The sequence below is a fragment of the Ursus arctos genome, unplaced genomic scaffold (genome assembly GCF_023065955.2).
Source record: "Ursus arctos isolate Adak ecotype North America unplaced genomic scaffold, UrsArc2.0 scaffold_15, whole genome shotgun sequence".
NCBI classification, from domain to species: Eukaryota; Metazoa; Chordata; class Mammalia; order Carnivora; family Ursidae; genus Ursus; species Ursus arctos.
The window spans coordinates 869,370-1,148,286 of record NW_026622819.1 but is presented as its reverse complement, the minus strand read 5'-3'; the positions used below and the strand labels follow the sequence as shown (position 1 = coordinate 1,148,286).

The 278,917-nt window shown below is 58.8% G+C and overlaps 6 protein-coding genes and 1 long non-coding RNA gene across 10 annotated transcripts; 4 read left to right on the top strand and 3 right to left on the bottom strand.

Moving 5' to 3' along the window:
* Window positions 1–62,872: 62,872 nt before the first annotated feature.
* On the bottom strand, window positions 62,873–65,779 carry LOC130543682 (uncharacterized). The gene is made up of 3 exons (XR_008959177.1): window positions 65,480–65,779; window positions 64,573–64,726; window positions 62,873–64,270 (listed from the first exon to the last, which is right to left on the bottom strand). It is a non-coding gene; the product is annotated as an uncharacterized LOC130543682 (long non-coding RNA).
* A 5,554-nt stretch (window positions 65,780–71,333) lies between these two features.
* On the top strand, window positions 71,334–116,898 carry LPCAT1 (lysophosphatidylcholine acyltransferase 1). The gene is made up of 14 exons (XM_026506591.4): window positions 71,334–71,516; window positions 87,490–87,632; window positions 93,427–93,641; window positions 98,876–98,988; window positions 100,102–100,162; window positions 100,428–100,486; window positions 102,520–102,554; window positions 103,784–103,838; window positions 106,002–106,084; window positions 109,611–109,736; window positions 110,303–110,456; window positions 111,514–111,612; window positions 113,161–113,299; window positions 114,766–116,898. The coding sequence occupies exons 1-14, from the start codon at window positions 71,370–71,372 to the stop codon at window positions 114,948–114,950; spliced, it is 1,614 nt and encodes a 537-aa protein (XP_026362376.3). The 5' UTR covers window positions 71,334–71,369; the 3' UTR covers window positions 114,951–116,898.
* Window positions 116,899–130,463: 13,565 nt separating this feature from the next.
* Window positions 130,464–171,194, top strand: SLC6A3 (solute carrier family 6 member 3). The gene is made up of 15 exons (XM_026506650.4): window positions 130,464–130,560; window positions 132,493–132,822; window positions 134,142–134,273; window positions 140,499–140,724; window positions 149,095–149,233; window positions 150,011–150,145; window positions 154,408–154,511; window positions 155,618–155,742; window positions 158,940–159,052; window positions 160,225–160,353; window positions 161,077–161,176; window positions 163,587–163,687; window positions 165,106–165,273; window positions 166,353–166,424; window positions 169,849–171,194. The coding sequence occupies exons 2-15, from the start codon at window positions 132,537–132,539 to the stop codon at window positions 169,870–169,872; spliced, it is 1,854 nt and encodes a 617-aa protein (XP_026362435.1). The 5' UTR covers window positions 130,464–130,560; window positions 132,493–132,536; the 3' UTR covers window positions 169,873–171,194.
* Window positions 171,195–187,865: 16,671 nt separating this feature from the next.
* Window positions 187,866–203,023, top strand: CLPTM1L (CLPTM1 like). Of its 4 annotated transcripts, none has more exons than XM_048224403.2 (17): window positions 187,866–188,092; window positions 188,476–188,576; window positions 189,620–189,809; window positions 191,168–191,313; window positions 192,386–192,464; window positions 194,708–194,825; window positions 195,078–195,172; window positions 195,985–196,069; window positions 197,148–197,251; window positions 198,163–198,228; window positions 199,024–199,074; window positions 199,705–199,787; window positions 200,385–200,419; window positions 201,059–201,114; window positions 201,196–201,240; window positions 201,972–202,087; window positions 202,353–203,023. In XM_048224403.2, exons 1-17 carry the CDS (start codon window positions 187,931–187,933, stop codon window positions 202,396–202,398), a joined length of 1,578 nt encoding a protein of 525 aa, XP_048080360.1. In that variant the 5' UTR covers window positions 187,866–187,930; the 3' UTR covers window positions 202,399–203,023. The 4 variants fall into 4 exon arrangements, with proteins under 4 accessions (XP_048080360.1, XP_026362431.1, XP_026362433.1 ...); XM_026506646.4 differs by having other exon boundaries at window positions 191,165–191,313; window positions 202,541–203,023; XM_026506648.4 differs by having other exon boundaries at window positions 191,165–191,313.
* Window positions 203,024–213,775: 10,752 nt separating this feature from the next.
* Window positions 213,776–232,138, top strand: TERT (telomerase reverse transcriptase). Its single transcript, XM_026506645.4, has 16 exons — window positions 213,776–213,994; window positions 214,107–215,412; window positions 217,404–217,599; window positions 218,749–218,929; window positions 219,821–220,000; window positions 220,390–220,548; window positions 223,128–223,223; window positions 223,765–223,850; window positions 224,651–224,764; window positions 225,147–225,218; window positions 225,921–226,109; window positions 229,208–229,334; window positions 229,594–229,655; window positions 230,702–230,826; window positions 231,436–231,573; window positions 232,035–232,138. The coding sequence occupies exons 1-16, from the start codon at window positions 213,776–213,778 to the stop codon at window positions 232,136–232,138; spliced, it is 3,354 nt and encodes a 1,117-aa protein (XP_026362430.1).
* A 4,932-nt stretch (window positions 232,139–237,070) lies between these two features.
* SLC6A18 (solute carrier family 6 member 18) lies at window positions 237,071–252,982 on the bottom strand. The gene is made up of 12 exons (XM_026506644.4): window positions 252,840–252,982; window positions 248,211–248,351; window positions 247,310–247,447; window positions 246,505–246,686; window positions 244,862–244,972; window positions 243,879–243,991; window positions 242,674–242,802; window positions 240,971–241,127; window positions 240,266–240,470; window positions 239,746–239,905; window positions 238,350–238,512; window positions 237,071–237,344 (listed from the first exon to the last, which is right to left on the bottom strand). The coding sequence occupies exons 1-12, from the start codon at window positions 252,976–252,978 to the stop codon at window positions 237,156–237,158; spliced, it is 1,827 nt and encodes a 608-aa protein (XP_026362429.3). The 5' UTR covers window positions 252,979–252,982; the 3' UTR covers window positions 237,071–237,155.
* A 3,245-nt stretch (window positions 252,983–256,227) lies between these two features.
* SLC6A19 (solute carrier family 6 member 19) lies at window positions 256,228–271,656 on the bottom strand. Its single transcript, XM_026506642.4, has 12 exons — window positions 271,405–271,656; window positions 265,661–265,801; window positions 264,905–265,042; window positions 262,670–262,851; window positions 262,210–262,320; window positions 261,869–261,981; window positions 260,305–260,433; window positions 260,065–260,221; window positions 258,624–258,828; window positions 258,371–258,530; window positions 256,644–256,806; window positions 256,228–256,462 (listed from the first exon to the last, which is right to left on the bottom strand). The coding sequence occupies exons 1-12, from the start codon at window positions 271,604–271,606 to the stop codon at window positions 256,259–256,261; spliced, it is 1,905 nt and encodes a 634-aa protein (XP_026362427.1). The 5' UTR covers window positions 271,607–271,656; the 3' UTR covers window positions 256,228–256,258.
* Window positions 271,657–278,917: the final 7,261 nt, after the last annotated feature.

Sequence of the window (278,917 nt, the reverse complement as noted above, 5' to 3'; positions counted from 1 at the left end):
TGGAGCTCTAGCTCCCTGAGGCAGGACTCTGCCCTCATTGATGGAACATTCGCAAGGCTTCAGGGTTGGGACTGATGCTTCTCGAATGGGCTCGCCCACACCTCTGACTTGGGACCCATGGAGCTGGACCGTTGGAACAAGGAAGACTGCGGGCTCAAATGAGCAAAACGCCACCAGCCTTTCGAGCTATCGCTTTAAGAGAAGCTCAACAAATGGGATTCTTTGGCTACCATTCGTTTCTCCAGCTCGTTGTTGGCTCCTGTGAACAGAAATTTCCTCCAGTTCAACCTAGGAGGCATTGGAGCCTGTCTGGGTGGGAGCTGGCGCTTTTGGTGCTGGTGCCAAAGGCTGTGCCTGGTACTTCAAGCATGAAATCAAGAAAGTCTTTCAGCTCAGGTCCATGACATTGTTGATCAACATTATAGAAGAATTCAAAGCCTCTCTATCTTTTCTCACCATACGGCCACGCTTGGGCAATTCATTGAATAATATGGCGACGAAATGCCTCTGCCTCTATCTCTCCACACCAAACACTCTTGGCCCTGGTACAAGGCTGATGTGAGCCAAATCTGGCCCAAGGGGGGAGCCCCGAAGTGTTGCAGGAGAGCCAGTTATCCACCCCACGTGTGCCCCGAACACTGGCCCCTTATTCCCATCTGCTCTCCATCTCTCAGGGATCAGAGGGGCCTATTCACCCCAGAAAACCTTTATTGTGACTCCCGGGGTCATTGCACTGGTCCCAGGGAGATCATGTTTGGGTAGGATTAAGTCTGAGTCTGTTTCCAAATTAGAAAAGAATGTGCTTTGTTCTCCACTGTTTGGGAAATGGAGGTGTTGTTTAGAAGACAGCCCCACACAGCCCACGAAGGTTCTCCAGAGCACGTCTCTTCCTCATAAACAAATCAGGCCGACTCCCACTTCTCCACAGTTAGCCATGTCACCAGTAATTATGCAACCGACAACAACGGGTTTGAAAATATGGAAAAGCGTGTCATGAATGTTTCAGCCGCCACCTCGTCAAGACTTCATCATCTCTAAGTACATTAGCCATCATCTTCAGGACCTCTTCCCTCACAAACAAGCCATCGGTGGCAGACGAGAGGCACAGCCCGTCGGGCTGGTCAGCAGGTGGGTGAGCGCCTGCGTGGGAGCCGTTCGCGTATGTGAGGAGATGCGTTTGGCATTATTTATTGTCTGCATCTCTTTTCTTTTAGTAAAAGCATTAAAAATGGATTGTAGTTGCCCTCATTCCCATCTCCTGCTCCCTGTGATGTGCTCTGAGCCTGTGGTGGGCTTTGCTTCTTGCTGTCAGATATCACTTGAGATAACACAATGTCATGGGAAGCAGCTACACTCTTGCCCCGTGAACTCTCTGTGGGACCGTGTCCTGAGTCAGAGCCATGTTTAGTTTGAGATCAACAGAAACAGACTGAAGGTTTCCATGAGCTGTCCTCTTCCCCACTCAGTGCAGTGAGCCCCTGGAAGGCCCCCATGCTCTCGGCCCCTTCCGAAGCCAACACTCCTCATTAGGGTGAAGGCAGACCCCTGGGGCTCGGGGGGAAGGGAGGGTGAGCCCCATCTCATCACCTTCTCAAGCTGAGAGGGGCTGATGGCCAAAGCCTCCACAGGACTCCATCCTTAACCTTAATCCTGAAGGCCAAGCAAGGACCAAGGCACAAAGCTTCCTCCTACAAGGGTGGGAGGGCATGCCTACCTAAGGTGCACACAGGTCACCGCAAAGACACCTCAGTGAGGGGGATGACCCATGGGACTCATTTGTCTCAGTGCAAACCTGGAACAGCTTCTCGGAAGAAGAGAATCACCCTTTGGCACATCTCCCTTAGGATTACCGTCTATCATATGAATGTCTCCTCTTCTCCTAAGAAGAAAAATCACCATGACATTCCAGGAGCTCCGGGCCTCAAAAGGGGACCAGCAGGATGACATCACGGGTGTGTGGCCAGCACCCCAAGCAGGCTTTTCGTCTTCTACAAAATCTTCCCTAACTGCTCACGCATGCTTTCATAGAATGCCCTGTCAACAATAATGAAAATTTTAGACACAACGTGGATTCCAGATTAGATCCTGGGGCCAAAAAAGGAAAAAAAAAAAAACAAGGCATTATGGAAGAACTGGTAAAGTCAGAACCAACAGGAGTCCAGGTAGCAGCAGTGTGGCTAGGCTGGCTCCTTTGTTGTGACAAGGGGCCGGCAGAGGGGTGTGGGGGAGCTCTCCGTATGGACTTCTCGAAAGGTTTCCATACATCTAAAATTATTCCAGAATGAAAGCTTACTTTTAAAAAAAGTCACCCCCAAAGTGAATGGAATTACTATATTACTTATTTCAGTAAATGATCACGTCAGTACAGGATTTTCCCTAAAGATATGGCTGTTATGAAGTCTCCTGGCTACACCTGGCTTCGTGTGAATTTCCTTAATACAATTAATTATAGTATAGAACATCTTTTAAATAAATTAATACAAACCAACTTGTCAGCTAGTTGGCTACTTGAACATAGGGACCCAATCACCACCATCTATTAATTGAAAATAAAATATTAAACACACACATGCAGAAAAATCCAGCAAGTAAAGTAACCACGAGATGGTACCCAGGAATTTGGTAAGTATGTTGACCCAGATTCAAGGAAGTTGTTACCACTTTCCAGAATCTTGCCCCCCATGAGTAGAAGGACAAGACCGAAGGACAGGTGAAGGGGTGTAAGGCTACAGGTGAGCAGATTGGAAAGCAGCCGAGCACAGAGGGTAAGGTGGGGACAGGTGTGCAGGGCAAGGCGCTGGTGCGGTGGGAGAGGACAGCTCCAGAGAGGCAGGGGCAACAGGTGCACCACTTCTCCGGCTGGCAAGGAGAGCTGGCCTTCCCACACCACCCGGAGTGGGGGCCGCAGGTGACAGCAGAACGCACTCAGGGTCTCAGCTCCCACCCACTCTTGCTGAGCGTGCACAGTGAACGTGCACGGTTCTCACCCGGCCTGAGCTCAGACGGGAAAGGAGAACTCACAGCCTCCTTGAGAGGGAAGACAGGGGAAGAAACACCACCCTGCTCTGTCTCCCAAAGGTAGGGATGAAGAAGTTAGTGCGTGCTGGCGGGGGGAGCTGTTACAACACACGTGGGGCTGTGACAGGATTCTGCCACATACCAAGCCGAACACAACGCTCGAGATGCGGAGTCAAAACCTGCTGTTGGAAAAGAAGGCTGCAAGAGTCAGAAGTCGGCTTTGAGGGGCGCCTGGGTGGCACAGCGGTTAAGCGTCTGCCTTCGGCTCAGGGCGTGATCCCAGCGTTCTGGGATCGAGCCCCACATCAGGCTCCTCTGCTATGAGCCTGCTTCTTCCTCTCCCACTCCCCCTGCTTGTGTTCCCTCTCTCGCTGGCTGTCTCTATCTCTGTCAAATAAATAAATAAAATCTTTAAAAAAAAAAAAGAAAAAGAAGTCGGCTTTGACAGCATCGACACGTTTTAAGGAAACGAACTAGGAAACATGCCCAGAGTTCTCCTGCAGGACAAGCCCGTGCGGGGGACAGCAGAAACAACAGAAAGTAAGGTCTAGATAAACAGGTGGAGGGACTGGACCGGTCTGGAGATCTCAGGCCACCGCAGCTCTGGAAACTGTAGGAAAACAAGAGAAGGGACTCTGTGAAGCTAGAAGGGCTGAGCGTGCCTCCTTCTAAGTTAGAAAAATTAGCTTCACACAAAAAATGAAGATCAAGGTGAAATATCCCACCGAGTGATTATAAGAAAAAGAGAACAGAGAAGAAAATAGTAACCCCGCAGAGAGTGACACCATGCAGACAGATGTGCTCACAGAAACAAAACTGCACCCCACTGACCTCAACACCAACCAACACAACGCGAGGACGAGATCATTCAAAGTTAGAAAACTCAGAAATGAGCTCATCTTGCCCAAGATGCAGTAAGAAATAAGAGGAAAACAGTCAAAACTGAATGAGCTAAAATACAAGGAACACAGAAGTGAAAGGGGGGAACATGTGAATAATAAGAATACACGAAGAAAGACATCGAGAGACTTGGGAAGAAATATGGAAGACAGAGAAGACGGAAGACAGGCAAAGAACACCCGACATGGGGACAGCAGGTGCGGAAACCAAGTAAGGGGAGGTCAGGGGACAGAGGGACGCGGAGATGCTGGCCAAGAGCGCAAACCTCTGGGTGTGGGGCGGGGACACTCTGGGCGTCCGAGGCCGGAGCCATGGCGACAGTTAACCTATTGCCTTCTGTATTTGAAAGTTGCCAAGAGAGTGGACTTTTTAAGTTCTCACCACACACAGAACAGGAGCTATGTGAGTGGTGGGTGCTGACTAACCTTACCCTGGTCACCATGTTGCAATATAAACATTTATCAAATCATCACATTGTACACCTTAAGCTTAAACTTGCTTAATGTTGTGTGTCAATCACAGCTCCATAAATCTGGCCCGAGGAAGGGGTACCAAATGGAAAAAGCAGAATAAATACTGACAAGGGTCATTCAAGAAAGATTTCCTCAAATACTTTCTTTTAAAGATTGGAGACATCACTTTGAAAGAGGCCCTCTTGGCTATTGGCTTCCGCAGACCCCCATCTTCGTAGCCTGGGGCTCAGGGCTGGGTCTCCCTGCTCTTCGTTGTAGCTGAAGCGCGGACCCCAGACCCTCTGGTCGGTCATCTCTCCCCTACAGTGGCTGCCGCACCTGTCTTGGGCATCCGGTCAGTCCTGTCGCCGGCCAGCAGGGTGCAAAGGACAGCCCACGGGACTCTGACTCGGGGTCACTCTTGGACACACCGCCCCCAGAGTCTGATTGCCCGGAGGGGCAGAGGGGCAGCCGGGACAGGGGCCCAGGACTGCGTGGCTCACCTGACCGCGCTTCCCTGCGGGACCAGAGCGCAGGCAGAAGGCCGTGCGCCCAGAACCCGCGTCCCCAGTCCCCAGGACTGACCCTGACCCCAGACCCCAGGGACCCCAAGGACCCCGACCCCGCGCTCCCTGGACGGCCCCCAACCCCTGAGCCCCATGGGACCCCCGACCGGCAGCCCCGAGCCCCCGGCGGACACCCCCGGGGCGGTGGGGCGGGGTCTGCAGGTCAGTTCTCCCCGCAAGCGCTCTCTGTTCTCCTGCATCCCCCACCCTGGGGTCCTCTGTCAGCTGGAAAGGACTCCCCAAAGTGGGGCTGCGCTGGGTGGCCCGGTTCCAAGGGCAACGGCGCCACCGCTGGGCGGACGCTGGGAGCGCACCTGGGGGCGGGGCGGCAGGGGGAGGGGCGCGCGGGGGGAGGGGGAGCCCGCGGGGCACAGGGTAGGGGGCGAAGGTGCTAGGAAGCCGGGAGGGCTGTGAGAGGGTCGGGGCGTGGGGTCTCCTTCCTCCCGGGGTCTGGGCAGGTGCTCAGACAAGCTGTCCTCCGCGTCACCACCTGCCTGGTCTTTGTAATCGCAGGAAAGGCAGGGACCTGGCTTGGCAAGGCCTGACCTGAGGCCACGGGGGTCGGGGTCAGTGCCTGGCTGAACCAAAGCCCCTCCAAACCTGCCCCTTATAAAGGTTTGCCAGCAGAAGGCATTTGTCACCCTGGGTCCCTGGGGCAGCCCCTGGCCCTGGATGTAGGGTCCCTTACCTCCTCTGGCGGCTGTCCCTTGGGGGTGAAGACACCGTGAATCCTTCCTCAGGTGTCTCCCTGGAAGCACCTGGCCTGGGTCGGCCTGTGGTCCTCGGTTCCACAGGAAAGCACAGCTCCAGAGACACCCCCACCCCCACCCCTGCCGCCCGTGCTAACCAGGCATTGGTCCCAGCACCTGAAGCGAGGCCTGAGCTATCAGGGTCAGGGAAACCCGGCACAGACAGGTCACCCGAGGGGTGGAGGAGGAGGAAGAAACTTCCTCCCCATTCTGGGGGCCACGGTCCCTGAGTGTTCCCAGGAGGCCCAGCAACAAGGGGGCTTCTGAAGTCAGTTCCTGGGGCTGGAGAGCAGGGGCCGTCTGGGACAGACAGTGGGGCTCTGCCTCTGTTTAAACCCCTCTCAGGGGCTGCAGAAGAGCCAGGAGAGAAAACTGCATTTTTAGCCCAGAGGTCAAATGAGGAATTCGGGGTGGCGGCCAGCACGGAGCCTAAGCCCAGGGGCCCAAGCCCAGGGGCCCTTAGTGCAGTAAGCCAGCGGGTCAGTCCCTTGGAACAGAGCAGAGGCCATGCAGAGGAGAGGAAGTGGACTGTGACGGGCGGGCGTCCACGTCACCTGGAGCCCCTGTCCAGAAGCAGCAAGGGCGGATCCCTCAGTAAGATCTTTACGTGCCTGTTGCTTTAACCCGAGAGGAAGGGGGACTCGAGGAAGCCAGACAAGACGAAGGGCATTTTGGAACACTGACCTGGCAGTGGACCCCGGGGGCCCCATTTTCATCACATCAGTGCTGCATGCAGTCTGCACAGACCAAACCCAGTCTAAAATCAGGATTCATGGTATCCTCTGAACTCACCAGCAGCATTCACCGCTCCCGGACAACTCCCTGCCCACGGGACTTCCGGAATGTTCCTCCTCTTTCCCCACTGAGACCACCCTAAGTCAGCACAAAGCTCAGGTGAAAGGCAGCACGCTTCTAGTACCAGTGAGCGAAAGCTGGGGTGGGATCACTGGGGCTGGCCACACTCTGCAGTCATCACCAGACCAGAAGCATCTCCAGGCCTTGGGGCCGCAGGACCTCACCTTGGGACCCCACTCTCCCTCCTCCTTCCCACTGACTCCTCCCCCACCTGCCTGCCCCTCCCCAAGCTCCAGGATGAGCCCCCAGATGAGAAGCAACCACTACCCCTCCCCCCACTGCTTCCCCTTCCCTGGCCCCCTCCCCTACTCCCTCCTTCACCCCGCTGCCCTCCCTTTCCTGGCCCCTTCCCCTACTCCCTCCACTGCCCTCCCCTTCCCTAACTCCCTCCCCTATTCCCTCCCCCCACCCCCACTGTCCTCCCTTTCCCTGGCCCCCTCCCCTTCTCCCTGGTTAGGAGTGAAACATTGTGCTTGAACTAATGTGAGTAGGGGTTATGGGAGCCAAAGACTTTGTGCCTGGAGGGTGATTTTGTCCTGGGTGCTCATTTCACAAAGTTTCCTGAGAATTTAAGGCATTCCAGACCACATGGTAGAGGGTGTGTGGAAAGGACACAGATGTTGGAGTCCTACTTGGAAACAGTATTTGCTCCATTTTGATTTCTGATCGTTTTTTACTATTTTCCCTAAATAAAGTTGACTTTGTATATTGATCTTGTAGCCTATGAACTTGCCCAGCTGACACTTTTTGTAGACCCTGTGGGGTTTTCTTTTTTTAAAGATTGATTTATTTATGTTAGGGGTGGGGGGAGTATGGGCAGGAGGGACCGAGGAAGAGGAGAGAGAATGTCCAGCAGACTCCGCACTCAGCGTGGAGCTGGACACGGGGCTCCATCCCCTGACCCTGAGATCAGGACCTGACCTGGACCCAGCAGCCGGAAGCCTAACCGACTGCGGCCCCCCAGACGCCCTGACGCTTTGGGGTTTTCTGTGGAGACAGGGTATCACCTGAGACGCTACCTGTCTGCAAGCCTTCCCCAGCTGTGGGGTGCAGGGGAGCGCTCGGTGTCCTGAACCGTTCTTGCTTTCCCAGCTGTGTGCGGTCTCTTCTTTCCCCATTCGTACGGGTCAGCACCTTTCGGTGCAGACGGCAGAGCTGAGAGCCTTTCTCCTGATTGTGACCAAGAAGCAACGTTCGGTCTCCTGCTACTAAGTGCGACATGACTTGTGGGCTCACAGATGGCACTTACAAGGTTGAAGGAGTTCTCCTCTGTTCCGGGTTTCCGAGAGTTTTCTCTAGAATTAGGTACTGGTGTTTTCAAATGCTTTTTGTGCATATCATGATGTCCTTTTAAAACGTTGTTGGCCTCAACTTTCTAAAATTTGTTAATGATTTTTTCACTTATTTTTGTGAGGAATAAATACTGTGGGGTTTTTTGAATGGGCTCTTCGCCCAACCTGGGGCTTGAGCTCAGGACCCTTAGATTAAGGGCCGCACGCGCTCCTGACTGAGCCAGCCAGGCGCCCCTGTGCTGTGTTAACATATGATGTCTTTTTCTGGTTTGGGCACCAAGGTGGTCCTGGCTCAGCAAACAGAGCTGGAAAGTATTCTTTTCTGTTCATTTTTTGAAAAAGTTTGCGTGGGGCTGGTGTTATTTCTTCCCTAAACATTCGGTTGGGTTCACCAGGGAAGCCTCCGGGGCCTGGAGTCTCCCTCCCGTACGGGAATATCTCCAACTACAAACTCAGTTTCTTCTTTCTGTGAAGAGCCACCGACTCTTTCTGAGTGAGCGTCAGGTTTGTCTTTCAAGGAGTGTGTCTGTTTCGAGCAGGCTGTGGGATTGATCCTCATGAAGCCCGAATTCTGGCACTGCCCCCCCCCCCAGGACAGCACCAGCTTCCGGAATCAGCTCTGCATCCCACAGGAGGGAAACAAAGGCAAGGTTTCCAGGGACACAGGAGGTCGTGCCCTTGGCCAGAGCCTCATGCCACAGCAGATGCTGGTCGCTCTGGCCACCCCTCGGGCTCCTGCGGCCGGCCGGCTACCTCCGCCCTCCTCTGTCCTTGGATGGAAGTGCTGCCCACGGTGCCCTTGTCCGTGCGGAGCAGCCTCCCCCTGCGAGCCAGGAGCAGCCTCAGCACCAGGCTGGGAAAGAGGGCGTGAGCCCCTCCTGACAAGATGCCCACTGCCCGCATCTCCCCTTCCTTCAGGCTCTCCTAACCACAGCCCCTGCAGGCCCCCACCCCACGCCCGCAGAAGCAGCCCTGTGCGGGCGTCCTCCTGTGGAGACGCTACCTGTCTGCAAGCCTTCCCCAGCTGTGGGGTGCAGGGGAGCGCTCGGTGTCCTGAACCATTCGTGATGTAAGATTTCAACCACCAAGGATTTCACAACCGCGTTTAGTGAGTTTTTAGAAGTTCCGTTCATGCTCCCGATAACTGTGCTACTATTTCTTTGGACCCCACGGTGTGCAGCTGGCTTGCGTACGTGGTTGCAGACCCTCGTAGCCCTCCTGGAAAAGACACTCCTCCTATTACGAGTGTGGAAGCCGGAGCTCACGGAATCTGTGTTTTCAAACCACACGGCAGCTAAACCGCAGAATGGGGGTGGGATCCGGGGCCTGCCGAGCTCAGACATCTGCGTCGAATACCCTACAGCCACCTGCCCACCCCACACGTGCTGGGGAATCGTGGCAGGTCATGGGACCGGCCTCCAGCTCCGGCTGCCACAGCTTTTATTACAGCACGGCCGTGGGTGCGGTGGGACGCAGGGCCTGGGGCCAGCTCTACCAGCGCTGCGGGCTGCAGCTTCTAGAAAGGAAGCAGAAGGGCCCAGCTCCTGTTTAAGGTACACTGAGGCTGAGACACCTCGTCCTGGGAATGCACAGAACACAGCGATGGGTACCACGCACGCCACGGAAATTCAGTGACTGTGAAGCAGTCCCGCCACGTGGAAATACATTGCTGACATCTTTTCGGAGAGCCCAGAGAACCCTGTGACGGGGGATGTCATCCACTCAACTCACATTTTTCTTTTTTACTGATAAATAAACAAAATCAAACCTCATACTGGAAAGAAGATCGCCAACAAAGAGGGGACGTGAATGATCTATGAATTAGACTGCAAGTCCTCCTCACTGATGCGAGCTGTCCAGCGGCCGAGGGACTTCTAACTCAACGCCAGAACATGCAAAACGGTACGGCTTCCATGTCCGTCTCCAGCTGCACAAATCAAAGGAGCAAGATGGGATCAGATGGTGGCCACCCCTGTCAACCACTCACACCATAAATTACATCCTCAGATGGCTCCCGCTGTGGCTCGAGGTGGCGTCTTCTAGCACAGGAAGCCACGCTGGCTGGCGAGCCCTCCTCGTCACCACGGCCACCAGGCTTGCTCTCCAGGGAAGCCCCCCACCCTGATGCACCTGCCGCCTGGCCCGAGACCCCAACGGAACGTCGTGGCAGGCAGCAGATCTCAGCCATTACGGTAACAATGGTAAGGGAAAGTTGGTTTACCATCCGCCGTGGAGGTGTTGGCCTGACGCTGTCCTCCAGCTGCCCCCATGCTCCGTGGAGCCCAGAAGCCTGGGTCGGTGGCCTTGGCCCATGGCTCAGCACCATGGGCCAAGTCCCCCAAGCTGTCCAGGCCTCAAGTTCCTCATCAATAAAGGGCTGGTGATTTGTGTCTTACAACAATGTGTGACAATAAAACAGGGCAAAAGGAGACAGGTGCTTAGGTTGGAGGTGTTATCCCCTCAGCTCAGCAGGGAGGCACACCTGTGGGGTGTGGGGGGGAGGGGGCAGAGACGGGGGGAGGGGGAGAAGGGGCTTATCTGACGACAGGGTTTTGTTGTTTTTCATGAACAAAAATTGGATTTTTAGAGATGTCTTTGTTCAAAATTTTCCTGCATCTAGTAAAACAATCACAAGGCTTTTCTCTTCGGTCTCGCTGGTGAGCCGTGTCAGCCGGTGTGCTGACTGCGGTTACGCCACGTCGTCTTTCCCGTGTATCATGCTGTTGGGTTTGCAGCTATTGTTCGGAATTCGGGGCCTGTGTCCATGAGTGACATTGGTTTCTCATCTTCACTTCTGATACTGCTCTGACTCCTTTTGGTATCGGAGTGATGCTGTCTTCACAATACAGTTTCAGAAGTGTCCCCTCATCCTCAGGTCCTCAGTTTCTCCAAAGGAACATGTGTAAGATCGGCGTTCTTTATTTATCAGATATTTGGAAGAAGTCACTAAAGTCATTTCTTTGTGTAAAAATATTAAGTTGCTTATTCTGTTTTATTAACTGTTCATGCTTCCTGGTTGCTCTTGTGTACGTTTTGATAGACTGTGTTTTTCAAGAAATTTGTCCACTTTATCAAATGAAACAGGGTGGAGGGTGGGGGGTGTTGGTCTCGAGGCCACACGTGGGCATGAAGGGAGAGCCCTGCTTCCATCAGCCTCGATGCTGAGGCCCAGCTGTGGTTCCAGTCGGCGTGGGCAGGGCGTGGGCAGGAGCCTCCGTGGGGCTGCGTGGGCTTGTGGAAGCTGACCGGTGTGGAAATGGGCTCTTACGGCGGGCTTCTTGGCCATCTGTCCTCTGGAAGGGGTGGAGGCCCTTGAAAGGAGGGACGCGAGGACAGGGAGAGCTCCTGGGAACTCAGGGCAGTGACAGGTGACACCGGGATCCCTGCCTGTCCCCAGGGCGGCAGGTGCATGACTGCACGCACGTATGGACTTCGTTATCGACTGGTTTTTCCAAGCGCGTGTATTACTTCCATGATTTTGAAAGGTTCCTGAGAAAGCGCTGCCACACTGACCACGGCGCTGGGGGCACAGGAGGGCACAGGGCCGACAGGCACCTGGCTGCCTTGGGATCTTCGCACGCAGGCCGCCGGGGACTCAATTAGCAAGTTCTGTTGCTGCCAGAAATCGCTGTGACTCCCTGTCCAGGTGTTCGCGGGCCGCACAGGCAGCCCGCTGAGGCCCAGCGGACGAGCCCCCTGGCTTGGGCTGTCCTGGCTGAGGGCCATCGATGCGACCCTGAGTGCCTCCTGGCCCATAGAGTGTGGCCCGGGCGCTGAGCCGATGGCCTCGCGGCTGTGCCGACAGGACCTGCAGCACAGGAACGTGGGGTAAGCATGCCTCCCTTGCACGTGGAGCAAGTGGCCGTGGACCAGAATTAGACGGAGGAAGGCAGACCAGCGCAGGAGGGGCCAAAGGGACAGCAGGTGCAGATGGGCACCGTATGGCGGACCCCAAAAGCCTACGTCCTCCCCACCTTCTCTGCCAGAACCAAAGAAGACATCAGGCCAAACTCAGCCCTGCCCCCGCACCAGGCCCTCCTTGCCGCTGAGGGCGGGGCCTGGGACGTCCCCCCACCCCCCACAGCTGGGTTCCCACTGCCCTGGTCACGTCTCCCAGACCCCCCGCCCCCCGCTGCCCAGTGCCCATCCCCCACGACCCGTCCCTCCCTTCCCCGTCAGCTCCTTGCACAGCCCATCTGAAGTCCTAGAGAGCAGCGTGAGGCAGGTGCCTGGGGGGGCAGTGCTGCTGAGCTGGGTCCACGGAGGGATCCCTCATCATCTAACTGCAAGATGAGAAGATTCAAGAAGACGTCAACGGCTCTACTGTGTCCCCTCAAAATTCATACACTGACTCTAACACCCAGCACCTCAGAACGGGGCCCGGTTTGGGGATTGTCTTTAAAGAGGTGATCAAGGAAAACTGAGGGCACTGGCGAGGCCATGATCCCGTGGCACTGGCGTCCTATGGGAAGAGGAGGTCAGGACACAGAGGGACGTCCGTGTGGGGACATGGGAGGAGCCGGTGTCTGCACCCCCAGAAGAGGGGCCTCCAGAACCAGCCCCAGCCGCAGACAAGGTCTCTGCTGTTCAAGCCGCCCGCCCGAGGGGGTTCCTTACCGCCGCCCTCCCGCATGAATACAGGGCACAAAATAGCCGTCTCCGAGGATTTGGGAAGCCCCATAACACAGAAAATGAGTAGACGCATCATTGCTGGTCCCCACAGGCAGGACTAACCAGAAGTAAGGCGTCCCAGCACGCCGCGGGCTCCCGTCACTCAGCCCATTGGCTGAGCGCGGGGTCTGTGCCCGGCCACGAGGCCACTGGGCACGGAGCACGGAGATTCGCAGGCCCTAGTCCATTGTGGCTTTCTCCCGGCAACCTGGACTGTGTTCTCGCCGCCCCCATCACAGATGGCAGGACCGGCCTCCGTCCGTGCGGCCCCGCCTGGAGCAGGAGCTCGGCCAGAGAGCAGGCAAGACCCGGGTGGTGACAACTCCCTGTCCAGCCCAGGCCTGCGCAGGGACAAGCAGGCATGTTACTGAAGCGTCCAGGCTGCAGACAGACCTGCGGCGCTCCCATAATGGCACTAAGTTGCTGCTGTGGACTGAACGGGGCGCCCCAAAATTCATGCTGCAGATCGAACTCCCAGGGTGACTGTTTGGAGACGGGAGGCCCTTGAGGTTCAATGAGGCCCTAAGGGTGGGGCTCTGGCACGAGGGAATCCATGCACTTGCAAGAACGATGCCAGGGCACCCTCTCCCCTCCCTGTCTCTCCGTCTTCTGTCTCTCCTCTTTCTTCTGTCTCTCTCCCCCTCTCTCCGTCTCTCCCTCCCTCTTTCTCTGTCTCTCTCCCCCTTCCTCTGTCTCTCTCTGCCAGGTGAGGGCATAGCAAGCTGATGGCCGTCCACAGTCGGAAGGGCCCTCGCCGGAGCCCGACCCAGCGGACACGGTGATCCCGGACATCCGGCCTCCAGCACCTTGTGCAATAGCGTCAGTGTTCCAGCCGCCTGCTCTGTGGGCTCTGCTCCGGCGGCCCAGGCGGATGGAGGTGGAGGTCACGTCTCAAACCCAGCACATCCGGCCGCCGCACTCGTCTCTGCTGTCTAAACCAGACGGTGCTTAAACACCGGCCTTTTAAGTGGCAAGGAGAGGCAGCAAGACAGCAGACCCGGCGGGGAACCGGGGTGTGAGGTCACTGCGTCCGTGTGAAGGTGAAGCAGCCGAGCCCCCCGGGCTGTAGGGCAGGTGCGGGTGTGGGAGGCCCCACGTCCCCGAGGTCGTCCCCCCCGTCTGTGTGTGCCTGCGCTCCCTGGCCGCTTCTCCACAAATCCCGGCCCCGGAGAGAGAAGCCCTCTTGTTGGCCTTTGCCTTTGATGGCTGAGCCAGCATCCCCCGCTTGGAAGCAATCAGACACGTCCTTCAGGAGAGAGACACTTCAAAGACACCAGTCACTCGTGTGCTGGGAACAAGCAAGCAAGCTGGCATTCCCGGAGGGAAGAAGGAGAGGGGAAGAAACGCCCACTCCCTGGCTTTGGGGAGCATTTTAAAAGTTAAAAACAGAATTCTGTTTTGTTTCTAAGATTCACCTGCAACAAAAAGATCTCATTTAAGTGATGATCAACACTGGGTCCTCGTTGAAATTCATCGCCCTGAGCTATGAACAGAATGAGGCAGCCTCCTTCACATGCTTAATCGGGGGGAGAGCAGGTGGTTGGCTTTGTGTTGGTAAATTGCATTTCTCTCCTTTAGAAATTCCTCTGTTGTGAGGTGGCCTGACGAGGCCCCAGCGCACCATTAACCCCCCGCCTGGGGCCTTTGCCCTCGGCTCCTGCCAGACTCCCCACGCCGCCCCGCCAGGAGCTGCGCCCGGTTATCTCCTTCTAAATTAAAATTGTAACTCGCTCAGTCCCATTTACACAAAGCCTCTGCTTTGACACATGCAATTACTATGAACATAGGAGCAGCATGATTGCTAAGGGCTCCAGAAAGAGAGTTTAATCAGAAAACATGCAGTAGTTCCGGCCGACTTATAATTTCAGTGCTTGCCACTCCTTTATGTTCCTGTGTGTTCAGATAATTAGATACACTGGTTCTTGCTTCCCGAGAGGCCAGAAAGGGCAAAATTCCTATTCTTTTTACATTAAAAAGATTAAATTATAATATAGAAAATCTGTAACTTTGGGTAGAGATGACAAATTCATACTACATTAATCTCAGTGGTTACAAAACGTCACAAATACTTTGTGCACTCTTTCTTCTCTCGTAGGTGCGTGTGAATTAATTACCTCTCCGATTTCAATGTCCTTCAATGTCTTTTCACAGACAACTCTGAGATTAAAAGAAAACGGGGTTTGATTTCCATTCGCTGATGTTTGTTTTAGCTGTGTGACCACTTAAGTCTCTGATCATGAACACGGGAACACACGTGGTAACAGGCCCACTCACCCAAGTAAGGGCCACGGGAGTAGCACAGTCCACGGGAACAGCGAGGTCCGTGGGAACAGCACGTCCCAGGACTGCCAATGGTGAACGAAGGGGACGAGCTTCAGTCTGGATACCTTGCAGACCGGAGGGGACTCACTGCAGCCCACAAGGAGAGGTGCAGACACCCCAAGTCAGCAGACTCCAAAGGGAGGCACCTTCCAAGGGGCTCTGGCACATGAGTTGTTCAGGAGGAAACAGTTTTGTCCCAGGGTGGGAGGCGTCCAGCTCCACTTACTTGTCCAAATAGCACCTGAGGGCCCAAACCGTACCAGCCCCAGGCTAAGGACCTGTGCAGATCTTGGCAAACAGACATGGGGGACAGCCGGGTCCCTGTGGACTCCATTTGAGGTCACGTGGAGACGGGATGAAGGACCAGCCCTGTGGAGACAAGGACAGGGTGGACAGAGCATCTACGGGCCCAGGGACACCAGGGATTGCGGGGACACTGGGATCGGGGAGAGGCAGGAAGGAGCTTTGGGAGGGAGCTGGACCTGGGCACATCCTGGTCACGACTTGGGCCTCCAGTATTCTCTGAGGGTAAATTCGTGCTGTTCTGGGCCACCCAGGTGGTGGTACTGTGCAGTCACAGGAAACACGCTTAATCAAGACCTGAGCTAGTGCTTGGGAACGGACAGGGCCTCTGCCAGAGCACGGCGTGGGAGCTGAGACGTGAGGACGCGTGGGGACCCCAGGCGAAGGGCCGGGACCCCAGGAAGGGCCGTGCTCCCTTCCTGGAAAAGCGCACATTAAAGCCTTATTTCTCAACAGCCTTTAGTAGCAAGACAGACGCGTGAGGGTTACCTGTTGCAACACTGTGCTGCCCCAACATCTCCAATGTTTTTCTTATTCTAAAAGAACTGAAATGTTTTGGAGGACCCCTCAAAGTATCACGGGGCCCAGCCCTGTGTCCACCGTGTCTAATGGATAAGCCAGCCCGGCCACCATGGGCTCACAAACAGCAGGAGCAGGTGTGTTTAGGGAAAGGACCAGCCCACAGAGGGCCCAGGGTGGGGACAAAACCGGGGCTTGAGAGCCCAGCAGGTGCCTGTGCGCCCCGGACCTGCAGGCCAGGCCAGAGACGACGGAGGCTGGCATCCAAGCTGTCACGTGGATCCTGTGCAGGATGGTGCTCGCTTTCAGAGTCACGTGACCTGTTGCACAGACGTCCACCTGCATGATGGTCCCTAAAACCCGGTGGTTCCAAAACGCCAAATTCAAGTACCTTCGCACAGAAGTCACCAAAGTGTATAAACGTGAGTAGACATTCCAGGAGAGTTGAAATGTCAGAAAAATGAGCAAAGAACTTGAACAGATCCTTGGAAAGAGATAGTTGATGGCGGACAAGCCGCTCACCCTCGGAGCCATCAGGGGTGGGCAGGAAGAGCGCACCGCCCACCGCAGGGCTGGGTGGCTGACGCAGCCCGGCACAGCCTCCACCCCGCGTGCGGGGTGGCCACTGGGAAGCCGCTTGGTGGGGTCAGAGTGAGACGCGCGCATCTGTGATGGTGCGGTCCCGGTTCAGGGGGATGGCACTGCGCTAACAAACCGCCCCAAGCCTGGGAGCCCCAGAGAACACCAGCTTACCCGCTTGTCGCTCCGGAGGCCGGAGTCTGAAATCTGGGGCTGTCAGAGGCTCGGTCCTCCCGAGCTCTGGGGGCAGTCTGCTCTAGGCATCTCCCCGGCTTCTGGCGGCTGTCGGCTGTCCTTGGTGCCTCTCGTAGATGTGAAACCCCATCCCTGCCTCTGTGTTTCTGAGCATGTCTTCACGCGGCATTCTCCTCCCCTTCTTGTGAGGACACCAGTCCTGCCTCACCCCAGGATGACCGTGTCTTAACTAATGACATCGTGAGGATGTATTTATTTCCAAAGAAGGTCATGTTCTAAGGTTAGGAAAAGGATATGCATTTGGAGGACTGTCAGACAATCCAGGGCAATCGGCCTGTCTCAAGAGCCTCCGCTGAATCCCATCCGCGAAGCCCCTTCCCATGTAAAGGGACAGACAGGCTTCCAGCATCAGGACACAGACATTCTTGGGGGCCGTGATTCAGATGACCACACGGCAGATGCCCAGCAACAGACGTGCTGGAAAGGTCGTGGCAGCAGCGTTCTTCAGCCAGGAGCAGAACGTCTCAAGTGTTCATCCACGGCATTGGGGGGGCCGTGGTGCACTCACGCAGGAGCGGGCCATCTAGGATCACACAGCTTGAAGGAAGAACCTCAGGCCCTGAATGCCACGCACAAGCCAGATGCGAAGGAGCAGGCATGTGTGTGCTGTCTGACTCCGTGGGTGTAAGATCCCAGCGAAGGGAAAACTTACCGAGGGTGACGGGCCTCAGGATGAGAGGTGTCCCTCCCGAGACTCGGAGGGAGCGTGGTGATTCCTGAGTTGCAAGCGACATTCTGTGTCTTCCCCTGGTTACTAGCTTCATGTGTGCAAAAAAGTGAGTGTTTATAAAATAAACCCAAAAAGTTGTCAACCATGACCTGTCATTGCAAGGATGGCACTGGCCTTTGTCCTTCGGCACCGGGCGGCCCTCCCCTCTCCCTGGACCCGACCCCAGCCTGCCCTCCATCACTGAGCTCCAGTGCTCCCTGCATTTAACTGAAGCAGGTCTGATGGCTCTGGGGGCCTGGTGGCCTGTCCCCCACCTCGGCTCCCTTGGGACTGACTCTGCTGGTCTGGGGTGGCCTCTGGCCAGTCCTCCCAGGTGAGAGGGAGGCTGACCGGCAGGCCCCGAGGCTGAAAAGTCTTTGGGGACACAAAGAAACATTTTTACGAAAACTTCTGCCTACTGCTGTATCAGTAGGCCTGTTTGTCCCTCTGTCCTTCTGTGGACCTGTCTGGGCACCGGCGGTGGGCACGGAGTGCCCACCCTCTGCTCCAGCGCCAACTCCAGCGCCCGCCAGCCCGTGAGCTGACGCAAGGCGGCACCAGGGGGCGCTGCCGGCCTGATGGCGGCCTGCTCCTGGCCCAGAGCTGCTGAGCCCCGCAGAGGGCCCTCGGAGTTCCAGAAACCAGGAGGTCTCTGGGCTGCACGTGGCCTGCCCGCCACCAACCCTGCTCCGCCTGGGCTGCATTCTGGCAGACCCCGCCGCCGGGGCTCGGCAACGGCCTCACCGGAGCTCGGAGCCGGCTTCAGTCCTTCGGCCCCTCCCCAAGGGCTGGCCTTCCGGACTTCTGCCCCCATCACCCGCGAAAAGTGAGCAGGGGAGGGCACCTCCACACCCACTTGTGTATGCTCCTCCCCCAACATGCACACCCCTGTGAACACACCCAGGCACACACGCGTGCACACGCACAACCCCAGACACTTGCACGTGCACACTCAGGTATGTGCACGCTTGCTCACACACACACTCCAGGAGCAAATATCCCACCCTGCAGGACGAGGCTCAGGTGGGGAGATGGAGCTGGGCCAGGAAAGCCAGAGGAGGCTGCCCCCCACCCATGTTCTGTCCCTCGTCCTCTTGGCACTGGCATCGGCTTCAGCAGGGTTTCCTGGAGCCTGGGGAGGAAGAAGCCAGCAAGTCCCCTTCGCCCCTCCCGAGAGCCTGAGCGTCCTAACTCCGTGCAGCATGGCCGCTGTCCACTAGAGGGGAGTGTTGGCCGCGGCACCGGCCCTGCACAGTCCTCACTACGGAACAGAACCCGCCTGGAAAGGTGGGGAGCCCCGGTCCCTGTTACCCTCCCCAGTGAGCCAAGTCCTGCCCCCTGTGACCTTCTAGTGCACTCTGCACATCCCAGCAGGGACCCTGAGCCTTGCTGGACACAGCTTCTCGGGCTCCTGCTGACCGAATCTTAGGCCCGTCTGAGGGATGGGAGCATGGTGGCACTGGGAGCGGGCCAGTACCCGGGGGTCCCTTCCCGGTCCAGGCTCCCACCTTGCAGGACCTCTGGTCAGGGGACAGGTGGTCTGACCAGCCGCACAGCCCCGGTTGTGGAGAGGAATCACGGGCTGGAGCCTGAACTTCCCTACGTCCCCGAGCGCGCCGCCCCTGCCCCTGCCTGGTGCCCCCAGGCCTGCCTCTGTCCGTTCCTTTGCTTTGTCACTTCTCTTGAAATGTATCCTCCTTTGTCCAAAAGACATCAAATCTGACAAGTCTAGCCCTTTCTTTGGGGGCTTTCTCTTCTTTCCATGAAGATACTTCTTGGGTGGGACAAGCTCTTGAGACGTTTTTCCTCGTGAAAGGTGTCCCTTCTGCAGACATGGGAAAAGGAGAGGTGGAGGGGAAGTGGGTGCCGCCCGCCCCGGGGCCCTGGCTCTGTGGGGGGGGCCTGCTCTCACCAGGGTTGGGAGCTCAGGGAGACGGGGGCTCGGCTTACACGCCTCGTCTCCCACCGGAGGACTGGCTGGCCCGGGCTGCACGCGCACTGTGTGCGCAGTCACAGGGCTCGGCCCTCGAGGACTTACTTGGTCAGAGAGCCCTTTCCTCAAAAAATAACTGAGAAACTGGGATTAGGTTGAAAACGTCTCGTAAACAGCGCGATTAAGATCTTCATGTATTTTCTTCCTAACTTTCTACTTACATATAACCTTCAAAATAAAATTGGAATAAAGCTATATTTGTAATTTAAATGTATTTTCACACTCAGCAGTAATTACAACATGGTGTGTATCCAAGTTATTGGAATTTCTCCAAAACAGTATTTGTAATGCTCGTCAAAGGCGTTTGGATTTGCCAGAATTTATTGAGCTCCTTGCGCCCTGGGACACGTGCGCCCTGGGGGGTCCCACTGCCGGGACAGCTGGGTCTCGGAGGGGCTCCCTGTCCACTCAGCTTACGCACAGGGATTGACCAAGTTCCGTGTGAAAGCCAGAGAGCGCGCTGTAGGCCCGGCCGGCTCCACGGGTCTGTGTCGCAGACTCTGGCTGCTCTGGCGACCCCTTGAAACTGTGAGGCATTCTTAGGTCCCGGGCCCTTCTGCGCACGTGGGTCCCCACCCTGCCCACTCCCAGGGCATCCTGAGGGCAGGAGTAGCCCGCAGGACAAAGGTGGGCACTTTCAAGGGTTTCGGTCCTTCTGCCAAATTCCTCCCAGAGAAAGCACAGCTGTGCGGACCCTCCCCTGCAGCCGCGGAAACTCTGTCCGAGCACGTGCAGCACCGAGGGTCCTCTCTGCTGCCAGGTGTCTAATTCCCGAGACAGAAGCCAGGTCGCATCCTGTGTCCCCCTAGGCGGCTGTGACTCTATGGGCGCACTCTGCCGTGAAGGGAAGGTGCGTCGGTCCCGACCACGCGCACGGTGCATACCCAGGCTGCCCGCCCTCCGCCACGGCGCTCACGGGGTTCCCAGCTTCCCTTAGCTTGTCTCTGTTTGTTCCAGTGTTCTTGAATTGTCAAAGGTTTTAGTGTCTGTCATAAATCCAGATATTTTCGTCCTCATGTTTCTTTTTGACTTTAGGGTTCAGGCAGTGGTTAGAAGCTCAGCAGCTCCCGGGATGGGTTCAGGAGCACCAAGGGCGGCCTGAGCGCCCCCCGAAGCTCCCAGAGAACCCAGATTCTCACCCGTTTGCAGAGCAAGGGTCCACAGTAAAAACCAAGCCAAAGCACAGGAAACATGTGTCTGTTTGTCATGGCTGCATTTTGTGCATTGACCCCTCTGCCACGGCACACTCACCCACGCTCACACACGTGTGTATGCGCTCACACACATCCGCACACTCACACACGTGCACACGTGCACACACATGCACAGACACAGACACACACTCACACGTGCACACACAAACACACATGCACAGACACACACAGACACACACTCACACACGTGCACACGTGCACACACACGCACAGACACACACAGACACACACTCACACGTGCACACGTGCACACACAAACACACGTGCACAGACACACACTCACACACGCGCACACGTACACACACATGCACAGACACACCCAGAGACACACACTCACACGTGCACACACAAACACACATGCACAGACACAGACACACACTCACACGTGCACACGTGCACACACAAACACACATGCACAGACACACACACACAGACACGCACTCACATGCTCTGGGCTCCACACTGGGAGGCCTGGGGGTGTCAGAGGGTGCAGGCCCAGCACGCCCACCCCCACTAATTCTGACCCTCCAGGTGCGAGGAGAGAGGACGCAGAGCTGGGGCTTGGGGCCCCCAGGACCTGGTCTCCGGGCAGTGAGCCCACTTGTGCACGTGAGTGAGCGTGCAGGGTCCTTCTGGCCGCTGGCTGGTGAGGAGCAACCCGATAAAGATCTCAAAGGCCCATCTTCGCCGAGCCCCCTTCTACATGGGGTTTGATGACTTCTCAGGAAATCCACTTTCAGCCACACGAGAGATGGGCGAGGAAGTAAACGAGATGCGGATGGCCCCTTGATCCGAATGAACCGCCGTCCCTGGGCTTCGTTCCACCGCTGCACGTAGCCCGCCTCACGGGGCGGAAACGCGCCCTCAGCCCCCTGTCCACCTTGTGTCCCCGGCCCTGGAGATGGGGCAGTTTTATTTACGGGTCTGCCAGCTGCCTTCTCACTCCCGACGGTTCCTGAAGAGGCCCTACTCACTGTGCTCCAATCCGGAGTCCTGGCCAGCAGGGGACCCGTGCCCCGGTGACGGCCCGCACACCCCGGTCACCCCGCGGGGAAAGCTCTCGGCCCTCGGGGGGAGGCAGCCCTTCAGGGAGGGACGCGCCCAGAGGAACAGGCTCTGTGCAGCCAGGATCCTGAGCACCAGCCCCGCCCCCCGCCCCGAAGTCCAAGCTCCCTGGGACCCCATCGCAGCCCCTTCTCCAGGCTGGGCCGTCTGCCATCTGCCCTCTGCTGGGTTCCCAGAGGGAGATTGGAGCCCGCGTTTCACCCCTGATTTCTCCGGCCACACGGTGGCGCTCGGGCACAGTGTCCCCAAAATTTCACGAAGGTGAGTTCTGGGGGAGATTCCTTTTTTAGAGTTGATTTCAAGTTGAAATCATTTAGGGCCCCTTAAGCCCCACAACTGAGGGAAAAATTAAACGTTGAGGCGTGAGAGCCAGTAATAATCGTGGAAGCGCTGTTTCAAATCTTGAACTTCCTTCCCAACACCCCGTTGTGAAACCACCCGAGGATGGCCGGAAGGCACGTACTAAATGACACAGAAAGACACACAGACTCATCCCTGAGAGAAAACTGCAAGTCGCTCAATAGATCGAACAACTTGATCCCATTTAAAGATTGTATTTAAAACTCTTCTTTAAAATCAGTAAAATCGGTACCTGGTAGTGTTTTCCGCGTGAGACAGTATGGACGGGTCTGTTAGTACGCAGATATGTATTCTCCCACAGCTTTTTTACAATGAGTCATTTAACGCAAACGCTGCTATCTGAGTCACAGCACCCGTGGGCCGGGAGGACCTCCTTCGGGGAGCCACCCCTTGCCAGGGGCCCGTTTGGGGAGGCACTGGGCACCCCAGGGGTTCCCGTGACAGGGGCTTCACTGGAGGGAGTGTGTTTCCTCCCCAGTCTGGGGCGGTTTTCATGGGCTGCTCCGGACCCCAAGCCCCCAGATCCCCCAGGAGCAACTCGGTGTTGACAAGCCCATTTGCAAACTCCGTGCAAGTTGGCTTCGCCCCCAACAGCCTGGACAAGTGCCGTGTCCGTCAGCCGCTGAGTCAGAACCCGAGTCCGTGTGACTCCGCTGACTCAGGACTGCATGGCCGCTGGGAAGGAGCCCCGGGCCAAGCGCCGTGAGTGCCTGAGTTGGGAAGGTGGCACCATGGTGGCGAGCAAGTGTGGGCCCCTGGTCCCCTGCAGCAGCTTCGGCTTCATGGGACAAGACTCGGGACACGTGGTGTCTCCTTCCCTGACCTTTCTGCCTCAGGGCACCTGCCCTCCCGCGCTCCTTGCAGGAGTCAGGTTCCAGGCCCCAAAGGCCACTGGGGGCACAAGGAGGGGCTTGGAGAACCCACCCACCCAGGAACTCGGAAACTAACCTGAGGATACCGGGGTCAGCGAGGGTGAGGGGGCTGGTCCTCCGCCACCAGGGGCAGGGGCCTCAGTGTGAGAACCCGTACCACCCTCAGCACCTCCTCTGTGGGGCCCTCGGGCCGCCTGCAGGCTCGCTTCCCCAGGGTCGGCCAGAGCCGGCCTCCAGAACTCTCCCGGGGCTCACCTGAAAGCCTCTTCCTCAAGTCCCACACAGCCCTTGTGATGGGTTGCATCGGGTCCTCCCCAGAATGCAGAAGTCCTAACTCCCAGTACCCACGACGGGGACTTTATTTAGAAACAAGGACCTTACAGAGAAACAGGTGAGATGAGGTCGTGCAGGTGGGTTCTTCCAGAAGGGGCGTCAGGTGCAGATAGAGAAGACACAGAGGGAGAGACATGAAGAGCATGAGGAGGAGCCCGCCATCTACACACCAAAGAGACCGGCCCGGAACCAGCCATCCCCACACCTAGGCCTCAGACTTCCCACCTCCAGGACGGGGGTCAGGAGATGCCTGGCGCTGGAGGGGCGTGGTCTGCAGTGCTTTGTTCCGGCAACACGGGCACACTAACGAAGCACCCAGTGCTCACAGCCTGCCGCCCGGCCAGGGCCGGACTCCCTGACAGCGACAAAGCCATGCCCGACCAGGGCCCCATCCGTGCACCCGAGTGCTGACCCACGTGAGGAAGGGGCAACAGCAGGAGGTCACAACAGCTTCCTCCCTCCCTCCTTCCCTACCTTCCTCCCTTCCTTCTTTCCCTACTCATGCCCCTCAGGCTGCCCTCCATCCACCACGACAGCCTATGCCCAGGGCGGATGCACCTCCAGCCACACAACAGCCTCCTGGCCTGTAGTGCCTTTGTGAGGCCTGCCACCTGCTGCCTGTGCACCTGCTGCCTGCCCGCCTGCTGCCTGCCCGCCTGCTGCCTGGCCCACCTGCTGCCTGCCCACCTGCTGCCTGCCCGCATGCTGCCTGTGCACCTGCTGTCTGCCCACCTGCTGCCTGGCACCTGCTGTCTTCCCACCTGCTGCCTGTCCACCTGCTGTCTGCCCGCCTGCTGCCTGCCCGCCTGGTGATGGGCCCACCTGGTGCTGGACACAGGGGCCTTCAGGGGTCCGCTCCCAGCACAGGGCTAGTCCCACCTGCCTCGTGTCTTCCGGGCTCACTTCACTTTGCTGAGCCTGTTCGGCAAGCAGCGGTCGGGCCACACCCCTCCCAGGCCTGCACCAGGGGCATGACAATGGTCGTCAGTCTCCCCAACCTTGTTGGGGGACCAGCTGGCCATGGGAATCCAGCATGGGGCCAAGTCTGCTGAGGAGGGCTAGTGCCGAGGGCCTGTGACCCGGCCTGAGGAAAACACCGTGGGCGTCTTGCTCACAGCTGACTCCGCCCCTCATGCGGTGGCCGCGGCTCTAAGGGCCATCGAGGAGCCAGGGGCAGGTTCAGAGCAAGGAACAAGGATCGCCCGTGTCCACACCAACCTACGAGGCCTACATCAGGCCTGAGGCCCGAGTGCCCTCTGCCCAGACGGGCACCCCTCCCAGCTCTGCGCTCACACGATGGGACGGGGTTACATCCGCCCCAGCCAAACCGTTCAGACAGTGAGCACTCAGAGCCTGCCTCACTCGCTGCTGCTTGAGCCTGGAGCACACTGCAGCCCCGGTGATAACTCAACAGAGCCTGTGTTCTGCAGGCACTGCAGGCACTGCAGGCACCAGAGACCGGCAGGGCACGAGACAACAGCCTCACCTCCGTCAGACCTCCCTGTGGAAGGCTGAGCCCCCACGACAGACGACAGAGGCGGCTGACGGAAATGAGGTCCCGTGCTCAGGGGGTCCGGGACACAGGTGGCCGCGGCTGGGACCCAGCCTCACCTCCCACAGCCTGCAGGACGGCTCCCCTGCAACGGAATTCACGCAGAGCTTGCTCAGAAATGGCCTTCTGACCTCAGACGCATGCAGGCCCCAAACAGCCAGAACGGCTCAGGAGGGACCCCTCGAATGTCACTGAAAGACCCACCCTGGCACCCAGAGGCAGACCCAGCGGGGGGTGAAGGCACAGGCCGCTGCAGGGCTCTGGGCCACAGCACACACTGCAGACCCAGCCCCCAGGGGGTCTCCCTCCTGCCTCCTCCCCCACCCTACTCCAGGTACCGTCCCCAGGCGCCATCCATCCTGTGGGGCTGGGGCCCTGGGCTTTGGTTGGGTCTCATGGACTTTGAGACAACGACCGAACGGCTCTGGGTCTTGTGCTCACTGATACCGGCGGCTGGGGTCAGTCGTCCTGCTCCGCCAGTGGCCCCGTGTCTCAGATTCACTGCCAGCAGGAGCTGCTTCACAAAGGATGTGGACAGCACACCTGCCTGCTTGCAGGTGAGACACCTCCCAGGATCCAGGTGTGGCCAAGTCCCCAGGGGGCAGCACCCCATCACCTCCCTGTTGAGTGACGGATGCATGCAGCATGTCGGGGCTCCCATCCCTGGAGCTGGCTGTGTCTCCAGTGCTGGGGGCAGCATACAGTCACAGGGCTGCTGCAGGCCGCCCACCCTTCCCCCTCACCCTCTGGGGAGGTGGGCAGCAGCCTCAGGGGAGCCGGAAACCTGCAGGCAGTGGTGGGGTGTTGCTGGGCGCTCGGGATTCAGGTGGGGCGTGCTCAGAGACCTACAGGGGGCCAGGGTTCTGGGAGGCAGAGCGGGCCACAGTCACGCAGGGTTTCCAAGGGCCGGCACCCCCTCCCTCACACTCCCTCTGCCCTGTGCTCATTGCTAAGATCCTCCCAGCAGGATGAGCGTGCACCCCTCCCGCAGACACTGATGGGCCGCTGAGCCAGCTGCAAGTCACTGCGGGCCTGAGACGATCACAGCAGGCTGGGGGCCAGCCTGGGGACAGGTGCTCCCCCTCCCTCAAGTGGGCTTGAGATGGAAGGAGGTTTGGGGCTGGGGAGGCAGGCCGGAGTCAGCTCAAGATGTCAGGTGTGGGTGGTTGTCTGCAGGCCTGGGGCCGAGTGCCAGAGAACCACGTCAGTCCTCCTTATCAGCACGGGCCGGATCTGGCCTTGATGTGAACTTCCCGGCAGCTGTCTTGTCCCCTCCTCTCTAGCTTCCCCACATGGTTTCCCTCAGTCAGGAATCTCCCCAAGCAGAAAGCAGAACTGTTTGCTAACAGAGTGAGGAACCATGAGAAGAACATGAGAAATTCCATGGAAGGTGCCCATATTTAACAACGTCTGAGTAACCCAAACAATTCAGCAGAAGTCAAAGTGAAAGACAAGCACGAGGCTGGGAAATGATAATTATAGAATGTCAGTAATATCCAGTCTTTAAAACGCCCGCAGATCAACTAGAAACAGACAACAACTCCACAGCAGGTACGAGTCAGTCACTCAGAGGGAGGAAAGGCCAACGAGCGCAGGGACCCTGTGCAACTGCACGAGCCACCGGGAAATGCACACGAGAGACCAAGGCGCCAGCGCCACGGCCATCAGAGCACACGCTGCGGTGCGCCACAGGACCCAGGGAAAGATGCCATCCTGGCCACCGGTGTCAGCCACTTCCGGGAGGTAAGGTGAGCCGTCTGCAGAGCGTCCTGGGTCAGGATCGGGGCCACAGCTCCAGACAACACTCCCATCTGGGCACCAAAGCCCCTCCGGTACCCCACCAGATCCCCAGGACTGGGCAGGACAAGGTTCGCCCCCAGAGCCAAACTGACATGGGAAAGACCAGGAACCTTTCTCTGAAAAGAGAGTAGCCCAGGGCAGGCAATGGCTGCATACAAGCATCCTGGGAGCGTAGAGGGAACAGACGCACTAGCACACAGAAGATGTATGGGTACAGGTGCATATACGGACGCAGATGCAGGAACAGGTACGGATACAGGTATAGGTACAGGTGCAGGAACAGATACAGGTACAGGTACAGGCGCAGGCGAAGGTACAGGTGCAGGTACAGGTGCAGGTACAGGCACAGGTATAGGTACAGGCATAGGGGAAGGTACAAGTGCAGGTATGGGTGCAGGTACAGGCAAAGGAACAGGCACAGGTCCAGGAACAGGTGCAGGTACAGGTACAGGTACAGGCACAGGCACAGGTGCAGGTATGGGTGCAGGTATAGGCACAGGTGCAGGTATAGGTACAGGTGCAGGTACAGGCACAGGTGCAGGTGCAGGCACAGGTGCAGGTGCAGGCACAGGTGCAGGTACAGGCACAGGTGCAGGCACAGGTTCAGGTACAGGCACAGGTGCAGGTACAGACACGGGTGCAGGCGCAGGTGTAGGCGCAGGTGCAGGTGCAGGTGCGGGTACAGGTGAAGATACAGATACAGGTGCAGGTACAGGCGCAGGCGAAGGTACAGGTGCAGGTACAGGTGCAGGTACAGGCACAGGTATAGGTACAGGCATAGGGGAAGGTACAAGTGCAGGTATGGGTGCAGGTACAGGCAAAGGAACAGGCACAGGTCCAGGAACAGGTGCAGGTACAGGTACAGGCACAGGCACAGGTGCAGGTATGGGTGCAGGTATAGGCACAGGTGCAGGTATAGGTACAGGTGCAGGCACAGGTGCAGGTACAGGCACAGGTATAGGTACAGGTGCAGGTACAGGCACAGGTGCAGGTGCAGGCACAGGTGCAGGTGCAGGCACAGGTGCAGGTACAGGCGCAGGTGCAGGAAGAGGTGCAGGTGCAGGCACGGGTATAGGTACAGGTGCAGGCACAGGTGCAGGCACAGGTTCAGGTACAGGCACAGGTGCAGGTACAGACACGGGTGCAGGCGCAGGTGTAGGCGCAGGTGCAGGTGCGGGTACAGGTGAAGATACAGATACAGGTGCAGGTACAGGTGAAGATACAGGTATAGGCACTCTGCCTCTAAGAAGGTGGTAGAAGGGGAGCAGGTGTCTAAAGCCACAGCCTGAGGCAGGTGACACCACCACTACGTGCTCATGTTCATCTGTGTGCTGGCTACGTCCCGAGTTTGGGGCACAGGTACAGCCTCGTGTGGAAACTTCCAAAGCTGCTCTTCTTCCTTACATCAGCTCCTGCGCAGTCTCTGGCTGAATGGACAGCACAGGGTCACTGCTCCACGACAACAGGCTAGCAGACCTTCCCCAGGTCCACCTGCTGGCTGGACCCAGACAGGCCAACCAGGGAAAGCAGGCAAGGAAAGGGGCCCCCGAAAGAACACTTTGGGGCCCCAGAGAGAGAATGACACCTCCCGCCCTCTCCTCCCACAAGTGAGGAGACGCCACCAGCCTTCAGGGTGTTGGAACATTCCGCATGCTCTTACCAGGTGATTTGTCACTTCCTTTCCGGTAATAATCCTGTTGAGAGCCGTGGTGGGCACCAATATCACCTGAGGGACAGGTGAGGAACTAAGTGACCTCCCAGAACCAGGACCTGAAGCAGGTGTGTCCAAACCCCTCGTGGGCTTCCTGTCTTCCCAGAAGCAGACTGACATGTTTTCTGATGTGCACACACAGAGCACGGTAAAGAGCGAGTGTATTCATCAGAATCCACAGCGTAGCAGAGGCAACAGCATGTACACCCATAGAAAAACAGTTCTTGCAAGGAGTCGGCTCACACAGCTGTGGAGGCTGGCAAGTCCCACCACCGGCTGGCGGCATGCTGGAGAGCCAGGAGAGCCGAGGAGGGGGCTCCGGTCTGAAAGCCAGCTGACTCCAGACCCAGGAACACCTGACACATCAGTTCAAGTCCGAAGGCCAGAAAGGACCAGAGTTCCCGGTCAAGGCCCTCAGGCAGGAGGAGCCCCAGCTCTCGGCTTTTCTGTTCTAGCCAAGCCTTCGACTGATTGGATGAGGCCCACCCACATTGGGAAGGCCAATCTGTTTTATTCAGTCCACCAATTCAAATGCTAACCTCATCCAAAAACACCCTCATGGACACACCCAGAAAAGTAACATTTGGCCAAGTCCTTCCTTCCTTCTTTCCTTCCTTCCTTCCTTCCTTCCTTCCTTCCTTCCTTCCTTCCTTCCTTCCTCTCTCCCTCCCTTCCTCCCTCCTTCCTTTTTTTTGTATAGGTTTCACAATGGCTTTACCAAAGGAAAAAGCTTCTCTCCACTACTGACGTAGAAGCTGTCTTCCTAACTGAAGTCATTTCTGATCCTGGGGGAGACTCCTAGTAAGAGATGAGAGTCCACGTCCCTACCCATGCCGAGTAAATTTTCAGATCCCCAGGGAAGCGTGAATCTGAGCAGAAAGCACGTGGCTTCTCGTCATGATCTGAAGGCTCAGTCACCACCCGAGGCTGCCGGACGGTCAGGAGGCACGTCCAGGATGCTCGCAGCTGCTGAACCAAGACCAGGAGCCCCGTCAAGGCACCAGGCGCAAAGAGAGTGGGGTCTCACTCAGCGACACCCTCTTCACTTGGTTGAATCAGCTGGTTGTTAAGACATTTCCGGGAAATCTCTTCTTTACGTTCTCATTTCCTTCATTACTGACTGCCTTGGTCATGGTTATCCTGTCACACGAGAACAGTTATTATTCAGGTGCCATTCATTCAATAAATAAGGAAAGTAAAATCATGAGGACAATTAAACCTAATAATATTTGTAATTAGCATTTTTAAAAGATTTTATTTATTTATTTGAGAAAGAGAATGCACAGGAGCACAAGGGGCAGACGGAGCGGGAGAAGCAGATTCCCCGCTGAGCAGGGGGCCCCACACGGGGCTCGATCCCAGGACCCCGGGATCATGACCTGAGCCGAAGGCAAACGCTTCACCAGCTGAGCCCCCCAGGCGCCCCTGGAATTAGCATTACTTGTCCTTGCACACGAGGCCGTTCAGCGGACGCTCAGTGACAGAGGGCAGGCCTGCAGAAATCAGGTTGTGGGCGGTCACGCAGACGGCCACACAGCCCGTTCCACTCACCTCTTGTGCGGCCTTGAAAGTCGGCTTTGGGCAGACGACACGGAGCTCGACCAGAGTTCAGTAGCTCAGTGTGAATAAACCTGTGGACGGCAGAGGCCTCTCGCCCTCACTGACCCTCCTGGCCCAAACCTTTGTCCCAAAAGATCCTAAACAGGAGTGTGGCACGATGCCCGCTGGTCACAAAATCGATGCAACCAACACCCAGAGGATCCAAAACCCATAAAAATCCACACGTACAAATAGGAGCAGGGCTGTTGGGTGGACCGAGAAACCCAGGGTCCGCCTCCTGCTGCCTGGGGTCGCTGGAGGGTTTTCAGGAGCGGAAGACCCCGGCTCGGGCCCACCCCAGGCGCTGGCAGCCCGTGCACCCCTGGAACTTTCTGGAAGCTGGAGACAGGCGGGGATTGAGGCTCAGACAATAAAACTGCATGGAGGGAAATTTGTCGGCTCTCCCTCGATGTGGAAGTTCACACCCAGCCATCTTCATGACTTCCAGGACCTTCTCAGCTGGGGTAAAGCAGCCCCCCAAGCATTTCCCGGGGGTCCAGGTGGGGCAAAGATGGGGCAGCCAGGAATGCGGGCAGACCGGGGGCTGGCGGGCTTTGCCCCCACGGGAATGGGAAGAGCCCGGACAACTGGCCACAGACTGAGGCCTTGGCAGTCCCTTCTGGCGGGGTTCCAGGAGCCACCCCAGGGAAGCCATCCCTGGGGTCCCTGGAAAGCAGGTGGAATTAGAAGCTGGCCATTCTCTGTCCTCAGCCAGGTGGTCGCAAGTTTCTCTGTGCCCCCCCAGAACAAGGGCGAGGAGCGAAACCTTGTAACGTTCAGAGTTCTGTGTGAAAGTCTGTTCGTCTGCACATTCTGGTTTCTTGGGTCTTTTAGTGTTTCAGTCAAAACACAGGAAGGAAAAATGCTTATTACCTTGAACCGGCTGAGAGGGCTGTGCGCCGTGTCTGTTGACTGACGAGTCTGCCCGAGGACCCAAAGGCCTTCATCCTGCCGACAAGCCTCTGCCCAGGGGCTGGGGTCCTGCCCCGTCTCGCTCCCGCTCCCGGAAGACCTGGGAACCGGGCCTCTCCAGCTGGAGGAGCGCCTTCCGCTGGGCGGGGCAGCGGAGCCCAAGTGGAGGTGACTACGGGCATTGTGCCGGCAGTGAGGGCCCAGCGGGGGCAGCAGCGGCGTCCTCCCGCAGCAGCCCAGCATGGGGTGGGCCAGCCCAGCACGGGGGGGGGGGGGGGGGGGGCAGCCAGTAGACACAAGCGTGCCCTTTGCTCCTCTGCGGCCTCCCACTCCTCTGCTCTGTCAACGCCCTCTCCCTGCCAGCCGCCCCCCCGGGGGTCACGGACCCTCACAAAGTGAGTGTGGACTCCAGCGTGGAAGCCGGGTTTGGGGTCCAAGCCTTCGTGAGCAGACCTGACGGGGGGCAGAGACAGGGGCTGGGGGTCAGGATGAGCTGGAGACCTTGAGCTTCCTGAGGGCTTGGAACCCGGGGAGAAGCTGGGGGCCCATGGAGCATGAGAACCTTGGGGACCCTGCAACAGCCCGATGGGTGGGTGCCATCATCCCAACTTCACGGGCAGACAGAAGTGTCAGCTGCGAGCCCCTGCCAGAGACCAAGAGGGAGTGAGGGCAGGTGGGCAGGGACTCACGCCCCCCACTGCGGCCCTCCCTCATCCGTGAACACACCGCGTGGATGGAGTGAAAGTGTCCGGCTCCGCCTCCTACTCGCCTGGGGTCTGCCCAGCGGGTGTGACTTCCCAGCCTCCCTGGCGTAAATCCTCACGTGTGTGACTGGGCCTCACGGGAGTGTGCTTGTTTGCAAGGCTGGATGGAGTGATCTCCCCGAAATTACTGACAAGACAGCCGTCCGCCCAGAAGCTGGGCCATGACTCAGGCCTCCCTGCCGCACGTGGTGCCCGTCCTGACAGGTTGGACATCAGCATCTGGTAACACAGCCAGTTAGTGTAACTACAGCAACGGTCACACCCAGGCCAGATTTCTGCCCACGCCACGTAGAGAAAGATCGGTCACAAGGAAGCAAGGGAGGGGAAACGTGCCGGGGAGAGATTCACGGACCTCGGCTCTGAAGAACCGTACAGTCCTGAACGTTGTCACGTGGGAAACGTGCTAACAGCATTCTTGCTCCTGAATAAACCAGACCCGAAATGACACGTCCAGGCAAGGTCCGAGGTCAGCCTGGAGACTAGGGCTCCCGAGGGGAGAGTGACTGTAAGGAAAGTCACGTTTCAACAGGTTCTGGATTCCGGCAGCCAGTTCTTGGCCACTCACCAAGGGCGCATTGTGGCCCTAAGACGCAGCCTCACCAGCGCCCCCACCCTCGTGCCCTGTCGGGAACTGTTGCCTTTGGTGCCCACGTCCCTGCTAACAGTGGCCGCGGAGTGGCTGGGGTCTACATGGCAGGTGCCACCACGTGTCCATAGAGCTGGCGTCACTGACCAGGCTGAGAAATGATGTCGTCAGTAATTTCTAGAACAAATTGTGGGGCCCGGTGACTTGCAGCTTGAAGTTGCATATCGGAATACATCTGGGATGCTAGGACCCCAGGGAGGGTGTCCCCGGGCAAGGAGGTCCTGCCGCACAGACGCAGGGCTCATCTCCGCAGGGAAGGTCCTGACAGCAAGAAGCGAGCAGCCAGGAGGGCCACGGGGGAGATCAAACTGCAGAACAGCACAGCTGGCCGGCCAGCACCCACGAGGCCAGGGCGATGGGGCTGACGCAGGGAGGACGGGCAGGGGTACAGGAGAGGAAGGCGGGGAGCAGCGGGAGGCTGGCTTTGGAGAGACGCCGGGCAGGGTGGAGGCCCCCCATCTGCTGGAGAGCCAACGCTCCCCCGTGACGACCCGCCACACACCCACGGCCCTGTGGCTCCGGCGGGCCAGCCCGTGGCACCGCCCAAACCCGGAGCCTGTCAGGAAAAGTCATGAGAGAACTGGAAACAGAAAAAGCAGCCTGCTGCGGCCCTGTCCAGCTTATCCGTATGGGTTATTTGCCCTTTCTTTGTATTTGAACTGTTTTAGGGCTCTTCAGTTACAGGAAACCGATAGCAATGCAAATATTCTTATCTGTAGCGGAGCGGAAGAATTTTGTCCGGTGAGGATGACGGTGACATTCACCCTCTCGATGTTGCCCACTGCTGCCTTGTTCAGTAAATTCACTTCAGGATTCCTGTGTGTCCCCTCTGAACCAGTTTTTAATACAGTATTGGTTCTCTCGGTCATCAGTGAGTTTCACAAATTCTTTGACACTTTACACTTTTTATAAAATGTATCTTTTTTTTTCTTTCAATGACTTTTTTAAATTTTTTTTATTATATTATGTTAGTCAATGTATCTTTTAATGCACTCCTTCCTGCACACAATTCTGGACAATTAGAAATAAGACAGGACAGTGGCTGCTGGGGCCACAGCAGCACGCGTGTCCCTGATAGAGGCCCGCTCGAAGGACGTGGCTTAGGGCGAGAGCCGCCCACCTTCCCAGGGACCCCTGTGCGGACCCAGCAGCTCTCCCAGGGGAAGGATCTGGGGGTTCTCTTTCCTGGGAGAGAAGTCGCTCCCAAGAGCAGACAGCACAGAGCATCCTTTCCAAATTCCCTGCCGACTAAGCCCCCTCCTCGACTCCCGGGGCAGCAGGTCAAGATGACAGAGGCAGGAGCACACACCAAGGGCCCTCCATCCACCAGGAAGCAGCACCTGGAGCAGGAAGAAACTCCTGCAGACACGAGACACTCACTCCCCGTAGCATTCCAGGGTGAGAGGAGGGTAAGCAGCCTAACGCAGGTGGCGACTTTCAGTATTGTCAAGCTGAGAATGGGGGCCACTGGCGTGCAGTGGGTGCGACCAGAGTCGGCTAAACGCCACCCAAAATGCCAGCATGGTCCCTCGTGTACAGCGATGAGCTGGTCACATTTGGAGACCTCGTCTGAGCGCCCAGCGAGTCTCCCTGAAACCCAGAGCCTTTCCCCGTGACCCGAGCATGTCTCTCTCTTTGGATCATTTTCTCATGACAGGTGAGCGTCAGAGCAAAGCCCAAAGGATGGTGGTGAAATCTGAGTGGGTTTGGTTTCAGACGACCTAGGCGGGGCCTGAGAGCCACAGCCGCTGCAGGAGCACAGAGCCGGCTTCCCTGCGAGAAGGAGACAGTGAGGGTGACACCGGGGAAGACACGCCCAGCCCGGGACGCCCACGTGCCTCACACACTGTAGATCCCACACCGGTGCTACTGTGAGCACTCTGTTTCCGTGATAAAAGCACAGACTGTGCTGTTGGTAAAGTCGTCAGGAACCCAGCCGAGCATCGCTGTAAGTCCCCTTGTCTAGTGCGCCCCGAGAGCCACGATGCCCCGTGTCCCGGGGAAAAAGGAACCTCTCTGGGCTCACCTTGGGCTCCTTGAATGCCCACCAGACAGAAGAGGGTCCACGCTCCATGTCCACGTGGGCCCACCACACACCCACCTGCGAGGAGCAGAGGAGCCCTGTCTCCCCACTGCGAGCCCCTGGCCACGTGCAAGGGGCACAGCTCCCACGAGGCCTCAAGCCTGGGTGTCTCCTGTCGCCGTGATCGGACCTAACGCAAGAAAACCAGGTGACACAGCTCAGGCCCCGCGGGGCACAGGGCTCCACGCGAGGTCCCCTCGTGGAAGAGCCTCCATGTGGACGAAGCAGGAGCCACGGGCAGAAAACAGCAGAGGCACTCAGTTCCCAAGGCACACAGAGCTTGTTGGGCTGAGGTCACAAACACCGCAGACCTATAGACAACACGCCTGGTTTCTCACAGGTCTGGGGGCTGGGCGTCAAGATCAGGGCACCCGCACACGGGGTGAGGCTCTCGCTGTGGACCCTCGTGGCAGAGGGGCCGATGGGCGCTGTGGGGGCTCCCCTGCGAGGACTCCAATCACCCATCCCACTCACGAGGGCTCCCCCTCACCTCCCAAAGCCCCACGTCCTGAAAGCATCCCCGGTCTCAAACTCTGAGTTTCAGGGACACCCCCACATTCAGAGCACGGCCATCACTGGCAGCACAAACAAGGATGGATTCGTAGGCGCCCATGGCCTCCCCAACCCTCCCACGTCCCACCAGGAAGCTGGGGTCTGAGCAGCGCGGGGAGCGTGGGGACGTGTCTGCGCTGACGACGTGTGGAAAGTGCGAGAGAGCCAGGAGCCAGCACCTCCCTCATCATTCCCCAAACCTGGGAGTCCTCTCTGCAAACGCTGGTCCGGCGCTCGCCCCCGCTTTACGGAGCCCAGTGACTTGACGCCGTGCATCCTCTCTCTGTGACTCCCTCTGGCAGCGTCCGTTCATCAGTGTTTTCCCAGCTGTGTTGAAACTGTGCTGAACACACCCGCTGAGTCCACACATTTTGCTTCTTGTGATTTTTTGTTCTGGAATTTCTTCTGTCGTGGTTTCGTTTCTCTGCTGCGGGTCTTCATCTCGCCTTTTTTGTGTTCTGTATCCTTGAGCAATGTCACAAACGTCACCTCGAGATCTGTGCCCGGGAACCCCTGTGTTCCAAGCACATGTGGACGTTTGGTTGCTGTTCTCGCTCTCTATTCACATTTGCCCGTCTCCACGTGAGCCCGGTTATGTCTGACTTTAACCCAACATTGTATCTGCAAGGTTTTAGGAAGAAAATTCGAGTCCAGGACAATGTAGGTCCTTTCAGAGGCAGGCGGCCTGCCGAGGGGTCTGCTGTCTGACTTCTGTCTACTTATTCTGTTCTCTAAGACACGTTGCAGGTGTGAATTTTCGGGGGTGGGGGATGCAGGTGTCTCTTGTGACAGTTTAATATCACACGTTGATTGCCTAGAGTCTGTAAACATCAGATCAATAGTGATGTCTCTATAATACAGAGCTTTGGGGTGAGAAGTGTGTCTGGAATCGTCCGTCAGCAGAGCTGTGATACCTGCTGTCTGGGTCACATGTGTTGGGGGCCACATCCCGTGGACAGAGTAGCCTGGGAGAACGTGGGCATCCACACACCACTGCCCCGCGTGGGGTCAAGAAAGGCTGTGTTTCTCCCCTTTGCAAAGATCTGGGGACAGAACAGGGGGATGCGGGGTCTTGCCCTGAGAAAGACCTACCCTGTAGCCAGCATGACCCCTCCAGGCAAGGAAGAGCATCCTTCCTGTCCCCCAAATGAGGCCACTTGGGTTTCAGAGTATTTGACACAGCGAGTGACTCCCTCTTGGTTTCAGGCTGATTAAAAGCCACTCAACTCTGGTTCCAGAATTTTGCCTTCTAAGGCTTCTTGGAGACTGGCCTTCACCTCAACTTGACCACCCTGGACGCTGCTGAGCACCAGCACGGCGGTCCCAACGACAGAGGAGGCAATGCTTTTCTCCCCCTGAGACAGGGGGCTGGCTCTGAGCTAGCAGGACCCACCATCCCACTGCACCGGACGGGGAGCGGTCCCGGAACGCAGGACTTCATGCGAAAACCAGGACAGCCCTAGGAAGACAGGACAGCCTGTCTCTCGGAGGGACATTTGGGGCCTGTAGGGTCACCACCAGGGCCCCGGCTCAGGCCTCACCTTCCAGGGATGACAGGGGCTGCGGCCCTCACATCCTGTCCACGCTGCTTTCTGTCACCTGCCGCCTGCTTCCTGCCTGGTGACTCACAACAGGGACCATCAGAACAGAATGCTCTCTCTCCTTGAAAACTAACCCATTCTACAGGAAAGCATCACGCCACTCTGGATGAGGTCTGCTGACCGGAGTCGCAAACAGCCACTGTTTGGTTCCAAATTACTGTGAATACTTGTTACTTAGAAAAATCAGACATTCGTGAAGAGCCAGAGAGTGTTGGGGACCAGAGGAGTAGGGTCGGAGCATCAGGGGACAGAGGGCATCCTTGTCTGGCAGAGAGAATGCTGGGCTTTGAATCCACATTAAAACGCCTTGTAAGTTTCCAATGCCCTGAAGAGTCGTAGGCAAAACGCGTGAATGGCCTTGAGCTAGCCACTTAGTCTGATTGCATCTATGTCTTAAGCTGACCACGGCTGATGCTTGGGGCGAACGAGTGGGAGGGCAGGTGAAAATGTCAGGCCGTGGCACCAACGCCTCCCGCCACAGACACAACTGCTCTCGGCCCTGAAAGTGAGTCTGCTGGAGAATCACACAGCGCCCTCTGCAAAGATGAGGCTTCGGAACCTTCCGGCCTCATTATTGTCCACTTGCTCCCTGGATCGGTACGTCGGTGGCCCCGCACACATGGGGCTCGGCTGATGGTGACGGGAAGTTCTACCGGCTGGGACATCACCTTGAAGAAGCCCCCGGGTCCAACGGTCTCCATCTGAAATAGACCGTGATTTGTAAAACTCGCCCGTTCCAGAAGCCCCGAATGTTAGCGTGCTCTGACTCGTCATTCCTTCTGCCGCTTTACTGTAGAAACGATCACAAGTGCCACCGGGTTCACACAGGAAGACGCTCATGGCCAAATTTTGTAACCAGGAAACTCTCGAGCACTCGCCGAGCCCCTCAGTGAGATCGTAGCCAAGCATCACGTCGCACGCCCGGCGCTCGCTAAACCACAGGCACCTCAAATGCTGCAGGAACAGCTCGGTACAAGTCTTCCTTTTGTTTTGTGTACGTGATAGTTACTGAATGAGTCCCAGTAATCAGGGAAACGATCTTTAGGTAATTCAGAACATAATTTTGTTGCTATTACAGTCTCACTAAAACGCCATGTTTCTTCTCCTCCCTTGGAGACAACTGTGTCTTCCACGGGCGGATCCGTGCGGAGGACCCCGTCACGAAGTGTCCCTGGGCTGCTAGGAACTAAGGAAGCCCCGGGCCCCGGTGCCCTGTTCTCCTCACGCCCGCCCCCTCCGTGCGGCGCCCGCAGCCAGCCTCGCAGGGGAACGGCCGTGTCCTCGGCCCTGAGTTCTCACAGTGCCCCGCTCCTCACCCGCCATGGTCCGATGTCACACCCCGCCTGCCCACCGAGCACCTGCTGAGCCAACCCCCCACGGCCCCCAGCCCACGACTCTACACTGTTTCCTGTCCCACATCCTCCCAGCGGGGAATTTCAGGGTAAAAGTAGCAGGAGCCCCGTGGCGGCCCTGCTGGGGCATCGCTGCCGCCAGAGGCTGCCCGTCTGCTGCCCGTGGAACCCGCCTCCTCCCCAGCACAGTCCTGCTACACACGGCCCACAGAATGGCCACAGCTCAAGACGGGCAACACCGCATGTGCATGAGAACTCTCGCCGGTGGTGGGAGCGTCACGCGGTGCGTCCGCTTTGGGGGGTGAGCTGCTTGCTTCTTTGTCCCTGACGGGGAGCCCATCCGTTCCCCCCTAGGTGCTCAGCCAAGAAGGAGGAAGGCTACAGCAGAATGTCCGTAGCAGCGTCGCCCGTGACAGCCAAACCCTGAACGCAGCCCAGGAGGGCAGCGGAAGGCGGACAGCAAGGAGAAGTATGGACAGCAGCCGCCTCACGCATCACACAGATGGCACGTTGAGACCGTGCTCCTGACTGTTAGTTAACTGCCCCAAAGTGGCTCAAAACAGCAATAAACATTAATTATCTCACAAGGTTTCTGTGGGTCAGGAATTCCGGTGACCTGCCTTGGGGGTGTTGGCTCGGTGTCCCTCGCAAGGCTGCAGGGCAGGTGCTGGTCAGGGCCGTGGTCGTCCAAAGGCCAGACAGGGCCAGCAGACCTGCTCCGGGAGAGCGCACCCGCGGGCTCTGGGGGCGGGGGCTTCGGTTCCCCACCGTGGAGACCCCCCCCCGGGGGGCTGCCAAGCCATCCCCACACTGGCCACAGAGGTTGCCCTGCTCCGTGTGGGAGGGTCCCGCGGGCGTGAACGGCAGGAGGCAAGGACTAGGTGGCCCCAGGGAGGCTGACTACGTGCCATGTGCGTGTGTGTGTGAGCCCACCGGCCGGCAGGCTGACCCAGTGTGAGCCAGTACGACAGCAGGGTGTTGCTTGCTGCGGTGAGGCAGGGAGCCCGGGGGTGACCGCGCAGGCCCACGTGTGGCCAGGAAGCGAGCGGAGCACTGATGATCCATGCGCGTGACCGTCTGGACGTCAGCACGCTTCAGTACGACCTACAAGTGGAAAAGCACACGGCCTGCGAGATCCTGGACAAATGTGCGGACCAGCGACCGGGGGCACCGAGGAAGCCAGCCCGGGAGGAGTGCGGACGCCTGCACGGGCGTTTGGGGAGCCCTCGGCTGCTCCCATCCCCACCCCCTCTTCCAGCCCAGCTGGCATCCGGCCTCCACCACAGACACCCTGAGCCAGAACCACCCACGCCACAGAGATGCGTCTTCTCCCAGCCTGGAGGCCAGAGTTCTGACGTCGAGATCCCGATCCCCCCAGAGGGTCCGGGAGGGTCCTTGCTGCCTCTTCCAGCTCCTGGTGCCCCAGGCGTCCCTGGGCTGTGGCCACGTCCCTCTGGTCCCTGCCTCCGTCGTCACGTGGCCTCCCCCGTGGGTGCAGCTGATCTCCTCTGCCTCCCTCTCATGAGGGCTCTCGGGATGGATTTAGGGCCAACGGGGTAATCCAGGATAATCTCCTCTCTCAAGATCCCTAACTAATCACATCTGCTGAATCTATTTAAAGAAAGGTCACCTTCACAGTTTCCAGGCATCAGGACGTGGACGTGGCAGCGGTTCACAGCCCACCACAGTGAGGGTGTGCAAGGTTTCATGACAGCTGTGCCTGTCAGCTGCCAGCTGTGAGCCGCAGAAGGACGACTCAGCCCAGACTCAGAAGCCTGGAACCGTTGGAAGGACATCAGCCACCAGTTTCCGGGAAGGCTGGACAGTGAGGTTTAGCTGTGCATGAGGACAGGGAGGCCAGAAGCCAGCCAAGGACTGGATCCAGAAGCAGCTTGGACAGGGGTCCTGCCTTAGCCGCTGGATCCCCCAGTGACCTGGCCACCTTCCCTGAAATGGGTTCTGCTCTGCACCCAGATCTTGGTGTGTGTGGGGCCCAGGACCTGAGGCCTGGAAAGCCCCAAGCCACGCAGGACGCTTCGTGGCAGGAGCCCCTGGGTGGGGGCTTCCTGGACTTGGTGCACATGGGGTCCAGACCGCAGGTGACCTGGCAGGGCACAGGGAGGGGTACATCGTGAATGTAAGGAATAAAAGCCACAAAAATATGACAACTCCAGGACCCCTCACCTGTGGGACCCCAGCCATGCAGCAGGAAGGCAGCTAACGAGGGCATAGGGTCTCTAGGGAGCCGACGCGCCCGGCCACCACTGGGTCCTTCCCTGGCTGGCCAGGTGTTACCTTTATTGGATCTCCTGTCTGACCTCCACTGACCTCTGACCCACAGGAACCAAGCAGTGGGGTCCAGGAATCCCAGGCCACCAGGATGTGCAGAGCAAGCCTCTGCCGTCCTGGTTTCCACCTGGGGACACCTGTGCCATGAGCCCTCAGGGCTGGGCTACGCAATCACAAGAGGCAAATGACAAACGTCTGCTCCAAATGTCGAGGTCCTACCAGCAGGCTCCCCACAGAGGTGGGAGGTAATCCGTGGAGGGGAAGAGCTGATCTTCAGACAATATGTTCTCATCTGTGGTTCTTGTTTCACATATCCCTAGTGTTTGCTTTTCTTTTATTACGAAATTCATAAAGCTCGTGTCCCTGTCGATGTGTGTCTCTGGGCATTGCCCAAATGGCCACCTTGAGGCCTTGGAAGTAGAAACACACCTGTGTGTGACAAGTGTGAGCCAGGAAGACGAGACCCTGGCCAGCCCCAAGTCACAGAGGACAGGTGGCAGCCAGCAGCATGGATAGCGTGGATGTCCGTCCTCTCTGAAGTGAGCAGCGGCTACACGGCACCTGTCACCTAGCCACATCCTCCCTCATTCATAAAACAGGAGTCACCTTCTGGTCCCTTTGGTTTCAGTTCATGAATTTTGTTTTTTCTGTGTATCAGTGAAACATGACAGAAAAACTAAGTTCTAAGACATGAGCACTTAAATAACTGGACAGCTATACAACGTTCATGAATGGAAATGCTCAATTTTTCATAGCTCAGATTGCAATCATTGGGTCTTCTCTTGGACGCAGGGGAGAATGGATCTGTGGCAAACCCCCAATTGTCCAGCAACGTGCGTCCCTCCTTGTCCCCTACAAAAGAATCCCAATGTTTAGTTGGACAAGTTCATGTCCTAGCCTCCTTGCATGTACTCGGCCACGGGGCTGGGTCCCGGGCAGGGGCTCGAGACAGAAAGGAAGAATGTGTGTCTCCAGGCGAGTGTCCTTAGGAAGGGGGATGCACCTTCTTCCTTTTTATTGGCTGGTTTCTGGAGGGACATGTGGGCTGCATCTTGAACACGGAGCCAACCGGCCAGTTGAGGATGACAAGGCCACAGAATGAAGGGGCAGGTCCCTGCCTGACCTGAGCTGCCCCAGCAGCCAAGTCAGGGCCATCCAGCAGGTGTTGTTTCTATAAGCTCTTGCTCCATCTAGTTTTCCACACTGCAGCTGAAGCGAGTACTCGCGGTTCCAGCTACAGGCTCTCCTCTCAGTGTTGCTGGGGGTGAACATTCTCTTGGGCACTTGGAATTAAATTTAAAATGTAGATAGTGGCTTCCTGGTACCCAGCACCCCCACTTTCCTACCCTCTGTTACGCTGGAATTATCCTCGTGGAACCATTACAGAAAAGAGCAGACATGGCCATGGCCCCATCCTTTCTCCCAAACAGAGCCAATCCCGTATTGAGACAGAGCTCAAGGGCCGGGAACTGCCCCGACCTCAGGACACTGGCCAGCACTGGCCTGCTCCTAACCCCATTGCCAGCAGTGCCCACGCCCTCCGGGTTTTGGCAGGAGCAGGCCAGATGCAGTGGCGAAAGCCTGGACCTAGGATCATGTCCAGGGGGAAAGCAGAGCCGGGGCCGAGGTCTGGCCGGAAACACGGGCCTGGCTGGGGGAAGCAGCTGGAGGCGGCCACCAGTGCCCAAACACCCTCCGTGGGCAGCTAACGCCCATGCTCACTGGGGCTAACCCAGAGTCTGGCCCCTTCTGTGCAAAGATCAGCCAGGTCTAAATGAAACATTCAATGCCACTGAATCCCCACAGGACCCGTCCTGGGACAGAGTCTCCTTCCGTCCCTTTCTCCCTCCATTTCTTCCATCCGTCACCTCCTGGGCCCCCACCCTGGCCAAAACTCTGCCTTCATGGATCTCCAGGCCTCGTGGCCAAGGCTGACATGTCCACAGAGGAGGCAACCCGGGGGATGAAGCCTGGAGGAGAGGGAGGGCAGACCATGCTGACGGTTCAAGAGAGGGAACAGTCCCTGGTATTTGAGAGACAGGGCATCCCAAGGGAGCCGAGGGCTCCTTCTTTCTCTCTGGCCAGGTTATCGATAGGGCGAAGATCCCACAGCCACCTGCACGGGTCCAGGGATGAGCCGCTGGTGAGGAGTCTGCCCCATCGTCAGGACAGGACCTGTGTGCACACACAGCTTTGTCCTGTGCTGTCCACTTTGAACGTCTTGTTATGACTGAATAACTAAAAACTGGGGAAAGAATACAACTGGCCTCTTGTGCCCGCCCGTCCCGTGGTTATGCGCGGGAGCCTGTGTGACCGCACTCAGCCGGATGAAGAAGTGTTCAAAAGATAAAACAATTTGGCTGTATTTTCAGAAACTCTGGGTTGTGTTCTGCAGAAAATGGAGGTGAAGTTGTCAAAAACTCACAAAGGTTTGCTGCAGGTTGGGGCCACGGACAGGTCTCACCGTCACGCCCTCCCGGCTCCCCGTGGGTCCCACGGAGGGGCCGCTGTTTGGGCAAACGTGGTCCCCATGTCACGTGGGAGCAGGTGTTTGCCACGCGCAACCTCATCAACCGATCTGCCCCCGACACCCGGGAGCTTGTTCAAGCAGAGAGACAATATTGATTCAGAGCTTAGCAAATAATGCTATCGATTGAAACAGGTTCACTTCCACCCAGAGTACTTTGAAATCACAGCGATTTTAAAGTAATGGCAGGTTTCGAAATGCTTATTAGGTGGTAGGAGGGCATGGAAGTGCAACTGTTTTTAAAATATTGCATTTTTAAGAAAACCTTTATGACATGTGACAAATAGTGGCCATTTGTGTCCTTACCAACGTAACCAGAACTCAGGTCAGAACCAGAACGCTGACAGCACCCCTCACCCCCGTGCAGCTGTTCCCCGGCCCCCGCAGGGACCGTGTCCCCCCTCGACACCACCGCTGAGCTCCGCCAAGCACACGGCAGAGCTTGGGGCGCACCCGCGGCCCTTCCTCCCGATGCCGCCCCTCGCTTCGGAGGGTCTTCCCTGCAGCCGTGCATGTCTGCAGGCTTATCATTAACGTTTATTGGGTTCTGCTGTGCAAACACACCACCTCCGTGTACCCGCCCGGTTACCAACGGCACTTGGGGAGGCTCCAGGTTGAGGCTGTGAGTGTCCCGACTCCCGTGTTTTGGTGAACGCACGTACACACTGTGCCCAGTGCACACCTGGGGCTGAGCACCGTGTGGGTGTAAGTCAAGTGTCTCTATGTGCACATTTGTTTCTGCAGCCCCTGTTTCTTCCCACTTTCCTTCAAGAGCCCACAATGGTCCTTGTTGCAGCTTCAAAATAAGTCCCATTTCCAGTATCAGCACTGCTCCTACTTTGTCCTTCCTCAAGGTTATATTGTCTATTACTGACTCCTTGTATTTCCCTAGACATTTTAGAAATGGTTTCTCAATGTCCACACACACAGGCAACCTGCTGAGATTCCCATCTGGACTGCACCTTGGAGAGAATTAACGTCTTTAAATACGAGGCGTCCCATCCATGACCATGGTATATCCACCCTTTAGGACTTCTACATTTTCTCTGAATAATGTTGTGTAAATTTTTGAAGAGACTCCATACATCTTTGATCTGATTTTGTTCTCGGTTATTTTATTATTTTTTGGTGGGTGTGTAAGCATTTAAAAACTTCTTCTAATTGTGGCTAATACATAGAAATACAACAGATTTTAAAATAATTTATAGATTTTCTTTTTTAAAACATATTTAGGTCCACAGAAAAACTGAGCAGAAAGTATGCAGTGTTCCCATACACACCCTCCTCTCCCCTACCTCCACCAGCCCGTTTCCCGTATTACTAACATCTTGCGTGAATGTGGTTCATTGTTACGATGCATGAGCCAATCCAGGCCCTTTACAGCTAACCACGCTCTGCCGTGTGTATTAGGGTTCTTCATGTCGCACACGGTGTGGGTTTGGACAAACGTGGAACGACACGTATCCACCACCGTGCTATTACACAGAGTATTTTCATTGCCTTAAAAATCCTACATTTTCTGCCTTTTCATGCCTCCATCCCCTGACCCCTGGCCACCGCTGATCTTTCTACCGTGTCCACCATTTTGCCTTTCTCAGAATGCCTAGGGTTGGAATCACACAGCACGCAGCCCCTTCAGACCACCTTCTTTCACTTAGTAATGCGCGTTTAAAGTTCTTCCACGTTTCCTAAGTTTTTTTGCATCTTGGTTCATGAGAAAAATTGGTCTGTGGTTTTCCTCTCATATTTTCATGAGATTTTGTTAGCAAGGTTGTGTGAGTGGCAAAAAAAAAAAACTGGGAAGTTGTTCCTCCTTTCCTGTTCTCCGAGAGAAGTTGTTTACTGTTTGCGCTATTTCTTTCCTAAGCATTTGGTGGACGACAGCAGTGAGCTCCCGTGGGTGTGACATTTCCTTTCAAAGTGTAGATCAGGCTTCTTTAATAGAGACAGGCCATCCCTGTTTTCTTTTTCTTCTTGCATTAGTTTGGTTAATTGGGTTTCTCAATGTTGAACGGTGCCCGGGCCTTTGATTTCATTGACTTCCGTCTTGTTTTATTGCTCACTTCCTTCTGCTTATTTTGAATTTGTTTTCTGTTTTCTAACTTTTCCAGAAAGATCCTTGGATTATTACTTCCAAACACTCTTGTTTCCTAATGCATTTAAGGCTATAAATTTTCCTCGAAGTGTGGCATTAGGTGAACCGCAATTTTGTTATTTTCTGCATCATTCAGTTCCAAATACTTTTAAAGTTCAATCATTTTAAATTTTTATTTCTTCTCTGATGCAAACGTTATTTGCAAGAGTATCTCTTGACTTCCACACATCTGGAGAGTTGTTTCTTGAGGTGAGTTTTTGCTATTGATTTTTAGCTTAATTCTCTTGTAGTCAGAGAATGTTTTGTTATTTCAATTTTTAAAATATACTGAAACTTGTTTTACGGGCCAGCCTATGATCAGTGTTAATAAAGCCACTTAACAAGAGTATATATCCCACAAGCTGGCGAGAGATACCCCACAGACATCAACTAGACATATTTTGATAATTGAGTTATTCTGATTGTTCTCCATTACTGGGAAAGGTGTATTCAAATATCCAACTATGATTGTGGATTTGACTCTTTAGTTTGGTTTTGTTGATTTCTGCCTCACATATTTCTGAGCTGTTAGATGCATCAAGTTCAAAACTATTCAGTCATCCCTGGATGGAGTCCTTGTCTTGGCGAATCGTCCCTCTTTGTTTCCAGAGCTCTTGCTCACGTCCACGCCCACTGAACCTGATATTATCTCAGCTAACCTGCTTTCTTTGGTTAAAGTTTACATGGTACAACTTATTTCTATTCTCTTATAACCTTTTCAAGCCCAGTACTCCTAGTGTTAATTCAACTTACATTAATGTAAAACAGAATGACTGACATAATTCAGTTTCAACCCACTCTTCTGCTCTGATTTCCGTTGTTCTAACACCTGCTCTCTGTTGCTTTATTTTCTCTTTACTTTCCTTCTTTTGGATTAAGCAATGCTTTCGTCATCCTGTTTCACTTCCGTTAGCCTGTGGTTATCTGAACTGCCGCGCACAGAGGCGGCTCCATAATGGGCCTTGAAAAGTCATGTCAATTTTAGTTCCTTGTGCCTTTCCATTTGCCTGTCTCATCAATACTTCCAAAGCACGAGAGCCCCTTATTATCTCACTGTGGTTTGGTTAACAACATCTTCACCCAAAAGGACACCAAATGAATATGGAGAAGAGGGAACGTGAAGGAAGAAGGAAAGCCACCCCCACTGGGCGACGGGTGGGGACAGGCAGGGCTGGGAGGCGGGCCCCAGACGGCACAGGCAGGCTCTCCTCTACCCAGCAACTGTCTGTAAACCAGGAGAAGATGGGGATGAGCCCTAGGCCACAGAGGTTCTGGGGAAGCACAGCTCCAGAGATGTCAGCAGGCACATGAGCACATGGTCACACCGTGTCTATGACACAGCGGGCAGTAGCTGTCCCCGGCTCTGTACAGGCAGTGGAGGACCCCAGCAATGCTGCAAGGCCTGGAGGGGCCACGAGACAGGAGGTGGGTGAGTCGCCATTCACAGCAGATCACGGAGGTGTGAGTGGTCTCGCAGGTGCCCGTGGGGGGTCATTGGAGATGCAGCTTCTGCTGTGGCCAGAGACGAAGTCAGGGGGCCCGTTGGATTCTGACAGCTGATGTCTCCCTCGAGTGGGTCAACCAGATCCCCGGGTGTGCTCAGCAGTGCTCCCTGCCTGGCAGCCCCTCCCAGCCTCATACTTTCATCCCTGTCACCCACCATAAACCTTCTGCAAAACCCTTGTGCTCAAATGCTCACAATTCCACCAGGAGATGGGCTCAAGCAGCAACTCCCAGGTGTCAGGGCCCTAAAAACGGCCTGGGGGTGATTGTTTGCAAGGCAGACCCCCCGACACCACCAGCAGTAGAACACAGACAGCCAGTGGGACCGGGACTCTTCATCTCTCAGACGCTGCTGGTCCCAGCCTGTCCTTGAGAGCAATAGAGTTAAACGCCCCGCGAAGTAAGTGTTGGAATCAATCACAGTGTGGAGTGAGCAAACCATTCTGATTTTTAAAGCTTGTGTTTGTGAGTGAATAATTTCTATGATAAAATAAATGACCAACATATCTATTCATCAGAACTGACCTGGCAGGAATTCTTCTTGGAAGCACTTAGTTATTGATTTTTTTTGTTGCCATCTGTTCCTTAATGTGATGAAACTAGCCTGTGTTTTTTAAAGAGAATCTCTAATTCAGACTCTTCATTAACTAAAGCCAGGTCCCCAGTAAGCCCCAACAGCGAAGTTTCAGTGTAACTCCCAGCAAGCATCCACCGTACGTAGAAGGCATGTCTGAATCGTTCCTTATCTCCAGTCAGACTCATTCAGCAGATTGGCTTCTCTTACTACAGGCCGGGCACTGTGCCAGGTACACAACCCGAGTCCTGCCATCCAGCTGCCAACGTGGCGGTGAGTGAGAAATGGAGAAAGTGAGCCCGTGCCCGGCGGGGCCTGCCAGGTGCAGACCCTCCCCTGATTGGAAGACGCCATCCAGATGGGGAGGACCGTCTGCCTCCCGGAGTCCAGGATCAAATGCTAACCTCCTCCAGAAACTGCCTCAAAGACACATCCAGGATAATGTTTGGCCAAATCTCTGGCCACCCCACGATCCCGTCAAGTTGACCCTTAAATTAACCATCACGCTGACGTGTATCTTCACAGGTCATCCCGCTTCCATCCTGAGAATGCCCCGTGGGGGGGCGGAGTAGGAGCTGGGCTGCAAACCAGGCAGGAGTGAAACTGCTCTTATGTCTGAGGCTTCAGCTGGCCTCCTGGCCCCTAATGCCCCAGCCTTCTGACGGCCCCTCCTTGCCCAGGGGGGCCAGGCTTCTCCTGGGGGTGCACCCCGGTCGCCTGTGCTCTCTGCCCCATCTCCGTTCCTCACGGATCTCAGGATAAAGGAGTGGCCACCAATGTGTCTTGGAAGGAGTGGGGTTTTCCGAGTGTCCAAGGCACTGAAATGCAGGTCCCTGGGGCGGGTGGGGGTCCTGGCCCCCTCCTGGGGAAGGTCAGACCCACGAGCAGCCAGCTAACACCGTGTTTTGTCTTCTTTAGACACTGGTGCTCACCTCAATCATTCGAGTGGTTTTGTGGTTGGAGGGAACTTCGATCCATTTAAAAATCTCTGTTCTTGCCTCCACTGAGCCAGACGGCCCGTTCTCGAGATCTGCAGCATGCCTGCACCCTTACGCCCCCCAAACCCTGAATTAATGGATACGCAGCCATTGCTCCTGGAGGAAACACAGGGCCGCTTCCTGTGAGCCTCTGACGGCAACGTTTCCCCCATCTGGTCGATGCCCGACCTTGTTTTGTGTGTTTCTGCTTAACAGCACCTCCCGGGCGGCCGGTGTCCACGCAACACCGGACTCCGGGCAGCAGCACGTAATCACCCCAGAAGAAGCGTACGAAACACGTGCTTTCTGTGGGGGTGCACCGCAGCCGCCCTGCGCTTGGGGTCACCTCGGGGCACTTCAGCTCCACACGCAGCGGCATTTAAACAGCAAAGTCACCAACCAAAAGCACAAAAATGCAAAAACTGGGGCTCTTGGTCAACTGAAAAGGCCACGTGTCTGTAGCAGGAGCTGAGACAGGAAGGCCAGACCCCAGGTTTCCACCACTCTGGCACCTCCAAAAATGTCCATGAAAGACCACCAAGTGTTGGTTTGCGGATCACAAGGAGGTTTTAGGAGCGGGTGCGTTTGCCGGTATGGACAGGGTACGGAGGACGCCATCTGTAACTCTCCCCATTCCTCCCCATCCAGGCCCCCAACCTCACCTGGCAGCCTCCCCTGTGATGGGACGGCTCCTCCTGGGACGTGCGTCCAACTGGGGTGTGCATGACACTTAGCACAAAGTACAGTGGGAACAAGGGGTCAGCAGGACCCGAGGCAGGACGGGACCAGACGGCCCTCTCCTAGGCGCTGCACTGAGACAGCCAGGAGCACGTCTCTCCAGAGCCCGTAAACAAGACGGCAGTCTGACCCCGCCCGGCGCCCGGGGCCAAGCGGGTCCCTGACCTCACAGGGCCTTCGAAGATGCACCGTCCCTCCGGCCCCCGTGGCACTGCAGGCGACAGACCACGGATGTGGAGCCGGGTGGGGAGCCACCCTACACCCGGCAGGTTTCTGCAGGCCCATTTCTGATGAGCTACTCCTGGGCCCACAGACACGGCTGCGGTCAGTTACTGGGCAGGAGGGACGGGAGGGACGGGAGGGCAGTAAGCGTGCTTCCGGAGAGAACCGGTTGGCTGTGGAGACATGCTCATGCAACACAAAATAACACAGACCAGAAGAAAGAGAAGACGGAGACTCTGCAGACCCAGGACAGAGCCCAGAGACGGAGCCAGACTGCGACCACAACACGCGGAGTCTGAGCGTCTCTGCGGCGCCCGACAGGGCTCCGGGCTCCCAGCAGCCACACCTCGGTCCACTGTGCCTGCCACGGGAACAGCGTGAGCGGCAACAACCACGGGGCACCAGGTCCTAACCCAAAGCCTACAGGAGCTCTCCTGGAGTCCACATGGACGTCAGCAATCGGGTCGATCAACACACAGGAGGAGAAAGCAGCTTCCGGGACAGAGGACCCCGGTGACCAGAGACACCGCTCTGTGCTCGGGGCAGCACAGCTCCCTCTCCTGCGTGTGGGCTGCGCACAGGGACGGAGACCGGAGAAGCCCCAAACACACCTCGGCCAGAGGACTGTGACTTGTCCTCCACGGTCTTCCTCCCAAAACTCACCACCCACCAGACCCGTCCCAATGGAGGGGCATTCTCCAAAACACCTATCCCGTCCTCCTTAAAATGGTCAAGGTCACCAAAAACAAGGAAAGTCTGAGAAAGCGCCATAGCCCAGAGGAGCCTGAATGTCACGCGGGACCCTGGGCGGGATGCTGGGGCAGAGGACAGACACCAGGGGGAAACTGAGGAAATCTGAAACAAGTCACCATAATGTATCGCTCTTGGCTCTGCAGTTGTGACCAACATCCCACAGCAACGCAGTGACGTCACTAAAAGTGGGGTGGGGTGGTCCCTGGGGACTCTCCACTGTCACTCTCTGTAAATGCAAAACGGTTCTCGAGTAAGAGGTTCGCTCTTCAAGTTTGGATGGTTCAGGGATGCTCGACTGTCCCCCACGCTGCGCCTCCCCAGGGCCTCCTGTCCCCCGCGGCCGCCCCACGGCAGGCTGCTCTTCGCGGCGACGGGACAGCTGCAGACCAGCAGCCGGAACAGGCCCTGGGATCACGCCAAACCGACCGCACTGGGGTGTGTGTCGGCAACGCCTGGGCAGCCGCACCGCCATCCAGCGGCAGGGCCGCCCCCACACAGGCGGTGACGGGACCGAGAGGCGCTGAGCCCCAGCGGGCTCGCAGGTGCTGGGAACGCGGTACCTACAGCCCACGTTCAGAGCCACGTCCTCACTGTCAAAGAAACCAGAAGGAAAACGGAGAGGTCCGGTGGGGGTCCCGCCAGCCGAGGAGACCCCTTTCCCCTGCCAAGCCTTTTGGGGGGTGGCAACCAGCAGGCCACCTACAGGGTGCTCCAGGCGGGACTGTCTTCTGGAGAATCTCCAGCTCGCATCGCTCCCTTGCACGGAAACTGTGTGAAAACCCCTCCCCCGGCTCTGCCGGGGTCGCCAACGAGGTAATTCTGTAAAACGCTTTGCAAACTCCAACACTGCTGTGGTCGTGATTACCATGTTATGACTAAGTTTCTAGTTTAACACAAAACAATGAAAGTGGAGCGCCTATGGGTGTTTTCATATGCGGAAATAAAATGCCGAGCTCTAAAATGGGGAGCCCAACAGATGGACCAGAGTTTCCTAAATTATAATCTTTCAAAACTCAGCTTTGTCTCAGAAATCACTTCTCTGAGTGTCACGTTCATGCTCAGCTGGAGTAAAGCTATCAGGGCACCAGCCGTGGGCGTGAGTTTTGGGGACTTGCTCAAGGACAGGGCTGCAGGGGACAGGAGGGTGACCCCCAATGCCCACCCGCCCTGCTTGGCTGGGGCACCAAGGCGAGGCGGCCGGGCAGACCCATGGGACGGAGGGACAGAGTCTGCTCTGCGCTGACCCCAGTCCTTCTTGTTCCTTTGAGTCGAAGTGCCAGAGGGAAGTCCCACCCCCAGAAAGCGATGGGTTTTTGAGAAATCTGGTGGGCAGAGTGAGTCACCCCCAGCAGGGCTGCACAGTGACACGACACCTGACACCGGCTCTGGAGAAGGAACCGAAATGCTCGCGCTTAACTCCCAGCCGTCTTCGCGCACAAGCAGGGGGGGGAGCTGGCGGCTCCTTGTCCCTCCCGCGTGAACCCAGTCTCTGAGCTCCCCTTGTCCCCGGAGGCTCCATGGGATGGGAGAAGTCAGGGGGCCCCAGGATGGCGGTCTGCTGCTTAGCAAGGGGGGTGGTCTCCGCGGGGAGCAGACCCACCCCGCTGCGCTGACATGGGTGCCGTTCGGCCCGGGCCTGTGGGGGACAACAGTCAGTGCATATGGGGTCCCGTGTGTCCTCGAGGACACTGGGCTGACGGCCAGCACCTGTGCCGGTGGTCATGTGGAGACGCTGGAAGCTGATGGACCAACAGACACCGAGATCCAGGCTCTGGACTTCCTTGTAGGCTCATGGTCACAGTGAGACAACGACGCTCCTGGCTCGAGGAACGGACACTTTCAGGCAAATCTTCTTGGGCTTCTTGCACGGGCTGGTCACACCCCGCCTCCTCGCCCCCCCCCCAGCAGGGCCCCCAGACTCAGCCCCATCCTGCCCTGTGCTCAGGGGTCTTCCGGTTCCTCTAAACACCCCCTCAGATGAAGCCACACCTGGAAGCCCAGAGTCTCAGCTACGAGTCTCCAAGCAGCCAGCCAGCCGGGCTCAGTCGGGCGCCCTCATAGACCCCTCAGGGGCAGGGCCCTCGTAGACCCCTCAGGGGCAGCGCCCAGAAGCCTGTGCTCCAAGCAGAACAAAGCAGCAATGTGCCCACCCCACAGGCAGGACGGCAGAGCCCAGGAATGGAGCAGCTGTGAGACAGCCTCCTGCCTCCGTGCCCCGGCACGCCCTGTGTGGACGCACCCACGTCCTGGCTCTGGGACCTGGCACCATGCCCCCGACCTGCTGATTTTGAAGAGTCAGCTGCCTCTGTCATGGAGACGGTCCTGTCTGCAGCGATCACCAGCACTAGCTGCCCACGCACACTCGTGGGGGACACGTGGCAGGGACGCCGTCCTTCGCTGCCCACGGACACACACAAGCTGAGCCGACATGCCACAGTGCCGGTGGGGTCCCCCTACGTGGAAGCTGGCTCTTACAAAGAGCTCCCACCAGGAAAGGAGCTGTCTGTGAAAGCACTGACTCTGGGTCTTCGTCCAGAAATAGCCCAACAGCCCAAAGTGGAGCCTCCCACAGACAGGAGAACCCCGACTCGGCCCCCGACTTGGAGAACCACAGGCCCCCCAGGAGGCCCCTCGAAGGTGAGGACATCGCTTTCTCCCTAGGGTGTGGCTGGACCTGCGGTGCACAGCTGGGGCTGGGACGGCAGGCGGGGCTCCATGGACACCCGCTGGTCGGGGGCATCTCCAGGCTGCGGCGTGTGAGCGGCTCCCCTGACCTGTGGAAGAGGAAGGGACGTGGGGAATGAGTCACTCTGCCGGCTACAAGCTGACCGGTGATGGCCCACGCCTGCACCCTCCTGCTTGCTCTTCCAGACACTCCCACCCGAGGCTGGATCGGCCACAGCCCAGGCCCTTCAGCAACGGAGGGAAGGGGCCAAACCTGATCCCAGACCATACCTGCTCGGTGCAGCACGGACCAGAGCACCTGCGTGCCTCCCCCCGCAGCCGCGGGACCCTCACATGCTGGAGGGGGTGCAGCGCGCCCACGATAGCATTTGGGGAAGTGAGGACCGTGGGTCTGCAGCTTGAGCTCGTCTTGCAGCCTTGCCTTGAAAATTTGGGGGGGAAGTCAGCTGCTTCTCCCTCCACAGAGACCCTGCCCTGGGAGGGGGCTGCCCACCCGTGCAGCTGGCTGGGGGGAGCCTGTCTGATGCTGGGGTGCCCGCTGGCTCACCCGAAGGCCATCCTGCACCCCACACGCCTGTGCAGGTCCCCAGGGAGAGCCTTTATTATGTCCCCCAGGGCCTGTTCCTGCCTGTACCTGCTCTCACCTGCGGGCTGCCCCATTTCAAGGGCCCCTGTGCCCTCTCTCCAGGGGGTTCTGCTGGGGTCCACCAACGGTTGCCAGCCGGGACCCTCCTGTCCCTCGTCTGACAGAGGCCTGGACTCGCTCTGTGTGGAGCTGGACCCTGAAGCGGTTCCCTCTCTGCCACAGTCTGGCATCCTGGTATGGCCACTCAGCCACTGGCATGGTGGCGTCCCAGGAAAGCCTTGTTTACTGAGCCCTGAGCCCTGAGCCCTGACGGTGACCCATCCCCCGACCTGCTCACACCTGAGCGATATAACCCCAGCTGACACAGGTGCGCGTGGGAGGCTGCACGGAGGCTTCTGGGCTTTGTGCCTGGTCTTGACGGCAGGTGGGGTGTCCCAACACGGCCAGGGACCGAGCCCCAGCAGCCCGAGTGGTTGTCTGCAGCTGGTTGTTGGGCTCGTGGGAGCGGCCTTGAACTGTGCCAGCTTCAGGTCAGACGCCCCTGGAAACCCAGGCCCCGGGAGCTGGGAAGCAATATCACAGGAGCCCACGCAGCACAGTGGGTCCACGGCGTGTCCGTCCCGGAGAGCGGGGGGCAATGGGAGGGCTAGGGGGTGGCCCCTCCAGTGGATTTAGCAGCCGAATTGTGTACCCCCAAAAGATGTGTTAGAGTCCTAGCCCCCAGTGCCACAGAATGTGGCTTCATTTGGAGACGGGGTCTCTACAGAGGTGACCAAGTTACAGTGCGGTCATTAGGGTGGGACCCTGACCCAACAGGACTCGTGTCCTCCCAGACACGTAAACGTGGAGACAGTGTGGCGGGAGGCGCCCACAAGCCACACACACGGAAGAACCAGCAGCCCCAGCAGCAGGAGAGAGGCCTGGACCACATCCCCCCTCAGAGAATCCAGAAGGAACCAACCTGCTGACACCTTGACTTCTGACTTCCCGCCTGCTGACCTCCGACCAAGCAAACATCTGTACTTCTGAGCCGCCTGTCAGTGGTGACCTCCTGCCCAGGGCTGGTACGTCTGCGGGTCACCCCCTGCCCAAGGCCAACGTGTCTGTGGGTCACCTGCCACCCGGGGCCGGTGCATGGGGCCCCGTCTACGGTCACTTCCCACCCGGGGCCAGTGCCTCCGTAGGTCACCTCCTGCCCAGGGCCAGAGCGTGGGGCCAAGGTCAGGATCCTGACAGGAAGTGCCCCCCATGTAGCGTGAGTTCCCCCAGCCTTGGACACCGGCCGTCTGTGTGGGCAGTGATTTCCCCATAAAGCTCTGCTGTCCCGCGTGCGCGGTGCTCACGCACAGATCAGAGGACTCTCGCATCATCTCAAGAGCGTCATCGCGAGCTTGAGAACAGAGCTCCGCACCCCATGGCCTTTTGTTTGCAAATCATGAGTACCCTGGGCCCACCTCCTCCTGTGGGTTCACGAAGAACCCTTAGGGAAATAGCTTCCAAGACAAGTTCACAGTCCAGCAAATACGCAGAATAAAACATTTTACAACCCTGAACCTGTGTTCTACCGCAAACATTGGTTGTCTCCATCTGTGAGAGCCACATATGCTGGAAGAGCCTGAGAGGGAGGGAGTCGTCGCCATGGCTGTCACTGTCCCCGCGGCTTTCCCTCTGCCCAGACACAAATATTCAGGCTTGAAGTCATGCGCGCTGTGTCTTGTCATTTCCACATAATATTTTCTTAAGAATTGTCTATATTGGAGCACCTGGGTGGCTCCGTCGGTGAAGTGTCTGCGTTCAGCTCAGGTCACGATCTCATGGTCCTGGGATTGAGCCCCGCATCAGGCTCCCTCCCTCTCCCTCTGCCCCTCCTCCCCTTGCTTGCTCTCTGTCTCAAATAAATACATAAAATCTTTTTTTAAAATTGTCTATGTCATAAATGTTCCAGAGAAGCATAGTTTTAAGGGTTACACAGCATTTCGTGATAACGGTTTTCTGTTTACTTCTCCGTCGCTCTTACTGCCGGCTTCTTACTGGGCGCGGGGCCTTTGCACATGCTCTTCCCTTGGTGTCCATCCCTGAGTCATGTGACTACCTTGTCATTGTTCCAACCTCACAGCAGCGACCTCCTCGGGGAAGCCCACCCAGACCAGGTCACACCTGTACCAGACCCTCCCCTCTGGGCTGAAGATTCTGACAGTTACTGAGGGAGAGAAGTCAGAAGCAACCTGAGGGCAGTGGGGGAAGCCGGATAGGGCACGGATAGGGCTGGAGAAGTCCAGTGTCTGCCTGATCCCACGGGGAGCTCTGCGTGTGAACGGTACCCCGGAGGTGGTCCTGGCAGAGGCCAGGTGCCCAGGCCTTTCTACCCCAACACACTCTGTCCTGAGTTGGGGGGAACATGACCTCCCAGGCACCTCCAGAGACATGTGGTCCCCTCCGCCAGCAATGTATATGGGCCTGTTAAGGGGTTCTGGGTAGGGGGTAGCAGCACCCTCCACTAACCCCGTGGACAGCGAGGGACCCACGTCCGGCATGGGATCGGCTCACTGTGCACGTGAGGAAGACATTCCCCAGCAGCGCTCGGAGATCACGGCACACAGGTGCTCAGGATCAGAGTGGCCCATATCAGGCGGCAGGATGATGCCCCCTGTGCCCCGGAGCCAGGCTCTCCTGCTGCCCCCAGCCAACGGGCAGCACGTGGAAAAACAGACTCCTTACCATCGGGTTTTGTTAGGGAGCTTGTCACCAGTTCCTCGGTCAGCACTGTCCTTGATCTGAAACAAGTAGATCTGGGAGTGAAGTGGGACTGGACGTAAGGCTGTGGTCTGCCAGGTGACCCCTCGGAATCCAGCATCCCACACACACCCGGGGACAACCACCTCTCTGGGCCTCCCTCTTCTTCGTAAAACGTGCCGGGACACGAGCCTCTGCACCCCGAGGGGGTTCTGTCAATGAGAAATGTATTGGGAAGCAGACTGCAAGCTCGTGCCTTCTCCAGATCGCTGGGGAGGCTGTGCTGGGGTCGAGGGGACAGGACAGGGTCCTTGTCTGCTCTGCCTCCATTAGTCATTCTGCCCCCATGACCAGCCCCTGGTAGACCTGGGAAGTAAAGTAACCCTCTTCCACCAGCTTGGTGTCTGGTTACAACCCAGACCTCTTCCCATGTGTGAATCCCCAGGGCCCTAAATCACCCAGACCCTGACCGTGTCCCTGGAGTGACTTGACCGTCCTGTAACTGGCTTCATTCCCTTATAAAGACACAGGCAAGGGAGCTCACCTTCCTAGTTCATCCTCAACCGCGGGCTGGCTAACTGACACTTGTCTTTTCCGCATGTGATGCCACATAGACCAGCTCTTAGCCTCTGCCTGGGCTCCCCCTGCCTCCAAGAGGCCGAGCCCATGGGCCCCTCTGAGGGAAGAGTGATGAGAGGGCAGGAGAATCCTACTGAGGGCAGGAGGAATGTGTGGAAAACCACAGGCGTGCCAGGAATCCGGGCAAACCTGACCTGCTATCGTGCAGGGGACACTCAAGAGACGTTTTCAGGAAGGAATCTAAGATTCGACAGCCCGGTAAATATTAGCAGAGCGTGTAGCCCCACAAGCAGCTGGCTGCAGAAGGGGACTGGTCCTGCCTGGGTGGGGGCACCTGCCCAGTGGCGTCCCAGCAGCACTTCTCGGCCTCTCGGCCCCACCTCCCCAAGAAGCCCCTGGAGACAGGTCCGCACAGGCACGGTTGGGGGCGGGGGCTCTGGGCACCCCCCCACCCCGTGAGCCGTGGAGCAAGAGCCGCCAGCCCTGCTTCCTCCGCGCTGTGTAACTGGACCTGCGGAGAAGTGCGGAAGGCAAGGCAACGGGGGCACGGCCTCGCTCTCCACACATGGTTGTAAGGGGAGCAGTGCAAAGCCAAAAAAGGCTAATTTCAGTAGAAGAGTCATTTCCAAATTCATCTATATTATGGTCAAAATCTTTACATGCTGAGAGGTCATGGAGTAAAGCGCCCCGTCGACAGGGAAGGAAGGGTGGGGACAGGAGTCACAGGCAAGCACCTGCCTTCTGGGGCAGGGGGGGCCTTCAACAAAAATGTGGTTAAAACCTGTGTGTGCATCGGGCCTGGGCAACAAAACCCGTCATCCCACACCGGGGGAGGCTGAGGAGCCGCGGGCCCCGCCTCCATCAAGCACAGACTGACTCGCACCCCAGACCCCGGCCGCCCCACACCTGCGTCTCACGCAGCTGAGTCTGCAAAATCTGTTTGGCAGGCAGACCCTGCCTCCAGAATCTCTCACCCCTTCCCTACCTGGCGCTACTGGGTTGACCCTGTTACCCCCTGCTTCCAGACACACACACACACACACACACACACACACACACACGGGAGGGCCCGCGTGGCAGCACTAGGCCTCCCTGCACGACCATTGGCTCGGTGTGGCCCTCCGCCCCGTGGGAGAGCAGGAGTTCTTGCGAAGCCCCAGGCCAGCCACCCTCTGGACAGCGCCCTCTGCTCCCCACCATGCAGCCTCCGCCCAGACCTGCCCATGCCGCACCCCCATTTTATCTGTGTGTGGGTGGGGCTCATCGGGACACAGGGGTGGGAGTGGAGAGCCCTACACACAAGGGTGGGGGAGTCATCGCACGAGCCCTCCGGACATCCGCACGTCCCAGGCCAGAGGCATGGAAGTCTGAAGACGGCGTCCGTCCGGAGATGCTGGCTGGTGAGAGGAGGCCAGTGGGCTGGGGCAGGAGAGCACCCGGAGGAGCGGCTGGAGAGAGGAGGCCCGCAAGATTGGGGCCCTGGGACCACCCCCAGCATGATTTCAGCCCCATTTCTGCCCCTGGGGTCTGGGCCAAGCGTCGCTTTGTGAATTGTGCCTGAGAAGAGGGGGAGGACATGTGCCCCCTTCTCTCCTGCTGCCCTGCTGATTTCTGAAATGGGGACCTCAGTGCATTTATGTGAACAACGAGCCACCTTCAAAAGATCCCACCAGGGCCGGCAAGAGTAAATGTCTAAAGATGCACTGAAACATCAGTCCCAGGGCCTGACCGCAAGTCCCCTGCCCTCAGCAGGAAAGGCTGCCCCGGGGCTGCTCCCCGAGGTGGAGGCTAATGGCTTCCAGGTTGCTGCTGGGACCTAAATATTCGAACTAGCCCCCACCCGCTCCCCCGCCTGCCAGGGGCAGGCCTGTGCTCCTGTCACTACCAAGGCTCGTCCCATGGCCCCAGCTGGGTCACGTGGTCCCCCGGGGCAGCCTATGTGGCCCTGCGTGCCAGGCAGGGTCCTCCTTCCCAGGCTGCACCTGTGACTTGGTACCTGCTGTCCATCTCACTTGTCCGGAGTCAGGGGTCAGGGGTCAGGCTATTTCACACTTCGCAGGGCAGGACCTCCCCTCCCCAGTGGGGTGACCAGCAAATGATCAGGGCAGCTCCAGTGTCCCGGCCCAACAGAGATCTCCCTGGACACACTTTCCCCTGGGGCACTGGACATCAGGGATCCCCCCCTTCCTTCCGGGGAGCCATCCAAACAGCTCAGGGTTCAAAGCCAAAAAGCCAGGACTGAGAACTAAACACAACAATGCCATAGATGGACATCAGAAGATGTCTACTTCCCGGAACCGAGCTCTTGGTTCTGAGTGTGTGGGCTGTCTTCTTACTGACAGCAGGAGAGGGCCGACCAACGCCCACTCCCCCGAATCCCAGAACAGGATGCATGGGGTCTCGGAAGCGAAGAAGAGGCAGCCACGAGGGACTGCTGGACTCCAAGTGCCGGAGACCGTCGAGGGATGGGGTTCCCTCCAGGTTCACCCATTGAACCAGAGTTGGCGCTCGGCTCCGCCCCACCCGCCGGGATGGCCTTATTAAAGAGCTTCCTCTGTCCGCTGCCGTCTGCGGTTCGTCACCCACAGCCTGGCAGGGCAGGGACCCTTTCTGTTCCAAGCCTGCCCTCAATGGAACAGAGGTTTTTTGTGCCTTGATCTTTCCAGCGCTGAGTGATCTTGCTCCATAGACCGAAGACGCCTGGCCAGCGTCCAGCGGGGGACAGAGGGATCTGTGTGTCGTGTTGGGTCAACATCGCAACACAGCCACGGCGGCAAAGTGGGGCGGCCGTTCATAAAACTCTGACTTGTGTAAATGAGGTTTCTTTTTCCAAAGCAGCCAAAATGTCGGTCCATGCTGAAAGCCCGCTGCCCGTCAGGGTCATGGCATTTAGATTTAAAATGAAATTATTATAGAATCAGAAGCTAGGATAAATTCTTTTTTTCTCTTACCCTCCTTTAATGAAGTTGAGTGGAATAATTGAGATCAAATCCTACCTTTCAAAAACGCATTTGGCTGCCAAGTGTCAGCCTGGAATAATCCCTTTGCTGACATCGTAAGCCCGTGAAAGACTGGCTTCCACAGAGGCGCCGACGTTGCCAGAAGCACAGCGGGCAGATGAGATGCCAATTCTCTTTAACTTTACTCCCAAAACCCAAGGGCTCGCCCACAGAGCTGCGTCTGAAACCAGATTCATGTAAATCCTGTGAGCAGTAAAACAACTTCTTATTAGAATAACAGTTCCAGCCTCAAACGTAAAATAAAATCGGAAAGCTGAAATCAAACATATAAAAGCCATAGTCATTATCAAAAAAAAATAAAACTAAACACATAAACTTCCGGTTTGTAAGCAGGGCCTCGCGGATGTTCTCGGCACCACCCGCTCTTCGCCTCGCCCCCGGTCCCAGCCTGCATTTCCAAGCAGACCCTGGCTGCCAGTGAGGCCAGCGCACCTGCATCCCTGCCCGGCCCCCTCGTCCCGCTCCCAGACACACTGGCCTTGCTTGCCAGCACCGCTGAAGCCTTCTGAGCGCTGAGCCCCCATCCCTGCTCGTCAAAGCCCGTCTACTCTGCTTCCCCGGGTCTTCCACTGTGAGTATCTCTGTGCTTCTGAAACAAATCCGCATTCAGCGGCGGCTCCCGGCCTGCATCTTGGCGCTACCAGCGGTGGTGCCGTAGCTCTCGGTTGTGAAGGTGACTACGTTCGGAGCTCTGCAGGTGACCATGCAAACAGGTTATCACTTCCCTCCCTGACGGACAGTTTCCAATTTCTCTGAATTCCAAAATAGAAGTTTTCTCGTCTGTGAGATTGCTCCAGGACATTCCCAGATCACGGGGTGTGTGCATTTCACTTCTGGATGTGTGCAGCCTGCCCCCCACCCCAGGGGCTCCTCTCCTCCCCGTACCGTGCCCTCACGTAGCTCCCCACATTTGGCCTCATCAGACCCCCAGGGCTGAGGAGCACAGGGGTGACGTCCCCGCCTGTCCCGAGCTCCAGCCAGCACGAGCGTCTTCTCGCCATGCTGGCTTCGCCTTCTGGGCACTGCCTGTTCATGTCCTGGGCCCGTTATTTTGTAGTTTGCTTTCCTACAAGCTACGCACGAGTTCTTTATCTTGTATGCACCATGATATTCTTTGTAACTGTTTTGTGCCCAATTTGTGGCTTGTTTTATCAGTGGTTTACGGTAAGACTTTTCCAGTATTGTCTGATTGACGTGTATCAAAAGTTTTCTGTATGACTTGTGCTTTCAGTGGGCTTCATGGGAAATCCTTCTCTATCCCAAAGTCACTAAGATAACCTCTGTTTTTTTAACTTTAGAATTATACTTTCTACACTTAATCACTCATTCATTTGTGGGGTTCTCTTAGTGGGGTAAAATATACGTAAGACTGTGCAACCAGCACCAAAGCTCTCAGCTCCACAGACCGACTCATTCAGTTTTTAACTCTTTGATTCCGCACATCCCTACCGAGCATCTCCCAGGTACTGCTAGAAAGTGCTAGGACGTGTCAGTAAACAGAATAAATAAGCTCCCCCACCCCTGGGGGGCTGACCCTCCCGCAGAGGAGGCTGATGGCTGGACAGTGTCACACGGACAAGGCGGATCCAGAGACCGGAGCAAGGAGCCCCAGGATTTGTCCCTTCTGGCCACAGCCCACCACAGGCCTGAGGGGACAGCATGAGGCCTGCACACCAGCCACGTGTCAGCCCGGATTGGAAGAGGACGCTGCTGCGACTCTTGGCCGTTTCCTCAAGCAGAGGCACCTGGTGGCAAAAGCAAACTCCCCACTGGCGGACTGGGGGTGTCTGTGCGTGGAAAGCAGACGGCTCATCACTGGCGGACTGGGGGTGTCTGTGCGTGGAAAGCAGACGGCTCATCACTGGCGGACTGGGGGTGTCTGTGCGTGGAAAGCAGACGGCTCATCACTGGCGGACTGGGGGTGTCTGTGCGTGGAAAGCAGACGGCTCATCACTGGCGGACTGGGGGTGTCTGTGCGTGGAAAGCAGACGGCTCATCACTGGCGGACTGGGGGTGTCTGTGCGTGGAAAGCAGACGGCTCATCACTGGCGGACTGGGGGTGTCTGTGCGTGGAAAGCAGACGGCTCATCACTGGCGGACTGGGGGTGTCTGTGCGTGGAAAGCAGACGGCTCATCACTGGCGGACTGGGGGTGTCTGTGCGTGGAAAGCAGACGGCTCATCACTGGCGGACTGGGGGTGTCTGTGCGTGGAAAGCAGACGGCTCATCACTGGCGGACTGGGGGTGTCTGTGCGTGGAAAGCAGACGGCTCATCACTGGCGGACTGGGGGTGTCTGTGCGTGGAAAGCAGACGGCTCATCACTGGCGGACTGGGGGTGTCTGTGCGTGGAAAGCAGACGGCTCATCACTGGCGGACTGGGGGTGTCTGTGCGTGGAAAGCAGACGGCTCATCACTGGCGGACTGGGGGTGTCTGTGCGTGGAAAGCAGACGGCTCATCACTGGCGGACTGGGGGTGTCTGTGCGTGGAAAGCAGACGGCTCATCACTGGCGGACTGGGGGTGTCTGTGCGTGGAAAGCAGACGGCTCATCACTGGCGGACTGGGGGTGTCTGTGCGTGGAAAGCAGACGGCTCATCACTGGCGGACTGGGGGTGTCTGTGCGTGGAAAGCAGACGGCTCATCACTGGCGGACTGGGGGTGTCTGTGCGTGGAAAGCAGACGGCTCATCACTGGCGGACTGGGGGTGTCTGTGCGTGGAAAGCAGACGGCTCATCACTGGCGGACTGGGGGTGTCTGTGCGTGGAAAGCAGACGGCTCATCACTGGCGGACTGGGGGTGTCTGTGCGTGGAAAGCAGACGGCTCATCACTGGCGGACTGGGGGTGTCTGTGCGTGGAAAGCAGACGGCTCATCACTGGCGGACTGGGGGTGTCTGTGCGTGGAAAGCAGACGGCTCATCACTGGCGGACTGGGGGTGTCTGTGCGTGGAAAGCAGACGGCTCATCACTGGCGGACTGGGGGTGTCTGTGCGTGGAAAGCAGACGGCTCATCACTGGCGGACTGGGGGTGTCTGTGCGTGGAAAGCAGACGGCTCATCACTGGCGGACTGGGGGTGTCTGTGCGTGGAAAGCAGACGGCTCATCACTGGCGGACTGGGGGTGTCTGTGCGTGGAAAGCAGACGGCTCATCACTGGCGGACTGGGGGTGTCTGTGCGTGGAAAGCAGACGGCTCATCACTGGCGGACTGGGGGTGTCTGTGCGTGGAAAGCAGACGGCTCATCACTGGCGGACTGGGGGTGTCTGTGCGTGGAAAGCAGACGGCTCATCACTGGCGGACTGGGGGTGTCTGTGCGTGGAAAGCAGACGGCTCATCACTGGCGGACTGGGGGTGTCTGTGCGTGGAAAGCAGACGGCTCATCACTGGCGGACTGGGGGTGTCTGTGCGTGGAAAGCAGACGGCTCATCAGGGAGGTGCTTCTGGAGGTGTGGACGGGGCAGGTGGCAGGTGGGTGGCTCTGAGAACAGCCCTGGCCTTGGTCCCGTTGGGGCCCCAGTGGGCAGATTCCCCGGCAGGCTCCTCCCAGGAGTGGCCAAGTACAGGCTGGCTCCCTTGCAGCTTGCGATGGGGGAGCCCACTCAGATCGCACGCTGGAGAGACAAGTGGGACAAGCCAGGGTTGGGGCCCCACCGCACAGCCCCTGGTGGGAGGTGTCAGGCTAAGTCGTGGAACCAGAGAAGGGGTCACTGGCAGGGCCAGCTCTCGTCCACCTCTGGCTGAGCCATGACAGGATGGACTCCAGGGCACCCCCATGTCCTCCTCGCATGCTGGCCCTTGACCACGCCCAGACTGTCCTGACCCAGGTTTCCCAAGACTGCCACCCATCGTCACCTCCCCTGCCGTGCCCTCTCCCCACGGGCAAGCCACCTCGGACCTTGGTGGAAAAGCCATCAGGGCGATGTCCTCAGAGCCTGTGGGTGAGGCCAGCAGGTCCCCAGGGAGCCTGGTGCAGCCTGTCCCATGAGGGGAAACCGTTTGGGGAACAATCAAGTAAGAATCTGCAACATCAACCAATGTCATCAACAATAACGTGTCTACAGATTTTATTATTTCTGTATCTCCTGTTGTTAGAAAACATCCTTACTACTGAGCTAAAAATATAAGTAAACAAAAGGATTCTGAGGAAAGTTTTAAGCAGAAGGACGAGGAACCTGTTATGTACAGCTGGAGGAACTGACGAAAAGAGACGCAACAGTTACAAGATGTTACAGATATAACTGCAAGTCTGTCTGGCCGCAGACCGCACCAAGAGTTTTCCATCTTGAGGTGGAAGGCGATTCTAAGGGGAGCCGTTTCTGGACACGCCCTCTGAGAACGGCTGGCCTCACGCTGTCGGGCGGAATCTCTACCCTTGACTTCGGTTGACGTGATGACACTTCGTTGAGCAGACCGTGCTCCTCGGGGGCCCCGTAACGGGAGGCCCCACTCTGGACCCAGGCCTCCCGGGCCCCCAGGCAGCGGTCCCGCTGAGCCCTAACCCTGAAAACCGGGTCCCCGACAAGCACACTCCTGCCGTCCATCAGGGGCGTGTGAATTTACTGCACACCCTCGTCCCGGTTTCCCAGCTTCACATTTCATGCCGGTTAAGCACAAAGTGTGTGCAGAAATCACAGGGCCGCACAGGTGTGCCCAGCTGTGTGTGCGTGGGGGACCTGGACCCCCGTCACCGTCCCGCCGGCTAGGAACCAGGCTCGAGTTCTTCGCGAGCTCTTACTGAAGTGGGAGGCGTGTCTGCGAAGGCTCCCGGGGGCCGACCCCACCGGATGCCTGCAATGAGCCAGCTGCCTTACACAATCTCATGTAGGGCCCTTGAGGCCTCACAGGAACACTGCCGGGAACACTTGACGAGTTCGCCTCAAGGGACGCTGCTTGGCTACGTCCCGCATTTCCCCCAGATTTCTTGTTTAAAGATGAAAAGACAGTTTCCTCAGATCTTACCGCCTGTTGAAGTTGGATGTGACGTCCGCTGGTTTACCTGGCAAAGCCTGGGCCCCTGGGGTCTGCGTCAGAGACTCCTACACCGCCGCCCGCCCCAGCTCACCTCCTCGGGAGGTGAGCCCAGGACCACTCGCTCAGTCACTTTCTTCTGACGACGATGAAGGAAGAAACCAGGTCGGGAGGTAACCAGCCCCACAGACTCCAGGGAGCAGGGGATGGAATCCGAGCCCAGAACTGAACGCCTCCCGCGTCTGCTTGGCTAACTGTCCCGTGGCAGCGGGATAGGTGAGTTCGCATTTCCTGATGAGACGAAGCCTCGCTCCGGAGACGTGAAATCGACCACGAGGACGCACTCTGCCTCCGAGTAGCAGCGATATGAAGAGGCCGCAGGGCGCCCTGTGCGCACAGTGAACAAGAAATGCCAGAATGCTGTGTTCAGGGGAGGGGAAGGGGCTCGCGCTTCCCATGCCGACACCGACAGCCAAAGTCTATCCAGAGCCTCCCGCAGCCCCGCCCGGAGAACACCCACGACCAAAATGCCGTTCACGGTGACTGTGGGAGGGGCGGTCTCATTAACCCCTTTCTGTAGATGACAAAACCCAGGCTGAGAAGGGTAAAGAACTGTCCCAAGTCCCCGTCGGTGAATGAGGGGGCCTGACCCCCACCCCAACACACAAGCACCCCCTGGGGGCCCTCACCTGTCGGCAAGCTTACACATTTAAGTCACCGCACGGCACACACGTGCCAGGGTGTATGTCCAGAGAAATGGATGTGTGTCGTAACTGGTAACAAACTCGCAGAGTCACAAGGAGCACGGAGGACACGCCATCCTGGCTGGACCCACACGACCATCTGTGAATGTGGAAGAAACCATTTGTTCAAAGAGAGGCGGCGAACTGCCCAACACAGGGTGCTCCGTCTCGTCCTCGGGGATCGGGAACACCTGCGCCTGGACTTGCAGTGGAATCCACGGAGTCAGCAGCGCCCTTCCCTCTGGAACCTAGTCGGCAGCTGGAACCACTACCAGCTTTCCACAAAACCCCGCCTGCAATCCAGGCTCTGGTTCTCGGAGACCAGTTCCCTAACCTTCGTGAAAGAGTCCACGCTTCCTGTGTACCCAGGCTTGTCTGACGCAGACTGCCGAGAATTCGGGGAGATGCGCTTGCCCACCCCCAGACCCCCGTTGGCGGAAAGACTGCCGGTTCCCGCGGTGAATGCCAGGCTCTCGCTAAGGCAGCTCGCGCTCAGCGGGCACTCGCCGGGGACCAGACCCCGTCCTGGGCACCCCACCCGCATTCACTCTCCCAACCCTACGAAAACCCTCCTGACGGGTTCAACCTTACCCCACTTTACAGCCAAGGAGGGAACGGGAGGCAGAGAGGAGCAGAGCCCCTCCCAGGGTCACGGCAGAACCCGTGCCCGTGGCTCCAGTCCACTGCCTTCTCACGCCACGGGATGTAACTCACGAGGTGGAGAAAACTGTGGCCTGCGCCACCTTGCGCCAGGGACAGAGCTGGTTACAAGTAGCTCTCAGGGCAGTCCTGGGAATTCTGAGCACAGGGCACAGGAAAATGGCTGAAAACACCATCAGAACATGTTACCTACGTGAAGTTCTGTGTGGAAGGACCGCTGAGGCCGCTGAAGTCGGACATGTGGCCGTGTTGGAGGCGACTGGCCCGACCGAGCAGAACGTCGGCAAATACTCCATTTTCAACTCGAAGAATGCCGCTGCACAAGGAATCCGGCTCATTCTGGGTGATCAGCACGTGTTCTCTATGGGGATCGCCCTAAGAACATAAGATGAACGAAGTATATACCATTTCAGTTTTAAGTACGCCAACATGCCGGGGTCAAGGACCACACACCCAGTACGTCCTTCCCCGAACACAGACGCTAGCCTCCCGCTCCTTGTTCTAAGGGCTACACCCTCTCCACGGAGGCTTTCAAGTCAAGGAGCTTATAAACGGCCCCTGACCCAGTCAGAGTCCTTGGCCTCACCAATTCAAGGGTTGAAAATATGTACAAGGGTCCTCTTGTGACCAATATCCCGAGGCGAAGAAGCCAGATCAGCTGATTGCCAGCGTCTGTTACGAGGGACCAAGCGCTCCCGCTCCGACTGGCTTCCCTGTTTGCTAAAGCACTTGTGCAGAGCAAAGCCCCCCTGGGTCGCGGGCCGCCACAGCTGGGGCGTCAGCGCACCTGTGACCTGATGGGAAGAGGGGCAGGTAAATGCGTGGCCACGAGTCTGCAACGGGGTTCCCGTGCAATGGGGGGAACGGGTGTGCGGGCAGGCACGGGCCTGCAATCGCGCACAGGTGAGCATGCAGGTGAAAGCAGGGCATCGGCTGCGCCACTGCCCTCCCCATCTACACCTGCTGTGCGCGCTCACCTAGGAGGGTGAGTGAGCCATGGAGTACCACCCAGCCCTGTGAGAGGCTCTGCCAAGGAGCCTGCTGCCAGCCAGACAGGGAGGGGCGGGGGAAGGAGGGAGGGAGGGGAGAGGGAGGGGACGGAGGGGGCAGAGAGCAGCCTCACACACCGGCCCCCTCCACGTGAGGCCCCACGTCCTGCAAACCCAGCTGGGCCTGGCTCTGGGCTCTGCGAACCACGCCCCGCTGCAGTGGAGACGTTTTCAGCCCTCGCGAATCACTTTTCTCCTGGGCCTCTTTGCAGACGTCACGTCCTCCTGCCCCAGGACCTGCCTGATCCTCCAGCAGGACCTCCTTCTCCCTCCCTGAAGCCCCCAGTCCCATGGCCACAGCTAGCTGCCAGGCAGGCTGGGGAAGGCTGTCTTTACCCTGGGGGGCCGTGGGCTTCTCCACCGATAAGGAGGCGACAGTGATGGCAGGCTCACAGGCCTGGCCACTGTGCCCCTCACAGTGAATCCCCCCTTTGGGGACCTGTCCTCCTCCCAGCCGAACAGGATCTCTGCCTTTGCACGTTGGCAGAAATAATGTGACACAGCATTTTTCAAAGCCAACTAGAAAGAATTACTGTAAGCAATTGTTTTTCATAAAAGATCACTCCTTTGAGAATAATTGTTTCCATATTTGTGGGATTTTTGACATTTTAGGAAGCAAAATTACATGTAAACATTTGTTCTGCAAACCAAAAGTGTGAAGAAAGACGTGCTCAAGTCCTTAACAAACGCTTCCGTGCCTCGGAATTCCCAACTCTCTTAAACGTTGATGAAGACCCAGGGAAGAGGTCATCCTTTCAGATCACGTTTCACACCGAGGATCACGTTTCTCATGTCGAGGGAAGTGGAACAGACAACAGAGCTGAGAGAGGCCTCGTGCCGATGAGGTTTTCCATCGCTGGGGCCCTGGAAACCCGTACTTTCGTGATAGTTGCGATCCACGCAGAAGGTATAAGACACCATCAAGTATTTAGATCCTGGTTTGATGCCAAACGTCTGCATATCTGAGGGAAGTGGTTTTTTCTGGAACCCAAGTGCTGTAAAAATAGGACGCTCTGTGGAGGGCGGCCTGCAGAAATGGGTGACCACGGGGCGACGTCCATCAGGAGTCCTGATCTGTGAGCAGACAGAAAGACGCCTGGAAATGAGGCCAGAGCCTTTAGCAGCCCTGGCGGCGATCTTGGTCGGTCGGTTTCTCGTGCCTCAATTTCCACGTCTATAAAATGGCCCTGTTCCACTCACAGAAGGCGTCTTGGAAACCGTTCTGTTCCAAACAAATTAAACTTCACGCTGAATGCGTGTGGAATGCACAGGTGCCCTGAGAGCCACACACACACCAGGGGGAGAGGGTAACAGGACCCCCAAGTCTTACCAGTCTGACGTTTGGGTCAAACTTGAAGGAAGTGACGAGGCAGAAATGCAGATGTCCAGGCAAAGGGAACAGCAGATATTAGAGACCTAAGGCCACCTGCCCGCAGGGTTGGGAGGCCACATGGGGAGGACAAGCTGGAAGGGTAGGACGAGGGGCTCCAGCTTGCTCACTGATGGGGTGGGTGTTGCCAGCGAGCCAGGACCTGCTGACCTGTGGGAGGGTCCCTCTGGCTACAGTGCTGTGACTCTGCCCTAAGCAAGTCTTTTCGTTCTGACCTTTGACACCTGGGGCCTGCGGACCCTGCAGGGATGGCCCTTCCCAGAACTAGCTAACTCACCTTTCATGTGCAAAGCAGCCATCCAGAGCCCACTCCCACCCCTCCTCTCTGTGGCCACTGCCCACCAGCCCTAATCACCCCAGGGCAGTTGCCGGACAACCAGGGACAGCCCCACACCCCACCAGCCACTGGAATTACTCACACTGGCCAATTCTAAGCCGGGTTGCCCGGCTTCCTCTACTCCTCCTGCGGAAACCACAGTAAAGGGTCTTGCTACATTTTCCACCCGCTCCCACTACCTCCCAACAGAGCCTGGAGCTTCCCAACCCCCATGGCAAGCAGGCCTCCTGTTTCTAGGGAACTGTGAGCAAGATTTCATACTTCATGCCATGTCCTTGTCTGTGTGTCTCAGCACACCACACTAAAGCAAACTCCAGGTACCCCTACAACACACTCTTAGGAAAGTAGACATTTAACGCGCCCCAAACAAAACTTCCAGGGAAATTTTTAGCAATGGGACAAACTCATTCTATAATTTGGATGGACAAATAAACTTGTATGAGTCACTAAGACAGTTCTTAAAAGAAGCAGGCACGGGAGTTCACCCTGCTGGTCACTGAGGCACATGACTCCAAAGGTCCAGCAGTTGGAAGAGTGTGGGGCCCCCACAACACAGAAACCAAGGCAACAGAACAGAGCTTCTGGAAAGAGCTTTATAAATCCCTGTGCTCATGCCTGAAGGGGAGCCTCAAGCTGAGCAGGGGAGTCAATAGATGGTGTTGAGAATACGGGGTCACAGTGTAGAAGAGAAAAATGTGTCGACGGATTAAAAACACCGTGAAAGGCAGCGCGAAAAATACGTATCAGAAGAAAATGGAGAACTCGTCTTCTCTGAGAATCCGTACATAGCTCTAAAATCCAACAGACCCAAACACAGAGCCCACGCCAGCAAGCAGGCACCTCGCGTTGTCGGTCCGTCTGGACAACTGGACGCTCCGTCGTCCAAAGACAGTCGCAGAGCAGGAACAAGGAGCCTCAGGGACACAGCTAGGGCTTCCCAGAGCCCGGCCAGCTGCTCTGTGCGCCAGGGTCTGTAGTCCAGAAGATTCCTGCACAACCACGGGGGATTTGCCTTAGAGGTTCAAGGGCCCCACTGGTAGTTTCTCCACCACAAGAAAGACAACTCCTTATAACCCCTTGCCCGAGACCAACTTCTCCTAGTCAAGCTTCCAGAACACTCTATGACTTCTAGAATATTTCATCACAGGATTAACATTGAAGCAAAGAAGGTATGAAGCAGTGCAAGCCAACCAACTTGCCTGGACTCACCTTTCTGGGCCTTGCACTCCTCATCCCTGCTCTCCATGGACCCATCCTTCTAGGCCCCGCACTCCTCACCTCTAGTCTCCATGGACTCACCTTTCTGGGCCCTGCACTTCTCATCCCTGCTCTCCATGGACTCACCCTTCTAAGCCCCATTTTCACCCCCGCTCTCCATGGACTCACCCTTCCAGGCTCTGCACTCCTCACCCCTGCTCTCCTGGCTGCTTTCTGCCAAGCCTTTGGGGTTTCTCCATGGCTCTGCTTCTTGAGGAGCGGAGAACCCCTCTCCTCGCCCATCATTCTTTGCTCTTCACACTGTCCCACCAGCTCCCGGCTGGGTTCCTGTGTCTGGGATCAGAGCAATTGGCCACTGAATGCTCAGAGATCAGCAGTGTGCTGATGGCCACACGGGCAATGGAGACAGCGACCACCACTGTCCGCCAGCAAGTAAGACCCACCATAGTCCCCAAAGGCTGTGCTGTCAGCACTCACAGTGGAGAAGGTAGGCCCTGAGCTAGTTGCCTTTACAGATTTGACAACCAAGGCTCCAAGGAGAGGTCACCTGCCCCAGTCCAGCATGAGGCTTAGAAAGGGCACTGGGACCTAGCCTGGCTCTTTCCCTTTCTGTATGGGCGAGGCTGTGTAAGAGGACTTGGACGACTACTGAACCACAGGCCTCTCTTTTTGGTTCCCCAGCTTTTCTCTTTCCCTCAAAACACAGAAGGGCCCTCAGCAAGGTCACACTTGACCATATCAGCTTAGCAAGGGGATCAGCCAGGTTATCAGAGGGCTGGTCACTTCCCGACCTGCTGCCCAAGCAGGGACACGGCTGGGGAGCCTCACAGGGCAAGGATGTCCTCAGGACTCCAGGACCAGGCAGTCCTGCAGCAGGTGCTAGCCTTCCCCTACCCCCAGAGCAATGCATGAACACTTTGGGCTACTTCCTCATGATTTCAGTCATCTGTGTGTGAACCGAGGGGCTGCTGGATCGTATCCAAGTTGTCCTTCCTCACCCACTCCCGCTGCCTGCGTGGGGCCCCACCTCCTGCCGGTCAGGGTCACAAGGAGAGGCATGCACAGAAATTGAGCTGTTCTCACTACATACAGTTTGTGGTAAATGTTTGACATTTATAAATTTTAATGAAGGAACTATTTCAGTTTTGCCCTAGTTAATAATACTATGCCACAAATTAGGGATCCCCAAATGTCTCCCCTTCATGCAAGGGAGTAATTCCATGAACTAGAGTAATGAGGCCAGGAGAAACAATCATTTGATTCACACCCCCTCAAAACACTGGGTCACAGTTAGCAAATGCCTCCGTGCTCCCCTGGTGCCTCGGCCCACTATCTGGGTGGACCCGAGATCGAGTGGACACTCTGTGTCTGGGAGGAGGCCTGCTCTCGGGGCTCCTGGTACAGCTCGCAGCCAGGGCTGGCCCAGACTGGACCGAGGAGCTGCACAGGGAGGACCTCCTTCCCCCACGGACGCCTTCCACGTGAGGTCCCAGCAAGGACAAGCAACGCAGAAGAAAAGCAGCAGAAGCTGGGTCTGGGTCCATTCCTAGTGGAGCCTCGACGGAGTCCGCGTTGGCCTCTCACACGGGCGGCCGGGCTCCTCGTGTCCCCCGGGATTCGGGCAGGTGGGGGGCCTTGCGCAGCGACCGCCTGAGCTGCTGGAGAGGGCGACTTGGCGGGTCCTGCTGCGCCAGGGACAGGCCCGGCCTGAGGGTCCCCGTGGGCTGGCCACTGAGGGACGTGCGCCGCCACAGCCCGGGAGCCCCTCTGGACCCGGGGTCCTGGACCCGCGCCAACCCCTGCCGGCCCCCAGGAGCTCAGGTCTGGCGCCAGGCGCGGGCGGGGCCGCCTCCCGGCCCGCGGGGGCGGGGCTCTCGGGATGCCCCGCCCCCGCCCGCCCAGGCCTCGCCCCGCCGGCGCCCCCCGCCCGCCCCGCCCCGCCCCTCGCGTCACGCCGCCGCCCGCCTGCGCCTGCGCGCCCGCCCGTCGCGCATCCTCGGCCCGCAGCCCCGCGCCCCGCGCCCGCTCCGCGCCGGGCTCCGCATCCGCTCTGCGCCCCGCGCCCCGCTCCCGGCGGCGGGCGGCGGCCATGAGGCTGCGGGCGCGCGGTCCCCGGGCCGCCCCCTCGTCCAACGCCGCCTCCAGCGTGGGGGCCGGCGACGCGCGGCGGCTGGTGCCCCCGGGGCGGAACCCCTTCGTGCACGAGCTGCGCCTCAGCGCCCTGCGGAAGGCCCAGGTGGGTGCCCGCCCCAGGCCGGGCCGCCGGGGGCGGGGATGCGCGGCCGCGCAGGGGTCCCGCGGGCCCGGCTCCTCGCCCCCCCGCCGCCCCCGGCGGCCTGCGACCCCCCCACAGCCTTGCGGCCGGCGGCCCTCACCCCATCCCCGGGGCCCTCACCCCCTTTCCCGGATCCCCGGACCGCCGGATCGCCGCACCCGCTTCCCTTGGCGTTCGGCGCCGCGCGGTCCCCGGGTCCCGCGTCCCTTCCCGCCGCGTGCAGGCCCTCGAGGGACCGGCGCGGCTCCCCCTGGGTGTGACTTGCTCACTTGATGAGATTCATGTTGGGGCCTCGTTGGTCATTCGAGTCCGGGCCGGAGACGGGGGTGCGAGCCGGGGGTGCGAGCCGTGCGAAGGGAGCCGCAGGATTTCCGCCTCTGCGTTCGCGAGTTGTGCTCTGGGGAGTGTGTGCAGGGGGGGCTCCCTTGGGGGTTCGTCTGCAACGGAATCGGCTTCGCATCCCCAGTTCCAGCGAGGGAGGTAACGGTGTGCAGTTTCCATCACGTTTTATGTGTGGAGTCCTCTGGTACCTGTCTGAGGGATGGACGCCTGCGGGAAGCAGCGGGGCCCCACACTTGGTCCTTTTTCTTTACATGGCTTCTAGGGGGATGCATTCCCGGACCTGGCGGGGTAATTCCCTCACCCGGTGGGGTGATTCCCTGACCTACGTGGTGGGGTAATTCCTTGTCATGGTGGAGTCATTTCCTGACCTGGAGGGAACATTCCCTGACCTGGTGGGGTGATTCCCCAGCAGTGTTGGGCCTCAGCATTGACATCCCTGCCCTCTGGTTGTGCGTTGTGTTTGCATTTCTGTAAGATTGCTCACAACACGGCCTTTCTTTTAACTCCAAAACCGTACTAGCAGCAGGCACAACTTTAGGGCTTGAACAGTGTACAGTTGGTGGAGAGTGTATTTCCAGCTGGGACCAAACATTTTGGGGTAACACTGAGATTCTTCTTTAGTGGGTAAAGTTTTTCTTTTGAAATAACATTAGAGTGAAAAGCTCTTGAAGTTTAGCGTTGTTGTCCTGGGTTGCATGCTTTTCTTGAAGCCTCCTCTGGGTGGGCTTGGTTATCATTGTGGGAGAGGAAAGGGTAGGCACAAGATTGAAGACAAGGGAGAGGGGGGAGGGTGGCATCCCGTCTAGGGACGTGAAAAAGCAGAGTTGTACCAGTCAGCTCCTGGGCCTTGTCCCCTGTGTCTGTGGGTGTCTGGAGACAGACACCGTTATCTGCCCACCCCTCGGGTCTGCTGGCACCTGCCCCTCTGCGTTCCATTGCTCGCAGACTCGAACTCCTCACCTGCCAGCTGCTGTATCTAGCTGTTGGGGGCGGGGGGAGGTTAGGAGCACAACCACTTCCTCTGGGCTCCTGAATGGTGCCCCCGCCAGCCCTCACCCCTGTCACTCCTGTGGTCCACAGGCCTTCTGCCACCCACTTTGCTGAACCCCCTGAGGGTGACCCTGGGACTGAGCCCTGACTCTTCCAGGCGGTTTCCAAGGCCTTGCCCCACCTATGTCTTCCCGCCTTTGCCTACTCTCTCTTGGCCTCTCTGCTCCTCCGGCAGGTCTTGGCAACGTTATCACCTGCAGGAGGAAGCCCCCTCCTCCCTGGAGGTCCCTGGAGGGCCGCCTCTGCATCCCTCTCACGTTTGCAGCCCCTCCCCCGTTACTGTGGATGAACAGGGGCCAGGTCTGTCTGCCACAGACTGTGTGCTCATTGTCCAAGTGGGGTCTGCCGTAGATACCCAGCCAGTTGTTGGGCGAATAAATGTGCAAAGGGGATGATATCCAAGCAGAGCCAGAGACCCCCGTGCCCCTCAGGCAAGGACACAGGATTGTGCATTGGAGTTTGGAGCAGCTCCTATGGGCTGTTCTTCAGTGAGGCGGGGACTCTGGTTTTAGATGTTGGGAGGCAGCTGCTGGAAGATGTTCAGAAAAAGAGCAGGTGGGTGGAAGGTTTTAGCCTCCCAGAAAGGGAAGGATACTTCATATACACCTTGTTGCCGTGTTGCAGACGCCCTGTCAGATACGCATCGGAATAATTGTGGTGTATTTTATATGTTCATAATGGGGCTGTGGTTACTCGGGTGTCTGCAGTGTGTGGTCCAAGGTAGGAGCTTGTGCCTTCTAGGTTCCAAGTTCTGCTCTACAGAAACATTTTGCTTTTCACAAGCAGTGCTCTGCAAGCTTTGCACCTGTATAGAATCACGGTGCTCAGGTCTCAGCAGAGAGAACTAGACTGTCCAAGCAAAGGGAGTCGGCCTCCCAAAATGGATAAATAAACAAATCCAGCAAGGACTGAGATGCCCAAGGGCTGCTCAGAAGCTCACCTGAATTCTGAGTTAGGATAAACCAGTGAGGGTGCCTGCGTTCACCTGTTAGCATTTGCTGCTGGGGAGGGGCTGCCATGTGTGTGCAGATTACTGACCAGTCCATCTGTCATTTAACTGCAGATTTAGCAGGGAATTTCAGCATCTCTCTGGACAGAAAATAACTCATTAAGATATGAAAAATTGAATACTATGATATTGGGTAGTCATGTGGTGATTCTCTGTTTTTAGGGGTCATGAACTGGTTTCTATCACCCGGGTTTTTTGGGTACCTCCGTTGGAACCCTCGGGGGTGAGTGCATCCCACCTCCAGCTCTGATGTTTCCCCATCTCTGAGCCCCCAGTGACTAGTGCCAGGGAGATTTACTTCCTGGAAAGCAGTCTGGCTTCCTCGACACAGTGGCAGTGAGTCCTCTGAGGTCGCCCCTCGGCCGGTCCTCATGCGTTTGCTGTGATGTGTCAGGGTGACCTTAACCTTTCCCGAGCTAGTGTTTCTCACATTTCTAGTGTTCCGTAAACCTTGAGTGAGGTTGTGAATTATTGTGAAAATCAGCCCAGAGGAAAGTGTGTGTCTAACTGTGAACGCAGTGTTGACCTTCTCCAGTCCGGTCACCAAGCAGCCCTTCGTGCCACCTTCTGTGTGGTATTAGAACTAACCAGCATGTTCCTGGTGTTTGCCCCACGTTCCAGCCTTGTGAGCTGGGGTGTTTCCAAGCTCGTTAAACACTGTCCCTAAGCACACACACGGCAGCGGGTCCCAGCGTCTCTCAGGCACGGCGCTAACTCTGTTCTCTTGCATTTGCTGGGGCTTCACGAAGCTGCCCCAGACTGCCCTGCGTAGAGCCGCTGGCGTTCCCTGCTCGTGTGCGGGACCTGCCGCAGATGCCTGGAGACTGGCCTTTTTACTCCCAGAAGTCGTTTTTCCATTTGAGAGAAAGAGGAGTGATTTATTTTCTCTAAAAAGCTACTTGCCACATGAAATCTTTTTTTTTTTTAAGATTTTATTTATTTATTTGACAGAGATAGAGACAGCCAGCGAGAGAGGGGACACAAGCAGGGGGAGTGGGAGAGGAAGAAGCAGGCTCACAGTGGAGGAGCCTGATGTGGGGCTCGATCCCATAACGCCGGGATCACGCCCTGAGCCGAAGGCAGACGCTTAACCGCTGTGCCACCCAGGCGCCCCCACATGAAATCTTTTTTTAAAACATCTTTCATGATTTTGATATTCCAAACCCCTAGGATGGGGTGCAGAGCTGGCTCGCACAGGGGCCCTGAGGTCTAGAGGGTGGGGACCGGTGTGGCCACCCAGTGGGATCCTCTGCTCCACGCACAGCACCCCCAGAAGTGAGCCTGGTGCCCTAGACAGCCAGGAATCCAAGGCCGAGGGGCTGGTTTTGACCAGGCCCTGAATGGTCCCGTGTACACGGCCAACAGCTGAGCAGAGCCCTCTCCCTGTATTGGAAGGAGTCGTCAGTCACTTCTGTGCCATGGGACTCATTAGCTCCACATCCTCGTGGGGGCTTCCAGACTGCTGGAGCTCAGCATTTCCCAAGCCCAGAGCCCTCCTCCCCTGACCCTGAGCACTCAGGGCACTTTCACCTCCTGTCCCCACTTTTGCCTCCTGCACCAGTCAGCAGCCGCCACCCCAGCCCCTCCCATTCCACCCTAGCTGCACTCAAGCCTTGTGCCCAGGAGCACTTGGACCAGTGCGCTCTACACATCCCTGGTGTACTTAGAAGAGTGCCCACGTGGCCGGGGGTAGACTGCCCAGGTTTCTACTGCAAGCTTGGTGTCAGGCCCATTCTCACCCACAAATGTTACTGTTGGGATGCTCCAGGGGGCTCCCTGCAGCTGGGGAAGTACAGAATATGCCCTTGGTCTCCTTGCAGCTGGAGGGGGACTCACAGCTGGGGGCTAGAGACAGGATGTGGTTGGGGGGGCTCCCTACAGTTGGGGGACAGGGCCTGGAGGTTCCCTAGGAGCTTCCCACAGCTGGGGGCCTGGAGCCAGCTTTTGGGTGAAGCCAGCAGTTGGGGGTGAAGTTGAGCCAGATTGTCCTGGGGGTGCTGTATCGGAGAGCTGAGCAGGGCAGGAGGTGCCCAGCTGGGAGCGTCTGCAGCTGGTCGGGACACCCCAGGACTGTTCCTGGAGGAGCCCCCTTGGCGAGGGACTCAAGATGCACTGTTATCCTGGCCCCCGCAAGTGCTCTGCTGGAATTTGGTGAACAAACGGAAGCAGCTGGAAATGCTACAGCACTTGAATTTCAGGATTTTTCTATTCCACTGTGCCAGAGGCCCCAGAGATAAGGGATTTCCTAGGGCCACAGCCTGGGTGTGTCTGTCAGTGTGAGCAGGGCGGAGGGTCTGTCTGGGGAGGGGAGAGAATTCTTGGGGGGTTCTCTCAGTCTCCTTGATCCCTGCCCCAGGCTCCAGCCCCCACCAGGCACCTCTGCACCCCCCACATTCCCTGCTCCTGCTGCCTGTCGTCCTGACTGAGGCAGCAGCCAAGGTAAACCGCTGCCCCTAACCCTGCACCCACCCTGTGCGCGGCGACACACCCCAAGCTGAGAGGATGCGCAGTTAAGGGGAGGGACTTCCTCGGGACCCTGAGCCCCGAGGGCAGGACGGCAGGGACCTGCTCTGTCCTGGACCACAGCCAGGGGCTCCTAGCAGCCCAGGAGATGTACAGACTGTTAGTAAACAGATGAGCTCATGGCCCCCTGGAGCTTCCCCGAGCGCGGGAGCTCGGTGGTCCCTCTCGGCACAGTGCTGGCCCCGCCGCCGTTCTGACCCTGTATGTGGCTTCTGGGCATCACTCGCTCAGTGGACCAGGACCTTTTCTGTGCGTGGTCTGTGCACCTCCCCCTCCCTGCTCCCGCTCCCTCCGTGTTTCTCATCCCCTTGGGTGGGGGTTTTCTCAAGAAAAAGCCAGTGCCTCCTGGGATGGCCCTCCTGTCCCAGCCCCTTACCAGGTTGCCTGTGGTGCAGGCCCTGCACCTGCCCCCCCAGAGCTGCCCGTCCAGCCTTGCTCAGAGCCTGAGCTTCTCTGCCCGTCTGAGGAACTCTGCAGCTCCTGGTCTCTGCAGGTGGGAGGTCTGTGCCTGGAAAGCTCCCTTTCTGAGCAGCTGTACTTCCCGGGTGTGCAGGCCCCCCAGGTGAGATGCCTGTGGGAACGGGTCAGGTGCCGCTGCGTCCCTGGTCTCTGAGTAGGGATTTGGAGCCTGCTCCCACGTTGTGTCTGAGCCTTGTCCTTGGAGTGGGACAGCCGGCCCAGAACTCTGGCTCTTGGCCGTGTTTCTGCCTCTGTCCCAGCCATTGTCCTCAGCACCTGCCAACAGAGGCAGGCCCTGCCGGCGCTCCGCTCTTGGGGCTGAGTGGGCAGCCGCGGAAGGACCTCTGGCCTGCGGTTCAGTTTTTGTGGGATTCCCCATCTGGAGCCTGCAGGAGCGGCCGCTCAGAATCACAGAGACCACAGGGTCTCCAGCTGAACGGGCCTGAAAACCCTGGGGAAATGTGATTTTGTATGAAACAAGTGGGTAGCAGGGGGCGAGGGGAGCCCAGAGGCCGGCTGGTGGCAGGGAAGGACGTCAGCACCCTCCCCCGGCCGCCCCCAGGGCTCTGCTCCGGGCACTTGGTTATCTTTGCTTCAATCCCCAGGTGTTCCCGAGCTGCTGAAGGAAAGGTGCGCCCTCCCCAGCTCCGCCCAGGCAAGCCGGCTGCTGTGCTGACCGTGCTGCTGCCCACGGGGCTTGGAGCCTGTGGGGCTGCAGGCCCTCCCCGCTCGTCGGGAGCAGTGCTGGCTCTGGCTTGTGATCAGCACTTGGCACGTGTTCAGTGACCCAGTGAACTTCAGTTTCCTCTCTGTCGCGGCTTGCAGGGGGCGCTGTGTGTGAGGCCCCAACTGGTTGGCCGTGCCCTAGCCTGAACCCTCCGGTGGCGGTGGCGAGGGCAGGGACTGGGGAACGCCCACACTGGCTGGGCAGGGGGAGCAGTCTGCGTTTGTAGTGTTAGGGGCCCAGGGGCTCTGGGTGCTCGGGCGGAGCGGGGTCCCCCCATGCCGGCCGTGGGCTCCTAGGGCTGAGCTCCTACAGGGGAGCCAGGGCGGCTGCCGCAGGAGCCGTGGTGACAGTGACGAGTGCAGCGGGCAGTCGGGAGTCCTCCTCTCGGCCCCCAAGCCTGCCCCTTCCAGCTGCCTCACACCCCTGCCCCTTCCCTGCCTTGGGGCCCAGCCTCTGGTGGTCAGTGTCTTGCTGGTGGTTCTCCCTGAAGACGCTGAGTCTGTCTGCCCTGGGAGGTGTCTCCTGATGTCCTAAGGCCGCATTTCCCTGGCCCTCACGCGGAGTCTCCTTAGCTCGTCTGATGCCCTTAAGCGTGGACTGAGTGCCATGCCCTGCCCAGCCTCCTCATGCCCCCAGTGCCGAGATCTCTGCTACGTTCTCCTGGGGGCCCTGAGCTGCCCTCTGCACTGACCACTGACCGTGTGGTTGTGACCCTGTGCCAGGGGCCTGCAGACACAGCCCTGTGAAACCCTCGGTGCTGGGGGACAGGACTGGCCTTGGGCCCGAGCCAGTGGCAGGCTCTGATCTCCACCCCACTGGACCCTCGGACGCTGGCTAAAAAGCAGGTGAGGAAGGACTGTGTGGTGTTGGTGGGGGTCCTGATGTGGCTCCCTTGGTTACAGAGCGTACGTGTAGGATCGCCTTAGAGCGGGGCAGCTCTGATCCCGTAAGGAGCTGCACAGAGGTCTGTTTCTACCGTAGAACATGGCCGTGCTGTCGGGCTGCGTGGCAGATCGGTAAACTCAGAGCGAGTTCCTGAGAGACGCTGTCCTTTGCACAAGACTCCGGGCTGGGCGCACGTGCCAAGACGGGATTCGAAATCTGAGCAGAGAGACCGGCGTGCTGGGGAAGTCAGGGCTGCTTGCGGGTTGAAAGAAAAAAATAGCTGTTGTAGCAACGCTGTATTTAATTTTAGATTTGAGTGGGAGAGCTGAGAAGAAATAGCTTGTATGTAGCAGTGAGTGTGGTCCTGGCAGGAGAGGGTCCACACAGGTGGACACACAACTTCAGAGTGTGGGACCGCTGAAGACCAGGGGCAAGAAGACCAACGTTCACACGTTAGTGAGAAAAAGACGAGGGAGTCCGATGTGAATTGGACACAGGATTAAATAGAATGACAAATGACACAGAAGGCGGCCAGCTACTCTGGAAACACAGGGTGCCCAGGGAAGATGGACCTGCCCCGCAGACGTGGCCTCACTCCCGGCAGCCGTCCCCGCCTCCCCGCACTGTCCACACCCCGGATTTCTAGCCTCGCTCTGTGTTTCATCTCTTCGTGGAAAGTAGCCTTTTTCTCGAGAGCAGCCGTGTGTGACTTGACAGTGTCGCTCACAGCCACCGTTGAGAACACGGCTCTTTCTCTCTACTTTCCAGCTAGGAGGCTGTCTCCACATCCCAGGCCGTGTGCGGTCTGCATCCCTGTGTTTGGGAAAGGTGTTTTGCTGATGGGGGGAGCAGTGGGGAGAAGGTTTCTTAGGTTGGTTTGCTGGGTTTGCACCTGCCAGGTGTTGGGTCCGGAGCTGATGCTCTTGGAGCGCCTTCCCGGGCTCCGAGGCAGGAAGGGGCTGGGTCACGCCAGCCGATGGCGCTCCTGTGACGATTGCCGTACTTTTTCCAAGTTCTTCAGAAAGAAGACAAGTCGATGTGTCTGGTTGGTCGCTGGGTCGGGAGAAAGTGGCCTAGGTGGCAGGAATCAGCAGCACGTGGCTCTGTGGAGCCCCTTCCTGCCCGAGCCGGGCTGAGTGAGGGGCACTGGCCGTGGCTTCCCAGTTTCAGAATATTCTGTCTGTTCTCAGGATTTTCAAAAACAACTTGCTTTATTTTTAAATACGTAACGGCCAAAGAGAAAGGTGGATTCCGCAGGTGCGGTTTCCCTCTGTTTACCTCACGTGGCCGTCTTTCTGCAGAATCCGCAAGGCTTGTCTCCTCATGGGAAGAGCCTGGGGGGACCCAGACCGGCCTTCCGGGGCGCCCTCCCTCCACCCCTGAGCCCCAGTGCGAGCTTGTTTCAGAAGATGAGCCCATCCTGCCCGCAGACCCGGGCCCCCACTGAGCTGCCAGGCTGCCCGTCTGCCTCTTGCTCTGCCATGGGGCACATGCACTGTCTGGTTGGATTAACTGATTGGGGGTAGTGGATTCTCTTGGTCGTGTTATCCCTAGAACCACAGCCCTACGGGGACTTTGACTCCGAGGCATTCCTTCAGCTGTGGGCAGTGGGTCCGCTCCACCCTGCTTTGGGTGCTGGGCCGGGAGCGCTAGAAATCCAGAAGTCTGGCACTCCCCTTCCGCGGCCCCGGGAACCCATCCTTGTGGGTGTGGGCAGACCCACAGGTCAGAATACCGTTTGTCCTTTCCACTTGGGATCTGAGCACCCTTGATGTCGGCTCAGGGTGCCCGTGGGTCCCTCCAGGGCCCCCCGTGTTTACCGTGTGTGTAGCACCCCCACTAATCAGGCCTATTCGCTTCTGCCCCTGGGCCCCATGCCCCTTAGCGATTGTCCGCCCTCCGTGCATTCACCCAGGCTGCCGGCTGTCCTGGAAAATCCTGCCTTTCAAATGTCGTAACCTAAGCAATGTGACGATAGGAGTCCTATTGTTGTCTCTTCTGTCTCTGAGCAATGGTCACCTCGGGATCTGTCCTCCTGCCCCAGGGAGCTTGAAGCTCCTCCCTCCAGCTGGCTGCTGGCACCTGTCACACAGGCGACCTTTGGCTCGCTGGCCCCTGGTGGTGCCCCTGGGTGACATCCAGCTCTGTTGCAACCAGCAGCACCTGTGCAAGCCACTCCATGGGGAGCTGGACCGGGGCCTGCCAGCCGGCCAGGTGCACATGCGGGCTGTACCCGAGTCGTCCCCTGTGGTGTGGACAGGCACACGGCCTCGTGGGGAGGACAGGCCCCGTGGCCAGCCCTGAGCTATGTTTGCTCCGGTCTCAGGAGCACCTGGCCTCTGCCAGCACCGGGGGGACTCAGGGCTCGGCACTCAGCCTCCCCGTGGCAACGGCGTGGAGCTCTGGCCACGGAACACACAGGGGCTGGCGGTCCACGTTTGTTCTCGGTCATCTGTCTCTGCCCCCAGCCCCCAGGAGTGGTTTGCGGCGACTGAGGGTGGACGGAGTGCCGCCCGCGTGCGAGCGTAGTTTTCAGACGCTGGCCTGGGCTCTGAGTGTGCGCCTCCGTCCATCCGCAGCCAGCAGGTGCTCCCCAATGTGTGTGCTCCTGTGTTCTCTAACCACGTGGGGAATGCGTTTCTCTTCTGCGTGTTTGTCAGTGTGTTTCCATATCCATTGGAATGGCCATAATTACTCTTTCCCACAGTGAAAGCACAGCAGCTTTGGAAACCCCCCGCCGGTGGCCTGCCCACTACCGTGCCGAGTGCCGTGGAGGCGGCACGCGCCTCGCGGCCCGGTGCCCGCTGTGCACTGTGACTCGGCCGCTGTGCCGTCAGGCTGCCGACCCTTCTCCTGTCAGAGCGGTCACGCCGACACCCTCGCGCTCCCCTGTGCGTCTCCTGCCCGCAGGCCCTGTGTCAGCACCTCGCACAGCCGGCTGGGGGCCTCGGATGGCGCCACTCCCATGTGTGCTCCGGGGGTGTATGACATCCAGGTACGGGGCTGGCCCGTCCACTCCAGCAAGGACACGTGTCCCAGTGACCCAGCTGGGCAGGGGGACAGCGTGGGTGGAGACGCTGGCCACCCGTATGGCTCCACGGGCCTTTGTCTCCTAAACAGCATGTGGACAGTGTGTGTTGGCTGTGAAACACAAGGAGCTTGGACAACTTGCATGAGGACGATGTTAGTGGCCTTGGCAGAGAGGAGGGAGTGACCGCCAGGTGCGTCTGAGCTGGGCCTTGTGACCAGAGGGGTCTTTGGCAGAGAGTTCCAGACAGCATGCGAGGTGAATTCACTGCAGATTGGTGAATGTGGTCTTTCACACACCTTGTCGCGGGGGGTTGGGGACACGCACCGGTGTGCCCGCTGGGGCGTGACGCCGCCGTGGGCCGGCAGCTTGAGCAACAGGCGCTCCTCGCCCTGGTCCTGGAGGCTGGAAGTCCGCTCTCCAAGCTCCTCCTGAGGCCTCCCTCCTTGGCATGTAGACGCCGTCTCTTCCAGGAGCCGTTGCAAAGGCCTCCCTCTGTGTGTCTGTAAGCTAATCTCTTCTTAGGACACCTGCCATATGGAATTAGGGTCCACTCCAGTGACCTAATTTTACCTTAATCACCTCTTAAAGGCCCTGTGTTCAAATACAGCCACATTCTGAGGTCCGGGGTGGGGGGCACATAGTTCAGCTCCTTACACCAAAGCAGAGAAAATGCAGGAGCCCTGTGCCCACCACCCTGTCTCAGCAATCACCAGCTTATGGCCATTCTGGTCTCAGGGACACCCACTGTCCTCCCACCCCCAGTGATTGTGACGCAAAGCCCAGACTCCACCATTTCAGCCACAAATGCTCCGGGTGTATCTGCATCCCACGAGGAGGACGGCCGGCAGCCACGGCCCAGCACCAGCAGCACAGTCCGCGCCCCCGCACAGGCGCTGAGCCGGGCGTGTCTGCATCAGCCCCGCCTGCCCCGCAGCCTCACACGCACACTCCCTCACCTGGGTGTGCGTGCGCGATAAGGTTCTAGGGAGCCTCTGGGGAACGCTCGCAGATGCCCCCCGTGGCTGCCCCGAGGGACAGTCTCATGGGACAAACTGTGTGATGCCTGATGTCCTCTCATGGGCCAGCATCACCCCCAGGAGCCTGCGTCCCTCCAAAGGCGACCAGTGAGGTGGGGTGTGTGCAGATGTGTGTGCGCCCGGGGTGATGGACGCAGGGCGCCAGCGCACGTGAAGGTCCCGTCAGTGCATTGATCTTATCGGTGCTCAGATTGCTGTCTGCCGTGGGGGCTCCGAAGTCCGGGGGCCTTTGCCGCCTTCCTGATTTTAGCTGTACCCCGCTGTCCTGGTTCCTCTTCCACGTTCTCCGCCCCGGCCTGGAATTGGCTTCACCCAGGAGTCCTGGTTCCTTTGGGCAGGAAATGGCATTCAGAGCCCGCAGGCAGCCGTGGCATCCCCCCTGCACCTGGGTGGGTCCCCACCGGGGTCTGCTCACCGGGGCTCTTGATGCAGTGTGCTAGGTTAGAATGGCTGCTCTGTGAGCTTGTATGTCCACGTCTGTTCACAGCACACCCCTTCCTGATGGACAGTGTATCGTGGCCAACATGAGTGACCTCACTCAGCCGGGGAGGCTGGATGCAGGTCCTCCTAGAACTGGGCTGTAAACCCTCAGCTCGAGGGGGGTGGGGGGGGCACCTCACGGCTTATTTGACCTGGTGCTCTTGAGGGTCACTGGGCTGCTGAGAGGGGCAGTCAGGCTGCATCCGTCAGACCTTGGAGGGGATGCAGGTCCCGTATTTCCAGTTGTTCCTGCTCTGTCTGCAGCATTCCCCCCGCCCCATGCTGCTGCTTTGTCCTCCTCCGCCCCCACCCGGTGCCGTCACCTGGGAGCAAGGCCAGCATTCTCTCCCCAAGGCCCCTGCTCTCCTGCCCCCGCCTGCCCCTGCCTGCCCCCGCCCAGGGCCGCTGTCCGTCCATCCCTGCCTGCTGCCTGCTGACCCACCTCCCAGCTCTGAGAGGGGCTTCTGCGGGAGTGGGTTTTGGGGGCTGTCCCCGGTCCCCCTCCCCCCAAGCCGGGAGTTCTGAGTCAAGTGTCCCACACAGAGCTGGGTCTTACTTGGGTTGTGGGAAATGGAGCCCTGCCCTCTCCCCAGGGCGCCCCCTGCCTCCCTGCATGTTCCCCCAGGGACTGTGATCCTAGGGCTCTGTAATTCCATGGGCTTGCCCTCCAGGCCGGCCGAGGAGCAGAGGTGCCCGTGGCCTCGGGGAAGGAGGCGCCATGTCCGGCCTGGCCGCTAATGACAGCGCCTTGTGGGCACCCAGCAGAACGGCCTGGAGACGGCACGACTGCTCCCTTTCATCTGCTCTGTGCCCTTTGTTTTCCAGTCCAGCCAGGACTTTCTACCAATGTCTTTTTGGTGATTGTGGTCTCTCCGCAGCCCTAGCCCACTTGAGAACGTCCACGTGGCTGATGTGGCTGTGCTGGCTGTCGTCCTGTGGCTGGAAACACTGAGTCTGCTCAGACAGACTGAGACACTGGGCCCATTTGCACAGGGCATGGTGGGTGGCAAGGCTGCCAGGAGGCCAGTGGCCGGGCCAGGGTGGACACAGGCGACAGAGCCTGTGAAGACAAGTGGGCCAGAAGGTGCAGGAGAATAGGAGGATCCAACCAGGGGGCAGCCTAGAGCTCAGGACAAGTGGTCAGAGCCCACAGAAGGTTCTGGAGGGGGCTGCATGAAGCCTTCCAAGTCCTGTCCCTCCTGGGGACAGTTTCCCCTCCTCTGGGGCAGGGCTGAGCCTGGCGGAAATATGTGGGCCCTCTGGTTGGGCCAGGTGAAGGCAGAGTCCTGGGGCCCCAGAGAGCAGCCCAGGCAGGTCCCCCTGCACCCCGTGGGCTCCCGAGGGTGCTTGCCTTCCCCAAGCAGCTCACACAGCGCCCCGTCAGTTGGTGCCTGGGGAGCCACGTCCTGCCCTGTCCTTCAGGCCGAGGCACGGCGGTTCACTGGAGGTCTGTGACTCAGACCACGTTCCGTTCCACCTGCCCACTCATCGCCTTGTGGGAGGCTTGTCTGTTTACGGAGGGTCCGAGTGTGTGATGGTCACTCACATGTCCTCTCCCCGCTGGCTGTGAAGCTCGGAAACCAGATTGTGTCTTCTCGGGTGCGTGTCAAAGCGGGCATGTGAGCACATCATCTGAGGGTCAGTGCTGGCCACGTGCTGTGTCCCATGTGGAATGGCCAAGTGAACCCCGTGGCTGCTGGCCCACTTGCGGGAATGTAGGTTAACTAAGCCACGTAAAGAGCAGCTCTGTGTGCCTTGACCCGGGGCACTGGGCAGGTTCGGGTCACACTTCCCCGGCACCGCTTCCCTGGGGCCGCTCGGAGCCCCGTCCTGGTCTGCGGTTCGGAGATGCATGGGCTGGGGGTGGAAGCCGCGTGCTCTCCCGGAGCCCCGTGCGGTACGCTCTGCCGCACGGACGTGTGGGAATGGGAGCTGGCTGCAGAGTGGGTGCGCGGTAGGAGAGCACGCCGGTGAGCCAGCGGCTTCGCGCTGCACCTGCCGCATGGGACGGACTTTCTGAGACGTTCCGTTAGCATGCTTCACAGGCAGCGGCCGTCGATGGCAGCGAACACTCAGCCTTCCGGTAACTTAACTGTGGGGGTAGATGGTACTTCGAGAAAGCTGCGTGTTCTCGGCGTGACTGTTGAGAAAGAGGGCACTTCTGAAAATAACACCGGGGCTCTCACCTCAGGAAGTTCAGACGGACATTGGAGTTGATTCAGAAAGAGTCTGTAGGAGCTAAAATTAATATGACCGACTGGTCACAGTAGAGACAGTAAATACGTCCAAAACCGGCTCAATAAACAGATTAATAAACTAGAAGAATATCTGTCAACATAGGCTGGAAAGTTTTAGAGGCACAAATAATAGTAAATACACAGCGGGGCGGGGCAGGGTTGTCATAGACACGCGGCAGAACGCAAGGGGCAGCTTCATTCAAGTTCTCTTGAAAACACCCGGTGGGGAAGTAATTGGGGAGAAATCTGGGACTTTCAGAGAGGATTTCCTTCGACAAAACCCCTGAAACGAATTCAAGCGAATGTAGAAAATCTAGATAGACGGTTAAAAAAAAGCAGAAAACCCCCAGCATTAGATACATACATCTTTGTAGAAGCTCCCCTAGGAGCTGGCTCTCCGGTGTGTGGACGTCCCCGCAGGGCCCGCCCGGAGGGCCCCTGACTTTCCCGGACGCAAACTCGAGCAGCTCGAGAGAAGGTGGCCCAGCGGGTAGCGGCCGGCACCGTGACCGAGGTTTTCAGGTTAGAAACGCCGTGGCTGCCCTGTCCGCGGGCTGAGGGAGCAGGAAGGACGGCGGTGACATTCAGCGCGTTCACGACTTAAAGCAGACGCGACTCACAAAAAACGGGTGGGGAGGTACGTTCTCATCAGCGGGGAACATTTGCTACACTTCGAGGAAGCCCCCGCTTGATAGGAAACATTGTCGCCAACGTCACCCCCGGACCGGGGGGGAGGGGGGGAAGGAGGCCAGCACAGGGGCCGCGCCAAGCTTGCCCTGACCCACCGGCCCTGTGGTGACGCAGGTCCGCACGGTGCACAGCCGGCCGCCAGCCCCATGGGGCGGTTGGGACTCAAGATGAGCCGCAGTGTCAAATGAACCCTGGATTTTCAAGACAAGACGTCATGAAAAAGTGTGAAATATCTCGTTCATAATGTTTGTATTGAGTCCACACTGAAATGATAGTATTTCAGATATACGAGTAAACTATATTACATTGATTTCATCCCCTTTCATGTGTTACACGTGGCCGCTAGACGATTTAGAATTACCTACACGGCTTGCACTGTATGCCTGTTGGGCAGTGCCGGTCTTCATAGAGGACTCAGGAGAATCCGTGAAGGGTCTGTGGGGGCCGGTCAGCACGGCTCAGGTGCAGGTAACAGGGACCCCGCCAGGTGAGCGGCCGTGAGGCCCTTTGTCCTGGGTCAGCCAAGCAGCTGGCAGACATCACCGCGCACCTTCTCTTGGCATGTCTTTTCTGTCCTCTCTGCACGAAAACCTATGTATCTGAAGTGTGTATTATTGCAAATAGTTATAAATTGCATCTATTGATCCTAAATCCCTTGGAAGTTCTAAGTTTTGTCATTCCTCCCCCGCTCATTACGCTCAGAATGCACCACTCCTGGGCGTGTGCCCCCAGGTGAAAACCAGAGGTGGCTTCCTGCATAGGAGTCCTTGCTTTCAGACAGAGCTGTCCGTCCGCCATGATGCTCCCTGACCTGGACCCTCCGGAGAGTCCCACATGTCCGTCCCTGCCCCCACCCCATGTTTGCTGCTCTCCCCCTCACTGTAGGGCCTGCCTGTCCCCACAGAGCCCCTCCCCTGGCATCATCCCAACCAGACCCATGGGGGGGGCATGTGATGCCCCCCAGTGCTGCTTGTTTGAAGGCAGGCTGGCTGCACCCTGCTGTCGGCTGGGCTCCAGCCCATGACTCCCTGGGGCTGGAGAGTCTCCTGGAGTCCCTGGTCTTCCTTGTGGCCCACAGTCCATCTGGCCAGCTCCGTACCTGCGGCCTCCCTGCATGGCCGCTCAGCCCTGCAAAGGCATCCCCGTGTTGGGCTGGGACTCGGAGGCTAAGAAGAGCGGGGCGCGTGTGCTGGGCCTGGCTGGAGAGGGGCTCGGATGTGGGGCTGCAGGGCGCCAGGATCGGGGTAAGCTCCACTGTCTGTTTGCCATTCCCACACGGGGGACTTGAGGCCGGAGTGGGAAGGGGCCCAGCAGCACAGTCTGAGAGCCTCGGCAGGACACCTGGCCACGTGCCCCACCACCGTGTGAGGGCAGCCCCTGGGGCCCAGGCCTGGCTCCGCACACAGAGTCCAAAGGACCAGACCCTGGTGACAGATTCCGGAACGACATCACCTCTCTTTCCAGATTGTGTTCATGACGCTGACGCTCTTCCCCATCCGGCTACTGCTCATTGTCACCATGATGCTGCTCGCCTGGCCCTTCACGTTCTTCGCGACGCTGGGATCCTCAGACCAGGAGCCCGAGCAGCCCCCGGCCACGTGGCGCAAGTAAGTCACTGGAGGGCAGGTGCTCTGACGGCGGGGTCCCAGAGCCCCTTCCTCCTTCCCACAGCTTCTTCCGTCCAGGACGCTGCCAGCCGCGTGGCTCCTCCCTCTCTGGGGGTGGCCGGTTCTATTCCCTGGCGCACCCCTGCCCCCGTCCTGCTCTGAGGGGTCTTCCAGGGTCCTGCAAGCCACGTGGCCGCTGTTGGTGTGTTTCCAAGGGCCCTGCCCCGCAAGGCTGCGTCTCAGCCAACATCTGTCCCGTGTGCTGGTCTGGTCTCTGCTGGTCAAGTGTCCCCCTTGCTTCGTAGACCTTGAAGTTCCCTTGTGTTTACTTTTTGGATATTAATGAAGCAAGCCATCTGTAGGTGGACGTGTTTTGAGTACATCTCTTTCTTCAAGATTTATTTATTTTAGAGGGAGCGAGCGTGATTGCGCGCACATTTGTGCAAGCAGGGAGAGGGGCAGAGCGCGAGAGAGCCCCAAGCAGTCTCCCCGCTGCGTGCATAGCTGGATGCGGGGCTCCATCCCGGCACCCTGAGATCACGACCTAAGCCAAACTGCAAAGACAGACGCTCCACTGACTGAGTCACCCAGGTGCCCCATGTTTGAATACGTCTTAACTAAAGGCCCAACGTGGACCTCAAAAAAGTAAATCAGAATATTTTCTTGTTTACCCCTAAAGCTGTTCTTAAAGTGCACACCATCAGTAAATGAGAACGCCGGGTATAAAGGCTTCAGTAAGTGTCTCCGGCGTCTTAGAAGTCGCCATTTCTGTTGCAAGCCCAGAGTGCTGCCAGTCATCCACACCTTAACACCTCTCGTCAACCCCTCGGGTCCTCGAACACTTGATGCAGAAACAGAAATATCAGCCTAGCACAGGGGGTTCCCTAAACGTGGGCCAGATCCAGCTGCTGCCTGGTTTTATAAACACAGTTTTACTGGAACTGAGCCACACCTGCTCATTTAAACCCCATCCAGGACACCTTCACGGAAGCAGAGGCTGTGCTGTGCGGCCCACAGAGCCTAAACTGTTTGCTCCTGGCCCTTCACGGGCCCAGCAATCAGCTCAGTCCTCCTTCCCCTAGGAAGTGTCTGACAGACAGGAACACGATGCCCGCGGGAGGCAGGTGGGACCTGGCACATGTCCTCAGGGTTGGTTCTCCCGACGTGCACCTGCTGTGGGCACGCACGACAGTGACATACATGGTAAAGACCGCGAATTTCGATTCACAGGTTTGCTGAGTCGGTGAGGAGTGTGGCGTGGCTGTGCTTGGGGACGGTCCAGCTGACCGGGGGACCCCTCACATGGGGTCTCCATGTGCGTTCCTTATGGTATTCATGGTGTAGACCATTGTCAGAGTCAAGTGAACCACAGTCCTTCCTGGAGACCCAAGGCAGGCCATGATCCCTTCCCATTCCAGCCCCAGTGCAGCGTCTGCCCCCGGGGTGCTAGGACATGGGTCCGGAATGAGGGGGGAAGGGAGTGAGGGAGTGATTGTAGGGGTGAGGGGGAGGGAGTGAGTGTGGGGGGGAGGGGGAGTGTAGGAGGAGGGAAGGAGTGTAGGGGCAAAGAGGGAGGGAGGGAGTGGAGGAGTGGGGGGAGGGAGGGAGAGAGTGTAGGGGTGGGGAGGGAGGGCTGCTTGCCGTGCTGTTGGCTGCGGTCACCTGGCACCAGGGTCATCACTGGCTATCCAGTGCTCATTCTGCCTGTTTGGATTTCTTAATTCTCTTTGAAGAGCTTGCTTTACCTTGGGGGTTTTTATTAAATGTTTTAACCCTAAAATATGAATCTGGTATCAGATACATGATCAAACAGAATCAGTCTAGACCGGATAGGAGTCGGAAGTTCAGTTTGCTAGGTTGTGGATCCGCAGCTAGAGAGCAGAGGTTTTAGAGTTTTTGACAAATTACGAGTGATGAGACGGAGAGTTTGGGGCTTGAGTGGTAGGGTAGTGCTATCTCTGGGCACGTCTTGTCTGAAGTCCTCGTTTCCGCTCTCCTTGGGCGGGGCTCCTCCTCCCCAGTTCACTCGCCCGCCTCCGATTCTGTCTCTTCCAAGGGTGGGGCTCTGGGCCGTTCTCCGTGGCCGGTTCCACCTCCACGCGGCTCCGTGTGGCTCCGCTGGGCTCCTTGGAGGATACGGGGCCACAGCTGACTACCGCCTGCAGCAGTGCGTCCCAGGCGCCTCCTGCGCCCATAGAGTGTGCCTGACAGGAGGCCCTCACGACACGTCGTAGACACATCTGAGGTTCCGTGAGAGCTCTGGGCGCCTGTGTGTATGGAGACCGCACCGCACCGTGTGCACGTGTGTGTATTGTGCCAGCGTGTGTGCATGTGTGTCTGAGCATCGTGCGTATGTACGTATGTGAATGTGTGTGCACACGTGTGTGTGCGTGTGTGTGTGTGTGTTTACATGCATGTGTGCGCATGCGTGTATCAGTGGGGCGTGTGTATGTAGGTACATGTGCAGAGGTATCTGCATGTGGGTAAGCATGCATATGTGTATATGCACATGTCTGCATGCGTGCACGTGTGGGTGTGTGCGTGAATGTGCGGGTGTGCAGGCCATACACAGCCCTCGAGGTCTCCGCGCAGCAGTATTTTTCAGTCACTCTAGGCACAGCCCTGCGCTGGGTCTGGTGCTCTTGGGGAAACAAAGAACAGTCAACACTGAACTCCTTAAAGGGGAACTCGGTGACAAAATGCCTGATGTGGGGACTCGGAAGTTAGGGGGAAGTGGGTTTTGAAGCAACAGGTTTCAAAGTACACAGCCTTGTAGGGAAGAATCCTCGCGGAGTCAGCTGGGAGGCGCGTCGTTCCGCTGTGCAGACGTGTGCGGATTTGCGTAGATCAGTGTCCCATCAGGGAGGATCTTTGCTGAACATAAGTTAGTGTCGTTCAGACTTCCTAAAATACAAGCTTTGAGTTTTCAGTGAAAAGAGGAATGGCATAATTTCACAAAAGACACTTACTCAAAGTGACTTTCGAACCACAAAATTGTGTAAAAACCAGAGCATCTTCTTGCAAAACCTGACCGGCAGGCCGAGAGTGCCCTCTGGGTGCTGCCCTGCGGCCAGCTCACGTGGTTAGAGGGTGTCGTAGCTCCGACCACTGACCACGTGCCACAGACTGGGGGTCTCCACAGCAGAAGGTTCTGGAGGCTGGGAGTCGGGAATCCGTGTGCCGGCAGACCGGGTTCCTGGCCTGCAGACCGTGCCCCGTCGCTGTCCTCCCCTGGTGGAGAGCTCTGGTCTCCCTCCTACCAGGACACCAGGCTCCTCGCATCAGAGCCCCACCCTCACGACCTCCTTAACCCCGATTTCCAATTACAGTCAGACTCCTGTTTTGCCCGTTACTGCAGAATAATGAGCCCTGAGCACAGCCTTACAATCCTGCCCGCTCGCGGTCTCGCCGCCTTGCTGGGATTATGCGCTCCTCCCAGAGAGCCCGGGAGCCCCCGGCTGCCCTCAGGTCACTCTTCTGCCCGGTGCAGTGCCTTCCTGCAAATCTTCTGGGCATGATCTATCTCCTGGGCCTGGTTTGGGGTTTTTCTTTCTTTTTTCTCATTTTTTCCTCCAAGATTTCCTGGAGTGTAGGTTTGTCTCAGAAAGAGGACAAGCTGGAGAAACTCAGGCGCGTTTCATGTCTGAAAGTGTCTTGTTTCTCCCCTCAATGTCGATGGGGAGCTGGTCCGGGCAGACAGTACGGGTTCCAGGTCTCACGGCCCCAGAGCCGCGAAGCTGCCGGCTCCTGTGGCGCTCGAGGAGCCTGCTTGTTCCTCTCTGTGAGTTTTGGGCTCTTCTCTCTGTCCTCGGGAATTTGAAAAATCCTCAACGGAAATTGTAGGAGTCTGTCGTTTTGTCTTAACCTCACTCTGCTCTCTGACGTGGTGCTGAAGAGCCGTCTGTCTTCAACCCTGAGAACCTGTTCCCCTCCTGACTAGTGCTGTCCTTTTTCTCTGGCATGTTCCGGAGACCTCCTTCTCATCCTCCAGCTTCCCGGGGAAGTGAGATGCTGGATTTCCGAGGGTGTTCTCTTGTTCTCTGCTGCTTTCACCATGCCCTGTCCTGGATTCCATGACAGCCTGAGAGAGAGTGGGCCCCCAGCCTCTCTTCTGATGCCTGCCACCACGTGTCTCCTCACTCACAGTCTCCGCTCTGCCACGTGGCTGGTTCTGCTCGCGTCTCAGGTTCTGGGGTGCCCCCCCGGGCGATGAACGGAGGTCGCTGCCCTCATGCCTGGAGATCTGTCTCCCGATTCACTGTCCTGGGAATCGCTCTGCGGGCACCTCAGGCTTGTCTGGCGGCCGTCGCCGTGGGCAGGAGGCGTCACATGGTGCTGCTGTGCGCGGGGCTTTGCTCCGAGGCCGGCCTCCACACCCGCAGCCTGGCTCTGCCCGGTGCATGATCTCACTGGGGCTGGAATGCCTCCGAGATCTTGCAGGAATGGTTAGTTCTGTTTAGTGCTGACCGGGGGGGGGGGGGGGGGGGGGGTGTCTCTGGCAGACAGGTCAGGATTTGGTCCCCAGTTCCCAGCAGGTCCCTCTTCCGCCTTCCTCTGAATCTGACTTCCCGGGACTGGCTCTCGGTCCCACTGCACGAAGCCTCATTTCTTCCTCTTTGGGTGTCAGTGGCTCTCTCTTGGCTTTTATGTTTGTCTGTGTTCTTATGAAAAGTAGCCTGCATGCGGACAGGCGTGTCTAAAAATACGCCATTGGACAAACGACGAAAACTGCATACCTGTGGTCCTGCCCGGGTCTGGAGACGGGGCGTCAAAGCCTGGCCCCAGCATCTCGGCCTACAGCCACACCCTCCCTGTTCACCGTCCACACAAGGGCCTTCTCAAGGTGGCTCTGTGAGGGGCGCCATACCCACCTTGGGACTGGCTCCTACTTAGTGCTGTTGGGCCTCGTCTTCCAGAATTCTCTTGAGAGGGTTTTTAAGCACATTGGGGGTCAGTCCAAGGAGGTTTCAGGCTCTTATGTTTCTGTTGTGCAGTCTGATGACCTGCATAACCCCGCAGCCACGTGCGACGTGGCTCCTCACGGGGATGACCCCTTCTCCCTGGGACTGCGGTGCCCGTGGTCACTCGCACACCGAGCCTCTCGCCTCCGTGCGGTTTCAGTGATGTGCATCCTCGTCTCGTCCGTCACAGGGATGTGCAGATTTAAATGCCTAAATTCTCGTATGTTTAAAAAACAAATAGGAAGCAAGTTCAGTTCATCTGGGCTGATGGTTATTTTGTTTTCCATGTTTATCATCCGTCTAGTTTCATCGGAAGAGGCTTTAGTAACGTGCCCTCTGACTCAGGAGCCTGGGGGCAGGGGATGGACTGGCTCGCTGCAGACCTCCGCTCCTGGTCTCACCCCAACGTCACTGCTGATGTTAACTGCATTTTAGGTGTCTTGGTGGGTTTTTTCATTCATGCTAACAAACAGCCTTCCAGCACTGACAGTCCCAGTGGCGTGAACGTCCCGCGTCCGTGCTCTGCTTACCGCGTTCAGGAGTCCGTGTGGTCTTCGTGCTGCTGTCACGGAGCAGAGGCAGGACTTGCATTTTCGTGGATAAATTGGTAAAAAGGCATCCCGCTCCACGTTTAGTAGTGTCTTATCTCCTCCAGACGACGCAGTAAGCGCTGTCACCAGGTTTGGAGGGGCCTGGAGCGCGCCCTGGATAACTGGCCAGAGGTCAGCACCGAGCTTCTAGTATCCGTGTCCATGCGGTCAGCATCTCGCTAGCGAGATGAGCCCGTGACACCCTGCTTTGGCCCCATGTAACCGCAGCACCTTCCTCTGCAGGGTCGTGGACTTCCTGCTCAAGGCCATCATGCGCACCATGTGGTTTTCCGGCGGCTTCCACTGGGTGGTCATGAAGGGGCAGCAGGCCTCGCCGCCTGAGGCCTCCATCCTCACCCTGGCTCCACACTCCTCCTACTTCGATGCCATCGCCGTCACCCTGACGATGTCCTCCATCGTGATGAAGGCAGAGAGCAGAGACATCCCGATATGGGGAAGTGAGTGAGACCCCCCCCCACTGGGAGTGAGCGAGACCCCCCCCACCCGGGAGTGAGCGAGGACCCCCCCACCCGGGAGTGAGTGAGACCCCCCCCACCCGGGAGTGAGTGGGACCCCCCATCCGGGAGTGAGCGAGACCCCCCCCCACTGGGAGTGAGCGAGACCCCCCCCACCCGGGAGTGAGTGAGACCCCCCCACTGGGAGTGAGACCCCCCCAACCCGGGAGTGAGTGAGACCCCCCCCCCACTGGGAGTGAGACTCCCCAACCCAGGAGTGAGCAAGACCCCCCCCCCACTGGGAGCGAGACCCCCCCACCTGGGAGTGAGTGAGACCCCCACCTGGGAGTGAGTAAGACCCCCACCTGGGAGTGAGTGAGACCCCCACCTGGGAGTGAGTAAGACCCCCACCCGGGAGTGAGTGAGACCCCCCCACTGGGAGTGAGACCCCCCCAACCCAGGAGTGAGCGAGACCCCCCACCCGGGAGTGAGTGAGACCCCCCCCACTGGGAATGAGCGAGACCCCCTCACCCGGGAGTGAGCGAGACCCCCCCCACTGGGAGTGAGCGAGACCCCCCCATCCTGCTGGGAGTGAGTGAGACCCCCCCCACTGGGAGTGACTGAGACCCCCCCATCCTGCTGGGAGTGAGTGAGACCCCCCCACTAGGAGTGAGTGAGACCCGCCCCCCACTGGGAGTGAGTGAGTCCCCCCATCCTGCTGGGAGTGAGCAAGACCCCCCATCCTGCTGGGAGTGAGTGCGTCCCCCCTCCCCAGGCAGTGGGCGAGTGTCCTCCGTCCCCCCCCCATCCTGCTGGTCAGTGCAGGTCACACCCACATGAAATAGGCACTTGTCCTTGAGTCTCTTCTTTTTCCTTGTTGTGGTTTTCTCTGTAACATTAGCTGTTGTGGGTTTTATTTTTGGTTCACACACAAGTGCCGGCAGACATCATGTGTCCAAGTGCCTGCTCAAGCTTGGGCCTGTATCCCAGTCCCAGAAGCGTCTGTGTCCCCGTGCGCTCGTTATGGGACCAAAAGCTCAGGTGTGCAGGTGTCCCTCGGCCACGTGACAGTGACCCAGCTGGTGGCTTAGAAGAGCAGAAACTTAGACTCCCACAGTTCTGGAGCCAGAAGTCCAAGGTCACAGTGTGCAAAGCCTCGCTCCTTCCGGAGGCTTTTGGGGAAGTCCTTCCTGCCTCTTCCAGCTCCTGGCGCCCGGGTAGTCCTGGACTCATGGCTGCATCCTTCCCACCCCTGCCTCCCTCCTCGCTGGCCTCCCCCATGGGTGTGTCCCTGTGTGTCTCCTACACACACACACTTGTCCTCGGATAGTCCAGGGTAGTCTCATCTCCAGGTGTGTGACTAATCACACCTGCAAAGACTGCTTTCCCAAATGAGGTTTCAGTCACACGTCCTAGGTGTTAGGGTGTGGACACATCTTTTCAGGGCTCACTGCACCGTTACCGTGGGAACTGCAGGGAATGCAGGGCAGTCACTTTACAGACGAAAGCACCTTCCTCCTCCCGGCCGGGCCCGTGCCAGAGCTGTCCAGGTGCCCTGCAGGGCCGGCCCCACCTGCTCCTGGTTCTCACCCCCCTGGATTCTGCCGCAGGGATCGCCAACCCAGTCCTGCTTCCTCCAGGCTGCTCCTGGGGGTGGGGGCCACCCCACTGTCGCTCTCCTGTGTCCACTTCTCTGCATTTAGACCACGGGCGTGTTATGCTGAGCGTGTCCGGTTGGAGTCCGGAGCTGGAGCGGGGCTGGTCTGGGCGGGAGGCACGTGGTGCTGGAGGCACGTGGTGCTGGGGCCAGAGCTGCGGGGGCAGAGGGTCCTCACTCGGGCCACCTCCTCTGAGTTTCCTAGCTCGTGTTAGTGTTCAGCTGACTGTTACGGAAGAACATCGTGTACGTTTAGGCTGTCTTTCTAGTACGTGGGACGTTCTGAGAGGGTCTAATACGTTGTGTGCCTTTGGCAGAATACATGCTAACCAGCCTTTACTTGCTTGCGGGTCAGGGCCTATCTGCTCAGACAAAGCCCTGCAGACTGGTGGCTTCTAAACAACGGACACTTACTTCTCACGCTCCTGGAGGCTGGAAGTCCGAGGTCAGGGGCCAGCAGGGTGGGGTTCTGGTGAGAAGTTCTTCTGGGCTGCAGACGGCTGCCGTCTCGTGTGTGCTACATGGTGGAAAGCAGGGGGGCTGAGCAGTTGGGACCCTCTGTGGTCTTGCCCCTGGGAATGGTGACACAGGTCCTCCGTTTAGACATAAGGGTCTCAGCCAAGGTGCTTCCAGGGCTGGTGGTTACAGAGCAAAAGTAAAATGGAGGCATCGCTCCGGCGAGCAGGCGGGACGGCCCTCGTCTTGTGGGACTTCCTGCAGGAGCGCGTGCCGGTACTTACCTGGCCATGGCGTGTCGGGCCAGTAGTTGTGAGCCCGGTTATCCAAGTATAGGGTTATGTGTCATGTGCCTGGAAAGTGGGGTCAGCTGAGAATGTTCTGACAGCCAGGCAGAGACTCCAGGAGTTCGCAAATACGCATTCCACATGAAGAATGCTGAAAGGTCCTCACAGGCCCCCAAGTATAAAGCAGTGTGGCCACAGGGGAAGGACGGGGAAGCTATTTCAATTCTGCAGTTTTGTTCCAATTTCTTCTTTCCAGCTTTACACTTTAGGCTGTGGAACGTCAGCATTCTGGGGAAGTTCTGGGACCTGGGGGCCGTGTCATTGCCCCCTCATTCGCATACAGATGACACAAGCCTTCTCGAAGCCTGGCCTTCACTGATGGCTCAGGTCGTGAGTTAGGGTCATGCACTGTCGTACCTGGTCACCCGCATCCCAAGGTCAGGGTTCTGAAGCCAGCTCCATCGGCTGAATGTGCTGGGGGCGGCAGGTGAGCTGAACGCCATGCCCCCTGCCACTGGCCTCGACCTCGGAGTGTCAGGAGGCAGGGCCACCAGCATGTCCTCTGTGTGCGGGGGTCCTTCACGTAGACTGCATTCCCAGTCTTGTCAGGGATCACAGAAAGAAGAGTGAAGGAGTAGTGACGGACCCATTTATTGTAGATTTTAACTAGAACCCACGGGACGCTCCCCCAGGAATACAGGTGAGGGTGCCTCCCATCGTGCATGACCCGGAACACACCCCTGCCGGAAACCTGGATGCCTGCGTGCGGCACGCTGGGGGGGGGGGGGCTCGCTGGCCGTGCCTTTTGGTTCCTCTCGGACTTGTTTAAAGCACGATGTTTTTGGAGCCTTTGACAACTCACAACTTTGGTGAAGACAGACGAATGTTAGAAATATTCAAAATATTTTCACCTTCAGATCCGTAAATACCAGTGAGAGTGGTCAGCTCAGTGATTTTTCTCGTTATTGTTGTCAGGTTATTTTCAGTGTCCTTTATACGGGCGCCTGGCAGGTCACAAACCATAGGAGGTCTGGTGCGTGGTCTCAGAGTCCCCACAGACGCCTCACGGTCTTCTGGCAGAACGGCGGCCCCGGTCCTTGTTGCCAGCACCGCACGCGGCTTACCCGACAAGCAGCCACATTTCCCCTGTCCTCAGAAGCAAGCCGTCCAGTTATGGGCTCTCCAGTGTGGGGATTCACCTGGGGTCCACAGGAAGAGTGGAGTCTGAGATTCACTCAGAGAAGGAAGCCCCGTCGTCCTCGGAGCCCAGAGAGCCGCTGCGCACCTCTGCCTTCTGCCTCAGGCTTGTCCGCGAGTCACGAAGAGCCGTCCTCCTCCATTGTCACCAGAAAGGGGAACTTGGGAAGCCCGGCCCTGTTCAGTGAGGCGGCCAGCCTGCAGCCCTTCTCTCCCGCCACAGGGAAGTCAGCACAGAGCTGGCTGGACAGTAGGAAGCTGGGCGGCTTCCCCGTTGTCCTGTCCTGCGGGGATCCCCTTGGCCCTGTCCCCACGTGTCACTCCCAGCAGTCAGGAGGAATTGGCGAGAACGATGGAACGGGGAAAGAAGTTTCTAGATGCCAGAAGAAAACATCACTGAGACCCACATGTAGCTTAGTTTTTGAGTCCTGTGGACGTGACTAGATAGAATTTTCTTCTTTTTTTGTTAAATGAATTTTCTCTTTGCCTTTTGGAAAACCCCTCAGAAAGAAGAGTCACAACACGTTACTGCTTACGAGTAGTTAGAACTCTCAGAGCAGAAGTCCGAAGCTGCTGCTGGGCCCAGCGGGGACGTGTCTCACCGCCACGGGGATGCCCGGCTGCCGTGGCCGCCCACTTGTCCTTCCCAGGAGAGGACACCCTTCCTGAGGACGGTTGTCGTGTCAGTTTGGGGTTTCTCTTCTAAGAAGGGCTCCCCACCTTCAGATCCTCTTTCGAGAGAACCCGCGTCCTGGTTCAGCTCTGGTCGCGGGAGCACTGACCTGCCACCCCAGCAGGGCCGTGGGCCCCCTGTGCCGAGCTGGTTAGGGCTGCAGCCATGTGAGTGTCCTGGGGCGCCCCCGACAGAGGGCCACACGCTGGGCAGCTGAAGACAACAGACACTGATTCTCTCACTGTCCTGGGGGCCGGAAGTCCAGAATCAAGGTGTGAGCAAGGCAGCTTCTGAGGGAGAGGCCATGCCAGGCCTCCGTGGCCTCTGGCGCTTCTCCACCGTCCCTGGTGTCCCGTGGCTATGGTCACGTCCCTCTAGTCTTGGCCTCTGCCGTCCTGTGGACTTCTCCCTGCGTGCACGTCCGTGTCTCCCCCTCCTTGAGAGGACGCTGGGCATGGGTCGGGGCCCACTCTACGCCAGTACCACGTCATCTTAACTGGATCGCGTCTGCAGGCGCCCGATTTCCACGTAAAATCACAGTCCTGGGTACCTGGGGTCAGCACGTAGCCTGTGTCTTCGAGGGAGACAGGTCTGGCCGCAACAGGCTGGTGGGGTGGAAGCCATGCACCTCGGGCCCTTGTGACTCTGGAGCCTTGAACCGCCCCCTCCCCGTCCTGTTAGCACAGAGCAGGGGTCGGCCTTACTCTCTCCGCTTTCTCCTGCCTTACAGGCTGTGGACACCAGTGGTGTTACTCCAGGTTGTGCAGGTTGTGGGGCTTCGGGCCATCGTGTGAGGGAGCTTTGGATCCCTCGTGATCAGGCCTTGACCCGCGCCCGCTCTCGGGGACCGTGCTGCCCTTGGGGCGTATCTGGGGGCTCGCCTCTGCCCCTGGGCAGCACCCCGCCCCCCAGTCCTGCTGTGGCAGAAGTGTGTGTCCCCACACGAACGCCCGTCCTTCCCTCCCAGCTCTGATAAAGTACATCCAGCCGGTGTTCGTGTCCCGGTCGGACCAGGACTCCCGCAGGAAGACCGTGGAGGAGATCAGGAGACGCGCGCAGTCGCATGGCAAGTGGCCGCAGGTAATGCAGTCCCGCGTGTGCTTTGAGCTGCTTTATTCCAGAAGATGTGAACCTAGAGACGGGGGCCTCCCCTGGGGGCGAGTTCGTTTTGCTTCATTTTATGTTTGATGAGTGTGTGATTTCAAGCCTGTGCTGAGTGTCAGGTACTTTGGGGCCTGAAATTTTAAAATTTTAAGAAATAAGGAGGCAATTCTCACGTGTCTCTCCAGTTCCCAAAGCATCTTGACTGAAATGACTGTGTTCGTCAGTCCCTGCCCACGGGGCTGGCACAGTCTCACGTCTGAAGAGCGCACCAGTCCGTAAGGCGTCACCGTCTGCTCCTGAAAACCCTGGGCGGAGCTTGCCCGCGTGTGCCCGGCTCCCGAGGGAGCGCCAGGAAGGCCTGGCGCGGGCAGCGGGGCGGCGGTCTCGGCCGATGTGAGCTGTGTGTCTTAGCCGAGCTTGCCGAGCTGGCACTCCCGGGACCGTCTGGGTTCCGCTGCCCAGAGAGCGTGGGGGGGCCGGACTGCCGGGCACCCACGCCTGCGGGCAGCCCCTCGGGGGCCAAGACGTCCAGGGTGCCTGGCTGCTGCCCCCCATCTGGGAACAGCCGCACGGGCTGTAGCGTCTAGTGTGAGGGAGAGTCTAGTTTGTGTCGTGTTGCCGAGGTCAGCGTGAGGCAGAGTACTTTGGGAGTCCCGTGGGGGAGGTGTCGAACCGCTGCTTCGGCCGTGTTTCCGGTTGCTGCCCGGCTGAGGCTCGGCTCCAGCCCTGGTCCCGATTCCTTCAGCCGAGGACCGTCCGCCGAGCCCTCCTCCGTGGACCTTTGTCCCGCTTTGCCCCTGGGGGGGCCTGCTGCGTGCCGACGTGCGTCCAGGCAGGGTAGCTGTGCCTCACGGCGGCCGTGATCGCCCCCATACACGCTCTAAGGAGGCGTGTGCTGTTTGCATGTTTGCGTGGCTTCCAGATTTGGTAGAACTTACACTTAGGAAATCCGCACGTGCCTCCATCCTGCATCTACACTGTGTAGACCCAGTACAATTAAAGCATTTCCCGTACGTCAGCGGTGGAGCAGATAGACCGTATTCTGGGTTATGTTCCTTTAAGGCTGACGTTTTTTTTTTTCATTCCAAGATAATGATTTTTCCAGAAGGAACATGTACCAACAGGACCTGCCTAATTACCTTCAAGCCTGGTATGTAGTTTTCTTAAATTCTTTGTTTTTCTCCTTGAGCAAGCGGGATAGACACTCCTGGGTCCGTTCCCTGGGGGGCAGGGCTGCGAGCCTGCGGTTTTCCCTGACGTGACACGGCCAGCATCCATGTCAAGGAAACCTTCCAGACGGCTGATGACCATTCACAAGGGAGGGGTGGCAGAACACATTTTCTGCAGGACCAGCATGAGAAGTGCCGGCGGAGGAGCCCTGCCCTTGAAATAAGACGACACCCCTTTCCCTGCAGGTGCCTTTATCCCTGGAGTTCCTGTCCAGCCCGTGGTTCTGCGATACCCGAATAAACTAGTAAGTGTGTCTTCCTGGGATTACGGTGAGTTGCCTGGGAATGAGAATTCCGGGTCATTTCTAGTCAATCCCGTGATTCCAGGATAGCGCCAGTGTTCATGCGTGAAGGCCCGTTGTCACAGGTCACAAAGCGGGGCCGTGCTGACTGGTCCTGACAGGTTCATGTGAGCCGCCCCCCCACGTCCTCTGCAGGCTTTGCTCCCTGTTCACCTGGGACACAGTAACATTAAGAAAATTTGAGTTCTGAAAGGCCGGGGGCAGTGGGAGAGAGAAGAACTAAGTGGCTCTGTGTTGAGTTTGCCTTTGTCTCACACCTTGCCTCCGTGCGGACGTCTTCGCTTGTTCTGTCAGAGCAAAGTAAGAGGGGGGGGGCGTTTGGAGCTCAGAGCGCCTGGGTGATCCTGACGGACCCCAGCTCAGGGGAGGCAGGAAGGCCGGATGAAGCCTGCTCAGCCCACGCGGCCTCTGCTTCCGCATCTGTCAAAGCAGCCGCAGCTGTCCCTCCCCCCAACGGCCCTGTGGACGTGCCGCACGCGTCGGCTCGGGAGGCCGCACTCCCCAGGGCAGGCACCGAGCTCCCGTAGGTGCTGTTCGGTGCCGGCTACATCGCACTCCTCCGTGACCCCCGTGACCCCCTCCAGGTGGACGTCCTTGCAGCTGGATGGGCAGCGGGCTCTCAGCCCCGAGACTGGTCCACAGGGACTTGTGTCCGTGGACCCGCCTGGGTGCGGGTGCACTGGACCGTTTCTTGACGGAGGGCACACAGGGTGGATTTGTTCATTTGTTCATCGCACTGAGCTTTCTCCACGTCACAGTGTGTCTTTGTGACGACACAAAAGAAAATCAGTCGCAGCACGGGGGGAGTCTGGAGTCGCTAGCCTAGATGGTGGCAGAATTACGTGTGACTCTGTGGCTTGAGGGGCTGGCGCCCCTGCTTCTGGGCCAGTCCCTGTGCCTACAAGTGCAGACGGCACCAAAGAGGTTCTCCAAGTGGCCCGTCAGTAAATGTCGGTCGGAACCAGCAGCCACACGAACTGACAGATCGAAGGGTTCTCAGAGTGCACGCCTGAAGCTCTGAGGAGCTGCGTGCTTTAGCCAGCGTCCGAGAGTCAGGGCATTGTCAGTGTGTGGAATTCTGGACTTTCTGTTGTTTTAAGCTTGCTTCATAACCTGTTTCAAGCAAGTTGCCTTTACTGGGTCTTCTGGAAGCATTCAGCCTAGCTGTCAGAGAAGCAGCATGGCTGCTTTGCACACTCGGCCCGTGGGTCCGTGTCACGTCCTGCTTCCCAGTTTCAGGAAGAACCACCGCTAACAGCTTTGCGCACGGGCCGTCGGGGGGAGGAGCGGCCAAGGGCCAGGCTGGGGGCCGGGGAAGCCCCTGTGGTGGGTGGCTTTTCAGGATCCCCCGGGAAGCGAGCAGGTGGGTGTCAGGACTTGAGAAGAAAGCAGCTGTCTTGGGGTACTGGTGTCAGGGTAGAAACGGGGTGTGTGTCCGAGTCCCCACCGAAGTGGTTGGCTGAGCAGCTGAGACTGAGGATGGGGCATGTCCCCACATTCGGGGCCCTGGGCACGTGCAGGGCCCCGCAGGGGTTTCCTCTGCTCCCTCCCAAGCCTGGGCTCATCTGCTGGGCGTCTCTCGGAATGAGCGTCCTGTGGGAAGTGATGGTGATGCCACGGCGGGTGTCGCGGGAGCTGCTCACAGAGAGCGGCCCCCGTGCTGTGGACTGGTGTTGGCAGGGACATGTTGAACACGGGGGAGGGCAGAAAACAGAACGGGGGTGGCATCTCAGGTGGCGGTCAGAATCGCCAACCTCGGAGCCGTGGGAGGAGAGGTGTGTGTCGGGGTGGCCTGGCGGCGATAGGCACCCACCTGCTTCCTTGTCCCAGAGTGGACTTGGGAGGAAGAGGGGCACCAGCATCTCTGGGGTCAGAGGTGGGCCAGGTCGAGGGCCAGGACAGAGGGCAGGCTCACATGGGGACTCCGGGTGCCTGATTTCCAGCTGTGATTCATTTTGCTCCTTTCTTGCCCCCAGGACACCATCACGTGGACATGGCAAGGACCCGGAGCGTAAGTCAGACACCGTACTTTCTTGTGTGTCCTGTCCTGCTGGGAAAGCACAGGGGCCACTCAAGTGACTGCCCTGCATTCTGGTTACTTTTGCCAATGTGGAAACCCTGAACGCATAACCCACTGCTGTCTGACAGCCGTCAGGTTCTGCCCACTGTGAAAACTAAGTGTGCAGACCTGGCCTGTTCTCACACTCCTGGATTCCAGGACCTGAGTTAATGGTCTTCAAGTCCAAGGGGAAGGTGACTGTGAGTGCTCTTTCCTTCCCAAGGGTGCCTGTTGGCTCCGTGGCCGCCGTCCCGTCCGCACCCCACAGCTCTTGGAGAAGGAAGGGGAGCTGTAGGGACGGCCCTCCGCTCAAACAGCTACGCGGGGAGGCACAGGGTTTCAGGAGAGCAGGCGTCCGTGGTGCCAGCGTTTGACCTGGTGTTTGGTAGCAGAAGGGTCGGTGGTGGGGCCAGGCAGAGCCCCCCCAAGGCCCGCGGACAAAGCATTTGGAACAGATGCTGGGGAGGTGCCCTGAGGGGCAGCATAGGTGGGCGGCGGTGTTCGCATTGCCGAGGCCAGAGTGTGGACGGTGGATGGTGAGAAGCAAGGAGGAACCTGGGAGAAGGGTGGGAAGGGGCTCCTTTGGGCCCTGGTGGCCAGGCTTGGGGCTGACAGTGATGGGGTAGAAGTCAGGTGTGGACAAAAACAGCTAGAGGACAGTTGTCCACTGCGGGGAAGAGCAATGGCCCAAGGACAGGAGACTCCACATGGCTCCCCATTTCCAACTTCTGCAAAGCAAAGGGTGGTGATGCCGGTTCTGAGGTCAGGAGGTCTGGGGCCGGCCTTGTGGAGGGCATGGCTTAAGGCCTGTTGAGTCTGCATTGCCTGGGGACAGCCAGGTCCGGGACAGTGTCATGTAGAGGAGGTTTCCTGAGCCAGAGGACACACTTGGGAAACCGGGGCCTGCTGGGCAAAGGAGAGCTGCAGGAGTGGGTGCATTTGGTAGGGACAGTGAGGAAGCCTGGCTGGTCGAGCGGCCCCTCCTTGTCACAGTGTTGTAAGGCTCGGCTTTCGGCACGGGGGGAGGCCGAGTGTCCCTGAACGAACTAACTGCCGAGCCGTGCCCTTGGGGGCGGGGGGGGGGGGGGTTGGAGAGTTTGCTCCAGAATTGAAAGTAACTTAAGTACATGACACTGAGAAGCTTTTAACCAATGCTGTCGATCTGTTTGTTCGTTTCCAAGGTTGAAAATCCTGTGGCTCACGCTGTGTCAGTTTCACAACCGAGTGGAGATCGAGGTTTGTAGAGATGCGGTGTTGACCGGCTGGTGTGGGCCTGTAAAGATGCAGGGTCAGGGTGCTGTGGGGCTGTGTCTGGGCGGGACGGGGTTCCGTGGCTGTCGCGTCACGTGGTGCTGCTGCAGCCTGTGCCGTCCAGCCGGAGGCGCTGTCTGCAGCTCGGTGTTACGCTGGCAGTCTGTGCGGATACAATGTTACCCTGGCGTCTACAGGTGACACTGTGTTGTCTGTAGGATACAGTGTGACTCAGCAGTTTGTCGGCTTCAGCGTGGACACGGTGTTACATGGTGTAACGCTGTCGTGCCCACGGATGTGGTGTTGTGTTGGCGTCTGTACAAGGACAACATGATGTTATTTGTGTGGACGTGCGTGTCTGCAGATGCAGTGTGCTGTGGGCTCTCTGGAGAGCCAGCGTCGGTGTCCACACGGACACGGTGCTCCGCAGTCTCACGTTGCTGTCTGTACAGATACGACACTGTGTCATCTGTCTTGCTCTGAAGTCTTCCCACTTCTCTTTGCTCCTTGGGTACTTCCCAGTGGTTTTTCGTTAGTCACATCGTGTCTCTTGCATGATTTTGCAAGAATCAGATGGGTTTTTAAAAATCAACAAGGAAGTTAAACGCTTCTTTTGTTATGGTTAGCGTAGCTTAATTAAAGGCATTTAAATTGGCACATGTGCAACAAATTATGTTTCGGCATTTTTACGTGACACTGATGCTGCAGAATTGATACGGCAGAGCTGTCGTCTGTCATTCTCTGTTCAATCCGCGGTCAGATCACGTAGCCCGCCTCCAGCTTTCGGCTCGCTGGATGTCCCGAAGCCGTGACACCCATTCTCTCCGCTAATAAATAGCACTTTCGTGTAGCCTGTACGTTTTATCTAAGTGGGTGAGGAATAGAGTCTCCTTTCTTAAAAAGGGAATCGTCGGCTACCCTGCCACTGAAAAGGGAGCCCGAACACAGGGGAAAGGGTTGAATGAGGCAATTTGCTACCTTCTGATAAAAGTTGTGGAGTTACCCTGAATTTACAAATGAGCCTGGATTTCAGCCAGGCTCCAGGTTTTTCACTTCTGTACAACATAAGCCACTTAATTACAACACACTGAGCCCAACGGTCCCTGGCCCGAGTCCAAGGGTGGCAGGCCGTCTGCCTAGAACGTTACATGGGGCTCGTTTGCGGGTGGCCGGGAAGCAGCTTTGCAGCAGGGCTCAGGGGAGGACGCCCCCCCGTGTGCACTTCCCTATTTCAGGCCGCATTTCCAGTTTTCAGAGTTGTTGGGGTTTTTTTGCAATTTTATTTATTTATTTGTCAGAGAGCACAAGCAGGGGGAGCGGCAGGTAGAGGGAGAAGCAGGCTCCCAGTGAGCAGGGAGCCCAACCTGGGGCTTGATCCCAGGACCCTGGGATCATGACCTGAGCCAAAGGCAGATGCTTAACTGACTGAGCCACCCAGGCGCCCCCACAGTTTTCAGAGTTTAAGGGAAACTGTGACTTTTTGAATTCACCCCACGTGTCCACACGCGTGCTGTGCTGGCAGGTGCCAGTGCGGTGCGTGGTACCCACAGGCGTGGGGGGTGCCTGAATCACACGGTGGGAACTGATAGGGCTTCAGGGTGTCCCCGTGTTGTTACTGATCTGTGTGAAGGGAAAAGGGCTCAGTGATGTTGGCTTTTCCGCACAGCGCACTTGGCAGCGGACTGTGGGACTTACTTAAAACGCTGTGTAAGCGTCGCTCACGCAAAGACCCACGTTCATGGGGTGATTCATGATAATCGCAGAATGCGCTGGACGTCAAATCTAGTTGTCTCTTTCTCGTGTGGAAACAATGTCGTGTTATCCCCAACGCAGGCGGAGACTTTTAGAAAGGGGAGCACACGTCCTTCTTTTGCATCGGAAGAGTCAGCTTCCGTGTGAAATTAGAAACACGGGGTTCCCGGGCAAGCAGGGGCGCCTGTCTCAGGGGAGCGGGCGCTCCTGAGAAATCCTGGGCTGTGTCCACACACACACACGTATGCGTGCGTCTGTGTGCGCGTACACTGTGACCAGTTTGAAGGTGGTTCTAACGGAAGCTGCTTTGATAGATCTCGATTGTGTCGAACTCATAACTGTGGCTGGGTGGGCTCGTGATGTGCGTGAAAGTAACGCAGCCTTCTCTGTGCCCAGTTTCTCCCCGTGTACAGCCCTTCGGAGGAGGAGAAGAAGGACCCCGCGTTGTACGCCAGCAACGTCCGACGCGTCATGGCCGAGTGAGTGCTCCCCTTCCTGCCGTGGCAGAGCCGGAGTCAGCTGGACTCCCCCCCCCGCCCCGGGAGCCCTCGCAGTGTTAGGGTGCCTGTTCAACGGCTGGTTCCTTCTCTCATGGCACAAGACACAGTCAGTGGCGTTCGGAAACGGGTGTTTGCAGAAGCGAATGAGGGAGTGCTGACCGTGCGTGTGCACAGAGGGAGCGCTCGGCCCCTGTGTGCCCCCGGGCTCTGCCGGGTCCTGCTCCCGGATCTGCGTCATCGTGGCTTCATTCGTGAGTGTCACCCGTGTGGGCGGGAACCAGTCACCACGGTGCCGGCTCTGTGCCCCCGATGGCGACGGGCAGCAGCGCCTGGACGCCCGCGGGGTCTGGCTGGCCGATTGTCCGCCCATCTTCACGATGTTCATCTGCTCGTGTGCTGTTTGCCGCGTTCTTACTCCGTCTTCCAGATTCAGTGTGGGAACTAGACACTTAATCTCCTAAGATACCGTGACTAATTCCACGACGAGCGTGCATGCTGTTGGGAAGATTCTCGCTTCCTGACTCCACACCGTTCCCGGCTGTCTTGGATGGGGTGACATCCCCGCGCGTCTTCCCACCCTCACCCGCCATGTCCCATCTTCTCTCTCCTCCTCTCCTGCTCCCAGGCAGCAGGGCCCTCACTGCGTTTGGCCACCGTGGTGCAGGGAGGGGGTCTCCACGGCTCCACGGGCGTCCCCTCTGGAGGTTCGTGTGGCCCTGGAGGGGTTTTCCTAGGCGCTGTGGCAGAGCTGGCATGACCGAGGTGTGACACAAGCCCCATCCCCTCACTGTGTGCACATCAGACCCCCGAGTTCATGGATTCTGTGAGATGGTACTAAGCAAAATCGTAACCTCAACATACGTAAATTAAAACCCTGTGGGGTGTTGACTTTGTCCGCACGCCCCTCAGGAAGGTAGGCGCTAGGGACAGGGTCCAGTCCGCACGCCCCTCAGGAAGGTAGGCGCTAGGGACAGGGTCCAGTCCGCACGCGCCTCAGGAAGGTAGGCGCTAGGGACAGGGTCCAGTCCGCACGCGCCTCAGGAAGGTAGGCGCTAGGGACAGGGTCCAGTCCGCACGCCCCTCAGGAAGGTAGGCGCTAGGGACAGGGTCCAGTCCGCACGCCCCTCAGGAAGGTAGGCGCTAGGGACAGGGTCCAGTCCGCACGCCCCTCAGGAAGGTAGGCGCTAGGGACAGGGTCCAGTCCGCACGCGCCTCAGGAAGGTAGGCGCTAGGGACAGGGTCCAGTCCGCACGCCCCTCAGGAAGGTAGGTGCTAGGGACAGGGTCCAGTCCGCACACCCCTCAGGAAGGTAGGCGCTAGGGACAGGGTCCAGTCGGGCACCCACTCGCTAGAATTCATCTCCCGCTGGCTCGTGGAATCCCGCGCCGGGACGCGTGGAGAGCAGAGTTGGCCATCAGGGTGCACTTGACTCTCAGTTTGGGGGAAGTCAGGGTGTTCAGCCTCTCGGTAAAGAAATAATCTCCGTGGAATCGAAGGTCTGACAGGTTAGGTGTCAATTTTTTTAGTTCACATTCGAATAAATTAGTTAATAGTGTTTAAATATATATATATCATATACTGTAAGTAGAAGAGAAGTATCATACATCAAATGGAAAAGGGCAGAGAAGCCACTGGGCCTCGCCCTGCCCCAGCTGCCACGAGAGGACCCAGAAACGTGGAAGTGGGTTGTCGCCTTCCTGGTCCTTAGACCCACTGAGAATGGGCCAGGTCCTGGTGAGCATCGCAGGCAGCCCCTGAGCACGCCTGCTCCCTCCTTGCGGGATAACCCAAGATGCTCCTGGTAATCCTAGTTTCTGTCCCCACACGCTCATACCTCAGTTCGCCAGGGGGGATTGTGATAGCTGTGGAAGAAAGACTTCGCAGCCCCTGCTCCTAGCCACGATGGCACGGTATCGTCATGGCAATGAGGAACTACTCTGGAGATGATTCAAAGCCCATTCGGTTATTGGGGGAGGGGGCTTAGTTTTAAATACTTAGCAAATTTTCTACCATTGTGTTTCCTTTAATAGAAGAAGGTCATTTTCCATGAAATCTGATGCAGTTCTTTAGAACAGCTGAGCTCTGACTTCGGGGCACCTCCAGCCCTGATGAAAGCGGCCCCCGGTCACCCGTAAGACGAGTTGAGCTTCCGAATTAGACGCCCGGTGGGGTGGTGTCCTCGAAGGCACCAGCTGCATACTTGCTTCCTGGCAGGGTGGAAACCACAGTGATGCCCAGCTCACCGCAAAGCTTGGGGGAGACCCAGGTTCCACGTAATTGGACTTTGGGGTCCACTAGTAAGCATTCATGTTTAGTGCCAGATGTGGACTTGAAACGTTGTCTTTCTGTGCGTGTCAGCGTTCAGGGTACTTGTCCCCTGGTGGCTTCCGGTACAGGTGTCTGCGTGGAAGGGGGCTTTCGTGGGCTTGCGTGAGAACTCTGGTCCCGTAGGGCTCTGGGGCGAGCACCTGGGGCAAGGGCTGTAGCCATAGGGGCCACGCGCCCCTGCTTGGACCCCCATCGCCTCCCCCCTCCTTCCCCCAGTTTCCTTGCCGTCCTTCTGTCCTGCACGGGCCCTGCCCAGATGCCCCTTCACAGGGAGGGACACAGAGCAGACGGGGGAGATGGCTTCTCCTGTCTGTGAACAGCCTGGGGAGACGAAGCCTGTCCTCTTCCACGTGTCCAGACCTGGGGGAGTTTTCAGGGTGTCCCCCCCCCCCCCCACGAGGCCTTCCCGGCTTTATCTCGTGGAACCCGGGCTGCAGGGAGGGCTTCTGCTGTCTCCTGAGGCTTTCTCTGCTATAGTGGCTGGAGACGGCCTTGCTGGGCCCACAGGAGCCGAAGGGACAGAACTCCACTCAGGGCTGCGTGACGAGCCCCTGCGGGCTCGAGAACAGGTCACCTGCTCGGCTCACGGCTTCGCAGATTCGTGTGATTTAGTCCAGTTTTTAAAAGTTGTAGATGTTGGCTTCGTTCTGATGCTGGACGGGTCCTCCTGCTTCTGGAGTTCTTTCTTCACCCCGAGCAGACTCACCGGGGCTTTCGGGAGCGAAGCCGCCCATCTCCCACGGCTGCTCCGCGGGAGCCTTCCACGTTCTTGGGAAGCTTGTTCCTTCCATGGCGTGCACGTCCACCCTGGACACCACCTGTATTCATAGCAAATTCTTAACTCAGACAAGTTTTATGGGGGCCACAAAATTAGCACACAGACACCTCAGCAAAACCATGACTTGCAGATAAGCCTCATGGGCCCCAGAGGGAGGGGTCACCGACCCCAAATGCACGTCCTCACACATGAGCCACGGTGTGCCTCAGACGCACAGGGTCTCAGTGGGACGTGGACGGGTGCCACTGCTGCATGAACCTGGTCGGGAGCCACGGGGCAGGGGGGAGTGGGGCTTCTGTTACTCGGATGCCACTCGCTCTCTCCCTGGTCACCCTGAGCCGTCCTCCTCGCTCCGCTGCTCTGGGGGTGCTTGACCGGGGTGCCCCCCTCTCTTTGCAGGGCCCTGGGCATCTCCGTAACCGACTACACATTTGAGGACTGCCAGCTGGCCCTGGCGGAAGGACAGCTCCGTCTCCCTGCGGACACCTGCCTTCTAGAATTTGCCAGGCTGGTGAGGGGCCTGGGGTGAGTGTGGCGCTTTTTGTTCCTCGAGCCCCTTCCTCAGCGCTAGCGGGGTTCTCTGAGGAGCGGGGAGGGTTCTGAAGAGCACTGCCGAGATGCTTTTTCTAAGGAAGCTTCCAGAAGCTTCTGTCAGGCCCTCCCAGGGGCTCCCACCCCTGCCGTTGTTGGTGACCAAGCTGGAGATCGCAGTGGGCACTGAGGGCCAGCTGGGCCTTCAAGCAGATAAAGGTGCTTGTGCTCAGGGCTTTGTGGGAGCTCTCCGAGTATCGAGTCTAGTCCATGCACAGGTGTCTCACAGCCCTCGGTGCTCAGCACAGCGGTCCCCACCGGCGGTCACACCCACCCGCCCGGGGGCGTCCACACAGCCAACGGGGCGTCACTCCCGTGTAGACACTGCGGCAGAATACATGGTGTGCCCTCAGGTTATTAGAGCACCTTTGTTGGTGATGGACTTGCTGCTCGCTCTAGAAGTAATTTTAATACTTTGCTGAGTCTCGTTACTGTGAATCTCCTGTTTTTAGCATTCTGTGATTTTAACGAAAACTATGTTTCCGTCTTTTTCTGTGTAGGTTAAAACCAGAAACACTCGAGAAAGATCTGGATAAATATTCCGAAAGCGCCAAGATGCAGAGGGGAGGAAAGCTGGGTCTCCCCGAGTTTGCAGAGTACCTGGGCGTCCCCGTCTCAGACACCCTGGAGGACATGTTCTCCCTGTTCGATGAGGTGGGGCCATCGCCCTGGGAGGGGTTTCGTGGGAAAACCTCCAGCTTTCCGATGCATATTGTTTTCGTTAGAAGCAGTTTGGGGATTTGGGAAGTAGAGGGGGAAATGGCCCCTCCTCGCCCGACCAGCCCACCCTGTCACTTGGGTATTTTCTCCCGTGCTTTTTAAACGCACGTAGAAGTTTGACATTTAAGTTAACATTTGCTGATAAACCTGTAGTTTGGGGTTTTAAATGGGATTGCGAAAAAGCCTGATAATATCAAAGTGTGCCCTCCTCCGGAAATCCAGAATTTCTAGGTAGTGCGCCTCTTTCCCAACCATCAGCATACAGGGTCACCATCGGCCTTCCACGCCGTGCGTGGGGACTGTCCCCGTGCAGCGCTCCACGCGCCTCCGCCCACCACGCTCCTAATCACCCATCGTGTCTGGACGAGGAGTCCGTGTTTGCCAGTGCAGCCCTGGACATGGGTGGCCCTGCAGGGCGTGGGGGGTGGGAGACAGCTGCCGGGAGCCTCCCTCCGCCCCAGCTCCACCTCGGGTCGGCCCCCCGGCTCGTCCCACCCACTCCATAGCCAGCTTGTCGGAAGCAGCAGCCTGTCCGTGCTGACCCCCAGGGTCACTGAGGACCTGCTGTGTGGATCTCAGTGAGTGTCCAGCCGGCCAGACCTGGGCATTCAGGCCACGGCAGCTCGGACCCACCTTCCTTCTGCACGCTCACTGCTCTGCCACAAGCGACTGGGTTCTCAGAACACAAGCGTGCCCCTTGCTGCGTGTGTGCTGGGGTTTTCCTCGAGGGAAAGCCTCAGCAGGTGATGGCCATCATGTGGCATGAGCTTGCTTAAGCTCCAGGCGCCGGTCTCCTAGACTCTGGAAGTCACTCATAAGGGCCTGAACAGTGTGTGGTGTGGTCACCTTGCAAAAGCCAGTGGGTTATGGATGTTCTTCCAAAATACTCATTTCCTGGAGGCCGATAAGATCCAGCACGAGGGTTCAGACCCAGCTCCCCCCACCTGTGGCCGGGGCCGAGCTATCCCCTGAGGGCGTGTCTCTTTCCCAGAGCGGAGACGGCAGGATGGACCCTCGGGAGTACGTGGTTGCCCTGTCTGTCGTCTGCCGGCCGGCCCAGACTCTGGACACCATCCAGCTGGCGTTCAAGGCAAGTGTGGCATTTACGTGAGTTTAATTTGTAGGGACAGTGAGACCCGGGGTCACGCCAGGCCTGTCCTACATCTTCACAGCCCCTTCTTACACGGGCAGACTTACTCTGCGCCTGACTACTATTTTCACAGAAGCTCGTATCAGCCACTGTTCGTACAAATGCCCCCAAACCTCCCGGATCAGTTTCTGCCTGCAGTTTGTAATGCACATTCGTAAGAAGAGCACAGGGTAGGGTCTTCGTGAGTTCCAGGGTCCCCGGACAGGGCTGGCGGGTGCCCCACGCCAAGTGCTGTAACACATCCATCCTGTGCAGCCCCCTACCTGTCAGTTCTCCCAACGCAACCTCTTCATCAGCCCGTTGACTTAGGGTGCGAAGGAGCTGCCTGCCCAGAGCCGAGCCATTCATCCCTGCTGCAGGGATTGTGGGAGTCTGGGAGATACCCATAATGGGGTCCCCGCTCACCTGCAGATTCACCTGACTGGCTTCACCAGGACACTGTCAGCTAGGATAGAGCTGGGCTGGCATTATTCACCTAGAAACAGTTTGTCAAGGTCTCAGAATGGGTACTTCTTGCGGGGGCAACTCACATTAGCCAGATTCATGAGAACCTGATGTGTAAGCCAAGCAGCTGCTTGTCTCTCACTGCTTGGAGAATGACCCCAGCAGACCCTCCCCGTAGCATGACTGAAACCCGCTCGGTGTACAGTGCCCTGTATGAGAATTAACTGGGTGACATTGATATTTGGGGGCCTGACCTGCCTCTTCCAGCCTGAGCAGGCTAGCTCGGAGGACCCTAGGCCTGCACCTGGCTTGTGGCCCCTCTGCTGCGCCTGCCTTCAGCACACCCCATTTTGATGGACCCCAACCTGGGGCAGCTTCTCTGCTGCCAGCTTGTAGAGTCTGGTGTGAGAATAATGGCCGTGCTTGGCTTGCTCTCAGAACATGGAGCTGACTATTCTCCAGGCCGCATCACCGAGGCTCCTGCCTGAGGGGCAGGCTTACCGGGCTGCGGAAGGAGGGGGAGCCAAGGAGAGGATGACAATCCCCCCCCCCAAGCCCATGCTGCTGGGCCTGCCTGACAGGGGCGGACAGCCTTTCCCAGCAGGGGGACCACACCGTGGTTCATGGCACTAATCCTTCGGTGCCTTTCTCTCGGTCCCATGCCGGAACCAAAGCAGAAGCTGTTGGAAAGAGGGTCCATGGGTCAACCACCTCCTAAAGGTCCTAAAGGTCAAGCAAGGTGGCGGCTCGTTCATGTCATTGAGCAGAAGCCCACGAGCCCCCACGTGTGCCAGCAAGCCCAGGGTGCCGGCTCCGTCCCTGACCCAGGGGACACACACTGCTGCCCGGAGCCCCCTCTAGTGGGAGGGCAGGCTGTGCACACAGACCTCAGTTCCCCGTGGGGGTCAGCTTGTGAGCGGAGCTCTGGCTGTTCTGAACCGGTGGGGTCAGGGCCTGCTCGAGAGCTGGGAACCCCGTGAGCAGGAGAAACGGGACGCCTGCACGGTTGGGGGGTCATGGGGTGACGCCGGGCTCTGCCTGCAGATGTACGGGTCACAGGATGGCGACATCGATGAGGACACCCTGTCCAGCATCCTCAAGACTGCCTTAGGAGTGGCAGAGCTCAGTGTGACCAGCCTTTTCCAGGCCATCGACCAGGAGGGGACGGGGAGGATCACATTCGGTGAGTGGCCCAGGCACGGGGGAGGAGGGCCCCGTTGTACGGGGGTGTGCCCAGGAGGTGGGGCACGGGGACGAAGTGGAAGCAGTGCCCATGCGTGCTCACCAGGACACGGTGTTGTCTTGTGCAGCACAAAGGTCCCAGAAGGAAGATTCTCCCCCAAGCCCAGCAGGGACTATTAGGGGATTTTGAGTCTGATTTGTGTGGGGTTGACGAGAGCCAGATCAGAAGCCCAAGCTTGGACCCCAGACCACGCCGTCCCCGGGGCTGTAGACAGTGTGTGCTGAGGCTGGGCCGTGGCAGCCCACGGGGGTCCGTGATCTGGGTCCTCCGTGGAAGCGAAGAGCTGGCCCCATCAGCACTGACCGCTGCGGGCGTGACCTCGCAGGGGGCGGTGGGGGGGCTCATCACTTTTACCCACATGAATTGGGACAGCTAAGATCCTCAGGGACTCAGACCTGAAACCCACTTGCTGGCTGAGGGGAAGGGGTCTGGGGCAGCAGGATCCCTGGAAGGCAGCCCCCCTCAGCGGGCCCGCCAGTGTGCACATTTGGAAGTGAATGTATGCTCGCTAAAAAAAAGTAGACATTTGCTCAGGAAAGGTCATTGTTCATGTCTTGTTTGGACGTTTGCATCCAAATGTCAGACACGAGTGTGCTTGTTGATTTAGCGTGTGTGTGTGTGTGTCCTCCTGCACGAAGAGTAGACCCTGTGTCCTGGTGCGTTCGGATGGTGAGGGGGGGTCGCTCACAGTGAGCACTGACCGACTGCAGACATTTTCCAGTAAGTCATTCTGTGTCCCCCGGAGGAGCCCGGGCGGTGTTCCTGGGGGTCTGTGGTCCCCCACACCAGGCCCATGAGTGTCTCCCAGCTCTTGGAGGGCACTCTGCACCCCGGGACTGGGTCCGGGGCTGTTGGGAGATGCACAGGCTCTGAGCCACTCGGGCCCTGTGACCAGCTCGGACCGTGGCCTGTCTCCCACGCACGTGCGCGTGGTCTCCAGAGCGTGGCCGCATCCCTCGACAGCACCTGCCGTGCGGAGTATCAGGTCCTCCGTGACACTTTGTCCTGTCCCCAGAGCAGATCCTCTGATGAACATGTCTCCCTCACGCATACAGAGTACCGGGAACACACCGCTGAATCCAAAATTGTGTTTTCTGTAGACTTCCCCCAAACAAGAATAGCCAAAAGGACACAGTGGCCAGCTCTGCTATGTGCGACGGAGATCCTGCCCCCTCCCCTCCTTCCTCTCCTCCTCCCCATTCCCCTCCCTTCTGCCTCCCTCCTCCTCCTGCCCTTCTCCCCCCACCCCTTCCCTCCCCCACCCGCTCCCTCTCCCTGCCCCTCTCCGCTGGGGATTCCAGCCCTACTGGAAGGGTGTGAGGTGGTGGCCCATGCAGGCCCAGGGACAGGAGCCCCCAGATTCCAGACGTCTGCCCCCTGGTAACCCAGTGCCTCTGTCTTTCCAGCTGACTTCTGCAGGTTTGCGGAAATGTTCCCCAACTTCGCAGAGGAGTACCTGTACCCCAAGCAGACACATTCGGACAGCTGCGCACAGACGCCCCCCACTCCAACCCCCAACGGCTTCTGTGCGGACTTCAGCCCTGAAAACGCGGATGCTAGAAGGAAACCGTTCCGTAAGAAACTGGACTAGGACAGAAGGTTCTGGAGAGATGAGGCCTCTCTGCGGCCCTGTCACCACCCGCCTCCACCTGGCCGTGAGCCTGTTCACGGTGACACGGCCGGGCCTCGCTCTCCCGCGTGTGCTGTGCATGTACTGGCCTCGGGCCCGAGTTCTGCGACACCCGGGGTCGTTCTGCCCCTGTTCTTTTGTGGAGAGCCCTGCGTGAGGGCGGGCCTGTGCCTGAGCCGCGAGGCTGTGTGGGCCCCGGGGGCTGTCCCTCCCGCGACACCTGGGCTGGGGCCCCAGCTATGGCCGAGTCACCTGGACTGTCCCGGGTTCACTTCCCGTGGTCTTTCCTCACGTCTCCACTGGAGTCTGTGCTTGGCGGCTTGCGCGGGTAGACGGGCCTTCACATGCACACGCGACACGCGTGAGACCAAGAGGTGTCCCGTGCGTTTTGATTCCAGCACAAATTCTCTGCCAACCTCTGTGGGATCACCGTTTGGCAGAGCACGGTCTGATTTTTAAACATTTCTATATTTGTGGAAACTCATGAGTATTTTATAAACTTCATTTAGATACTTCAGGAAGCATTCAGCATTTTTAAAAAAGAAGAAAAAATTGTTTTCTACTTCATTTTTCCTTTGAGGGCCAGAGGATATTTATTTATAGGCCCTTTTTTGATAGAATCCGAGGCTGTCTGGGGCTTTGACTTAAATCTCTTTCTGGCCTCTCTCTACCAGGTACATTCCACGTCTGGGTCCGCCACACGCACCCGGCCCAGACGCCTTTTTGCTTCTTTAATCCTTTCCAAATCCCCCTCTTTTTTATAAACATTACCAGCTTGGTATTTCTGTTCAGCGTAACGGAACGTACTCCAGCACAGCGCAGGTCCGCCGGGCGCTGGCGAGGTGCGTGAGTCAGGCGGGAGGCGCAGCGGGACGGCCCTGGCCTGTCTGCTGAGCCTCCTGGAGGCTGACGCCCGGGCGGACGGGCAGGGCCTGGTGGAGGCTGGCTGGCGCCCCGGCGCGTCCAGTGACGGCGCCTGCCCGTGGCCTCCCCGCACCGCGGCACGAGGCCGGCACCCAGGGCGCAGGGAAGGCGCTGGGGCCGCGGTGGCGTCAGAGGCGAGGAGCAGAGCGTCCGCACACAGGAAAGGGACGCGGTGATGTTGCCGCTCCTGGCGCTGAGCTCAGCCCCCGGCGTCGCGTCCTCCCTGCACGGTGAGAGGTCCGCTCTTAAAGCACAAGGACCACGGCTTCTAGTCCGGTCTGTGGCAAAGCCTCGGGTTTGCCTGGGGAAGGAAATTCTTCTGAATTTCTAAAGGGGTTGGATTTTGCACTTGGGCGTCTCCACAGAAAGCGACCGCCAGGGCCGCCAGAAAAAACATTTCCTGACTTCCCGAGGTGTGCCCGCTGTGCGTTTCCAGCAGCGGCCGGAGCGAGGGGAAGGCCCAGCCTCCGTTCCGCCCGCCAGCAAGGCAGGGCCGGCCGGGCGCCAGTGGTGTGGGGTCCGCACGCTCGCAGCCCGGACGCAGCCGTCGTAGCTCGCCGTCACCCACCTTCAACGGCAGAATGCATAAAAATTCATCTTTAGAGAACGTACGCGTGACCAATGAAGGAGGTACATCAACGAGATTCCGAGGGAAGGGACCCTGGCTCGGCTCCCGCCTCTGCGTCTGTGGATGAAGGGCTTTTTGAATGAAATGCCGCTGTGCATTTTCAGGAAAAAATCTCTGATAAGCAGACTTGGAATGGAGGTTTGTTCCTCCTGACCTTCTCCGTAGTGACTTCACGTCAGTGGCATTCAGAACTGTGAATGTATATAGTTTCGGAGTGAAATCCCTTCGTGTGAGGTGGGGGCAGAAGGGGCCCCACGGGGACCGGGAGTCCAGGGTGGGCGCCGTGGAACAGCTCTGCATTGCCAATGGAATGAATAAAACATGGTCGTACCCACCTGACAATGACGTGTGTTGTGTGGCTTTTTATTAGACAGACAGCAGGGGCGCCCGGGGGGCTCCGTCAGGGAAGCGCCTCACTCTTGATCTCAGCTCAGGTCTTGACCTCAGGGTCGGGAGCCCCGAGTTGGGCTCGCTGCTGGGTGTGGAGCCTACTTAAAAAAATAAAGTCAAAAAGAAAAGAAAGAAAGATAACAGCAGGCATCTCTTAGGCCATGACAGAGAACCAATCAAGATGGGGTTTCTCGGCATCTCGCCCAGCATGTTTGGCAAACACAGTAATTGAAATTCTGTAGAAAAACCTTTCTTGAACTCAGGGAAGGTCTGGAGCGGTTCGGCGTCGTCGGGACAGTGCTGACGTTTTAAGGCGCTCAGACTTGTGCGGCTGTTGGCCTGCGTACTGGGTTGGTTTCTAGAATTTCTCCATCAAACACACGCCTGGAACACACAAGCAGAACAAGACAGGATCCTGCTTTCGTTTCTCTCACCGAGGCAGTGAAGGGCTCAGAATTCGAAGAAACAGGGTCAAAGTCACACAACCCCAAAACTAAGGGAAACAAAACAAGCAGCCGCTCGCTCCAGGGATCGAATAGCACGTGCTGGTCCCACTCGAGCACACGGACTAGCAGGCTGTCCTGAGGACACGTGGCCTGACCCCGGCGGGGGCGGGTCAGAGAAGAGGCGCCCCTGGAATGGCGTTCAGCCGGGACACGGCAGATTGTGCTGCTTCCTTCGTGCAAGCGTGGCCCTGTTTCATATCGTAAGTGGGCATCGCCTGAGAATGGTTGCAGGGACATTCAGAGCCCGACCTGCTCCCTAGGGCGGATGGAAGGAGGCCGCCGCGGGCTCCGGGCCCAGTGCGCTGCTCGGGGCCACGGTGCTTGCCTGTCCCCCGCTGGCCGTGACTTCTGTGTCAGCTCGGCTCGCCCGCGTCCCGGGTGGGAACAGGCTTGCCTGGGATGTGTGCACGCGGTTAAGAGGAAGCTCCTGGAGGTTCCATCAGACCGGAAGCAGAAGAGGCATCCCCGCCCTCCCCGCCACGCCCCTGCGACGCCCCCGCTTGCGCTGGTCCAACCCGGGGCCCCAGAACCCACCCGTAGGAGCGCGTCAGACCCCAGCCATTGGCTCGCGGAGCAGGGCTCTGAGCGCAACGGTGGGCACTGCCCATCCTCTCTGTGGGTTCCCGGCCTCTTACACGCATGACTCACACCCAGTGGGTGCTTTTACCTCCCCCAGAAAACGTACCATCCCTCGGTCTCCACGTCCGTCCCTGGGCAGCGTTAAGGCTGCTGCAGTCTCACTCCGCCCAGAGTGCTTCCCGACATGGAAACCGAGCTACGGGGCTAACCAGTCCCCGCTCCCGGTATTCCTACACAAACTACAGGAGAGGCCACGGGGGGGAGGGTGAACAGGCAACAACCCAGCGTGTGCTCTTGTGTGCGCACAGCACACGCACACAGCGGGCCAGCCAGTCGTCCCCGCGCTTGTCACCAGCTCCCCTTGTACCTGCTGTGGGGCTGGGGCCCGTGCTCACAACTCCCTTCCCCACCCCAGCTGCACACGCTCTTGGCTCCTGCCGGCCCCTCGGAAAGTGAAGGTTCTGGAGGATTTTTATTGCAGAGAATGTGGAGCCTTTATTAGCCACAACCTTAGTGGTGAAAGTGCCCAGAGGACCCACCGGGCTCCAAAAAGAGGACAGCACCGTGTCCTGCATTCGTCAGCTTCCTAACACTCTCCACGTCCTGGTGGGTCAGCAGCAGGAGCGGCCCCACATAGCTGCCGACCATCCGGGCAAGGGGCCAGTCGTGTCCCCACGTAGGAAGGTTCCGTTCTTGGGAACCATGATCGTAAAGCAAAAGAACCCCAAGTTGTCAAGAGTGGCTCCTGGTAAGGCGGGCGAGGCGCTTGATGCGGGGCAGCAGGTAGACCCACTGCTCACCTCTTCGAGGGCGGGCCAGGACGGGGCAGTGACCGCCGTGTGCTGGGTGCTGAGTCTCCACGGAAGTGAAACACATCAGCCCTGCTCCCGGTTCGCTGGCGAGAGGGAACCACATGGCAGCTGAACTCGGCAACGGGGAGATCTGTCCTGCGGAGGAGGGACTGCCAGGGAGCCAAGAGCATGAGCCGCCCCCCAGTAACTACTGGGTGTCAGAAGAGCCATCTCTGCCCGTGTCAGGGACGTGTGCTGTGCTGTGAGACAGCACGAGTGCTGGTCCGCCGCCCGAAGCACGCCAGCTGTCAGGGGCGCCACCCCTTAGGACACACCCCAGGTTACAGGTGCAGTCCCCCATGGGCGGCAGCATCACCGGTCCTTCCTCCGTCCAGCAAGGTTGGCTGTTCTGGGCGGGGGGACCTCGGTCAGTGCGGCGACTCAAGTGCAGGCTTCCTTCACTAAAGCACAGCCCTTCGGGTGTCATACACAATGGGCAGTGGGGAAGGAACCCCTCATTAAGTCTGCAGATGGTGCTGGCAGAACTGCCGAGAGCAAGAAGACAAAGCCATTCCCGGAACAAGCGTATTGATTGAGGACACACCCCCTTCAGTGAGGAGGGGTCCAGCATCACCATCCTGACACCCAGGGGAGGGCACCACCCCAGGGGCTGCGTCCTGGACCTGCTTCTGTCGAGGGGGAGTCCGGTGTGACCCCCCTCGGCCTGCAGTGCTCTTGCGTTGTTGACCGTGCTCCATCTCAACCCCCGCCTCCAGCCCCACTCTGTGCAGTGTCTCTAAGCCCACGCGGGCTGGCTGGGAGAAGGGGTGGTGGACATCCAGCCCACGTGACATGCCCTGGACTAGGTTCCAGAGCCCTGACACCTCAGGGAAAGTACCCGTGAGGCAACAGCGGTGTGGGTTCCCAGTGAAGCACAAGCCACAAGGAGAACCGACCGAAAGAGATGCTCCGTGTTCTATCACGTGTGACTGAGTCCCAGAAAACGTAAGTCATGGCAAAAAAAAAAAAAAAAGACTTGACAAAACAGTGGCCAGAACTTTTCCAAATCTATACTCAGACATCCAAGAAACTCAATAAGCCACAAGGAAAATGACGATAAGAAAAATACAGCAAGGCACATTCAAACAAACAAACAAACAAACCTCTCTTACAAGCAGCCAGAGAAGAGGAAACACTCTCCTGGAATGAAGTCGAGAACTGTGCACGTGGAAACTGGCCGTGTGCAAGGGTCGGGAGGATGTGAAAACAGACTATGGTAAAGTGTATATTGTAAACCCCTAAAGAACACAAAAACATACAACTAAGAAGCCAATAAAAGAAATAAAATAGGATGTTTTTTAAATAATAATTTATCCAAACTCGGCAAGAAACTGAGAAAAAGGAATGAAGGACAGACAACACAGACAGAAAACGAATAGCACATGGAAAATTTCAATCCAACCATACGAGTAATTACATCAAATAGAGACTTAAAAACTCCCAAATCAGTTGCAGAACAATTCTTTTTAGAAAACTAACTATATGCTGTTTAAATGCATACTGAAAATTTTTTAAAACGGGCTACCATGCAAACCTAACCATAAGGAGGTCGACGTGGTGAGACTGATGTCCACCAACCACCAAGTGAACATGGAGACGAGGGGACTCCCCGCACGACCACCAAGGGCTCCGTGCAACGGGAAGACACGAGTCCTATAGGTGTACGTACCTAATGACACACCTTAAAATAGGCTTAGCAAGCACTGACAGAGTTAAAAGGAGAAATAATCAGCAAATATAGGTGGAGAGTTTAAGACCGTCCTCTCAGTAATCAATAGAACCAGCAGGGGAAGAAACATAATTATGTAGAAAATTTGAACAACCCCATTTACCAAATTGACTTAATTGCTCTTTCAAGGGCACACAAAGCAGTTGACAAACCAGATTACACCCTCGGCGAGAGAGTACATCTCAGTAAACTCCAAACTCTCTGAATCCTACAGAGTAAGTGCCCTCATCAAAATGAGGCCGCTCCGTGTGGACTCTGCCCCATTGCAGAGCAGGACGGAGCTCTGTAGCCCACCGGACTGCAGCCCGGACCAGCGCCCACCGAGGAGCAGAGCGGGAGCTCCTCCCTGACAAGCAGGGCCCATCCCTGCAGTGTAATACTGTCGAGAGCTGGTTAGGTTCTGATTAATTCTTTTAAACTTAGTGGAAGTTAATGAGCCCACAATTTTGCTTCTAGTCAGGATGGAGAAACCGAGACTGGATTTACCCTCCCTCCTGGAACAGGCCATCAGGAGGGAAACACTGGGGGGGTTTGAGGAATATTAGCAATGAGGAATATTAGCCCTGGACAAAACACCACTGTGTTTTGCTTAAAAGCAAGACCTGGAAGAATGACCAGATGGTTGACAAGTTACTTACCTGTAGCCCCAAACAAAATTCCAAAATTTCTCAGGAATGCAAAATTATCCAGCACCCAACAGGGTAAAATTCACAATGCCTGGCATCCAATCAGAAATCACCAGCATGCAAGAAAGCAGAAAGATCTCTAACCAGCAGAGCCAGCCCTAGCAGTGTTGAGGTGAGGTCATCCGTAGACCTGGCATTGACAGCTTGTTTCACGGCTCAACTGTACCACCTGCTCAGAAACTGGAACCATGTGCAATGCGTTCAGTAGAGAAATGAAAAATATCTTTTAAAAGACAAATCTGGGGGCACCCGGGTGGCTCAGTCGGTTAAGTGTCTGCCTTCGGCCCAGGTCATGATCCCGGGGTCCTGGAATGGAGCCCCACATTGGGCTCCCTGCTTAACGGGGAGTCTGCTTCCCCCTCTCCATCTGCCCCCCCACTCGTTCTCTCTCTCTTGCAAAAATAAATAAATAAAATTTTAAAAAAGACATGAATCTGAATTCTAGAGATGAAAACTATAGTGTTTGAGATGGAAATGCATGGGTTGGGATTAAGGGTGGATTTGACATGGCAGAAGACGTGGCAAGTGATCTTGAAGATAAAGCCATGCAATCTATTCAAAATGAAATAGAGAAAAAAGGAAAAATTGAACTTTGCATCAGTGAGCAGTGGGACCTCACGTTGCCTGATGCGGTCCCCAAAGGAAAAGGGCAAAGAAAAAATATTCAAAGAAATAACTTCCTAAATTTGATACAAGCCATAAACCCCTGGATCCAATGTGCTCAATGAGCTCTAAGCACAGGAACCATGGTGGAAACTATACCAGGCACATCATAATCAAAGGCTAAAAATGAATGATAAAGAGAAAGTCAGCAGCTGAAGGGGGAAAAAAGACACATTTCATACAAAGGAGCAAAGATATGCAGAATAGCAGATATCTTGTTAGAAACAACACACTTCGTTAAAAGACAGTGGGGCGACATCTTTAAAATAGGAAAGAAACAGAAGACTGCGAACCCAGAATTCTTTACTTAGCAAAAATATCCTTCAAAACAGGAATAAAGATGTTTTTAGATTTAGAAAAACTGAAAGAGTTCATCACTGGCAGACCCTAACTACAAGAAATATTAAAATAAGTACTTAAAGCAGAAGGAAAATGGCACCATTTTGAAACCTGATCTATACAGAGAATGAGGACCAGAAATGGGAAATACATTTATGTTCCTATTATTTAAATCTTTTTAAAAGATGATTGGCTGTCTAAAGCAAAATCGATTTCATATTCTTGGGTTCACAGCATGCAGAGGTAAAACGTTGAAAACAACGTCGCAACGGGTGGAGGGTAAACAGAAGTCCTCACGGGATATGTCCGGTGGCATCAAGTCACTTGAGGGCAGACTGGGTCAGGGGCAAGACACGTACCACAACCACTAAAGTAACAGAACAAAGAGATGCAGCTCAGGAGCCAACCAAAGAGGGGAAATTGAATTTTACAAAACTACTCAATCCAAAAGGTGGCAGAAAAAGTGGAAGTAGGGAACAGAGAACCCATTGGAAAAATAGAAAACAAATAACAGATGGTAGATTTAAACCCAACCATATCAACATTCACATTAAATGTAAATGATCTGAACACCCCCTCCACCCCAATAACAGCAGAAACCACCAGACTGGGTATAAAAGCAAGACCTAACATATGATGCCTATGAGAAACACCCTTGAAATGATGGGTTAAAGGGGAAAGGATGGATGCCAACTCTACTTGAAAAAAAGGTGGAATGCAGTGGTGGTTCTAACATCAAAGTCAATTTCAGAGCAAAGGCTATTAGTTTTCAGCTCCCCAGGAAGATGGAACGGTCCTCCGTGTGAGTGCACCTAACACAGAGTTTCACAATCAATGCAGTGAAGACACGTGGAGCCGCAGGAGAAATGGGCCGGTCCACACAATCACACCTGGGGAGCTCGGCACCTATCTCCCAACCATGACTGGACAAGGGCACCAAAGTGTGTAAGGATACAGACAACCTTAAAACAGTACAACCAACTGGATCTATTTGACGTTGATGCATCACCCAGTGATAGCAGAATACACATTCCTTTCAAATGCATGTGAAACACCCACAAAGACCAACCATGTTCTAGAATAAAATGAACCCCAATAAACTTAAAAGGATTCCAGTGTGTTCTCCAATGAAGAAAGCAAGTAAATTAGGTACTGATACAAGAAATATACCCAGAAAAGAATAAAATATATAAAGAAAATCCTCAAATATTTGGAAACTAATTGATATTATATATAAATAATGGTTCATAAAGGAAATCTAAAGGGAAAGTAGGAAATATTTTGAACTGAATGTAAACAAAAACATATCAAACTTTAGGAAATTCAACTAAAGTAGAACTTAGGAGGGAATTTATAGCACTGAATGCCTTAATTTGAAAAGAATAAAGGTCACAAATCAATGATGGCCTCCACCTAAAGCAATCACAACAGGCTTTTTATAGAAATTGGAAAGTTGGTTCTAAAATTCATATAAAAATGCAAAGGACCTGGAATAGTCAAAACAACTTTGAAAAACAACAAAGTTATATGACTTACATTACCCAACTTAAAAACACATTACAAAACAATAGTAATCAAGTTAGTGTTGTACTAGTCAGCTCAGCTGCTGTGACAAAAGTACCATAGATGGCGTGGGTCAAACCACAGCAAACTTTCTCACAACTCTGAAGACTGGAACGTCCAAGACCAAGGTGTCATGCAACTCAGTCCCTGATGAGAGCTCTCTTCCTGGCTTGCAGAGGGCTGCTATCTGGCCAGGTCTTGACGTGGCAGGTGGGGAGAGAGATTGTCCCCTTCCTATGAGGCCACAGTCCTGTTGGCCACCCTGATGACCTCATTTAGCTTTGCATCCTAAAGACCCCATCTCCAATACAGTCACCCTGAGTTTAGGGCATTTTGGGAGGGGACAGAATTCATCCATAGCAAGAGAGGAACCGACATCAAAATAGAGGAATAGATCAAGGAAACAGCCCAGAAATACACCTACACATATAGGCCAACTGATTTTTCAACAAAGGTGCAAAAGCAAGTTAGTGGAGAAAAGATGTCTTACAGCTGGATATCCACCTGTACAACGATGAACTTTGATCATATCTAAGGCCGTGTTAATTTAAAATGGGTCATACACATAAATGTACAACCCGAAATTTTAAACATTTTAAAAGAAAACTTGGTAGAAAATTGTTGTGATCTTGGGTTAGGTAAAGATTTCTCAAATACAGCACTAAAGAGCAAGATCTGAAAAGAAAAAAATGATGACTTAGGGTTCATCAAAACTAATGACTTGTTCTTTGGAAGACTACAAAGAGAATGAAAACAGAATCCAAGGTGGGGAAAGTATGTGCAAAGTACCTATCTGATAAAGGACTCAAATATGAAGCATGTAAAGAACTCTCAAAACTCCAGAATAATGTAACAATCCAATGTGCAAAATATGTGAACAGACACAGACAAGAACCTTGGTGGCAGCCACACCCGGGGAGATTGCTAAAACGTCTCCATCACTAGAGAAATGACATATGATTATGCACCTATCAGAATGGCTAAAATTAAGAAGACTGACCATACTAAGTGTTGCCAGGATGTGGAGCAACTGAAACTCTTATACACTGTTCACAGAAGTGTGAGATGCTAGGACCACTTTGCAAAACAGTCTGGCAGTTTTTAAAAACAGTTAAACACAATCTACCAGATGACTCAGCCATTCCATAACTAAGTATTCACCCAAAATGAAAGCAAATGTCCACACAAAGACTTGTACACAAATGTTCATAGTAGTTTTATCTGGAATAGCAAAATGTCCATCAACAGGTGAAGGATAAATGGACAATGTCCTTGTTCTAAGTATACAGTGATACGACTATATACTTACTAATCAGCCATAAAAGGAATTAACTATTGATTCACACCATGACACAGAGTCATCTCAAATATGCTGAGTGGAAGAGAACAGATTCAAAAAACAGCACCTACTCTATGGTTCCATGTATATAAGAATCAGGAAAAAATAAGTTAATCTATAGCTAGTACATCAGTGGTTGCCAGGGGTTGGGGTTGGGGTAAAGATGGATCACTAATGGGCAGGGGACAGTTTGAGAAGGATGAATACATTCATCATCCTGATGGTACTCATGTTTCCACACCCACACAAATAACTTATCAAACTCTACACTTGAAATATGTTTGTTGTATGTCATTTATAGCTCTACAAAGCTGTTTTTAAAAAGAGGACACATTGGGGGTACCTGGGTGGCTCAGTCGGTTAAGTATCCAACTCTTGATTTCAGCTCAGGTCATGATCTCAAGATTGTGAGATCAAGGCCCCCATTGGGCTCTGTGCTGGTCATGGAGCCTGCTTAAGATTCTCTCTCCCTCTCCTTCTGCCCCTCCCACTCGTGCATGCACGCTCTCTTGATCTCTCTCTCTCTCAAAAAAAAATAAATAAATAAAAATAAATTTTAAAAAAGCAAGTTAGAATTCTGGTTAAGATTGAGTTGAAGTTGTGTATCAATTTGAGAAGAAATAACATCTTAATAGTGAGCCTTTCAACCATGAACATGGTATACCTCTCCACTGATTAAGGCCTTTGCAGTTTCTCAGCAATGTATTCCAGTTTTCAACACACATGTCTAGCACATATTTTATGCCTAAGCATTTTGTTTTAGGTGGTATTGTAAATGAAATTATTTTAAATTTTATTTTACGGTTGATAGCTGCTGATATATAGAAATATAATTGACTTTTGTTATATCCTATGACCTTGCTAAAGTCATTTATTAATTCTAGTAATTGTTTTGAGGATTCCTTAAGATTTTCTGCATAATTATTCAGTCTGCCAATTAAGATTTTGTCACCAATTTCTTAATTTTCTTTGAGGTCTCTTACTATACAGCCAAACCAGTAGCCAATGCCTGCGAGTCAATTGAGACATCTTTCTCTCCCCCTTGGCAGAAAAACAGCCTGATGCCCTGCTTGATTATCTGCCCACTGAGAACATTTTCCCTCCTTGTGCCTTCTGAGTGCCCCTGTAATGCTTCAGCCGGCTCCCTCCCGGTGGGGTCAGTATGCAGTGTACAACATATGGGATCTATATGCTTCCTCAGGCAGCCATGAAGCTAGAGGTACGGGTGAAGGGGTGCTAATTGTGCAACAAGAGTGGACCCTTGTTCATGCAGCTTAGTGTGCCTTCAGCACCTGCTCAAGCCTGATTTTGTATAGATCTCTTCCATTTCATGATAGCAAGTTGCTGTCAATACCAAACTTTACAGGTTTGTGGGTTAGTTTACAATGGGCTGCTCAGGTTACGTGGACCTGGAGTTCCATGACTTTCTACTATGGCTCAGCAGCACACTTATTCAAAAGGAGATTAAGAATTTTCGGAAGAATATTTGGCTATTCTCCAAAACTCGAAGTCTCTGCGCTCTGGGTCACCTGCAAAGGCACCTGGAGTCTAAACACAGCATCCCTATCTTCCAGAGAATTTTCACACCCCATCGATTGTGCTAGACCCACATTTCTCAGGCTAGGGTCCCTGAGCCAGCAGCATTAGCACCAGCTGGGAACTCCTCAGAAATGACAGTTCTCAGGTTCCACCTTAGACCTAGTGAATCTGAATCTCTGGGGGTGAGGCCTGGAGCACTGTGTTTAATGCACAATAAAGTTTTTTAGGTGATTTTGATTTAGATGCATGCTAAAGTTTAAGAATAATCCAGACTGTTGCAGAACCTTTCTTGCTCTGGGTACAATTTGAATACTTTATGGATAACTCAGTAAATGGGTCATAGAAGCATTCTCAATTAGAAGCCCCAAAACCCAAAGACCAGTTCACCAGGTATGGTGATTCTTCCTTAGGAGTAGGATAGCCAGATGCAGCAAGCTATCTTTCACTTTGGATGTGTATCTTGACCAGTCCCACATCTCTATGGACCCATAGAAACTTCACTGAGATGGCGAGCTTTGGAATGTACATACCGGGTTAATTCAGCATGACATCAGTGCCCTAGTAGGCCCACATTGTGTGCTGTGGGGTGGCAGACAGTAAATGTCTCTGGGCTAGATGCGAGAGTGAGCCGGAGAGTTGACATAGCGCTGAGATAAGACAGGGGGTTGCTGCTGTCCCTGCCATGTGAAGGGAAACTGGTCTTATGGTCTTTCCCAATAATCATTGGGGTGGGGAGGCATTCACGGCACCAGTAGCTGCAGAGACCAGGATTTGAGTTGAGTTACTCCAGTTAAGAGATAAGCAGCTGAAGTTGGAGCTGAGCCTTGACCAGCAAAGCAGGTCAGACAAAGCAGGTGGTCCTGAAAAGCTCTCCAGGAGGCTGCTAAGAATTTCACATCTCCCATCAGAGCTGACAACATGCCTCTGGGAATAGTGGAATAATGGCTTCCACTTCTCTTCCAACTACCTAATCAGGTAGGATTGTCTCCCACTTGCACCTGTATGGGGCAGGGAGTCTAGGAGAGAGACTTCCTAGTTTCTCCTTGGGGGGTGCAGAGAAGATCTGAGCAGCAGGTGGTGGTGAGGCCGAGACGACAAAATATAATGCAGCACACATGGGATCCTAGAAACCAGAGTTCTAGGCAGGAAAACGTGTGTAAGAGTTCGCAGAGTCATGGTCATGGGAAATGCCAGGACAAAGGCCAGGTGGCGAGACTGGAAGGCCAGCTGTCCCTATGACAGCAGAGGCAGGAGACTCTAAATCACCACTACCTCCCGTGTTTCAACAAATCTAAAGGAGATTTATACATTTGTTGGACAGTTTGGAGTTGAATTAATGATAGGAACATGGAAAATTAACCAATGAAAAAATAGGCAATCATTAATTCCAGGGACAACAAAAAAATTCCAAGAAAGGAAATGAAATCCTAGAACAAACACAAACACCTCAGTCTGGAACCATTTCACGCACCGAATGTGCTCCTCCAAAATGCCTGTGCGGAGCCCCTGACCGAGTGGCCTGTATTAGAAGGTGGGGCTTGGGGAGGCGACTGGGTTTAGAGGGAGTCATGTGGGTGGGGCCCCCATGATGGGATCAGTGCCCTTAAAAGGCAAGACCTGCAAGGGCGCTTTCTCTCTCTCCCTACCCCTGATTCTCTCCCCTCCCCCACCACACAAAGACAAGCCAGGAGAGGCTCACCAGACCCAGACCCGGCAGCACCCAGATCTCAGACTTCCAGCCTCCAGAACTGAGAGAAATAAATGTGTGTGTGTTTAATATACAGATCTGAACTCATCAGTTCTACCTTGGGCTCCCTTATTCAAAAAAAAATCTCTCTGAGGTGGCCATTTATGTCCTTGGCTTTGTGGATTAAAGCTCTAACACTGGATTACCCCTTTCTCTTAGCCCCGGAGGCGTTGCGCCCACGTGGGGAGACACAGCCCCCCAGTGACGGCCGTTGCTGTACAAGGTGGCAGGGCACCATCTTCCAAAATCCCTGTCGCTTCCCTCAGCTCTAGGAACTGAATTGTGTCTCCCCTAAACTTCAGAGTTGAAATCCTGCCCCTCAATGCAATGGTCCCAGAGCTGGGCCTTCGGGAGGTGGTTAGGTCACGCGGGTGGAGACCTCGGGATTGGGATTGGAGGCCCCAGGAGCCCCTCCCACTTGCACCAGGTGAGGACAGGGACCAGACCTCTGTGAACCAGGAAGGAGTCTTCACCAGCTCGTCAATTCCCCGAGTGCCGTGACCCTGAATTTTCAGCCTCCAGAACTGTGCAAACAAATCTGTTTATAAGCCTCCCATTCTTTCGTAGTTTTATTACTGCAGCAAAAGCAGACTGAGACACTGAGTCGACAGTTCTCTGTACTTGATTCGAATTCAGCCTGGAAGAGCAGTTCCTGGGACTCTCCCTGGGCAGGGGTCCTGTCATGGGCAACAGCCGGGGGCGACAGGAGGCTGTGTGGAAGGGAGTGAGGATGGAGTGAGTGGGGGAAGGGCGCTGAGGAGCAAGGGCACTCTGAGGGCCCCTGACAGGGACACTGCTGAGCAAGCTCCGGTGGTCCCCACAGGCTGGAGGGCAGGGGCCTGCTGTGCTTGCCCCACCACAGCAAACGCACAGTGGGAAGATCAAAGGATGCACAGCAGGGAACTTCATGCCCAGAGACGGGCCACCCTGAGGGCAAAGCCAGTGCCAGGTCACTCACCTTGACACCATTCTGCACACCTCGGGATCCTGGGCCTTGGCTGGTGGCCTGTGGACTCCATGAATGTAAAATCTTGCCGGGGGCATTTCAGCAAAGATTCGAGTCTGTTCGTTCCTGGAGTGGGTATCAACTGCCGTGTCTTTCCAGGCTGTCCAAGAAATCCTTTTCCTCTGCACATCATTCCCGCCCTACGGTTCCAATCGTAGCTCGCGAGCAGCGGGCAAAGCGCAGCGACACCGCCGGGACACCGCGTCCAGCGAGGGGGCTGCGCACGGCGCCACAGAAGGACCTGGGCGACCATCAGGTGCCTGGGGGCCTAGCGGCCCCAAGGAGCCCTAGGCGAGGTTTGGAGCCCTCCAGGTAGAGCAGGGACAGGGGTCGCCCCAGCGGGGCCGAATTTGAGTTGAGGTTCGACACCGGCCGCCCCTGCTCCGCGCTAGACTCGGCTGGGAGAAGTTCCCGGGGCGCCCGACGAGGAAGGCTGGGGAGAAGGGTCTGCGCGGCAGCCGGACTGGGGGGGGGATCGGAAGGCCCCGTTCAGCCCGCGCGCCCCAGCGCGGTACCCAGCGCGCCCGCCACCCCGCTCCCTCTCCCGCCAGCTGCTCCTGCGGGGCATCTCTGTGGCCCAGCCCCGAGTGCTCCCGGGCGCCCCAAAAGAGACGCCGCGGGGGAGCAGGCAGCCACGGGGTGCGGGCGAGAGTAGCAGGGACGCCAAGGCTGGTTCCGCCAGGAAACCGCCGTCTTGGTTCTGCGACTCCCGGGCCCCGGAGGTGTCCCCGAACCCACGCGTCCGAGGCCATGGGTTGCGCGAGACTCCAGGCGGGTGAAGAGTTGCGCCGACTGCGCATCGCTGGCCACCGCCTCCGCCAGGCTGTCGGGTCCCCGGGGCGGGGGCAGGGGCGCGGCTGGGGCTGGTCCTCCGCCCACCCGGGGCGGTGCGAGGGCGGAGCCAGGGCGGGCGGGAGCCCCCGACGGCGGGAGGGGCGGGGCGGGCCCGCGACTCATAAGAGCCCGGAGGCCGGGACCGCCCAGCGCAGCGGGAAGGGAGCCAGCCTGAGGTCTTGCCGGCGCCTGGCGGCGGGACCCCAGCGCAGAGACGAGGCCGGGGCGGGCAGGTGAGCCAGAGCGCGGTAAGTCGCTCCCGCGCATCCTCGGGGCGCGCCACTGCCTCCGCTGACCCCGAAGTCTGGAGCCGAGCTGGGGCGGGTACCGTCGGGGGCACCGCGTCTCCAAAAGTCGCTGACAGGGGCAGCGCGCCCCGACAATGCCATTCACGGTCTTAAGGAGGTCGGTGGCCTAGAGCTGTGTGCACGAGAAGGGGGTGCGGGACTGATCGCGCCCCAGTGACCCCTGGCCCGGCCCTGCGGGCGGACCGCCCCGACCCGCGGCCGCCGGGCTCTCTGGGCGACGCGGGAAGGGGCGGTCATCGCTGGAGTCCCCACGGGCCTTCGTGGCTGATTCCTCCCCGCTGAGCCAGATGCGGCACAGGCTGAGGGGACCCATGGGGTGATTTTCTCAGCCAGTGCTCCGCCTTGCTGGGGCTCGTCTGCTCGCTAAGATGGGGTGGGGTCGTGGAGCTGCTGGTCTGTGTGTGCCCAGGCTGATTGCAGGGAAGGGCCAGAGCAAACAAGTTTATCAGCCAGCTGTTTCTCGTTCTGCGCACAGAACGAAGATTTCTGAGAGGCCATGGTTTGCTTTCTGTACCCAAACCCGGCGTCTGAAGCTGTAGCTTCAGGAGACGGCTTGGCTCACCCTAAATGCTGAGTGTGCATGCCCTCCCTGCTGCACCCCATGTCGCCGTCCCTGCAGCTCCGGCTCTCTCTCTGCACCCCACTGCAGTACGGTTGCACCTGCTTTGAGGCCCCTGCCAAGCTAGGGCTTGTTCCTCCATCTCAGGGATGCTGGGTTTGTCAGTGCAGGTGAGGGGGCCACAGAGAAGCAGTGGGTAAAATATGGTGAGTTGTTCAAATTTGCACGCAGAGGAAAACGACCCCATTAGAGCTGCCGTCCGGTTATTCTTTTGCTTCAACCAGAGGGTGTGTGCGTGTGTGTGTGTGTGTGTGTGTGTGTGTGTGTTCACGTGCGTGTGTGTGCAGCTGAAACAATTCTGCGGGATCCAAATACCAGACGTCCGATTTGAAGCCACTCTTGGCTGTGTCCACGTGTAACTCTGTTCTTGACCATGTTACACGGGGTTTTATGAAAGTGTCTTGGAAGCAATTCCTCGGTAAAGTTACTAAGCACGGGAACTCGCCTGCCGGTGCCCTGGGCTGCCCCAGTCTCCCAGCCGGCACGTGAGTCCCCGGCCACGGGGGGAGCACATTCCGCAGGCGTTCCTGGAAGAAGCTGTTGGAATCAGTATCTTTAAACTTGCATTACGGTGGTTGGTTTTGCTTATAAAAATTTGCTCTCTGCTTTTACTCCTGTGTGTAAAGAATACATATGCCCTGTTGTAAAGACTTTTTTAAAAAAAATTTTATTTATTTATTTGAGATACAGAGAGAAAAAAAGAGCGTGAACATAAATGAGGGGGTTGGGGGGAGGGGCAGGGGAAGAGAGAGAAGCAGACTCCCTGCTGAGCAGGGAGCCCGACATGGGACTCGATCCCAAGGACCCTGAGATCATGACCTGAGCCGAAGGCAGATGCTTTGCCAACTGAGCCACCCAGGTGCCCCAAAAGGCTTGCTTTTGGATACTATGAGGATTGTGAAATTAGTCCCTGGCCATGTGGTGAAGGAGGAGGTGACAGTTTGCGTTATTATTCAAAGCGAAATTGGAGATTTTACAGCATTGCACTTTGGCGCAGAGAGGGTATCAGGGAAAGAGGGGGCAAGGCAGGTATTTGTCCTGAGGTTTTCAGGGCTCATCCCCTGCCCCCGGCCCCCACAAGATCTAGCCCATCTCCTGCTGTCCTCAACCTTGACTGTCAGCCTAGGTGCTTGGAATGTATTCTGCCCCAGAGACATGGAGGTAAATGTCCCTGATCTCTGCTCCTGCCTCCGTGGTTCAGGCCACTAAATGACTGCATTGCTGTGTGTGTTTATTTTTCATGCTGGCTGAAGACCCAGCGCGAAGAAGCACGGACTTCCGAGGCTCCAGTCTGCCCATGAGTAAAAGCAAATGCCCGGCGGCACTGATGTCTTCTGCTGTGGTCCCAGCTAAGGAGCCCAACGCCATGGGCCCAAAGGCGGTGGAACTCGTCCTGGTCAAGGAGCAAAATGGGGTGCAGCTCACAAACTCTACCCTCATCAACCCCACGCAGACCCCCACGGAGACCCAAGAGCGAGAGACCTGGAGCAAGAAAATTGACTTCCTCCTGTCCGTGATCGGCTTTGCGGTGGACCTGGCCAACGTCTGGCGATTTCCGTACCTGTGCTACAAGAACGGCGGTGGTGAGTGTCCCGGCCTAACATTCCCGCTGCGCTGGCAGCCGGAGGGGCTGCCGGACCTCCTACCTCTGCGTTAGGGCGCGTGCCTCCCCGGGTGGAGGTCACAGGCCACAGAAGCCGAGGGCTCGGCAGCCTCCTTGTGAATCTGCCCTCTGCGGCGGGGACGCCGGGGCCGGAGGTGGTGGTCGGAGGCACCAGGGCTCTGCCTTCTGTTTCCAAAGATGACTTTCGCTGTGGAAAGAAAATTCTCAAATGCCCACAGAATGGTGTCTTTGGCCGACTTCCAACAGTATCACAGAGTGCACAGAAGCCCTTGAATCTGAAGCAGCACAAGGGCTGGGGAAGTGTGCCGTGCCCTCGCCTGCTCCCTGAACGCGGCCAGCCCTAGAACCACACACAGTTGGCTCTGGACTCGAGGCAGAAAATGAAAATAAGGGACAGGGTCACCCACGAATTGAAGCTGAGAAGCCAGTTAAGTTGGCGCTCGCTTCCTTAATTCCCCATGATGCTCGCTGCCCGCGGCCTCGGTGACCCATTAGTCACTCCAGGCCGCGCGGTGAAAGGCTTTGGGAGGGCCTCAGGGAGGGCCTCTTCCGGCACAGCCGTCCTGAGTGGAGAACAGGAGGCCCGAGCAGGTGCAGTGAGTCGCACAGACAGAACTGCGGGGTCTCCCTCCCTCCCCCGGCCCATCCCAGGAAGGGAGCCCTGGCAAAGGCCCCCCCACCTGAGGCAGAGCCATGGGCCCTGCACTTCGTGCTTGGGGCAAGGTGCGGCTCCAGGAGGACCGGGCAGTATGCTGGAGGGACCCCAGCCTGTGCGGCGGCACCCGTCCACCGTAGCCTCCGACCGAGGCGGGCTGTGAAGACAGGGAGCTGGGTGTGGGTGGCAGAACCCAGGTAGGGTCAGAGTTGGATCTCAGATCCCAGAGGATTTACAACTCAAGAGGGGCAGACAGGTGAACAGACAAGCGAGAGGGGCAGAGGCCAAGGTGTGCAGGGCAGGCAGGGGAGGGCAGCTCCAGGAGCCAAGCTCTTGTGTAGGCTGGGGCCTGCCCTGCTCCGCTCTGCCAGTGATTTCGTGACTTGGCACAGGGGTGGTTGGGGTTCAGCAGGGACGTGTCAGGGCACTGAGGACAGGGGGCCAGGCCTGGAGGTCAGAGGCTCCCCCTGCCCAGCCTGGGATTTCCCTTTGGAGGGCGGCCATGCTGGGAGCTTCAGGGAGAAACAGAGGGTCCTGCCTGAGACGTAGCACGGGGCTGCACTCCAGTGACCGCAGGTGGCCTTCTGCAGCCTCCAGGCTGAGTGAGCTGTCCTGTCCCGCAGGCGCCTTCCTGGTCCCCTACCTGCTGTTCATGGTCATTGCTGGAATGCCACTGTTCTACATGGAGCTGGCCCTCGGGCAGTTCAACAGGGAAGGGGCTGCTGGCGTCTGGAAGATCTGCCCCATCCTGAAAGGTAACGGCCGGGACTCGCCTCACACCCTCGTGCGGGAGAGACCGCGGTGGTTCCAAGGCTTTCAGGGCGAGCCCGCCCAAGCTGTGCATCCAGTCCCGCTCCGATGGGTCTCTGTGCCCCCAGACACCCATGTCCCTGTCTCTCTCTGTCTCCCTGTCTCTGTCTCCCTCTGTGTCCCTGTCTCTCTCTGTCTCCCTGTCTCTGGCCCTCTCCTCCCCATACAAGCGCGCGTGCACAGATCCATTTTAATTTTGGTCCTACCGTAAAAGCCCGAGCTGATGGAGGACTTGGGAGCTCGTGCCCCTGCTGTCAGGTGAGGCCGGCCTGCAAATCACGAATGGTGTTGTTGGTGTTAAAACGGTGGACAGGATAAATCTCCGCCTGTCTGTCTGTTGGTCTGTCCTCTACTCTCCCCTGTGCATCTATCACTACCTTTACGGCTGCCACAGGACCTGCCACAGGGTGGACTCATCAGTGGACATTTGTTGTCTTACATTTCTAGAGGCTAGAGATGCAAAATCAAGGTGTATTGGTCAAATTGATTCCTTCCTAGGGCTGTGACGGAGGCTGTGTTTCCAGAACGTTCCTCTGCATGTGTCTCCATAACCAGATGTCCATGTCCTCTAAGGTCACCCGTCACACTGGACTAGGGCACGTCCTGACAGCCACACCTTAACTTGACCACCTCTGTGAAGACCTGTCTCCAAATGAGGTCGCACTAGGAAGTGCCGGGCTTCCAAGTTCAGCCCATGAGTTTTGGAGGGACTCAATGCAGCCCATCGTGCTCTTTGTGCCTTGTCTGTCATCTCCGCGTCCGTCCGGAGCCTGTCGACCACCGGTCAGCTACCATCGGTTCCCCACCTGTCATCCGTCCTAGCCTGTCTGTGTGTCCTGTACGAACCGTCCATTACCTGCCGGCCGGCCGTCCATCCGTCCACCTGTCTGTCTGTACAGACTATGCCTCTGTTCTCTCGCGGGCTACCTACCACCTAGAGGACTATCCAGTTCCTCACCGAGCTCTCCCGTCTGCCGCTGCAAAGCCGCAGCACAGTGAGGCAAACACAGCTTGTGTTGAGCCGAGGGGCCTGACCCGTGCCAGCCCTTTCGTGGTCACCTCCTTCCATGGTCACCTTGCTCCACCCTCGTGGGAGCCCCGGGGAGGACACACACTGCGTCGTCCCCATTCTGGAGACTCAGGCACCGAGGATTAGAGGGCTTGAGGAGCTGGCCCCGTCCCTTGTCAGGGGCGGGGGCACTGGCTCCAGACCTGTCTCACACCCCACGTCCGGCCTCCAGGGTGCACCCGCCACGCTCCAGGCCATGCTGGGTCTCAGGAGCCCGTGTCTTAGCAAGGATTCATGAAGGAGACCTGGGGGCTCGGGCAGGTCCGCACACCTGGTTTCACTAGGAAAATCGTTCCTACAAGATGAGTCCTGGGGTTTCCTCAGAAGTCCTTGAGAAGTCGGTGTGTTTGGAAGAGAACAGAAGCCCTCGTAGTCTCCTGGGACCTGCGAGGATGGGTCAGTGGTTCGTGGTCAGAGCTGGAGAGCTCACACCTGCTGCGGACGGGGCTCCGGAGGGGGCGGCCCCCCCAGCAGCAGAAACGCTGAGACTGGACAGGCGTGAGGCCCCTCCAGAGCCCTGTGCTTTTCCTTCTTAACGGCCTGCTTGCTAATCCTAGGACGTCAGCCGCTTTTCCCTCGGTAAATGATTGGGGGGCCCCCCAGGAGAGAACTGCGGAGAGGCCCCTCCATCCCTACCCCACACGCATCTTTGGAGCGAGGCCGACGACTGTCCGGCTGCTGGGGGTTGGGCATCCCTTTTGCGGGGTCGCTCGCGGAAGTCGAAGCTTAAATGAGGTGCCTGATGCTCGTCTTTTCCTCCGCGACCTCCGACGGAGGGATGGCGGGGGGGGCTGCCGACCGTGGGCGCCCAAGAGAGGAGACAGCGCTTCCGTGGGGCAGAGGCAGGGCCGGCAGAGCACAGGACCCAGCACGGAGCGCCATCCTCGGGTGACCCCTGAGGGGACAAAGTGGTGAGGACGGCCTCCTGCTGCCGTGTAGACCGCGGGCCACGCCATCCACTTCTGCAGTTTCCAGGAATCCAGAGGATTCTGTGTGTCTGCAGCACGTCATGCCTCTTAGGGACCGAGCCTGTACCCCCGCCACCCACCACCCGCCAGGGAGTCCCAGGGGAACCAGAGCGAATCGGCCTCTTTCCTGAGCACCTGCGGCCGGCGGCGGCTCCCTCAGAAAGTGACTCCACGCCACAGTCCCACGTCCACGCGCCACGCAGCCCAAGACGGCTTTTGTCCAGTTATGGAAACCGATCTGCGTGCGGGGCCGTGCCGGGGCTGCATGGCCTCTGAGGGTGGACTCTCTCTGTCTCCCTGTCTCTTGCTATCTCTGTGTCTCTCCTTGTCTCTCCCTATCTGTCTCTCTCTGTCTCTCACTATCTTTCTCTGTCTATCTCTATCTCTCTGTCTCTCCTTTTCTCTCAGTCTCTCCCTGTGTATCTCTCTGTCTCTCTGTCTCTCCCTATCTCTCTTTCATCTCTCCCTATCTCTCTGTCCCTCCCTATCTCTCTGTCTCTCCCTGTATTTCTCTCTCTGTCTCTATTTCTCTGTCTCTCCCTATCTCTCCCAGTCTCTCTCTGTCTCCCTGTCTCTGTCCCTCTCCTCCCCGTATGAGCGCACGTGTGTGGACCCAGCCGAGGCTAAGGACTCCCAGACCGACAGGAGTCTCTGTGTTCTTCACAGTGACCTGCCGTGACCCTTGTCGGGAAGGCCAGGCTGCTCCTCGAGCAGTGTCTTCCGTGGCTGGCGTCCCCGACGCTCTCCTGAAGCAGTGTTGGCGCTGCTGGAAGTGACCTGGTTATCCCGGGTGGTGGTGGGGAGGGCGGGGGTGGCCGCGCCCGCAGAGGACCCGAGCACCTGTTTCACCAGGATGCCCCCTCTAGGTGGTCCGGCTCACTGCCACACGCAGACCCTGTTTCACGTGTGCGGTGGAAACCCAGCCATCCTGTTTTACGAATATAAAATAATTATGAAATTTTGTAGTCAACAATATTTTAGTATGAAGTATCAAACTCCTCTAAAAAGAATTTAAAGTGGCTTAAAAATAAGATAAAATACACACAGATTAACATAAAGGTTAAAGGTTATAAAGTTAATGTAAAGAAATACTAAGGAAAACAGAAACTTAGGAAAACCGAGTTCAAGACCTGTGACGGCAGCTCACGCGCGGCCCCGGGCTTCCCGGGTCTGACAGGAGCAGGCCACGTGGCCCATGTTTTTCTGGGAGCGCAGGCGAGAGCGGAGCCCGCCACCCCAGCAGGGGACACTGTCCCGTGCCAGCCCGTGACAGAAGGCACGTCAGGGGCACTCTTGAGGTTCTGTCGACCTGGACAGAGCTCAGAGTGACCCCACGTGCGCCCGCCTTCCTGGGCGGCCGTGCCCTCCCCCCACCGGCACGTGGGCCCCAGGGGGCAGCACGGCGAGGCGGCGGCGTGTGCGGGGAGCCTCTGGTGCCGGGCTGCCAGGTGGCCGGTGGGGCGAGCCCACGTGCTCTCGGTGGCGACCTTGTCACCCGGGCGTGAAGGTCGAGAAACCTGGCCTGGCCCGAAGGAGGGCTGTGTGTGGAGCGTGGGGTTCAGGGAGGACCCGACACAGTTAGCTCTTCTTGCACTCGGTGGACTCGGGTCGGCTCTATCACTGGTTCCAAGGCGCTCTGAGCCTCCCCCGTCACAAGCTGAGCTGTTGCCCACAGTGTTTTAACTTTAAAATGATTCCAAGTCAGGCATCCACAGTCGGCCCGCTGCCAGGAAAAGCCTTCTGTGATGCTCTTGCCGACACCATGGCTCCCCAGGAACATGGCTCCCCGACAGCACGGCTCCCCAGGAACACGGCTCTCTGACAACACGGCTCCCCAGAAACACGCCTCCCCGACAGCACGGCTCCCGGGAACACGGCTCCCTGACAGCATGGCTCCCCAGGAACACGGCTCCCCAGGAACACGGCTCCCCGACAGCACGGCTCCCCGACACCATGGCTCCCCAGGAACATGGCTCCCCGATAGCACGGCTCCCCAGGAACATGGCTCCCCGACAGCACGGCTCCCCAGGAACATGGCTCCCCGACAGCACGGCTCCCCAGGAACACGGCTCTCTGACAACATGGCTCCCCACGAACACGCCTCCCCGACAGCACGGCTCCCGGGAACACGGCTCCCTGACAGCATGGCTCCCCAGGAACACGGCTCCCCCAGAACACGGCTCCCCGACAACACGGCTCCCCGACAGCATGGCTCCCCAGGAACACGCCTCCCCAACAGCATGGCTCCCCCGGAACACGGCTCCCTGACAACACAGCTCCCCGACAGCACGGCTCCCCAGGAACATGGCTCCCCGACAGCACAGCTCCTGACAGCATGGCTCCCCGGGAACACGGCTCCCTGACAACACAGCTCCCCGACAGCACGGCTCCCCAGGAACATGGCTCCCCGACAGCACAGCTCCTGACAGCATGGCTCCCCGGGAACACGGCTCCCTGACAACACAGATCCCCGACAGCATGGCTCCCTAGGAACATGGCTCCCCGACAGCACAGCTCCTGACAGCATGGCTCCCCGGGAACACGGCTCCCCCGGAACACAGCTCCCCGACAACACGGCTCCCCGACAGCACGGCTCTCCAGGAACACGGCTCCCTGAGAACACGGCTGCCTGGGCATGTCTGCTGTGAATCACAACCATGCCTCTGTCCTCAGGAACTCAGTGAGCAGAATTGCGATGTCACGTTATTTAATGCTGACGCATCCACACTGGAGACGGCCTTCCAAAGAGAACTGTTGTGTTTCTGTCATCACAGCTACGGCACACGTTTTCCAAGAGGGTTTATGTACCAGGCCTGTTTTATTTCTAGGGCACTCCTGATACCAGATCTGTTTAATAGATATGCACAAATAAATTTTAGTGCCTCTCTTTTTGCTTTCAGGGTAGGAAGAGAACTGTAATGATGCCCTGAGCATGAAGACTGCTTCTGCTCAGGGTTATGTCCACAAAAGACACCCAAGCTACTTCCTATAAACATGGCCTAGAAGGCATGCTCCACCCCCAGCCGCAGCCCCAGCCAGGAGTGGGCAAGATGGGGCATAGCACCCAACCAGGCTTTAATCAAGCAATTAAAAGCTCCAGTCCAAACTAATCATGTCGGCAAAGCCGAGAGGGAAGAGGAAATGAAGAGCGCGTGGAGCCCGATGAAGGAGCCACAGTGTGGGAGCAGGACGGCACTTACCTAGCGTTGAGCAGCAGGGCTCCTTGGCCAGTGGGAGGAGGCCACACCCACCTGCCACCAGTCAGGATGGCACAGCCCCCCAGTTCACCAGGAGCCCCTCGATGACTGATCCCAAATTCCAGGTTTTGTGATCCTGGAAAGGTCACTCTGAAAGTCCCTGGTTTGCTTTAAGAGACCCTGGATGGTCAGGGATGCCCCCGGCTGACCCTGGACGGTCAAGGATGGCCCCAGGTGACCCTAGATGGTCAGGGATGGCCCTGTGTGACTTTGGGTGGCTCTCAGTGGCTGTGAAAGAACCCAGATGACTCTGTGGGCCCTGGGTAGTCTTGAGGGGGTATGAGCAGCTATGAGCGGACATCAATATCTCTGAATGGCTCTGGGTAGCTGTGGGTGGCCACCGAGGACCTGAGTTTCTAAGGACCACTGGTGGCCCTGGATGGCTCTGGGAGATACCAGGTCTTTCTGGGGGTGTCCCTGAGTGACCCTGAATGGTTTGGGGTGGCCCTCGTTGACTCTCGGTGATGCTGTATATTCCTAGGTGTCTCTAGACAGTCCTGAGTGGGGATGGGTGGCAATACATGATTCTGATGGCTTTGCGTGGGCTGGTGGCCCTGGGTGACCCTGGTTGATGCCGAGTGCCTGCGAGGGGTAGTGGATGGCCACAGATGGCCCTTAGTCACTCTATGTCCATGGGTGACCTGGTTCTAGCAGGGTGGCCCTACGTGACCCTGCATGTCTCTGAGTGCACACAGATGGCCGGGGGGGTTTCGGGGGTTGGGTGCAGCCCCTTGTCTGGGATCATGGCGTGAAGTCTGGCACCTGAGCCCTCACTGGTCGTGTCTGGGTGTTCAGGGACGTGGCCTGGTTTCCGATGTCGGAGCCCAGGCAGGCGGGCGGGCACCTTGCTGACGGCGCTCTGCTCCCCCACCCCAGGCGTGGGCTTCACGGTCATCCTCATCTCGCTGTACGTCGGCTTCTTCTACAATGTCATCATCGCCTGGGCGCTGCATTACTTCTTCTCGTCCTTCACCGTGGAGCTGCCGTGGGTCCACTGCAACAACACGTGGAACAGCCCCAACTGCTCAGACGCCCACTCCGGCAACTCCAGCTCCAGCCCCAACGACACCTTCAGGACCACGCCAGCCACCGAGTACTTTGAGTAAGTGGGGGTCCGATGCCACGTCACCCGCGCTCGTCAGCCTCAGGAAGGACACGGGATGCAGCGCTCCCGGGGTGTGGAGAGGACCCTGTCCCGTGCCCGCGCCCTGTTCCTCTGGATTCTTGTAGGCACGTTCCTGAATCTAGTGGCTTGGCCACGCTCTTGTAGGGGAGTCCTCCGCAGGGGTGGAAGGCAGACAGGCCCGCGGCTGTTCCGTCCCGCTGTGAGCCGCTATGTGGGTGGCGGGAGGCTGGCCAGAGGAAGCCTGTAGGAGGAAGCCTGCCCACCCGGGGTGGGGGCTGCAGGGCTGCTTCCAGCCTGGGCCGTCTGTTCTCCTGCCCCGTCTCTGCGGCAGAAAACCCCCTCCAGCCTTGCTAAGCACACCGGGCCTACAGGTGCCCCCACTGTTGCTTTTCCTGAGAAGGTCTTTCCAAACGCAGCATCCATTCTTGCCCAAGTCCCTCCTTGGCTCCCACACCCAGTGGCCTTCCCGGTGCCCTCCCCTCCCCTGCATTCCACACCATGTGGCGTCCATGGCCTGCAGGTGCGTGGCTCTCCCCAAGCCCAGCTCCCGCCCCCCTTGCCCTCGTCCCCACGTGGGCGACTGAGGCTGGAAGGGCCGTCGGTGCCCCTGTGGGTGCCTCGTTTCTGCTCAGAACCCGGACATGCACAGGAGCCCACCCGAAACGACGTGGAACCTGGCCGTCGGGTAACGCATGGTCCTCATGCAGACGCGTTCGTAAACGCGCATGGGGCCCGGGGCTGTGCAGAAGCTTGAGTGCGTGTGGCTCTGAAGGACCCTCCCAGGTCCCCGGCGGCTTGGACGCTCACCGACCGTGCTGACAGGCAGCTTCCCTAGATGAGCACAGGGCGTCCTCGGGGCTTTCCACTGACACCAAAATTTCACGTCCACATGGACGTTCGTGAGGGCGCCTCTCACTTGCCCACTTAGGTACATTCTATTCACGTTTATATGCAAAATGAGTCCATTTAACAACTTAGCAGAAGGGACTGCAACCAACAAAACTAAAACAATTCTGGTCTTAACAGCAAATAGGCACATTTGCAAACCTTGTTTGTAGTTAGAAAACCGTGAGCTGTCGAGAGGTCAGACCCATGCTCCTGGGGGAGCCAGGACTTGGGCAGGTGGACAGACACGCCCACCGTGTCTTTTATCCTCAAATGGCTCAAGGAGGCCTTTCCCGGGGGGGAAGGGGGCCATCCCACTCCCGTCCGTGTGCAGCCAGCAGACCCGTCCTGCGGCCGCAGGAGAGATGCTGCCGGCAGGGCTGCTGGTGTTCACAGGACCCGCAGACACGCAGCACCTGGAATGACACTATGCTCCAGACACTGAAATCTGAATGCCTTGTTCTGGAATTCTGTGCCCCCTGTGGGCACCGTATCCCCGTGCCGCAAGCGGCATCGAGGGGCAGGAACGTGGGAGGCAGGTTTGGAGGGCCTGAGGCGCAGCCAGGAGGATGGCTGGTTTCCTTAAGCCATGGTCAGGAAGAGCGTGGTCAGGCCGGGGTGACAGTCACATGCCACAGGATGTGCTTGTGTTTTTAGGAAGATGCTGTTGTTGGTTTGGGACTGGAGGAGAGTGGACGTGTGTGAGGAGCACAGGGAAGGGAAAGGGAGGGCCTGCCTGCGGAGGGACTGCAAGCAACGCTGGGAGCTCTCAGGAGGGGTGGGCCGGGGGAGCCCGCCTGCCATCTGTCCCTCGCAATTTGCCTGAAAGATAGCAGCTGTGAGAAACAGAGTGCAGGGAAGTTTACAAGTGTGTGGATGGCACTCAGCGTGACGAGAAGCAAGAATTATCCAGATAAAGAGAAACTGAGGTTTCTGTTCTTAGGGGTGAAAACACCACATTGCGTGCCACTGAGCTGTTCACCGCTGCATTTCCCAAAGTGAACAGTGTCTCACTGATGGGTCGTGCCTGGGCTGCATGTGCCCTCACCCCTGTGGCCCAGTGCTCAGCTTGGCCATGATCAGAGGGAAGGGGTCTGCAGGGACCCTCTGCACGAGAAAGTGGGGAGCAGACACGGTGGTGGATGAGCCCCTGGGGGCCCGTGGTCAGGTCCCCAAACTGAGGGGTGCTCAGAGGTGCTCAGTGCTGGCTTGGGTTTAATTGTTTAATCCATCATTATGTCAACAAAATGAGGACTCAGCTTTCAAGCTAGAATGTCTCTTACAATTTTGAGATGGGAAGCTTGCAGAGAGGTTGAAAGGTACCAAGTGACGCTACCAGGACCACCTGTCTTTTGTTCGGAGGTGTGGAAGGATTCACGGTGGAAAGCATGCCGCCAAGACTGGAGAGTGAAGCATGATGTCGCTGTTACTTTCATTACGTCTTAGCCGAGAGAGTGGAGCCTTTGTTTGGTGTTGACCTCAGAAGCACTTTCCTCGTCAGCCCTGGCACTTGCCCCACTCCCAGCTTCAATCCCTGGGGGGTGCACGAGGAAACACAGCAGGCTCAGAGCCGACACCAGAGGCTCGTGGCTGTAGCTCCAGGGCTGAGAAATGGTGCAGGGAACTCGCTGGACGGATGTGAAGTCTGAGCCAGGACGGCATCTGTGGGCTTGGACACCCCAAAACAGGCCGTGTAACTCCAACCCGTTCAGATGTCCCACAGTTCGGTATGCACTTTGCACTACCTTTGCCTACTTTCTACCATAAACTGGAAAGCTACACGTTTGCCTCTAGGAGAAGGCTTTGGCCACTCCCGCAAATCTCCACGTGCTGTTTCCATGTTCATTCTGTTCAAAGTACTCCCTGATCTACCTTGGGATTCCCTCTTTGATGGGAGATTTGGGGAGCTTCCCATCTAATTTTGAAATCTCTGGGGGTTTTCTAGATATGCTTCTATTGTTGATTTCTGACTTAATTCTGATTTAGTGACATACTCTACTTATAAGGCTTCATTATCCCAGAACATCCAGAGACCTTTGATGCCCGGTGTATGGTTTGTCCCGGTGGGTATTGCAGGTGCTCTGACAAAGGACAGATGTTCTGCTGTCACTGGCAGGGAGTTGCGCCATGTCTGCAGGTCATGGGAGCTCCTTACTGTCCGCTGTCCTCCCGGATGCTGAGAAGGGGATGTTGAACTCTCAACCGCGATTGTGCACCTGCCTCTTTGATTCCATCAGTGTTGACTTCATTCATGCATTTTGGGGCTGTGCTATGAAGTGTGTGTGCATTTATGAATATCGAGTCTTTGAATGGACCCCTTTGCAGTCCCAGATATCCCTCCTGGTCACAGTCCTCATCCTGAAGCAGCTTTGTCTGGCAGCAGAAGGGTCTCTCGCCCTTGCCTTCCGATGGGCAGTGTTTGCATCGGTACCTTTTCCATCCTTGCGTTTTTAACCCACAAGGGTCGTACGGAGTGTGCATTTCCTGCGGACAGTGTAAACTTAGATCTTGCTCTTTCCTTCAGCGTAACAATTTCTGTCTTGTCATTGGGGCTCCCATCCAATAATTATCCCTATGGTTGGGTTTAAGTCTTTCATCTTGATTTCTTTTTCTATTTGTTCTATCTCTTTGTTTCTTGTTTCCTCTATTTATCCCTTCTTTTGAATTAATTAATTTTTAGGCTTCCGTTTTAGCTATGCTATTGGCTGCTAAGCCTTGTTTTAACTTTTGTGGATATTTATAGGGTTTACAATGTGTGTTTTTAATTTCTCACTGTCTACTGCCAGATGACATCATACCATTTCACATTCAGGAGCCTTACAACATGCTCTCATCTTCCCGACCCGTCCTTTGTTGTCATGGGTTTTGTTTCTATAGGATGTTGTAAACTCCACGATGTTGTTACTCTTCTTGCTTTAAACAGTCAGTTACATTTTAAATAGATCTGACATGGGATACTAACTTTGGGATTTACCTGCAGAGTCGCTATTTCTGGTGCTCTCCGATCCTTATGTGCATCCAGATTTCCATTTGGGCTTCGTTCCCTCCATCTGAAGAATTGCCTTCAACACGTCTTACAGTGTAGGCTTGCTGGCAATGAGTTTTCTCTGCTTTAGTTTTCCTGAAACATATTTTGCCTTCATTTGGGGGAATTTCTTTAAATTGTGATAAACTATACAGAACATAAAATATGTCATTTTGACCATTTTTAAGTGTGTGTTCAGTGGCATTAGGCACATTCACAGTGCTGTGCTGCCATCACCACCATCCGTCCCCAGGACTTGCTCACTCTCCCAAACTGAAACTGTCCCCGTGGAACAGACTCCCTCTCCGCCCCCCACCAGCCCCTGGTGCCCACTGTCCTACTCTCCGTCTCCATGAATTTGACAACTCCAGGGACTTCGTATAAGAGGAACCAGCCAGCATTTGTCCTCTGTGTCTGGCTTGTGTCACTCAGAGTGATGTCCTCCAGGTCCATCCACACTGTAGCAGGTGTCCGTTTCCTTCCCTTTGAGGTTGAACAACGTTCCACTGTATGGATGAACCATATTTTGTTCGTCTGTCAGCGGACGCTTGGGTTGTTTCTATGTGTTGGTTATTGTAAATAACGCTGCAGTGAACATAGGGGTGCAGCTGCGTTTTCGAGTTAGTGTTTTCATTTTCTTCAGGTAAATACCTAGAAGTGGGATTGCTGCATTGGACGGTATTTCTGTTTTTAATTTTTCAAGGAACGTCCATACTGGTTCCGGGGTGGCTGCACCAGTGTGCATTCCCAACAACGGTGCACGGGGGGCTCATGTCTCCACATTGTTGCCGGCACTTGTCATTTCTTGACTTTTTCCTAACAGCCGTTCCGACAGGTGTGGGGTGATAACTCACTGTGGCTTTGATCTGCATTGCCTGATGCTGAGCGACGTGGAGCAGCTTTTCATGTGTCTGCTGGCCGTCCTTGTGTCTTCTTTGGAGAAATGTCTGTTCAGCTCTGCTCTTTTTATTTTTTTGATCAGGTTGTTTTCTGCTGTTGGGTTGTATGTGTGTTTCGTGTTTGGGGTATTAACATCTTGTGAAATATATGATTTGCAAATAATTTCCTTCCATCAGCAGGTTGACTTTCCATTTTGTTGGTGGTTTCCTTCACTGTGCAGAAACTTCCTAGTTTGATGTAGTCCCACTTTGCCCGTCTTTATTTCTTTCTCTCTCTCTTTTTTTTAAGATTTTATTTATTTATTTGACAGAGAGAGACAGCCAGCGAGAGAGGGAACACAAGCAGGGGGAGTGGGAGAGGAAGAAGCAGGCTCCCAGCAGAGGAGCCTGATGTGGGGCTCGATCCCAGAACGCCGGGATCACGCCCTGAGCCGAAGGCAGACGCCTAACGACTGAGCCACCCGGGCGCCCCCCACTTTGCCCATCTTTAAATTGAGTAGCTTGGGGTTTTTCTGTTGTGGAGTTTTCAATCTTTATATATTCTGGATATTAATCTCTTATCTGATATATGATTTGCAAATATTTTCTCTCATTTTGTTACCTTTTTACTCTGTTGATAGTGTCCTTTGATGCACAAAAGGTTTTTTATTTTGGTCGATTTACCTGTTTTGTTGTCGTTGCTTGTCGTATCAGAAAATCATTGCCAAACCCAAGGTCATGAAGATTTACCACTACTGTCTCTTCCAAGAACCTGTAATTTTGGCTCTTAAGTGTAACTTTACCATTCTGAGTTACTTTTTGTGTTTCGCATGGGGGAGCTGATGGCCGGTTCTCCCCCGGTTGCAGGCCACGTTTTCTTCCTCCTTGTGCGTCTAGCGATGTCCTTACTGCGCGGCAGGCCCGATGAGTCTTACGTTCGCGCGCATGACGTTTGTTGTCTTCCTTCGAGGAACGTCGCCTCTGTTCTGGAGGGAAGTTAATTTGCTTGCGGGGTAGTTTCAGCCTTTGAAGCGTGTTTGTAAGCTGTGTTGAGGTCGCTCTGGCGGCTTCGCTTCAGGAATAGTTCATCCTTCTGCCGCAGTGTGGCCCTTCCAGAGCCTCCCCTGAGCCCCCCGTGTGACCCTGCAAGTGCCCTGCTCTGGCCGGCGGGAGCTCAGCGGCCCCAGCCCTGTGTGAGCTCCGGGAATGGTCAGCCGCCAGCCCCCGGGGCTATTCCACAGGTCAGTGGGCACTTGGGCAGTTCCTTCCCACCACATTCACTTGCTGCCCTCGGGACATGCCTGCCCTGCCCTGGGGGGTGGCCTGCCAGGCAGGAAGCTGGGGCACTGCTGGGCTCACCTCATCCCTTCCCTCCCCTTCCCTTCCCTTCCCTTCCCTTCCCTTCCCTTCCCTTCCCTTCCCTTCCCTTCCCTTCCCTTCCCTTCCCCTCCCCTCCCCTCCCCTCCCCTCCCCTCCCCTCCCCTCCCTTCCCTTCCCTTCCCCGGGAAGGGGTAGGTTAGCCCTGCATCCCCTCCAGCCCCCTGTCTAAACATACCTGTGTGGTGTCCTTTGTCCAGCTTCTGGTTGTCTGTGATGTCATTCCCATGGGGCCAGAGTGGAGCCCCTCAGCTCCTTTATCCGGACACCACCCCTCTCTGGACAGAGCATGGGTTGAGTTAGGCCATCTGGGTCCCAGGCCCTGCTTTGCAGCTCTCTGCCTCCAAGTTGGGTTGGTGCTTATGCTCTCGGTGCCTGGAAATGGGGCAAGGGGGCTGCTGTGGGGATTCAGCCAGGGTTCCTGGAGCCTGCTGCAAGCCTGGCACACCTCCAGTGCTGTTGGTATCCAGATCCATGAACCAGGACAAAAACTCACCTAAAACTGGACTCCAACATAGAGTAGAAGTACCTTTCCCACGGCTGATGACCTCCTAGGCCACCGCAGTCTGGTCCTCTGGACCACTTCTGCACGTCAGCCCCAAACCGCCTTACCCAGACACCCTTTATCGACCCACCAGGCTGTGCCCCCTGCCCCGGGAAGTGTCATTCCTGCTCTTCCCAGTAGCTGTCTGTAGTCACTGGGGGTGGTTCCCACGCAGGATTGGTGTATGCTGGCTCTTGTCCCCAGGCTGATGGCACTCTGCACTGTCCTGTCCCCTAAACTGAGGAATGTCAAATAACTTCAGAGCAAGATGAGTTTTTAATCTTGGGGAGGGAATTGAACCAACAGACGTGCCAATTCCAGAAGTAATTTGAAACATTTACAAGGGAAAAATTGAGTGTGGTGTCGTGGAGCCCTGTGCCCCCTCCATCTGGGAGGCTACAGACGCCCGTGGGCCGCCGGGCTCCTTTCCTGGACAAATGAGTAAATGGCCACCTGCCGCCAGGCCGAGGCGTGTGACCCATACGCATGTGTGAGGCCTTGCAAGGAGGCCAAGGTGTGATGGGGCCTTTGGCCGTGTGGTCTAACTCAGTGCTGTCATGCTGTTAGTGAAAAGAGGTTCTGGGTGATAAGGTCTGGCTGGGGAACTAGGACATGGGGGGAGTAGGGCAGCCAACACAGAGCCAGGGCTGGGAGGCACTGGGAACTCTACTGCCAGAGGAGGTGCTGGGGGAACAGGCCCAGGGAGGACAGGCCCAGGGAGGGCAGACCCAGGGAGGGCAGGCCCGGGGAGGACAGGCCCAGGGAGGACAGGCCCAGGGAGGGCAGACCCGGGGAGGACAGGCTCGGGGAGGACAGGCTCAGGGGAGGGCAGGCCCAGGGAGGGCAGGCCCGGGGAGGAGAGGCCCCGGGGAAACAGGCCTGGGGAGGGCAGGCAGGGCACAGCCCCCTGAGCACTGTCGCAGCAGGGCCGTCCCCTCCTCGTAGAGCAGCAGCACAACCGGGCGTTGGCTTCGAGTCTAAATCCCAACAGGGAGGTGAGGCAGCAGGTGCACAGCGGACTGACGGTGCTGCCACATTTCCTGCAGGTGGTCGCGGGGATCTCAGGACATTGGCTCTCACGGAGTGCTCCATGGGCCACGAGTCCCGTTTTCTCTCCGTGGCCTCATGTTCTGCCTTTTTGATGGGTTCCCTCCGCGAGACGGGCTCTTGAGCGAACCTGGAGCAGAATTGTCCTGAGTCCGTTACCTGCGGCTCCTCCCCGGGGTGGCTGGAGCCATGTGAGCCAATGTCAGCCGTGCCCCTCAGAGGACAGCACGGGCATCCGCATGTGCTGCTTTACCGCTCTGGGTCTGCGCAGCCTCACCCCTGCAAAGGGGACCCTGGCCCATCCCACGGTGCCCCGCACCACTGAGTACCTTCCATCTGGCTTCTGGAGCACCTTTCCCTCAGAGCCGAAGCACCCATTCCTCCGCCAGGGGTGCTGAGGGGGAGAGGTCGGGGCTGGCGTCTGCGGGCTCCCAGCGAGCTGCGGCCCTCGGGGCACGGACCCTGCATCTCGGCGGGGGCTGGTGGGCCTGAGCCTCCTGACTGGGGGTCTCTGGGCCAGCTCAGCGTTCCGGTCCCAGGGCTGGGCGGGGAGGCTGCAGCCCGAAGGACCCACCTCTCCCCCTCTCCAGGCGTGGCGTGCTGCACCTCCACGAGAGCCACGGCATCGATGACTTGGGTCCCCCCCGGTGGCAGCTCACATCCTGCCTGGTGCTGGTCATCGTCCTGCTCTACTTCAGCTTGTGGAAGGGAGTGAAGACTTCTGGGAAGGTGAGCCGCAGGCCCTGCCAGCCGGGGAGTGGGCACGCAGCCACGCTCAGGGACTGGGGGACGGACACGGGGGCCGTGGGAGGTTGGGGAGCGGACACGGGGGCCGTGGGAGGTTGGGGAGCGGACACGGGGGCCGTGGGAGGTTGGGGAGCGGACACGGGGGCCGTGGGAGGTTGGGGAGCGGACACGGGGGCCGTGGGAGGTTGGGGAACAGACATGGGGGCCGTGGGAGGTTGGGAAGTGAGTGGACAGGCAGCATGAACACAAGCACACCATAAGTTGTTTTTGTTGATGAAAATATTTTGGTTATTATCTGGGTACCCAAAGCAATTTTGACCAAAACGTGCCCATCACTTGCCATATACATGCAGTGCGGTGCCAACACCCCCGAACCTCTCAGTAAGGACAGGTTCCTTTCCTCCCCCACCTCCCAGCCCAGAGTCCACCTTTTACACACCATGTAGGTGTGCATTTGCACAACCAGGGCAAATTCACTGCATCTCACTCATCAGAAACTCGGCCACTCCAGCCCACTGCCACAGACCAAATGCAGAAGAGGAATGTCCCTTCTCTGCCAAACTGTCTGTTCCACTTGAATCCCTGGGAAAGTTACGGACAGAGGGCATTAACAGTCTACTGCAGGGAGCCTTGCTGACCTGGCATCCTGAGAGTGTTCAGGATGATGGGTTCCCAACCAGAGGCCACCAACCAGGGTGACCCTGTGGCCACCCTGCCAGTGGGCGGCTGATGCTGCCTGGTGATGCGTTACTTTCCCAGGTTGTGTGGATCACAGCCACCATGCCATATGTGGTCCTCTTTGCCCTGCTTCTGCGAGGAATCACTCTCCCTGGGGCCGTCGATGGCATCAGAGCATACCTGAGCGTAGACTTCCATCGGCTCTGCGAGTCTTCTGTGAGTATGCCCTCCACTCATGGCCCCCAGTCCACATGCACTGGCAGGCTCCACGCCATGGGACTCCTGTGTTCTGGGGTGGGAGGTCCCAAAGGCAGCAGCTGGGCTGGAATTTCTTACCCTGTAAATGTGGCAGGTGTGGGTTGCCCTACTGTGTGCAGGGCTCTGCAAGACGGGCAGCCCCGGACCCCACCCAGCAGAGCTCATCGTCAGGTTGAGACATGTGGGCACAGCAGGGAGCTGAATGGACCAAATAAGACAGTTAGGGGAGCAGACCACCTGCTCAGTCTCTGCAGGAATAGAATGGAAGGCTGCTTCCGATTGGTGTCTCCCCCTTGGCCCATCCCCAGTTCCTGAAGGAACGCTCTCAAGTTCCTCCGATAAGCACTGATGGGCTGCTCAGTCTGTGCCAGAAAGTGTGGCCACTCACCTGGAGTGTGGCCCTGAGCTCTGGCTCTATATTCATCGTGGTTGCACGAACCAGGGCTCCCTCCTCAGGAAGCCAAACCTCGCTGGTGAAACACTCACGGTGCCCATGGCAGAAGGGAAGGACCTAAATCACATCACATCAAAAGCTAAGTGTGCAGCTGGCTACACATTGCTTCAACAAAGACAGCAATCATTCTGTGTTAAAATACTTGGAGACAGCCTACTGAAGAGAGGGGGCTTGGACAGGCCATGGGACAGACAGAGGTCTCCCAAGAGAGGGAGAGAGAAGGGGCAGCAGCCTTTTAGGGAAACAAGGCCCAGAAGTGGGAGTGGCCATTGGCCCAGGGTGGCTGGGATGTTGGAAAAGGTAGCATTCTCAGGAGATCGTTGAAAATTCAGGTGCACTAGATTTTGGCAGATGGCGGGGACCCCAATGGCCACCCAGGGGACTCACTGTGGCATGCCCTTGAGACATAATGGGGAAGGGTAGCTGGGGCGTGGGGGGCTTGAAGCTGGGGACAGGGGGCTGTTTGGAGGGTTGTTGCCCAATGCCACTAGGTGTTGGTGAGTGAGGTCTGGCACCCCCCAGGGACGCAGGAAGGAACAGCCCTGGGGTGGAAATGGGAAGGAACAGGTAGGAGGGAAGGCAGGTGTGGCTCCTGGCCCTGAGGAAACTCCCCGGAGCGGGGGAGCAGCAGAGGGAAGGTATGAAGCTGCAGCAGCAATGGGAGGCACCCATGGACAAGGGCAGGGAAAGTGGCACTGGGCGGGCCACTGGGAAGTCCACAAAGGACAGGCAGTTTGGCCATGAGAGCAGCAGATGCATGCTCTGCACGAGCAAGGGAAGCGGGAGAGTGTCCACACTGCAGAAAGCCAAGGGACAGCCACAGCTATGCTTGCAGGGGAGGGGGCTGTGGGTCGCAGAGGCCAGGGAACCATGATGAAGAAATCAAAGAAAATGGCGTGAGGACAGCATAAGGAAGCTAGTGCTTTGGGCAGGAAACCCGGTAGAGAACAGGTGGAAGCCAGACATGGGCCAGTGCATGAGGAGGGACATTCATGTGTGATGCAGAGAAGAGTAGGTGACAGGTGAGACGTTGTCAGAAATTAGACGATAGGTGACAGATCGAAGGTGGAAGATGATAAGTACATAGAGATAGATAATAGATGGATGGATAGATGATGGATAAATGATGGATGGATAGATGGATGGATAGATGGATGGATAGATGGATGGATAGATGATGGATAGATGATGGATGGATAGATGGATGGATAGATGATGGATGGATAGATGGATGGATAGATGGATGGATAGATGGATGGATAGATGATGGATAGATGATGGATGGATAGATGATGGATGGATAGATGGATGGATAGATGGATGGATAGATGGATGGATAGATGATGGATGGATAGATGGATGGATAGATGATGGATGGATAGATGATGGATAGATGATGGATGGATAGATGGATGGATAGATGGATGGATAGATGGATGGATAGATGATGGATAGATGATGGATGGATAGATGGATGGATAGATGATGGATGGATAGATGGATGGATAGATGGATGGATAGATGGATGGATAGATGATGGATGGATAGATGATGGATGGATAGATGGATGGATAGATGGATGGATAGATGATGGATGGATAGATGGATGGATAGATGGATGGATAGATGGATGGATAGATGATGGATGGATAGATGGATGGATAGATGGATGGATAGATGGATGGATAGATGGATGGATAGATGATGGATGGATAGATGGATGGATAGATGGATGGATGGATAGATGGATGGATAGATGGATGGATAGGTAGGTGATTGATGGACACATAGTTTTTGGGTGACAGATAGATGATGAGTATCTTGGATAAACCAACATGTTCCATCCTCCCCAACCACCCTGTCAGCTCAGGGCTAGGAAGGGTCATAGATCAGGACAGAGCAGGTCTACAACCCCTGGGCTCTGGCAAGCCTGAGATCCCAAAGGGACAGGTCCACGTAGTCCCCAGTCTAGAGGTTGCAGCCATTCCTGGTCCTGCTGTGGGGTCCTGGCTGACCTTTGCATCAGCTCCTCCAGGCCTCCTCTGGATAGGGCAGGAACGGGGCCTCACTGGCTTGGTGGTCATCCTGGGATGTCCTCCCAGGGCTCCTCCTGGCCCAGGTGCTGCCCATCTCTCAACCCCCTGGATCTTGGTGGCCACACTCATAGGTCAAGTGGCCCTGAGCATCCTTCTCTGGGGCTTAGCAGTTGGGGCAGGTTGCACAAGAGCTGGCCCTGATCAAGTCACGGGCTCCCCAGCACTATGCCAGGCTAGACCCTGACCTGTCCCCTGGGGCTCAGTGCAGAGCGAGCTGATGGAGCCTGCTGCAGGCAGGAGGCCTGGCCAGCACCCGCACTGGTCTCGGGCACATCAGGAGCAGAGCTTCTACCTGGGCCCTGCCTGGCAAGCAGGCAGGACAGAAGGGACCCTCTGCTCCATCCTGTCCCATGTCCCTGACACTTTGGACCCTGCACTGCTCTGACACAGAGACTGCCCTGCATCCTGGGGATCCATTTCTGGATCCTGCATATGGACAAGGGGCTCCTCCTAGGGGTCAGCATCCTTAGATGGTACCCAGGCCCTTGTTCACTCGTCGGCAGCTCTTGGGGTGGCTCCACAGGCTAGGACAGGCCCAGGCTGGGGCAGGCAGAGTTCCGTCCTGGGAGAGCTCCCATTCCAGCAGGAGAGGAGAGGTCAGGTGGTAAAGGAAGGAAGGCAGTTCCAAGTCGGCCCAGAGAGGCTGCCAGGTGGGTTCCAGGATGGGTCCTGCACTGGGTCCAGAGCTGGGTCCTGGGGGCAGCAGTGAGCAAAGGCCTGGATAGTCTTCCAGGAGGCACATCCTGGTGGGTGAGTCACATGTGCGAAGGCTCAGGGGTGGGGACTGCCCTGGTGAGGGCCGGGCACTAAGCAGGCGGCAGGAGGTCTCCCTGGCACTATAGCTCCTGCCTGCAGCGGCCCGGCCAAGCAAGCTAACTGATGACCAGCACAAGAGGGACAGCAGAGCAGAGGCCCCTGGCCCACTCGCCTCTCAGCTACTCAAGGTGCGCGCCGAGGCCTAGCCCACCGCACGGAGCACCCCGTCCCAACACCAGGGTGATCCCGAGTCTCTGGGCAGGCTGCCCGAAGGACAGAGGTCCTGCTGGTCCTGGAGCGTGGGCGGGTGGCGGGCTCCTGACAGCCCTAGGCTCTGGCCTCCTCTGCTGTACCCTGTCCAGCTCCCTTGTGAGGTCTACTCAGGCCAGCCACCTGCGGCCCTTGGAGGCTGCGCTGTGTTCCCAGCCAGCTCTGGTGCCCCTGGCTGAGGGGCCTCGCCCGCAGGCCTGCACCGTGGGCAGCCTGGAGACTCAGGGACTGCCTCCAGGGCCAGCCAGCCCCCTCAGAGAGCAGATGTGGTCGTCCTGGGTGATGCCCCAGGGTGGAGTTCAGCTGCTTTCCACCCCCACCCAAGGCTGTGCAGGGGCGAGGCATCTTAACAAATTAACTACAAGTCTGGCCGTGCAGAGAACGCTGCTGACGTTCCGAGGGAAATTGCAAATAAAGCAGCAAGATACAGCCCTTCCGTGAGCTGCGCTCTGGGTCCGGGGATGCGGTGGGTGTATTCCTGCGACGGCATTTGCCGCTGATCACGTTGTCGATGCTGCTGGCTCGTTGATGACAATGTTGTGTTTCACTGTGACTGTTCCGTGGAGCCCTCGGTGGCCCTGTGACCGTGGGCTCTCCCGGGTTTGACGTGCTCCCCCGATTGCCTCTCTTGTCTGGCTCTGCAGGTCTGGATAGACGCTGCCACCCAGGTGTGCTTCTCGCTGGGCGTTGGGTTTGGGGTGCTAATTGCCTTCTCCAGCTACAATAAATTCACCAACAACTGCTACAGGTAAGTCCCGAGCGCCTGTCCCCGTCACGGGGTCTGCCGACCTCTGGAAACGACGTGTCGCCAGATACAGGGCGGGGGGTGTGCTGTGCTCGCAGGGCCTCCGAGCAGAACGGCTGTCTAATGGAAACGAAAAGGCAGAAGCTACAGGCACCTCGGTTCTTGCTCTAGAGAAAGTACCGGAGCAGATGAAGGTGCTCGCCGCCTCCCGGCGTCCCCACTGAGGGCCCCGGCCTCTGCCCCCATCCCCTGCCAGGCCCTCCCGGCACCCAGGGCCAGGCCTCCCCAGGTGCTCAGGGCACCCGGCCCCAGGGAGGGCAGCAAAGTGCCAGACCTGAGTGACCCTGAAGCCACAGGATGGACCCAAATCCATCCCAACACAGAAGCGAGTTCATCTGGGGCCTGCTTTCTTTGACCCTCACGGGCTTGTGTTTGTTTTCTTCACATCATGAGGACAGAAAAGACAGCATGCATAGCAAAGAGGCCGCACATGGGGCCCTGCCCGAGCGCACCCGGGGCCCGCCGGGGTCTAGATGTTCGGCAAACTCCTTCCCCTCTGGCACCGGGAGGGGCTGACTGCACCCCTGCTCCCCCACCTCCACTTCCCCTCCACTTCCCTCCGGCCCTCTGAGTTCTCAGCCTTGCGGGTGGGGTCCCCCATGCCGGGAACACACAGCATCGGGCCCCACCAGACCCGCATTTCAACACGCTCCCCCAGACGCATCTAGACACCCTGCCAGACAGCCCCCTGCAGAGCCTGGGTGGGACCCCACTGGTTTCTGTTCACCCGCTCCACATTGCAGCTGGAGACTGTCTCATCTTTACACTGAGTCCTCAGTGCCAGAAGCCCCTCGGTCCCGGGGCTCACACGCACAGCTGGTCAACACGGGGCCTGCCCGGCCCAAAGCCTGGACACACCCGGAGCCTAGAGCCGCTCCGCTGGGGGTCCCGTCACCCTGGGCACCGACTTCTCTGTGGTGCAGCCCACAGGAGGGGCTGGGGGTGTCCTTCTGGGAAAGCACCCCTCCAAAGCCCGCCTGCCCCCGGACTCGGTGCGTTAAGAACAAAGGCCGGAAGTCGCCCCTGCTCCAGTGTCTCTCATTCCCCAGAGACGCGGTCATCACCACCTCCGTCAATTCCCTGACGAGCTTCTCCTCCGGCTTCGTGGTCTTCTCCTTCCTGGGGTACATGGCCCAGAAGCACAGCGTGCCCATCGGGGACGTGGCCAAGGATGGTAAGTCCCCCTAGGGCAGGCCCGGCATCCCCACCGCCTGCCTGCTCCACAGCCCTGGCCGCCCAGTCCTCTGAATGTTTACCCCACACAGTGGGAGGGAGATGCGCAGGCCCTGAGTCCAGGTCACACGAGTCACACGTGTTTCAGAGCGGGGAACCCATGGAAGGACACGGTCCCCGGGGCAGCGACACACCCAGCACACCCGGCTCCTGCCCCGCTGGCCGCCAGCTCCCTGCAGAGGCGCCAGGGCCCAGGACCAGGGTCTGGTTCCTGCTCTCGGGGCAGGCCTTGTCTTTGTTTACGCCTCGGCAGGAGCCCATGCAGCTCAGGGGTGGGAGCCCTGAGCTCTTCTAAGCCACACGGCCGGCAGGGCCGGAGAGCAGCCTGGTGGTTTGGGACATGAGCTGTTCATCGGCGCCAGAGCTTTTCCCTCCAAACACCTAGTGATCATGACACATTTAGGTGGGATTTGGGTAATAACCAGAGGAACCATGAAGTCTCGGGTACATAGGGACACAGGTTGTTCCCAACCCACTCACCTAGCCAGCCGCCAACAGAAAGCAGGTGTCTGTGTGCCAGGAAGTGGGCAGGTGGGAGTGGATACAGGTAACCCAGGGAGCAGGCTGGGCCCCAGCAGAAGGCCAGGTGCAGGTGTGGGGTGCGGAAGGGACCCCCTAGGCATTCGTGGGCCTGCTCAGTCCTAGTGCATGGATGGAAAGCCATGGCACTGGGTCGGTCCAGGACTCCAGGGTCTCCTGAGATCACTGCAATCCCTCACCTGCCGTCAGATTGTTCTGGGGGTGATCGAGGAGGACTCCGCCCCTGGAGTCTGTCCTCACCCCTCCACGTCCTCTGAAAAGGCCCCTCTTCTCCTGGGGCTGCTGCTCAGGAAGCCCGTGTGGGTGTCCCTGACTCATCTCTTCCTGAGTCTTTCTACTCTTGAGTGGAGGGCGGGGATGGCGTTCACGGAGGGTGAGGGGAGCAGAGGGCCACCCCACCCGTGCCCGCAGCCCTTAGCCTCCATCCCATCCTATTCTTGCAGTGTTGAGCCTTTGGACCCCCACCTTGAAAGTAGGAAGCAGAGGTCCGGCCCTCGGGGACTGGCGGGAAAGCAGGGGCTGGGCCTGTGTGCTTCCTAAGTCCACATTCTTGCCTCCAGGAAAAAATCCAATAAAGGCAGGAGAATGGGAACATAAAGCAAATAAATACAGAGCAGTGAAATTTACTCACTGCTGCATTCATGCATTTCCCGTGCTTTTGCCCTTTTTTATGATAAGTAGCAATAGCTTACAAAAACCTCTATTAACCCCTGGAAGTAGAGTGAATGTCTTCTATGCATTTCCGACAAGCAAAGTAAATGTCATTTATAGCTCTAATTCTCAAGAAAACAGGGTGAAATGTTAACTCAGGTACAGAACTGAAAGGCGAAGATATTGACATCACGTTCAACCGAGCTGACCGACCTCTTCCTGGGTCTGTGGCTCATGGCATTTAGGCTTTAGAGCATCTCAAATGAGCCACCCTCAGCCCCGCCCTGGGGACTGTGCGCCTTGCAAGGGGACAGAAATGGCAGAGAGCCCAGGCCTGAGCACGGGCCCCACGAGGACAGCTTGGCTGCGGAGCTCTGTTCTATTCTCTACAAAGATCCGTAAGCACCCCGATCCCGTCGACTGGTGCCCACCGTGGCCCTGCCAAGGACTGAGAGATTAGGGAAGCTACGTCTTCGCGCTTAAAGGCTTGGGAGGCCGTGGGAGTGAGTTAAATAGGCCCATCTTTTAAAAGTGACCATGAAAATAATTACAGTTTCCTGTGGGCATGTTTGTACTCTGGGATCGTCAAGGCCAAACTGCAGCGAGTCTAGCTGAGTCCGGCACCATTTCCACCCCCGCCTCCCTGCCTCTGTCTGAGCCCACGGCCCCCACGCCCACCCAGATCCCACAGCGGCCTGAGGGAGCAGCGCGCTTCCCGCATGCATGTCCGCCACACGGCAGCCCCGCTCCTGGGATGTCCTGAAAGGGAATGATCCCCGGGGAGCCGCTATGTGAGCAGAAACCTGCCCCTTTTGAGCATTTGTTGAGCCATAGTATTTCCATATTCATTACATGGTTTTTAAAGATCAGACACAGAGTAATTCATGGGCACAGAAAAATATTCATGTATTTCTAAATGTACCACAGTGAGTGTGAGTGTGCGTGTGAACATGCATGTGTGTGTGAGAGCATTCATGTGTGCATGTCTGTATCAGTATGCATTCATGTGTGAGCATGCATGTGTGGGCATACGTGTGTGTGAACACACATGCATGAGCACGCGTGTGGTAGCAAGTGTGTGTGAGAGCATGTGTGCATGTATGAGCATGGATGTGTGTGTGAGAGCATTCATGTGTGCATGTCTGTATCAGTATGCATTCATGTGTGAGCATGCATGCGTGTGTGGGCATACGTGTGTGTGAACACGCATGCATGAGCACGCGTGTGGGAGCAAGTGTGTGTGAGAGCATGTGTGCATGTATGAGCATGGATGTGTGTGCATGTGTGAGCATGTGTGCGTTTGTCAGCATACGTGCATAAGTATGCATGCCTGTGTGAGCACACGTGTGAACATGCCTGTGTGTGTGAGCATGCATGGGTATGTGGGCATATGTGTGTGTGAATATGCATGCACGAGCACTGTGTGAGCATGTGTGCGCGTGCATGAGCATGTGTGCATGTATGCGCATGGATGTGTGTGCGTGTCATGCACGTGTGCACGCGTGTGTGAGTGCGTATGCATGTGTGAGCATGTACACATGTGTGACTGCATGCATGTGTGGGGGGGTGCATAAGTGTCTATGAGGTGCATAGGCAAACAGACCAGGGGGCCTGACCTAGGTTGTCACCGATGGTGGGCAGGCTGCCGGAGCCCCTACTGCCCTCACCTATGTTGGTTCCACTCCCACTTCCTCTCCAGCCCCCACAGCCCTGCGCAGACTGGAAGGACCCAGAGGAGCGAGGTGCGGGCCTCCAACTGACGTCAGGTTTCCATTTTCTGGAGTCCTGGGCCAGGTGTCCACTGAGTTCCCAGGACAGAGGACTCTTCGGGGAGAATGGGAAAGAAGGCGCTGGGAGGGATTTTGTCACCTTCCCGCTGTGCCGGCCGCCCCGGGCGGGGCAAGCGGGAAGCGACAAGTCAGTGGCAACAGGAAGGTCTCTTTTCAGGGCCCGGACTCATCTTCATCATCTACCCCGAGGCGCTGGCCACGCTCCCGCTGTCCTCGGCCTGGGCCGTGATCTTCTTCATCATGCTGCTCACCCTGGGGATCGACAGCGCCGTGAGTGACCTCAGCGCCTCACACACCAGGGGGCCCTGCCCGCGACCGCCTGGCTCCCTCAGCCCTCACAGGGCGGGCAAAGCCCGACACCCCGAAGGGTCCCCCGGAGTTCCTGTGCGCACGTAGAGCCCGCATGGTGGGAGGAGGGGTCCCACAGCGGCTTGAGACCCTTCCCGGGGTAGGGTGTTGGACCGACTCACCCCTTCTTTCACTCGGGGCAGCTAGGGGTGCCCTCTGCCCCGGTCACTACAGACCCTAAGCACACGTACAGGCCAGCAGCAGGAGCGCAGCGCAGGGAACAGGGTGAGGACCACCCAGAGCCAGGGCCGGGCCCTCCTGACTCCTTGCTTTCCTTGACCCCAGAGCTCCCAGGAGGGATGGACGCACCAGCAGAGCAGGGCCGCTAAAGCTCTAGCGGCCGCCCCGGCCTGGCCCACTGAATATGTCATGTGCAGCCCTGTGCGTGCGTGTGTGCTCGCGTGTGCATGCAGGGACTGCGTGCATGCGTGTGCCCCGGGGGGGGGCAGAACGTGGGCCCACCGCACTTCCTCAGGCTCCCGTGTCTCCATTGGCTGCTCAGGACCAACAGCTGAGACCTCAGGGTCCCCATGAGTGGCCGTGGGCGCCCTAGTCCTCGGCTATCATTGCCCAGCCAGCCCAGTCCACACCTGCTGGGTGACCACGGCCCTGGACTGCATACCTGGCGGGGATGAATCCCACGAGCAGCACGTCCTAGAGGAGGAGGTTTCGACAGAACAGGGCAAAGAGGGTCACCAAGTAGGCCAGGGTGCTTGGAGGACACCCATCGTGACAACCCTCCGAGTCAGGAAGGCTATGCCTGTGGACACGCCAGGATGTCCCCAGGAGCCAAAGAAGGCTGTGCTGTGGGGAGACGTGTGTTTGGAGTAGTCGGGCAGAGCTGAGGTTTGTGGCGGTTTCAGCAGATGGTGCCACGTCAGCCACAGGGGGCTGCAGAGTGGCCGAGCACGTCCCTCAGGGGACAGTGTCCCCTCCTGGGTCTTTCCAGTGGCCGAGGGCTGTCTTGCATGCAGACCACTCTGCACCCCAGACGCTGTGCGGCCCCCACTCGTGTCCACGCCCCAGGTGTAGGTCCATTGGAGTTGACGTAAATCGCGCCCCGCCCCGCAGCGCCCCTGCTCTGTTGGCTGCAGATGGGCGGGATGGAGTCGGTGATCACCGGGCTCATCGACGAGTTCCAGCTGCTGCACAGGCACCGGGAGCTCTTCACCCTCTTCATTGTCCTGGCCACCTTCCTCCTCTCGCTCTTCTGTGTCACCAACGTACGTACCAGCGCTCGCTTTGCCTGGCGAGGTCTCGTTAGCATTTGGTGTCGGGCAGCAGGGTTGGCCCTTTCAGGCCAGACGGAACCGCAGCGCGTCTGAGAGCCGCGAACCGTGACCTGTAATGATATGCTAACGATATGTGCGTAGCTGTGTTCACATGTGGGATTACGTGGCTGCACAGGCCAGCTGGGGTCACCGGGAGCAGCTGCGGCCACACACAGGGTAGCTGTGGTCACAGGAGTAGCTGTGGTCCATGGGAAACGGCCCCCTGGGCAGCGGCCTGGGCTGGACCCCTGCCTGTTGGATCTGTGGGGCTGGGGGCCCAGGGGGCCTGACCGTGGGGAGCGGGGCCTGGGTCAGCTCCCCTCCCACAGAGCCACTCCCACGTTTGGCATTTGGTTGCTTTCACCTGATTGCACCCGGAGCCCCCTGGGAGGGGAGGAGAGAGGGGAGAGGAGAGGAGGGGAAGGGAGGGGAAGGGAGGGGAGGGGAGGGGAGGGGAAGGGAGGTCCTTCCTGTTACCGCACAAAAGGTATGTCCCTGAGAAGCTGTGTGGACTGAATTTCAGTGACTCCGATTGGACTTTACAGGGAGTAAGACAATACATCTGTAAACTGAATCCGTGGGCCGGTGTCTATTTGGGGAGAGTGTTTCTGTGGGCTTCCTTGGGGGAGGCGTGCCACGCCGGGCACCCTAGTTCAGCGAGCCCCTCCCTTCCAGGGCGGCATCTACGTCTTCACGCTGCTGGACCACTTTGCGGCCGGCACGTCCATCCTCTTTGGAGTGCTCATCGAGGCCATCGGGGTGGCCTGGTTCTACGGTAAGGACGGAGCGCCCCTCCGGGGCCGCAGGGCCGTCACTGTGACCAGCCGGCTGGCATCCTTGTGCGTCATCCCCGTGCAGCTTCCTTCCTGACGCACGTTAGCTCCAGGAAGCTTGAAGCAGAGGTTGCCACAGCATCACAAAGGACAAGAGGCGTGGAAACTGCTCAGCTGATGGGCGAGCACGGTTAGCCGGGGGGGCACCCCACGATGCTTACTGTGGTCAGAGCTGTTCGGTGTGGCCACTTGACCATACTGTGCAGATGTCCTCAGCCGCTGAGAGAGACCAGTGGACGTGAGGTCTCCGTGGTCGGCTAAGAACCAGGCCTGTTCCTCACTGGGGAACGTGACCAGTAACGCAGTTCAGGAGGTGGGGCTGACCGGCGTGTGTCACTGAGCCACAGCTCACCCGCCAGCCCCTCACAGGGACAGAGCCCCTCAGCCCCCGCCGTCGCTGCTGACCCGTCAGCTGCTGGCTCCTAAGCTCCTGAGTTAGAGCTCCGAGCCTCTCGAGGCTGGGAGCCTCGGGCGGGCAGGCAGCACCCAGACGAGGCTGGGCCCCTACTGCCATGGCTGTCCCACCCCCGCTGGGCCGCTGAGTCGTGCTCCGGGTGTCGTGACAGCCACGGGCACCCGAGCTGGAGAAGCTGCTGTCCTTTCTCAGCGTGCTGACCTGGGCAAGCTGCCCACCTTGCCTGCTATCCCGTAAGGAGAGAGCACCTGGCCAGGCTTCTCTGGGGCACTTAGCAGGGACAGCTCTGGGGAGCAGATGCACCTCTCCCTGGCTATGTGCTCCAGCCCAGGGCTAACGGTTTGCCGTGCGGCGCCAGCCCCCCTCTGTGAGAGCCCTAGTGTGGCGCAGGCTCACGGCCTCTGCCTCAGGGCCACGGACAGCGTGCCTGAAGAAGCACGTCGGCCTTGCGAGGCTGCACCTGACAGTTCAGGTTCCCAGGACGCTTTTTCAATTATATTTTCTTTTCTACAGAAAAGGGAAATATTGAACCCTGTGCTTTCATTGGCACCTAGAATCAATACTCGATCATTTTAAACTGGGCTCTCTTCCCCACCCCCAAATGAAACCCCACAGTGAAAGAGAGGAGGCGCCCCAAATGCGTCCATCGGTCATGAGCTCAGTGCTGGTGAGGCGGGAGAGACGCTGGTGACCACGTGCTCCCCAGAGCCTCGGAAGACAGAGCCCACGTTGTTTCTTCAAACGGCCATTCACATCCCTCATCCCTACACACAGGCTGTGTTTCCTGTAAGATGTGTTAGTGTGCCAGGCTCTCTGTGCACCAAGGGTCCTTGTTGGTTTCGAGCCAACAGCCCAGCACCAGGAGGGGCCATGGGCTGCCCTGACCACTCGTGGGGCCGAGTCCAGAGGGGCCGAGGGGCTGGCCTTGGGTTCACCCTTCTCCATCCCACTCTGCCCCTGGTCCATCTCTGTGTCCGGGGTTCCAATGATGGGGCTGACGTGTGCAGAGGGAATTCTGAATGGAGGGGTCTTCCGAACATGTCCCCAATGCAACCCTCACGAGACTCACCCGAGGCTCAGTGGACCAGCTGTGGTCGTCCAAGCAGGGGCCAGGCCAGCCTCAGGGTGAGAGAAATCACTGTTGAGACCTCCTAGAGAACATGCCGGCTCAGTAAGTTTCTAGAAATAGCTTTCCCTAAAAGATAACAATTGTAAACAGATCCTGGAATATTTTCAGCCTCGAAAGGAAGGACATTCTTGACACCGGCCACAACACGGAGGAGGCTTGAGAACCTCAGGCCGAGCGAGATAAGCCAATCGGGAAAGGACAAGTCCTATAGGGTGGCACTCACATGAGACAGAAAGTGACAGTGGGCTCCCGGGGCTGGGGAGGGGCGTGGAGCTAGTGCTTCACCGGGACAGACCTTCGGTTTGGGGAGATGGGAAAGTTCTAGAACCATCGATGCAGTGATGGTCGCACAGCAACGTGAATTAGCGGCTCTGAGCCCCACATGTAAGAATGGTGAAAACAGCAAATGTTACGTTATGTGTATTTTACCACAATTTTTTTAAAGAGAAAAAGCAGCGGTTCTGGCCAAGGGGAGGCAGGACAGCCTAGGACAAGGGAGGAAGCGCTGAGGGAGGAAGAGGACGAGAAAAGGCGGGGGAGCCACCGGCGCCCCACACATGTCCCTCGGTGCCCATGATGGTTGAGCACCTGTCACCTGGTGTCACCGCAGTGAACATGCATGGGGACCCTGGCCAGCAGGACCACCGGGAGGTCTGGGGAGGCTGCAGGAGGTGGGGTAGGACCCTGGGTGGGGAACGTGCCGTCCTGACTGCTGGAGGGAGGTCTGGGGGGGCTGCAGGAGGTGGGGGTGGGACCAGGGCGGGGAGCGTGCCGTCCTGACCGGTCCGCTCGGCTCCTTCCACCGTAGGCGTGAGGCAGTTCAGTGAGGACATCAAGCAGATGACCGGGCAGCGGCCCAGCCTTTACTGGAGGCTGTGCTGGAAGTTCGTCAGCCCCTGCTTCCTCCTGGTAAGGGCCCCGCGTGTGCAAACCAACCCCTCCCCCAGGCCCAGGTCCCCCGGCGGCCACACGCACCCGGGCTTTCACTGACTGTGAGAGGCTGGGGAGGGGGTGGGCGCCTAAAATCCTCCGTGGCCTCCTGAAGGCGTCCTCTGCCCTCTGGACCCACTGAGAAACCTCACGCAGGATCCACGGTAACACTATACCCAGTTAAGGCCGCTGCCCATCGCAGCTCTGCCGTGGAGGGGAGGCCAGAGCCAAGCACGGCCATTGGCTGGCTCCTGCCTCAGGACAGTCGTGGAACTTAGACTTCTGGGGAGAGAGGGCACAAGGACCCAAATGCCAAGGACAGGAGCGACTTAGATCCTCTCACAGCATGGCCACCACAAGCATGTCCGGTAGCCGCCTGGCTCTTCTCATCGCGGCCAGGGACCACCAGCCCAAGCCCGTGGGCCAAGTCCGCCGGCCGCAGGCTTCATGAGCACAGGGCCATGCGGCTGCCACACTGCAGCAGCGGGGGGACTCGTCGTGTGGCCAGGACCCGATGGCTCACAGGGCCTGACGTGTCCTGCCGGAGGCCGTTCAAGGGCTGTCCAGGTCTGAGCAGAGCGCCCCATGAACCACTCAGAGACGCGTGTCTCCCCCACCCCCGGCATGTCTGGGACTGGCGGCAGATGAGGAAAACGCCATCCTGGGCCAACCCCAGGCTAGTGAGAGGCAGAAACAGACAGAGACAGAGAGAGAGATGGAGAGAGAGAGATAGAGACAGACAGAGACAGAGATGGAGACAGAGACGGAGACGGAGACAGGCAGAGACAGAGAAAGAGAGACGGAGACTAAGAGAGATGGAGACAGAGACAGACATAGAGACAGAGATGGAGAAGAGACAGAGATGGAGACAGAGACGGAAACAGTTGGAGACAGAGAGACAGAGACAGAGACAGAGGCAGGCAGAGAGGGAGGGAGCAGGAGCCTGGCTGTGGGCATAATCAGCAGTTTCTCCCGGAGCTGCACCCAGACACTCAGAAGCTGCTGATCCCGCCCCCGCCCTCGGGGTCCTGCTCCTAGCACCTGCATCTCCTTCATCTCAGCTGTGCCCAGAAGGCTGAGGGGTCCGTGGGCACGCTGGATAAGCCAGGCCGGGTCTCCCGGATAGGACGACCCGTGGGCTTTCCAAGGGCAGCTGTGAGGCTGCCGAGCATCCCCCTCGGGGGTGCGCACCCCTCCTGCCCTGGGAGCACAGCCCTCGCGGAGCACACGGCACACGCGCAGCAGGCTGGCAGCCAGGACTCCCCCGTGGGCGGGCCCCTGGCCCCGAGCCACCGAGCCACCGTGGCCGGGAGACCCTCCTGGTGAAACGCTCGCTCCCCGTCCGCCCTGACCCAGCCGCCCCCTGACAGGCGCCTGACCTCCGCCCTTGGTTTCAGTTTGTGGTTGTGGTGAGCATTGTGACCTTCAGGCCCCCGCACTACGGAGCCTACATCTTCCCCGAGTGGGCCAACGCGCTGGGCTGGGCCATCGCCACGTCCTCCATGTCCATGGTGCCCATCTACGCAGCCTACAAGTTCTGCAGCCTGCCCGGCTCGCTGCGGGAGGTGCGTGTTTACGCGGGCCCCTCACCCTGCCCTGCCCACGCGGGGAGACCGCCTCTCAGGTCCGCCGCTGCCTTTTCCTCTCTGACCTCCAGGGAGGGCTGGTGGGGGCGGGGGCCACGGTGGAGTATGGCCGGGCAGGTGCGGGAGGGAGCTGGCTGTGCCTGTGTGCGCGCCCGCGTGCGTGCGCGTCCGCCCGTGTGTGTGTCCGTGTGCGTCCGTCCGTGTGCGTCCGCCCGTGAGCGGGTCCGCATGCGTGCGCGTCCGCCTGTGTGCGTGTCCGCGTGCGTGCGCGTCCGCGTCCGTGCGCGTCCGTGCGCGTCCGTGCGGGCCCTCACGAGTGCACCTGTGTGCTCCTGCCGGGGTCCGTGCCCTCGCATGTGCTCCATGTGCACACGCGTGCTCTACAGAGTGTGCTGAAGGTGAGAAGGCAGCGGCGGGGGGCTGGGGTGGATTCGGAGGTCGAGCACCCCTGTGCCCGAGCAGGGGCAGCGGGGCCACCTGCAGAAAACCCTGTGTGGCCGGGGTTTGCCCTGGGGTCTCCGTCAGGCACGCGCTCCTGCCACCTGTAAAGGAGGGGGTGGGGGACTGGTCACGAGGGCACCAATTCACCTCCTGGCGCTGGGATTCCCGGAAGAAACGAAGGACCCAGGCCTCCTTGGAAGGAGCACCCCACAGGTGCCAGGTCACAGGAACTGTTGGGAGGGAGGGCGGAGGAAGCCCCAGGCAAAGCAGGCCAGGATCATGCAGTGGGGACCCCTCCCACACACCTCTCCCTGCCTGCAGGGCCCAGGTGAGAGGGGGTGGGGGGCCTGCAGCCCAAAGGTCCAGACTCTGAACACAAACCACCATGGGAGGGTCCCCTGGCCTCAAGACAGAGGGGGACGCACGCTGAGTACCCTTACTCGGAACCCATAGCAAGCCTGGCATAGGGACAGAAACTTGTACTTTCTCGTGGCCTGGACTCTGCTTCAGGGTCTGGGGAGGTCCAGCCGTCAGCCCCAGCATCTGACGGCATGTCAGGAGGGGCCCCTGCACCTCACTGAGTGCACTGGTGCCCACGGCCTCTCCTTTTCTTCTAGAAACTGGCCTATGCCATCACGCCCGAGCAGGAGCGTGAGCTGGTGGACAGCGGAGAGATACGCCAGTTCAGGGTGAGTGCTGGTCTCCCCACCGCCTGCCCTCGGGGAGAATTCTGAGCCTTATACTTGCCCCTAAGCCATGGGCCCTCTAGGCCCTCTGCAAGCCACAAGGCTGTGTTCATTCCCTGAGCAAAGGCTGGGGAATGCCTGTGCGCCGGCGGGTCCATCCTCGGAGGACCCCTGTACTGATGGGGGGGCGGGCAGTGGGCAGAATGAGAAAGCTCGGGAGGAAGAGGAAGCAGAGGGGTGGAGAGTGGGGTGGGGGCCCTCGAGGGGGCCTCTGAGCAGACCCCTGTGTGAGGGAGAGGAGGAGGAGGAAGAGGGCCCAAAGCAGCTCAGAGCCCTGGCCTCACGGGATTGGGGGGTGCAGGAGGTGCTCTGACGGATCCAGACCCAAGGGGGTCACTCAGCTGCTGCAGACTGTTGGGGTGGGGGCTGCAGAGAGCCAGGAGACCTGGGGCCTCCAGGGGGAGAGGGCAGGGTCACACCAGGCCTGCGGCAGGATTGGGCCCATGCCTTCCTTGGATTTGATCTGTTACACGTGTGCTAACTTCCTAAATGAGACCTTAGGTCGCTAATTCTCAAGCTCCCTTCTTTCCTAATGGAAGCGCTCAAGGCCGTGCGCGGGGTGTATCCACAACACTTAGCATAGCCTTTTCCTTATCATTTGGTGCTAAGGGTATTTTAATTTTCATTGTGATCTTGTCAACCCACGAGTTGCTTGGAAGTCTGGTTTCAAATCCCCGAACCTATGGGGATGTTTCATTGATACTTTCGTGATCAGTGTCTGATCCATCGCATCTGGGCCACCTGCCCTTGGAAGCGTGTGAAGACCTCTGTGCGGCGGAGCCCCTGACCCGCCGTGGCAGACGTGACGTGGTGTTTGGATGCATGTGTGTCCTTTAGTTGCTGGCATGTGCCTCCCCTTCCGTCTGCCCCGTTACGCTGGTGACCGTGCCGCTCTGACCTTGTACCACTTCTCTGACTTCAGCTCTGCTTGACCGTGGGTAACTGGGAAACGTTTGCAGAATATCCCACCCTGGTATTTGTCCAATTTCCCCCGTAATCCCACCAGTTTTTTGCTTTATATAACCCGAGGCTGCTTTCTGGGGTGAATACAGGTTGAGAATTGTCACTTCTCCCCTGGGACTTCATGTGTCCTCTGTCCCTCGTGGGGCTTTTGTTCTGAAAGTCCTCCGGGTCTGAGATGATCATTGCACCACGTTTCTCCTGAGTTTGCCAGAAACATCTTTACAGTCTTTTAACTTCCAACTTTGTAGTGATCTCAAAATGTAGGTATCTTTTGCAAACCTGTTATACATCTGGAATTTTTTACTCTGACAAAGAGATTAATCCACTTCCATTTGTTGTGATTGTTAATATTAATTATTAATATTGATTCTAGGCTTTTTAACTCTGCCCCATTTTTAGTGTTTATTTTTCTCCTTTATGACCTTTTTATGGATTGCTTTTTGGGAGATTTCCTCTTTATTTCCCCGCCTTTTTCTAATGTTTTCTCTCTGTTTGGAACTTACATACTTTGCTTATATATCTATCCTTTATTCTTTTAATAGTTATCTTTAAAATGTATATTTTACTTAAAATATACAAAGTGACACAATATCTCAACCCCCATCCTGAATATTACAAGGACTTAGAACTTCTCTTACTGATTATTAGCTTATTAGGACCCAGTACTCCATTTCTGTCTTTTTTGACCCCCAAACTAGACGCATTAGGACTGTGGTCATTGCTGTCTTGCATAGAAATGCTCTCCGGGGTCAGTGTGCGTGTTGGGTGTTTATCTTTCCATCCTCCTGTTTGGCATCTACATCTTTTCTTTGAGGATCATTTTCTTGCTTTAAAAGAAAAAATCCTTCAGACTTTCGCCTCAGGTGATCTCTTGATAAGCTTCCCCCTCTTGTGTGCCCGGGAATGTCTCTATTTTGCCCGTATTCATGAAACAGGCTCTCTGTGTGCACACAGTTCACGACGGACAGCCGCTGTCTTCCGGGTCGTGAAGCCGTGAGTTCTCGGCGGCTCCCTCTGCTTCTGCCCTGAGACTGCGTGTGTGCCCAGGGTCTGCAGATCGACGTTTTTGTCAGTTCTGGGAGCTTCGCGGCCATGCCTTCCAGCCTTGCCTCTTGCTCTGCTCCCCTCGGGGCTCTGGTTGTGACCTTGCCCCGTCCTCTGGTTCGCATGCTCTCTCGGAAGCTTTGTAAACTCGGTGACTCAGGCGCACGTTGTACGGCACCCTCGCCTCAGTCCACACGCAGCGGCCTGTCCGCTATTTATCTGAAGAGCAAACCGCACGAACTTCCACACAGACGTTTCAGGTCGACAGTAACTCGCGTGCACCTGCCGCACCTCCCCCCACCCATCCCTGAGGCAAACACGACCCTAATCCACTTTGGATCTTTCCCGGGCCCTGTGCACCATATAGTTTCCTCGCATCTGTAGATACTTCAGTGCTCCCGAAAAACACATCGGTCAGAAGCAGGGTGTCCCCGTGGAGCTCTAGGGCTCTGGCCCCCCAGCTCCCTCCCCCCCGTGTGCCGTACACAGCTCTGCTTGGCTGCGGCTGCCCGTCCTGCTCCGGCCCCTGGGGAGCCCGGCTGGCAGCGTGAGTGTGTCCTGGCCCGGCCTGCAGCTTCCCCGGACGGTCAGGGAGCCGTGTCCTACCAGCGGTAGATCTGGCCTCTTCCCGTGCCCGCTGCGCCTCCGTCACACAGGAGCCCTGCACGCGCTCGCTCTGAATAAAAACATGGCTCTTGCCATTTAACGTGATCGAATGGCTCGTGCTCAGAAACAGCCCCAACTCACAGCTGCGTAACAGGCGGTGACATTTGCTGGAGAACTAAATACCCACTCTTGTCGATCTTGGCCTCCCCAGGCGGTGAGCCAGGCCTGCCCCGAGCTCCTTGGGGGTCACGCGAAGCAGGAAGCCAGCGCGGGGTACCGCTTTTCCCTGGGATGGGATCAGAGGCCCCAGAGAGGTGGCCCAAGGGGCTTCGGGGCATCGCCAGTCTGCCTGCCCGGTCTGCCCAGCCGCCGATGGGACACACGCCCGGGGGCCTCCGGGGCTGCTGGTCCCCGCACCGGCCCCTCGCTGCAGCTGTGCCTTCCGTCTGCTCCTTGCCCACAGACTTATTCATATGTATTGACATAAGGCTCATTATGTGTCATTATTCACATAAGGTTGTTCACGTCTACAGACTCTATATAAGGGCGTATACATGAGGCGTCTTTCCGGAAGGTTCACTTGGGCATCGGGCCTGTGGTGCTCCAGCGCAGTGCTGCTCCCGCGCCTCCCACATGAGCTTCCTGGGCTGCACGGCGTCTCCCAGAGCGAGAGCGCATCAGGCCGGCAGCCAGGAGCCGCCTTTAACCCAGTAGCCCCCTGCTTGGCTTCTGAAAAGCCCTGTTTCCTTCCTAGCTGCGTCACTGGCTCCTGGTGTAGACGGCGTGGAGGAGGCCCGGGACGGCCGCCCCACCGCAGGAGAGACGCCGGCACAGAGGGGAACCCCGGCTTCGAGAGGAAGGCGGGGGCGCCGACCGTCGACTCCTGCTTTCCCAGAACCACGCGGAGGCTCTGTCTCCAGGCCAATAGCGCCCTTCCTTTGCCGCCGGAGAGGACTGGCCGTCCGTGCTGTGTCGTGATCACTTAACGTAGATCTGTGCCCGTTCCTGCAGGTAGAAAACGTCCGTCGTGTTGTTTGTGCCGAGCCCGCCCCCTTACAGCCCCGCCCCCTGCCTCCGCCCCGCAGCGCGGGCCTTGCTGTCATCGCTGTGTCCTGAGAAAGCGGTCACTGTGGATGCTGAGAGCCCAGTGCTCGTCACCCCTGGGTATTTGCTTTGCTCAAACTGAAAGAGCCAAATGTCATATGTTGCCTAATTGTGCAGAAGGTGCGCTGGGGAAACCACACAAGGCAATAAAGTGGGGGCCACCGTGCGTCCCCACACCACACACCCCGTGTGCTCGGAGCCCGCCTGGGGTCCTGGTGTGTCATGGGGCTGCTCTGTATTCCCTTCAAGCTGACAGAAATACAACTCGGGGCTCCTGCGTGGGCTGCTGCCCCTCCTGCCCGCCGTGGGCCCCGTTCAGCCGTGGCCGCCTCACCGCGGACCCCCGGCCACGGGAGGAAGGGGCGCGTGCCCACCCACTGGGCCCTGACTGCTCAGAGCGCCTGTGGCAGGCAGCCTGGAGACCCAGGACCCGGGGAGGAAGCCCCCGCCGGATTTCAGTTCTCTCGGGCACACGTCACATCCGCAGCAAGGCTGCTCGTGTTGGGAGTGGCTGTTAGTCCTAGTTCCTGTGAGTCAGTACTCATTCTCAGAACGCAGGGCTGCTTTCTGAAGGTCTGCTGCGATGTGCGGGCACCCTTGATGAGCATGTCAGCAGTCCCGAGCGAGGACCGTGGCCGCGCTGCTCCCTGCACCCTGGCACCGCCCGACGGGAACGCGGCTGCCGGAAGGGGGAGGCCGCTCGCGGCTCCGTGCCCCTGGTGCCGAGAGGTTACACCGTGAGCGCCGTCGTGCGGCCGTCCCCGGCGAGGGGCCCTGGGTGCCGGGCGCTGAGGAGCTTACCGCTCAGGAAACTAGCTCGTGGACTGCAGGTGGCTGGCAGCTGTGGCCAGGAGGAATCGGGTTTACCTTTGCCTTTCGAGGCGCCTTGAGTACTCTGTGTAGACAGCGGTGTCGTCAGTGTCTCTGTCTGTCTGTGTCCATAGTCGACACCCCGTGTGAGTCGTCTCCAACAATAAATCTATGTGGGAAAATGGACCATGGCTGTGCGGCCGCCTTTGTTGGCTCAAGCTGTGGCCACCCGCTGCCCTGAGAGCAGCAGCTCCTTCTCCTAACCCAGTGCCTCTCCCACCCAGAGGGAGCACTGCTAGGCTTGGCCTGGACCCCAGCGCCCAGGCCTGCACCTTCCCCTCACACCCGCTGGCTCTGTGCCACCCCGTCCTGCCTCTCCTGAGCCTTCCTCTGCCCATCAGCTCCCCCTGCAGGCTCCCCACGTGTTCCGACTCCAGCCCTGCAGTCAGACCTACCGCCACCACCCAACCCAAGCCCCTCTCCTGGGGACAGGACACCAGAGTCCTGAGTGGCCTCCTGCCCTTGGTCCCTTGAAGATCTCTTGTGCGCTCTGTGGCCAAAAGCGTCCTAGATACCAGTCAGCTCTGGCCACGGCCCAGAGGAGACCTCTATGGCTTATCGTTAAGCCTGGAATAGACACCAATGCCCCTACCATGATCTAAGCATTCAGGCAGCGGGTCCCTCCCACCCGGCCATGACCCACCTCATAGGACCCTGGTCCCTCCCAGGAGGCCCCCCAACCCTGCCCCAGATGGAGGGTCCTGAGAGCGCCCTCATATGAGCGCCCTCATTCTCCATCCACGCGACCATTCTTCCTCCAGATCTCCCAAAGAACACCTTGCTTCCTTTGGGTGTCACTTTATCAGGGACACACACACAGTCCACGGGTCAGCTCCATTCTGCCAGCCACATGCTGGTGAGCCACGCCTCGACCTTCCAGAGCTTCCTGTGCTCTTCCCTGGGGTCCCGTCCCCACAGTCATCTCCACCTCTGCAGCCTCTGGATGTGAAGGTGAAGATGAGCCATCACAACAGACCCCGGGGGACAAAAAACCTGCCCCAAGGGGATGAACCACGTGGACCATAGTGTCATTATGCCCCATGCTCCCCAGTCACCGAGGTACCTCAGGAACAGGCAGGGTGCACGTAGACTCACCGTGGGGGCCTCCCACAGTGCAGGAAGGACCCTGGCCTCTTCCAGCTGTGCCCTCACCCCAGGTGCAGTGTGGACACCTGCAGTGCCCTGGAAGAAGCACATAAAACAAAGGCCTGATTGTGGCCACAGCCCCACGGGGAGGCTTCCAGGAGTCACATGCCTGGGAGAGCTGTGGGGCCAGAGGTCTTGGAGTGAGAAAGACATCGCAGAATTCCTAGGGGTCAGGTTGTCCTTCCTCCATACCCCAGACACACAGGGACACACATGCATGTACACACAGCATGCATGCTGCCCAGTGCATGCACACGAACATGCAAATACACAGGCTGCACTCCTCATACGTGTCCACACGCACGTGCGCATGCGGAGTGTACACACGGACACACACGGCACGTGGACACGTTACACGTGCACGTGGACACACGGCGCATGCACATGGATACACACATGGCATGTACACGTGGACACACGGCACGTGCACGTGGACGCACAGCGATATGCACATGGACATACATGCACATAGCATGTGGACACATGGCATGTGCATGTTGACACACACAGACACGGCACGTACATGTGGACACGGCACATGCACGTGGACACACACAGCACGTGCACATGGGCACATGTCACACATGAGCACGCACGTGCACACGCACACACTCTCACACTGGGTCTGCAGCAACCAGGAGAGATCCTCATGGAAAGCCAAGCACAGCCCGGGGCTGCAGCCCCTCTCTGGACAGTCCCAGGAAGCTGCTTCCGTGGAGCCCAGCCACCCCAGCATTACTGAGAGTTCTTGTCTCCACAGCCCGTGGGTTGTGACAGGAGTTTCATTGGTGTCCCGGCCCCAGGTGTCTGGGCTGGGGTCCTGCCTAGGCAACCCATGGACAGAGAGCCGTATGCTGCCCAGAGCTGAGCCACATATGCAAGTGACCTCAAATATATAAAGAGCTCCTACAAATCAATGAAAACTGGGGACATTGTTGATCAGTGGTCAGTGTTGGTTCTGAATCCGGTTCTGACAGGAGGGAGAGTTCCCCACACCAAGCAAGTCCATGCAGCCCCAGCTGGGTGTCCTGCAGTTTGACTCAATCCTGACATCGTCTACCTGGACCTGGCGTTGGATCCCGCAGGCTAAGGGCTCAGTCCCACGCGACCACCCCACTGCCACTTTGGACGCCAGTCACAAGTCCGGGCCATCACCTGTGATTCTGAGGAAATGGCCGTAAATCAGAGGCTTCCACAATGCCCTCCCCGGGTTCGATTAATTGGCTAGAGTGGCTCATGGAACTCAGGGAAACTAGTTAATTCACTAGATCACTGGTTTATTACCAAGGATGGTACGGGGTACAAATCAACTACCAGAGGAAGGGACACACAGGGCGATGTCCATAGCAACAGAATTCCTGTCCTCCCGGAGTTTGGGGCACAGCACGGTGGCGCATGGAGGCGGTCTGGTTCGCCGACCTGGACGCTCTCTGATCCCCGTCCTTTCCAGTTGTAGAAGCCTTCACTACAGAGGTGTGGTTGGCTACTGGTGACTGATTCACCCTCCCTCTGGGCTCCCCAGGAAATCAAGGGGCAGGCCTGAAAGTTCCAACCCTTAATTCAGGCTGGTTCCCTTGGCAACCAGTCCTTCTCCTTCAGACATTTCCCAAAGTCCCCTCATAAACGTAAACCCAGTTGTGGTGTGAAGGGGCTTGTGAATGACAAGACACACATCTGATCCTGGTGGCGGGAAGGGACCTCAGGGACCCAGGACCAGGGACCAAACATCGTAACGAAAGAGGCTCCCCTGGCTCTTCTTTCAGGAAATGCCAAGAGTTGGGGGAGCTGTGAGCCAGGAACCCTGCGCAAAAAAACAAATGTATATGGAAGATGAGTTCTCATACCACAAAAACCCGGTAGGAAAGTGGGCAGGCATCTTGGGCAGGCCCACAGCAAAGGCGCGTGTCCCCGTGGTTGGTGCGCCGCGGACAGACACTCAGCCCCATTAAGCACGAGGACGTGCCAAGCAGATGGGGTGCGATGCCGCTCGCCACTGTGCACCGCTGGATCTGAGCAGTCCGCCACCCACGTCCGTGGGCAGGCAGGTGCCGGGAGCCCAGCTACATTTTGGGTAGGAAGGTAAACACCACATCCGCTGGGGAAGCATTTGTGTCGTCTACGAAGCTGAACGTACGGAAGCAGACCCAGTTCTGGGCGCTGCTGGCACTCCACCTCACATACGGTAGTCCTCCCGCCGCCAGGTGCGACCACCCCGCCCTGCTGCTCGGGGTGTAACTCTAACAGCCCACCCCGGAACACCCGGGGTCGCCTGCTGCCAGTCGCTGACTGACTCGCGTGCGCAAACGCTGGGCACCCCTGTCTGAGGTGGACGTGTACCCCCGAGCCCCCGAGGGTCGGGCTGGGCTCGGCGACGCCTGTCCTTTCCCCCACCTCCTCTGTGCTTTCTCCTGAGAGTGCCCCACTTCTGAGTCGGGTGCACCCCCATTTCAGGCTCCGCTTCTCTGCGGTTCCAGCTTGGAATGTGCTACACTCCCAGACGCCCCAATTCCACCCACAGCTATGCGCCCAACAGCATGCACACACTGTGTCAGACACACGTGCGCGTGTCCACGCACACAAAACGGGAACCGACAGAAATGCTGGTCAGCCCCGCGCGGGAGGACCTGTAGGCAGGTGGCGCAGACGTCTGGGGGCGGCGCCTTCGGTAGACTCCGGTCCCCCAGCAGGAGATGCTGAAGCGCTAACCCCAGCACCTCAGAGTGTGACCTTACTTGGAGACGTATAATTGCTGCTTTGTTAGTGTCGTTTTGGAGGATGTTCGCGATACGAGCGTTTCCCCAACACGAGTGGCTCTCACTGTGCAATGCTGGTGGTGGTGGCATGCGGGAAGCGCTGTTCCCATGCAGGAAACACATTTACCAGGATGCAGTTGGTTAACGTGAGGTCGTACGGAATAGCGTGGGCTTAATCCAGTGTGACTGGTGACCCTATAAGGGGGAGAGACAGACACACAGACACACCAGGGAGAAGGCTGTGTGACAGGGAGGGAGACTTGGCAGCGATGCTCCTGGAGATCACCGGTCACCACCAGAAGCCAGGAGGGGAGCGTGGAACAGACTCTCAGGGCGGGGGGAGCCACGGAAGGACGCAGCCCTGCCTCCACTCCAGACGTGCACTCCAGAACAGTGAGAGCACACTTCTGTTGTTTTAGGCCAACCAGCCCTGCGTGCTTTGTTACAGCAGCCCCAGAAACTAAGGGAGGCGGGTCCACCTGGCGCGGGAATTCAGGTTCCCTGAGGCCACACTCTGGGTCCAGCCCAGTCAGACACCTCTCTAGTCTTCTCTGCTTGTCCTTGTCCCGGGAACAACCTCCTGTTCACTCCCCTCCCCCACTTTCCAACTGCTGACCCCTCACACCGTCCCAGCTTCTCTTGGACATCACGTCTGGAAGTTTTTTGTAATCCCCGCTTCTGGGGTCAGTCCTGGTCAGTGCTCCTTGAACCCCCCCACTCTCCAGCCCTCCCCAGCAGGTGTCCCATGGAAGTGGGGTACTCCTTGTCTCTCTTTTCAGTGCACTGGGAGCTCCCCTATGAGCGAGGACTGAGCTGGTCTTATTCATTCCTGCCAGTGCCTTGAATAGGCCTGCTACATGATTGACAGTGGCACTTAACATCTATTTACAGAAAAATGAGTTAATGGGTGGACATTTACATGAGCACAGGTGGGGGTTTGGTGAATGGGTAGATGGGTGAACGGATGGATAGGTGGAGGAAGAGAGGGAAGGAGGAGTAGAAAAATGGATGGGAGAGTGGGTGGGTGGATGATGGATGATGGATGGATGATGGTAGAGGGATGGTTGGATGGATGGATGGATGGATGATGGGTGGAGAGATGATGGGTGGATGGATGGATGATGGATGGATGATGGATAGATGATGGTAGAGGGATGGATAGAAGAATAGGTGGATGGATGGTTGATGGGCAGGTGCTTGGGTTGATGGATAGTGGATGGATGGATGCATGGGTGGATGATGGAGGAACGGATGGGTAGATAGATGATGGCTGGCTGGCTGGCTAGCTGGATAATGGATGAATGGATGGGTGGATGGATGATGAATAGATGATGGATGGATAGATGGATGGAGGAGTATCTGGATGATGAGCAGGTAGATGGATGAATAGAAGCGTAGATGGTGAATGGGTACGTGAATGAGTGGAAGGTTCCGTATTACATCTAAAACTCTGTCATTCTGGTAAATCGCTCCTGTGGGGCTTGACACACGAGTGCTATATTTATTCTCCAAGGAGATCGCAGGCTTTTTGATACAAGTGGAACTAATTTCAGAAACACGTGAAGCCTTGTTTTCCTCCCATACTAACCTGCTGCAGAAAGCAAGCTCCCTGGGAGGGAGGAGCCTGCCTCTGCCCCCTTCTTCTGTCCATGGCACGTCTCAGACCCCCGTCCACACTGCACTTTACCATTGGATTTACGCTCTTCGCCAAATGACCTTTAGACACGAAGTCTGGGTGTTAAAGCTCAGAAAAGCCGTGAGATTTTCCCTTTGAGAAAAGCATTTTAATAAAGATTCTGCATCAGGGAAATAGGTGATTTACAGAGTAAGTGGATTCTCCGTGTTTGGCTTTTCTTGTTTTTATTCCACAATCCCCTTTAATCTCTGTGGATGCATCTGACCAGCGTCTTCATGGCCTTTACCTGCCTCCCGATTACTGACAGCAGAAAAAGAGGTCACCTTGTTTGAGATACAGTTCATGAGTAAAGTCCTATGCTTTGCTGTCCCCCAAGGAAGACACTGCCTGTGCCCTCCTCCTCCCAAAGATCCCTGGGTCACGAACGCAGCACAAAGCCTGGGGCACCGTGCCCCCCCAGCAGATCGGGGGCCTCAAACCCAGCCCACCTGGCTGCACAGGGAAGGCTAACCCCAGAGCTGGAAAAACAAAGCAAAAGCAGGCAGCTACACACCCCGCCTCCACCTGCCCAGCGGACCAGGGCCCCTGCACGCGACCCCGGGGACCCCTTCAGCCAAGCCCAGGAGCCCTGCTTCTGCCGCTGCCCTGGCTGGCATCCTTATGTAGAATGGAAATATCAGAATACATCCATTTAGTGAGGCTGGCTTCATTTTCTTCTTAATTTAACAAAACAGAAAATGTCAGAGTCAGGTGCACCTGAGAAGGGCAGGGTCTGTGGTGTAGAATGTGTGCTTCAGCTATGCCCACATGTGAGCGAGAGGGGCAGAGGATCAGAGACTGAGGGGGGCAGAGAGACGGGGGCACGGAGGCAGCGGGGGGGGGGAGCGGGGAGTTCGCAGTTCGCCAGGTTGCAGACTCGGGGCCCTGCCCTTCATGGTTGGTCACCCCCGGCTGCAGGTCCCTCCGGCCCCACACTGCCCATCTGCCCAAGCTGGCAGGGGGAGGAGGGAGGCCCAGGGCAGGCAGGTCTGAGAAGGGGCCATGTCCTGTGGGGGAGGGGACTGAGATGGCGTGGGGAGGGGGGCCCATCATCCGGGCATACAGCAGAGGGGCCACGGGCGCCCCAGTGGACGGGGTGGGGGCCGATTATCCGCGTGTCCCAGGGCAGGACGCCTCACAGCCTTTAGTGCTGGAACGTGTCGCGCTGTCTACGGCAGGAATCAAGTGTCCCTGTGGGGCCAGGGCCACAGGTCACATACGCCGGTGTCCGCCAGCCCGGTGTGGACAAACTGCTAAATCACATGGAAACGTAATAAGCCCAGTGTTGGATGGTACATCTGTGCTCCGGGGGAGGGAGCCAGAAATGCAGACGCACACTCAAGTATAGGCCGATGTGCCGAGATTCCTGGTCACCTCCGCCCGATCGAGGACCCGGGGTCACTCACAGTGGCCCCTGGGAACGGCTGGGAGGCTGTGCAGGGGACACGAGGAGCCAGCCTGGGGGCAGAGCCAAGGCTGCAGGGGAGGCTGGTGGGCCATGGAGCAAGTCCCAGGAGCCCCACGGTAAGTCATGGGAGATGGGGATGCCCCTGCGGCGCCCACCCCAAGCTGGCTGCAGGGTAGCCCAGACGGTCTCCGCAGGGTCCTGCACGGGGCCGTTCCTTGTGCCTTCAGTTGGTAGCCCCCCCACCCTGGACGCAGATGGTGTGTTACACAGACCCGGGGGACTCAGACACCGACTCTCCCCCAGCTACAGACATCCTCTGACGTCCGAGGGACCACGGACATTCTTCTCTTCCCCTGCCCGGCTTCCCCTCACTGTCCCGGGGGCTTAGATGAACATGGGACCCTCGTGACACCAGGAAGTTCCACCCCGAGCAGCAGCCCCCCTTCCTCAAGGGGGTGGTGCTTTCCGGGCAGGCCGCCCCTCTGAGGTCCTCTGAGCACGCAGCAGCATGGAGAGAAGGCACCATGTGCTTAGACATCTTGCTCCTCCAAATTGAATGCAAAAAGCTCCCGTTTCTATAACTGAACTTTAAAAATCAAGCCTGTATTGACTTAGGCACCAAATGTATTTATCTAGAATTTAAATAATTTGACTTATTCAAGGAGCTAAGCTCTTCTTAAAGTTATTTGTTGTGTAGATGAAGGGTCCGCCAGACACAGCATTTTCTGGGGTAGGAGGCTGAAGCCTGCAGGTGTCCCAGCCCAGCTCAGGCTCGGATGCAGCTGCCACAAAGCCCCTGGCGGGCCTCGCAGCGCGCTCACTCCCTGTCTGGATCAAGGCTAATATTTGGAATGGCTTTTCGACAAACACATTCAAAGGTGCGTTACAACCCATCAGCTATTAAAGGTTCTGATACCCGCTAAGCCTTTTTCACACAGGAAAACTAAATCTAAAATTCTAAAAAGTTCTATTATGCCACAAAATGATCATTTTAAAAGCTGAGAAGGCAAAGGGGACCGTCACCTACAGATCCATTCCGCAAGGCGGCACATGAAGGCTGCCCGCGCCGGGGGGGCTGTTTCGGGAGTCCGGGGTTTGTCCGGGGCGGAGGGCTCCTGGCTGGAGAAGGCAGCCCCAGTGTAGGGGCCGGCACCTCCTCCACTGCGCCCCCCCCCCCGCCCGCCCCAGGCCTGGGCAGGGGTGGTCCAGAGCGTTGAAAGAGCTGAAACCTGGTGAGGGTGCGGAGAGGCCCCGAAGATCCACCCGCGGATGGCGACTGTGGGGCGCACACTGGCTCCCCGGCTCCCCACGGCGGCCGTCACGGACAGCACCTTCCGTGACACTGATCACTCTGCTAGCGCACAGAAAAGTTGGATTTTTAATCCAGTTAGTGAGCTCATGGCTCCAAGGGACTAACGAGAAATGCAAATGTATCTGAAACACGCTGACCCGTGCTGCTGACCACAGCCGGTGGCTGCCGTGCCCCCTTGGGTCCAGGAGGTGAGGAGAGGCTGCAAGAACCTGGCCCTGGGGCTGGTGGCCACCTCTGACTGGGCTGCCCTGCAAGGGGGTGCGGGGGGAGCCTGTGCTCCCCCTGCTCCCATTCTTTCCCTGCGGTTTCCTCCCGGGGACGAGGCAACACCACTGCCTGTTTGGGGAGGTTCGTTTAGTCAGAACTGGGTGACCCCAGCAAGCAGGTGCACAGGCTTGGCCCAGCCATGCCTGAGGCCAGCTCCTGTCCGTGCAGCCAGAGCCCCCGGGGCCAGCACCCCACCTCCCGGGCACCTGGGCGCCCCTCCCCAGCCCCCTGCCCCTCGGCCCTGCCTCAACCCTCCCACCTCGGCCCTTCCCCGCCCTAACTGGTCACTCTGAGGCCAGTGGGGACGTCCACCAGGCGGGGGGCCTGCCTGCACAGCAGCCCACGGGAGGCAGAGGGATTCCTGAGCCCCACCCCCTGCCCGGCCCAGGTCTTTGGAGGCCGGTATTATGATGTGTACAGCACGACAGAGAACTGTGCTTGGACACCGTGCCCTAGTTAGGAAGTCTGCTCCGCTCAGAGATAGGAGTTAGCAAGCCTGAAATTACCTTGTGTATATTCCAGAACTGAGCAAGCAGCAAACGCTGCAGATAATCAGAACCTGCCGCATAATTGGCGGGCCCCACACAAAATGAGAATCCAGGGCCCTTTTCAAAACTCATTAAGACGTTCGGGGTGGTGGCCATGGAGCTCTGAACAAAGGCCCCGTGAGCACGAGGCCCTGGGGGTAGCAGGGTGTCACCTGGGGAGAAAGGAGCAGCAGAGACGGGGAGGGGCTGCGGGGCCAGCACACTGGCGTCTCTACTGACAAGGGCACTGATCCCACCCCGGGGGCCCCACCCCTGTGACCCCTTATAGCCTGAGCACCTCCCAAAGGCCCGCCCTCTGACACCATCAGAGGGAGCTAGGGCTTTGGCACGTGAATCTGGGGGACACAAGCATTCAGTCCCTCTCACCGTCTAACAAAACAAGAGTCCACGAGTCCACGATGAATGCAGAGCTGGCTGGGGAGAAGTTCACCTCTCAGCGTCTGTGGTTTCATCCTGCGTGACCAATCCCTTGTATGTTCACGGCCACCCACAGCTCCACGCAGACACCGCTGGGAGGCCCTCCTTCCCGCCGACTGGACCCCGAGTCTGTAGGTGCGGGAGGGCGCTGCTGATTCCGGAGCGGCTCCCCTGGCTCCTGTGGCTCCCGGATCAGAGACACGCCCCCTGTTATTATGCCTATGGGAACCCCTGGGCCTCCATGGCCACGGGCACGTCCACCCCATCGAGGTGGCTCAGGCTCCAGAGAGGCAGAGCCTGGGGCCCCCCAGCCCTGCTCTCCCACCTGGGGAGACCCCACACATCACCAATCCCCTGGCCCTTCCTTACAGACCCTCAGGTGTCCACCACCCAGCCCTTCACACGCCAGTGGGGGCAGCACGAGCACCACTCAAGGGGTGGTCAGCGGCCCAGCCCCCAGCCCCAGAGGCTTCCTGCCTCAGTGTCCTTATCTACAAACAGCTCCAGTATGGGGTAGGTTGTAGGCATTGAACAGAACAAGTGGCTGCTGTTGTCAGGACAGCGCCATCAGACAGCCTTCATGCTTTTCAAACACAGGACTGTCCCAGGCGCTGGGGCCGTGCCTCTGTGACGCCCACTGCAGACGCGCACCTGGCGGGGTGTCTGAGGAGCCTGCCATCAGAGCCGACTGGGGGCCCAGGCGCATCCATGCTCCTGGGAGGGCCTGGGATCTTACACGTGGGTGTCCACGTGGCCAGTCCACAGCTGTCAGTACCACACGTGGTCAACAGAGCCCAGGGCTGGGAGTCAGGGGAAATGTCAGAGGAAGACAAGGAAGCTTGATCAGGCGTTAGACACAGCCGCCTTGAGCGGCCTTCCTCCTGCCATGTGAAGAGCTGTTTCCATACGATTGTCGGCTTCCAGAAGTTGTGTGGCTGCCCATGAGCTCCAGAGAACACAATCTACTATTTGTTCAAAATAGGTTTCCTGAGGTAACTGCAAACCACAGTAGACACCAAGTCATATTAAAAGCTCTGGGGAAGGCTAGCCTGGCTTTCTGTAAGATAATAATAGGGCTTGTGCACTCTAAGGCTGCAACCTGTAATCTCATTGATTTTCCTCCTGGGAAATGGGGCTGTCGATGAGGGCATCACCCTGGGGGACCGGCAGTGCCTCCCAAGGGCAGTGGAATCCAAGGACCCGCTCCCAATGCCTGAACCGGCCACACTTCCCCATTCGTGGGCACACGCCTGATGGGACACCAGCCCCCATAGACAGTGACAGACATGTCCGCCTCCTCTCTCCCCAGCATGCAGGGAGCATCTCCGAGGACCAGTGTGGAGCCAAGTGTCGGAGACACAGAGGGGCCCTAAATACCCAGCTTGGTCTGTGTCTCATGCTCCCCTGGCTCCTCTGACCCTCAAAACAGCAGGGATTACAATGACGTGTTTGGAGGATTTGCAATGGAATGGGGGGGCGCTGTTAGGGCACGAATCATCTTCTGCAAATTCATCTGTTGAAACCCTGACCCCTAGCACCTCAGTCCATGACTATGTTTGGACATAAGGTCTTTTCAGAGGTGATCAAGCTAAAGGAGGTTGTTCAGGTGCACCCTGGCCCAACAAGACTGGTTTCCTTACAGGAAGAGGGGAGCAGGACACAGACACGCACAGGGACGACCATGGGAGGACACGGACAGAAGTCGGCATCCACACGCCAAGCAGAGAGATCTCAGGAGAAACCAGCCTGCTCGAGCCTGGATCTCAGACTTCCAGCCTCTAGGACCAAGAGAACAGAAGTGCATGATGGCGAAGCTGCCGGTCTGTGGGACCTAGTTACAGTAGCCACGGGAACTCATACAGACCCAGGGCCCAGCCAACGCCTCCCACACACCAGCATTCTAACGAGCCATGAAGATGATGACGGTGGCTCACACAACGTGGCCGTCCCTCTAAGTCCTGCTCCGTGGCCTTCCCACCCTCACTCTTCCTGACCACGCTGCCCATCGGTACGTTATCCTCATTCCATGGAGAACACTAGGGAGGTCATGCACTTCATCTGACAATGCCGTCCAGCTCCCAGGGCTCGCCCGTGGTGGCCTCCTTCAGTTTCTGAGACAACGTCTAGAAACACGGAGTCGGCTTGGTCCCAGAGGAGACGCATAGAGTTGGGTGCTCAGCCCTAACTGCCTCCGGGAACGGTCTGGTCTCTAATATGGGTGCCTAGGTGGCACTAATCTGCACTTTCCAGTTTCCCAAACCCATGAATTCACTTAATGGGGCTTTGTTTTCCCCAAATGAGTCCTGCAGAGCTTGTCCTATCTCAGCACTGAGAGGAATGGACCGTCCTTGGCTCATCAAACGCCCTGGGGTGGTACAGACTGGGGCCCAGCGTATCCACCACTCCTGCTCCAGACGACCCCGGTCGGTTTTCACAATCAGAGAAACATGAATGAAAACGCGAAGTTACAGCCTCTCACCTGACAAATTGGCCAAACCCCAAAGGTCTGACACTGCCCTCTGATGGCCGAGTTTGCAGAAACAGACATCCTCGTACTCCGCGGGTGCACAAGCCCTACACCACCCAAGGGAAGGCACCCGACAACAGCTGCAAAAGTACACAGACACTTATCATTTCAATCAACAATTCCATCTCTGAGGATCTATCCCAAAGATACGCTGGAAAAAAAAAAGAAAGAAAGAAAAAGAAAAGGAAAAAAAGGAAAGGAAAGGGAGGAAGGAAAGATGTATGTTCAGGGTCATGCATTACAGTCCTCATTTTAACAGCTAAAGGGTGGAAACAACCCAAATATCTACTGATACGGAGACAGTTGAACACGCTGACATGCCCACAAAATGGAGAAATGTGCACCTGTACAAGGATTAAAGGATTATCTCCATTTACCATACAGCGTTTTCTCCAGGATACACAAAAATATTTAAAACCCAGTGGAACTTCTAGAAATGAAAAATATAACATCTGAAATGAAAAATTCACAGGATGAGTTTAACAGCAGTTTGGAAGCTACAGGGAAAAACAAGAAAATCAGTGAAGCTGCGTACATAACCTTAGAAAGTGTTTGAACCTAAGCATGGATGGGGGGGGCAGTTGAAAAAATAAGCAGACCCTCATCGACATCAGAACAGCATCAAGCCGTTCATAAAGCCAGAGTCACAGAAGAGAAGGCAAAAGACATTTAAAGACTTCTTGGCTGCAACATTTTCAAATCTGATGAAATTCACAAATTAAGTCCGTTTGCTAAGCCTCTAGCAGGACAAACAAGACGATCCACACTACAGCATATCATTGACAAAGTGCTGAAAAACAACGGCTTCTTTAAAAAAAAAATTTTTTTTTTGAAAACAGCCGGAGGAAACGGACACACTATATAGAGAGGAACAGGAATGAAAGTAAGTGCTCACTTCTCATCAGAAGCGGTGCAAGCCGGAAGCCAGCACAACAGTGCGCTTTGACCTCCTGGAGAAAACGTGCCCGTCGACGTGGACTCTATAATTAGTGAAAATATCTTTCAAAAAAGTGAAAGCAAATTACAAGCATTTTCCTACAAGTAATGGTTGACAGAATCCGTCAGCCCTGGGTCTGCATAATAACACGTGGTGAAGGAAGGAGTGGAGGGTAAAGGAACAAACAGCAGCTCGAAGCTGGGGTATGCACAGAGGAGCCAAGAGAGCATAAATGTATGTACAGATACAAAGTACATCTGTGCTCACGTTTTACTTCTTCAATATATAATTGTTTAAAACAAAAATAACTATGTATCATGGACTTGATGGCATACATAGAAGGGAAATGTATGACAATTTAGAAAGAAGAAATAGGACAGCAGAAACGGAACTTGATTGTTTAAAGTTTTTACAACCTAGCATAGCAAACTTTTCCTAGATATTTCTCCTCAGGCAAGGTAAACAAAAGCAAAACTAAACTATTGGGACTTCATCAAAATAAAAGACTTCTGCACAAGGAAGGAAATAATCAACAAAACTAAAAGGCAACCTATGGAATGGGAGAAGATATTTGCAAATGTTATATTCGATAAAAGGTTAGTATTAAAAAATACATAAAGAACTCATAAAACTGAACACCCAAAAAACAAATAATCCAGTTAAAAATGGGCAGAAGACATAACAGACATTTCTCCAAAGAGGACATCCAGATGGCCAACAGACACATGAAAAGACGCTCCACATCACTCAGCCTCAGGGAAATGCAGATCAGAACCACAGTGAGAGCCCACCTCACACCTGGCAGAATGGCTAAAATTAACAACTCAGGAAACAGCAGGTGTTGACAAGGACGTAGAGAAAGGGGAACTCTCGTGCATTGTTGGTGGGAATGCAGACTGGTGCAGCCACTGTGGAAAACAGTGTGGAGGTTCCTCAAAAAGTCAAAAGTAGAGCTACCCTACGACCCAGCAATTGCACTACTAGGTATTCACCCAAAGGGTACAGAAATAATGATTCAAAGGGACACATACATGCAGTCCTCTGTTTACAGCAGCATTATCCACACTAGCCAAGATATGGAAGCAGGGTCAGTGCCAAGTCCCTGCACAGCACGGGGTTTGTATCTGACCTTCCAGAAAGCTGTGCAAGACCTTTTTACAGCTTTGAGATAGGGAAACTGAAGGGCACGAGCCTCATGGTGTAAATAGTGTAAGTCCTCCTTGTAAGAGATAAGGAGTTAGTGGTTTCTCTAGAACAGACAACATCTAAGGAAGGACCAGGCGAGAACGACCAGATGAAACCATCATATGTATATTCCAGGCCACCGGCACTAAACATCTTGATGCCATGACCCCTGGCTCCAAAGAATAATTGACTTATGAAGGACATCTGGATGCTTGAGAGAACACACATACCAGACCACTGTCTCAATAAAAACCCCAGGCCCCAAACAAAGACGAGACTCCCTCCTTTCCTATCTGAATCTCCCAGACTCTGTCTGGACCTGCACTCTCTGCACACCTGCACACCTTCAATAAACTCTGCCTTCACCTCCTGCTGGCTGGAGTTCAATTTCTATCCTGTGCATAGCCAGGGGCACTCTTGGCTGGTCCTGCAGGACGCCCTCCGGATCCTCGGACCTGACCTGCCTGCATCAGCTTCTAGATGCAGGAACAGCAGGACATGCCACTTTGTGGTGTGGCTTTTGTCCTGGCTTGCCAATAAATCTCTGCACGTGGGATAGAGTTCAAGCTGAATCAAAACTCAGTCTGAGAAACACAGGGAACCAGGTATGAACATCAGAGCTCCTGGGGCTCTGCAGCTCCTCCCCAAGCCTGGCTGCATCCTGGCCTTTGGATTCCAGGATGAGACCCCCATCCTGTGTATCACGCCAATCCCTCCCTTATGCTTATGTAGTTGGAGTTGGTCTCTGATCCCTGCAGCGTACAGCATTCCCTCCTGCATTGCATAGACCAGAGCAGTGAGAGCAAAGCTGCAGGGTGCGGAGGGGCCTGGCTCCGTAGGGGCTCCTCAGGTGTGTCAGGAGCACAGGGCATGACAGCTCAGGGGTCAAAGATGGCTCTGTGACGTTAGCATGGCCACCCTGCAGAGGCTGGTAAGTCTGTTGAAGAGGATGCACTTTACACTCAGGGTAAGAGGAGGCAGGTTTGTTAAGCAGGGAACAGACGGGAGAGGTGGTCCCGGGACACTCCAGTGATTGAGCCAACAGGGCCATGAGTGGGGTCGATAGGGGAGAATAACTAAGTGCATAAGGGTATAAGGAACAGGGAAAAGTCCCTAATGGCCCCCAAATTTCTGGCCCAGATCCAAGGCGCGCTTGGCCCAGAGCCTCCCCTGTACTAAGCCTAGCTCCCTCGCTCCTGGGACGCCCCCACCCCTACACCATTTCTGCTTAAGTCACTCTCCCATCCATCGCGAGGCCCCTGAGGCCCCCACCTCTGAGAAGCTTAAGCAGTTTATTGGGCCATGAATAGCATCTACCATTTCTATGAATGCCTGACGTGTTCTTGATGGCGTGTCGGAGAAAAGAATGCCCTTGCAGCGAGCTGAACGACGGGCTCGGGAGTTCCGCGGAACGCAGGGTTCTAGCTCTGTGAACTTGGACGCAAACGGGCAGACGTGTCCGTCCACGGCCGAGCGGGCGGCTTTCCCCTGAGCGAGTCCCAGCGCCTGCACTCCTGAGGACTGGGGGGGAGGGGGCGGCTTCCCGCCCTCCTGCAGCCCCCAGCTGCCCCCGCCCAGCAGAGGCGGCCTTAGGGTGGGGGATTCCGCCCGGGGCCCCGTACCCGCACCGCCGCACCGAGACCCTTTATTCCAGGAACGCCCTGTTGTTTCTTCAAAATCGCCCTCCGCCGCGGGGCTTATAGTGAAACAACAGAACCAGTGAAATCTGGCCTTTGATTGTTGTGAGTCTGTTGGCTCTTTTCTGTAACTTTGAATTTTGCCTCAACTCCAGAAACAGAAAGGACTTAACCACGGCACGGAACCCTCCCATCGCCTCCAGCCAGACCCCTGAATGCTAACATTGCACCTCACTCGTGGGTCCGGCAGGCCTGCGGACACACCGCCGCCCCCGCCGGGCGGGGTCCGGCCTGCGCCCCCGGACTGGGGGCGGCCCCCAAGGGACCCCGCCGCGCCAGCGCCTACCCTGACCGCCCCCGGTCCCCGCCTATGCCCCGCCCACTCGCAGCCTCCTCACAGCCCCGCCCCGGCCACCGCCCCGCCCCCTGCACCGCCCCGCGCCCAACCCGACCGCCCCCCCCGCCCCGCCTCCTCGCAGCCCCGCCCCGCTCCACCCCCAACTCGGCGCCCCCTCTGCCCCCCGATCCCCACCGCCCCCTTGCGACTGCCTCACCAACCTGTGCCCCTCCCCGTCCCGCTCCCCTCGAGACAACCCCGCCCTCCACAGGCCCAGGCCCAAGCCCAAAAACCCTGACCCCGCGAGGCACGCCGGGAGGACGGCGCGGCAGGATACGTCACCAGCGTGCGACGAGCCCCTGGCGCGAGCGTGCGTTCGTGAGCGGCGTTGGCTGGACTGCGTTTCCCAGGAGGCCGCGCGGCGCGCCCACTTCCGGCGGGTGGCACGGGACCCGGAAGCGGCCGCCGGACGGCGAATCCCGGGGCGACAGGTCGGTCGGAGGGCGGCGGGAGTATGCTGGGCGGCCGGCGGCCCGCGGCGCGCGGCGCGTTCGTTCCCCAGCGGCGGTGGCGGCGGCCCGCGGTGGCTCTCGCGTGAGCGGCGGCGGCCGGAGCGGCCGGCAGCGCGCCGGGCGGGCGGCGGGGCCCGTGGCTGCGAGGCGGGCCGGGCGGGGCCGGTGGGCGCCGCGCTCGGCCCGGGGGGCGGCGGCGCCATGTGGAGCGGCCGCAGCTCCTTTACCAGCCTGGTCGTGGGCGTGTTCGTGGTGTACGTGGTGCACACCTGCTGGGTCATGTACGGCATCGTCTACACCCGGCCGTGCGCCAGCGACGGCAACTGCATTCAGCCCTACCTGGCGCGGAGGCCCAAACTGCAGGTGAGCGCGGGGTCCGGGTGGCTGCGCGACCCCAAGGGGGGGGGGCTTCCTGCTGAGCCGGACCCCGCAGCGCGCCCGGCCCCGCATCCTGCAGGTCGTGCCTGCACGGGGGCACAGGGGCCCGGGGGCTCGGGAAAGCTGCAGGCGCTGCCCCCTGCCCCTCGTCTCCCCTTTGAAGGCGCCCAGACCCTGCCCTGTTGTAGTCAGCCACCCGGCTTAGTAACTCCAGTCACGACGGCCTGTTCTGCTGCTTGGGAGGGAAATGAAATCTCCCCCGTTTGGTGGGCCGTCAGGTTGCCTTCCCGGTTGGGGGGTGGGTTGCCAGTGGACGGGTTTTCTGCCACGGGCTTTGCCCTCCTAACTCCCTGCACCTCCCCTTCCAGCTCAGCGTGTACACCACCACTCGGTCCAACCTTGGTGCTGAAAACAACGTGGATCTAGTCCTGAACGTGGAAGACTTTGACGTGGAGTCAAAATTTGAGAGGTAAGATTGGGATAGCACACCCCGAACGGGGTGACCGTTGGTTACGTTGAGGCCATGGAAAGGGTAGCATTGAGTATGTGTGCAGCGGTTACCACAGAGAAGGTCTGTCTCTGCGCTGTGAAGAGGGGGAGATTTTAACTGAGCTCCTGTGTGAACCCTGGGCCGTCAAACTTCTGCTTTGTCCGAAAGCAGCGGAGGACGAGTCTGTCATTCAGGAAGTAGCTTACACCACAGTCGCCAGCTGTGGGATGCGCAGCGGCCGTGAGAGTTTCCAAAGCAGGAGGTGTTGAGGTGGGGACGACATGGAGAACAGAAAGTGTTCGCGGTTTCCCACAGCTGGCAGCTCGTTTCTTCGTAGCTGACGTAGCTCAGTTAGGTCACCTGTACAGGAAAGAAACGCAGTAGAGAAGACGATTTTTTAGAAAATTGTAGTTAAATGTAACCGTGTAGATAAAGTGATGTAAATATTCAAATTCATAGAGTGACTTTTAGAAGTGATATTTATTTTACAGTTTTAGTTTTTAAGATTTCGATGAGTATGATTTAAAAAGCAACTTGCTTGTCAGGAGTCTATTTTCTTCCTCTAAGCTGTCCGGGAGGCATCAGACGGGAGTAATGGGAACGTGGGACATGCTGCAAGGCAGGTTCTCTGGCCAGCCCGCCCCATGCGAGAGCTGTGGGAGGCAGTGCGGGGGGAGCAGGAAAGCAATGAGCTTGGGGTTGGCCTCTGCTCACCTGGCCACTGTAGCCCTGTGACCACGGCCAGTTACTAACTTCTCTGGGCCCTGAGAGACGGAGGCGGAAATGGCAGGTGCATTCTGTGACAGCACAGCTGCTGTGTCTGTGGAGACTGGTCTTGTGAAAGCTGGCACTTGGGATTTCAGGAAGTCCTGGCAGGTGGGTTTCAGTTCTAGTACTTCTAAACCAAAATTAGCTTGAAGCAGCGTAACTTACAAAGATACTTGGGGGTAGTCTGCCCTGTGTGTATACGTGAGGAGCCTAACATGCACGCAGTTGGAAAATGGTCCTTTCTTTTGTTTTAGGACAGTTAATGTTTCTGTACCAAAGAAAACTAGAAACAACGGGACGTTGTATGCCTACATCTTCCTCCATCATGCTGGCATCCTGCCGTGGCATGACGGGAAGCAGGTGCACCTGGTGAGCCCTCTGACTACCTACATGGTCCCCAAACCGGAAGAGGTCAATCTGCTCACTGGGGAGTCTGCTACGCAGGTGAGTGTCTGCATGAGGTCACTGGCCAGATGAAGCCTGCGCTCTCCCCTTGGAATTCACACTCACGTGTTTCTGCACGTGCAGCTTGTGTGTGGAGCTGCAGTGACCACTGGAAAGTGAAGCAGTTCGATGTAATGGGCGTGTGTATCTGTTTTGCAGCTGAACCACTTCCTGTGGTTTTGCAGACAGATTTTATCCTAAGTTAGTTACATGCAATTTAAGTAATCCAGGGAGAGATTCCTTCTCAGGCCATGGACCCTCTCAAGCTCCAGGGAGCATGTGTGCCCCCCAGCGGGGTGTGGGGGCATCCCTTCCGTAGAGCTCAGCCGCAGGCTTCGCTTGGACCTGGGAGACTCAGTGCACTGTGCGTCGGGCAGGACGGCTCTTCAGTGTTTCCCTTGTGCATGGTCATGAAAGAGGGGCTTGTAGAAGATACATCCTGTATCTCTGCAGAAAACTACACGTACAAGGAAACTAGAGTTCTCTTGGGGGGTTACTAATGAAGCTGCGGGTAAAGCAAAGGAGTTCTGGTATTCAGGTCTATATGGACTGGAAGGTGAGGTCGTGTATAAACGAGAAACGTGGCAGCTTTCCAGGAAGTATCTGTGAGCCTGCTCCATGCTGTGTTCCCCTTGGAAAGACTCCTTCAGCTCCTTCTCTTGGGGACAGTATGGCCCTGACTCTCGGGGCCTTCCTGGGGCGTCACTGAGGTGGTGGATCTTAGGGGTGTGAAGGGGTCTCTGGAATGTACAAATGGGAAATAAACATTTGCTGTTAGTATTACTCGGAAAACCATTTTTAAAGTAAGTTGTTATAGCTGAACCATGTCTGTCTATTTAGGTGGGAGGTACACGAAATGATCCTGTAGCATAGAATGTGTCAGTTAGATCTGGAAGATTTTCCTGGCAGTCATAGTTTCTCTGCTGAATATAGCTCCGTCTAGGCCTGACGCCCAGCCCTGACATCTGTCCTCCAGACGACTTGACAGACCTGGTCTGGGAGCTGAGTCTCGTTGCCAGCCACAGGGCTATTAGCTCTGAGTGCCTACGCCTCCTGCTAATGTCCTGGGACTCACCGTTCTCAGAATCCCTGAGAAGCAGGCCAACCCAGGCTGAAGACCTGAAGCAGGAGTCAGTGCTGCAAAGTAGCAACCCTCTGGCTTGTGTCGAGAGAAGGAAGAGAGGGATGTCACTCTGGCAGAGCTGGTAGCTGTGGGTCCCCCCCACGCTCTGCCAGGCACTGCTTCCTGGTCGTGCTGTGTCAGTACATGGCGGTGGTTCCCCAGACCCGGCCCGGGGACGGTGCCCCTCCCCCCAGCACCGGGCTTTTCCTGCTGAGTCACTCCTTTCATTTAGCAGCAGATAGAGGCAGAGAAGAAGCCATCAAGTGCCCTGGACGAGCCTGTTTCTCACTGGAGACCAAGACTGACACTGAATGTGATGGTGGACGACTTCGTCTTCGACGGGGCCTCCTTGCCTGCCGACGTGCATCGGTACATGAAGATGTGAGTGCTGCTCCCATCAGGGAGGCAGGAGTGGTGCTCCGTGGGGCGTGTTTACTTGCCCAGCCTCGAGCCTTGCTCGTTTACTCCTTGAGCTGGCGTGGAGGGTGGGGAAGCCTGTGGGAGCATGGCCCACCAGAACCCAGGAAGAGACGGGCCACACCTGCATCCTTGAGTCACCCCTGTGACAAGAGGCCCAGAGGGGCCTGCAGTGCTGCTTGGAGCACCCCAAACCATGTCCCTCCTCTCTCGATGTCTCGCTGATAGAGATTGCCACCAGAGCATGAGACCAGGTGGTGCTGCACCCCCTTGAGATTTTTGTCTTGTCTGTATACTGATTACTGCTGTTAAGACTCCGTGTTTTCCTTTAACTTGACTTGCTTACATTAACTTAAAAATCGGTCTTTAGGTCATTATGCTGCCATCACTAGTTAACCGTAACTGTTAAAATTGCGTGACCAACTTTGATTGTCTCGCATCTCCATTCTTTGGGAAGTCCACTATTGAGATCTGATTCCGATGGTCATGCGGCTCCTAGAAATGGCTGTGATGAGACTTGTTTTCCTTCTTCACATGTTAGGGGTAACTGTGGTATCGTCACAAGAGTTTTTTCTTTTTTAAAATTTAAGTTTCATTCTCAAACATGCAAAACAATCACATAGTTAGACATGTGAAAGGTACAAAAGGGTCGTGAAAAGCCCCCCACTCCTGTTCTCTGGCCCCTGCCTCCTCCCAGGTACAGACAGCAGGTGGGTTTTTATTTCCGTTTTCATTCTGCATCCCTGGACCATCTGTGTCTGGGCATAGGGGGCCTCGTCACTCTCTGACAGCCTGGATGGTGTTCTGACAGCCTGGATGGTGTTCCACTCTGTGGCCCCTGGTTTCCCTCCCATGGCTGTGACTTCAGGGAAGAGCAGCTGGTTAGACCGCTCTGCTTCCGTGGGGTCTTGTTACCAGAGGCACACGGAGTTGTGGGCGGGATTTTTCTGAGGTACATCCAGTGTCTCCGCTGTGTCTGGTTCCTCTAATGGTGAAAGCATTCACAGTGACTTGGAAAACTGCTTGACTCCCCCAGGATCCAGCTAGGGAAGACCGTGCACTACCTCCCCATCCTGTTCATTGACCAGCTCAGTAATCGGGTGAAGGACCTCATGGTAAGTGCTGCTCCCTCTGGACTGCCGTGGCCCTGAGCGCGTGGCTACCCCCCTCGGCCCTGCAACAATTGCCCTGTGTTTCTGACTTGGCAGGGGGGTGCTCTGCATTTTCCTCTGACTTCCTCCCTGAGCCCCTGTGCCTCCGTTGGTGAAAGGATCTGGGAAGGTTCTGTATGGCGGGTATACGGAGCTTGTAGGAGAGCCACTTGTCGTTCAGAACAGCTCATGAATGTTGTTTCATTGAACCCTAGTTGTTTGGCTCGAAGGCACAGAGTGCCTCAGGATGGGTCCTGAGTGAACTGCTCCCTTTAGGACCGGCCCCACAGTGCCTTACTGCCACCTTGGAGCCTGTAGCCCTACCCTCACCCCCCGGGGTGGCCCTGGGCAGAGCTGAGCTGGGGTGTAGAAGGGAACTCACACCCTGCTCTCCAGGGTGGATGGGAGGGTTTGTGAACCACAGCTGCACGTGGGGTTGCCATGGAAGTCACTTGTTCTGTACCAGGCACGGTGCCACACACAGACGGTCCGATGCCCTGCTCCCAGGCCTGCGGAGTCTGTCACCATTGTCTGTGTCATGGGGGTGATTGATGGTCACGGGTGACTACTCTGGCCTCACTGGGCAGAGCTGGACTGACTGCCCCGCAGTGTGGCTTCTGGACACGTCAGCGTCATTTGTGGACATTTACCAAGAGGGGGGCCGTGCACTCAGCCACTGTGGAGTCCGTGTTCCTCATTTGCAGATGAGACAGCTGGGGCACAGAGAGCGCAGGTGCTTGTGGGGTGCACGGCCGTGAGTTGGAAAAGAGGTGCCTGACCTGGGGCTCTGCCTCTTGGGCCCCTGCCCCAGCTCTGCCGCCTCCTGCTGGTCAAGGAGCTCAGAAGTGACCGTCGCTCTGCACCACTGTTGAGCCTAACACACAGGGCCCTGCACTTCCTCGGGAGACCGACTACATCTGTGGGGCCTGTGGGCCAGAGCAGGGAGTCGCTGTCCCCCCGGTGTCTTCCAGAGCATGCCAAGGCCCTCTGTACAAACCTGGGCCACACCAGCTCTGCTGAAGTGCACGGTCATTGCTCCGTGGCCCCAGGGCCGCCGTGGTCCGTGCTGGTGAGGCCCTGGTGCTGTTCTGACAGGCGTGAGGACAGCAGGGAGGAGAGGCTGGATGCTGTGGGGCAGTGTCTGCGGGGGTACCTGTGCTGTCCCCATTGTCCTGTGGGCTTAGTGGCTTCATGTGACATGGTGCTGTCACTCAGACACAAAAACAGGTACACAGACCGCCAGCGCTTCCTGCATTGTCTCCTCAGGACGTTAATGCTTCTTCTCGCTCAGAGCTGTATTCTGGAGAGAACGCCATCTTGGGGATCAGCCAGCTCCCTGGGGCTTAGCAGCATCTCGGGTGGGCCTCGCCTGTGCCCACCTGCCCTTATGCCAGTGTGCTGCCTCAGTGTGGGGTGGCCTGGCATCGGGGCCTGGTGTCTGGTCGCACTCTGGTTGCTAGGCTGGTGACGTCCCTGCTCACTGCCAAGGGTTTGCTGAGTGAGCGAGGGTCGGTGGAATCAGCACCATGTTTGCGTGATATTGTGGCATATGGCGCTCACGTACTTGCCAGACCTCTGGGGGGGGGGCGGTCAGTGCCCTGTGTGCTGGGGTGCCTCCCCCCACGGCACTACAGCCCACCCGCGTGTGCCTCCAAACCCCATGACCACACTCTCCTCCCCGGGGCGGCTCCCAGCCCGCTCCCAGCAGCATCTTGCACCTGCACACCCCTAGGTCAAGTGTGCCATCTTCCTTTCTGTTGTCCCCTGGGTGGGCAGGCCTGCCGAGCCCTGCACCACGCACGTCAGTCTCTGGAGAGGTGTGGGGCTCCGCCAGGCCCGTGCCCGGCTCATCTGCAGGAGCGGGTTCCTGGCGCATCCTGGTGCCACTCGTGTTGATGCAGCAGGGACAGAGGGGCGCGCAGGCATGGCTTCCCAGACATGCGGGGTTTGGGTGGCTGAGAGGGCGAGGGCTCGTGGCTCAGAGAGGCTTTGAGCACTTCCCGAGGAGGAGCCGGTGGAGGGAGGGTGGAGGGCAGGCTGGAACCACAGGTCAGGGAGCAGACGTCACTCCGTGGGGCCCGGGTGTGAAGCGTGAGCCTCCACTGCGTGGAACGGGGTGCACTGTGGCGTGTGTGCCGTGTGCGTGGGCAGGTGGGCGGGCTCCAACCCTTGCGAGGGCGCGTTCTCACCGCTACCCTTCCTGCCAGGTCATAAACCGCTCCACCACGGAGCTGCCCCTCACTGTGTCCTACGACAAGATCTCGCTGGGGAGGCTGCGCTTCTGGATCCACATGCAGGACGCCGTGTACTCCCTGCAGCAGTTTGGTGAGGGCGCCGTGGACCGGGACCTGGAGGCCGGGTGTGACCTTCGTCCCCAGCGCGAGGAGCGGCCGGAGCGGCCCCTCCTGGCGCGCTGCTTTAACCCAGTTCCTGTCGGAGCGTCGGGCTTCTGTCCGAGCTGAGCACGGACCTTGTCCGCTGCGCGTGAGCCCGAGGCTGTCTCTGTGGCGATTGGGGTCGCTGACCTCGCTCGCTGACCCTACTTACCCCGTGTTGTGTTTTCTCTTTCCATCTCAGGATTTTCAGAGAAAGACGCCGATGAAGTCAAAGGCATTTTTGTCGACACCAACTTGTATTTCTTAGCGTTGACCTTCTTCGTCGCGGCATTTCACGTGAGTGGTCCCTGGGCTGGTGGCTCTGCGGGCGCCCACCGTCCTCAGCCAGGGGTCCGCTCGGCCTGGCGGACTTGAGACTTTGAGGCTGCCAGGCCTGGGGCCTTTCTCCCAGGTCAGGAGAGGTGTCTGGACCTGGGTGCCTGACCACCTGAAGGACTTGGGGTTTTGTCCGCTGGTCTTGGAGGCTGTTTTGGAAAGAAATCCAAATCTGTGAGGTTGACAGAGGATTTTGTGATACACGTATTTCGTTACGTAATTCTAGCATGGTGATTTTAATACTAGAAAACTAGTCTTTGAGTGGAATTCCTTTTTATGCAAGGAGTCTCACACCTGGTGGGGGAAAGCTGACCCACCACAGCCGCAGTGCTGAATTTGAGGTCGGGCTGGGAAGGGGCGGACGAGGTAGGCTGCAGGGCAGGCTCTGGGAGCCCTCCTGCAGCCCGTCCCAACGCTCCGGCTGCAGCGTTCCAGAACTGAGCTGTGAAACTGGTTTTTGTTAAAAGGTCAGTGTCTGCGCTGAGCCCTGTGCTTCTGAGGCAGACAGTGCACGCCCTCGGCTCCAGGGGAGCGCCGGCAGGACCTGGCGAGGGCATTAGGCAGACGTCCCTGCGGGTGTGCGGCCCACAATGCAGTCCGACGCCCTGCGGTTCTGGCGTAGCGGATGGGACACGAGGCCGTGGGCTCCTGTGGCGCCTGGCGTTCGTCTGTGTCCTTGGGACCCGGGGCCGGTGCATACCTGCAGTCACTCGGTGAAGAGCAGCTGTGGGAGTGACGTGAGGTGCACATTGCCGTGCTCTTTTCTTTTGCAGCTTCTGTTTGATTTCCTGGCATTTAAAAATGACATCAGTTTCTGGAAGAAGAAGAAGAGCATGATTGGAATGTCCACCAAAGCAGGTAGATGCTCGCAGGAGTTTTGGGCATTCCCAGGGCATTCTCAATCCCTACGATTGAGAAAGATGAGTGTTTAAGGTTCATTTTGGAACTTGAAGTTTATGGTTGTCTCTAACAACCACCAGCGGGGGGACCTGCTCTCATGGAAGGGGCGCCTTTGGATCTTGCATGCTAATGAGGTGGGGAAGGGCCGTCTCTAGATCACAGAGGATGACGGGTAGGCCTATGACCTCAAGAGGACAGAGGGCCATGGAGGCCACACGCCAGGGCCCGCCTTGGCGATGACATGGACACTGGCTCCTGGTACATGTTGCTGTGTGGCTGCCAGGCAAGCATCCAGACAAAGGAGGCCGTTCTTTTTCTGCCACGGCAATGACATGCCCAGTGGTGTGGTCTAGGCCGCTTGGGTGGCCCCCGTGTCGTCTGTGTCTCACATTCTTCTGTCCTGTTCTCTGGTGTCCTCAGAGTGGACGGGGGCCCCCTCCTCTGGCCCTTCCCAGGGAGTGGAGGGCGGGCAGCAGATGCTGTGGGTCCCTGGGTCTATGCCCGCAGCATCCCCCCTCCCTGGCAGGCCTGGCTCTGCTGCTTCGGTGAGAAGCACTGAGGAAGCAACAGGGCGTTGTCAGTCAGCCGCTGTGCCTCATAAAGCAGGGTTTTAAAAGGAGAAGGTAGAATTCTCAAAAGATAGATTGGTTTATTGCAGAATTGGTGTAAAAACGGGGAAGGGAAACGTGAGAGGACCAGGAAGCAAGTCCTAATCCCTGCCCAGAACCCATCTTGTCCGTGTGCTTTCTGCATGTTCATGTGTTTGCGAGCGCACCGCGTGCACGTTTCTGTACTGAGGGGACCTTGGGTTCCGTCTGGAGGACGTGTGCACAGCCACACTCCCCACTCCAGGCTCATGGGCGGAGGGGGTGAATTACATGAGGCCTTTTGTGTGTGCGTGTGGGGGTTGTACGTGCATGTGAGGGAGCATGCGTGGGGGGCGATGTGGGGCCGGTGGGGGGACCTGTAAGGCAGGGCTTGTGAATGGGGCTCAGGAGGCCCCTGAGCAAGTGCCCTGCCCCCGCCCCGTCCCCAGTGCTCTGGCGCTGCTTCAGCACGGTGGTCATCTTCCTGTTCCTGCTGGACGAGCAGACGAGCCTGCTGGTGCTGGTCCCCGCGGGCATCGGCGCCGCCATCGAGGTGAGCAGCACGGCGGTCATTGGCCCTGCATGCAGCGCCGCGCGGAGTCTGACATGGGAGGGCTGCGGCCTCTCCACGGGCAGGGCGTCGCGGCCGTCGCAGCTTCTGGTGGCACCGCCGCTGCGGTCACAGAAAGCGTCTGCCCGTCACAGCCGCCGGCGGGGTGTATCGAACCTGCTGGATGCAGAGCCGTGGGCTTGTGCTGTGCTGGCTGCTGGAGGAAGCCACGTGTGGGACGTGGCGTCCAGGAGTGTGGCGCCCTGTGGCCGCCCTGGCTGTGTGGGACTCAGGAGAGGGGTCCTGTGGGGTGGGCAGCTTGGAGCCAGGCCATGAGGACAGTGGTGGGGCTGGGACACGGTCAGCAGAGAGGGTGGTGGGCCAGGACGTCCCCTCTGGCCTCCGGTGCTGCGCTGTCCCCGCCTCAGCCACGGCCGGAGTCCCATGCCCTTGTCAGTCGGAGTGCTGGCAGGGCCCCTCCCATAGCCACCTGTCACCGTGTGGAAACCTAGCTCAAAAGCAGCTGTGCTATGCTGGTCCCACCTTGGTGAGGTGGTGAGAAGTGGTGGGTCCCCAGAGACTGGAAACAGTAGGCCTCGGGCAGAGGTTAGGGGCCTCACAGTGCGGACCAGGAGGAAGGTGCCAGTGCAGCAGGAGGCAGGCTGGGAAGGGGGCTCGGCCCGGAGGACGGCCAGGTTGAGTGCTGCTTCCCTGGATGCAGAGAGGAGGTGGTGGCGTCCACGTGGGCAGACGGTCTCAATGGTTGGGTGCGGAGGCCGTGAGCCGCGGTCGGGCTGGGCTGGCGGGGCTGAGCACGCAGACACTGTGTCCTGTCACCTTCCAGTGGTGAGTTCTGGGGATTCCTTGGTCTCAGAGCCTAAACCAAACGTCTGTTTATCATTCTTTGCCGTCAGCTATGGAAAGTGAAAAAGGCCTTGAAGATGACCATTCTTTGGAGAGGCCTGAGACCAGAGTGCCAGGTGGGGGTTTCTGCTGTTGTGACCGTGCCCCTCCCCCTTGGCAGCCCACCTTCTCCCGCTGTGCACCAGTCAGCCCGTGTGCCTGTCCCAGAGCGTCTCCCGTGCATCTCCCAGTTGCGCTCCAGTCAGACGCCACACTCGGGTCCGGGGATCCTTTGGCCGCGTGGCTGATCTCCGGCTCAGAGCAGCCCCCCAGTAGATGAGTAGGTGGGAGCGCACAGGTGGAGGCTGGGGCTGCCACAGCCGTGAGGTTCCCTCAGCGGGGCCGGTGTCGGCTTGCCAGCAGTGGCTGGGGCGGGACCACGCGGGCTTCCCCGTCAGGGACGGAGCGCGAACCGCACTGACAGCCTGCCAGCCTGACGAGAGCTGGGGGTTGGTGTCAGTCTGAGGTTTGTAGTTGTGCGCCCTGCTCTTGCTGCCCTGATGGAGCCATTCCACGAGAACCTCGGGGCTCGTGGCACCCCAGCTGTCCTGTTCTAAACCCGCCCGGGGACTCTAGCATCACTGATCTGAGAGCTGCACGGGGTGCACAGAGGGGGTGCAGTCACCGTGGAAGCTGACAGAAGAGTGGCTAGGAGGGGCATCTGTGAGGGGACACGCTCACGGGCGTGCTTCTGCCACACGCAGCACTCGCTGTGGCCCCTGGGGACCTCCCTGGGTGGCTCTGCTGGGGCCGGGAGGGAGCCTCCCGCAGCGGGGCGGGGTGCACCTGCCCATCCACGTGCAGCTCTCTCTGTGGGTCAGGGGCCTCCTGGAGTCAGGTGACTGACAGCACTGTGTTGGATTTTGTGACAGTTCGGCACTTACAGCGAGTCCGAGAGGAAGACAGAGGAGTACGACACTCAGGTAGGTGGTGGGGGTGGGTGGGGGCGCACTGGGGCCCGAGGGTGACGCAGCTGCGGCTTGGGCTTTCTGACTCGGGAAAGGAGGCCCTGGGGCTTGTCCGCGTCCCGGGCCTCGCAGGGAACCTGTGCTGAGTAGTCCCGGTTCGCGCGGGTGCTGCGATCGCACGTTCTGTTGCCGCGACCTGGTGACCCACACGGCTGGGGGGACCGTGTTCCGAGGCTGGTGGCCCCCACACTGCTGTGGGCATAGTTGCAGCTATCGCTTTGCTGGGAGACGCGTCCTGCGTGGGGACCGTGTCACGGTTTGCTTCCCTGGGGTCTGCCGGGATCCCAACGCAGCTCTGGGTAAGCATAGCGACGAGCCGCGGGCCCCGAGGCTGCCCGGCACACGCACTCCGGGAGAGTTTCTGCACCTTTGTCTCCGGCGGGGCCCTTCCCGTGGTCTGCCATTCGCCGGTGCGCTGTCGGTAACGGTCCGTCCGGCCTCGCTCCTGGCGGTGTGTGTTCTCGGGCGCCCACCGTCCCAGCACCATGCACATGTGCTTCTCTGAAGTCATGGCTGGTTTGCCCTTTTTGCTCGTTTTCGCCCGTCGCACGTGGGTCCTCACGGAGGTTACCTGTTTCCCCGCAGGCCATGAAGTACCTGTCCTACGTGCTCTACCCTTTGTGCGTCGGGGGCGCTGTCTACTCCTTGCTGAACATCAAGTATAAGAGGTAGGATGCTGCCCAGCCCCACGCTGCTGCACGTCTGCCTGGGGACGCCTCTTGGCCTCTGTAACAGGCCTGCCCGCCTCTGAGCCTCGTGTCCCCTGCAGTGTGCAAAGGGGCAGGGCCTCACCCAGGGGGCTTCAGGACCAAGGACACAGCCTGCAGTGAGGGCACGGGGGCCGTCATGCGGTGCCCCCTCCCGGGCCTTCCGAGTAACAGGCACAGGGCCACGGGTATCCACGGCCCTGGTGTCTGGGACGAGGGCAGATGCGTCTGGACAAGGGGAAGCTGGCTAAGGCCGCATGGCTGCTGCATTCTGGGCGCAGGGGCCGAGTGCAGACGTGACCCTGAGGGCTGGACCCCAGCTGTGGTCTTCATGCTGCCGGAAGCTCTGACAGAGAAAGCCCATCAGTGAGGGTCTCTGGCCGCCACCCGGCGCTTGCGTTCCGGGGGAGGACTGTCCGCGCGGGTCCCCCGACTGGCACCTGCAACAAGTGCCTGGTGTTGGTGACATTTCCACGACTGTGCTGTAGCCAGCGGGACAGGCACAGAGGGACAGGGGACGCGGGGCTTGGCATGCTGATGGGGGTCTTTCCCTTCCAGCTGGTACTCTTGGCTCATCAACAGCTTCGTCAACGGTGAGTCATGCACTTCAGTCCCGCCCACGGCATTTCAGCAGCTTCCTCGTGGCTCCTGCACGTGGCCCCGTGTGGTTTGAGGTCGTGCAGGCAGGACCTCTACTGAGGCCCGTGCTCCATTCTGGGGCCCCCAGATCCCTGGTTTGTCTGCGGGAGCCCCACTCAGGCTGTCCCGGCCACAGAGTGCTGAGCCATGTTTTCTCCTCATGAAAACAGTTCAGGGCAGCAGGAAACAACACCGTCTACACACGGTTCCTAAGGGCAGGTCCAAGCAGCAGGCCCTAACCACAGCGCACCGCCAGGCCCAGGAGCCGTGTGCACGGGCCGGGTCCACTTCCTGGGACGGGTGGGTGGGTTGTCTGGCCGCTAGGCTGGCCCTGACCAGCCTGGGTTCTCTGTGGGCAGTTGAGGGCCGGAGTCTGTCAGCACAGAGCACCGCGATGGGCTCCCGCCTGCTGCCCTCACCGGGTGTGATTCCCAGGGGCAGTCCAGTGCGTGGGCAGGGCCTGTGGCAGGCTGTAGGGCATGACGGGAGGGGGCAGCCGGCAGATGACCCGTAGGTGGGGACGGACGCCGGGCCGTGGGGCATCTGCTCTGCCCAGACACCTCGGCCGTCCCAGCTGCTGTCTGTCTCCCCAGGGGTGTACGCGTTCGGCTTCCTCTTCATGCTGCCCCAGCTCTTCGTGAACTACAAGGTAAGACCGCGGCCGTCCACACGTTCACCCGTGTCTTCGTGCGGCCGGCCGCTGATCTGCCACGTCTCTCCTGTCCCCCAGATGAAGTCAGTGGCGCACCTGCCCTGGAAGGCCTTCACCTACAAGGTCAGTGCCCAGCCTGGCGCCTCCTCAGGGCTCACGTGCCCGTCGGGTGGCACTTCGCGGGGGCGGGGGGCGGGTCCGCTTTGAGCCGCGTGTGCTGTGGTCGTAACTTAAGGACTGTGGTTCTCTGATCATCTTAGCAGCTGAAGATGTTTTCTTGAAGTAAAACTCACGTTCCTCTTGACGACACGCATCAGAGCACAGCCCACCCCCTGCTCCGAGGGCCCATGTCCACACAGATGCCCCAGCCGTCCCACTGCCGTGAGGGTTGTCCCGCGTGGCGCGTCCCACACGGACGGAGCTGGGGGCCGCGAGGCCCTGTGCGTGTTGAGCAGACTGCACTGGGCTCCGGTAGCACAGTGCAGTTTTCAGGGGAGACGGGTGTAAGCTGAGCTAAAACGACCAGTTCTGAGGAGCGGGGACGCCTCCGTGTTCTAGCCCACGTTTTCAGGGCAGCCCTCGCCGGGCTTCACGGTCTGTGGAGACCCAGCACGTGCACTGCAAACTGAGCACTGCAAGGCAGCAGGGCCAGCTCCCCAGGCGCCCAGCGTCCTCCTGCGTCTGCTCGTTTTCTGCCTTTCTGGTGTCACTGGGACACCCGCGGTCACACGTGGTGTCTGCTGAGCGGCCGTCTGCCGTCAGTGACGAGGGCGAACGGGGCCCGTGGCCGGGGGCGGGCATCTTCGGGAGAGCTGACGGCCCGTGTTCCCACCTTCCCCCGTCCCGCCTGGCAGGCCTTCAACACCTTCATCGACGACGTCTTCGCCTTCATTATCACCATGCCCACCTCCCATCGGCTGGCGTGCTTCAGGGACGACGTGGTGTTCCTCGTGTACCTTTACCAGCGATGGTGAGTGCAGCGGACAGCCACGCTGCTCGTCCAGGGAGGGAGGCAGTGTGCGCGTGGGGGAGCCTGCCCCATCTAGTGGAGATGAGCCGGTCTGTGCGCAGCTGTGTGGGTGCGGCCGGCAGGCGTCTCCCCGTAGTGTGACACCATTCCTCACCAGCAGTGTCTGGCTGAGCAGGAAGGGGGCGCTGCCCGGGGCTGTGTGCCTGGCAGGGCAGGGCCGGGTCCCCTGGGGGCAGCGTCCTCACCCGCCTCTGCTTGTGCTCAGCTGCCCTGGGCCTCAGATCAGCCTCGAGCACAGAGCTCTGTCCTGATGGTAAAAACACACGCAGCAACAGGCGGTATGAGAGGACCCCGAATCCCTCTCCCACGGCGGCGTGGGGTCGTTGGGTCCTCACTGCTGGAGTCGAGCCCCTTCGCAGATGGCAGAGCCCGAGGGCACCCCTGTCCTTGCAGGCTTTATCCCGTGGATAAAAGCAGGGTGAATGAGTTCGGGGAGTCGTACGAGGAGAAGCCCCCGCGGAAGTCCCACGCAGACTGAGTCGCCACCCCTGCCACGTGGGGTTGGCCGCCGCGCAGCAGAGCTGGGTTGCCGGCTGAGTATTTTCGGATGCTTCTGGTGGAAATCCCTGGACGTCACATCTTCTGCATTGCCAAAACCTGAACGTTTCCCGTCACCTCCCGAGTCCCTTCGTGTTGTGGTTGAGAGGGGCCCCAGCGGGCAGACACCCACCCCGCACCAGGCTTTGACCTTGGGCAGAGTGGCGCGGGAGGGCCCGAGGGCAGCACACGGTGTCTGTGAGCGCTCGAGTGGCTCTTTAATTCCATTCCTTAGAGACTGGGATCAAATGGCTTTTGTCCTTTTTGTTTAAAATTTGACTATTTTAAAAGCTTAATGTACGTATGTTTCTATTTTAAAATAAATTTCTCTGGCTGTAACGTTTTCGTGGCCTAGTATGACATGGAAGGTGTCTTAGTGGCTTCACTTTCCCCATTCTTGGAACGCACGCGTGATGTGGGTTCGTTCATGTGCTTGTTAAAGCAGCAAAGTAAACTGCCTTCCAAGCTCTCAAGTCAAAACTTACTCCTAACTATCTGGTATCGCATTTGTCGCACGGCCACCGCTGGTCGGACAGATGGTGTTTTTCAGAAATGCCTGGGTCAGGGCCGAGATAAGCAGAGAGGCGGACTGTGTGGGAAGAAGGGGCAGCCGTGTGCTCCGTGCGGTCACATTCTTGAGACTCTGCTCTCGCGGCGTGCGAACATGCAGGTAACATCAAGGTTCTGGGCTGGTCCTTAGCGCCTGCCGTGGAGCTGACTTTGAATTCCGTCTTTCGCTGTGGACTGGGGTCCTGCTGTGTCCACACTGGCGGGGCTGGGCTCCTCGCGGGGTAGAGAAGGTGGGGCTGATCGCTGTCTGTAGGAGGCCCGGGCTCAGGGAGCACACGTGCCTCCGACCCTCCCCACTCACACAGGCCACACGCGCTGTCACCGCGGTCCGTTGCAGGTGGAAACCGCACATGCGTGCCTCTCAGGATCCCACAGCTTCCGGCCCAGCTGTGTGAGCCGCACGTGGTGAGCTGAAGGGGAAAGACGGGTCCAAGTGCCCTCATTCAGTCCAGCGTGAGGATGTGTCAAGAGCCCCGAAAGGTGAGCACACAGTGTCCCCTGTGGACTACTCGCCCGCGTACCCACAGAGCCCGACGTGCAGAAGGCGCGGGCATCTTGCTCAGCTCGGCCTGGGGGTGCAGCGCAGTGGGCCCCTGCTGCGTTTTCAGTGAGGACGTCAGGGTGTCCAGCTCCGTCCGTGCAGCACCCGGGGTGGGACCAGGAGGGTCAGCAGCGGCGGGGTTGGGGGGGGCCTACAGGTCCTGGGACAGCACCGCTGAGTGGCTTATGACACAAGCACATCTTGTCCCGCTCCGGTCTCCAGCTTCCATGTGGGCAGGCGGGTCCCACCAGAGGCTCCCGGCCGGCACCCTGGCCTCTCCAAGGCTCTGGAGGGTCAGCATCCTTGCTCCAGGGCCCCTCCCTGCACAACCACCTCTCACTCTGCACTCTGGCCTCCTGCCACCTCTCAGGAGGGTGCCTGGGGGTCAGGTCCGGTCACAAGGCAAGCCAGGGTCGTGCCCACATCTCGAGGCCTTCCCGCAGTCGGAGCTGCCAGTACTAGGGCCTGGGGCTCCTCCAGTGGCTCCCCAGTCTGCCCATTTCATCTTTCTATGTTCTGCTGTCCAGAGGGGCTTCTGTGCCAGTGTAGACACAGCCTGAGCCCTGCGTGGGGAGCACCCCACGTGGTGAATTTTCACACAGCACACTGGAGCGGGCAGCCCCAGTGACTTGGTTCCCTGCGCCCCTCCTGGCTGGTCATCTGCAGAAACCACTTGGTGACCTCTATGCACATCGGCCCCCAGCCCGTTCCTTCCCCACCCAGAGCCCCACACTTGACTCTTGGCATCTGGCTGCTTTGGCTCAGAATTCTCTCTCTGCTTGTGACCCTCACATGTGCTCCTGTGCAGCATTCCACTGCAGGAAGAAGCCACACTTCCGTGACTGGACAGATGTCAGGGTTTCATCCATTTTGGTATTAGGAGTAAAATCAGCCAGGGTGCGTGTGTGTGTCTTCAGTGGACATTAGCAGTCAGTTCTCTGGGGCTCACTCACATGGAGTGCATGGATGCTTGGCCTTCACGGAACTGACGCCCCCATGCTTCCAGCGCCACTCCCCAGGGCCCCCACCTCACACCCACCCCATGCTTGCATTGTCATCTGGTGGGCATGCAGGGGGACCTTACATAGGATTATAGGGGAAATAGAAAAAAATAGTCCCTTTATCCAAAAAGGGTGTCAAAATGGTCAGAAAGAATACGAAAAGATATTCAGCACCATCAGTTGTCAGGGAAATGCAAATCTAGAGTTTGAAGTTGTGTTTTAGGGACTTCTAGACGAGGAGAAGCAGGGGCAGGGTTTACTCTCCCGTCCAAAATGACGACAACTGGACAAAATATGTGAAATGACCATCATGAAGACCCTGAGCACGAGACACGGAGAGAGGCGTGCACTGGGCCCCAGGTCTCCCGGAGATGCGATGGGGGCTGGGCGTCTGGGGCACAGTGACCAGAGTCCTGAGGGCTGGCGCCCAAGAGGAGGGAGCTAAGCAGGGAGAAGCTTGGAGACCAGCACCGGGTCCCCGAGTCTCCAGCTGGCTACTGATCAGTGCGTGTGCATCCAGAAACGATAACGTTCAAGTGGGAGCCACCAGAAAGGATCTGAAGGAACGATCCTGGACACCAACGGCAGTCGTACCCATTCCGATGAGCCAGAGCAGAAGCCTCACTGTTCACGGGGCCAACTCAGCAGTTGGGGGAGAAACTTAATCACAGACTAAGCACTGGTTTGTTCCCACCAAAAAAGCTTAAGATCCAAAAGGATTAAGTTGTTTCCATAGACTTCTGTTCCCCAGTAAGAAGCTAACAGATACCCTTCACCCACAAAGGTGAAATTCACAACATCTGCATCCAAATTACAGACCTACAAAGAAGCAAGAAAATGCAAACCACACAGAGAAACATCGGTTAACTGGAGCTGAACCCATTAGAAACGACGTGGATGTGGAAGCAGTTGTCAAAGTGACTCCACACCCAAGCAGCTAGAGAGGGCTGAAGATGGGCGGGGCACCGGAAGACTTGATCTGGCTCAAGAAGAGGTTCATGAGTTTAAGACAGCAGCCATGTGAGTGAAACAGTGAGGGAAACACGGAAACATCCGAGAGCCGCAGGGGACCAGGGGGCTACTGGGGGAGGCGGGGCTGGGGAGGCGTTCAAAGAAATGTCTGATGACTTGTCAGATTTGATTAAAATAGAAATAAAACCACAGATTCAAGAAACGCACCAAAAACCAAGCACAAGGAACAGAAAGAAAACTGGAAAAAGTAGCCGGACAAGAAACATGCATGACATCCAAAGGAACAACCAAAAATGATACAGGAGATGCTCACAAGAAACAATTCAAGTTAAAGATGCCTTTAAAATACTGAAAGGAGACAAGGGGGAAAAATTTAACTGAATCCTTTACAAGGAAAGTATATTTCAAAATACGTTAAATTAAGGATTTTTACAGACATATTAAGCTGCACGAATCACAGCAGATCTGCTCTATAAGAAGTGTTAAGAGGAGTCCTTCCAGCAGCAGATGGAAATCTGACCTAAATGTGGGCACAAGGATCACCAGAGGTAGTAACTATGTGGGTGGATATAGGGACCTGTTTTCTTACTAAATTATCTTTTTTTTTTTAAGATTTTATTTATTTATTTGATAGAGACAGCGAAAGAGGGAACACAAGCGGGGAGTGTGAGAGGGAGAAACAGGCTTCCCACCGAGTAGGGAGCCTGATGCGGGGCTCAATCCCAGGACCCTGAGATCATGACCTGAGCCGAGGGCAGATGCTTAACGGCTGAGCCACCCAGGCGCCCCTCTTATTAAATTATCTTAAAAGACAATAGACCACTTAACGGTGGAATAATGACGATGTTTTTCGGGGTCCCTGACACAACGTCCACAACAAGAGCACAGGTGTGATGAGGGGAGGTGCACAGGCCACGCTCGTAGGTTCTCACGCTGGGTGTGAGGACTGGTGTTACCCCCCAGGAGGCTGGAGACAAACATGTTTTATAAATCCTGCAGTAACCTCCAAAATAAACCATTATTGCTCTTAAGCCAATAAAGGAGAGAAAACTGACATTAAAAAATATTCAATGCAAGAGAAGGCAGAAAAAATATGAGCAGAGGAACAATGACAGATGAGACCAGAAGAAAGCCAGCAGCAATACCGAATGACAGCTGTTGCAGCAATGAGTACATTAAACGTAAATGATGCAGAGACCCCGACTGAAAGGCAGAGACCGCCAGGCTGAGTGCAAAAGCAAGGCCCAGCCGGATGCCGCCTAGAAGCAGCCCCTGGAAATAGCAGGACACAGAGGGGTCAAGAAAAAACCTGAGAGCAGACTCGCCATGTTAGCATTCTTAAAAAGAAAGCTGGACTGACAATATTAATATCTGGAAAGTAGATTAGGGAAAGGATATCACCAGGAAATAAAGTCTTTTCATCCAAATAAAGATAAACTAAGTCCACGAAAAGGACATAATAATCCTGAATGTTTATGTCCTTGATAACAGAGCTTCAAAATACGTGAAGCAGAAGTTGTCAGGGGTGTCCTCAGTCCTGGGCCACCAGCTCCCCTCCTGTGTTGCCCTCCAGCACTGGCCACATGCCCACCGGTCCTTCTGTGTCACAGGCCTTCCCTCTTGAAGTCCACTCTTCAGAAATTCAGCTCTGGTAAAATCTTTCAAGGTTTGTCCAGATAAAAATGTCCCAGTGCCCCTCATTCTTGAGGGACACGTGTCTCCTGGAGTCCCAGCCCCAGGCGGTCAGGGAGTCCATCGGGTTGTGGCCTCGCCATGCAGCTTGTCCCTCTGTCCCTCCTGCTGGGAAGCTGATGTCGTCCTCCAACAACAGGGAAATCCAGCCACTCTCTCCCCTACAGTGCCTCTCCCACACTCTCCCTGTCCCCCCCGTGGGGTCGTGGTCTGTCTGTACCCCTCCTCCTCCTGTCTGCAGTCCCTGCTCCCTGGGCTGCAGTCTGGCGCTGCTTTCCCGTCTGTTTCTCCACGTCACTACGTTTCTCTCCTTTGGTTCTTCATTCTCCTTATTTACTCTGTCATCACTCAGTGATGCGTAGGAGTCCCCCCACGCCGTTGCTCCCGCTGTCGGTCCCAGGTGCAGGACACAACTTGCACTGTGTTATGGGTCTTTCCCAGCAGCTGCGGAATTGAATTTGCGTATCTGATTCTGCTACCTTGAGCTTCGACTGCTCCTGCTTCTCTCAGTCACGGTGCTCTGTGGTGTGCTTGGAGGTGTTTGGTTGTGTGTTCAAATCTGGTGAACAGCAGGGATCCTGAAACCCAGAATGCTCCTCCCGGGAGGAACTGGAGCTCGTGACCTCGGAGCCTCTGGGGAGCCAGGGTCCCTGCGGACATGAGGCACGGTAGGTCTCCCAGGCCTTCACGTCACACACGCGTGCAGGCCTGGAGGCCGGGAGAGACCAGATAGGTACGTTTATGAAGGCCGGAGTCTGGATTCTACTCCAGGAGCCATGAGCAGGCCTTAGCGAGTATTAGCGGGGTGTGCCCTGCTCACATGGACGCTGCCGGGAGGAGGTGGCTAGCCAGACAGGAAGCCTGTGCAGCCGTCCAAGTAGGAGGTGACGGGGCAGTGTTGGCACACGACAGGCCGGAGGCGTCAAGCACATCCGGACCAGCGGCTCTAATCTCTGTCCTTCACGGCACGTCGCTCTATCTGTAAGGGGCTGGAGTTAAGGCCTCCTTCTGTAAAACGCAGATACCCTGGCTCTGCCGTCCTCACCTCCTTCCCCGCCCCCATCCCACCCCCACTCTTGCTGATGGGCACCCGCGGCCCGGGCCCTGAGCGTCCTGGAGACACACCCCCGTCACCGGGCCTTGCTCGCCGCAGGGAGGCACGTGCTGTTCACAAAAGGAGAGATTAAGGACTTAATTCTATAGGTAAATTCCACCTTTCAGTATCCAAGTGGGTCAATTTATCTTACCATTTTCTTAAATTTCATCCAGTAATTTCCAAGAGTGCAGAAATCCAGAGGCACGCACACGCCCGGAACCGAGCCGTGTTTGCCAAGATAACAAGGACCAAACACCCGCACTCAGAGGGATTTTAGCCATAAGCACTTTTTATTGGTTTTCATCGGGTGGTTGAGGGTGTGAGGGAAAGTACACAGAGAGACGGAAGTGGGTCGGGACGGATTAAATGTGGCAGCCCTGTCCGCCGGGGGAGGGGGACGCACACCTGTTCTCCTGGGAGCCGCCAACGTTCCTGACCCAAGGGGCCGTTTCCTGAGGCCCCCTGCCCAGCTCGCTGCCTTTCTCCTGCCCGCGCCCGTCCACCCAGGGCCAGCCGCACACACTGGGGACACCAGCCTTGTACTTAGAGAACCTGGGATTGTGTCCCACCTCTGCCCCAAATGATCAGGGCTTTCAGGAAGCCCCCCCCCCCAGAACCTGTAAGAAAGTTTGGTGACGCTTGTCCACCTGCTTCCCAGTTGCTCAGAGACAATGAGCTAATGTGGGAAAATCGCCAGCAAGAGCCACTATTCCCAGTGCTGTTTATCCTCGCCGCTAAGAACAGGAGCCCAGTAGGGTGTCAGGCTGTCAGGCTGTGGCGGACGGGGACAGCATGGGCGCTCAGCAGCCACCGTTCTGTTCTGCTCACAGAGACCTGCCCAGTAGAATGAGGCACAGAAAATCAAGTGGGGGCTGTTTTCAGCCCAGGTTGGGGTGACAGTAGCAGCTGGGACAAGGGGCCCCCTGGGCCAGAGAGCCTGGAAGACTGGGCATGGACGCTGAGGGTCCCTAGGGCATCCCCCACCCGGCTGCTCTGAGCTGGCAGTCCTGCCGATCCCAGGGCCTGGAGGGGCCGGCCGTGGCTGCCCACGCCCACGTGGATGGGCCACGCCACCAGAAGCACGGCCCACGTCCTCTGCTCTGTCCCCGTCATGCGTGTTTGGTTAGGACCCCACTTGCTTGTGGCTGAAGTTGTTTCGACGTCCGGGTGAATTTGTTTGCGCTGGGGAAGCTGTGTCGGGTGTTGTCACTGATGCCTGCTGTTGACACGCACTCAGCCGCTCACCGGGGACGGGCCGTGTGGACGGGAGCAGGGAAGAGCAGCCCCGCCAACCCTCCATACCGAGAGTTTGTGGGGACGGAGCGAGATCCTGGGTCTGGCAGGGCCTGGCTCTGCTGCTGCCTGCAGCTCACCTCTGCAGGACCGGGCGACCACCCACCGTGGTGAAGCCGAGTGGCGGCCCAGAAGGGGGTCCTCTTCCCGCCAACCCGGTGCCTCCGTTCCCCGCGGCGAGCTCAGCAGCAGGGCACTGGGGCTGCGTGCCAACGGCTCAGCCGCCTCCTGAGATCCCGCGGAGAAACGTGCAGCTCACCAGAGTCGGACACCATGCCCTTCACCTCCCCTTTGCCTGGAACGACAGCGTGACGAGTCTGTCAGTGGCCCGGAGTGTGCTATTTCCTTACTGGTTTGTTAGGAGACGTTATCTTGTCTACTACTGGTTTGTGAAATATAATTACGGGTTATGATTCCCACAGTGAATCTATGTTCGATTCCCGCAAAGATAGTGTTGGATTCAGGATGATTTCCCTCAAACAAAACAATCCACTTCCCAGCGGGACCTGTGGTGGCTTTGGGGTCCCTGGGGTGCCGCACACGGACGTCTCCCTACACCACCCACTTCGCTTCCAGATAACACCCCCTAAGACCCGGGTTCCTAAACCTGCCCTCCGCGCCCCCTCCCTTCACTTGTGTGGTCTGAAGGACAGGGCTCCTCCCCTGACTCATCTTCTACGCTCCCCGAGCCCAACCCTCGCAAGGGTCCCAAGGCGGGCCCCGTTGTCACGGCACCCTGGGCGTCCCATCCTGGCTGTCTCCCGGGCAGCCTGCGGACCGTCCACACCCCATCAGAGAGGCTACAGTAAGAGCCAGCAAGGCCAGCAACTGCTGGCAGGGACCCGGGGAAGCGGGAGCCCGCGGGGTGCCCGTGGAACAGAGGCGGTGCGCCCCTCCTTGCAGTGTGACCTGGCCGCTCTCCTGGACCTCCACCCAGGAGTAATGACAAGTTACGTGATCAGGTACAAAGTCCTGTCTACAAACATTCACAGCAGCTTTACGTATAACAGGCCCAAAGTGGAAAAATCCCAAACGTCCCTCAACAGCCGTGTGGTCATGTCACCCGCCCCTCACAGCACGGACTGGGCTGCTTTGAGAGGGAAAGCAGTGGACCGCTGGCCCCACGGGAAGGACACTGAGCACAACGCCAGTCTCTGTGCGTCATACATGCTCAAAACCACAGTATCCCTGCAGGGCAGGCTGGTAGTCAGGGCCCGGGGGCTGGGGTGGGCGGAGTGCAGCTCGGTGACCCTGGAGCCCGTGGCACCCTTCTGCGTGGCGAGAGCAGTGCCGGCCACGTAAACCCACACGGGCAGTGGGAGGACATCCGGCTCCGCACACACACCGTACCAGGCTCAGGGCGCTGGCTCTGGCCAGGAGTGTCCCGTGTTCTGGGAGGTCACCCGCTGGGGACACTGGGAGAAGCACCCGGAGGCAGAGCCGATCAACAGCTGTATTTTCTGTCACGCCAAGCGTCAAAGGCCAAATACCACACAAGGATGTCACGTCCTAGTCCCGGAACCTGGGGACGTGGCCTCGCCTCCCACAAGGGACTTGGCAGCCGGGATTTCTTGAGGAGGGTCAGAGTCGGGGTGATGCAGACGGAGGCAGACGCTGGCATCACAGCAGCTTGGAGGGGGCCCCGCGGAAGGATCTTCTCAGGGTCAGGGGCCCCGGGGGCTCGGATCGCTTGGCCCCTCTGTCGGCAAGGCCACGCCGTTGATGCCATTTCTTTCTTGTGCCCCCTTCGTGGACAGCTTCCATACGGACAGAAGCCTGTGTGCAGCCGACCGCCCTGTGTTGTGTTCATCCGGGCCGCGGGCTAACGCGGACGCCTGTTTGGAGTTAACACGTGTGTTTGCCTGGGAGGGTGCCCGGCCAGCACGCCCAGTGCCAGACGTGCCGTCCCCTTGCAAGCTCCTCCCGCACACTGCCATCCAGAGCCGGCTCTCAGGCCGGGGAGGTCTGCCCATGCCAGCCCCCAGGCCCGCAGCCCAGCAACAGTGAGTGGGGAGCCCTGCCCGGGCACCCACAATGGCCTCCCTGGGCTCAGGTCACTCGGGCAGGGCTGGGGCTGCCTGAGACCTGCCCTCGTCATTTCTGTGATTGCTCGTGGACCGGGGAGAAGCCGTCTGTCGACGTCCTGAGGTTCTGGGAGCGACCTGAACCTCCCGGGCAGCCCCCCACGCCCTGTGCACGTGTTGTTAGAAGTCTCTTGAAGTCAATCTGTCCAGCCTGTGTGGAGCCCCCACGCACAGGGGGTGGGGGCTCCTCGCTTTTGCACCGAATCGATGGCGCTGTGGCGTTCTTTGGCTCCTGGTGCAGCACACACTCGGCTTGGAAAGTTCCAGGTGTCCCGTGTGAAGCCCACCCTCAGCCTCTCCAAAAGCCCAGGATAAGGCTTTCGTTGTATTTTATCTCAAGCCAACAGCATCAGTTTTTCCCTTGGAACATTTTTCACGTTTACGATGCAATGATTTCAGAATATCACCCACTTCCCGAGACAAGTTAACTGCTCTTGTGACACTGGAGATGAACGGTCTCCATTCCGGCTGGGAGACACTTTCTCACCATCAACACGGTATTAACCGCACGGGTCCTTTTCTGCCTCGGTTTCTCCTGTTCTGCTTTTTCTAAAAACGTCTGTCTTCTGAGCAGGCTTCTCCAGGAGAATCAGAGTAACTTTGTTGGAAAAGAACAAATTCTCCCCAGCAGTGGCAAATGCACCAGTGGCAGAAGTGAGCGAGTCTCCGAGGCTGTGCTGGGTCGGTGGAACCCTCCAGGTCGGACTGATCAGAGCCCTCAGCCAGAGCCATGAATATGCAAGCCCGCGCCCAGGGACTCACGGGAGGCCTGTTTAAATGCTAGGGCCATGAATAAAAGCAATTTCCTGACCACGTTTCTTTCTTACCTTGTGAAAGGTTAAGACTCACCCGGCCACGCGGTGTTTGCTGAGCTCAGTACATCATCCCGGGAGCCTCCTGAGACCCACAAGTTTGCCAGTTGCTTAGGGATGCAAACTTGAACATGCGGGGGAGCCTGCGTTTGTGGGAGATCTCATTAGGGTGGTTCCTCCAAAGTGTCGTGTTCAAGAGTCATGACCGGCATTGTCACAACTGTCCCCCTGGGTCTGGAGGTCAATGTTGTCTAGGGTTTCTGGGCTGGGCTGGAAGGGGCTCTGAGGCCGCAGGCCGGTCCCTCCACCTGCCCAGTCCTGTCTTCCGGGTCGGCTCTGAGGGCGTGGCAGCTGGGAGCAGGTGTGAGGAGCCTGGGGGCCACACAGGCCCTGTGGCTCCAATTTCTCCCCATCCTTTGTGGACCAAGGTTAGTAGGGTTTTTTGTTTCTGGTGGAGATGACTGAAGCCTAAGGACCTGAAGGGAGAAACTACAGCCCAGGTCAAGGAGACCAAGTTGGAGGGGACTCACAGCCACCACCCTCAGTTGCCCCCAGGCCTGTGTGGCCGCAGCGCCGGCGACCCCTCTCCTTGGGCATCCTCGCCCATTTGCTACCCTGCTCCTTCCACCACCCCTCCTCGGCTGGACCCCTCGGCAGCCCTCAGTGCCTGGGTCACGGCGCACTGGAGAAAGAGACAAACCAGAGGACCCTCTCCCCAGGGGGCGTAGAGCGCCCCAGCTGCCCCACCTTAGGGCTCCCCCTGGGGTACCCCCAGAGCCAAGGCCGCCTCCATTGCTCCCCGCTGTGTGACCCTCGCTGGACCGCGGCACCCTGCAAGGGGTCGCGGGACATGGGTGGAGACGATGCGGCCAATGCACTTCAGGGCCTCGCCACACCTTGGCGCCAACACCCCCGAACGCCGAGACCCCGCCCCGGCCCCGCCCCTTCCTCCCCGAATCCCCGCCTCCTCACGCGGACCCCCCCCCCCCGGGCCCGCCCCTTCCTCCCGCGGACCCGCCCCTCTCCTGCCATGCCGCGCGCGCCCCGGTGCCGCGCGGTGCGCTCCCTGCTGCGGGGCCGCTACCGCGAGGTGCTTCCCCTGGCCACCTTCCTGCGGCGCCTGGGGCCCCAGGGCCGGCGGCTCGTGCGGCGTGGGGACCCGGCGGCCTTCCGCGCGCTGGTGGCCCAGTGCCTGGTGTGCGTGCCCTGGGACGCGCGGCCGCCCCCGGTCGCCCCGTCCTTCCGCCAGGTGGGCTGCCTCGGGAACCCGGCTCGGGCCTGCCGGGGTGGGAAAGGGAGGGCCGCGCGCTCAGGCCCCGGGGGCCTCGGTCCCCAGCGCTTCAGGACCCCTCCCCCCGCAGGTGTCCTGCCTGAAGGAGCTGGTGGCCAGGGTGGTGCAGAGGCTCTGCGAGCGCGGCGCCAGGAACGTGCTGGCTTTCGGCTTCGCCCTGCTAGACGGGGCCCGCGGCGGGCCGCCCGTGGCCTTTACGACCAGCGTGCGCAGCTACCTGCCCAACACGGTAACGGAGACGCTGCGTGGCAGCGGTGCGTGGGGGCTGCTGCTGCGCCGCGTGGGCGACGATGTGCTCACGCACGTGCTCACGCACTGCGCGCTCTACGTGCTGGTGGCCCGGAGCTGCGCCTACCAGGTGTGCGGGCCTCCTCTCTACGACCTTTGCGTCCCAGCCGTGGCTCGGCCTCTCGCGTCCCCCGGCCGCAGTCCTGGGACCCGGACGGACCTCAGGCCCACGCGCCAGGCTTGGACCTCCGGCGCAAGGCGGCGTCGGGGCAGCTCCGGGAGCAGTCCGCCTCTGGCCAAGAGACCCAGACGCGGCGAGACGCCAGAGCCGGACCTGGGGACCGACAGGCCGTCTACCCGGGCCCACCTGGGCAGGGCCTATGGGCCGAGTGACAGCAAGCCTCGCGCAGTGACACCTGGCAGGGCCGCTGCAGAAGCTTCCTCTTGGGAGGGAGGGCCCCCTGGGACTCGTCGCACCTCCCCGGCCGCACAGCCATCTCAGGGGCCCCAGGGAGTACCCCATCACCCAGCGCACCCCGAGACCAAGCACTTCCTCTACAGCTCGGGAGGCAGGGAGCGGCTGCGCCCCTCCTTCCTGCTCAGTGCCCTGCCGCCTAGCCTGACCGGGGCCCGGAAACTCGTGGAGACCATCTTTCTGGGCTCCAAGCCCGGGAGGCCGGGGGCTGCCCGCAGGACGCGCCGCCTGCCCGCGCGCTACTGGCGGATGAGGCCCCTGTTCCGGGAGCTGCTTGGGAACCACGCGCGGTGCCCGTACGGGGCGCTCCTCAGGACCCACTGCCCGCTCCGGGTGGCGGCCGCTGGGGAGGCGTCCAGCAACCGCGAGTGCAGAGGAGTGGGCGTGTGCCCGTTGGAGAGGCCCGCGGCAGCCCCCGAGGAGAGCACGGACCCCGGGCGCCTGGTCCACCTTCTCCGGCAGCACAGCAGTCCCTGGCAGGTGTATGCTTTCCTGCGGGCCTGCCTGTGCCGGCTGGTGCCCGCTGGACTCTGGGGCTCCAGGCACAACCAGCACCGCTTCTTAAGGAACGTGAAGAAGTTCATCTCTCTGGGAAAGCACGCCAAGCTCTCGCTGCAGGAGCTGACGTGGAAGATGAAAGTGCAGGACTGCGCCTGGCTGCACGGGAGCCCAGGTGAGCAGCCCGGGGAGCACGTCCCTGGTCGGCCCTGCAGGACCAGGCCCGCCGCCTGAATGTGGTAGGCCCCTCCCTCCTAACCTTCCCTGCACACCCGGCTTCGGGCTCGAGGTGGGGGCTCCATCCTCCACCTCCGACCCCTCCCATCCCGTTTACATGAACCTTGGAGGTGCTGATGGACTCAGGCAGGCACCGGAGACACATGGTGAGCAGATGTGGGGACGCAGGTCCAGCCATCCTCCGTGGCGGGGAGCAGCAGCAACAAGGACAGACCCCGGGGTTTTGCCACTTGACCTTCCCCAAGCTCCCAAAACGTCTGAGACTTCTCGGTGAAAGAAGATTGCGGAGCCCTCTGTTAGAGCCAAGGTTACCACCCGGATTCCCACTTCAGTCTCCTGCGATGGGGGCTTAAAATATACCTGGCCTCGTCTCCAAAGAACGTGATTATGATGGCCTCCAATGGGGGGCAGGGGCACACCCTTTCCAGTTCCCCAAGAGGCTCTGAGGCCAGGTGATGGCAGACAGCAGGACGACCTTCCAATAACTTGGGTTTGTAAGGTTGTTGTTTTTTTTAATTGTGGGAAAACAACATACAGGCTGAGACCTATCCTCCTAACAAATGGTTAAGTACATAGGAAACATTGCCAAGTGTAAGCACTGTGTTGCACAGCACGTTTCTAGAACTTTCTCACCTGGCATGCCTGTACACCATAACCAGCCACTCCCTTCTCCGTGCCACACCGTGGAACCTCCAAGGTGCCAGGCGCTGTTGGACAGGCTGTCACAGGACTGGTGCTGTCAGGCTGCCGCTCACTCTGTGGAAGGAGTTGAGTTCCGTGACCCTGTCCCCAGCTTCACACAAGGTCTGCCGTGCCTATGTGCACTGCATGCCGGAGGGAGCTGGTGCTTTCCCGGGGGAGTGGGGCCCAGCCTCTGGACCTCCCTGTGTCCTTGCACACTCCAGCTGTGGCCCTGGCCGTCTGCTGCTTCCTGTGGCCATGGCCACGCCCGTTGCCACACCGTGCGCCTCTCCCACTCCACCCTCCTTCCCAGTTTGCGCCCCCCCCCCCCCGGCGGTGCTTCGGAGCCTCGTGCTCTGCTGTCCTCTCAGGGTCCCTTGTCCTGAGCAATGTGCGGGCCTGACACGGATATCCCACGGCCTGAGTTACGCCCCAAGTTAGAGGTCGTGTCGTGGTCTGTGGTCAGCGTTTATTGAGCTTTGTCCCCTGCCCTTTTCTTCCCTCCCCTCTCTCTCCATTCTGTGCTCTGCCCCAGACCAGCCTCTGGGTCCCCTTCCTGCTCCTTCACGGTTCCTTCCATGTCCGTTATCAGTGGTGAAGCCCCCAGTTCCATATGGGCCGTGGCCTCTGTGGCAACCTGGTGACACCTTCTCATGACCTTTCTGAGTGCGCAGAATAAACTACAGAGGAACGCACAGAGGACTGGTTTGACCCGTGGGGTGTGTTCCCTGGCCCCGTGGGGTGACTTCCCATTCCTGTGGTGTGTGTTCCCAGCTGCGCAGGTCTGGCAGCCCTTAGCTCCCGTGTGGTCCAGCCTGGGAAACCCCGGGCATTTCTGGGTCCTGCTGCCCGGTGGTGGCCCTGCTGAATGGCTGTGTCCCCGTATGGAGAGCATGTCTCTGCTTCTGCGTCCTGCTTGTAAACCAGGACTGATGACGAGGCCCCGTCCTCTCTGTCCAGTAGAAATATAACGTGACCACATCCCCAAACTTTCCGGTAACCACATCACAAAGTAGAAAAGGAAACGTGGAACTAATCCAGGAACATCTTTTATTAAAGCCCGACATCCGCAGTGCTCTCGCTTGGCGGTATCCGCAGAAGCGTCGTCAATGGCTTGCGCCCCCTCCTCTGGCTGAGGATCCGTTCCCTGCGCCTCAGTCCCCACGTGCCTGTTTCATGCGGCCGGGGTGGCTGCGATGTGTGGGGCAGCTGGGGTGGACACTGGGTTCTGGGCCTTTCCCGTTGCAGGGGCTCGCTGTGTCCCGGCCGCCGAGCACCGTCGCAGGGAGGAGGTCCTGGCCACGTTCCTGTGCTGGCTGATGGGCACGTACGTGGTTGAGCTGCTCAGGTCGTTTTTTTATGTCACGGAAACCACGTTTCAGAAGAACCGGCTCTTCTTCTACCGGAAGACCGTGTGGAGCCAGTTACAGAGTATAGGAATCAGGTGTGTCAGTCCGTGCCCTTCGCGTGTGTTCTCCTGTGTGTGCGGGTGACAGCCCTGCGTCCTGGCCACCCAGCCAGCCGCCAGCTCCCTGTGCGCCCCCCTCCCAGGGGGCCCGTCACTGGGGTCCCTCCCTGTGCGCCCCTCGCTGGGGGCCCCCCTTTGTTGGCCTGTGACGTCAGAGTTGGGGCTGCGTGGGGCGCAGAAGTGGAAGAAGTTTGTCCTGGATGGAAGCGACCACGCAGACGGGTCGCTGGCTCGTCCCTGGCCCCTGGGTCGGATTCTGTTTTAACCCACACAGAATGAGTGGGACGGCCTCACCAGGTGATGGCGTGCAGGCAGTACCCGGGGGCAGACGTGTGCGTCAGGAAGCGGGGCCCCACGCACTACCTTGCAGCCTGACTTGCCCGACTGGCTGCTAGGCTCGTCTCAGACGCTGCTTTATGTCCATCTGAAGGGTTGTGCTGGACGCAGGCCGAGTCGGGATCCCGTCAGGGCTGGTCTGCCAGCCTGGCCGAACACGCCCAGTGTCCTTCCAGCGCTGGGCAGGGCCCCGAAAGTGGCGAGATCAGGGCTCCTGGGCTGGATCCCACATTTGGGTCAAACCCATGCCCTGAGTCAGGACATCTCGTGCAGAGGGAGCTGGGCCGGAGTCCCGTGAGCCACAGGGCGCTGGGGCTGTGTCCTCCTGCCCCTGGGAGACGGTCTGGAGGCCTTTACTCTAGGTTTGAGGTAACAGTGCAGTGACTCAGAGTGGCTCTTGAGACTTCTTGTGGGGACTGTGGAAGCCGTCCCCTGCCTGCCGGGCTTCTGAGTCCCCATGGTGGGTTGGGCTTGCATCCTGCCCTTCCCTGCTGGGCCCCCCCACCGCCTGTGGGTGGTGCTGGGGGACAGGCTGCCGGTCACGGGTGACGGGGAGCCGGCACGTCCATGGAGAGATGGTTCTGTTCCTCTGTGGGGCTGCCCCAGTCACCACCTCCCCCGCCCCCTGCCCTGCGTGGATGGCTGCCCCTGCAGGGGGTCGGCCACAGCATGGGGATCCTGGGGGCTGGCTCTGCCAACTTTGGGAGCCTGGCTCTCTCTGGTGGGTTTACCCGCTCTGGACGTCTCGCATGCCTGCCGAGCTGCAGCCCACACGATTCTCTGTTTCAGACAGCACTTCACCAGCGTGCATCTCCGAGAACTGTCCGCAGCAGAGGTCAGAAGACACCATGAAGCCAGAGGAACTCTCCTAACATCCCGACTCCGCTTCCTCCCCAAGCGCAGTGGGCTGCGGCCCATTGTGAACATGGACTACGTGGTGGGAGCCAGAACGTTCCGCAGAGACAAGAAGGTCAACGCTGTCTTTTCATTTCTAAGTCAAGGGCATGGACAGCCCAGGCTTGGCGTGGAGGTAGACAGGAGGCCGGGAGGAGGGTCTGCAGCCCGTCAGGCCCCCGGGAGGGCAGAGCACCACGGACAGGGCCGTGCGCCTGAGTGCAGACAAGGAGCTCGTGGGAAGGCCAATCCTACAAGATGCTAGACAGCCTCCATGAACCCACAGGTTCTCATGACAGAGCTACCCACTCTGCCCCCAGCTTCTGGAATCCTGCCGATGCAGGGGACTCTACTCTCCGTGAGCTGAGGATAGAAAGAACTGGGTTATTCACCTGCCACTGGCCTGCTGGGGTTCCAGTGACCCATGCAGGACCTCCCGCTGTGGTTAGCACCTCCCATAGGTCCCCCCGACGGCATGTCTGTCACCAGAGCTCTGACCCTTTTCCAGTGGTTCCGCAGAGTGGGGTGATTTTGTCATTGTGATGCCCTCAAACAAGGAAGCAAGGCTGTCGATGTTGGCTGGGGACCTGGTTGGGTCTGTGAGTGGAGAGGGGTTCCTCCTACGTGGTGGGTGAGGGGTCCCTGCAGAGGCAGCATCCTGCCCTGCGTGTGGTGGGGGCTCGGGAGGTGGAGAAGGAAGACACCTGTTGTTAAGTTAGCTGCAATCTCTATACAGAGTCTCCAGGGTCCCGTAACAGATCCGTTGGGAGACCCCAGGTCCGAGGGTGTGTGGGGGGTCGGCCATCTGGCCCTTCTGGAGTCTGGGGGATGCCGGTGGGCAAGGGAGGCGCGGAGGCAGGGAGCTGTTCCTGGGGGCCCAGTGGGTGGGGTGGGGAGGTCTGGCCCAGGCCCCCGTTTGATGGGCGTCCTCTGATGACGCTGCCCCTGTCCCGGGCCGGCTCTCCAGGTCCAGCATCTCACCTCGCAAGTGAAGACACTGTTCAGTGTGCTGAACTACGAGCGGGCCCGGCGCCCCAGCCTCCTGGGGGCCTCCGTGCTGGGTATGGACGACATCCACAGGGCCTGGCGAGCCTTTGTGCTGCGCGTGCGGGCCCAGGACCCAGCACCCCAGCTGTACTTTGTCAAGGTCGGTGCTCAGTTCTGGTCCCCACCCCACGCCAAGTGAGCTGGCTGGGCATGTCCGGCCTGCGGGAGCAGCCCCTCCACTGGCTGGCCGTGTATCGTGGGCCCTGGCGGGGTGGGGGCGGGAGTGGCTGACCTTCAGCCCCTGAGTTTGCCCGAATAGGGTGTCCCTTGGGGAAGCCACATCACGTCTCTGGGTGTAGACCGGGATGCAGGCCTGCCCCGGGGGTGCTGAGTCTGGGGGCCGTGGAACAGGTGTGTGCGGCGGGGACAGGGCTGTCAGTGGGGTTTCAGGGCGTCCGATCCCCCTGAGTTTGGTAACAGCAGGTCAGGACCAGCTGTACCTGGAACCCCGGGGGCGTTCCCTGCACAGGCATATCTGTTCCCACGTAGGTGGACGTGACGGGGGCGTATGATGCCCTCCCCCAGGACAGGCTGGTAGAGGTCATTGCCAACGTGATCAGGCCTCAAGAAAACACCTACTGCGTGCGCCAGTATGCCGTGGTCCGGAGAACTGCCCAGGGACACGTCCGCAAGTCCTTCAAAAGACACGTAAGAGCTGCAGGAGTGCATGTTCCATGATGAGGTGTCTGTGGTGTGGACGTGTCCGTGGCATGGATGGACCTGCCCCCCGAGGCCCCTGCCCACGTCCATGGGTGCTGAGCTGCACTCCCTCTGCCCCCAGAGCCAGAAGGCACCTCACACTCTCGTTCCTGTTATATTCGCGTCCTCTCGTGCTGCGGGCCGCTGCCTCCTGTGTCCCTTTACAGAGGCAGGCCGCGGACGGTACACCAGCAGCAGCGGAGCTGATGTCCCCGCAGACGTGCCCTGGGAGCCTGTGCCTGGCCCGAGGTCGTGGAGAGGGCTGGGTGTGCTCCGTGGGCCAGCACTGGGCCAGCGCTGTGGGAGGAGAGGGCCCGGTGGTGCCTCGCCCAGGACAGCTGGGCCTCCCGCGCTGCCCCTGCCCACACAGCAGAGCTGCGGGTCTGGGGTACCCCTCCCCCAGAGGCCAGGGCTGGGAAAGGACAAGGGGCCTGGTCAGATGCAGCAGTTCCCTACCAGTCGTCTGAAGCACCCGGGTCCCCAGAGCAGCCGGGATGTGGGGAGGCAGAAGGCTGCCAAGGGCAAGGAGTGACCCCGAAATTCTCAGGAGAGCCCCACGTGACCCCTCTGGGGTGGGGCTCAGATGATGTGGTTTGCACATCCCGAGTCTGCGACAAAATGCGATTTTGCCCTTGTGGACACAGATGGCAGCCACCACCTGGGTTGAGAAGTAGAAAATCACGGTGCCCACAAGACCCCCGTCCCACTCCAGGGTGTCCCCTGCTCAGATGTCAGTCTTGTGGACTCACGTATCTGTCTCAAATTCCATGAACGTGACATCAGGCAGAACGTGCCCTTTGTGTCTGTGTCCTCTGCTCCCCAGCGAGTCTGAGACGCGGCCGGTGGCGGTGGCAGCTCTCTACTCTCCCTGTCGTGGTCGGAGTTCTGTGGTACCAGTGCTGCCCGCAGGGCTCTGCTTTCTGCTGGGCGGGCGTTCCCCTCACGGGTGATCCGTGGATGGGGACGTTGCTGGCGTGGAGCCGTTCCGTGTTGGGGGACGGTGCCCGACCACGCTGCCACGTGTGCCGCTGCCACCACTGGGCCGGCCGTGCTCGTGCCCACAGTGTCCGGGGGTGGCAGCGCTGCGCGGGGCCGAGTGTCCCTGCGGCGCGTGCGGCCGTCCTGTGTCAGTGTGCGGGGCATCTTCCCCATGACGTGCCCGGCGAGCGCCCTTCATGAATGGGCCACTCGGATGTCTCCTCTCATGAGATGCCCGTTGAGCTCATCCCCCCCTTGTGAGGAGCCGTGTGCGTTCGTCACGGATTTCTTGGGATCTTCACGTGTTCTTGGTCTGTCTCTGCCTTTTCATCACAAACGGGGTCTTGATGAACAGAAGTTTTTCACCTTCACGGAGCCAGTTTGGCGGCGTTCATGGCTGATGCCGTGTCCTTTCTGCTCTGCACGCCGTCTGTCCCTGGCGGTGGCAACGCGGTCCTGCAGTTTCCGTGAGAACAGCTCGTGCTCTCGGCGCCCCGCCCGCTGGACTTTACCTCCGGACGCAGTGTCGGGGCGTGTTCACGGTCTAGGTTCCCCTCCGCGTGTGTTCTGCACACGGACTCCGGCCACACCTCACGTGTTCTGACCGACCACCTGTTTCCATGAGATCCTTCCGGTCACTGGTCCTGTTCTTCAGTCCTTGAAATCCCATGTGAATTTTCTCACAGACTCCAGCTCTCTGGTTCATTTTTCCTTTTTTTTTCTTTGTTTTATTGTTTTTTATTGACTTTTTATTAACTTTCTCTTGATTGACTTTTAAATCCCGGCAGCTCCATAGCGGCCTCATCCTCGGGCAGGTTCCTAGCACGTCTGCGGGGCGTCGTGGTCGCACAGACCTGTTCTCTTCTCCCCCCACCCCATGCGTTCCCATGAGATGCCAGCCTTCTAACTAAAAACTGTAAAGCATAGGTTTTGCAGAATGCTGGTTTTCTCCATGGGAGAATCTCTCACCTGCCAGTGGGAGTGGCGGATCACTAGGGTCTGACGGGACTGGTATTAGATCCTGCAGGGCTGGCCTCTGCTCCCCTTCGGCCCCCAGCCTCCTGTGCTCACCCGAGAGCCTGGCCACCGCGGCCCCATCACTGCCTTTGCAGCAGTTCCCAGCACCCCCCGGGGCACCTAATGCTTATAGTCAATGGAACTAGGGAAGAAATGGCAGTTTTGGCTCATTTCTCTGCAGTCCCCTCCTCCCCAGACCAGCCCCTCCATGCTGGCTGCTTAGGTGGCCCTGTGCTCGGGCTCCACCTCCCATGGCGAATGGACAGGCCTCAGGGAGGGGTCTCGGGAAGGAGGGACCCCTTCCAAAGACTGGGACCCCAGCGGCTTTCCTCCGCATGTCATCTGTTGTCAGGGGAGTGACGAGGTGGACGGTTCCTGTGCTCTGGGGCCCTGACCAGCTCCCAGTGCCGTCCCCTCCCGTTCCCAGACGGCACCTGCTCACTCCTGATGCGGATGAGGTCCCCCGCGATGTGACTTCTGCTCGCCAGGCCTGGGCGGTGCGTGTCTGCCTCACCCCTCCTCTGTGCCGGCAGGTGTCCACCTTCGCAGACCTCCAGCCGTACATGAGGCACTTCGTGGAGCATCTGCAAGAGACCAGCTCACTGAGGGACGCTGTGGTCATTGAGCAGGTGGGGGGTCTGGCACGCAGCTCGCTGCTGGGGAGGGGCACGGACACGGGCGGTGGCCACCGTCTGGCTGGAGGGGCCCAGGTGCAGCCTCGTAGCAGACTCCACCGCGGTCCAGCTGCTTCCGCGTGACTTGCTAGAGACGCCCTCTCCCTCAGTTGTGCTCGCGAGGCTGAAAGGAAACGTGCCCCCTTCCTTAGGAGGACAAGTTGGATTTGCCCTGTGCCCCCCGGGACTGACCATCTAGTGGGAAACCCCTTTTCCTTGCACGTAAGCAGGGGCAGTTCCTGAGTGCGGGGCCCTTGGTGATGGATCAGCCGTCAGGCTCCGTGGCCTTTCTAGAACCAGTTACAGGGAGAAGCCGGTCCACCCACTGAGGCTCTGAGATGTGAGGACCTGGGTTCCCGTCAGCTGCTGCGGGACACACGGCGTGTGCCCTCTGGGCCAGCGTCCACAGGCTCGAGCCCGGCCAGAGCCGCAGACCGCCCCGTGTGGCGTCCAGCGTGGGGCCCCTGCCCGCCCACACCTCCGTTTGTTCTTCCAGAGCTCCTCTCTGAACGAAGCCGGCAGCGGCCTTTTCCACCTCTTCCTGCGCCTGGTGTACAACCACGTCATAAGGATCGGGGGCAAGTGAGTCGGGGTCCCCGGCACCTTCCCGTCGTTGCCTCTGGCCCTCTGCAGGCGCCGCGGCCACTCAGCTCCCAGGGTTCGGGAAGTCCTTTGGCACTTAAATGCCCGCAGATGATTTTTTTATTTATACAGACAAAGCCAGATTTCTCTGGGCGAGCCCCTGCACGAGGACCCCAGCGAGCATCTGATGAGAGAGGTGGTCCTGGGGGCTCAGGCTCACAGCCAAGGTCGTTAGAGGTCAGCTTGGAATGTAGGCATCTTCCCTGGGATCATTCCCTGTGCTCTAGGAATCAGAAGCTTAGTGAAAGGACGTATTGTTATTACTGTGTTATGAATAATTACAGCACTCATTAAATGTAATTATATTTGAAAAGTAAAATACTCCTGGTGAGTGCACAGTGGGGTGAGTCTTCACAAGGCGGCATGCCTGTCAGTGGCACCCGCGTCACTAGAGAACTTTCTCCATGGGAAAGGCCATACCTGTGACCCCCACGCCTCCCACGGAGAGGCACCACCCACTTCTCTGCCTGCCGTGATCTTTATGAAAATGGGTTGGGCCCACGTGGACAGTGGCAGGTATTAACAGACACCTGGCAGGGCTTCGTGGGCGCACATGACAAACCTTGATTCACGTGCCCCCCAGTGTGTGGCGCATATGGGTGCGTGGTCCGCACGTGGTGTGTCTTCATGCGTGTGTGGTCTGTGCGCGTGGCCTGCGTGTCTGTGGTCTGCGTGCACTTGTGTCTATAATGAATGCGAGGCCTGCTGTGGCCTGCTCCCACCCGCGTCCTGTCCGCCAGGTCGTACGTCCAGTGTCAGGGGATCCCCCAGGGCTCCATCCTGTCCACTCTGCTGTGCAGTCTCTGCTACGGGGACATGGAGAGCAGGTTGTTTCCTGGAATCCAGCAGGACGGGTACGGATTCCTCGCACTGTGTGTGTGTGTGTGTGAACTTGCTTTCACCCCACCTCGCGTTTCGGGTCCTCTAGGTGTGGACAGGGCCATACTCGTGGCTTTGTGTCAGGTCACATGGGAGGTAGTGAGCGGGTCTTGAACGTAGGCTTAGAAGCAGCGTCTAGTGCAGCCAGGGCCCGGGCGCGTTTCCACGGGCCTCTGAGCCGTGGCCGTGCCCCTGCCCGTGCATCCCCAGCCGCTGCCATGTCCCACGAGAAGGGAAAGCCTTTGTGTAGACTCTCTGGAGAAAGTTACTTTGTCCGTGTCCTTGTGGACTGGGGTATTTACGTCCCTCTGACCTTCAGCCCGTTGCTGCAGCCCCGGCCCCTCTGCCCCGTCGTAGGGTGCTGCTGCGCCTGGTGGACGACTTTCTGCTGGTCACACCTCACCTGACGCAAGCGCGGGCCTTTCTCAGGTGAGGCTCCCACACGCGCGTCCACGGCTCTCCTGTGGCCCGTGAGCGGCTGACCTGACTCGCGGAGTAACGGTTCCCCCTTCGTGAGATGAATTTACATTTGTAGGGAGCCCTTTGCGGGCTGCCGTGCCCCAGGGCACGCCCGCAGGACTCTCGCTCCCTCTGAGCCCGGGACTCCCCCGCGGGCGGGCTTGGGGTGACGGGTTTGTCCAAAGATAGCCCAGCAACCAGAGCAAACACCCCTCAGTTTATAACTGTCTGCTTCCCTGGAAAAGCACACTTGAAAGTAAGACCCTGGACTCCTGGGGCCCCAAAGGGACAGCGCGGAGGACCCCACGTGTCCGACTTAATTCTGGAAAATAACCAACCCCCTATATGGCGCCCCGGCCTCGTAGCACCACCATTTAGCAAGTCCCTCCCATGTGGCCTACAGGGAGAAGGGGAGCCACACAAGCAAGTTCGCGGCCTCGCTTCTATTCCTGTGTGTGCGGCGCAGCCCCCCCGCCATCTGCCCAGTGCGGCGTGCACCCCAACTTCCAAGGGGCCTGTGGGCTGGCAGCCCCGCTCCCCAGGGCAGCGCCCATGCCTGCCTCCATGCCCGTGGCTCCGGCTCAGTGCCCGCGGCTGCCACACCGCAGAGTGCCCCAGCCCCCCAGCGGCGTCCCCCTCCTCCCAGGGGCTGACTTGATCTCTCTGCTTCAGGACCCTGGTCAGAGGTGTTCCCGAGTACGGCTGCACAGCCAACTTGCAGAAGACGGCAGTGAACTTCCCTGTGGAGGACATCGCCCTGGGCAGCGCGGCCCCCCTCCAGCTGCCAGCCCACTGCCTGTTCCCCTGGTGCGGCTTGCTGCTGGACACCCGGACCCTGGAGGTGTCCTGTGACTACTCCAGGTGAATACGCCCGCGATGGACGCAGCACAGCGCGCAGCCTTCCTGCCTCTGTGGGTGACGGGTGGGTCACAGGTCAGGGGTGCCCAGTGGCCCATCCAGACGGGGGTGGCAACACATCCTCCTTGGGATTAAGCGCACTTGCTAGGTGAGCAGTTTCGGGGCGTTCTTGGTTAGAGGAATTTGTACAGGAGACTTGGGGGTCATAGTGTGTTCTGCAGGACGCTGTATAGATCTGAGTTCAGAGGTTTGGGGACCGGCTGGACGCAAGTCTCCTTAGGACGGGGGCACACCCTGTAATGCCCACCATGGCCTCCCTGGGGAGCAGGGCTGTGGTGCACGGGGCCTGCTGTGTACGTGGTACGTGGGACCCTGTCCTGGTGAGCTCGTGCTCCCGCGAACAATACTGTGGACCAGCAGCTCCCCCAGACTTTCTGTTCTCTCTTCGTGGAGGCTGGGAGTCCGAGACCCACGTGTGGGCAGGGTTGGTTCTCCTCGTGGTCTCCTGTGTCCTCACATCCGTCTGCATTCAGGCGTCTCTGGCGTCTCTCTTCCTACAAGGATATCAGTCCTGTTGGGTCGGGCCTTCCCATGACCTTAGTGCTTCTTACAGACTCCGTCCCCACACATGGTCACGTGGGTTAGGGCTGTAACGTGGATTTGGGGACCAGTTCAGCCCCTCACAGCCGGTTTCTCCTGAGCCTGAGAGCTCCAGCCTGGCCTCGGGCTTGGCCCAGACACAGACTCAGGACAGACGTGAATGCAGGAACGCGCTCTCATACAAGCAGGAAGTACAGATTCCACGGCCACGCTGGAGGGCGGGCCTTCCCTTTGCCGGCTGGGGACTCCACTGTCCTGGCTTGAACGCTCCCGGTTTGTTTCCACGGTGCTCTTTCTGCTCTCCCAGCCCGCTCTGCTGCCCTCACCTCCCCATGCAGACTCACGCCTGTCCTTCTGCGTGCGAAACCCAGGCCCCCTTCCTGCCCTGGCCGCCCCATCTTTGGTTGGTCTCTCTTCATCCTTGGGACTCGGCTCAGACGCCCCGGCTCCACGCCCTCTCTCGCCATCCGGCCCCCACCACGCCCATTGGTCACGAACGGCCCACCACCTGTCTGCTCCCCAAGAACCTAGGCCGTTTGAGGGACGGGCACTGCCGTTCCGGCCTGGCACCCCATTCTCTCCCTGCGTAATGACACCGCCCGAGAGCGTGTGGGTGTCGCGGGGTAGCTGTGCTCTCACAGGACCTCTCCACAAACGCCTGTTCACAGAAGCGGCCCTAAGGGCTTGGCTGTGGAGACAGAGGTGCCTGGACCCCCATGCGGTGTCCTGCGTACGCGGCAAAGGCTGGGCAGGCCGAGGGGGAGGAGATACAGGTAGGATGAGGACTGTCCTGGAAAAGACAGTGACAAGGCGGGCTTGTCTCGTGGACTTCCGAGTCTTCCCCAAACCCAGCTCATCCAAGGTGGGGAGGGCAAGGCGGCCAGACCGACAGGGCCGCCCTCACGAGCACGCGTGGGTTTGCCGTGGTGCCGCGGGTGGGAGTGAGGGGAGGACGTCCGGTTGTCTAGGAAACAAAGTAGGAGCAGCCAGTGTGCCACAGCTTGGTGTCATGGCGCGCCCAGGAGCCAGTTCTGGGCTCGGGAAACAAAACAGCAGGGACAGAGCGGGAGGACTCAGAAAACAGGTGGGTGAAGGTCCTCCGACGTGGCGCGGGGGGGGAGTGCGCGGGACCGGCAGGCGTCAGACCGGAAAGGAAGTGGCGAGTGGCTCAGCACCAGGAGCCTGAAGCCTATGGGCAGAGACGGTAGCAGCGCCTCGAGCGCAAGTGGCCTCACTGAGCCCAGTATTTGGGGCCCGCGGCTACTTCTCAGATGTGTCCTTTTGGCGCAGACAAGGGACCTGCCCCTGGTCACCCAGCGGCACGATTTGAACCCAGGCCTGGCTCCAGTGGCCTCCCTTCCGTGCGCTGAGCTCTGTAGAGGTTGGACGTGGAGGCTTGTAGGGAGGCCGCGATGGACGCCGTCATGGAGGAGAGGGTGTGGCCCTGAGCCCGCGGGGGTGGGGACTGGAGACACTCCCACCAGGCTCTGCCCGCCCGCTAGAGAAGCTTCCGTCCCAGGTGCCGGTCCCTGGCGCCCACGGTCCCTCAGCAGCGCTCCTGGCGCTCCAGTCGGGCCCGGGCACATGGGCACATTTCTGAGGGTTGGGCAAACTGGAGCAACTTCTCTAGAAAGCAGCAAATTTGTATTAAAGCTCTTGAAACAATCAGACCTTTTCCCAGTAACTGCACTTCCAGAAATCTGTCCTCAAGGAACAAAAATCAGGGACATCATCAGAGCTGTCACTTGACTGTTGGGACAGCGTGAGTTACCACAGCTAACGCAACAGCCTGACTCAGCGGCTCAGAAAAGCTTTATTCTGACATTGAAATTACTCTCAGAAACTATTCAGTAAGATGAAAAGTTGATCTCGAGGTTAGCGTGTTTGACGCTGGCACTGAGGGATACCTCCCGGGGCACAGACCACACGGGCCACGGGGAATTTCGGGGGCATAGGGGCAGGGGCAGGTGTTCCAGTGTGGGCGGTGCTGAGCCGACGGCTTTCCTTCCTCTTCCTGTGTCTTCCCTGTCTCCCATCTTGAGACCGTGTTAGCCTCATCCACGGCGTCCGGCTGTCGGTGGGGCGTCCTCCTCCTGCAAGAAGCCCTCCAGGCTGCCAGAAGCTGCCATACTGTGGCCTCAAGGCCCCGTGTGGCCCGAGCAGCCGCGCCGAGCCCGAGGAGACCCCACCCCGCTCGGACGCTCTCCCAGGAAGGCACCCAGTCAGGCACGTGGTTGCCACGTTAACGTGTCTGGTTGAATCGTGGACTTCACTGGTGCTCTGTGCTGTTTGTCACTAACGCGTGAACGCGTACATGACCCCGATCGTGACCCAGATGTGTGCGGTACATGAGGGCCCGCCCCGCCCGAGTCCCCCGCGGCCCGGGCGTGGGCGGACACGCGTGTGAGGTGTGATCTGAGCGTGCCTGTGACAGCGTGGGCGGGTGGGTGGGCTGCAGCGAGGAGGCCTCGCGTCTCAGGGGCTCCCGCTCTGTCCCTCAGCTACGCCCAGACCTCCATCCGCTCAAGCCTCACCTTCAGCCAGGGCACCAGGCCCGGCAGGAGCATGCGGCGCAAGCTGTTCGCCGTCCTGCGGCTCAAGTGCTGCACTTTGTTTCTGGATCTGCAGGTGAGCGCGCGGCCGGTCCTCACGCCCGCCGGGGCCCATCGTCTGGCGCTGGGTCCCTCCCCACGGTGGGGCTCCGAGGCCTTGGGGCTCAGGCTCTGGAGCCACTCGGCGCTCACCTCCCCGGCCCTCCCGCCGCCACCGCAGGGGGGACCCACCTGGGGCCGCCTCCTCCAGCCTCCCTCCGACCTGGTGATAAAGCGCGAGACGGAAATCTAAATTCCAGATGTATCTGCAACGTTTGTCTTCCTTTGTGACCCAGGTGAACAGCGTCCATACGGTTTATACCAACATTTACAAGATATTCCTGCTGCAGGCCTACAGGTGGGTTCCCTGGCCACACAGCCACATGTGGGTCCGTGGGACTGCGAGGCCCCGGCTCTCCCGCGGCCTGGGAGAGCGCCCTGCCCTCCAGTGTCCCAGGTTTTCAGCCGCGGACGCTGCAGCTTTGTGTGTGTGCGTGTGTGTGCACCTTGCGTGGTCCCCAGGCAGCGACGGGAGTCCACCGTGGCCCAGGGAGTCCCCACTCCTGTGCTCTGACCCGGGACCTCATAGGGGCCTGGAGCACGAGGCGGGTACAGGCAGCCCACGTGTGGCGTTGGAAGGCAGACACCATAGGGCTCGGGTCCCAGAGAGCAGAGGAACAGGTGGGTACAGGGGAGGGTCGCGACCCTCCGATGTCCCCCAGAAAGGGGTTTTGGGCTGTGGCCCCGAAACAGCCCAGCTGCCATTCCTGCCCCACTAATGGGAACGTCTGAGCCCCCATGTGCTTCTGGAACATTCTCGGTCCCTTCATGGCTCCGGGTTGCCCTGCCGAGAACTAGGGCATGGCTGGGCAGTTGGGGGGCCCTGTGGTGCTTCTGCCTTCCTACAGCTCTTGGGGGGACGCTTCCACCTCAGGCGTGTTGACCCCGAGGTCACCTTGGCTGCCCCAGCCTCAGACATAGAGCCAGGCTTTGCTCTGGTTTGCAAGGGAGACCTGCCCCCGGCCACTCAGGGGAGCAGCTGACTTCCAGCCACGGTCAGGACAGATGGACGTGTGAGCCTGGGCGAGTCTGTGGACTGGAGCCGGGCGTGTGTCGTTTCCAAATCCGGCTCCGGTCTCCCGCAGGCGGGAAAGTGCTTGCCACTCAACAGGGTGATGATGTGTGAAGTCAGGCTGCTGGCAGAGGGACAGGCGTGCACGTTATTCCAGAAGGGGCCCAGGTGGTCAGTGAGACCAGGAGCACGAGGCACCTGGAGGGGGCTTGTCGTGTGGTCCCGTGCACACACAGACACGGAGGGACACGTGTGCACACGTATGCACACATCCATGCACGCAGACGCACCCCAGCCGGGGACCCTCCTCCCACACGGCGTCCCTCCATCAGGTTCCACGCATGTGTGCTCCAGTTTCCATTCAACCAGCCGGTGAGGAAGAACCCCTCCTTCTTCCTCCGTGTCATCGCGGACACCGCGTCGCACTGCTACTCCCTCCTGAAAGCCAAGAACACAGGTGTGCGGGGGGGGATACTGGGTGTCGCTGGCGGGTTTTGAGGGGTCACCTGTAGTGCAGCAACACGGGATGCTCCCCGGCACGCTTCCCACACAGCATGGCCGTGCGCTCCGGAGTGCCCCCGTCAGGCCTGGGCCTGGTAGCGCCCCCTCCCCTTGGTGCCCTGGGCCTCGGGCACAAATCCCGGCCAGTGGTGGGGAGGAGGCTGGGCCCCACGCCTGACGCCCCTGGAGCTCACTGTCTGCAGCCCAGCCTTGCCCCAGGCGCCCCCCAGAACCATCTCTGCTCCCCGCAGCTCCATCCTGGAGGCCTCCGGCCGGTCAGCAGCTCAGGCCGTGCGGTGTCCCTCGGGTCTTTGTGATTTCCGTTCTGTGGATGTTCCTTTTGAGAAGAGGAATAAAGTGCCAGCCGTCAGGGTTCCCTGGAGCTCGTGTTACGGCTGACCTTACAACAGAATTGCCCGTTTGCCCCCCCCCCCCCGGCCTCTGTCCCTGCTCCTGGGCTCAGGTGGCGTGGGGACCCCAGGCAGCATGGGGCCCATCGGAGTACGTGGTCTTTCCAGGCGGGGCCTTAGCCTGTCCATGTGTTTCCCCCCCCCCCCCCCCCCAGGGATGTCCCTGGGGACCAAGGGCGCCTCTGGCCCGTTTCCTTCTGAGGCCGCTCAGTGGCTCTGCCTCCACGCCTTTCTGCTCAAGCTGGCTCGTCACGGTGGTACCTACAGGTGTCTTCTGGGGGCACTCCGGGCAGGTAAGGGCGAGGCGCTGCTCTGTCCTGCCTTCTGTGTGCCTGAGCAGGGCTGGGCTCCTCCGTGTCTGAATGGCGGTGGGTGGGTCTAGGAGCCCCCAGGTGATAGAGTGCAGGTGCCCTGGGGTCATAGGCTCTCTCACCCCCTGCCGGGCACGCCCACCTGTCACTCCACCACTCCACACCTCACTTCCTGTCTGTGGGGAGAGGTCAAGGCCCCACTCCCTCCGCCCCGCTAGCCTGGTGTCCCCCAGCCTGAGTGCCCGGGCTCTGCCCTGGCTGCCCCGACATGGGCAGAGGGACCCCCAGCAGCCAGTCTTTCCCACACATCCCTCCTGTCCGCCCCACCTGGCACTCGGAGCCTGGCCTGCACGGGGCAGGCGCTCAGCGCACAGAACACGCCTGCATGGCCTTCGGCGGAGTCCCAAGGCTGGGGCACCCTCGTGTCACTCGTCCCCTTACAGCCAAAGCGCAGCTGTGCCGGCAGCTCCCGGGGGTGACTCTGGCCGCCCTGGAGGCAGCGGCTGACCCCAGCCTGACCGCAGACTTCAAGACCATTTTGGACTGACTACTGGTCCTCTTCAGCCCAGAGTGGCCTCCAGGGCCCCCGAGCCCCAGCCGGGGTGGCTTCACGTGGTAGGAGGAGCCAGCTCACCTCAGGTCTGGGCCCTTTCTCCCCTGAGACCCTGAGACTTGAGCTGCTGGCCAGTGTCCCCAGGGAGGAGAGCCCCCCAAGCACTCTCTTGTGATCGGGGTTGTGTGTCCTTCAGCCACTGACCGCCAGGAGGGGGCAGGTGGGAGCACCGGGCTGGCCTGTCCTGCCCATCTGGACCTTTGTCACCCCCGCCCCACCCCCCACTGGGGACTGCCCCAGTCTGCACACATGTTCCTGAGGGCTCTGGGTGGCGGGTGTGGCTCCTTCCCGCTATCTGCTCAGTGCCCAGGCCTGGACTGTCTGTGCCCGCCCCGGCCGTCCCTGCGCCGCGGCCAAAGTCTGTGCCTGTTGAGCTTTCCCCAGAAGCTAAGGGCCCAGTCAGCTGTTCCAGACCCATCCCTGCCCGTCCTTGTGACCTCGCCCTGCCCCCCGCACCCCCGCTGACCTCCTGGAGCCTGAGTGTCTGGCCCACCCCACCCGCCGCCACCCCCACTTCCGACTCTTTCCCCCCGGCCCCTGCCCCGCACATGGTGGCCCCGGGTCATCCTGGTGGCGGTCCTCTGCATGGTCTCCTCCCCCTGGACCTGCCAGCCCCGGAGACTCCTGGGGAGCCACGGAAGGAACACGCCAAGCCTTTGCTCTGAGAGGCTTCCATTTTCCCACGTTTGTATTAAAACACATGCTGCGTGAGGCCTCCATACCACGTTCCATGATTACAGACACTCACGTCTGTGTCCACACGTGGTGTGCAGGGTCCTTGGCCTGGCGGGGGTCCCAGGGGGCTTTCGGGGGCAGGGACCTGAGGGCAGGAGGGGGAAGTGGGAAAGGCCCCCCCCCCCGGGGCCGGTGTAGCTGGGCAGTGGGCCAGAAGGCCCCCATCCAGCCGACTCTGGCCTTACTGTGGACCCTGAAAGGGGGTGGACAGTATTCTGAGGCCCAGAACACTGGATTCCCTCCTAAGCACATTTCTTCTCTGGCTTCACAGTGTCCAGGTGACCTCCTTCTGGAGGGTTCCTTGGAGCGGGCAGTGGGTTTGGGAGGTAGGCGGTAGCCTCTGGGCTGCTTGTCTCCTGCTCCTGTGTTCTGGACCCTCCATCACCTGGGGGCTTCCGGGGATGGCCCTGCCCCTCCCCCATGCCTGCATCCTGACCACGGTGGGGTTCCTTCTCTCCTCCATCATCACATCTGTCTCACTGAACTTAGAGGCTGTGCTCGCGTAGACCAGACGCATTGGCCAGCAATACTTGGGCCTGGGAACAGGTGTCATGGGGATGGGCTCTGCAGGCGGAGCTGTTTGAGCGGGCCGGCCCGCGGGGGTCCTGCTCACGCACTGGGAGCCCCCTGGGCTGGGGGACAGCAGAGGGGCCACAGGAGGGGCCGGGTTTGGGTATATACTCTGCTCAGGGTCACGGGTCACGGCTCTGGCGGGGGCTAGATCGAGGACCTCGGGGGAATGAGCGGCCCCACAGGTTACAGCAAGAGCAGGTCAGCCCGACTGGGCAGCAGCAGGGTGGCCCAGACAACCTTTTGGGAGAGGCAGGGGGGTTCGTGGGTGTCAGCCTGAGCTGTCCTGGGGGCTTGAACTGCACAGGTGCCCCCCCCATGTCTGCTTCAGCAAATCTGGGGAATTTGCAGTTTGGGGGAGTTAAGATGCTGCTGGTGGGGTGGGGGGCCGCATGCTCAGAACCCCCTGGTTCTCCGAAGGAGGATGGGCTGTCTTGAGCAGCGGCCCTAGGGGCGCAGAGGTGGCTCCGAGGTCAGGGTTAGGAGTTTGGAGGTGGCTAGAGGTCGTGGAGGGTCAGGAGCCCCACCCAGGGCCCTTGGCCTCCCTGGTCAGAGCCTCACCTAACAGCACCTGAGAGGTGCCCCCCGACAGAGTGCTGTGCGTGGAGCTGCAGGCTTTCTCAGGATGACAAGCCGAGCTCTGCCCCAGCTTAGCCTCGGTTGGGGACGAGCCCACATGTGGGAGACACTTGTGTGCCCGTCCAGAACACCAGGCGGGGGCTGCGGTGTGCGTGGGGGGGCTATGCAGGGTGCTGGACAGACATCCTGAACAGATGGAAAGAGCTAGAAGGATTGCACAAGACGAGGAGGGGAGCAGCCCAAAGAAGATGTAGCCTGTGAAGAAAGGGCCCCACCAGGGAACTGGCTGTCTGCCTGTGTCCTGAGATAGTGGGACGGCTTCTTTCCAGGATGTCCCTGATGGGGCCACGTGACGTGTGCCAGGATGCCATCGAGTGTACCTTGGATGGGGCTGGCGCTAATGCAGCCCAAACTTCCAGGGCCCAAGTGCATCTCATGTCAGGGTTTATGGCTATTGCCTTGTTTACTGCTGCCGCCGTGCAGAGTGTCTCAGGGACTGAGCTGACCCATTTATGGCAGACCCAAGTCCACGGAGCGGGTCGTAAATGCACCGGAGATGAGCAGTGCGGAACTGTGCCCCACCCGACCCGCACGCCGACCAGGCCGCGGTGGTGCCTGCGCTGTCCTAAACGGGGAGGACTGACCTGCCCTGCTGGGGCCGCGCCGGGACCCCACACCAGGCACCTGAGCTGACCCGCCACTGGCCCCCACCTGCTCACACGCCCACCAGCCCATTCCTGGTGTTTCCATCGCAGACCAGACCCTAGAGGTCAGCCGCTCAGCCGTCCGTCCTCCACAATCTCCTGAGACTTGTTTCTCTGGTAGAGGCGTGCTGTTGGCGTTTTACTCAGGATCACACGTTCTTACTGAAATGTTACACCCTTGAAGAGGCTGGTGCTTGGTTAGGCTCAACTCACTGAAAACTCTTTCTGGTTCATCTCCTTAAAACCAGGATGTGTGCGGCCAGACCTCCTCCAGTGAAACATGAAAACAAGGGTTTTAAAGCAAGAGGAAACAACCGAGTTTTCTGGTCTTCCCTAGAACTAAGCTGCACATTAGAAAGCTCATTGGCTGATGTGTTCTCTGAACATGCAGGCAGCGGGTGGAGCTCAAGATGAGTGGTTTAAGAGGAGGCATAAATGGTGCCCCCAGGGCCTCCGAACGCGCTGAGGGTCACTCCCCGCCCCCCAGCCCCAGTTCCTGCCCCTCGCTCACTGGCACCTGGACACGTCGCTGCTTACCTGTGAGCACACTGTAAAGGGCTTCCCAAACCTGGGTGGGCTCAGAATCACCCAGGCACTCTGGGAGGTGGAATAATGACCCCTCAAAGCACCTATGTCCTAATGCCAGAACCTGACTTGGCAAAGGGGAATTACAGGTACAGGTGGGATTAGGTAGCTAGTCAGTTGACCTCAAGATGGGGCGGTCATCCGAACTATCCAGGTGTACCCAGGGTGATCACAGGGTGAAGATGGGGTATCGGAGAGGCATAGGTGAGAAGGACTCATTGGCCTTGCTGGCTTTTTGATGGACGAAGGGACTGTGAGCCAAGAGTCACAGCATGGGGGCCAAGGTGCCAACCTGACCCTACCATGGGGCTTGGGATGCACCTCAGGGGGCGCTCTTGGGCTAACTCCATTTTAATACTCAGCTCCTCTTAGGGGGACAGTAGTGCAGCCGCTTCTGTTTCCTGGGGTCTCGCTGCCTGTGACAAACAGCCCCAACAGGCTCCTCTGGGGACTTTTCAGCACCCTGGACAGCGTTTGTCCCGCTGGGGATTATTAGGTTCTGGGTCTTCACAGGGTTTGATGCCAGCGGCACGAGGGGCTCACGGCCTCCTGTGGCAAGTCAGGAGCAAGCCTGTGTGTCGGGGCCCAACACCTCAGACCTGATCCCTGGTTCACACAGGAGGGAGAGAGGATGGAGGGGGGCAGAGGGAGGATGGGGGGAGGAGGGAGGAAGGGAGGGAAGAGATGAATGGACACATGGATGGATGGAGGAGAAGGAGGGAGGAAATGGATACATGGATGAATGGATGGACGGACAGGATGGATGGATAGATGGAGTGGGGAGGGAGGGGGAGGAGACGAATGAACAGAAGGATGGATGGAGGGAGGGGGAACAGATGGATAGGGAGGGAGAAAACGGAAGGAGGGGGGAGGGAGGTGCACAGGAGGGCAGGTGGGGCTGGGTGAGGAGGCGCCCCCCCACTGAGGCTTAGAAGGGTCTGGTGTGGAGTGAGTGAAGCATTCCTTTGGAGACAGTAGGAACCTGAATGAGAATCAGCCTTTGTGTACCTTCTTGACCCATATTTGAGTCTCTGAGGAAATTTTTAAAGGACAAAGAGTGGTATTCTCAGCAGTAAGGTCAGGAGAGCGTCCAGCGCCTGTGGATCCTGGCCGTGTTCGCAGCCAGACCCCAGCCCCTGCCTGTGCTCACGCAGCGGGGATGCGTCCCGGGGCGAGAGTGGCCAGGCCGTGGACGCAATGAGGATCCCCCGCACACCGGCTTGCCCAACCCTGGGCCTCAACATGGACCCGGTCCCCTGCTGCCTGAGAGGGTCCGCCCCACCCATCCCGAGTGCCCTCGGCCAGAAAGGGGCTTCCCTTCCCACCCACCAGGGGGACAGCCTCCACTCTCCCTTGGAGATGACCCTTCAGATTCCCTCAACTCTGGTGGCGCCAGGCCCCAGCTGCACGTGGTGTGGTTGTGAGCCTCCCCAGAGGCCGCTCTGCCAGCCTGCTTGGCCCCCGGGCCCGCCTGCCCTTCTGCCCATAGATGGATCTGCTGGGCAGCTGGACACAGCGTACGGCCACCCAGGCAGCTCCATGCGGCGCCCCAGAGGGCAGGGCCCTAGGGGCTGGACACCAGGCTCTCTCCGGTCTGGACGGACAGTGTGGACCATGGTGAGGGAGCTGGCCTGTGCCATGAGCAGGGTCCGCGGAGTGCAATGGTGTTGGCAAGCAGCAGCCACAGGTCAGGGTCTGGGCAAGTGTGTAATGGGGTCCAGCTCTCTGGGAGCAAGTGGCACACAGGCTGGTCCTCCCTGCCACCCCCAGCCCAGCCCTCAGCTGGCCCCTCTGTCCTGCAGCTTCGGGCACCTGTCCTGCCAGGTGTCCTGCTTCCACCTGCGCTTGGCGAGCAGCTGGCCAAGAGCCACAGCCGGGACCCACAGTGAGGGCAGGAAGCACAGGAGGACGCAGGTGGCCTGCACCCAGCCCGGGTAGGACTTCTCCTGCCGCGAAGGGAACCGTGCCTGTGGGGACACAAGACCACAGGTGAGCCTCTGGGGGAGGGACAGGTGAGGCTGTGCTCGGCCTCAGGGACTGAGCGGTGTGAGCCAGCCTCACCCTGCCTGTTCCCGAAAGAAAGCATCAGGGTTCAGGGTGGGCAGTGGCAGCGAGGACACGGGGACCCGAAGGGTCATGTTTGGGCTGAGCCTCTCATGGGGATTGGGGCTCTGAGACATGGGCCTGGGATCTGGGGCATTCTATGGAGCACCTCCCACCACACAGAGGGGCTGCACGGCCTCGGGGGCTGCCTTGGCCTGACCTGCAGGACTGGCTGGACCCTGTGCCCCACTCCCATTCTGTAGGAGGGGGTGACACCACCCACCCAACTCGAGGCACGTCTTTTGAGGTCAATGTGAGACACTAGTGTGTGAATCTGATAGGACAATAGTCATGAAAATTCTTGAGAAATGTGCCATTCCTCCTTCGCCCACCGCTGGCAATGTGGGGCCAGTCCTCTTTCTAAGGAGAGCTTGGAACAGAGTTACTTCCATGCTCCCAAGAAAGGGCAGCAGCACAAGTGAGGCTTCGAGGGGCCAGATAGGTGGCAGGCCAGCAGGACCCACGCAGCTCAGAGCACAGCCCAGTGGACAAGGGCTGGCAGCAGAGACTGACCTGTGCTCCCTGTCTTCTGACCATGCTCAGTGGCAGCCCAGTGACGTGCACCCTACACAACTTTCCTCGACTCAGACCAGGAGCGGGCATTTGCGGGCCAGCCCCACAGTGCACGGGAAGCGTGACTCAAGGCCGCATCCCTGGGTGAGCTGCTCTGGGGACCTGGAAACTGCTCAGGTCCTCCTGCCACTGAGGCCTTGCCCAAGGTCCCTACCATGGTTGGCTTTGATGCCCCCAGGGGCCCTGAAGGTCTGGCGGCCCACAAGGTCACTTAGGATGTCATCTGGGCTCTGAGTGGCACCAGGGAAGGGCCAGGCCGGCCCGAGGTGGCTCCCAGCTCCGCCCGGAGGACCTACGTATTGGGTGTCCCAGGCCCTGTAGCTCAGCGGCGTCCAGGCCAGGACAGCAACGTAGGCCACAAAGATGCTCAGCAGCAGCAGCGGGCTGACCACCTTCCAGGTCACCCGCCAGAAGAGACCAGGCCGCCTCCCGGTCATGCCGGCTATGTCATCACCGAACCTGTCACAGAGACACCGGGCTCGGGGGCGGCCACGTGCCCACTCAGCTGGCGGCCTTCAGCCGGTGTCACCGAGACAGGGCCCACGGGGACTCCCCACCACCACTCTGACCGTTGCTGCCACTCAGAAAGGTGGTCACTCTCGGGCCCCCAGTCAGTATGGGAGAAGGCCCCAGGGAGCAGGTCATCCAGCTGGGGCTCCTGGGGGCTCTGCCAGGGCTCCGGGGGTGGGGTGGAGGTGACCCAGGACATGCAGCAGCCACGCAGACACCCTGGACCATGGTGTCAGCTCTGCCCAGGAGCTGTCAGGAAGACAGGACCCTCCTCACAGCCCCTCCCTCGGCTGCTCTCCTGTCTGTCTCTGCTTGACAGCGCTCTCCTGTCTGTCTCTGCCTGACAGCCCTGGCTGTGCCCAGGGCTCACTGTTTCTCTCCACATTGCTGGGCTAGTCCCCCCGGATGGTTGCCTCTTGCTACTCCCTCTCCGGGTGGGACAAGCCCTCTGGCCCCCGTGCCCACAGAACAGCGGTGAATGCCCTGGCATTTGGGACCTCCCAGGACCCCCTAGGGAGCAAGGACAGAGGTCACAGCTTCTAGGACCATCTGAACAGGGCTATGGTCAAGGGTCACAGGTGTGAGAGGTGAGACTGACAGGTGTGAGCCGCAGGTGTGACAGGTACGAGTGGCAGGTGTAAGCATAGGTGTGACAGGTGTGAGCACAGGTGTGACAGGTATAAGTGACAAGTGTGAGCAGAGGTGTGAGGAAGGTGGGACAGGTGTGAGCACAGGTGTGACTGCAGGTGTGACATGTGAGCGATGGAGGTGGCAGGTGTGGTGTGGTTGTGAATCCAGGTGTGCAGTGGCCCAGAGTCAGGTTGCGATGGGCAGGACCTGTGCTGGGCCTCCTCGGAGGCCTCCAGGACAGGGTCAAGGCAGGAGGGCCCCCAGTGCCCTAGTGTCCACCTGTCCTCGGGCTTTCGGACTCTGCCCTGCGTGGCTGCAGACAGGCCATCTTGTCGCCCACCCCCACAGGTTGGAGGCCCGAGCAGCAGGTGGGGCAGGGTCCCGATGGTGCTTCTTGGACCGCTGGGAGCCGCCCCATGTCTGCTTTGGGAGGGTCTCAGGTGGTCCTGCCCACCCTGCGTGGCCCAGGACAGCAGCTGCTGCGATGCCCGTGCCTCGCGCACAGGGGTGCTGGGAGCAGGAGGGCGGGGCCCCGAGGGGGCGCACACTCACCGGTGCATCCCATACACGTAAGTGACCCCGACCACCTCGAGGAAGGCGAAGATGATGAGGTTCAGGGGCGCGGCGTAGCTGTCAAACACCTCCAGCCAGTAGTTCCCCGACTGCAGCGTGAAGCAGATGGCCAAGAGAAAGCAGAGCAGGCAGACCAGCCCTGGAGGGACGGCGGCGCCCCCTTGTCTGAGCCAGTGCCCCCGCTTCTCTGGCCCTCCCGGCACCATGTCCAGGGGCAGGAGGACGCACGCGATGGGGGCTTGGTGTCTGTGGGCAGTGCTGGGAGTAACCCCTGCTCTGCCCCTGCCCGACCCCGAGGTCCCCACGATGGCCCTCGTGGGATGCCGAGTCAGTGCAGAGACTCCGGGACCGGCCCTGAGGGGCGACGAGGCCAGACCCAGCCTCCCGCTGGGCCGCTCATGGAGGAAGGGTATCTGGACAGCAGGCAGCAGGGAACGGACGGCCAGGAGGCGGGGGAACAAGCAGGACAGGCCTACAAGTGGGCTGGCTGTCCACTCACCGGTCAGGGCCTCCTTGGGGAAGAATCTGTGCGTGACCCCCATATCCAGGAGCGGCGTGATGATGCTTTCCATGTTCCCGAACATGGATGACAGGCCCAAGGTGAAGAGCATACTGAAGAACAGCACGGCCCACCCGGGGGCCCCCGGCATGTGGAGGATGGCCTCCGTGAAGACGATGAAGGCCAGGCCCGTGCCGGAGGCACTCTGCAACACACGTGCACGGGGCTCTGATGCTGCGGCACACACGGTGACCCCTCCCCATTGCTGGCGCCAGGCCCTGCCCTCTGTGGCTACACCAGCCACCGGTGCACCTCTGAGGGAACGGAATCTTTCCCCTAATGCCCTGCAGCTAGCAGACGACTGTAGGCCCAGGGGTGTTGGGCTCAGGGGCATCACCCCCATATCCAGGGGTCCACAGCTGCCCCTCACCCTTGGAGCAGCCTCCCGACTCCGGCCACACCCCGGCTCTATGACCCATCCTCTGCCCCCACCCCCAGCTGAGTGCACCAGCAACACCCAGTCTCCTGGGTCAGGCTGGCTCCCAGCCCCTGGGCAGGGCCCTGTCGGACACATTGCATCTGAGGCCACAGGCTTTCTGGAAGCCCAGCCCTGCAGAGGCACAAGGCCGGCCCAGAGTCCTTTGTTCCCAGCTGCCAGGCCAGCCTGGGCCACATCTGGGGGGAAGATCGCAGCCGTCTGGGTACCTTATCCAGAAAGTCTTCCAGGCGGCAAGCCTCCAGGGGGAGCCTGGCCACCCTCTCGGGCTGGGTGGCGTTCAGGTGCGCGAGGACGGCGGCATAGTCGCCCCTGGAGATGCTCTGGTCGGGGAAGTCAAACTCATTGATGAGGTGGAGAGCGTTTCTGCAGAGACACGGACAGGCCTGTGCACGCTCGGCTGGGCACGCTGCACCCCAGAAACACCCAGAAGGACACCAGCACCGCTGCAGGGACAGAGGGACCCCGGCCTGGAGGGGACACTCCCCTGAGGGCATAGAGGGCAGCAGCAACCCCCTGGCCTCCTCGCCTTGTGCACCGGGGCAGCGCCCGGGCAGGGCTCAGGAGGAACAGTGGCCTAGTTACGTCCACCTGCCGCCACCAGCAGGTGCTCACGGGCTTCGAGGCTCGCGGCTCAAACACAGGCCTGTGGTATTCCCGAATTTCTTACTTTGCCTACTTGCTGAAATCTCTTTGTAACCTCAAAATTAGTACTCGTGGCACTTCTGGGGTTATTAGTGGCTGTGTGCAGAGTCGCCCGGGGCCCAGGTCAGCAGGCGACGCTCTGCCCTCTGGTTGCAGCTCATACGGTCACAGGCATCCTTACAGTCAGCTTAGGGCCACGCTGTTCGCAGTTTTATGCTCTTTGCTGGTGATTTTGCTGTTTAAAGTGTCCCCCAAGGACAGTGCGCCACTGCGGTCTGGTGGCCGATGCATGAGGCGGCCGGGCTGTGGCTCGCAGCGAACATGGCAGGGGAGCCTCGTTCGGACCCGAGTCACGGCTGTCACCGTGAGCACACGCTGGCTCACAGTGCTCAGTGGAGACAGCTGAAAGCGCTGCCCCTGCTGCTCCCCGGGGGGTCACACTGTTCACCATGTGGGCGCTGCAGTCTTTCCAGAACATTCCAGTGGGTGCACACATCCCGCAGCAGTCAAGCTCAAGCTGTGCCTGGTGTGGCTGCTCAGTGTCCCCCTCTGTCCTCTGTGGGCCGTGGCCCTGAGCGTGGCCAGAGTGTGGCCTGAGCGTGGTTAGCACAGGTGTCGCGGTTGACGGGGCTGCCCGGCAGCATCGTGGGGGGGCGAGCCTGCACCCCGCCACGGGTCTGCCTGGTGGACTGCCTCTGCAGGGCTATTTGGGAGCAAGAACTGACGGCCTTTCAACGCCGTGGCATTGATGCAACAGTCCCACATGCGCGGGCCGCCCTAAGGCCTCAGTGACCTGTGCTGTCGCGGCCGGTGACCACAGACTGAAAGCCGCAAGCGAACAGACATTTATTCTCCCAGCTCTGAGGCCAGAAGTCCACGGGAGGGGTGTCAGCCGGGCCACACTCCCTCCCAAGGCTCCAGGGGAGGGTCCCTCCCGCCTCCTCCAGCTCCTGGTGCCCAGGCATCCCTCCAGCCTCTGTCTGCCTCCTCACATGGCCTCCCCCATGTGCGTCTGCGTGTCTCCGCCTGTCTCTCGTAAGGACACAGTTGCTGGATCGGTGTGACCTCATCTTAACCAGTGTCTGCCGGGACCCCACCTCCACGTCGGGTCACGCTCTCTGCTGCGGGTGGACGCGAACCTCTGGAGACTCCCCGCCCCACTCCCCTCAGGAAGGAAGAGGTGGTCGTGTGGGGCCCAGAGCAGCAAGCATCTGAAGGCCGAGCGCTGTGGACACCCCTCCCTCAGAGCCAAGGGCCCCGTGCTCACCTGTCCAGGCAACGCCCGTGGTCATTGGCCGCCTTGAATCCCAAAACTGAGAACACAGCAATGGATGCATAGAGGGAAGTCATGCTGTTGACCAAGGCGATGGTCACTGTGTCCTTCTCACAGTTGTTCCTGGCAGACACACGCACACAGCGCCTCTGTGCTCAGGGCCATCTCTACACCCGACCTGGGACACGCCCGACACACGGAGCCTGCATGCCCATGACCCCGAGCACTGGCGCTGTTCCTGCTAGTCTCAGTACAATCTCGGACCCCCTTCCACAGTCCCCTCCCCGCTGACCCCTCCCTGCTAACCCCCTCCCCACTGGCCCCTCCCCTATTGACCCCCTCCCTAATGACCCTTCCCCAGTAACCCCTTCCCTACCAACCCCCTCTCCTCTGACCCTCCCTGACCACACCTCCCTGCTGACCCCCTCCCCACCAGGCCCCTCCCCACCCACCCCAGCTCAAAACTGTGGATGGTCTAAAACCCTCAGCCTCCACCCCTGTCCCCCAGGCCTGGACACAGGGAGCTGAGGACAACACGGGGCACCGTGGAGCCTGGCAGGGGCTTTGGGGAGATTATCTCCACGGGAGGAACTCACACAAGCCACTTGGAGTGGGCGGAGGTAGTCACTTGCCGGGCGTAGTTGTGTGAAACCCCCGAGCCCACACTCTACATCCCCACCCCTGCACTCCAGGGAGGGGGATGTTCTGGCCACCACATGGAGTCACGTTAGTTCGGGTGGTCCCAGTGGCGTGCAGCCGCCTGGTTTATGATGTGGCAGGTGGTGCTTTAGTGCCCGAGCACCGGGGGTTCTTACAGCAGGTGCGCAGTTCCCGCAGCGAGGTGGCCGCCCCATGTCCATCTTAAGTGACCAGGGAGGCTGATATATACCGTGTGTCTGCTTTTATGGCCTCGAGCATGACACACATGTTTCCTGTGGGTCGGTGTCAGCTCCGGTTATGGCCTTGTTCCTGGGATTGATTGTCCGGAATAGCTTCCTCCGGAACCCGCTAGAAGCTGCCGTAGGGGCCCAGTGCATGACTGAATCACTGGTAGAATTTCCACGAGTCTGCTCCTGTCACAAGTTCATACCAGGCCACGCGGGATGTGACACTGGAGGGGCTCTGTGCTTTCCGGAAATTTCGGGACAGGAGGCCCAGCCCCTCAGTGGAAGGAACCCACCCTTGAGCCCGGGCCCTACCTGGGCGGGTTGTAACTTGCAAAAGCAATGTGCCCTCCTAAGGCCAGGGACAGGGAGAAGAATATCTGCGTGGCTGCATCCAGCCAGACCCGAGGGTTCTGGAGAACTTGCACCTGGAAGACACAGAATCCTGTTGTGCCGCAGACGAACCACACCCACCAGGGAGCCCACGGCCCCAGAACATTCCCGAAGCTCCCTCGACGTCTCTCGTGAAGGAGTGTGAACAGCTTAGGGCCACCGGTGAGAGAGCACGACTGAAATGGCGGTTCACAGGGCAAGCGTGGTCTTGCTGTTCTGTGCTGGGTTAAGCAAAGCCACGGCTCCCATCCATGTGGGACACACAGGCTCTGAGAACTTGGCTGGCCGGCCGCTCAGGGCTGAGAAATGGGTCTGAGCAGCTTGACTTGGGTGTGTGTATTCTGCTCCTCGCAGACATGGTGGTTCTGGGGACTTGAAGGGTCCCGCAGTGCCTGGGACACGGTGCCCGGTGTCTCTGCTGCTGGGGACGGACCTGGGCTCCCGCACGTCCACACCCTGTGCAGCCCCTGGAAACTCCCAGGGAATGCTAGGGTCCTAGACAGTGTGGAAGGGTCTAGGACGGGTGCGGGCTCCAGTGCGGGCCCTTGGGGCCTGTGACTCCTCGTCTGTTAAGACACGTGCAGCTGGCTAGGCCCTCAGAGTTATGAGGTGCAGGGCACTGGGGGAACATCGGGCCCCAGCTGGCTCCTCCCCTGGACCCCGCCAGCAACATTCCCCGGGCTACATGTCACAAACCAAGTCCTCCTCCTGCTCCCTTCCTCTGACCCTGACCTCCTCCCTGAGACCCCATACCACCCTCCTTGCCCTCACCCGCATGTGGCCCTGGGCGGCCTGGCCGCTGGCTAATGGCCATTCACACAGCCAGGGGATGGAGCGAGCTGGGCTGGGCTGGGCTCTGACTCATGTGTTTCCTGGAGCCTGGACTTCAATTCAAACCAACTTACATCCGGAGTGAACAGGTAGATTAACCCTTTGACTGCCCCGGGCAGGGTGAGTCCTCTGATAAGGAAGATCGTCAGGACCAGGTAAGGAAACAGGGCTGTGAAATAAATTGCCTTTAAAAAAGACCAAATTGTTAGACTTTTCAATGGTTTCTGTTCCGTATACAACCACTAAGAGGCAGGTGTGCTGTAAACGCTTCCGTGGCCAGCCTCCTGTCAGTCATCTGGGATTCCAGCCAAGCCAGTGCAGAGGGCACCATGGGGCCTGTGGGCCCCATTCAGGCTCCGAGGGTCTGGTGCTCATGGGGACGGTCACAAGCAGATTCACATACACGCTTGTGTCTGTGGGGCGGGCGCTGACCATCCCAGGCGAGTGGGCCGCCCGCTTACCCACACCCCAGGTCTCCCAGGCACCAGCCCTTCTCCTCCTCCCCATGCCCACAACCGGCCACTTCACAGGGGCCTTGGGGCCACGCCTGCCCACACCTGTCTCCCCAGCATCAGACCACTGCCCCCTCCTGGGTGTGATCTGGGGTCTGCACAGAGTAAATGTCATGACTCTCTACCCTCACGGCTGCCTCCAAGTCCCTGAGTAGACTGGCTGGGGAGTCACTCCGATGCCCCGTAGGGACTTCCATCTCAGGGCTATTTGGAATTTCTGGTGGCTTGTTGGGCCTAATGGTTGCTTTGGTCTAAATCAGTAATTCTGGCCCTTTCAAGCACGAAGACCCTCGCAAGACAGCAGCCATAACGCGCCAACTAGGAAAATGTGCAGGCACGTGCACACGCCTGGACCTGTGCCGGAGGGCCACAAATGTGTGTCGGGAGCCATGTCGCAGACATTGAAAGGGAAGATGTGTGTCCGTGCCCCGGGAGAAGAGAGGGTGCATGGCGAGGGCAGGCTTTCCAGCCAGAGGCCCAGGCCTGCCCTGGTCTTCTGCACAGAAACCACATAACTGCTGACACACTTCTCCTCATCACTGAATTCTCTTCAGAAGATGGTGAACTGTTTAAAATGAACATGCTGGAGCACGTTTACTGCTCACAGACCATCATAGTGAAATGTGAGCCAGCGGCAGGAAAGCAGAGGAAGGCAGCGTAACACGAGTGAGGGTCTGCTGTCTCATCCCGGGGGCAGTGTCGCTTCCAGACGGACCGATGGCCAAGGCCCTAGTCCAACCCCGAGGGTAGAACAGTTACCGCTGAAGAGCCAACAGACGGATAGGGTGGGGTCATAAGAAACACCCAGGAAATGGGAGAAGCAGGAACAGAGAACAGAGGGGACCAGTAAGAAACAAACACAGGATGGCAGACGGAGCCTGGATTAATTGTCACACTAAACGTAAAAGGTCTAAATAGCCAAACAAGGGCAGGGACTGCCAGCTTCGATAGAAACACAAGATCCAGCTGGTGCATCTGCAAGAAACCCACTCTAAACATGCAGACCCAAACAGGTTAAAAGGAAAAGAGCGGAGAAAACCTCCCAGTCGGAGTCTGAGCAGAGTGTCGCCGGGTAAAGGCGCCCACGTCCAGGGAGGGCACTGGTCCTCACGTCTGCACCCTCCCAGCACAGCCTCCCAGTAAGCCCATGCATGAACACCAAGCTGGAGGGAGCCGGGCAGTGGGGACCACCCGAGGGGTCTCACCTTGCCTGTGGATTCGATGCCTCTGATGACACACAGGTACACGACTGCCCAGGATGCGGCCAAGCAGGCCAGCAGCCGCCACTGGATGGAGCCGTTGTCGCTGATGTCAGCCGTGATGTTCAGCGTCTGCCGGTACCAGAAGTAGCTCACGGTGCTGCTGGCCTGGCACTCGGCCTCGAACCCTGGAACCAGGAGGGTCCTGTCAGGGGCTGGCCACAGAGCTCAGGCCCGGATGTGGGCTCCGCAGGCCTCCGCCCAGGAGTGCAGTGTGTGGATAACCAGGCCTGGGGCTGCTGCACCAGCACAGGCACACGGGGCAGGACCCGTGGCCCCTGCTGCCCAGGGCGTGCAGGTGTGGCTAGAGGGCTGATGCAGGGAGACTGCTGGCCCAGACGTGCCCCTGGGCTGGCCTCGTTCAGAACGTGCCAAGCTCAAGTTAGTATCTGCAGATGCAGGAAGTGAAGGAGGGTTAAGAAAGCTTCATGAGCCAGTGCAAAAGAGTGACATTTCCTGTGCTGTGAGTATCTCTGCGGCAGCGCGTGGCTGAGGTCTGGACTTAATCCAGTGAAAGCCGCCGTGCCGCCCACTCAGCCTCTCATTGCTGGGCATGCACACAGCTGGGCTGAGAATACATGGGGTCTCTGCGGGCCCCGGACCCATCAGCGGTCAGATACGGTGGGGTAAGGAGAATAGGATTTCATATGTGCTGTTCAGGAGAGCCCGTGTGGGCCCCCGGGAGGCAGGGCTGAGCGTCCAGCCCCCCAGCGCTCCTGCCCCCCGCCACGCTCCAGCCCCCCAGCGCTACCTGTGCGGTTGAGGTCCAGCGGGCAGGAGCTCCAGGGGAGCGGGTACTGGAAGGAGTTGAGCAAATACCACAGCACCCACGTCAGGACGGTGTTGTAGTACAGGCTGACCAGGAAGGACACAGTGAGGCAGCCCAGCCCTGCGGAGAGGCGGCACTCAGCTCCTCCCCCGCTCCCTGGCCACAGAGCTCCAGACACCCAGCACCCCACTCCGGCTCCCTGTCGTCCCCAAGGCCTCCTGCTGCTCGTCCCCCGCCAGCCCACATGTGGCCCCTGCACGGAGGGCGGGGCGTCGTGCTCATGCCCATGTGGCCCCTCCCTCAGCTGGGCCAGCATCTGCCTCTCCACGGGCTTCCCAGCAGACCCCGCAGACAGCGCTGCAGCCCCCTGTGGGGCCTGTCACAGACCCAGAGGCGCCCAGAGGGGCTGCTCGGACCCCTCCCTGCAGCACTCACCCCACGGCACTCCGGGCGTCAGGCTTGCCCTCTGTCCAGGCCCCCCTGGACACTCTCAAGCTCCCAGGTGTGTGGGCTCAGTGCCCGCGGGCACATACGCCCGGGTGATCCGGGACCGCTTGCTGCTGCTCCGTGGGGCTGGGCCTGCTGCCTCCTCCTCCTGCACCCTGAGCTGACCCCACGCAGCGCCCTGCACCCAGATCCCCGCTTGCGCTGTGGGGGAACCAAGCAGGGCCTCCTGGAGGAGGCATAGTCAGAGCACGAGCAGACCCAGCTCCCGCAGGGACGCTGCCACGCCCATCTAATCCGAACTGCTACGTCCGGGCCCGTCTTCTGCAGGGTCACTGAATATGAGCTGGAAGGACGGGCTTACACACGGCACACCCGGGACCTGCAGACCCCCACCCTCCCAGCAGCTCCGGGCAGGGGTCAGAGGGCGGCAGCCTACCCACACCGCCCAGGTAGGGCGAGATGGCCGTCCACACCCCGATGCTTCCTCTCCGCAGGCGCTGGCCGATGGCCAGCTCGATGTAGAAGATAGGGATTCCCTCGAGGACCAGGGCGATGAGGTAGGGGATGAGGAAGGCCCCTGCAAAGACACAGGGTCATCGGAGGGTCGACGACTGCCTGGTGGGGCCTTGGGCTGGGACGGACGGGCCTGCATGTCGGGCACCTGGTCGGCTGCTGTTTCAAGCCACTTGGCAGCGTCCCACCTTGTGAGACCTTGGGGGCAGGTTTCATGCCACGACGAGCCGTGTTGTTCTTACAGGGATACCCCACACCCCAACTACGGGGCCTACTGCTATATGGGGCTGGTCTGGCTCCTGGCAGAATGTTGAAGGTGGACATTGGAAATGGTCTCTCAAGCTTTGTGCCTGAGTGGAGGCGGGAGCCCGCCTCTCCGTGCCTGGGTATGAGCATCGCCCCTGCATGTCTGGATGCTAGGAGGTGGGCACCTGTAGCCACGGCGGGGTGAGGCTCCGTGGTCCCCCAAGGGAGCACACACTGACCGCCTCCATAGGATCGATGGGAGAGCCACACTTTCTGCACTGGAAGCCAGCGGTGGCGGGAGCAGGAGAAAAGGCCACGGGTGTGAGGAGTGAGGGGCCTGGCCTTTCCCAGAGCCCACAGCCCCGAGTGGCCCCGCCAGATCACCTGGGGGTGCCTGTGGGGAGATGCCGGCTCCCACATCCCACGGGACTGCGGGTGTTCTCATACTGTTGGGGGAAAGGAGTCCCCATACAGTCGGGAGCTGCATTGTCTTCTAGTTAACCACAGTGTGTGGGCCTGCTGGCCCTTAGGTGCTCCGGGACTGACAGCTGCTTTCCCCACCTGCATGCACAGGGAGGGCCACGTCGGGGAACGCGCTCCCTGCATCTCCCCGGCCCGGCGGGCCCAGTGCAGGCCCAGCCTCCCTGAGGGCCAGTCTCTCCCGGGGATTTTGCGTCGTGGTCAGAGGTTTTGATGCTGAGTTGAGGCCCTGGGGAGGACAGGTGGCCACTCAGCCCACATCAGCTTCTGCACGGGACGCCAGTATTTGGGACAAAGCAGTGCCTGTTGGTGTCATGCACATAGCTGCGAAACCGCCAAGGAGCTTGGAAGAGCAATGTGGAATTCTCAGAGACGGCCTTGAGGGACGCACCCGATGCCCCAAGGACGACCAGGGCACCTGTGGGCAGGGGCTTGGAGCTGGGGGTGTGAATACAGCCCGGACCACTTCAAGGAGTTCCTGGCAGGAAGAGGGGCCAATCACAGGCCAGGGGTCCAGGGTCCAGATGGAGGAGCCCTCCCCAGCCTGCCCTTCTTCCCGTCCCACCCCACCCACACCACACACTGGGGTGTGCAGGTGTGTGCACCTCCCAGCCTCCCTTGTGCCTTGAGTGCACACCTGCTGCGTGGTAAGGACAGAGGGGACCAGCGACCCAGGCCCCGCAGGCAGGTGCTGGCTGTCAGACAGTGGCTCTGGGTCCTTGGTATTTGACCCACTGTCTGGAAAGGGCATGCAGGCTCCAGGCCGGCCAGGACCCACAGACCCCCGGCTGTGTGGGGAGGGTCACAGCCAGCAGGCCCAGGGCAGGGACCGCCCGGGAGGACCAGTCCAGGGGAAGGGGGGGGTTCTCCTCGTAGCCGACCTGGTGCAGCTGAATCAGCTTCGGGAAGAAGGGAGGGAGCAGCTCTGTGATCACAGGGGGAGAGTGGCACAGTCGGAGCTTCACTGCGTGTGGGTGCAGTTCGGCCCAGTCCAAAACACGTGTGGTCCGTGACTTGAATAAAAACCAAGCCGGTTTGGAGGAGGGCGCCGGTCGCAGGACGACCCAGCCGTGGGATTAGAGAGGTGGGACTTCGAGCCCCACCTGGAGCTCGGGCTGGGGAGAGGGCCTGCAAACTGCTAATCACCCAGGCCGGTGATTCAATCCGCCCTCCGTGGAAACGTGAGCCGCAGGGCTTGGAGAGCTTCCAGGCTGGTGAACGCGGGAGGTGCTGGAGGGCACGGCGCCGAGAGCGCGGGGGACTCCGACGCCCCCACTCTGTGCAGGATGCCGCGTGGCCGCTGTGGCGCTGTATGCTTTCTAGAAACCTGGTACTGGCGAGTGAGCTGTTTCCTGGGCTCTGTGAGCCCTTCTAGCAAAGTTCTGAATCTGAGGAGGGAACGTTGGTGCCCCTGACTTGTAGCAGACTAGGATGGACGTTGCGGACCCCGCGGGGAACCACTACTTGAGACTGGAGTCTGAGGTGCCGGCGGCGCCGCGGGGTTCGCGCTCGCTTCAGGTGGGTCGGCAGAAACGAGTTAAATTCTGCCCGGATTGGGAGAATTGGTTGGTGTGGGCAAAACCCTCACACGTGTGGTGTCAGACGATGAGAGTTTTTTCTGGTCGGGGCTGGGGGTGGCGATATCGCGGCGCACATGCCATGCAGCGGGTCTGTGAGAGCCCCACGCACCGCCGGCCGGAGGGGTGCTGGAGGCCAGGCACACGGGTCCCGTCTTCTGAGAAAACGTCACGGAGAAAAGGGGATGGCTGCAGAGCCCGGCACGGCCGAGAATCCGAACAAGATACCCGACATCGTCCGGAGGAGAAAACGAAGGACAGAGAAGACCAGGGCGGGAGCGTGATACTCTGTCTCTGTGGATGGGGTGACTCAGTGTTGCCAAGACGGACATTCGTCCCCTGACAATCTAGAAATCCCACGCGACGCCCGTGAAACCCGAGAGTCTTCCGTGGAATCCACAGCCTGGCTGTGAAGTCGCAGGGGACAGTGACGGCCAACGCAGAACCGGGTCACAACAGGAGTGAGACGACTCGCCCTGCTGGACATTTGGACTGATTGTCCAACTAGGGTCATCACGTCCTCACACGACTCCGAAGTCTCCATGGAGTCCACGGGTGCTGAGCTTGCAACACGGCCGTGTGGAGATTGCGGACCACTCACTAGATGTCCCACTCGTGTTGCCACGGACACGGTCGTGAATTATTCCTGGGTTGGAACCTTAGACCCAAGCAGGTGCTTGGAGGGTCTCCATGCTGCCCTGCGCCGGCCACTGGTGAGGTCCACGCCCTGACCGCGGGGGCTGACGCTCACCCAGAAGCTGTGTGGAGGCGACAGAACACCCTGCAGGTGCGGCTGAGTGTTTCCCCTCATTCTGTTACAATGTTGCCTTTTAAGTCTCATCCTTAAAGAGAAGCCTACAGACCTGAGTAATCACTAAGGACAGAAAATATTCACCCTCAGGGGACATGAGTTTGCGCAGAATAGAAACGCAATAGGTCATCTGCTCATCTTACTATCGAAGTAATCAGTGGTGGTCGACGAGAGATAAAAGCATTCTTGCATGTGAGGGGTGCTTGTTTAGGAAAAGTATGAGTTTTTGAAACTTAAACATGTCATGACATTTCAGGAAGTGCGTCACACCTGGAAATAGGGCCTAAAAGAACTGTTTAAAGAGCAGGGTCCCCAGCCCATGAGCACAGGTGGTGATGGGCTGGTCCTGGCACCCAGTGCTGGGGACGCAGCCCGCCGGAGGCCCTCAGGCCAGACAATGCCAGCTCACGGGTTCCGGAAGCTACGTTCCCGGGACAGTCCCGACACAACACAGCACAGAGCGATGCCCAACTGGTTCGGTTCCAAGCAGCATTTACTGACCTGCAGTGACCACCAGCATGTGGGTCACCCCTCTGAGCCCGAATGTACGTCTCCTGATGCACAGGGCAGCTCGGGCCCGGGGAGCGACCGGCTCCCCACCCCCCGGGCTGCGGGGTGCTCTGTGCCTCCAAGGAAACCCTCAGTCTCAGGTGACCCACGGCCCACGGTGCCCACCCAGCCCCAACCCCCGTGGAGGTTCTGAACACCTCGGGGACAGCAGTTCCAGGAGAGACGTCTCCTCCAACTTCTTATAATCAGGAAAAAATAATAAACTTCCAGGAAGCCGTTTCCTCATAAACAGGGACGCCACCCCCGGCACTGCCCCCACCCGGTCTGCTCTGAACAGGTCCTGAAGACCCCCACCCTGCACCTCCCCAATGCAGCCTGACCGCTGTCCACCCAGCACGGCCGGGAGGCCACTGTGTGCCCTGGGAAGGGGCCAGGACGACTCCCATCAGCCCTTCGCTTCTGCCCTGCTCCTGGTGGGGGCCAGAGGCATCGCCCCAAAGGAAACAACCCCCACATTTCCAGCCAGGGGCTGGTGGATGCAGGAGGATCGCCCTATAGGGCTTCCGGGGGCCTCAGGTCTTACACGTGCAGAAAGGGCCTTGACGGCAAGCGGACCTGACCCTGAGACCCGACGGGCCCCGAGGTTGCACCCCCAGAAAAGGACCGGCCTGGCCCGGGAGATGTTCCATGTCTGCTCCCCGGGGCCATGGGTGGCAGGTGGAGCCGGCTTGCCTGGCACCACCTTGGGCGCTGGTGAAGGGGGGGTGCCCTGGCCGGGCACAGACGGGGGGGGGGTCACCGGCCTACGGCGAGCCGCATGAAGGGCGGCGTTCGGAAAGCTCCCCTGGGACCCGGCAGGCTGGACGGCAGCAGGTTGGACGGCCACTGCACAGACTCCCCGGGTGGCGGGACCGTGGGGGCGGCTCACCTCCGCCGTAGGTCTGGCACAAGTACGGAAACCTCCAGATGTTGCCCAGCCCGACGGCAAAGCCGACGCAGCTCAGCAGGTACTGCAGCTTGCTGCCCCACACCGGCCGCTGCTCCCCCGCTGCCCCCGCGCGCGCCATGCTACCTGCTTGCGCCTGCCGGAGGCCGGGTGCGCTCTCATTATTTAAAGGAAAACCAGTGGGCCAGTTAATTGGTAACTCAGGCCAGGCTCTCGCTCTCCCTCAGGCGATCCCTTCCTGACCCCGTGCCCTCCGCCCGCACCTCGCTCGTGCCCGAGGCAGGCGGCTGCCCCGGGTCCCACCAGGGCCTCCTGTTCCCGTCGGGGACACGCCCGGACTCCCAAGACCACGGCATCTTTAGCTGTTTTATAAAAACCATCACTTTCTAATCAACCTTTTGATGCTGGGACCGTGTAGACCCGTCGCTCTGAGGAGTGACGCAGAGCCGTGTGTCCTCACCCCATTTCCCCAGCGGTGGGGTCTTGCAAATATCTCATCTGTGTCCCCGCAGGGATGCTGACGTGATAGGTCAGTTTGGCACATGTCCATCACAGGGAGAGTCCCTCCTGCCCCCTTCAAGGCCACACACGCCCCCCTCTGCTCCTGCCCTTCCTGTGCCCCCGCCAGCTTCCCGTCTGTTCTGCATTGCTCCTGTTTTGTCCTTTCTAGAATGTTCTATAAGCAGAGTCCCCAGTGTGTGACTTCGGGGTGGGCCTGCTCCTTTCAACGGCGTTCTCCAGTGACTGAGCCATGGAGACACCATGTGTTCACCACGCATGGAAGGGTGGCTAGTGCCCAGGGAGGGATCCGCCCCCCCCCAGCACCCACCACGTGCAGGGTGGAGGGCCTGTGTCCCAGAGGGCCTCCCCTGCTGGGGCAGGGGCAGGGGCAGGGACAGGGGTGGGAGGGGCTTCTTCTCTTCCCCTCAGAGACAACTGGTGCCCTCAGGCAGCGGGTGGGACAGCATGACACCCACGGCCACAGGGGCTCAGCCAGGCTGGGGGACGTCCCAGTCGTCCCCTCCATGTGGGGTCCCCCTGCAGTGGGATGAAGCATGATGAGCTGATATGGTGGACCCAGCCTGGGCCTCCTGTGGGGCTCCTGGACCCGTGGACCCCTGGTGGATGCTTCCAGGACAGGCTGGGGCCCTGCATGTGAAATTCCCACTTCCCAGGACGCTGGTCTCACACAGGCCCAAATGTGTGGGTCCCAGAGGCGTGGGCCCTGGTGGACACACTTCCACTGACTCTTTCTTGGGTGGGAGGGGAACGTGAGAAAGCGGGGAGAAGGGCAGGGAGGGCAGGGCTGTGGCCCCTGGCCCAGCTGACTTAACCTCACCAGGGCACCCCGGCCCTGAACCCAAGACCGCCCCCATCTGCCCTTCACACGGCCACACGACATGCCCAGAGCTCCACGGACGCAGTGACTTGGTGTCACGACTTCCAGAGAAAATCACCCCCCCCACCAGAACTGTGGTCCCGCGCTGCCCTGAATGACAGGCCCCGCTGTTTGCTCATCCCTCGGCATTTAGACAACATTAAGGCCCAGGCTATGAAACAGTGATTTATTTAGACGGGTACACATTATGCCCACAAGTCCTGCATTTCCAACAACTCACAAATACACCAAGGCCGTGGAACAAGGCACTCGTTGGGGACAAAGTGACTGGAGGAGCCCCTTGGGCCGCACCTGCCAGTCTCCTCCCCATGCACCGTGGCTGGGGCAGCAGATCCATGGGGGGCTGCTCAGTGTTCTCTCAGTGGGGGTGGGAAAGCTTTGAGAGCAGGGTGGAGGCTGGAGTGGGGCAGGACGTGGGACCCCGGGCAGGTGCACGCCCTCATGGCCTTGCACGGCCGGCTGTGAGCCGCCGAGGTTTCTGCGGGTCCCGGCACCCAAGTGACTGGCGGCATAAGAGGGTGGACATGCCGGTGCTTGGAAGAGGCTCCCAGCGGGGCTGCAGGGCTGAACTCTGTGTTACCACGGGACGGGAGACACTGGGATGGGGACAGGGCCCCGGGGCATCCGTGTAGGGGTGACAGGGCTCTGGGACCCACCGTCCCACCCAGGTCCCCACCCTGGCCCAGCAGATGCTCAGAAAGTGCAGTTTAACGTAAACTTCCAGATTTTTCCATGGAGAGTGGAGGTGAGCTCATTACCATAACTACTCCATGTGCCAAGTGACTTCGGCCGAGATTGGCTGTCGAATCCCAGAAGACAAGCCTTCCCATGACGGGCAGGGAAGAGCCAGCACCAGCCTTCACCGAGGGGTGTCCAGTGGGTGGGCTTCCCTGTCCCTGCCGTGCTCGGGACACACAGGCTGCCCTCGACCTTGGCGGCTGTGGCCGAGTTACCCGCTAACCCGTCTTTCGCAACAGCTGGCTACACACTCAGGCAGTGAGTATGCCGCTTCAGAAAACTCAAAGGGTGGTTTTGCCTTCACCTCGGCCGCCTTGACTTTGTCTAACTGCTCCCTTCTCCGCGGCGGCCAGAAGCAATGATTAATCGGGCCGGCATCCTGCCAAGGCCAGCGGACGGGCAGTCAGGCCTCAGAGGGACTCCGCCGAGTCTTCCGGAGCTCACAGCCCAGGGGCTCGAGGAGGGCGGTCCTCGTCACGGGGCACCAGTGCCCCGACCTTACTGTGAGCTCCTGGGTCAAGGGTCGAAGGGTGGGTGGCTATGAGACTGGATCTGAGGGGCCGAGGGGGCATCACACTCCCATCTCCCGCGGGGCGAGCTCCGCAGGCACGGCCTCCCCACGACGCCGCAGCTGTGACTCTCCCTCGGCGTGCACAGGCATGGCGGGACCCAGGCCGTGGCGGCACCGGGGCAGCAGCACGTGCCCCACCACGTCCGTGACAAGGGCAAGCGCGTGTGCACGTGGACATGCACATACACACGTGGACACATGGCTGTGTGTGCACAAACACACACGCATCCAACACGTTTATACAACACACTCTCACATGTACCACAGCCATGCACACAGCACAGGTGTACACACGCCCACCACGTGCTCATGCACACAGACACACATGCTTAGACATGATCACACGCGTGCTTCCACACACCCCACATACTCTCACACGTGTGTTCACACGTGCACACGCACACACGTGTGTTCACACGTGCACACTCACACACATACCCGCTCACGTGTGTGCACATCATGCACTATAAACATTCACACACGCATACACTCTCACACGTGTGTTCACAGTGCACATGCACACACGTGTGTTCACACGTGCACATGCACACTCACACATATATACACATACACGTGCATATACTTGCACAGCACACACCCACACATGCACACTTGCACACACTCTCACATGTGTGGCCCGGACCCCCCCCCCCCCCGCCGACACCGACAGCCGCACACGCTGGGCTGAGCTGCTCAGGACTTCAGGTCCCCGTTGATGGAGGCCGTGGACAGCCCACTGACCAGCCCATGGCGGTCCCCTGGCTTCTGGCAGCGGTTCCTCAGGAGCTTGTAGATGGCAAAGCCGGGGATGACCAGGCAGGGCACCCCAGCCACGACGACGACCACAGCGTACACCCAGCCCGGGTACTTGACCTTCTCGGATTTGGGAAACTCCTCCTGGGGAGAGAGCAGCGGTGACCAGCTGCACGTACAGCCCGTAGGACCTCCCGTGGGGCAGACGCCTCTCCCCTGTGGGTCAGCTCCTGGCCCTTATGGGGGAGGGGAGGGACACTCCAGGCTGCCCACCCCCACAGGGAGCAAGACCCCCGCTGCCCCTCCCCGGCAGCCCCCGGCTCACATAGGCAGGGTTCCAGACGCTGTACACCAGCTCCTCGTTGACCTTGACCACGAAGAAGAACAGGAAGATGACCAGCATGAGCAGCGGGCTGACCACTCTCCACGTGACTTGCCAGAAGATGTTGGGCTTGTGGCCGATCATGAACTCGATGTCCCTGTTGAACCTGGACACAGAGGGGGGAAGGAAGCTGTCACCGGGGGGCGTCGACAGGTCTGTGGTCCCGTCAAGGCAGAGGGTGGCCAGCCCGTCCAGCCCAGACAGACGTCACCCTCTGCGGTGCCACAGCCTGGTCTTTCTCTGACCAGAGACCCACTGCCTGCAGAAGAGCCCCGTTCCTGCATCAGAAGACGCCTCGGGAGGCCGGCAGGACCCTCTGTCGCCCCGTGGTGCCACCGCCCAGCGCCCCAGCCTGTAAACTTGCTCTACGGACTCATGCGGAGCTGGGGACCATGCTTCTGGGCTAGAGGGTAGCCCAGCCGGCAGCCCTGTCCCAGCCTCCCTGGCAGGGCAGAGGCCCTGACCTTGGACAGCCCCTCCGTCTCCCGCCCGTCCGGGCCAGACTCTTCTGCGGCAGAGTCCGTTGTCTATAGACGTCGTCATGGAGAACGCAGAACGTGGCCACGTGCTGTCCTGGGCCACAGAGAATCCAGGGGATACTGCGCAGTGCCCAGGCCTCATCCCCAGGCCGGACCCAGGGGGGGTCTTCTGTGCACGGGACGCGTCCTCACTGCAGCGCGTTGCATGGTACCCCCACCATTGTCTGGCTTCCAACTGTCCTCGGGTGGTCACAGATGGCCGTGCCCCCATGCGGACAGTCCCAGGCCTCTGCAGGTGGGGCAGCAGCGGCCTGCACGTGCTCTCTGGTGTCCCCCGGGCAGGTTCACACTGTGGGGCGGGTGTCTGCACTCAAGCAGGCCAGCTCTTGAGGGTACGGAGGCGGCATCTCAAGCCCCTCCAAGGGCTTGTGCAGGTTTTATGGTCTGGGGAGCCCACCTCCCAGCGAGAGCCCGGGTGCCCTGTTCTGGGCCTGTGTTCGTCTCTGATCAGGGCCTGATGCCCTCAGTGTCGGGCCAAGCAGACCACGGACGGGGTGCGCTCGCCCACCTTTCTCTGGCTGGGGTCCCTCTCTCCCTGTAGAAAGTTCTGGAGCTCCTCACCACAGAGCTCCCTCCCCGTGGGCTGGCAGCCGTGGCCTCTGCGGGGCCCCGCAGGGCAGCCTTGAGCCCTGCAGTGGGAGCCCCTGCCCTGTCCACGCCCGGCCCTCACGCCTGCTGTCGCACCCCAGCCCCTGGGGCTGCTCTGTCCCTTCCGGTCTGTCTGTCCTCGCATCTCCGGCCGCCCGTGTGGGATGCGACAGAGCTTCACCTCCTCGTCTTTGACTTTGCTTACGATACTTCAGTTATGAATTTTGTAAACCCCGTGGTCAGACCAGAAGAGTCTGTATTTTCCTTCGTGGTGGCTGTTTGCTCTCCTCCTACCCCTGAGACTGCACAGCTTGTGAATGCTCCTGTCTGCCGGGTCTGGAAGCTTCTGGAAGCTGGAGGGAGCTCTGTTCGGATTGCTCTGGCCGGCGTCCGTCCGAGGCCCATCTCCTCTGCCCTCGGCCACACAGGCGCCAGGTCCAGGGCACGCTCGGCCCCGGGTAGCGGCGCGCCTGTCCCGCCCCTCCCTGAATGCGGCCCTGCCTACCCCGTTGGGAGCCTCCTGCCGCCACGGCCTCCCCCTACCTGTCCACACCGTACACGTAGACGACCGCGAACATCTCGCAGAAGGCGATGATGAGCAGCGGGATGGAGCCGGCATAGCTGTCCAGCAAGGAGAGCCAGTACTGGCCGGAGTTCAGCGTGAAGATGAACGCCAGCAGGTACGTCCCCAGGCAGATGAGGCCTGAGGGCAGAGGACACCGCGCTACGGCCCGAGGCCCTGTGCCCGCACCGTGGCCGCACCCCGGGGCTGTCCTCGCGGCCCCGAGCCACGTACCTGTGAGCAGCTCTTTGGGCCACTTCTTCGGAATGATCTTGAGGTCCTGCAGGGGCACGACCACGCCCTCCATGTTCCCGAACATGGACGACAGGCCCAGGCAGAAAAGCATGATGAAGAAGAGCACGGACCACAGCGGGGACACGGGCATCTTGGTGATGGCCTCCGTGAACACGATGAAGGCCAGCCCGGTGCCCTCCACGCCCTGCGGGGTTGGGGCAGGGGCGTCACGGGGTGCACGCTCCCCAAGGGCCCTCTCCTTCCCTCCCACCCGCTGAGCCCCCACCGCGCAAGCACAGGGCTGATCTGAGCCATTTGGGGGAAATAACCAGAACTTGTCTTTTAGGCCCAATTGTATTTTCTAAAAGCTGCACCAGCTTGAGGACCAGGAAGTGGCTTGCATGGTTCAGCCACAGTCAGGACCCCGAGCTGCCCAGACAGACCCGTGACAGACACGGACACCGCCGCTCACTGACGTTTCCTGAGACGCGCATCGCACAGCTGGGCTCGGGGCGTGGGGTGACCTCCACGAGGCCTGAGCGAGTGCCTGAGTGGATGCGCTGGACCTGCGGCCAGCGGGTTGGGCAAGAGTGGCCGCAGGCAGGGCGTGGGCTCCAGCGGTTGGCCGTGCAGAAGCACCCGGGCTCCGCACAGGGTCCTGGCTGAGCCTGTGGTCCTGCGTTTGGCCCCACACGGATCCGCGAGACCCCTGCTGCAGCCCCTCCCTCCCGGGTTTTCCACTGGGGCCGAGGGGCTACGTTAGGGGTCCTGGGCTCAGCACTCCCTGCAGGGTATCAACCCCTGTCCCCGGGTGAGAGGACCGTCTGGTTGGCCCTCTGCTCTGCTGGCTGGGCTTGCTCTCTGCACACCTCACTCCTGCGGAGCCTGTCCCCACTGGCCACTGGGACACAGTGCTAGGCCCTGAAAATGTGTGACATGTTCCCAAATATTACATGGCTCCAAATAAGAAAATTGCAAATTAAAATTAGTAAATATTGGCCCATAAACCATAACAGCATGGAAAGATCACTCCTCATTAAAGCTGGCGTTCAGAAACGTTCATGCATCAGAGGACGGTTTGCAGCTACGTGTCCTTGGCGCTCCGATCGCTGAGAAATGTCAGCCGGCCCAAAGTAAAAGGTGCCAACAAGAGAAGCGAGGTCGGGAGCTTGGTTATGATGCCTCTGGGGTGTTTGTAGCAGGGACTCTAGTACTCGTGCACGTGGGGATATCCGCGGGTTTGACACGAGGCACAGCAGGGCGCCGGGGCCCCTCTGGCCCCGGGTCCCGGCCTCTGCACCAGGCCTGGGGTGGAGGCTCTGAGGCCTTGGGACCCGGCCCGTCAGAACTCGGCTTGTGGGAGAAGCTCGGCGCCCGCCCGCGGGTGTCCTTCACCCCCACCCAGCTCTGCAATCCCAGGAACACCATCCAGAGGACCGACCTCCGAGAGGAAGGTGTTCATGTCGCACGTCTGGAAGTGCAGCTTTGCGAAGGCCTCGGGGTCGGTGTCTTTGCACCAAAGCTTCATCTCCTCGAAGTTCTCCTGCGTCACGTTGCCCTCGGGCAGGTCGAATCCATTCATGAGAGTCAGGATGTTCCTGGGAAGACAATGGGGCTGGCAGCAGGCCGGTGGGCTCCCTGGAGGCCACGTGCAGGTTCCCAGGACAGGCGGGCCACCTACGTGCTGAAACAGTCATCGAAGCGCTCAGTGGCACGGAAGCCGATGATGGAGTAGACCACGGTGGCCGCGTACACGGACGTGAAGCCGTTGATGACCGACACGATCACCGAGTCCATCTCGCAGTTGTTGCTGCCAAGAGAGTGGCGTCTGGTCACGGCGGGCCGGCGACACCCACCTGGCCCGAGTCAGCACCCAGCGAGGGCGGGCACGGGGCTTCTGAGGCCAAGCCCCTGGCCCAGCAAGGTGGGCACAGCCACGGGGGATGCAGCCCACCCCACGCTGCCCTTCCCACCACTTCCCCAGGCCCCCGGGTCTCCTGGCCCTGGAGACCCCGTGTCCAACCCCTGCTTCCCAGGTCATGAGGCTTCGAGCCCCCGCAGCTGGGCACATCCAGAACACCGCCCCTGACCTCCCCACCCCCACGCGCCGAGGCCAACATCTTCCTTCCAGATGCTTCCGTTGGCCGGCATCAAAGGCAAATGACAAGTGTTGGCGAGGGTGAGCAGGGATCGGGCGCGGCTGCACGGCTGGGGGACGTGAGATGGGGTGGCCTCTGTAGAAAACATCCCCTTAAACCCTAACCCCGAGCGGCCCCGCCCCTGGGTGCACCCGCGGCCACCGAAGCATGGACACAAATGTTCACGATCGCCAGAGAGTGGAAACAGCTTGCACGGCTATTGTGGGGAGGGAGGGCAAACAGCGCGGCCCGTCTGCGTGCAGGCATTGCTCGGCCATGAAAGGCAGGATGCCCGACACAGGCCACGGCGGGGTGGACGCTGAAGACGTCATGCTCAGGGACGGAAGCAGACTCAGAGGACGCGCAGAGACGCAGCAGGCGGGTGGCAGGGGTGGGGCGAGGGCGCACGGCGCAGGGCTCGCTTGGGGCGAGGGCGCGATCTGGTCCGGTGCCGGCACAACCGGAAGATGCGGCTGCACCAGGAGCTGGTGTGTGCTGAGCAGGCGGAGGGCCCCGTGTGGGAAGGTCCATTCCCCGCTGCCTCCTGTCCCACCCGACACCACGGCCGGCAGGCCAGCCCAGCCTGGCCCCACGCCCTCCGTGTCTGCTCCCGCGGCTTGTGTGTCTCTTGGCTGGACCATGGTCCCAGCAGGACGGTCCTGGCGCACCAGGCGGGGCACAGGAGGTCCCCCATTAATGCTTGTGGAAATGAAGTGACGCCAGCTGTGTCCTTGGAGGCGCTGGGGGCCCTCGTAGTTTGGGCCCCATCCACGTGGGTGTCAATCTGGGGTGGGCGGCAGGGGCCAGTGCTCCTGGGGTCCTGGGTGCCGAGGCGCGATGGGGAGTCGGGGCGTGAACACCAAGGCTCACTATTGCTGGGACAGAGGCGTCCAGGGGAGGCCGGGCCATAAATGGGTCTCCCTGGGGGTGCCTCACTCGTGAAAGCCCTCCCAAAGCATCAGCCCACCTCTTGGCACCCCGGGGCTGCAGCCCTGCTGGGACCCTGGGTCAGCGGGTTTACCTGCACCCCCTCCTTGGTTCACCCACCAATCGTGGTAAGGAGGCTGAGGCACAGGGCAGGTGTGGCAGAGGCCCCCCCACACTCACTGCACAGAGTTGTAGCTGGAGAAGGAGATGAGGCCCCCAAAGGCCAGTGAGAAGGAGTAGAAGACCTGAGCCCCCGCATCCAGCCAGGTGACCGGGTTGGCCAGCTCCGTGACCTGCAGCCAGACAGAGCCCCTCAGCTGCGCTGGAAAGGACCGGGGGCTGGGACACACAGCCCCTGGAAGTGGCAGCTGGTGCCTGGCCCGCTAGTGGCTGCCCTCGGTCCACACGGCCACCATCGAGCGGATAGGCCCTGCATGCATGCCACGAGGGGCCCAGGGAGGGCTGTCCCCCAGCCTGGCCTCCTGTGCCATCTGGGCCCAGGCTGACCTTGGGAGACTCACGTTGGGCGTGAAGAGGAACACGATCCCTTTGGTGGCTCCCTTCAGCGTCAAGCCGCGGATGAGGAAGATGGTTAGGACGACGTAGGGAAGGGTCGAGGTGATGTACACGGCCTGCGGACAGGGAGGGTGTGGGACCAAGCGGCAGGCGGTGCCCGGCAGACAGGGAGCCCCGGGCTCTTGAGGAGAAGGGACGACAGCATAGGACCCCTGCCCTGGCCCTCCCGGCCCCCCGGCCCCCAGGCTCCGGGCGGGGAGACAGGCCCCGCCCTCCACACCCCACCCTTGTGTCTGCAACTGTGGTTGTTAGAGATCTCGGGGGCCACTTGCCCACAGCTTTTTGAGTGCGTGCTTGAGAGCGTGTGAGCAGCAGAGGCCCCCTCCCGGAGAGCGGGCACGTGGGGCCATGCCCCTGACGGCGGGCTGGGGTGTGGCGGCTCGGGCACCCCCACCCCGCGAGCACCTTCCCGGTGGTCTCAATGCCACGTATGGTGCACACATAGAGGACGCTCCAGGCGCAGGTCAGGCAGAGCAGGATCCACCACTGAATGGAGCCGGACTCGCTGATGGAGGTGGAGATGTTGAGGGTCTCCCGGTACCAGAAATAGTCCACGGAGGAGCTGCGGGCACACTCCTCCACGTAGCCTGGGGGCGGGCGTTTGCACACGTCAGGGCGCGCCAGAGTGCGAGTTGCGGTGGGGGGACCGAGACCCCGGGCCCAAACTGTGCTTTGAAACGGTGACGACAGGGATGTCGTACACACATGCACACGAGTGCACACGCATGCAGACCCGTGTGCACACGTGCACACACACCGACACACGCATGCACCGAACATGCCCACACAAGTCCACGTTCACACAAACACACACACACGAGTGCACACACATGCAGACCCGTGTGCACACGTGCACACACACCGACACACACATGCACCGAACATGCCCACACAAGTCCACGTTCACACAAACACACACACGAGTGCACACGCATGCAGACCCGTGTGCACATGTGCACACACACCGACACACGCATGCACCGAACATGCCCACACAAGTCTACATTCACACAAACACACACACGAGTGCACACGCATGCAGACCCGTGTGCACACGTGCACACACACCGACACACGCATGCACCGAACATGCCCACACAAGTCCACGTTCACACAAACACACACACGAGTGCACACGCATGCAGACCCGTGTGCACACGTGCACACACACCGACACACGCATGCACCGAACATGCCCACACAAGTCCACATTCACACACACACGAGTGCACACGCATGCAGACCCGTGTGCACACGTGCACACACACCAACACACGCATGCACCGAACATGCCCACACAAGTCCACGTTCACACAAACACACACGAGTGCACACGCATGCAGACCCGTGTGCACACGTGCACACACACTGACACACGCATGCACCGAACATGCCCACACAAGTCCACGTTCGCGCAAACACATGCACACGAGTGCACACGCATGCAGACCTGTGTGCACACGTGTACACACCGACACACGCATGCACCGAACATGCCCACACAAGTCCACGTTCACACAAACACACACACGAGTGCACACGCATGCAGACCCGTGTGCACACATGTGTGCACATGTGGGGTGTGCACCCCAGGCCTCTGCTGCTGCCTTCTCCCTCCTGCCCCTGCTGCAGGCACACAAGAGACCCACAGGCTCAGCTGGGCGTCTGCCGTGGGCAAGGCGCTCTGCCATGCACCAGTCACGGGTCTCTAAGTTTCCCTGGCTGGGGCCCATCACGGGCAACGGTGTCCAACCTCACACGTTCTCATCCTTGTGGGTCCCAGGGTCCTGGGTGCCCTTCCAGGCCAGACTGACACCCTGCAAAGGGGGAAGCAGTCTAGTCCTGGAAGGCCCCCACTTCATCCCCAGAGATAGGGACCGTGCCCTGAATGGTCCCCGAAGGCAGCAAGGGATGACATGGGGGTGGGCCCTGTCCTTTCCTGACCCTGAGGGGCCCATCCTGCCAATCCCAACCCCAGCACTTCTGGAGGGATCCGTGCAGCAAACCACACTAGCCACTGTCTGCTTGTTGGACCCATGCTCCCAGCACAGGCCGTTCACTTCATGATGGGGGTGGGTGCCCAGTGGCCCAGCTTAGCACTCATCCCTGTGCCTCCATGGGCCACAGGCCAGGGCCTGCTTCCCCCCCGCCCCAGGCCTGGGGGGCTCCGGGAAGGAGCAGATGGTGAGGGGCGGGAGCTCTCTGCAGGCAGAGCCTCCGGATACTGGGTAGGAAAGGCCAATGGGGACAAGACACTGTCCCGGGAATGTCGGGGAGCAGCTCTCTGGGAAGCCCCACACACCCTGCTGGCAACCTGGAACCCCGAGTCTGCTACCTGCACTGCGAGGCCGGGTGGGGGGTGGTCAGGTCGCCCCTTTCCTCCATAACACCTGGGCCACTGCCACCCTCCCGAGAGGGAAGCCAGAATTTTTAAGGACTTTTCTCCTGCAGTGTGACTTTTAAATGTCCCGTTGCCTCAAATGTGCGGGTTTTCGCCACAGCTGAGCTGTAGCCCCCTGGAATTTGGACAATCAGAAGGCGGCTCTTTGTGGACGGTCAGCCCGCACGTTCAAAGGCGCGGCTCTCTGCACGGCCGGGGCGGTTCCCTGGCCCCCAGCGCCCGCCTCGCCCAGGCCTCACCTGTCTGGTTGGCGTTGATCGGGCACTCACTCCAGGGCAGAGGGTCCTGGAAGGAGTTGAAGAAGTACCACATGACCCAGGCGATGATGGTGTTGTAGTACAGGCCCACCATGAAGGACACGAACATGGACGCGACGCCTGGGGGGGCAGACCGTCACCGCTCAGGAGTGGGGCGGTGCCGGGGGGGGCGGCAGACCGTCACTGCTCAGGAGTGGGGCGGTGCGGGGGGGGGGGCGGTGCTGGGGGGGAGGCAGACCGTCACCGCTCAGGAGTGGGGCGGTGCGGGGGGGGGGGCGGTGCCGGGGGGGAGGCAGACCGTCACCGCTCAGGAGTGGGGCGGTGCGGGGGGGGGGGGACAGACCGTCACCGCTCAGGAGTGGGGCAGTGCCGGGGGGGGGCAGTGCCAGAGGGGGGGGCAGACCGTCACCGCTCAGGAGTGGGGCGGTGCGGGGGGGGGGGTGGTGCCGGGAAGGAACCTCAGCGGTCGGTCTGGCCACTGCTGAGCCCTCCTCTGCTCAGGGAGTAAGGGCTCTACTCATCCCCCCGATGCCCTGGGTGCCCGGGACTCAGACGGCCTCTGCTGCCCTGCTGGTCCCTGGCAGCCGGGAGCGACAGGGCCTGGACCTGTGGCCCACCGTCCCCTGCGATCCTAAGGAAGGGTTTGCACAGGCCTGGGAGGCGGAGGCCTGGGCCCCTCCTCTCCCTGAAATCGGGCAGAGAGAGCAGAGAAGTCCCGGCAGGGCCCCGGACTCGCACCTACGCCCTTCAGGGCCGGGTGGATGGAGCTCCAGACGCCCACACTGCCCTTCCGCAGCCTCTGCCCGATGGCGAACTCCAGGTGCAGCAGGGGGATGCCCTCCAGGACCAGCAGGATGAGGAACGGAATCATAAACGCCCCTGGGGGGGGAGAAGGCAGCGATGAGGGCAGGGGACAGCACACGGGAGGGGCCGCCTGTGGGACACAGGTGTTGGTCGAAAGCACCAGCACAACCTCGCACAGACACGGGCCTGGGACCTCAGGACCTCACCACCCACAAGGCCGGCACCCTGACGGCCGCAGGCGCCGGCGCGCGTGGAGCCCCGTGCACCGCCACACACAGCAGCTCCTGGGAATGAGCGGAGGGGCCCCAGTACTGGGCAGAGTGCCAGGAGGCAGAACAGCCTCCACTCAGGGGTGGGGAACGGTCGGAGGGGACAGGTCCCAGGAGCCCAGGGTTCAGAGGCCGACTCGGAGGTCGCGCACCGGGAGGGTCAATCTGAGGCTTGGGAGGCCGGCCTGGATATGCACGAGCCCAGGACAGGGTGCAGGGAGCCAGGCTTCCACCAACGTGGGGTCACGAGGACCCCCCAGCGTCTCCCAAGCCCTCCTGGCTTCAGTGCAGGAGAGCAGGTCAAGAGGGGAAATTATAAAGGCAACCAGGCTGGTCTCTGGGCCGCTCCGTCCCCGGGCGCCGGCCGCCAGGAAACCGAGGAGGCTCTCTGGGAGCAGCCACAGGCAGGACGGCGCCGAGCGAGACTTAGCAGAGATCGGCGCAGCCGAGGTCTGCACAGCCTGTGAACACGGGCCCAGGACGCGGCTCTGCGGCCGAGACCAAACACTCACTGCCTCAGGACTGAGTGGATTTGGGTCCCAGTGTGGCAGCCATGGGCGCTGGGCTCTCTGGACCCCCGTGGGCCGAGCCCACTGACCTGGGATGTTTCCTCGCTGGGATGCCTCTCGGTCCCTGCTGACCGGAGGCCCAGCGGTGAGCCTGCTGAGTGACGGTAGCCGCCCTTCTGCCCGGCCCGGGGTCCTGCCCCATGACAGCCACACAGGGAGCCCAGTGGCAGGAGCATTTGGTGCGGCCCCAGCCCAGTCTGCACCCGATCCCGTGCCCCCCGTGTCCTTTCTCCCCACATTCTCCAGCCCCTGGCCCAGAGCCGCACTGTCCCTCCTCCTCGTTTCCCAGCTGGTTCCTTCTGTTTGTCCTTCTGACCAAATCTGTCAAATCCTTCACCTCCACCCCATTCCTCCCACTCCCACGCCTCCACGGGCGGCCACCACCTCCGTGTGCTGGTCTCCTGGTCAGGGCGGGGCTCAGAGCCTGGTCTAGAGGTCCTCGGGGGAGGCGGGCGGGGGCACTGGGTGTCCACGTGCTCATCTGAGTGCGTGAGTGTCCCCGTGTGCACGTGCATGGGTGGGAGTGTGTGTGTGTGTGGGGGGGGGTATGTGTCTGTGCATGCGTTCGTGGGTGTGTAAGTATGTGTGGGTGAGCGTGTGTCCATACATGTGCACGTGTTGTGCATGCCTGCATGTGTGTGTGTGGACACGACAGAGCCAAACCCCCTCTCTCCTCCTCTCCCCATATCTTCCCGTCCTTCTGTCTGTGGGGTCCTCGTGTTGGGAAGGACAGGCCTCCTGCCATGGGTCATCCTCTGTCTGCACAGGGCACCACCCGAGTGGCCTCTCTCCCCACGCAGGGCTCCAGGGCCGGGCTCCTTTGGATGCTAGGGCTGCATCAGAGCCTGAGGTCCGAGTTCCAGAAACGAAAGGGGTGTGGGCATGACAATGACAAAAAAACAAAGAGCAAGTACGGACACCAGGACAGGAAGACCCACCAGCCAATCCCCCTGGGTGTGGGGTGCTCACTGGGTCACCGTGTCAGTGAGGGTCAAGTTAACATAAGAGAAGACTTGCCTCTCTAATGTCTCTAAGGGGCTTGATATGAAAACCTTTGAGCAAAACTACCAAGAAAACCAGTCCATTTTGGCACCAGGATTGCAAACGTCCTTCAATCCCATCACCTTTCCTCGTGATGTCACTCTCACACACCGGCCTCCCTGCCCCTCCATCTCCAGCAGAAAACTCCTATTCATCCTCGGAAACCCCACTTGGATAGCCCCTCCTCCAGGAAGCCTCTGCGGCTGCCTGTGCTCCTGGCACCCCTCCCTCATATGAGCTCCTTTGGGCCAACACGCCAGGGGATCCCAGTGGGCACAGCCGGCGGCAGGGGGTGGGAGGATGGGGGGCACACAGCTACGCCACCCCCCAAAGGGAGCCCTGCGTGTCCCCACGTTGCGGGTCCTGCCCACCCAGCACCCCCAGCCCGGGGCGGCAGCGGGACCTCGGTCCCTTGTTCTTTCCAGGGATGAGCACGTCCTCAAGCAGCCCCCAGGGAGTTCATGGCTTTCTTTTTAGAGCCGGCTACTTCCTCTCACGAGTAAAGGTGAGGAAGCAGGGAAGGGCAGCGGAGGGAGAGCAGCCAGCAGGCACGGTGGCGCCCGGATGTGGTTCCAAAGGTCCCGGGAGACAGGCGTCCCTGTGCTACCCGGGCGCTGGCACCGATGGGCCGACAGGCAGAGAGGCGGGTGGGGCGGGAGGGGCAGCGGCGCCGGGGGAGACAGAAGCCCGGGGGCAGAATCCTGTGGGGAAACGGGGTGGGGCGTGCCGGTCTTGGCGGAGAAGGGCCTCCTGAGCCCCCCTGCCTGGCGCTGTGCATGTGAGACAGTGGAGACTCGCGGAGGCTCGAGGGTAACCACAAACCCTGGACAGGCAGCCTGGACGGCTGGGGTGCTGACCGATCACCCGAACTGGCCCAGGAAGTACAGCGTCCTTTCTCTGGGCTTGCAGATGGGAAGAGGAGCAGATGCGCGGGGGCGGGGGGGACCGGCCTCCCAGGACGCTGCCCGCCTCCCCCAGGGGCCCACGGAAGGGTGTAGCCCCTCCCACGCTTGCCTCTCACCGTGTCCCTGAAGGCAGATGACCACGGCCGCTCACCCCACCCCCGGGCCTTCCCGCCTTTCCACCTCCCGCCCACAGTCTGGGCTGCGTGCTCACACAGGCCACACGCTGGACAGCCATCTTGTGCGGGGACAAAGCAGGGGCAGCAAAAGCTCTGCCTTCCCTGGGTCTGGCCCACCTGCTGGCTTCCCTTCAAGCAAGTTGTCTGGTCTGGGGGGTCCCAGTCAGCCTGTGGAGGGCCCCACGGTGCTGCCCCGATCACAGCCGCCGACAGGGAGTGCCGGGGCCGGAGAACACAGCCAGACGCATGAGCAGTGTGTCCAGGGCCTAGAGGTCATGACCCCATAAAGGGAGCCACCCTGGGTCCCACACTTCCAAGGGCCCTCCTCACCTGGGGCCTGCACTCTAGAGCCCACACCAAGGCCCTTCTAGGCCTGGAAGGCTCTGGCCCAAGTGGCCTTGCCACCTCTTCCCCGTCCCCTGGGCCCACTCAGCCCCGGTGCACCCCTGGTCAGCAGGGGTGGCAGAGTGGATGTAGACAGAGCTTGGGGGTGGAGGCTGGGGAGCCCACACCCACGAGCACATCTCCCAGCAGCGAGGATGGGGCTGGGGCCAGAAATGGAAACTCAAGCACGGCCTCCAGACCGAGGACCTCCTGGTTGGAGAGGGGTCATGACCCGCGGGCTGGTGTGACGTAAGGCGGCGAGGGAGCAGCCCGTGGCGGGTGGGGCACAGACAAGCCCAGAGGACCAGCGTGGGGTCACCCTGGCCAAGGCCTGGAAGGACAGCGCTATTTGAGCTCACAGGGGAGGAATCTCGAAGCAAAGCCCACCTTGAGATACGCGCAAGGAGGGCAGCCCGTGTGCAGAGAAGGCGGCCATGGTGGTGGGGACTTGGGAGAAGGGATGGAGACACCACGCAGAGGAGTTCCTAAGGCCAGCTCCGCGCTCCTCTGGTTCACATCCCCTGCCTGGGACCGCACACAAGATTGCCTCCCAAATCAGAAGCCCTGGAAAACCCAGCAGTACTTTCCCTATTCCCACCCACTTCCTGCTCTCATCCCATTCCCACTCCCACCCTATTCCCATCCCGGAGCTGGGACCCCGAGCTTTGCAGCCAGGGTGGAACGGGTGTGGGGACGAAGCTCCCTTGCGGTGATCCGGGGACAGTCCCATCAGTCCACAGTGTCTGGGGGTGAGGTTCCCACGCTGCCCACTTGCATTCAGGTCCCGTGTGTGGCTGCACCCAGAAGCCCCCATTGTCCAGGGTGAATTCTCGGGCGGGGGGGGCCCATAGCCTGTGGGATTTACTTAGTAAACTGTTCTGGCTGGTTGCCTTGAAGACATCCAAGTCACTCTGAGCAGGTCCTGGGCGTCCCTCAGGGGCGCCGGCAGTGCCACCCGCCCTCCTCTCAGGGGACAAGCATCTGGCCTCCACCCACAAAGTGGGTCCATCCCAAGTGGCCCCTGGGACCCCGCACAGCACCAGGACGGCCCCTTTCCCCGTCCAGCTGGCTTCACCCACCCCACAGTGGTGCTGAGCTCCCAGTTGGAACTGAGCAGGGGTAGATGGGGCAGGGAGATGCTGGGCCCCTCCCCCAGGGTGGACCCTGGGCTGGGGGGGGGGGGGCATGTGACCAGGAAGTCCCAGAAGGAAGGGGTGGCTGACATCAGGGACTCTACGGCTGGGGACCCTGCCCCCACCCGTCCCCCCAGCACCAAGGCCCCAGCCTCCCAGAAGCACAGACCGGACCGGGGCTTGTAAGACACACCCTCCCAGACTTCGGCAAGCTCAAGCCCTGGGAAAATCCAGGTTGCTGAGGTTGACCCAGAAACAACCACGTCTGCTTTTCCCAAGGAAGCCCAGGTGAGAGCCTGTAGGTCCTTCAGAGTTAGAACAAAAACCACCCTACTAACTCCCATCCCTGGGGCACCTGCCTCCCTCGGCAGCCAGCCTGCCAGCTAGCACCCCTGCCCCTGCCCCAGAGCCCTCAGCCTTCGCAAACCCAGTCCCACGCTGTGCACCCCTCGAGGGCAGGGGGCCCAGGCAGACAGAGCCGTGGACACACGGGGGCTCCATCCCCGTAGCCACAGGCCCTGGGAAGTGGGCGAGGGGATGAGACCGTGAGGACACCGACCCAGCGCGACCCAGTGCCACTGGCAGGTGGAGGAGAGGGGCAGCCTCGCCCTGGGGAAGGAGACCCCTGGGCTCCAGGCAAGGCCCTCGGAGGCCTCTGCGAGGCCCGGGTGCCCTTCTGCGGGTCACCTGTTCCTGCCCAGCTCCCTCCTCTGTCCATCCAGGAACGTGGCGCCCACCTCTGGGCTTAGGACACGGGGGAAGCACAGGGAGGGCTGAGCACAGGCCTCCATGGGGGACATGAGCACGGCTGGGCTCACTACCCCCTTCCACACTCAGAGGACGGGGCTCCATCAGGAGTGGCCAATTCCTCTCGGACCCCCACACACAGGTCAGACGTGTTCTCCGAGAACTGGACAGGGCTCCCTGAAACTCGGACACTTGGACACACAGGGCCAGAGCCATGGACATCCCTCACCTCTGCCACGTCCCTCACCTCCGCCATGCAGGGCCCTGGACCACTTGCAGCCCAGCCCTGCCCAGCCCAGCCCCGCGGTGTTGACATGGAGGCCCCGGTGCTCCCGGGGAAGCACAAGTGCGTGCCGCGGCCCCCGCGTCCTGCGGTCCCAGGGGACGTGGTGCTGTTCACAGCGGAGCCCCAGCTGCCGTCCCCCATCCTTGCCCCCGTGGCCCTGCGGCCTACCTCCGCCGTGGCTCTGGCACAGGTAGGGGAAGCGCCACACGTTGCCCAGGCCCACGCAGAAGCCCACGCACGTGAGCATGTACTGGGCCTTGTTGTCCCATTTGGGCCGAGAGCTGGCCTCCTCCGTCTCGATGCTCTCCAGCTGGCCCAGGGATGGGATCCGGTCCTCCAGGCCCGGGTTGGGCAGCACGAGCCTCACCATGGTGGTCGCCAGGCAGGTCCCTCACGGAAGAGGCAGACCAGCAGCCAGAGGGTGAGTGGCCACGGGCCCAGAGCCCCAGCACTTTATAGGGAACCTTTGGCACCTTGCCCCAGGCACCTGGCGTCAGCAGATCTGGAAGCGAGTCCGCCCCGACTGTTAATGCCTTATCTGAAGAGGCGCCGCAGACCCTCTGAGCAGCTCCACAGGCACCGGCCAGCCCCACCCGCTGTGCAAATGCGACGTCTGCCAGCCCCCACCCCCGAGGGTGCTCCCAAGCCCAGACCCCCCACCCCACCCCCGCTCTGATAGCCTTGCCTGGCTCTGCAAGGCACTGCTCCTCCCTAGACCCTCGGATGCTCTGCTTGCCGCCGCCCCCCCCCCCCGCCAGCACTGGAAGGGGGCCGGGAGCAGCCCTGTCTCCCCAGCTCTCTTGGCCAACGGGCTGGGTGCTGGGGCATCCCTGACCCTGGTGCTTGTCTAGGGACTCGAGGGGCAGCCTGGGCCCTGGGAGCAGCCCACTGCCCTGCTCACACCAAGTTTGGAGCTGCCTGGACCCCTCCTGGCCCAAGTTCTAGGCTCTAAATCTCACCAGCATGTGGGTGGACAGAGCCACTGCAGATGCGGGGCCTCTAGGCTGGACCCAGGGCACCCCGACTGGCCTCCAGGTCATTCAAGCCCCTGGGCTTCCCAGAGGCATCACCTGTCTGCCGCCCAACCTCTCCCTAGGGTGGCAGGACTTCTGTCCTCACACGCAGCACCTTGCATGGCGCAACCCCCACCCCCTGAGCTGGGTGGCAGGACCGCAATGGGAAACGGGGTCCCTGCCCCCCAGAACAGAGTGGTCAGGCAGGGAGACCCAGGGAAGCCAGCGGCACATGCAGAGAGCAAGGTGGCCTCCACCAGTGCCCTGGGAGCCGAGAAGGCTGGGGAGAAAGACGGCGGGCCCAGCCTCAAGTCAAGGCTGGGGGACAAGAAGAAAACCCCACCCAGGGCTCGACAGCAGAGACTGAAGGCAGAGCAGGGACTTTGGGGCAGAGTTTGTGTGCAGGGAGCGGGGCGGGGGTGCCCCTGCTTGCTCTGCCCCCGCACCCTTACCTCGGTCCTGAGCCCAACAATCCCGCCCCCCACCCCCCGCTGGCGGCCTTTCCTCTGGTGCGTGGCCGCGCCACACCCAGCCAGCCTGCGGGACTTTCCTGGCCAACGCCCTTCACCGGCCTCTGGCCAGCCTGAGGGGTCAGTGGGGCACGAAGCCCTCCCTGCCGCCCGGTCCTTCCCATGGGCCGGCCTCTGTCATTGTGACCACTTATCAGTCTCCCCAGTGACCCGAGCCACCGGACAATAACGTCCTCAAGGCCGGGTGCTGTCTGCCCTGACCCCGACCCCACCCCTCAGAACGGTTCACACTGATGTCCAAGGAACAATCCAGTGAGGACGGGCGAGGGTCACTCAGACAGGGGTGAGTTCGGGAGTCCGACATTTGCCCCTAGGACAGGGGACTGAGGAAGGGTGGAGGCCGGAAGGGAGGGATCAGGTCAGAATTTAGGGGCATCTAGTCCCTAAGCTGAGAGCACAGGGCAGGTGGGCAGAGGCCACTGCAGAGACGGAGACGGAGGGAGAGACACAGAGATGGAAGGAGAGACGCAGAGATGAAGGAGAGACAGAGACACAGGGAGAGACAGAGGGACAGAGACACAGGGAGAGACAGAAGGACAGAGACAGAAGAAAGGCAGGAGAGAGGTGCCCCAGGCTGGCCCAGGCCCGGGGTAGGGATTGGTGGGGGGGCACAGGGTCAATCTGAAGCCAGGGTGGTGAGGGGAAGAGGGAGGTGGGGCGCAGCCCAGGGCTCCTTCGGGGGTGTGTCCAGAGTGGGAGCCCTCCCCACGCCCGCAGGAGGCAGAGGCGGGAATCCCGTATGGGGAGAGGGTCCCTGCCCCGCTGCAGGCCCTTCCGCCGTGGGGTGTACCTGGGACTTCCTCTGGGTGGCTCTCTCTGGAAGCTTCCGCAGGAATCCGGACCTGGGCTGCCTTCCCTGCAGCAGCTGTGCCCCCCCACCGTCCCCCGAGGCCCAGCGATTCGGGCGCTAAGGCCCAGCTTCCTGTCTGTAACACACAATCGTGATATGCAACTCCACGGTTGTTTTCTGGGAAAATATCTGGAAAGGGTACCAGGCCAAAAGCCGGCCAGGTGCCCAGGGCTCAGCCAGGGCAGACCAGGGTCTCTGCAACAGGGACAGGGGCTGCCGTAGGCCCTCAGGTTCCATCGCGGCCCCAGCGCTTGCTCGGGTCCCACAGCAAAACGATCCTTCCTCACAAGCCGGGGACAGGGGTCCCAGCGGAGTGCCCACAGGCTGGACGCCCCTGAGACGCCACCGTGGTTTCTAGGGGACGACTGCCACGCTCTACAGTCCTGGGCGTCTAGACGAGACGAGGCAGAAGACAGGAGGGAGGCCTCCCACAGCCCCGTCGAGGTGGAGGGCTCTTGCACCCCGGCTCCCTCCTGCTCCCTCACGGCAGCTCCTGCTTATCTAAGAGCAAAGGCCTCCGTGGCCGGGAGGTCCCACTGACCTGCCTGGACCCTGACCTTGCTCCCCCACTCCAGCCCAAGGCCCCCTTGGTCACCCCTGACCCCCAGGCGCACAGCGGCCCCACGGCCTTTGTGCCACATGTGCCCCCTGCCCGTCTTCCTGCAGCATCCACCAGGCTGCCGTCCCCCCCTTCCAGTCATGCTGTGAACGCCACAGGGTGACCCCAGCCCTCCCAGCACCACGGCTGGCCCGTGCCCCCTCCCCCGCCCCTGTTCCCCTCTCCTTTCCCTGTTTCAGAGCATCGTTTCCTTCTAACGTGCTGTGCAGTTTGTTATCTAATTGCTCACGTCCTGTCCTCCCGCCGGAGGCTAGATGCGCAGGCTAGAATCTGTCTCCTGCTTACCGACCACGCCCAAGGCCCCAGAACTCTCCGCGTCGACCCAGCGAGGGGTCCCCGCCTCCCCGAGATGGGCCTGTCCAGGGAAGTGGTGGGACAGATGCCCGGGCCTCCCCTCCCCGCCCCCCGCTCCCTGGGGACCACGCTCCAGGGTCTTCCTGACAGAAATGCCAGGTAGCTCAGGTGAATGGAGGAACTAACACATCGAGCCTTTGCTTTTATTGCAATTGTGATTGAAAATAGTCAGAAAGACTGAGGCCACCTCCCCACCCCATCCCGGGTCCCGGGTCCTGGGAAGGGACAGCCTCACACGGGGCAGCACGGGACGCTGAGGCCTCCCTCCAAGATGGACAGGTAAGGGGGAGCGCATCGTGAGCAGCGGCCGTCGCCCACCACGGACATGTGTCCTGGGGCCGGCAAGGGCCCTGGAACGGAGTCCCCAGTGGTGCCGAGGATGGCGCCCAGTCTTCCTCCTGGCAGGCCTGGGGCCGGTCCCTGCAGCGCCGTCCTCAGACCGCGGCCCTTCACCCACGATTGCCGCAGCAACACTTTTTACAAAAGAAATACGTGCTCAGTAAAGGCAGTTGGAGAGTTTCCAGCCGCGGTTGGCAGATAAGCGCTCGCAGCTCTGATGGTTGCGCTCAGTTTTACCGCGGACCCTGAGCCACGCGGCCCTGACCTGCGAGGGTCCGCCGTGCGCGGAGCGTCTGACAGATGCGGGACTGCGGGTGTGCTTTCTCTTCTCCGCGATTCTCCCAGCATCTTCTCGCGGCTGGCTTGCTTGTGCGAATGCCGTGCAGAGGACATGTGGCACACAGAAGACGCTTCCGGTCATCCGTGCGGCTTCCGGTCACGGGGGGCGACTGCAGTCACGTCCAAAGTTACAGGGGACGGTGCCCCTAACCTCATGTTGATCAAGGGCATGACTTTTACTTAATATTATATTGAGACGTTTCCTTTTACTAAATTTCAAATTTTAAACTAAATTAGAAATTGTATTTCATTTTTATTACTTTTTATTAAATTTTTCTTTCAAATACCATTTTTAATGTGAAACGAAAAGCATTTAGTGCACAGAGTGTACCATGATTTATCGTAGAAAATTTCCCTAATGTGGCTCGTCTCTGCTGTTTTCCGTTTTTCCCTGTTTGCATGTCTGTTTACTGCTTTATGGGTTAATGAACTTCCATAACATACATAACCATAACAGAACATTCCGGAACACCCCCTGCCCGCGCCTCTGCCCGCTCCCAGGCACTCTCCGCCCCCCCTGCCCGCGCCCCGAGCTCAGCCGGCCGGTCCCTTCCTTCCCGTGGCGCAGTGTGGGCTCCCAGGCGGGCGTGATGCGCCCCCGGCCTTCAGCCATTCTGCTGCCGGGGAGGTCAGTTCCTGCCTCCTGGCCCCTTGCATGCGTGTGCGTCCCACTGGAGGGGGTGCTCCGCACCCTCCCCAGCGCCTGGCGCCCTCGCTGCTCGCCCCTCCGCGTGGGGCCAGAGGAGCGGCCTTGGCTTTCGCTTGCCTTTCCCTGGCGGCCTGACGTGGAGCTCCGACCCTGCATTTATGGGCATGGGCAATCCTCCCTCAAACGAGCCCTTCAAATGTCCCTCTCCATCGGGATGCTGACCCTTCCTGTCGATCCTCAGGACGGCTCAGAAGATGCCAGAGCACGGGCGTCACAGCATCTTGCCCCACGCAGCCACTGGCCTCCCTGGCAGTCACTGCCGTCTCTCTGCTTCCCACCCTCACACACCCTCTCTGGGGGAGGGCGAGAGCGCCTGGGAAGGGGCAGAGGCGGCGGGGGGGGGGTGTTCCAGAATGTTCTGTGTGTGGCTCACGGGCTCTGTCTGCCACACGGTCGCGAAGATGCCCTCGCGTCTTACTCTAGAAGCGTTAGACGATGAAGCTGCTCGCGTGTCATGTGAGGACGCAGGGCTGGTGCTCTGAGTGTTGCCTTCCCACCGTCCTCGGGCGCAGGGCGCTAAGCGGAGCTGTTCTGTCAGCCTCGCGAGCATGCGTCTCACTTCCGTGGCGTCACAGTCCGCGCAGCTCCCGGGAGTCCGCGCACTTGGCTCTTCAGGCCTGCGCACTCCCCACGGGGATGCGGGGACTCCATCCGCGGGGCTCCTGACCAGGCCAGCTTCTCAGCCCACACAGGGAGTCCCTCCCTCCCCAGACCTCCTCTCCCCGGGAAGGTTTGCGAGTCGGGGCTGGAGGTCTTGGAGGCCTTTCGTTGGATCTAGTCCGATGCGTGGTTACTTTCGACGCCTTCTGATCGCGGTCTTTCTCATGCTGGTCCTCCCGCAGCGCGCTGGGGACCTGACGACACAATTAGCTTTTGTGTACTGACCATATAGCAAAAGCCGTTTCTAATGCTTGTAGTCATGGATTTTACAGATAATTCAATACAGAATTCTACACACTGAAAGCAACAGTTTTATTCCATCTCTCCCCATCCTTTTGCCTTTCATTCTTTTATTTTTCTTGCCTTGTTACAGCACGCACAGCACGATGCTGGGCCCCCGTCGCCCGTGGCAGGGGAGCTTTGGGTCTGTCACCGCGGGGCCTCCAAGGGCGGTGGGGACGTCTGTACAAACAGCCCACTGTCCTTACTGCACTGAGGGTCCTCTCACTTTTCTGTAACAGCTTCCCTGAAATACAGCAGCCACCGTCTACGACGCGCTCTTTCCGGCGTCCTCAGGGTCAAGCAGCCAGCTTTAGAACGTTTCCTTCTCCCCGAAGAATCCCTGCTCAGTTCAGCTGTGGACCCTGGCCCTGCCATTCAGGGTCCTTTGTTTATTAGGAAAGGGTGTCAACTTTATGAAATGCTTTCCTACATTTTTGAGATGATTATAAACTGTTCTCCTTCATTCTCTTACTGGGGCAATTACACAGCTTGATTTTTAAACATGGAACGATCTTACGTTCTTGGAATAACCCCAACTGTCCATCGGGTGCAATTGTTCATATCCCTGGATTCGGTTCGGCACAGATTAATTTGGAGTTTTTACATCTCTTCCTTGACCACGTGAGTCAATCCACAGTCCCTCGCTGCATCTAGGGCAGGTGGCTGTGTGGGAATGAGGGGGCCGGAGTGTGTGTCCCCAGTGCAGACGCCGACCACACCACATAGCGCTCTATAGAAATGCTGAGTGTCGGGCCCCACGGCACGGCCACTGACAATAGAAATTTTCACTTAAACATCTTTGCTAATTTCATAAGTTTAGACACATGTGGTTGACATGAATCCTTTTACGGAGTGGATTCGATCCTTAATCCATGCTGTGGTTCTGTCTGTCAGGTTTTATTTCAACAGGGAACACATTCCGCATTAAATATTTTTTACACATTACTCTTAGAAGAGGACGCCCCGCCTTTCAGATCAATGGAGAATGGGTGAGGTCCCTTCATATGCTGGGCAGGGAGCCAGAGGAAGGGGCCCTGCTCCTGGGGTACCCCCCGGGGCACAGGACAGCGCCCCGAAGCCCAGGGGCAACAAGCACCGCGTGGGGATTGGTTACTAGCGGCACACACCCAGCTGCGGAAGTCCTCACAGCAGGTGAGCAGGTGAGGGTGGGCACAGCAGGTGACGGGGGACCCTGGGCTGCCCCGTGATCTGCAGTCATTAACCTTTGTCTTAAACGGGGCTGTTTGTTTTCATGAAGGAGCCGAGTTACTGAGTAGTCAGAAGTCACAGGAAGGGATGTTTGATGCCTCCCCGCCCCCGCCCCCAAGCCCGCATTCATGGACTTGTGGGCCTGGAGTTAAGCTCCAAGGGTTACCTTCCCCGCCATGGGTGTCCACTCTGATCTTCTGTCTGTGTTTCCTGGGCCCCTGTCTTCCCGGGGGAAGGGGGAGCAGAGCACTCTGTGCAGGGACGGGAGGCCACCGGGAGCGAGGGGCCGGGGGATGGAACCGAGACAGACACAGTGCTGGTGCCCAGCTGTCCTTTCCCCTCGAACCTGCCACCTGCCGGCTCTAGCAGGCACTCGAGGTGGCGGCCTCGGCATTGGCAGAAGGCTCCGTGCTCCAAATGCCGTGCTCATGGGGAGCAGGGACGCCCAGGCCCCCCACCCCTGATGCAGCTCGCCAGGGAGCAGGCTGGCACAGTCACTCACCCTGGCCCAGGGAGAGGCCAGAGTCACTTGGAGTCCCATCCCTGCCTGTTTGTTTCCTGCTGAGTTGTCATCGACCCAGGTCTTTGAGGAAATCACCATCACGGGGCCGGGTTGGGAGGGAGGCAGTGTCAGTGGGCCTCAAACGTGAGGCAGGGGGGCGGGGGGTGGGTGCCTGCGGAGCACAGAGCCGCCAGGACTTCCGGGAGGCCTGGCGGAAGCCCCGGGGCCGTCACGCAGAGCCCTCCCCTTTGTTTGGTGGGAAACAGCGGCATGGA

Bases quoted from the DNA above. Each gene is read 5' to 3' on its own strand.
- SLC6A3 (XM_026506650.4), top strand. From the start codon at position 132,537: ATGAGTAAAAGCAAATGCCCGGCGGCACTGATGTCTTCTGCTGTGGTC. The intron at 149,234-150,010 runs GTGAGCCGCAGG...TTACTTTCCCAG, and splicing joins GAGTGAAGACTTCTGGGAAG to GTTGTGTGGATCACAGCCAC. The intron at 160,354-161,076 runs GTACGTACCAGC...CCTCCCTTCCAG, and splicing joins CGCTCTTCTGTGTCACCAAC to GGCGGCATCTACGTCTTCAC.
- SLC6A18 (XM_026506644.4), bottom strand. From the start codon at position 252,978: ATGGCGCGCGCGGGGGCAGCGGGGGAGCAGCGGCCGGTGTGGGGCAGC. The intron at 248,352-252,839 runs GTGAGCCGCCCC...GTGTCTTTGCAG, and splicing joins GTGCCAGACCTACGGCGGAG to GGGCCTTCCTCATCCCCTAC. The intron at 239,906-240,265 runs GTGAGTGGACAG...CCGTCCCTCCAG, and splicing joins CCCCAAGGAGGCCCTGACCG to GGCTGGTCTGCCTGCTCTGC.
- LPCAT1 (XM_026506591.4), top strand. From the start codon at position 71,370: ATGAGGCTGCGGGCGCGCGGTCCCCGGGCCGCCCCCTCGTCCAACGCC. The intron at 98,989-100,101 runs GTAATGCAGTCC...TTTCATTCCAAG, and splicing joins CGCATGGCAAGTGGCCGCAG to ATAATGATTTTTCCAGAAGG. The intron at 100,487-102,519 runs GTAAGTGTGTCT...TCTTGCCCCCAG, and splicing joins TGCGATACCCGAATAAACTA to GACACCATCACGTGGACATG.
- SLC6A19 (XM_026506642.4), bottom strand. From the start codon at position 271,606: ATGGTGAGGCTCGTGCTGCCCAACCCGGGCCTGGAGGACCGGATCCCA. The intron at 261,982-262,209 runs GTGAGTCTCCCA...GTCTGGCTGCAG, and splicing joins TGTTCCTCTTCACGCCCAAC to GTCACGGAGCTGGCCAACCC. The intron at 258,829-260,064 runs GTCGGTCCTCTG...CCAACCCCGCAG, and splicing joins TGAACACCTTCCTCTCGGAG to GGCGTGGAGGGCACCGGGCT.
- TERT (XM_026506645.4), top strand. From the start codon at position 213,776: ATGCCGCGCGCGCCCCGGTGCCGCGCGGTGCGCTCCCTGCTGCGGGGC. The intron at 223,224-223,764 runs GTGGGGGGTCTG...TTGTTCTTCCAG, and splicing joins ACGCTGTGGTCATTGAGCAG to AGCTCCTCTCTGAACGAAGC. The intron at 231,574-232,034 runs GTAAGGGCGAGG...GTCCCCTTACAG, and splicing joins TCTGGGGGCACTCCGGGCAG to CCAAAGCGCAGCTGTGCCGG.
- CLPTM1L (XM_026506646.4), top strand. From the start codon at position 187,931: ATGTGGAGCGGCCGCAGCTCCTTTACCAGCCTGGTCGTGGGCGTGTTC. The intron at 201,241-201,971 runs GTCAGTGCCCAG...CCCGCCTGGCAG, and splicing joins GGAAGGCCTTCACCTACAAG to GCCTTCAACACCTTCATCGA. The intron at 202,088-202,540 runs GTGAGTGCAGCG...CTGTCCTTGCAG, and splicing joins GTGTACCTTTACCAGCGATG to GCTTTATCCCGTGGATAAAA.